Raw genomic sequence first — 288358 nt, forward strand, 5'->3', positions numbered from 1 at the left:
TACTGATTGGATGTCAGGGTCTGAAGCAGGTTGCACCAGCCCGCATCTGGACAGGCGACATAGGAAGACATTACACCATAGGTGCCTTGGCCTTGTTAAATAAAATTATGGGAGGGCATTGTTTTGGACTGAGCTCCTGCACTAGGCCCCAACAGACCAGACCAAACTAAAATGGAGTCACTCATGCTAAATGCCACGTAATCAAACTGAAACTTGTAGGAGGCAGACAGACCTCAAAACAGACCTGTTTCTTTTTTTCTCCTGAAAACAGGAGATTCCAGCATGATAAGGAAGTCCTCCTATGCTGTAACTCTTACAAAAAAGTAAACTGTTGTTACCCAATCAGGTTTCTTTCTATTGTTCTGTTTCTTTGTTCCTACCTTACAAAACCCACTGTTCTGCCTGGCACAGTGGCTCACGCCTGTAATCCCAACACTTTGGGAGGCTGAGGCAGGTGGATCACGAGGTCAGGAGATCGAGACTATCCTGGTTAACACGGTGAAACCCCGTCTCTACTAAAAATACAAAAAATTAGCCAGGCATGGTGGCGGGTGCCTGTAGTCCCAGCTACTCAGGAGGCTGAGGCAAGAGAATGGCGTGAACCCGGCAGGCGGAGCTTGCAGTGAGCTGAGATCTCGCTGCTGTACTCCATCCAGCCTGGGTGACAGAGCGAGACTCCATCTCAAAAAAACAAAACAAAACAAAACCCACTGTTCTACTATTTCTCAGTGAAATTTGAGACCAAATAACTCCATGTATGATGGTGACAGAATGATATCAATGCCTAAAGTTTTGGTTAATCTCTCAAATTGAGAGGTTGTTCAAAAGGGGGAAATTGTTATGTTTGGCCTAAAGCTGCCCCCTTGCATATTTTAAGTTAGGTTTCTCTAGACACAGTGAGCTGTAACCCAACTTGATTTGTTAACAGACTCTTCCAACAAGCAGTCTCAGCCAGTCACAGGAGCCAAACTTCAGCCCGCCACAGGCAGTCAAATATTCAAACCAGGTCAAATAAGGTAAATCCCCAGCTGCCACCAATTGAGCTGTTTCTGTACCTCACTTTTATTTTCTATAGATTACTTTCCGTTTTCTGTCCATAAATCTTATCTAATCATGTGACAGTCCTGGAGTCGCTCTGAATCTATTCTGGTTCTGGGGGCTGCCTGATTTGTGAATCATTCTTTGCTCAATTAAGCTCTGTTAAATTTAATTTGTCTAAAATTTTTCTATTAACAGCCTTCTGGGGCTGATTTGGTCGCAGGCAGCAGAGCAGTTGAAGAAGCAAATGAGTAAATGGTAGCAGAATAGAATCTGTTCCAAGCACACATGATCCCAGGAATGGATGGAGAGAGATGTCAGTCATGGGACTTTCCACAGAGAAGGTGGGAGCAGAGACACAGCCACATTGTACTGTGAGGTTGGTGAAGGTCTCAAAAAAGAATTAAGCAAATGCCAACAAAGATAATACCTTCCATTTATCACTGGAATTACATACAGCCCCTTCTGCATTGCCTTTGGTTTGTTGACTGAGAGGGGAAAATATCTTCTTTCTTAAATAATCCAGAATAAAACTTTTATTTATTTAAGACACAGTCTTGCTCTGTCTTCCAGGCTGGAGTGCAGTGATCATGGTATACTACAGCTTCAAACTCCTGGGCTCAAGTGATCCTTCTACCTCAGTCTCCTGAGTAGCTGGGACTAGAGGTACACACCACAGTGCTCGGTTTTTTTTTTTTTATCTTTATCTTTGTAGAGACGGGGGTCTCACTATGTTGTACAGGTGACTCTCGGAACTCCTCAAGTGATCTTCCTGCATCAGCCTCCCAAAGTGCTGGGATTACAGGCGTGAGCCACCACGCCTGGTGCTCTTCTACTATTTTTTACCTAATGATTACCCCCAAAACCAACAAAACCTTGATTTCCTTCATCAAACTGTACTTCTCCCCTTTTACCTCCAAAGCCAGGTGTTCTTAGATCTGAGATCTAAGAGAATACCTGGGAACACCTGGTCACTTGGGTTTGTAGCTATGTATATGTATATCTAGCTGGAGGGCTACTTCTTCTGGCTATGAAGGGTGTGCCCTGTTTAACTCTACAGGCCACAATAAAACAGGATGCAATGTGAATTGTTCCCTGGAGTTACCCAGCGTGGTAACAGGGTATGGAATGGGACTTTCCTGCTGTCTTGGAGTTTTGGCTTAAGCCTCCAAGTCAAGGACATTGGGTGATATCAAAGGCCTCTAACATTTTAAAGTGGTTAGGCTTCCTGAAAGATGTTTAAAAAAAAATGGTGACACCTCCACCCAACCTATCCAGGTTACGTAAGACAAGCCAACTGAGAATCATCCTTAAAGGCCCTAGGGTGCCTATGATTAGAGGAGTGTGAAGTCTCACTCCCTGACTGCGGGCTTCCTGACCTGCAGAAACTTTTGGGTCAGTCTCCCCAATTACTCGGGTAAAATATGGTAAGATGGTCCTTGGAGTATCCTCAGGAGTTTGGGGATGAATTCCAGAGATGAGAGGTGGGTCCAAGTAGCCCACAAGTGGCACAGCAAAGAGAGAAGGGACAGGAGACAGGCTTGCACCCTCATATTTGGTGGGACAAGGATGTCAAAACTTTCCATGGGCCAAGTGGGCACTGCAGAAGCAAGCCAGGGTGAGGCTTCCTGGAGGGATTCTGCTAATGAGGGGCACTAGCAGGGAAGGGGACCCCCAGCTTGCTGAGTAAAATGTAGTTATCAGGGGCAGGAGGTAAGAGGAGCAGGTTGTAAGAATTAGAGCGGGAATCAAACCAGCTTTCTGTAAAGGGCCATAGGGTCAACATTTTTGTCTTTGCGGACCACATGGTCTCTGTTGCAACTACTCCACCCTGTCCTTGGATAGCAAAAGCAGCCATAGGCAATACATAAATGAAAGAGTGTGGCTGTGTTTCAATACAGAAAGTCTTGAGTTCCACTTCCTGTGAGGAGGAATATAATCTAATAATAGATTAATTGAAATTCTGTGTGATTTGTTTTTTCTTCCCCATTTATCCTGTTTATTCATTTTTTATATCAGTATGGGCTCATGGATGTTTATCCTATGTGTTATAATCTAATAATATAGTGTTTATTTTATTGCTGTTTGTTCTAGCTTTGACCACGGGAGTTCTTTCAGGTTGGCTCTTGTGTTCCTGTGACTTTTTATTTTTTTCTTTTGGTAGAGATGGGGTCTCACTGTGTTGCCCAGGCTGGTCTCGAACGCCTAGCCTCAAATGATTCTCCTGTCTTGGCCTCCTCTATGCTGGGATTACGGAAGTGAGCCACCATGCCTGGCCAATATATATATTGGCTGGAATGCAGTGGCACGATCTTGGCTCACTGCAACCTTTGCCTCCTGGGTTCAAGCGATTCTCCTGCCTCAGCCTCCCGAGAAGCTGGAATCACAGGTGCACGCCACCACGCCTGGCTATTTTGTATTTTTAGTAGAGACAGGGTTTCACCATGTTGGCCAGGCTGGTCTCGAACTCCTGACCTCAAGAGATCCACCCACCTCAGCCTCCCAAAGTGCTGGGATTACAGGCATGAGCCACCACACCTGGCCCCCATTTTTTTTTTAAAGCCCTTTTTAACCTTCTGACACTACACTACAAGATGCTCCTGGTTCATCTTGTGTATTTCCTGCTCCAGCCCTAGAATCAGCCATTTTTCCATGGAGCCCTGGCTCTTTTTGTTAGAGAATGGTATTTAAAAACCACGCCTGAGTGCTAGGTGTGCTTGTGGTCCATTTACTTTTCACTCTCTTATTCCTTCATCTGTTCCTTCTCTACAGATAGTTTCTCCCTGCTGCTGAGCTTAGCTGCTTGAGCATTCAAATATGCCCAAGTGCTTCTCCCATTAATTCTTCATCCATGTCCACACCTGGGCTGCATTCTGAAGGGAATATGTCTCTTTTTGGGCCCCTAGGCTAAGCTCATATAACAGCAGGTTGAGGGACTACTTGGTCTCCTTCCATGTAAACTGACATGCTAAGCTAAGCCCTCTAGATCTTACTACTCGAATACAAGAAAAGAGGAACTCAAGGAAAAATACATAAGAGGGGAGGGGGAAAGAACTTTGACTTGAATCTAGAGAAGCAGATCTAAACCATCTGCTCATGGCTTTCCCCTGGGGTCTTACCCTGGTTCCTCTGACTTGGGTGTTAAGGGGTGATATAAGGGCACCTCCTTGGTCTATTGCCAACCAGCCTCAGGGGCAAAAGTGAGACACAAAGAAGTGAATGCAGAGTCCACCTGTAGGAGCTTGTGCTTGCAACTCCTGTGTTCCCTACATGGAAGGCAGGGCACACCTTAGCAGAAGGCTCAGGGACAGTCTGAAAAGGGCTTCCCCCAGAGCAACTGCGGAGGCACAGATAAAAAAGACTGTGCTTTTGCTTAATGTTAACTTGAAATAGGAAAAACATAAGAACTTCACATTGTAGAATTTGGTGGGGTGTATATTTAGGTCTTAAATTTTCAGAAGTAGGCAACTTTGGCTTCACTCGTGCATATAATGCCAGAACTCTGGATTCCTGGGTCTTCTTCAAACATCACCTCTGCAAACTCAGCAGAGGTGTAACCAGTTCTCCCTGAATCATAACAAAGTCAAGCTCATTAGAGTTCAGGCAAATAGCACTCTGTGTTATTTTCTGAAATTTGGAGAGGAAATAGGCAGGCAGATTCTCCTTCACAGTATGGATTTTAAAAATAATTCTTAGGTATATTTTTTCCTGAGACTTCTCTCTTTGTTAATGCTGGTCTCTCTTCAGGAATATAAAAGTATACTACTAGGCTTCACACTAAGTGAAAGATACCTATGGATCCCTTCAATCCTAGAGAGATCTGATTTAAGACATTGCACAAAGCATAAATCATTTAATTGGGTCCATTTTTAATAAAGGGTATGGGAGTTTACAACTCAAAACAATTCATAAAACCTATCAGATACATATGATAAATCACACCGAGAGTGCAATAACATAAATCCAATGGTCTGCAAATAAGAGGTATTGCAAAAATTGTTAAGATTGACTTTCATGTTTTCCCCCCTCCTTTCTCTTGTTCACAGCCCGAGATTATGTGTACATTGTTTTCTGAGGCCTGATGACCTCAATACTCCTTCTGGCTGGGGAGACCTCCTCATTCAGTCCATTCTGAATAGTCAGCAGAGGGAGTTCACCTCTTCTCCATGGAATGAGCGTGGTCCTTGTCCTTTATTATTTGGTTTCTATCTCCTAACAAATGACATTAAATGTTCCCTCATTCAAAACATCTTGTGGGCCTTGTAATGTTCTGGTCACTGCTACCCTCTCAATGCCACACATGAGCCCTCAGGGTGAGCCCTACAGAGTTTCATCCTTGTGGATAAGAAGATGTGTACTTGGGAACAAGGCTAAAGCCATGGCCGATTTCCCCAACCTTTTATCGAGAAGAACTCCAGTTGTAACTTTGAGAGTTTTTGGCAAAAGGAACCACATTTACTCATGCCAAATACCTATGGTCACTTCTCAGTACTCTTTGGATACCTTTATTAGGAGAGCTTGAATTAACACCATGGAAGAAAGCATGAAGATGAATGAGCACACACACACACAGACACACACACCCCATTCACACTCAAATAGGAATCTCTGGTAGACTCAAAGAATACAGCTGATTTGCCATTTCAGAGTGAAAAGGCTGCACTGTCTCACCCTGCCCCCAAAGTCTAACCTATCCTATTTTAACTGGTATTGGTAAAAACTATTTTTGCAATTCCTTGCCAAAAGGAATCAAACAGATCCCTTTAACATGTACATATAGTTCCATTATAATGCAATGCAGGTAACACTAACTTGATTTCAAGAACATTGTCAAAACTGGGGTATACATCCTTCTATTAGAAATGGCTGGGAGACAGCTGAGAATAAATTTATGGAATTACAAATTATGGGAATACTGGACTAAGTCAAGAATCGTTAACATGTAGCCATTTTTACCAGCTATTCTAGAGTCCCTTCACACATAAACTTGACCCTGCATTCCAGGAAAGGTACCTCTGGGTTGTCACTACAGAGTAAGGCTGGGATCCTGCCAACCTTCCTTCATCCTTTCTTCTAGTTCATAATAGGGAAGGTGAGCCATTTCATTCATTCATGTTTTGTTTGTTTTGTTTTTTTGAGACAGGGTCTGGCTCTATTGCCTGGGCTGGAGTGCAGTGACACGATCTTGGCTTAGTGCAACCTCTGCCTCCCGTGCTCAAGCCATCCTCCCACCTAAGCCTCCCAAGTAGCTGGGACTACAGGTGTGCACCACCATGCCTGGCTAATTTTTGTATTTTTTTGTAGAGACAAGGTTTTGCCATGTTGCCCAGGCTGGTCTTGAACTCATGAGCTCAAGCCATCTGCCCACCCCAGCCTCCCAGAGTGCTGGGATTACAAGTGTGAGCCACCACACTGTGCCCATTTCATTCTTATTTGGTGAGATTGTCACAGACTTGGCTGAAACTGTTTTTTTTTTTTTTTTTTTTTGAGACGGAGTCTCGCTCTGTTGCCCAGGCTGGAGTGCAGTGGCGCAATCTCGGCTCATTACAAGCTCCGCCTCCCGGGTTCACACCATTCTCCTGCCTCAGCCTCTCCGAGTAGCTGGGACTACAGGCGCCCGCCACCACGCCCGGCTAATTTTTTGTATTTTTAGTAGAGACGGGGTTTCACCGTGGTCTCGATCTCCTGACCTCATGATCCGCCCGCCTCGGCCTCCCAAAGTGCTGGGATTACAAGCGTGAGCCACCGCGCCCGGCCTTGGCTGAAACTTAACAAGAAACTGTTTACAGCAACAAAGGAAGCAATTAAAGTTAACATGATCATTCAACTGTGCCATTCATCATGCACTTATTGACATGCTCAAAATAGGGGAATGTTAAGTAAGGAAATGAAGTGGGAACAGGAACAAGGGAGCTAAGCCAGGAGGACTTCCATGGACTTGAACAAAAACAATTCCCAACCACATACTACTTTTTCTTTTCAAGCATTTTGAAACTCTTCTTTTCCTTTAGTGATGTTTTCAGTAACAAACTTGCAAGTGTTCTTGGTGGTTAAAAAACAAAACAAAACAAAACTACAAGTATCAGCTGAGAAAGACAAAGAAAAAACTAAGAATTTAAATTAGATAATTCCATTTAAAGTTTCCAATTCCTCCTTTAGGTGGAGTTGGAACATTAGAACTCAGGGGTGGTCTGGACATTAACAAGGTACTCCTGCCTCCTCAGAAGCTACAGTCTTTTCTGCAGCTCTCTTATGTACCTCTCATCAAAATAATTTCAGTCCCATATTTCTCGGATAAAACCACATCTGTGTTTTTATCCAGCAACCATTTCACAGTTAACTGGTACGTGTTCTCCAATTTCAGTTCCAAACATACAACACAGAATCACACTTTTCTTTCTTTAAGGGACCCAAGTGATTTTTAAGCTGTATTCTTCCTGCTAGAGAATGGAGTAGCATCCTTCTCTAATTTCCTATAATAAAATTTCCTATGTGATATACTGCATATATATTATATCTGATATATGTTTTGATTATTTTTCTTTATGGAAGCAAATACAGAATTTCCATTGTCAGATCACTCTGATGATTATAATCTGCTACTTTCATTATGCATCAGTGAAATGTCCACCAAGTAGTTGAAAACACTGATGTACATGTATTCTAAAACTTACTAAATAAATAATGGGCCAGTAAGATACCAGTATCTTTCTAGAACGTTTAGAAAGAGATCTTAGTTGCCAGAGAAAACTCGGATACAACATGGGCCTGTAAACACACACACTCTAGTCTACAAATATGAGACTTTTCAACTCAATAATAAGTGGGCCGAAAACAATATAGGGTGTATGACCTAGACTCCCTGGGTGCTGCTCAGCAGCTGCTTCAGCATCAAATTGTGTTCATCCCATTTTCTAATCTAACCAAGCACTTGGAACTAAAGGGCTGTATGTGAGCCCAAGAAACTGATATATTAAATATTTTTCACCACATATGACATCATTCACTCAATACTGCCTGTTAGTCAATTACTGTGGATTCTTTCAGGGTTCATCAATGCATGTGTGGCTCGATGGTTTATGAATAAATATATTCTGGCTCAATGCTTTCCACTGAAATGAAAGGTCACAAGTTCTATGTTCCCTATCAAATGTGTAAAGCAAAAACACAACAAATGAAAACAAGAAAGTAGAGTCGTTTGTTGATTATATACAGTCATGTGCTGCATAAAAACGATTCCATCAATGATGGACCACATATACCATGATGGTCCCATAAGATTATACTATATTTTTACTGTACCTTTTCTATGTCTAAAATGTTTGGATACAGAAATACTTACCATTGTGTTACAACTGCCTACAGTATTCAGTACAGTAACATGCTGTACAGGTTTGTAGCCCAGGAGCAACAGGCTGGACCATATAGCCTAGGTAGGTAGTAGGCCATGCCATCTAGGTTTGTGTTAAGTACACTCTGTGATGTTCACACAATGACAAAATCACCTAAGGATGCATTTCTCTGAATGTTCCCCTCATCATTAAATGGGGCATGACTATTTTTTTTCTCTTTAAGGAAATAAGACCCTACTGTAATACAAGTTGGCAGAATCTAACTGTTACTAATAATTAATGTAATCCACAAGTCAAAGCGACAGAGCAAGACGCCGTCTTGAAAAAAAAAAAAGAATTTCTGAGTTTGGGTGAGAAGTCCCCCTGAATATTTCTAGCCTCGTGGCTCATGTTTTTAAGGGCTTCACTTGATAATGACCATGGGAAGAATCTGGGGTGCAAAGTTCCACGTGCAGTAACCGAAATTATTCATTCAACTAGAAAGACAATTTTGCATCCACTAATACATAAAAATCAGAAATGAGAATTGGGAAAAAGCGTATTCTTAGAATAACATTTAGCATCCACCAAAGTGAAGGACATAGGTTTCTGGCACAGTTGAGACCTTAGTTGGAAAACCAAACCTTGGCACAGTGCCAATTATTTATCTTTTGATCAGGACATTTGAAATAGGCGGATACCAACCAAAAAAGGACAAAATGTTGAAAAGTAGCTGCTCATATTTTACTGCCAGTATTCCTGAACTTTAAAGGATATCACACCTAATCTACTACAATAGAATTGGGCATTCAGACTTGATTCTTAGACGAATTTCCAATAATTTTTAAATCATTGATCTGGCTTGGTAAATAGCTCTCCAAACTTCTACAGCTAATGGAAAAATCACTTAACCTTTACTAGAAGTGACAGAAAGCATTCAAGTTGAAACCTAATGCAGCAGTTCTTTCCATTGAGTTGAATTGCCTTAGCAGAAATCTTCCCATTGAGATACAGGCTTTATTTTTATTATTATATTTTTGGAGACAGGGTCTCACTCTTGTCACCCAGGCTGGACTCACAACTCACTGCAGCCTCAAACTCCTGGGGTCAAGTAATCTTTCCAGCTCAGCCTCCTGAGTAGCTACAGGCATATGTCACCATACCCATCTAATTTTTTTCATTATTTTATTTAATTTTATTTTTTAGACTCACTCTGTCACCCAGGCCAGAGTGCAGTGGCACAATCTCGGCTCACTGCAACCTCTGCCGCCCAGGTTCAAGTGATTCTCCTGCCTCGGCCTCCTGAGTAGCTGGGACTACAGGTGTGCACCACCACATCCAGCTAATTTTTTGTATTTTTAGTAGAGATGGGATTTCACCATGTTGGCCAGGCTGGTCTCAAACTCCTGACCTTGTGATCTGCCCACCTTGGCCTCCCAAAGTGCTGGGATTACAGGCATGAGCCACCATGCCCAGCCTGTTTGTTTTCTTTTTTTTAATTTTTTGAAGGGACAGGGTCTCGCTGTGTTGCCAGAGTTGGTCTTGAACTTCCTGGGCTCAACTGATCCTCCCGCCTCAGCCTTCCAAAATGCTGCTATTACAGGTGTGTGGCACTGCACCTGGCCAGCTTTATTTTAAGGCACTAATAATAAAGGGTATGAAAAAAGCTAGGAATAAGTCAGATCTTTCCAGAAATAAAAGACAATTTTAAAAAACATCAGTTAACCTGTCTGGCCTATTTCAACATCTAAAGAGGATAATGTAAAAGAGGGTAATGTAAAAGTTTTCATGCCTACCTGATTCAGCTCTTTTTCCATTCTCCCACTTATTTCCATGTCTCAGATTTACATTTCCTCAAAGGGCAGTAGAGATTTGGCAACAACAACAACAACAACAAAAACAAAACCCCAAAACAAGCAAGCCTAGTTTGTAGCCTAGTCTCATGATGAACGAATTCCCTGATGCTGGCATTTAGCCCACATACTCAGAGTCCGGAACTGTAACAAGGTGTTCTTTTCTAGTGTTGTTAAGGGGAAAATGTATAAGGAAAATTAATTTTTCATAATCAGGTAAATATAATTTGTTAATAGCAAAACAGGAAATTCTGGAGAGAAAAAAAATTTACTCTGAAACATCAGTTCCAGCAGGATTTCCCTACACCTTCCAATGTATTCTATTTTGCCATGAGAAAAAAACGAAATAAAAAAGATGGGGTTCAAGTCAGTTAGGTAAGCAAACACCAAAAAACGAGTGATTTGATTGTGGAGGTAGGCATGATGGGGCAGGATTTACCTCAAGTGGAAATGCTTCCTGTGCACACACACGTATACATGCACACACAAACCTGTATACTCACACTAATTTCAAAAGCATGGATGTGGGGAAAGCCCTGCCAGCAGACTAGACATGAGGAGTTAGCCCATCTGCCTGTATCTCTACATAGGCTCTGACGTACATTCCACACCCACAGAGAGTCATGCACGAGGGCCAGCCTGGCTTGCACACAGACTGAGAAACAGATCCGGAGACTCCTAGAGCTGCTGCTTCTACAGGAATGATTAGTAACTGCAGGATTACACTTCTTGTTGATGTATAATGATTTTTATCTTGCTCTTCTTTCCAGACATCTCCCCTTTTCAAGAGTACTAAATCTTGATTTACTGGAGGGACTAATCTTGATTCTTCGATGGGCATGACTTAGAAAAGGAGCTACAGGAATTAAAACTAGCAACAATAGGGCCCCTTTGGGATTGGGGTGAAGAAGTATTTCAGGATTTAAACAGTTTCTGTGGGGGAGGGGGGAGGAAGCAGAGTTCTTGCTGGAAGTGGATGACCTCTGTGAAGGAGATGAAAATGCCTCCAAGTCCAGAAATCAATATAAACAAACAAACAAAAAACGAACATAACTTAAAGGGGCTTCGACTAAGTATCACTGCAACTGAGTTTGTTGACTCAAGAAATTCTGCTCTGACGCAGGGAATTGAAAGATAAGAACTGATAATATTTCTTCTTCGGAAGGCTCAGCTGGGAATGCCGTGGCGGGTATTGAGGGTGGGATAGAGACAAGAGGCTTGAGGCTCAGGTTTTGCTCCTAGGGTTTCTTGCCTGATTTTGAAGGGAAGGGTGCTAAAGCAAATGGATCAGCAGCTGGCAGCTCCGTAGTCCTGGAGGAAAGGGATGTGATAGAAACAGACCCAGCTATCGACTGCTTGTTGGTTTGTGAAACAATTTTGTAGGCAGCAATGGGCTGGGCTTCTGTACTTGGCTCATCTTCTGGGCTATAGTGACGGGAATACTTGGATAAGGACTGGGGGCGGAATGGTTTGCCAGCCATGGGGCCTGAGATAGCTTCTTTCTGGAGCTGAGGTCCTTTATTTCTGTCATTAGAATGACCCCCAGATTCCAGGCAGGATCCCCTGGGAGAGATGCTGTCCAGATGGTCTGCTGCTTGCACAGAATGGGAGAGGAGGTTAGATTGTTGCACAAAACCAGCTGTGGAATACTGAGCTTGGACAGAGGTATACACAGCTCTCTCACGGCCCGCGGGCAGGGGGACGTCACCTGTCTGACTGAGGAGACCGGTCTGTGCAGGCAGCTCCTGGGAGGTGCTCTGGATAACTGTTAACTCCTCCACGCTTTTCTTCTTAGTGAAAGGAGCTCTCAAAAACACGTCTGACTCCTCTGGCTGGGAAGGAGCCATACTGCTCTTGGAGACAAATGGGGCTTTGGAGAAAATGTCCATGTCATCATTTGGAACCCTTGAGCTCCTGAAGGGAGCTATGGCAAAAACATCTGGCTCACTGAGCCCATCAGTGGCTGGCTGCGTGAGGGCTTGAAACTGGTTCTTTCTTCCACCTTGCACTGTCTTTGCTTGCTCAGGAGAGACTTCTGGTGGAGCGAATGGAACGGCTCCTCCCAGCTTCCCCTGGGGGGGTCTGCAGCTCTCATCTTCTTCTTCAGACTCCATAAGGAGAGGCCGAGACCCACTGCAGTCCAGCATGTCTCCTTCAAGGTCAGTCCCTTCCTCTTCACTGCTATGGAATGAGCTGTTGCTTGAAGGGCCATCTCTGGCCAAGTAGTCAGATTCTAAGTTGTTTTGAGTCTTTGTGCCAGGTACTCTGGAGGGGTCTGGATACAGAGGAAGGCCTTTAACGCCCAGTGATTCTTTAAAGTGCTCTACAGTTATTACAGGACAGGGATTGGACTCTCTCTGCAGACCTAGAAAAGCATAAAAGGCAGAATTAATGTGTAGGTCAATTCAACTCTATTTGGAACATTTAATGGTCAACCCGCGGCAAAAACATTGTGGGACCAAATAATAGATGTTGAAAATGCAAAAGGGAAAACATAAAAATAAAAATCAGGCAAGGAAACTGCACACAAACTGGAACACAACCAACCACTGTCTCACGTTTTGGAACATGACAGGCACGACGTACAGGAAAGGAGATGAAGATGTTAGGCACACAGACATTCAGCGTAACTATGCAACGCTCCTACACACAGGGCCAGGCACAGACACCTGCTCTACCTGGCACTGGCTCATTATGGAATGAAAACAAACCCAGTCATTCATCTCCACATATACCATGACAGTTTTGGATTATGTAGAAACACTGTCTGGGGATGACTCAATTCAGAATCTGGCATGTGGTCATCTGCGCCACATGCAAAGGGACAAACTCTCTGAAAAGAAGCAGAATGTGGCTGCTTGATAAATGCAAGTTTACTTGATGACTTACATCATAAGCACTACTCAAAGAGCACACGAGTGCCTAAAATATAAATACTGAAGGTACCTTCTGAGGGGAGCATACAGCATCAAAATCAGACCAAATAAATCACCTTCAGCTGGAGTTGCCCCAGAATTTTGTTTTCAGTCTTCTAAGTTCATAAAGATCTCCTCTGCTTAAATGAATCTGTCATAAAGTTCTTTAAGCAGAAGGAGTAAAATGCATGGGCCATTACAGAAGCATTAGCAAACTCCAATTTACTAGTCTATTTCTATCTAGGTAGAGGTGCCTCAGGGTGCTCTGGCTTTTAAAATCAAATAGACAATTATCAGAATGCAAGAGAGCTTACCTTCCAAGAAATATTAGCAGGTTAGAAGTATGTCATTGGGCACATGTTAGCAAGAGGGCAGGAAAAAGGCATATGTAACTAATCAAGAAGAATCCAGAGAAAGGGTGGCTGGGGGTAAAAGTATCATTTCACCATGGGCTCAGTCAAGAGATACTATGGAGTTTCCCAACCCACCAGGATAAGAATATTAGATACAATGATTTGGAGCCATAGATGACCCAGAACCTCTGTAGAGATGGAACTCAATGATCCCCTTCCCATACTGACCCTCTCCCCTCCTATGCAAACCATTAGCCAGCAGAAATTTCTGCCAAAAATTATCCCCTGCTAAAGTTTCTGCTTGAATTAAGCACACAGACCACAGCAGAAGAGGCATTAAAATCAGTTTATTGGGAAACCAGTCACTTAGAGACATTACATTGTAAAGAGAATGTAGAGAGAGGTCTGAACATTTTATAAGATACTGTACAAAAATACTATGTTTCTCTGAATCCTATAACTTTTTAGCAGTGCTTCTTTTTAAACAGTTCTGACCTTAAATATTGTTTTCAGAAACAAAACAAAAATGTGTTTATCCTCCATTTTTATTTTCCTTTCTAACAGTTTGAATGCATTCAGTGAATTCCAGATTGGGGCGTTAAGTTAAATTCTGTACTGGTGCCAAATGGCTTTCTGAATAGTATTTGAAGAATAAGATTTTGAAAAGAATAAATTTTTCCTTGTATTATAATTTTAATATGTGCAGCTACATGGTGATACGAAAGCATCAGTCAGCGGACAGGAAATAAACAGAATACCTTCTCTCTTGCAACTTATGTGGACAGACATAATCCTAATTTCTCAGGCAAGTAAATGGATATTAGATTTGTCTCAGTGATACTAAGATGATAATTTCTGGGAGAAAATTCAAATAAAAGGGAGAAAAATAAGTTTTCCAAAATAAGGTTTGCAGAGCCTTAAAGACGGACAAGAGGGCCCTAAAACTCCTTGAACCACCTTCCTCACATAGTATCAGTTGGACAAAGTTTTCAGTTGCCAAAACAAAAGCACAATTTCTCATCTTCCAAAACTACCTTGAAAGTTGATGTTATTAAGCTTGTTCTGCAGGAGAGCAAAATATCTCTTAGGGAAAAAAATGGAAAACTTAGTCAAGCCAATGACCAACTCTGGCATCATACAGGTCAATAATCCAATGAACACTAGTTTGAACAGACTCAGTGTTTTTTGGAAATTTAAGCTGAATTCAGTTAAAACAATTTGTGCACAGAGACTGGCAAAAAAGCAGCTATCTATTGAACCTGGGCACTTTGGATGCCTGAAGTGCTAGATTACATTTTGAGAACTAGGAAGTACCAAGGGGTGTGTGTATGTGCCCATATCCAGAGTTGGCGAGGATGGAAGAACATGTCTAACTCATCAAAATTATTTGTTAAAAAGTGGGTTTTTGGTCAAGAACCCATTTGGAAAACCTTCCAACTCAGAGCATATTCTATGACCTTCATGATGAGTAGTGGGAAAATCAGACTTAAAATTCCAACAACTTTGAATAATTTACAAAAAAAGTCACAGAAACACCAGAATATCAAGTTTGAAGGGAAAATTAGTCTCCTGTCCTTCAAAACAAGGACAAGAGCTATTTCCTATCTTTCTTTCAGCATCAACAGGCTTTGTAGGAATGGAAAAGTACATTTAAAAGGTTCTCCTGAGAAGGCCAAGTCCCTTAACCTTTCTATTCTTGTTAGAGGAGGTACAGTGTGGCTGAGGCGGAGAGCAACCACACTTTGCAACTCTCCGGGCCTGGCACTCTGAAGGGCAAAGAAATGCCAGAGAATATGGGGGAAGCCCAGACCTCCATATTCCCTTAAGGAATTCTGGTGGTGGTAGCACCAGAAACAAGGTAGTCAAGAGAAGGATAAATTCCAAATATACTGGAAACAGAAGGTAAATCAGAAATCCCATTAAATCTTGTTGGCAGATAAAAGTCTTTTCTTGAGTATGTGAATGTGTTCTTATAGAGAAAATGTGTTTTCAGGGTGAACAGTTCCTTTATATGAAGGTAGCATTGTGTCAACAAGAAAACGTGTTTGAAGCAGTCTCTCTACTAGCATTGAAGGATTTATACTAACCTAACCACATGCCTTGGCCCAGTTCCTTTGGTAACAAATGGCACAACATAGCAGATACCCTGTGGCCACAGAGCTCGGTAAACACTGCCTGTTGTATCTCAGGGGCTAAAGCCCAGGGCCTGGCTTCATAGTCTGCACAGGGTCTTACTTATCATGGAGCCTAAGGTAGGGTTTTGTTATAATTCCCTCAAACTGGGTCATACCTCTTTTTATTTTGGTTTCACACATAAAATTAAGCAAGAAGTCAAAACACACTTCTTTTTCTTGCTCTGATGTAGGACTGTGTGCCAGGTTAGGCACGTTGACACTTTCAATATGGGTAACTCCATATTAGTCTATTTTGAGGCTCCAAATTATGTAGATTTCAGCAAGAACTCACATGCTTCAGGGAAGAGGAGTTCCTAAAATACCTGATAACTTGGCAACTATCCTCACCAGCTCCCTATTCACTTCCAAAGCAACCCAAAGTGCTGAATCATTTAGGATGGGTTTCCCCTGGAAACTCCATCAGATTGACATAGTGAGGGTCATCAGAATGCTCCCTACAGAATCAAAATCTGAAGACTTAAATGTCAGGCTGGATATTCCTTAATGAAATACATCACACACAACCGGAAGTTTACTTTTCCTCATACCAAAAACTGAAATAACAGTTACAGGGAGTATCAAGGATATAATTCTTGCCAAAAACAGAAAATGAAGACTTGGAGTATTGAGAAGAAGCCTTCTCACATATAGTAAATAGAAAGCAAGATATCCCTTCACAAGAACTTGGAAATGCAGCAGCAATTGAAACGTAAAATCTTAGAACCAAACTAGGGAAATCAAGAGACATACATCAAACTAATAATTACCATGACCTTCTAGCTAATATAATAAAATTAAGCATTTGGCTCCACCATATATTGGGCAGCTTCCCTCCATGGGTAGCTTTCCACCATATATTGGATAGCTTCCCAGGTATATTCCCACCATGACTGGGAAATGAGGGATCTAATGGAAGCCAAAAATGGCCAGCTGTGCCTCTCAGGCCAATGAGGCAATTAAATCAGTGAGCTTTCTCACTGGGGATAAAATTATTCTTGCCAACACAAAATGGTTAATTAAGTTGGCCTGGGTATATTAGGGATTAAGTTAGAGGAGGGAAGCTGCAAACCTGCGCTCCATTTTACAGCCCTGTGTCTGGTCATATCCAGTGTAGGCTGGCAAGCGTCTTATTCTCCTTGAGACTAAAACAGGGGTTTTACTCTCTCAGGTAGCCATGATTCATTAATATGTCCTCAGTGTGTAGCTATACTTTTCTTGTGCCCAGGTACTTATTGTCACTCAATACTGTGTTAAATCCTTTCTGCAAAAAAGTGGGTTTTCAGCTCAGGAAAAGAGCAACTTATTTCAAGTTATTTACATCTCTAAACATCATGCTCCCATTTGAACAGATAGAAGTCTTTATTCCCCTGTATGTTTACATAAGAAAGTTCTTTACAGACTTTTTTTTATACAATACTTGTGCAGCAATGTTCAAATTTCACATTTTTACTGCATAAGATATCTTCATGTACAACTGTATGCTTTGTCTTCTTGGGAAGGACGGGTTAAAGACCTATGATAAATACACATCCACATGACAAAGGAGAGTGCAATAGGGTAGAGTAGAATACTCACAGGAAAAGAGTAAATTCAGGTCACTACATCCAAGTGTGAACCAAGTAAGTGTCTTTAATTCTAGCAACTACCACCATTTGGTAATTTCTTTGCATAGGTTAGCATTACCCAAGGAGCCTCCCTATCCCATATTAGTGAAAGGAAATCTGGGAGAAGCAAAAGAGTCTTCTTGTTATAGATTTTCTGGGACTCATTCTGATTTAAGAAATCTAAGCACATCCAACTTCAGAAACATTACTAATGTGGAAAAAGAAAAGGCTGGCTTTGTGTTGATAAAATTATAGCCTTCAGAGAGGAATAAAGATAGCTTTGCAGTATCTGGAGTGTTTCAGGAAAGATTCCATTCTAAATATTCATGTGATAGTTTTTCTGTTCTGCCAGGCAGCCTCTAATTTGCTTAACCCGGCACACTGGGCAATCCTGTCATTTTCATCCCAAAGCTCAAAGTTAGTGGCTATGGGAGCCTGATAATCTTATAGACTGAGAAGGTTAAGGACTCTGGGAAATCGCAGAAAAACCTTATCAAGAGAGACTTTATTTTGGCCCAAGGTATCTATACCATGTATTTATTTAGCTGAGTGCAGATCCCTCCACATCATAGGCTGTCAGCCCCAAAGATCCCTTCACTCCCATAGCACTGCTGAAGGCAGAACTGTTTCTAACCTGGGGAAGGTTATATTGGTTGATCAATTATCTGTCAGGAGAGTGGGAAATAAGTAATCAAAACAAACAAAAGTATTAATAACAAAACAAATATTACATCTTGAGAAAAGTAGGTTCGTTTCTTGGGTTTGTTTTTCCACAAGTATTAGCAATCCAAGTTCTGTAATTCTAATTCAGGAAGAGCGAAGTCCAATATCAAATAACACCGAACAAAGTGACAACTTCTTTCAGAGGCGTTTTAATACACATATCTTTCAATTTTTTAAACCATTCTAAAGACTAGGGAATCACAGAAGTTTCCTTATTCAGAAAATTAAGGAAATTAAGTCTTAATCATGTTCACTTTCTATTATAAGGTCCTCTCTGAGAATTTTTTGTGGATTATTCTTTTTACTGTCTTCAACAGTAACCACTCTTCATCTTACAGGGTTGAATTTGCTTTCTGGAAATGGCTAAATGTTACTCAGAACCAAGAGTAGTAGAAAAAGTAGATAAAGAAAGAATATACTTCCAGATGCTTTCTCAAAGTGATACTAATTAAATAATATAACTGATTTTCTTATACCTTATTACCTTCCTTGATATTATTTCTAAGGAGAGGAGTTTCAAAAATAACTTTAAGGATGGCAGCATCATTAGAATAAGCATTAACTTCTTAAGTAAAACTAGATGACATTGAAGGGAACAACACTTAATTAGATGTCAAAATTCTGATATGTCTGCTAAAGAAATCATTAATTATAATAATTATAATCACACTTAGAAGTGTCCACTTAAGCCTTATCTCCTCTGAGGTATGTATTTTTGAAAACATTGGGACTCATTTGAATGTTGTAAAGGGAAAAATCAATTTGTGACGTTTTCTGCTATAGTTACTCCTCTTACATAGCTGGAATAAAAGCAAATCAGAAACATATGCTTATAGTATTTGCCCATTTTAAACTGGTAGATCCCTGATTATACATTTAAAAAGAAATCTTCTGACACCATTTTATTAGAATAGGTAGGTGTGTGTCCATGCATGTGTTTCTGTAATGCTTAAAAAGGAAAATCTCTAAGATTATGATTTAGGCTTCTATTCAGATAATCAAGAAAGAGCAAGTTAGTAAAAGCCCATTATAATTCTTTAAAATGTAAACACTGCTACCATAATAGCAGGAATTACAGAAGATAACTGAAGAACATCAGGATTATATAAATCCTTCATAGCCCTTCTAAACATAATAATATATACTTAGGGCCCTATACTTCTATAATCTTAAAGACCATCTAGTCCAAACCCATTGTATAACTCTAAGGAACAGCAGCTCTGAGAGGTGAAGTGCCTGCTGAAGGTCACTCAGCCAGTGGCTGGCAAGGGCCAGGATGAGATCCCAGGTGGCCTGTCCTGCCCAGGCCTCTTCTCCCCCGACCCTGTTCAATCCAGCTCAGGTCCCACACCTGTAAAATGAAGAGGATGGTGGACTAGAGGATGGTCTCAAGGTCCCTTTGTAGCTCAGGCTATGATTCCACACGTACCAGGACACTATGCTCAACTCAAATACACTCTTTTAGCTCAGGGATGATGCCCTAAACCAAGGAAGGCTCTGTTTACCAAAGCACTCATATGTGCTCCTTAACAGAAAAATAGTTCTCCCCTTTGAGGAGGCCTTACTCTACATAAGCCCAAGACAATTTCTTGTCATTATCTCTCTCAGGCTTCTACTACCGTCTCTGGCTTCTAGTCTGCTCATTTTCATTAACTGCCTCCGTTAAGCTTTACTGAGCCAAATGACTAGATAATATATCTCAATGTAATTATGGGTAATGCATGAAAAGAACAATTTAGAGATACCTAATTTCTAAACTGTACTCTTCATAGTTTCAATTAAATTGAGAAACTAGATATTTCATTATATTTCTAACAGGTATATATGAAAAAAATCAAATATGAAAACATAGAACTCAAACATTATTCTTATTTAAAAATAAACATTTCCTTCATTAATTTATACATTCTTTCTATGTCCAGGAAAGAGAATACAATTCTGACCTGCAGCAATTTTCCTGTCCATAAAGGGGTAAACCAAGTCCTATTTTCACTGCCATCCAACCACAGAGAGCCCTTTGTGGATATCTTTTGCTTTTTAATCCTCGGCAGGAAGCTTGTGCCTCTCTCAGTTTTGGAAATGGTCTGTTATTCAACTAGAGGCCTTTACCTAGCTCATCTTGTTTCAGCCAGCACAGGAAGTATTTAAAGACAGAAGGAAGGCTGGAAGATTCAGACTTTTCCTCCAATGCCTTTCAAAGGCTGCTCGCACATTCCTAGGGTCAAACCTTACCCTCCAGAATGCAGTGTTTTATAGGCTGTTGTTGCTGTTAAACTTTTTTTCCCCCGTAAAGTGCAAATGTGAGGAAGAAGAAACAAAAGTACTAGATAGCAAAACAAGCAAATGGACTTGGAATTTTATTTATACAGATCTGATTAACTAAGAGTTTCCCTTTTGATGATGGACAATGGCACTAGAGGAAAAGAACAGGAGTGGGGTTCTCTGTGCCCACTTCTTTTCAAAAGGGTGGTTTTATAAAAGTGCTTTCCACATAAAGAAATAAAATACACTTTAATGAGTAAGTACATATACAGAGGGTGACCATGAGGCATGTTGTCATGTTAGTGCAGGGGCCTTTATTTATTTTATGAACAATATCCTAAAGTTAATAAAGAACTATGCTTTGTTTTATTATTCTTTTTTAATCTAGGAAGCCAAGGAAAACCAACTGAACATATTCCATTGGCTGCAGCCTTCAATTTAAACATCAGAAAGAAAGGTAAGCTGGGCACACCCAGATTGTGTCCAGCTTGTCAGCACACTTATTTCTGATTATCTGAAAATAAACGACATGCTTATTCTAGAGACAGAGGACCTGCTGAAAGCTTATAGCAACACACAAGTCTATTCAAAATGATTCCATATGTTACACTGTAGGATTGTTGTGTAGTTATACAAGGGAAAGAGATCAAAACCCTGTACAGACATCTGATATCAGACTTGAAATGCCAAGTGGAAACAGAACTATTCAGCATCTTCATTTATACACAATTTACAATATTTGATTCAAAATAAAAATCACAAGAAAAATACATCTGTTTCTGCTACAATTCCTTCCCCTCCCTATCCTCCCCCCACCCCCGCCCCAGTGAAAAGTCTTCTAATAAAAGGTATCATATTACCACCACTGTCTTGTTTTGGTCTAATTCTGAGATCCCACTTGGAACAGTTAACATGAAAAGGAATGGCAATACTTGGGATTTATATAACGTACACATTTTATCCAAGGATCTCAAATACTTGCAGTCACGTCTCCAGATCTGAGAAAGCACGGTTCAATGGAAGCCAGAAAGCTGGACGAATGCTGGGTAGGTTGCATGGGGTGTAAAATCCCTTGGCTAAGTCTATGATCAAACAAGGTCAAAGTTGGTTGGCTAGAGCTGGGCTCAATTTCTCTTCTCAAATATATACTACCAGTCAGTAAGTTTTACCCTTTCTTAAACCACACACCCATCTCCAGGCCACTGCCTAGAGTTAAGACCAACGGAAGTAGCCATGTCCTCATGAAAATGCATCAGGATAAAAAGCAAAAACAGGGAAATACATTCATCAGCATCTGGCGAAAGGAGACAGGGGTTGGGAGAATTGATCTGGGAGGCCATTCCTAGCAAGAACGAGACAAAAGTGTCAATTCACTAGTTTCAGTTACAGTTAAGCTTTTGGTGGAGTTGATTCCAGCAGAGGTGAAGCTCATGGCATCTAGCGCTTGATTTAAGATAATGCTATTGAAGAAGGGTAATGAGAACACACAGCAAACTAACAAGGAGGAACTGGCCAAGGAATATCTGGAGGGCCGAGTGATTTTCTTTCCTTATCATTTCTACAGGAGAAGGCAAGGGGTAGGAGAAAAGGGCTGGAGGGCCCCTTATTTGCAGATTTTTTTTTTAAAAATCATTTTTTTCATAACTCTGTAATGAAAACGTATTTTACGGTATGAAGGTTACAGAACTGCATCTGCTACTGGGTCACGGCTACAGGTCTATGAGCTGATCCACCAGCAGTAAAGACCTGGCTAGGTTGGGAAGACTGGACTCAGAGCTCCCACTGCTGTTTCTAGAGTGCCCACCTGGAAGTGGAGAGATAGGAATTCAGTACAAAACATAAAGGGTTAAGGTTTAGATGTGCAGAGCAAGCAAAGAAGAAAAACCAAACCAAAATCAAAACCAAAACAAAAAAAAACCAAAAAAACCAAACCCTAGAGAAGCAATATTTTACATTTGCAAACCCTTACATGTTAATTTTGAAACATATAAGTTAGCTGTCCACCACCTCCCACCAAAAGCTCAGGCATTCTGTGCGCACACCACAGTATAGGCAGGACATCTTGCAAAGAGGGCACTATTTTCAAATCAATAGTTTTTTTGGTTGAGAATTGCTGGCTATACACCAACTTCCTGATAATATCAAGCCATCTCCCTTTGATAAAGTAAAAATCAATAATTTTTGCTTTGGGGAGAAACTAGTTATTAAGACACTGCAATAAGAATATGCTTTAAAAAATAAATAGATGGTCCTATGGCAATTTAGTGTTTTATGGCATGTTCAAATGATTTTCATCCATCAAAGTTGAAAAAGGATGCTCCATTAATGTCAAAAAGATGTGAATGATACCAAAACACGGCTGTTAATCTCTTTGGAAAAAATATTTATTACGGATTATTCTAATCACGATAAAAAATGTGATGTGCTTTTGATATATACCTTCAGGTTTCCACTGACTGAAGATCATTTTGCTTTTGGCTTCATGGTAAAAACTAACTTTTGGCCAACTGTTAAATACTTCTCTCTAAATAAACACCATGGTCAAACTTTAAAGATACCTATCTCTATCTGTCTCTATTGGTCCAGCCTACAATGATTCTCATTACCCCCAATGTCCTTCATTAAATGTTGATGCTTTTCTTCCCCCTTGCAGATTAGGTGCATGACTATTTTGAAGAGAACTGAGGCCAAGCTCTTCTCTTTTCCCCATCCTTTTTCTTACCTTGTGGGTTTTTGGTTATCAATACAGGAATAGGGTCAAACTCATCTTCAGCCACCTTGTCCGAGCCCTCAGGGACATCAAAACCTGAGATGAGATTACTATCTTCTGCAGCTTAATACAGAACGCAAGTACACAAGCAGAAACAACAGAGGCAGAGATTAGCAAATGAGAGAATGTGAAAGAGGCACAAAGATCTCAACTGTACAGCCCTGTTATTTTCAAAGGTGAAAGGACTTATCTGAGTTGAAATAAAAATAGCAAAACTGGAAAATACAGAGATATAGAAAAAAATGCTTTAGAGTTGGGCATGTTAGGACTTTTATAAATGATTAGGGAAAAGGGTTCTTGGAAGAATTATATTATTTATAAGACATTAATTGTAATTATTGTGAGGTATCTCTTCAATGTCACTAATCCACAAAGGCATAGGAATAAGTCACTTGTCTTCACTGAGGGAACAGAGGCTGAACAATATTTGAAAAACTCAAAACCGAGGCGGGGGGCGGGGCAGGGGAGGAGGAAGAGAATTGGCGGCTCTTTAAGAAGTAACCACTGTATACAAGGCAAACAAAATACTGCTGGAAGGACTCACTGCACTGTGACTGGGAAAAAAAGACATTGAAACAACTCAGAAGCCTCAGGGAACGTTGAGGCACAAGATCACATGCACTGAGGCCTCAAGTGGAAGTTTGTTAGAATAGTCTTTTCCATTCTAATGAAAGATATCCTAACAGCAAGCAAGTGCTGGCTGAGCACTTATTTTGCAAATGATGCTTCTCTGTAATTCTACATTGTTGCTGACACACTCCTGCCAGACATCACTGTCTAAATAGGTAACTTCCCTCTACATAATCTGTAAAAACATAATCCTTTTAATGTCATCAGGGGTAAAAACAAAAACGCAGCTACTACCATTGCAAACCACAGGGGTGATTATTTTCAGTCATTCTGGGGAGTCTTCCTTCTTGAATTTTCTCCTGAAGGGACTTAAGCTCTTTCTTTTCTATGCATTTTCTCTTTCCAGAAGACTACTTTCACTACCCAATCACAGAAAGTTCAGTAACAAAGTAAGCCAGGCATTGAGCCTGACACTGTCACAAACTGCTCATTGAATAGAATCTGATTCAAGCTACCTCTGTCCAGCAGCATTTCAGACCACTATTAACCCAAGACTAAAAAATGAAAATAGTAGATTAGAAAGAGAAATCCAGTAGCCAATCATGACTTGAAGGTGAACTAAAATTCAAAACTTCTACAAGTTCAACCTTGCAGGACTGACTTTTGAGGAAAGATGCTTATTTCTTTACTGCAGTCATCACTATGCAATAACTTTGAATCAGATATGATAAAACCATTTTACATTCTAAGGCCAACAAGCATCATATGATCATTATAGGCAGACAGTAGATAGTCACTTCAACCATCTACTTGAATTAACTGCAAAGGTATCTAGCTGTTAAAGGTAACATGCAATATCTGCATTCTATGTTCTTGCCAGAAAGAAATACGTTCACCAATCTGTTGTCTAGGTCTTTTTTTAGATTTAATTTTATTTATTTTTAGTACCTGTCTGCTATTTTTTTTTTTAAGACAGAGTCTTGCTCTGCTGCCCAGGCTGGAGTGCAGTGGTGCGATCATGGCTCACTGCAGCTTTGCCCTCCGGGCCTGAAGCAATCATCCCGCCTCAGTCTCCTGAGAAGCTGGTACCACCAGTGCATGCTGCCATGGCTGGCTAATTAAAAAAATTTTTTGTAGAGACTGAGACTCCGTATGTTGTCCAGGCTGGTCTCAAATTCCTACGCTCAAGTGATCCTCCCGCCTCAGCCTCCCAAAGTACTGGGATTGCAGGCCTGAGCTACCACAACTGGCCTGTCGTCTAAGTCTTAGCAAGTATTCTCACTGAGAGGTATTACAACACAGTATCTAGGAGATACTCAAGTTTTCCATATAAGGAGGTAGTTTTAAAACTTCACTAGTAAAGACTTTTGATAAGAAAAACTTTCAAAAGTTGTTTAGTTCTTTCCCCTCTAGGGACACACGTGGGCCTGAGAAGAAGAAAGCATTTACCTTTATGGACTGGAGCAGAGATTGCTGTGGGGGCAAACTCTTCCAGAAGGTCAGTAGTAGGGTTAGAGAGCAGAGAGCAATCAAGCAGGGAATCTTCCCCGGTGAGAGAATCTGAGTCCAGATTAACAGCATCCCAGGTCAGTGATGGCATTAAGTGGCACACACAACAATATCATGAGATTAGATCTTAGCTTTTAAGTTACCGCATTTACGCGTTACACATACAAGCCAAAGTGGTAGAATGAAAAACAAAAGAAATGTGTGGAGCCTTCTGGATTTTCATCTATAGAAACATGTCTTTCTAGATTCCTCTTAACATTAATATAGAAATAGAGGATAATTTTTTGCTCAGAGGTTGCTGGTTAAACAGGTCTGTGATTTGGATGCTGAGCTAACTTTAGCACCTCAGTTCTTAGTGAATGCCATTTGGGAGAAAAAACTTTACAATTAGAGTTTCACTTAAACTTTCCCTAAACACTCATAGAATGAAGTTATTATAGGACAAAGTATCCAAACTGATTAGGAGAGGGTTGCCTCTGGCTTACTATTAGCAGAATGTGACAAGATTAAACAGTACCTTCTAGAACTCAACCAGGTTCCCACCCACAATGCCTCTAGCTAGGATTCTTTACATTGAAATTGGCCCTTTGAACATGATTTTGATTTCAGAAAACCAAGACAAAAACTCAGAGTTTAAGTTTCTTTTTGAGATGGAGTCTCGCTCCAGCTCCCAGGCTGGAGTGCAGTGGGGCGACCTTGGCTCACCACAACCTCTGCCTTCTGGGTTCAAGTGATTCTCCCGCCTCAGCCTCTCGAGTGGCTGGGATTACAGGCATGCGCCACCACACCCGGCTAATTTTGTATTTTTAGTGGAGACGGGGTTTCTCCATGTTGGTCAGGCTGGTCTCAAACTCCCGACCTCAGGTGATCCGCCCACTTCGGTCTCCCAAAGTGCTGGGATTACAGGTGTGAGCCATGGCGCCCGGCCTGAGTTTAAGCATTTTAACACAGGAATTGTTTTCTGAGAAAGTTTTCTAGGAGAAAACATTCAAATGAGGATAAGGAAAATAAATCATATTGTCTTTGGAGGTAATTTTTTTTTCCACCTGCATGAATTTATCCTCACATTTCCTAGGCTTCTAATTGTTTCTATCCAAGTTTGAAAACCAGATACTTTTATCAAGGGAATTATGGACAAAAAAAAAAAAGAAGGTTACCAAATCTGTACTTGTGGGCAGTTAAGAAATTCTATTAAGACTGAATTTTGAAATTAGGGTACAAGCAATACTAGATCTCGGGAAGACTTCAACTTTGCCTACAATTTTACAGCAAATTACCTATACAAGATTAAAGCACTGTGCTGGGAACAGAACATCAATATATAGAAGATGAGCTGCATGGACATCACTGGCATTGGTAAACTGGAAAGATGCACAGCAATCTGGAGGGTTAAGGGTATCCTTACAGCTCGGTGGAGTTCTTTAATTAAGGACATAGAGGGATCCCGCCACCAGTGAAAAGAATCTTGAATAAAGAAATACTGTAACCAGAGAAAGCCCAGAGATCACCCCACAGAGAACATGGCTCCAAAAAGTACTCAGTTCTTTAGCAAGGAAATATATCCCTCAACATCTAGAAGCTGGGGCTGTGACAATTCAGGGTGTCCATTTCAGGAGGAACTACCTGGGCTTCAAAATAAGCCCAGGATTGACTGAGCCAGGTGAAAAGACTGGCTCACAGGTTCACCACACCGACCAGTCCCTGCAGCTGCAGAGACACCTGACTGACCTGTGCGATTCGAGGTCACAGATTCCGTCTGAGATGGGAGGCGCTGGGGAACTGGGGGCTCCAGTCCTGGTATGAGACTCTCAACAGCAACATCAGCTTTTTCTTTCATAACAGAGCATTAAGAAGAGGAAAGGGTAAGGGAAAGGGAGTCAGAAGTTTCTTTAGGAAATTCTGTGAAGCTTTCTTCTTTTTTTTAATTCTCATTTTTTGAGATGGTGTCTCGCTCCTGAGCTCAAGCGATCTATTCCACCTTGGCCTCCCAAAGTCCTGTGGTTACATGCGTGAGCCACTGCACCCAGCCATGTGAAGACTTTCTTTTAACAGGTCTCTAAAATGCCAGTCTCAGGCAAGGTGGAAGGAACAATAAGTTACTTTATTTCTGCTGCTCTGAATGTCTAGGCTTCACTGAGCATGCGTGTGCAAGGTTAAACACTGTGGCCAGTCTCACTAATGATCAGTTCTCATAAACAAATTCGGAACATAAGCCGCTCAGCAAACCTCTTCCATGTCAGAAGAGATGGGCTGAAAGACACCTTAATTTTTTTCTGGTAATTTCGCTTTTATTAAGTGATAAACCTGGGGGCAAACATCCTCTGTCCCATGCAAAGGCCATTAATCCATCTCAAACCCCATCCCAGGATGTAGCTGGGAGGCCTTTTGCACCACGTGACACCCCTCAGCTGCAGGCCTACCCCTATGCAAGGTCATGGCACTTCTGAATTCTAGGACTTTCTGCCCAAAGGCATTATTAGGTGCCTCATGATTGGACCCTCCTGGAGTACAGGGGCCTTGGACATTCTGCAAATCTTGCCTGCCTTGCTGTTGGAACACAGGAAAATGTGAGACAGGAAGCAGACCAAGCCACTGCCCTGGATTCTATTTATGGGGCTTAACCAGTGGGCAAAATGTTTTCTCAGTTATTGATACTTGGTATATACATGGACCTTTTTAAATTTTTTAATTTTGTTTAAGATGGGTCTCTGTCACCTAAGCTGGAGGGCAGTGGCATGATCAGGGCTCACTGCAGCCTCAAACCCCCTGGCTCAAAGCGATCTTCCGTCTCAGCCTCCCAAAGAGCTGGTAGCACAGGTGTGCACCCCCACACCTGGCTAATTAACAACATTTTTTTTTGTAGAGATGGGGTCTTCCTGTGTTTCCCAGGCTCGTCCCACTGCAGCTGGATGTATACATGGGCCTTCTAAAGAAGAATCTGGGCTGGGCATGGTGGCTTACCCCTGTAATCCCAGCACTTTGGGAGGCCAAGGCAGGTGGATCACCTGAGGTCGGGAGTTCGAGACCAGCCTGACCAACATGGAGAAACCCTATCTCTACTAAAAATATAAAAATTAGCCAGGCATGGTGGTGCATGCCTGTAATCCCAGCTACTCGGGAGGCTGAGGCAGGAGAATTGCTTGAACCCGGGAGATGGAGGCTGCGGTGAGCCGAGATCTCGCCATTGCACTCCAGCCTGGGCAGCAAGAGCGAAACTCTGTCTCAAAAAAAAAGAAGAAGAAGAATCTGCTAAATTTCATTAAGTTCAGTAAAGGTAAAGTCTAGTTAGAAACCAACTTTTTAAAGTTTTTCTAACTAAATGCGAAACTTTCCACATTCCTCCTCATTCATAAGAGATCCACTCTAGAAATCTCAAGATATCAAGAAAGGCAAAAAATAGACGTTGTACCCCCAAAAAGCGAGGAAAACACATTTGGAGTGATACAAGTGAGATTAAACAGCCTTGGCTTCTGGGGTGGCAGGGCTATTCCCCAGGGATTGGTTAACGAGGTACTTGTCATTCTTGAAACAGGCACACATATCATGCATGACTGAAGAAACAAACAGAGATGATGACTTTACCAATTACAGCATCGGAAGTGCTACCAAAAGGATCTGTCATAGGCAAGAGGTCAGGGAGCAGAAGAGAAGTGTCAGGAGATTTGAGTCCCTCAATTAGTTTTTCTACGTTGGGCAGAGAGACAAAAAGAAAGCAAAAATGCAGTGAGATATTAAAGCCAGCGGATCATTCACTATTCTTTATGCAAACACATTTTAGGGGTCAATATTTGGTACAGATTCACCATAAAAATGAATGCTATTAATATCTTGTTAACAACAGGCTTTCAAAATTGGAAGTTTAAAAATGATTACTTCCTCAAGTGAAGTAGTCACTTTGTAAGGCATTCAAGATGCTGCCCTGGGTGTGTCTCCTTGTTTTTATGTGAGGTGTAATTTGCATATAATAAAAGTTGCCCATTTTCAGTGTACAATGTGGTTAGTTTGGACAAATGTATACTTTCATATCATTACCACTGAAATGATACAGAACATTTCCAAAACCTGAGAAAATTCCTTCATACACCTTTACAGTCAGTGCCTTCCTCTCACCACAGACCCTGGTAACAATAGATCTGCTTTCCGTCCCTACAGCTTTGCCTTCTCCAGAATTTCCTATAAGTGGAACCACAGAGTATATAGTCTTTTGTGTGTGGTTTCCTTCCTTTGGTGTAATCTCTTTGAGATGAAGTCATCTGTGGGGTCGCAAGTATCAATAGTTTGCTCTGTTTTTCTGCTGAGTCCTGTTCCATTGTATGGCTGTACCACACTTTGTTGATCCATTCACCAACTGAACATTTGGTTGTTTCCAGTTTTTAAGCTGGTAAAAATAAAGCTGCCATAAACATCTGCATATAAATCTTTGTATGTTCATTTTCCTTCCTGGGCTTAGTTTTGCATCTCTCTCTTTTTTCAGGGGTTGGGGGGACCTTTATTTAGAAACAGTTTATAACTCACCAAGATAATCAATTCAAACACACCTAAGTTGACTTCAACGACCATTTATTGTCTGCCAACTATGCACCTGTGACATGTTGGCAGTCATATTATTCTATGGTCAAATATCACAAAATTCACTTAAGCCTGAAAATGGATTACTCTTGAGTCTTCTGGCCAAGAAATAAAAGGACGCCAGAGCCACCAGACTTGTCACACCTGGTAACTTAATTTTTGACAACGTGTACGCATTAGGATTCCTTCCAAAACGATTCTTTTAGCCCGATCCATCAAGAACCCTCTATTTACCTTTAAGCTATTAAAGGTGAAGCATTAACTTGAAACAAAATAATGAATCATAGAATCTTATCGGAAGAAGGGAATTTAGAGCTTATATTTCCTGTTAAGAGGAGACTCAGATCACATAAATTCTGTAACTTGCCCAATTAAAGACACGTCAACAACGTTCTTTTAAACCATGGAAATGTCATTAAGATAACTAAAATTAAAATGTTTGCTTGAGAAAAAGAAGTGACTTAAAGTCCAAGAACGTGCATATAACGTTGTAATAAATCTGTATTCTTCTAGGCCATTTGGGAATTGAGATAAGCAAGAAATAAATTGATATTCATGGAAAAACAGGAACCAAATTTTAGGTGATCTTCAATTTAGGTGAACTGTAACTACACAGGTCAAACAAAAGAATGGATTTCAGAGTCTTGGCAAGACAATTTTCTTCAGTATAATTAACACATTGCAGAAAAAGACTTATATGTAAAGCCAATTCACCATCTCTGGAGTCCATGGAATGTAGATAACTTTGAATTAAATGACAATAAGCTACATATCTCATTTATACCTCATTTATATTAAAAAAAGGAAGGATAGCTGGGTGCAGTGGCTCACGCCTGTAATCCCAGCACTTTGGGAGGCTGAGGTGGGCGGATCACCTGAGGACAGGAGTTCAAGACCAGCCTGGCCAACACAGGGAAATCCACATCTCTACTTAAAACACAAAAATTAGCCAGGTGTGGTAGTGCATGCCTATAGTCCCAGCCTGACCAACATGGCGAAACCCCGCCTCTACTAAAAATACAAAAATTAGCCAGGCGTGGTGGCGCGTGCCTGAAGTCCCAGCTACTCAGGAGGCTGAGGCAAGATAATTGCTTGTACTTGGGAGGTGGAGGCTGCACTGAGCCAAGATCGTGCCATTGCACTCCAGCCTGGGTGACAGAGTGAGTCTCAAAAAAATAAAATAAAATAATAAATAAATAAAAACATTAAAAAAGGAAGGAAGAAAAAAGGAAGCTTTTCAGTTGCAGGAAAAAACCCTCACAGGGCAGTAACCAAGTATACAAGTGTAATTATATTAGCATTAACCTTACTTACACTGTATATGACATTATAAGATGTTAAAAATATCTCTAATAATTTTCAGCATACTGGTAAAAATAAGATGGTTTTCCTAAAAAGTCTAACTTTGCATTGTTCCAAACACTAGTTTTTGCTTCATTCCTCTCTCCTCAAAAAACTGTCACTTAAAAAAATGAAATTACTTGCTTCTTTTAAGTTAGCACTCATATATTTGCAATCTTGAAAAGCAATAGATAAAAAGTAAACACCCAAAATTACTTGCTTGTCTTTCATGCAGCAGTTTATCTTGGTGCAAAACCTCAGGCTAGCATTCTTTCAGATTCTGAATTCTAGCCTCTCTGGTGACATGTTGTGACTCTGGCACAGTTCCTTGACCTTCTGACATTATCTCCTCATCTGTAAAATGGAGATGCCTCCCCCTACTTTTTTGTACTTGTCACTCAATACCATCTCCTCTAAGCCTTTCCCCACCTTCCTGCCACATCAGGAATCTTCTGGAGCATCCTGCACTCAATTTTCTTGCAGCCCTTAAGCATGACTAAAGGTAGGGAAGGGTCTTATGAACCTTTGTATCCCAGTTCTTGGTTTCCCCTGAGATGCCCTGCCACATATATGCCTTTTGGCTTGACTGAGGAGGTGGAAAGAACAGGAATTGAAGAACAATCTTTTTTTTTTTTTTTTTTTTTCTAAGATGGAGTTTTGCTCTTGTCGCCCAGGCTAGAGTGCGATGGCACAATTTCGGCTCACTGCAACCTCCCTCTCCCATGTTCAAGCAATTCTCCTGCCTCAGTCTCTAGTAACCGGGATTATGAGTGTGCGCCACCACATTCGGCTAATTTTTGTATTTTTAGCAGAGATGGGGTTTCACTATGATGGCCAGGCTGGTCTCGAACTCCTGACCTCAGGTGATCCACCCACCTTGGCCTCCCAAAGTGCTGGGATTACAGGTGTGAGTCACTGAGCCTGGCCTTTTTTTTTTTTTTTTTTTTTTAAGAGACAGGATAGTGCTCTGCCACCTGGGCTGAAGTGCTGTGGAACGATCACGGCTCACTGCAGCCTCAAACTCCTGGGCTCAACAGATCCTCCAGCTGCAGCCTTCTGAGAAGCTAGGGCTACAGGCATGTACCACCATGCTCGGCTAATATTTTTTATTTTTCATTTTAGTAGAGATGGGGTCTCGCTATGCTGCCCAGAACAATCTTGAGCTCCTGGCCTCAAGTAATCCTCCTGCCTCAGCCTCCTGAGTTGCTGACATTATAGGTATGAGCCACTGAACCTGGCTCAAGAATCTAATATTTTTATAAGTCATTAGCAAAAAGCATGTGGGAAGGTAAAGAAGCACATGAGTGTACATGTACATGTGGTGAGACAGAATGGTGTAAACTGCCTGATTTAGGGGGGCTTACTTTCTGACCAAACCTCAAAGTAACAGGCTATTCACATAGATAACCTGTATGGTCACGGCTGCTTGGGAATACTTAAATACCAGAAATGTGGGAGGAAGGAGCTGCAGACAGAACAATACCAGGCACAAAGCTGGGAGTGAACGCACAGGCCATGTCTATGTAAGGTGGACAGCTGTGCGAAAAGCTGCTTGGACTCCAAGGACTCTCACAGGGAAGGAAGGCTCCCAGTGACTTAGTGGGCCTCCAGGTGCCATCACAATGATGGACATCACTTACATTTGTAGAGCATAATATAAAATATTTTCATTCATTGTTCAAAAACTCCTGGGTTTGGGAATACTAATACAGTTTAAAAGAATGAAGATCAGAGACTATGAGAATGTGCAACTTGCCCAAAGTCACAGATTAGACATGGTAGAGCCTGGACTTGTCTCTGAAGTTCTCTCTGTATCTGTCTAGGGGTCTGCCTATCTCCATCAATACAGGAATATGAGTCTTCACATAGACATGGTCCCAGGGAAAACGGTAATGTTATCAGATAGGTTAGCATTGGAAAGAACCTCATATCTTATCTAATTCAGCCTTCTCCTCTATGAATGAAGAAACCAGCTCCAGAAAGTTAAAGTAACTTGCCAAAGATCTCACAGCAAGTAAGCAAGAGAGCTAGCTGATACTAAGACTCAGATATTTAACCACACTGGAGTTACATTCTTCTGGTTTAACTAAAGTTTTGATTGCTTTAAAATGTAAGGACTCTTAGAAGAGGTCACATCTAAAGCTATTACTGGTCATTTTTGGTCGTTGAAAATGAAGAACTTGAGAAAAGGATGTAATGGGAGGCACAAGAAAGGCTATAGGATGCTGACAGTCTATAAATCATGAAGCCTGGAGGCCTCCCATCTGCATCAAGGGCTGGCCCTGATATCCTTTATTTTATAAATTCTGTCCTTTCCCTTACAGTTTAATTGAAACACACTGAAGCCAAGTATCATGATGGGGCATGGAGAACAGCACAGAAAAGAGAGTGGTGAATGTAGGAAACGGTAGAAGTGTTCCTTAAGATCCAAAAACATCAATCAAGCTTCACATCAGCATATTGTGACTTAGCGATGTCTAATGAACAAAGATCTTTTTTCCCCATGAGTTATGAGAAGTGGCTTCTTTGGATGGAAAGGCAAAAGCCATTCTTCTGGGACAGTTCATACCTGAAATGTAGAAAGACTGACACTGTTATTCTCAATTATTTAAGGAGATAGACCAATGAAACTCCCAAATTATTCATAAATTGTTAGTAATGATTTAATCTTCCTAAGAAATGTTTGTGAAAAGCAGTTGGACAATTCTGAAGAGAAGAAAACGGTCCAGTTTTGCATTAGTATTTTTTGTTTGTTTGCTTTTTTTTTTTTTTGAGACAGAGTTTCACTCTTGTTGCCCAGGCTGGAGTGCAATGGTGCGATCTCGGCTCACTGCAACGTCTGCCTCCTGGGTTCAAGCAATTCTCCCACCTCAGCCTCCAGAGTAGCTGGGATTACAGGCGCCTGCCACCACGTCCAGCTAATTTTTGTTATTTTTATTAAAGATGGGGTTTCGCCATGTTGGCCAGGCTGGTCTCAAACTCCTGACCTCAGGTGATCCAAAGTGCTGGAATTACAGGTGTGAGCCACCGCGCTCGGCCAAGTTTTGCATTAGTTTTTAGGCTTACTCTGATATTTTTAGAACTGACTCCAGACTCTAAATGTGTGTGTGTGTGTGTGTGTGTGTGTGTGTGTGTGTGTGTGTGTGTGTGTGTGTTTGAGGGAGGGGAACAAAAGTTGAATAACTATTGGGTACTATGTTCAGTACCTGAGTGATGGGATCAATTGTACCCCAAACCTCAGCATCATGCTATGTACCCAGGTAACAAACATGCACATGTATCCCCTAAATCTAGAATATAAGCTGAAGTTATTAAAAAAAATGATGGAGAGTATCATTTTATTGATTTATTTTTACCTTTTATTGTGATACCATACATTTTTGGAATTTTAGCTGGGGCCTGCAAAATTCCAAAAAATAAAGAGTAAAAGAGCCTGAATTTAAGTTGCCTGATTTTTCTAAGCAATTGTCTCACCTGTAAACAGATTAAGAACTACTTTAAAGTGTTGTTAAAAATATTTATCAGAATTAATGCGTGTGTACAAATAAAGTGTCTGGTACATAAAAGGGGATTAATGTCTCTTTTAAGTAAGAGGACTAAATGGGCTAGGGGGTCACCAAGCCACAGGTGCCTGTGATTACAGTAGTGAATATGGGTCAAGTTCCATATTTTACTCAAATGCCTTGGGTGAGAACAGAATAAGCAGAACTGTTAGAATAAAGTGAAAGGTAGGGAAGAGGCAGGATGGTCTAACAGAGAGGTAGACAAGGTACTAAGAAACTGGAGACCTGTTCTACACTAAGTTTGTGTAGTACTTTGGGCAAATCTCTTACTCTTTCTAGACTGAAGTTCTCTTATTGACAAAGTGAAGATAAACTGGCCAGGCACAGCAGCTCACGCTTGTAATCCCAGCAATCCTACCTCAGCCTCCAAGTAACTGGAACTACAGATGCATGCCAACATGCCTTGCTAACTTAAAACTTTTTTTTTTTTTTTAAATGGGTTCCCTGTATGTTACCCAGTCTCGTCTCAAACTCCTGGCATCAAGTGACCCACCCATCTCAGCCTCCCAAAGTGCTGGGATTACAGGAGTGAGCCATCATGTCCAGCCCCTCCCCTAAAATATCAAAAGAGAAGCCGGCTATGGGGCTCACCCCTGTAATCCCAGCACTTTGGGAAGCTGAGATGGGTGGATCACCTGAGGTCTGGAGTTCGAGACCAGCCTGGCCAGCATGGTGAAACACAATCTCTACAAAAAATACAAAAATTAGCCAGGCTTGGTGGCACATGCCTGTAATCCGAGCTACTCGGGGGGCTGAGACAGGAGAATCGCTTGAAGCCAGGAGGCAGAGGTTGCAGTGAGCTGAGATCGCGCCACTGCACTCTAGCCTGGGCGACAGAGCGAGACTCCGTCTCAAAAAAAAAAAAAAAAAAGAGGACAGGTATCTACTTACACAGGCTAATAAAACCAAGGGCTTGCTCAAGGCCCATTCTGATTCTGGTTAGGAATATGAACAGGAGGAGTAGAACAGGCTGAACTGACAGACATGGAAGGGCCGAATACGAGCCCCACCAAAAAAGAGGACACGGCTGCTCCATCCTTGTGGCTTTGGAAATCTATGTTCTGTCTGAGTTGGGGTGTAAGCCCTGAAGTCTCATGATGAGAGATGATGTTTTAAAACTCTAGTCACCCTAAAAAAGAAATAAAATAAAATGAAATCTAGTCACTCTAAAGAGTTCTTAGCATTGAGAAACCATTTGTGACATCTACAAGTTAGAAGCAAAAGTCAAACATCATGCCCCATTCCAAGTTCATTTTAGAGAATTAAATCTGCAGAAAGATAAGCTTTCCAGAGTAAAAACACATATTATGATCAACCTTGGACTTCTCAGTATCATGAGACGGCAGTTGGAAATGAGGAAGAGGCCAGGCCAAAAGTTATGAGAAGAATGCCCGTCTTGACTATAAACCTTTGAGAAAACACAGCTTCTCTTGCTTAACTTCTCAAGAGATGATGAAGTGCCACAAACCAAGAGGCACTTTTTAAAAAAAGTTTTTAATTCTAAGAAGCAGCACTGATGGGGCAACGAATGTCTTCTTGCTTACTCTGTGGAACACCGAGATCAGTACTGCAGAGTTGTTATAAAAATCGTTTCCTCAAATCCTTGTGAATTGTTGGTGGGAATGTAAAACGATGCAGCCTCTATGGAAAACAGTGGTCCTCAAAAAGTTAAAAATAGAATTAGCATATGATCCAGCAATTCCATTTCTGGGTATATACCCAAGAGAATTGAAAGCAGGATCTGGAAGAGGTATTTGTGCACTCAATGTTCACAGCAGCATCTCTCACAAAAGACAAAAGATGGAAGCAACCCAAGTGTCCACTAACAGATGAAAGGAGAAAGAAAATGTGGCATATACACACAATGGAATATTACTTAGCCTGAGAAAGGAAGAAAATTCTGACATATGCTACAACATGAATGAACCTTAAGGATATGATGCTAAATGAAATAAGCCAGTCACAAAAGGACAAATACTGTATGATTCCACTTATATTCGGTTCCTAGGGTAGTCAAATTCATAGAGACAGAAAATAGAGTGGTGGCTGCCAGGGGCTGGGGGAAGGGGAAATAGAGAGTTGTTGTTTAATGGGTACAGAGTTTCAGTTTTGCAAGATGAAAAAAGGTGGGTGGATGGATGGTAGTGACGGCTGCAAAACAATGAGATATACTTAATGCCACTGAACTGTACACTTAGAAATGGTTAAAATGGCAAATCTCATTATGTACATTTTACTACAATTTAAAAGAATGATTTAAAAATAGTCCCCAATTTTCAGAGAAAATTCCTCATTCTTTCTAATATATATCTATGTGTGTGTACCCACACACACACGTACACTTTTTTAAGAGACATGGTCTCACTCTGTCACACCCAGGCTGGAGTGCAGTGATCATAGCTCATTGTAGCCTCAAACTCCTGGGCTCAAGGGATCCTCCTGTCTCAGCCTCCCACGTAGCTAGGACTACAGGCATGCAGCACTATGCCTGGCTAATTAAAAAAAAAATTTTTTTTTTTAGATACAGGGTCTCACCACGTTGCCCAGGCTGGTCTCGAACTCCGGGGCTCAAGTGATCCTTTCGCCTTGGCCCCACAAAGTGCTGAGATTATAGGCATGAGGCTGGCCCAGCCTCTTTTCTACCATATTTTAAAACGCTGGTACTACTTATAGCTTATCTGTTTCCTAATGCATACAGAAGGCAAATAAATGGACAAGCAGCATTTGAGCATCAATGAAATACTCTGAGACTCACTAGCCATGCATCATTTGGCAGTTTTGTAAGCATACGAATGTTCATATTCCAGACCTTCTAAGAAAATTTGTTTTACAGTGCTTTGAAAAATAAAAATATTCCTTAAAACAAACCAACGGACCAACCTACAATTATCCAGTGCTCTTTACCCATAGTTTGACAATCACTGTATTCCAGGAAATCTATTTTAATGGTTCTCAGTTGTGCAAAAGTTAAAGGTCATAAGAGCAAGTTTAATTTCAACAAGAGAAAAATATCATTTTATGATAACTAGGACTGCCCCACTGGGAATAGGGATGTAGAACCAAAGTTGAAACAGCATTTCCCATCTTTATAGTAATTTAAGATTCACATAGAAATTTCAAATACATGATTTCATCTAACCTTGCAACCACCCCATAAGGTAGTTTTTAGTATTGCCAATTTTAAGGATAAGAACACACAATTTAAGTGATCTGACCACAATCACCTAGCCACTAATGGCTAGAACTCAGGTCTAGCAGTTTCAAATCTATTTTTATATTTCCCAAAGCCTTAAATTTAGCTCTCTGGTCAAAGGCTTTATTGATCTGAGAACTGTCCCAAAGATAAAAGAAACCTCCACTGTTTGGGGAGTGTGGGCAATGAGAAGAATGTGTGGCTGAGCACAGTCAGAACAACACTAAGGCCTCACTTCCTCACCCACACAATGAGGGCATCACTTGACATTATCTACCACCTACCACTCCCCAGTATCTATAAGATCAAAGGTACCTGTATGTGAAATCATTTTAAAAGTATAAAATAAAAATGTTAAAAGTCATTGAAATGCATGGTCTTCAGGAGACTGAGAGTCCATGAGTCTTTTTTTTTTTTTTTTGAGACGGAGTCTTGCTCTGTCACCCAGGCTGGAGTGCAGTGGCGTGATCTCGGCTCACTGCAATCTCTGCCTCCCGGGTTCAAGCAATTCTTCTGCCTCAGCCTCCTGAGTGGCTGGGAGTATAGGCGCCCACCACCATGCCCAGCTAATTTTTGTATTTTTAGTAGAGACAGGGTCCCACCATGTTGGCCAGGTTGGCCTCGAACTCCTGACCTCAGATGATCCACCTGCCTCGGCCTCCCAGAGTTCTGGGATTACAGGCGTGAGCCACCACGCCCAGCCAATTTTTTTTTTTTTTGAGACAGAGTCTTGCTCTGTCTCCCAGGCTAGAGTGGAGGAGTGTGATCTCAGCTCACTGGAAACTCCGCCTCCCAGGTTCAAGCAATTCTCCTGTCTCAGTCTCCCCAGTACCTGCAACTACAGGCGCATGCCACCACGCCTGGCTAATTTTTGTATTTTTAGTAGAGACGGGGGTTTCATCACATTGGTCAGGCTGGTTTCGAACTCCTGACCTCAGGTGATCCACCCACCTCGACCTCCTAAAGTGCTGGGATTACAGGTGTCAGCTACCACGCCCGGCCTTTCATGATTCTTATCAGTATGGCTGAGAGTAGAAGATGAGCATGTATGCAAAACAAAGAAAGAAAACCAGGCAAAAAAACTGACTGGTGTCCCTAGTGGGCTGGAGGTATGACAGACTGCTTGCTTTTTGTGGGGTAAAACCAAATTTGTAGTTTGCCCAGGTTCTAGAAACACTGAACCTTGAGCCCTTTCCTGACTCAACATTTAAAAATGTTAAAAAAGGATGCAGTGGCCTTGATATAGAAGCTGTGTAACTGAATGTGCTAGAGGCTGAATGTTAAAATAAGCAGAATAGTCAAAGCCACCGTGGTAATATAACATACTTAGCACAATTCTGCAGGATACCGTGAAAGGACGGGGCTAAACAACCTGCTGAGCCTGGCTACTATTCTCATCAGCCCAGGGGCTGGCAGCTGCCTGACATTGTGGGCTGTGCCTTCCTTTATTCACTCTCAAAGAGTGGGTGTGGGGGGACTGGCTGGGAGTTGGCAGAGGTGCAGATGGAAGGCTATGGAGCCAGTCGTCTGGTACCGGGGAGCTGGGACAGAAATGGAGGGTAATGGGGCCACCTAAAGGCTTCCAGCCTCTGGTTTCATTTCATTCATTTGTGGGATCTATAAATACTCACTGAGTGAATACAGGCAGTGTCATTGGCACAGCTGATACAGGTGGTGAATAAGACAGATTAGGCCCCTCCCTCAGAGAGTGATAGGATGAGGAAAGACAGACTATGTCCTGATAAGGGCTATGAAGAAAAAGTTCCAGGGGATGTGACTGGGAGTGCCCGTGGGACCACACTGGGCCTTTCTGAGCAGACAGCATTTAAGCTGAGACCCACAAGTTGAATGACACAAGGGAACAAAGCTGAAGGGAAGGCTTTCCAAGCTGAGCAGCAGCAAGTGCAAAGTCCCCGGGGTGGGAACAAGCTTAGCTTGTTGGAGGAAAGACAAGACGGAGGGGAAGAGCGCTATCAGTTGAGATTAGAGGGGTAGGCAAGGGCCACACCACTTAGGGCCTTGCAGGTCACAGTAAGCAGCCTGGATTTTACACCCCCTCAGTGATATGAGAATTCACCAAAGCACAGAAGAGTTAACTGTCTAACTTATGTTTTCAACAGATGGTCTGGTCTGACAGATCAGAAAGTAAATAACACACTCCTGAAGTTCTCTATTAAAATGTCTCATTTTAGTTGATCTTTCCACTGAAACCCAAGAGAGGTCTTGGCTTAATTGGTATTAAAGTGTATACCAGTAACATTTCAGCAGGAATCCACCGGGATGAAAGAAGCATGGAGGCCCAGGAGACAGGAAAGATGACAAGAAGGCAGGCAGGAAAGCAGCCAGCTGGCTCTGATGGCCCCAGACGCATTTCCACAAGCTGAAGCCGATTTCCTGAGCCACCTGGGGCATGTGCCTGGCTCTTCAACCCTGATCCAGAGGACTCCTGTGACAGCTGCACAGGACAGTTACTTGCCTGAGGGCCCTCATCCTCTGCCCTGTGCAAAGAGGCCTTCCTCCTGGCTTCTGCAGCCCATGGGCTACCTAAGCAACAGCAAAGCAAGAAACTGAAGGGGTGTCAAAAGGAGAATGCCTTCATCACCTCTTTCCCTTGTCTGATCCCATGATTACCAAAACAGGGAGGAAAAGACAGTGAGCCCCAGCTGGAGTTTACAGCCCACACTTTTCTAACGTATTTAAAATGAACTTGTCCAAGTACTGCCAGGCATACCTGAAGAGTGCAAAAGAAAAAAGCGCCTCTATTTCATTCCTTTCTTCCCTTTCAACTACCCTGTATTGGATCATTCCTTAGTGGTTTTCGATATTTTTAAGCTACATCCAGGTCCAGTAAGCTATAAAGTTATACAGCACTACTTGATCAAAGCAAGTGTTTGCTTCTCCTTAGAGGGGTAAACAAATTTGTCTAAAAATAAAAAATAAAAACTGCCTTGGTGCCCTAGCTGCAGTCTGTCTTAGTTAGTGATGGTGGGCAGACTTGGTAAAGGATATGAACATCGCAGTCACTTCCAATCTTGAAGCAAGCAATCAAATACCTTTAACATTTTGGGAGAGAAAAAAAACCAAGCCAGTCCTATCAGTTCAAGGTCAAGAGTTGGTAGGGGCAACAATGGGAAAAAAGGAAAAATGATCAGAAGCAAAACAACTGTGAACTGCTTCTAAGGAGCTGGAACAATTTGCTTTTGTGAAGAGACTGATAGATAAGAGAAAGGGCGGCTTCTCTTCCCCACACCACTCCTCCCGCCAAAAAGAATAGGGAAGGAAGGTCAGAAGGAAAAGCCTAGGTAACTTGAACTCCAAATGGGAAGCATCCAATCACTGTTCCAAAAGCTCTTTCAGAACACACCAACCACTTTCTACTTTTTAGACTGCTACTTAAAATTGAGATATGGTGGACTACAAGAGATATTCAAACTCCTGCAGTCCAACGCACTTCACTGATGAAGAACCAAGCCCAGAAGGTTTTCAGGTAGCGGCAGAGCCTGGAAGGGAACCCAGGTCTCCTGACTCACATTCCCTATTAATTATTATCCCATTCCCTAATTATTATTATGTGTTTTTATATTATAAAATAAAAAGACATTATAGAAAAGTAAGAACTCAACAGAAGTCACCCACAATCCCATTATCACACTATCACCACTATTCATGTTTTGTTCACTTTATCATGTGCTTACAGGCTCCCCACCATTGTTATAATAATATTGGACTAATGTTCTTTCCAATACAGAGGTCGCTCATGTCACCATTAACACAATCAAGGATGAAAAACTGAACACTGATATAATATGGAAATCAATTTGGTATAACCTGAACTGATTTTATCTTTGCTAAGGGCTGGTACCCTCCAAGACAAGTTTACTCCTCTTATTGAGACACAGTAAAAATATACAATAGCAGCCTATTACTAGGGCTTAGAATTCAGATCCTTTTCACGGCGTGTTTAAGGCAGAACTTTCTACAAGGCCTGGGACATGCAAATTAAGCTGCTTAACCTCAGAACAGTTCTATTCACCTACCTGGTGCATCAGGTACTTGTAGAGGAATGAAAGGATCAGACACGCTTAGAAGCGGGAGGCCAGAGTCCACAGTCTGCCCACCCTTCCTTTTTTCAGCTGGAGTTAGGTTGGAGGGGAAGGAGGAGTCAGGAGAGAAAAAAAGAGAAAAGCAATAACACCAAGTAAATCTAGGTAAGTTTACCCTCTATTAATGCAACAGTTCAAACTACAGAGTAAGTCTAAGCCTAGAATAAAAGTGGCTGTAGCTCAGTGAACAGCAAAGTATCTATGAGATATTCAATCTGGCCTTTTATTTTGAGACAAAGTCTCACTCTTGTCCACCAGGCTAGAGTGCAATGGCACAATCTCGGCTCACTGCAACCTCCGCCTCCCTGGTTCAAGCGATTCTCCTGCCTCAGCCTCCTGAGTCACCAGGCGCCTGCCACCACCACGCATGGCTAATTTTTGTATTTTTAGTAGAGACAGGGTTTCACCACGTTGGCCAGGCTGGTCTTGAACTCCTGATCTCAGGTGATCCACCCGCCTCAGCCTCTCAAAGTGCTGGGATTACAGGTGTGAGCCACCACGCCTGGCTCAACCTGGTCCTTGAAACATATTATGAGATGCAATTAACAATAAAACCAGGGTATTCACATGTCTGAAATTCTACTTCTTTCTTGGATATACTGCAGTCTACAGTACCTCTTTCAGAATGTCTAGAGGAGGTATTGTCCATACCACACATATTAGCACATAAACAAACATAACACTATCTGTTTTGTAATCTAACATGTGTATAGGTACTTCCTATGTATCTATCACCCTCTTGAGGTCCTTTAAGGACTAAGTCCTACTGTATCACCATGATGTCTAATATAGTGATAGGTAGACACACAGAAAGAGGCAGAAATAGACTTCTTGCCTATTGCAAGGTTAGACAAGCCCTAATCTCTGTACTATACTTAACATACTATTAGCATTCATTCTATATTTGGCAAAATATAGATTTACAGAACTCTATACACCCTATGGAATAACAGAGCTTGACGTGGTCTCAGAATTTTTTGGCACAATTTTCTTATTTCCCCATACAAGAAAATGAAGCCTAAACATTAAACACTAGCCAGAGGTAGGATCAGAAGCCAGGTTTCTTGGTTTCCACTTTATCATTCTTTTTTATTTTTTTTCTCTAAGAGACTGAGGTCTTGCTATGTTAACGAGGCTGGACTTAAACTCCTGGGCTCAAGTGATCCTCCCACCTCAGCCTCCCTAGTAGCTGGGATTACAGGCATGCACCACCACATGCAGCTTTACATTATCATTCTTTTTTTTTTTTTTTGAGACGGAGTCTTGCTCTGTCGCCCAGGCTGGAGTGCAGTGGTGCAATTTCGGCTCACTGCAAGCTCCGCCTCCCGGGTTCAAGCAATTCTCTGCCTCAGCCTCCCGAATACCTGGGATTACAGGCGCCTGCCACCACACCTGGCTAATTTTTGTATTTTCAGTAGAGACGGGGCTTTACCATGTTGGTCAGGCTGGTCTTGAACTCCTGACCTTGTGATCCACCTGCCTCGGCCTCCCAAAGTGCTGGGATTACAGGCGTGAGCCACCGTGCCCGGCCATACATAATCATTCTTTACTTTGCATTTTAGTATTCGGTTTGTTCGTTAATTAAAATCTCATTTTGTTTGTCAGCTGTCTTTCTAGGAAAAAAAAGCCTCATTTTCTTTCTATAAAGTGGGTTTTTAAAAAATGTTTTATTTTGAAGTAATACAGAATCACAAGAAGTTCCTGCACTTAGAGTCCTGTGAACCCTTCAACCAGCTTCCCCCAGTGGTGATGTCTTATATAAACTGTAGCCTGAGATCACCGACTCCGGCACAGTACTGCGGCCTTAGGCTCCTCGGTGCTCACCAGTTGTTACGTGGCCCTATTTGTGCATGTGTGTACTGTTCTTTTCTTCTCCCCTCAGTGCCGATGTCGCCCATACCTCTGGCTCTGGGACCCCACCCGCACCCTCTGCTCTGTTCTCCCTCCACCCCACCCCACCCCACCCCACCCCACCCCACCCCACTCATGTCTCTCTGCCTCTTTTCATTTCGCTCCCTGGACATCCCTGTCTTTCTCAATGACCCCTGAATCCCTCCTTCTCAGCCTGAGTGGTGCTGGGTTGAATTTGGAAATCGTGGGACTCAGCATCCCCTCTACTAATCCCCTTGGCCTGGGCTATCAAATGTGGGACATTTCTTTTCACCTCTCTTGGCCTCAGTGTTCTGTCTGTAAAACAGGCTTGTGGAGGAGTCAAAGTACTGGGCATGAGTGGGCATCACTTGGCAGCATCTCTGTGGGCATCTGGCTCTGATTTCCTTCTTTCCCTGTCTTGGACTTTACCTGTCTCTGAATCTTGGTCTCTCTCCAGTTCCGCCTCTGGCATGAGGAGGATGCTCTGGGGTCTACCGGGAAGCTGTGATGAGATGGGAGAGTTTCCACCCCACCCACCTCTATTCCACATTTCTCGTAGTCAGTGGCTGACTGGGCCTCTTTCTCCCCACCTCCCCTGCCCCCGAGAGCCCAGTGCCCCAGTCCCTTGCCCTCGCCTACTCAGTACCCAGCATCTCTTGAATAGACTCTGCCACTGTCACAGCAGCCACCTCTGCCACCCTTAATGCTACCTCCTCAGGGCCAGCAAGATGTAGTCTGAGACGCATGATAAAGTGGAAGGCAAAGGTGGGATTGCTGGATGGACCGGCGACCTTTCCAGTCCCTGGAATCTGGCCGCCTCCTTTGCATCCTGGCTTCAAAGACATACGGCGCCTGCTTTCACTCCAGAGGCCCTTGAAATGTGGGAACCCAGTGCCCCAGGCCCAGATATGGAGGAGGCGGCATGTGTGATGCCTACCATTCCTCAGGTGTGCAGGAACTTCCCAGCCCCAGCTCAACTAGATGGGTAACAGGCAAGGGCAACAGGGACAGACTGGGGTGTTAATGCCCAGATGTGGCAGAAGGGAACGGGGAGGTGCAGTGGCATCCCCTTAGTAGGTAGCCTCCTCCATCACCTCCACAGCCATGTCCTACCCAGTGGCTGGTCAGCCCCAGTGTGCCAGCAGCTGCTATCAGACCCAGCTCAGTGACTGGCACACTGAACTCTCAGGACGGTGAGTATCTGCCCTCTTCATCTCCAGGCCTGCCCTGGGAAATGGGGATGGGAGGGAAGGTCACCTCCAACCCCCACTGACACACTACTAACCCCATTTTTCTTCTTTGGACTCTGAATTCCCACTCTCTAACCCTCAGCCCTTCCTTGGACTTCCAATGCTCCTTGGGATCCTAATCTCACACCTTCCAACACTCAACTTCTTGGACCTTCAACCTTCTTCTAGGACCCCCAACTCCTCATTCAAACCGTATCTCTCAACCTTTAAAGCACTCCCTCCTGGGGCCCCTAGTTCCCTCTGGGACCTTCACTTCCTCCAACCTGTGTGTATAGTTCTTTGCAACTTGATTCTCCGTATAGATTAGAATGAGCACCACTGCAATCATGATACAGAACTGTTCCATGAAACCAAAGACCTCCTCATTCTACTCCTTTGTAGTCACACCCACCACTTCTTCCTGTTACTATCCTTTGGAAACCACTATTCTGTTCTCAGTCTCTATAATTTTGTTATTAAAGTGGGTTTTAAACTAAGTTTCTTTAAAGGTAGAACGACGAAAGGAAGGATAAAATAACTGCTTTTAAGTCCCTGAAGTATTTTAAAATGACATAATGAAACATATTTAAAAGAAAAAAAGCAAACTGCAAAACTGAATACACGGTGTAAGTCATATTTGAAAAAAATTTATATGCAGAAATAAAATTCTAGATACAAATACTGTAAAATGTCAGCAAATGCTCTTCTCTCAAGGCGGGGTTATAAGATTTTATTTTCTTTACTTTGGGCCTTATTCATTTCTCCACATTTTTATAAATGAACATGTGTAACTTATACACAGGAAAACATATGAAAATAGAGGCACCATGTGAAGTTTTAAATGTTTGCCTGTTTTTCCTCCAATGTATAGACACAGTCTGTCATTTTTGCAGCTTTTACCATACAAATGTTTAATATAGTCCCGTGCCATCCTCCCAAACCCATTATGACATTTCCTGCTTAGTTTCTCCTTTGATCAGTCAGAAGGTTTAAAATCTGTAAACAGTCTCAGTTCAGTTGGAAAATTTATAGAAAATGATGTCATCCTGCCCTTTGTACAAACGAGAGCAAATGAGTTCCTGGGATCTAGACATAATTTTCTTTCATTTGTAAAGAATGAAGGTGTCACAGAAAAGAAACATTTACACTGCGAACAAGAGAGAGGGGAAAATATCAAATGTTGATAGAAGAAGACCGAATAAACTGAGGAAACTATGAAGACACTTTTTAATGTTTATAAAAGCTTAGTGTTGCTGGTTTATGAGATTCCTGAGATGTGGTCATAACTACAGTTTTTGAGCTGGGCTACAGGTACAAATCTCTATTCTGTCATTCTCCAGCTGTGCCCCTGGGCAGGTGGTCTTTGTGAGGATCACCTGAGATAATGAGCAAGAAAAGCACTTACCCAGTGGGTTTAACATGCCTCATGTGCTTGATACATGTTCAATGTTATTACTGTCATAACTTTACTCAAATATGTGTTTGTGGCTGTGCCTTTAAGTCCCTTAAAAAAAAAATATATATATATATATATATACACACACATACACACAACCATTTGCAGCCTTCAGAGTAAATATAAAGTAGTGGAAAGGCAGAAACAAAAACAAAATAAACCTCATTAAAAAACAGCTCACACAAACAATGAAACATAACCATGTGTAATAGATGAGAACTAGGCATTAAAACTGGGGTTGGTAGGGTGAGTAGATGGAAAATGATCAGGGACCTCGATTGTTAATGCTGGTGAATCCAAGGTCCTAAGCTTTGGCACAAAGCAACCCTTCTTATTCATTCAACACATCTGTATGGAGCCAAACATTGTGCCAAATTCTGGGATTCGGCAGCAAAGAAGACTCTCAGGGCTTATTCTGTGACCCTCTTTCCAGACAAACTATATCCTACCCAGGTCCATGGCTAATCATCATTTTGATGTTCTATTTCAAGGACAACAGTCAATGCTTTACACATTTGATATGTTTGGTCAACTATGTGGCACATCAAACTTCAAGCAGCATGACCTGGTTTTGGAACATTTTCAAATTTCACCAAAATATCAATATACTTACAAAATTTACACAAACAAAGCTAAAAGTGAAACAAAAATTTTTAACTACTTAATAATGAAAAGCATAACTACAAAATAATAATGAGAATATCATACAAAGATTTATGAGCTATGGTTAAGCTCCACACAACTCCATTTTTTTTTTTTTTACTAGGGGAATACACACTCATTAGAAAGCATTCTCAATAAACAGTGTAATCTTCAAAGGTTGAAGCGAGGCAACTGGAGAAAGAAAAAAGAGGACATTGGAATATTTTCACATGACAAAGCCTCCCTGAAGATTATAATTAGCCTCCCTCCCCACTTTTGTGCTGGGTGAAAATGACTGTCAAATTGTGAAGAAAAACTTACAGCCCAAGTACTTTATTTTTTAAAAAAGAATTTTAAAATATATTACTATGTGTTCCTCTTAATATCACCAAATATAAGAAAAACAAGAAAATGGCCAGGCGAGGTGGCTCACGCCTGTAATCCCAGCATTTGGGAGGCCAAGGTGGGTGGATCACCTGAGGTCAGGAGTTTGAGACCAGGCTGGCCAATATGGTGAAACCCCATCTCTACTAAAAATACAAAAAATTAGCTGCGCATGGTGGCGTGCACCTGTTGTCCCAGCTGCTTGGAAGGCTGAGATAGGAGAATTCCTTGAACCCAGGAGGCAGAGGTTGCAGTGAACAGAGATCCCACCACTGCACTCCAGCCTGGGCAACAGAGCGAGACACCATCTCAAACAAACAAACAAACAAGAAAATGTGATAAAGATAAAAGCAAAAGTTAAAGAATAAAAAAGAGAACAGAAGATTTTATAAATCTAAGTGTTGTCTCTGAAAATATAATAAAACATCCAACCTCTAGCTAGAGTTACCAAGAAAAAGAGGAACACAAATACATACAATTAAAATTAATGTGCACAGATATTAAAAGATATATACATATTGTTGTACTTTAATGAAAAATTTTAAAACTGCAGATGATTTTCTAGGAAAAGATAATATGTGACATATGAAGAATGCTTACAAAATGAATCTAAAAGGCAAAGGACACAAACAATACAAATCTCAAAGAAATAAAAATGGGTCAGTAAATAAGGATCTCTGGCCAGGCGCGTTGGCTCATGTCTGTAATCCCAGCACTTTGGGAGGCTGAGGCGGGCGGATCACCTGAGGTCGGGAGTTCGAGACCAGCCTGACCAACATGGAGAAACCCTGTCTCTACTAAAAGTACAAAATTAGCCTGGTGTGGTGGCGCATGCCTATAATCCCAGCTATTTGGGAGGCTGAGGCAGGAGAATCACTTGAACCGGGAGGCAGAGGTTGCAGTGAGCCAAGATTGTGCCATTGCACTCCAGCCTGGGCAACAAGAGCAGAACTGTCTGAAAAAATAAATAAATAAATAAATAAATAAAATAAAAATAAGGTTCTCTGTCTACAGTCTTTGGCCTGGGCTGTGCTGGCTGGGTGGAGAAATGGCAGGGAAAATGACTCTCATTCACTATTAATCGAAATAAAATTTATATAGCTTTCTTGGAGTACAACTTGAAAATATGTATAAAAAACCTTAAAATATACATACTTTTGATTTAGCACATAGTCTCTTAGAAGTTATCTTAGAGAAACTGTAAAGGATATAAACAAAAATTTAGCTTCAAGAATATTTATATGGTGAAAAATTGGTAACAATGTAAATATTCATAAAAGGGGATATTAAATAAATTTTACCATTCTTCCATGAACAATGATATTGTAGATTAATATTTATTGACATGGAAACTGCTAATTTCCAGTGGACATTTAAAAATGAATAACAAACTGGGCCACAGACAGCCCTTCAGTAGAGTTTACAGCAAAGACTGCACAGGCCATATTGGTCATAGCGCAATGGAAACATAACCTGAGTAACTTTTGGTTAAAGAAAAAATGGAAACTTCTATTTAAAAATATCCAGAAAATAAGAATAAGAGAGTATTACATATCAAATATTATGAAATGACAACGCTCTATTCAGAAATAAACTTATGAGGTTAGAAAAACTACTAACATTCCTAAAGAAAGCAGGCAGAAAGAATATACAATAAGGTTAAAAGTAGATACTAATCAGTATAATTAAAAAGATCACTTTTAGAAACATGCCAAATTCTATATCTTATAAAGAATACTTTCAAAAGCTCACATTCATTGCTGAAGTATTTATAATAGTAAATACTGAAATAAAGTTAATGTTAAAAAAGATGCAACTGGTTAAATACACTAGGATATATCATACATCTGGTGTGTATCCTAGAAGTTTTGTGTTTTTTGTGTTTTTTTTGAGACAGGATCTCACTCTGTTGCCCAGGCTAGAAAGCAGTGTTGTGATCTCAGCTCACTGCAACCTCTGCCTCCTGGGGTCAAGGGATCCTCCCACCTCAGCCACCTGAGTAACTGGGACTACAGGTGTGCGCCACCACACCTGGCTAATTTTTGTATTTTTTGGTAGAGACGAGGTTTCACCATGTTGGCCAGGCTGGTCTCAAACTCCTGACCTTAAGCGATCTGCCCACCTCGGCCTCTCAAAGTGCTGGGATTACAGGCATGAGCCACTGCACCTGGCCATATAATGGAAGTTAATGCAGGTACTTTTTAAAAATTATACTTTAACAAAATTAGCTGGGCATGGTGGCACACGCCTGTGATCCCAGCTATTCAGGAGGCTGAGGCAGGAGAATCGTTTGAACCTGGGAGGTGGAGGTTGCAGTGAGCCAAGATCTCACCATTGCACTCTAGTCCTGGCAACAAGAGTAAAACTCCGTCTAAAAAAAAAAAAATTATATTTTAGGAGCTTCTTTAATGATGTAGGAGAAATGTGCCAGGTTCATCAAGTGAAAAAAATCAGGCTTCAAAATTACAAACCTGCACATTGTGCACATGTACCCTAAAACCTAAAGTATAAAAAAAAAAAAAAAAGAAGTAAAAAGCTAAAAAAAAAAAATATGACTATAAAGATGCATATCAGGTTGGGCGTGGTAGCTCATGCCTGTAATCCCAGCACTTTGGGAGGCCGAAGCAGGCAGATCACTTGAAGTCAGGAGTTCGAGACTAGCATGGCCAACATGGTGAAACTCCATCTCTACTAAAAAGACAAAAATTAGCCAGCCATAGTGGCACACACCAGTAGTCCTAGCTACTTGGGAGGCTTGAGGCATAAGAATTGCTTGAACCTGGGAGGCAGAGTTTGCAGTGAGCTGAGGTTGTGCCATTGCACTACAGCCTGGGTGACAGAATGAGACTCCATCTCAAAAAAAAAAAAAAAAAAAAAAGAAGATGCATATCAGAGTCTCAGAGTCTTAATCAGGGGGCCAAAGAGTGTACAAAATTGTGGTCATATGGCCGGCCATGGTGGCTCAAACCTGTAATCCCAGCACTTTCGGAGGCCAAGGCAGGCAGATCACCTGAGATCAGGAGTTCAAGACCAGCCTGGCCAACATGGTGACATCCTGTCTCTACAAACATACAAAAATTAGCCGTGCATGACGGCAGGTGCCTGTAATCCCAGCTACTCTGGAGGCTGAGGCGGGAAATCACTTGAACCCAGGAGGCGGAGGTTGCAGTGAGCCAAGATTGAGCCATTGCACTCCAGCCTGGGCAACAGAGCGAGACTCCATCTCAAAAAAAAAAATTGTGATCATGTGTATTCTGGTCAGGGAGACCTATAACTTTCATTAGATTCACAAAGATATCTGTGACTCTCAAAAGGTTAAACGCCTCTAACAGACATCAAAATAGCATCCCTGGGCTATCTCTTGGTGGTGAGGTCATGGAGAATTTTAACTTTCTTCTCTATAAATTACTAACTTTTATATAATCAAAATGTATAATTTTTTATTAATAGAAGGGAAAGTTTGTCTCTTATGATTGCTTCTATACTTTTAACAAAGTCTCATTAAAAGAAACCTCCCTCCTTTTTTAGAAGTCTCATTAAAAAATACCTCCCCCCTTCTCCCCAACAGCACATGCACACACACACACACACACACACAAACAGTTTAGAGGACCGTTAGATGTAACAGAACATTTAATTTTTAAAATTCTTCAAGACATCTCAGAAACCTAAGAAATTACAAGCAATGAACACTGGGTGTTTCTTAAATCTAGAAATATTTGTTTAAGACGTGCCTGTGGACTAGAGAGAACAAGTCCTGCATATTACTGCCAGACTGTCCTGCCACTTTAATTCAAAGTGGTTCTAGATCTTTATCCCTTTTTGATCAGAAAGCTTTTGAATTAAAAAAAGTAAGTTTTAAATTAAATAGACCATGAAAAAATAGATATATATACATGTTACTGCCAGGATTTAGATTTCACTGGCATGCTAGAGTTATCTGTGGAGTGAAAAACAGTGTGAAGGTAACAACAGTGAACCTCACGTTCCAGGTATTTGCCATACTAACCAGTTCCAGCAGAAAATGAGGTCGTAGCAAAAGCATCACCTTGGGTTGATTGAAAGCCTGGGATCAAACTCTCAGCTGAGCCTCCAAGCTTCTCGGGATGTTTGCCTAGAGAGACAAGACACCACTCAGTTCATTCTAGCAGAATCTTGTGAGGCACACACACATGGCAGAAGTGAGGGGCATTCTCTCAACTGACTTCTGGACTTGACTACTTTTACTGCATTATGGCGACACATTCAAAGGTCCTTGTCTAGTCATTGCAGTAACTGAGAGAGCAGCTGAGAAAAAAAAGGAAATTGTTAAGAGTCAAAAGAGAGCATGTCATCAGTTTTACAAGATGAAAAGGGTTCTGGAGATTGGTTGGTTGCACAACAGTGTGAATGTACTTAACACTACGGAACTGCACATTGAATGCCTCCCACCCTCACTTGTAATCTATTCACTTTATACAGCTCTAATGAGTTTGATGATCTGCTTTCCATGGTGGAAGCAGTTTAGGAGAGCAAATGAGAAGAGGGAGTGGTGGAGATGGCAATAATGAGATGTTATGAGGGACAAGCATAATGACAGTAGCTTAATGTGAAAGCTGACAGCTGAACAGTAAGAAAAGGGAGAGGAAATTATTAAAACTCAGGGGCTGGTTATTTGGGTACAAAAATACTACAATTTTCAGTAGTCTATAGAGGTATTTCTATTTACAGTCCAGAATAACAACTGGTATACATAACACTGAAACAAAGTTGCCAAAAAAGTTAAGTACTATGCCCTATCTTCTGTTTAAAACAGCAAGAAAGTAATAGGAATTTTTTTCAACAGACAGGGTCTCACTCGGTCACCAAGGCTAGAGTGCAGTGGTAAATTCATAGCCCACTGCAGCCTCGACCTCTTGGGCTCAAGTGATCCTGCCACCTCAGCCTCCCAAGTAGCTGGGACTACAGATGTGTGCCAGGATGCCCAGCTAATTTTTTAAATTTTTTAGAGCTAGGATCTTGGCATGTTGCCCAGGCTGGTCTTGAACTCCTGGGCTCAAGCGATTCTCTTGCCTCAGCCTCCCAAAGTACTGGGTTACAGGCATGAGCCACCACACCTGGATTTGAGTTTTAAAAGATTTCTATAAAATGATAGTTAAAGCCAAAATGTTTGGCCAATAGTTCATACCACTCAATTGGTTCTCATCATTCCTTTATCCTGCGCCCTTATCTACATTGAGAGTACTCTTTTTATTAGAGTACTCTCTAACATTATTAGAATTATTAGAATTACGCATATTAGAATTTGTTCCAAAGTGTGTGCATGTGCCTCTGTGTGTGTGTGTGTGTGCGTGTGTGTGTCCTGCCTTCCAAAGTAGACTGTTCTTCAGGCAGAAGTATATCTTCTATTTAATCATCTTTCTGTGTAGTACAGTAATACAGAACTCTGATTATAGTGAAAGAAAGATTCAGTGTCCATGTGAAGGCACATTCACGGACAAGTAGTGGCAACTTTCTGGGACAATAAACCAACCTAGGATGAGGGAACCATCACACTCCTCCAAGGAGGGACCATGCCTGATGCTGTTATCCTGGACTAGGTCACAAACCTTTTCTACAAGTGTCTTCCCTAAGCATCGCATTCTCCTTGCTACCACCCACAATAGATCAGGATTTCCTGAAGATGAGGACTTCAGGGCCCATGGTAAAAATAAAAACCAATTTGTATGCATACTTTGAGATCAAGCCTTATGCAAAGGCCCAAGCCTACGTTTCCACATGCATATACCCTTCTAGAGTTACGATTCTTTCTCATTCCTGGTTATTTCCTAGCACAGAGAATCTATAATCAAGAAGCACAGAAAAAGACACAGCTTACTCACCTTCCCCCAGCTTGGCAAAGTCCTTGTTTAGCAGTTCTTCAGCTGTGAGTTTGGAGAAATTATCGTCATCGAAGGGATTCCACGTAGACCCTTCTGAAGGATTATAAACGTTTTGTTGAGAGGTCCGAGGAGAGCCTGATGGAGTGGTGGTTGCAGACCTAGGTAGGTTTCCACCCCCACAAAACAAAAAGATATAAAAGTTGAAGAAAACAAAAAGGGTCAACTTATTTTCTCTGTTTCAGGATCAAATTCTTTTCTGGGTCAAACCATCATTTTCCACCACAGTATTTTTTTTTTTCTGAGACAGAGTTTTGCTCTTTCACCCAGGTTGAAGCACAATGGCGTGATCTCGACTCACTGCAACCTCTGTCTCCTGGGTTCAAGCGATTCTCCTGCCTCAGCCTCCCGAGTAGCTGGGATTACAGGCGCATGCCACCATGCCTGGCTAATTTTTGTATTTTTAGTACAGACAAGGTTTCACCATATTGGCCAGGCTGGTCTTGAACTCCTGACCTCAGGTGATCCACCTGCCTGCCTCCCAAAGTGCTAGGATTACAGGCGTGAGCCACTGCGTCCGGCCCACAGTGTTTTCCTAAAAGGGCTTTCCACAGCACCTCAACAATTTCCACAGATACCCATTCCACTTTGTGAAATGAATGTCTCCTTTCCTTCATGACTCACTACCTCCCACTACTTTCTTAATCTCTTGCTTAGGTTTTTAGTCTTATCTACAAGTTGTTTCAGTTCAGGATCTAAAAGCAACCTGTTCTTAGACTTGTATATCTTGTGGTGACCACCATAACATCCACAATAACTGACCCCTGGAAGGGCAGGAAAGAGGTCTATTTAGGCTGCCTCTCATCTCTCAGGATCCAGCATGCATACAGTTAAGGGTCACCATCACAATTAAAAAGAAGTAAAGACAGTTACCACTACTTTGTGCATCTAAATATCATTATATAATTTTCTTATAAAGTCTCTCTTAACTTCATTGAAAGATTTTAACTTTAGAGTGCATGGTTCCAAGACAGTTAAGGGTCTGAAACTGCATTTACTCAACACTCATCAAAATCTGCTTCTCAGGCACAGAACCAGTCCCTGGATTTCCAAAGGTTGACTAAGACATGGTCGTTGTCTTGGAGAACTCACAAACCAGTTCGGTCAGACATACAAATAATTAACGACAATACAATGTCATACAAGCTCAAAAAAAAGTTCAGATAAAAATTATACATCACATCAGAGGAAGGGTCAAGGAAAAGTCAACCTCTGACATGGATCTTGATGAATAAATGAACATTCCCTAGGTGGGCAAGGAGGAGCGCAGCAGTCCCAGGAGAGGGTATAGGAGGAACAAAGGACTCGGGAAGGGGAAGAGTGGCAAGTCTGCCTGTGAAACACAATAGGCCCTGCTGTGTTAAGCAGTGTGCTCAGCTATCATCCGACAGGTCATGAGGAGCCAATGAAAGACTTTTCAGCATGGAGTGACTCGGTCAGATCGAGAGTTCAGAGAACACACTGTAGACCATGGAACAGGTGAGAGAATGAGAACAGTGGGCCAAGTAGGAAAAGATTTCTTAAGATTAGTATGGCCCATGCACTAAAGACAAATTCACAGCTGCTCATTAAACACAAGTACATGCAAGATGAAACGAGGCAGAAAAATAAACAAACCAGAAAAATAAACAAACACAAGTACACACCACTGTATTTGCATTACACACATCTACACAATTATGCAAAGAATCACACACTAACAGCCGCAGGCAAACCTTGCCCACAGGGGGAAGAACAACAAAGAGGAAGCACCACATACTTGGACTTATTGAGACTGGCCTCAGCTGCAGCTGCCTGGAGCAGCTGGGTTGATTTGCTGGCAGGGACCCCAAAGACTGCACTGTGGGTTACGTCACTGAGAATACGCCTGTGCCCAGCACGTTGGGTTTTGGGGGATGAGGGTGGAGTGAGAGATCCAACTTTCTGCCCCTGGACGGCAGGAGGTGGGGTTGTCTGAACCTTTGGCTGTTGTCTTACTGGGGCTTGAATCTGCTAGGAAGAGAGATGGAAAGTGTTTCATTAAATAAAAAAAAAAAAGTTAAAGGAAAAACAAACAGGTAAGCGTCACACACACACAAAAAATGCCACATAAGCACTAACATGAGACTGAAATGGCTACGTTTATCAATAACGCCCAGAAAGAAAAATCCAGGCTTTGACAATCTGTGCTGCAACTTTGAGACTGATAACAACATGGTATTTGCCTGATACACATAAATTTCCATCTACATCAGTGATAATATATAGGGTAACCATATGTTAACCATATTCAGCTCAAAGCATAAGAATGCAGAAGCTATTCCACCTGTAAAGATCTAGAATTTATCATAAAGGACCACTTTCTATTTCTGGAGTCACACACAAACTCATTCAGAATGCTTCCAAAGGGCAGGCAACAGATCCTATCACTACAGGTAGAGGCCAATGAAGACATATCTCCAGCGAAACACATTCAGGCTGAATGACTTCTGCTAAGAGATTCCCCACTCTCTGCCATAGTGAGACCACAGGTTGGGAGTGAGTCAGAGAGAATTCTACTGTGATTAATAAATGTTACTGCTTGTTTGTTTTAAACTTTTATTTTAGGTTCGGGCGTACACGTGAAGGTTTGTTATACAGGTAAACAGGTAAACTCCTGTCATGGGGGTTTGTTGTAAAGATTATTTTGTCACCAAGGTACTAAGCCTATTTTTTCTGATCCTCTCCCTCCTCCCACCCTCCACCTTCAAGGAGGCCCCAGCATCTGTTGTTTCCCTCTTTGTGTCCATGAGTTCTCATCATGTTGCTCCCATTTGTAAGTGAGTGCATGTGCTATTTGGTTTTCTATTCCTCCAATAGTTTGCTAAGGATAATGGCCTCCAGCTCCAACCACGTTCTTGCAAAGCCTCCATCCTCCTTCTTTTTAATGGCTGCATAGTGTTCCATGGTGTATATGTACCACATTTTCTTTATCCAATCTCCCATTGACAGGCATTTAGGTTGATCCCATGTCTTTGCTATTATGAATAGTGCTGCAATGAACATACACATGCATGTGTCTTTATGGCAGAACAATTTATATTCCTTTGAGTATACACGAGTAATGGGATTGCTGGGTTGAATAGTAGTTCTGTTTTTAGCTCTGTGAAGAATCACCACACTGCTTTCCACAATGGTTGAACTAACTTATACTCCCATCAAGAATGTATAAGCATTCCCCTTTTTGTTTTGTTGTTAAGTCTCTTTATTTCATTGATGGGATGGGTATATAAGATCCTATTTCTGTGGCAACTCCTAAGAAAATATATAGCATTAGTTTAGTGGGATTAACTTGTTTCAATCTTCAGTTTGCACATAATATTGAAGAACTGGCAGAGAATATAAGAAGAAGAAAGAAAAAAAGGTGTTGATGATGACTGAGTTAATAATACAAGGACTCTTGTGATGTGGGCCATTTTGAAAACAGGCCAAACTGCCACCACAGAACAACATACAGGTGAGAACATCCTTGTGACCACATGAGTGGTCCTTAAGCATAAGTCACCTATATCAAGGAAAATGAACAAAAAATGTTAAGAAAGCCACCCAACCCCTTTCCTTTACACTATCAGCCTAGAGATAAAATAACTTTGGATATAAAATGCCCCAGGGATTTCACCATCCCTTCCCTCCAGTCCCTCCTCTCAGATTAGAGTTGCTGCTCCACACTGCAACTCAGTTCAGCTGCAGTCTCAGTGTCCACAAAGGCAGGCCCTGAGAGAGTTTAAGGAAACTAGACTATCCAGCTACCTGGGTCAGATGCTTCTAGCTTGGGATATCGACTGCCCTCATCTTGTCCTCAGGACTTGGAAAATTTATTAAGGCAGACTATGTACACGTGTCAGTATTCCATCCACTTAACCGACAGGCTGAATGTTACAATATAAGGTTCTAACATCAATCAGAGGTTAGAAGGGTAACAAAGCTGCCCTGCTGAAGGAGAGGCAGAGTGCTCTGTGAAGACAACCACAGCTCCAGCTCCACAACTTCCTCTGGGGGTCCAGAGTTGTGCCTGTAACAGCTGGCTGAATACTACCACACATAGCGGTCAGAGGGCTTTGAGGACACACTGAATGGGCTTATTTCATGAGACATCCATTAATCTGAAAAGAATACTAAACTGTTGGGTCCCTTTATTCTGAAGAGTCCAGTGACAACTCTATTCTGAGATGAAGGACTGGAGGGAAGGGATGGTGAAATCCCCAGGGCATTTTACATCCGAAGTTGTTTTGTCTCGAGGTTGATGGCATAAAGGAAAGGGGTTGGGTGGTTTTCTTACCACTTGGAGAACATTTTTCTCTTCTGTTCTCCAAATGCAGCACACTGAAGATTAGATGCCTCCTTCAGGACACCTTGCCCTACAACAGCCATCTACAGACACTAAGTGGTTTGTACCTGTTCAGCTACGCCTCCTAGCAACCTGGCAGACAGTTCTACTTCCACTTAGAATCAAAGAATGTGATAGTTTAAAGGGACCTTAGAAAACGCAGATTTCAACTCCTGTACTGAGGCCAAGTGCTCATTCAAGGTCACAGGGTTAACTGGAAGCAGAGCCCATGTCTCCTGACTGTGGCTCAGGACTCTTTTCTGCCCCATGATGCCATCCCATCCAAACAGGATTGGAAAGTGGGAGGAGGGACAGAGAGACCACAGGAGAAGGAAAAAAAAGACTCGGATGTCTATTTTGCTGAAGATTTTAGAAAAAAATGTAATTATAAAAGGAGTATAATCACATCAAGAAATGTAAGAATACAGAAAATAGACTTCTATTCCATCGCTCTAATACAACTAGATACAATTCTTATCTTTTTGGTACCTTATACTTTAAGTCTCTTTTCAAGTATATAGTTTTTCCATAATTTCACAATTCCTTTAACATTACCTAATGAGCATTTCTTTTCATACTGTTGTACAGACTTCATAACTATGGTTTTTAATGGCTGCACAGTTGGGTTCCTCAGCAATTTAGGTTGCTTCTTTGGGCTATTATTAATAAGACTGCAATAAACATCTAGGGCATATGGCCATTTTCCCTTTGCTAATTATTGCTTTAAGATGGCTACAGGGTACACTTTACCTTCACTCACTTGCTTCTCTAGATTAGCCCTGCCAAGAGTCAGCGGAGACAGGGATGGGTCAAAGCTGAGAAGCTCTATGGCTCCCGGCCAAAGCATGGTCTACTTCTGTTTCCTCTCTGTTCCCAAAACCAACTATCCCAGAGCAAAGTGTTCAAAGTATTTTTTCATCCAGAGAACATGGAGAAAGTTCATAACTCATTCCCAAGGGAGTAGACACTTTTGTCTAGGAGAAGTATAGGGGAACCTCATAAGAAGTGTAGTCAGTAGTAGTTGATCATTTTATCACCCTGGATGAGCATTTGTTATAATTAAACTTAAACACAGATCAGGATTCTTTGATTCTTGCCCCAGCTCCACTACCATCAGTTTGTATGTCTTGGGCAACCACTTTCTAGTCTATGCCTCAGTTTCCAATTCCTCAAAATGAGGAGGCTGAACTGGATAATTAAGGTCCCTTCTAGCTATATCATGTACTAATTTTTTTAAAAACTCTTTTTCCATGAACAAGAGGAACTTTATCTCTTGTTAAAAATACAGAGACTCACTGTCTACTCCACACCTGCAGGAAGTCTGAGTTGTTTTAGAAACGAAGGTGTAAAGACACTAAACACACACTTAGCTAAGACTTAAAGAAGACAATCTATGGCACTGCTTCGTTTCGAAGGGATGTAGGTTTTCTGGTTTAAGATGGGAGACAAAACTCTATTAGAAATCAATCCTCAGAAAGATGGTTTCTTTTTCTTTTGAGATGGAGTCGTGCTCTGTGGCCCAGGCTGGAGTTCAGTGGCACGATCTCCGCTCACTGCAAGCTCCACCTCCTGGGCTCACACCATTCTCCTGCCTCAGCCTCCCAAGTAGCTGGGACTACAGGTGCCTGCTACCACGCCCGGCTAATTTTTTTATTTTTATTTTTAGTAGAGATGTGGTTTCACCATGTTAGCCAGGATGGTCTCGATCTCCTGACCTCGTGATCCGCCCGCCTCGGCCTCCCAAAGTGCTGGGATTACAGGTGTGAGGCCACTGCGCCCAGCAGAAAGATGGTTTCTTACTTTTCCTTTGTTCCTCTAGTAGTTAGACTTCCCTGGGAGTAACAGGGTAGCTGTGACACTCTATCAGCTGCGCATGCAAAATGTCTTTTTCTTCTTTTTTTTTTTTTTTTGAGACAGAGTCTCGCTCTGTCGCCCAGGCTGGAGTGCAGTGGTGCAATCTCGGCTCACTGCAAGCTCCGCCTCCCAGGTTCACGCCATTCTCCTGCCTCAGCCTCCTGAGTAGCTGGGACTACAGGTGCCCGCCACCACGCCCGGCTAATTTTTTTTTTTTTGTATTTTTAGTAGAGACGGGGTTTCACTGTGGTCTCGATCTCCTGACCTCGTGATCCGCCTGCCTCGGCCTCCCAAAGTGCTGGGATTACAAGCGTGAGCCACCGTGCCCGGCCCAAAATGTCTTTTTCTAACACCATAAAATTTTCTGTCACTGTCACTCAGAAAAATGTGAGTACAGAAAAAAATCCACTTATCAAAGGCCAAAGCATGATGTGCCTGTGTGTGTTGAAACTGTAGAGGACAATCAGAAGAGGGGTTCTGATGCCATACTCAACCAATATCTAAAAGTGGACATGCCCAATTCCTAAACTGACAAGATGGCTCAAATGACTGGATACTCAGATGCTCTGGTACCCAGGGGGATTACACCAGGGTGAATGGTCCCAGGTAAGCAGGCCCTTGATGGGAGCTGCATGGTAAACTTAAATAATGTGATTAGTAATGTCATCCAAGACAAAGAATAAACACAACATGGAGGACTCAGGGCCTGGAAAGGGCACAATGGATCAAACTGCCCCTTGAAGAAGAGAAAGGGATTAGCTTTAATCCTGCCTAGGTCCTTGACTGTTCAAAGTGACACTGATGGAGATGATGAACAGATCTTCCTGCTAGCCTAGTTTCAGAGTGATAAAAATTAAGAAGGCTCTTCATCAGTAGCCTAGAATTATTTTTTTTAAAAACCTCTATCTTCTACAGAACATCTCATACTATTCTTGGATATATCAAGGAAAGATCAAATATCTGAATCACCCAGGTGGGAAAGCAACCTGGCCCCTCATCAGCTGCTGCCATCTTTCCCACCCTTCCCCTAGCTCTCGCTGCACATTCCTCTGCTGCTTTTGTGCCCTGAGCTCTGGTTGATTCTTACCGCTGGCTCCTGGGCAGGGGCTGGCTGTGGGGCTGCAGCTGGCTGTGGCTGGGGCTGCTGTCCTCCTGCCACAGTGGGCTTTTGCTGCAAGGCAGCCTGCTGAGTCATCAGCTGTTGTTGATGCAGGGCTGTGGCCAGCTGTTGCTGTTGCTGTTGTTGTTGCTGCTGCTGCTGCTGGTAGAAATTCTGCATTAGCTGCTGTTGAGAGCCTCCTTGGGACACCACAGGGAACTGAGCAATTGCTGGTTGCTGGGTTGCTGGATGTACTGCCTGAAACTGAGCAAGAAATGAGGAGATGAATAAGGGCCTGTCCCAGAATAGTCACAAAAGACAAATGTCTCAATTACAATGAAGACCAGTGCTAAAGCCAAAGGCAAGGGCAAGTAGAAAAGTCTTGAGGCTAGGCCTAAAATCTCATGATAGAGACCTCACGGCATTAAAATACAACATAGCAGCAGTCCCTTACACTGCTAGGCTCCATCCATTGCACCAGGCTGCCTCCTGCACTACAGACTGGCCTTCCAAGTGGGTTTCTGGGCCTTGCCTAAGGGAAGCTATCTGACTAAACATCATGTGACTCCATAAGCTAGAGTACAGCAGGAGCTAATAAACGATCTCCTAATCATAGAGGTTATTCTTCTTATAAAGGGATTTGAAGTAGCCAGGATTAAAATGCTTCCCTACCTGAACAGGATGAAGCAATGATGACACTGAAAAGAATAACCTAAATGTTAACTCAACTATGAAGACTCATCTCAAGTCTTACTAAAAATTATTTCCCAAGAGCTCCATTTTTATTAAGCTTCCTTAAACATTCAAAATAGCCAGTATACTCTATGACGCTTCCTTTTGTTTGTTTGAGATAGTGTCTTGCTCTGTTGCCCAGGCTGGGATGTAGTGATGCAAGCAATCTCGGCTCACTGCACCCTTGACCCCCTGGGCTCAAGTGATCATCCCACCTCATCCTCCTAAGTAGCTGGTATCACAGGTGAACACCACCATGCCTGGCTAATTTTTTTTCTTATTTTTTGTAGAGACACAGTCTCACAATGTTGCCTAGGCTGTCTCGACCTCCTGGGCTCAAGCAATCCTCCCACTTCGGCCTCCTAAAGTGCTGAGATTACAAGCATGAGCCGCTGTACCTGGCCCACACTTCTTATATGTCTCTCTAATCCCCACTGTTAGGGGCTATGTGCTACATACACAAACAGAGATCAAAATAAGGGTCTGCTGATGAACTAAGGTCAAGACTGTATCTTTGAACATCCTGTATACTTCATGTAGTTATTAGAGTCAATTGGGAGGACACTGTTTGTCTACTGGAGCAAAGTTAAAGGGTTAACAAATTAGAAGATGTCAAAAAAAAAATAGCTGCCTACTTATAACAGCAAAATAGTGGAAACAACCCAAATGTCTATCAACAGGAGACTGGCTGATTAAATATACTATGATAGATATATCCTGAAGGAAATATCCAATAGAATACTCTCAAGTTGTAAATAAGAATGAGCAATACCACTATATATGGGTTGGTGGGGATGGACTTTTGCAGATTTAACTTTGAAACTATGTAAATGTTTCGCATATCCACAAAACAGAATTAAACTAAAATTTAAAAAGCAATAACTAAAAATCAAAAGCAAAACAATGCAAATAAACTGGTGTATCAAATTGGTAGCTGAACGCTCCAGAAAATAAGGTGCTAAACATTCTAAGGGTAAAATGGGCAAGGAAATCTTAGACTATTTTCAGTAATCATATGGTTATTGCTATCTTAAAACGATAGAGCAATTAATTATCTATGTTAATGCTGTTAAGAATCAAGATTTCCAGATAAAAATACAACAAAATCCAAGAAGTTAAACAGAAATCCAGTAATTACAAATCCAAATTAGGAATATAAATCTGAATTCATAATGCCTATTCTCTAACAAAACAAAACAAAACAAAACAAAACATATTTTCTAATTGTCCACTGAGAAGGCCTAGAAACAACAACCAATCCATTAGGCAAATGGTATCTCTAGCATCAAAACTGTGGTTTCTAAACATTATTTCCACTAAAAAGAAACAGAGCTCCTAAGAAAAATGGATGATTTCAAGTCAAGGGCAGCATGATCCTAGATAGCAAGGAAATCATTAAAGACCACTGGAGTTACATCCAAAGGATTTAGGAGCCAATTTGAAGAGACTTCCACTGGCCAAAGTTGGGGCAATCTGAGCTTTAAAATAAATAAATTTTTTAAACTGCAATATGCCAGGCGTGGTGGTGTGCACCTGTAATCCCAGCTACTCGGAAGGCTGAGGCGGGAGGATCACTTGAGCCCAGGAGTTCTGGGTTGTAATGTGCTACTCTAGTTGGGTGTCTGCACTAAGGTCAGCATCAGTATGGGGACCTCCCGGGAGCAGGGGACCACCAGGTTGCCTAAGGAGGGTTGAACCAGCCCAGATTGGAAATGGAGCAGGTCAAAACTCCAAGGCTGATTAGTAGTGGGATCCTGCCTGTGAACGGCTACTGCACTCCAGCCTGGGGAACACAACAAGGCCCCATCTCTAGTAAAAACAACAAAAAAAAGGAATGTATTCAAAGATATCAAATATGTTAAAATCTAAGAATTCCTAATGATACTAAACTAAACAAAACAAACACCTCACTGTTCACCTTTGGATGACAAGAGGGAACAAATTTATTACTCCAAAAACTAGTGAACAAAAGGAAAGAATTAAGCGTTTTTCCTGCCTTTTCTGTACAAACAGTACCTCAGGGTAGCTAAAGAACTGATGAAAAAATTTCTTCATGGAAAACATCCAGCCCTCAAATGAAGAGGGAATGTTAGAATATCATTGTGCCATCCCTGATGAATTAAGGAACTTGGGAAATGATCAGCAATGGCTGCTAAGCTAATGGGGAACATTAAACAAACAGATCAGACAGACAACACTTCAATACACTGATTGATCTTTTTCTTTTCCTTTTTAATATATTTTTGGGAAACGCAGTCTTCAGGAAAATCTGAAAGTACACGCTCCCTGATCTTAATATCAGTGAAATAGAGGCCAGCGAGACATTACAGACCTCCTGATATGACACAACAGGAAGAACAAAGAACTGTCAAACTGAATCAAATACTGAGTAAGCCTCAAGAAATTACCAGTGTACATGGAAGATAGTCAGACACATCAAATGACACCACAGCATGCAATTAGCTAAACCCAGAATGCCAAAAATTCCACGGGACAAATAATCCAGTTTCTCCGAAAAATTAAAAGACAAAAAGCAAAAAAAAAAAAAAAAAAAGAGGAGAGGGAACCTGTGGATAAAAGGGGACTTAAAAGATATATCAGCCAGCCGCATAGGCTAATGTGTGTAATTCCAATGCTTTGGGAGGCTGAGGTGGGAGGATGGCTTGAGGCCGGGAGTTTGAGACCAGCCTGGGCAAAATAATGAGACCCCCATCTCTACCAATAAAAATCAGCCAGGCATAATGGCACATCCTTATAGTCCTAGCTACTTGAGAGACTCAGCTGGGATGATCACTTGAGAAAAGGAACTGGAGGTTGCAGTGAGCTATAACTGCACCACTTCACTCCAGTCTGGGAAACAGAGCAAGACCATATCTCCAAAAAAACAGATACACTCATCATTATAAAATGAATACATTCATAGTAAAAAATGTGAAAAAATATATGAAAAGATAATGGAAAACAATATAGACCAACTAAATACAATCTGTTAGTATTGGATACTAATTCAAACAAGCCAACTTAATTATGAGATATCAGAAACAGTTAAACACAATGGATATTTGATAATAAGAAACTTGTTATTTTTCCTCTCTTATGATAATGGTGTTACAGTTATATTAGAAAAGAGAAGGAAAAAAAGCAATCCTTAAAAAAAATAGTTTTTTTTTTTTTTTTTGAGACAGAGTCTCGCTCTTGTTGCCCAGGCTGGAGTGCAATGGCGTGATCTCGGCTCACCGAACCTCTGCCTCCTTGGGAAGCTTCTGCCTCGGCTTCCCAAGTAGCTGGGACTACAGGCTTGCGCCACCATGCCCAGCTAATTTTTGTGTTTTTAGTAGAGACGGGGTTTCATCATGTTGGCCAGGATGGTCTCAATCTCTTGACCTCGTGATCCACCTGCCTCAGCCTCCCAAAGTGCTGGGATTACAGGCGCGAGCCACTGCACCCAGCCAAAAAATAGCTCTTGTACTGATGTTCCTCAATCAGATGACAGATTCCTCATGGCCTGAGTAAAAAGGTGAAAGGAGTGTGAGTGATGGATCTGCTTCTCAATGCTTTAGTATCTACATCTATGAGAAACAGTGATGTAATGTTTAATGGCTCTCTGGGAAGATACCTTTACCTAGTGGGCCTTTTCACAGTCATGACTCAGATATGCAAGCAAGGGCCACACTCTGACCACCTTACCTGCTGAGTCTGGGCCTGCTGCTGCTGCTGGTAAAACGTGCCTGCCGGCTGCTGCTGTGGTGGCGGTGGCTGTTGCTGCTGCTGTTGCTGCTTGAGGAAGAGTTGCTGCTGGTGCTGGGGTGTGGCCTGGGCCTGAGTGGAAGGCGTCTGCTGTGGAGTGGGAGGAGCCTGTGGCTGCTTGGCCTGAGTTTGTGGCAGAGGCTGGCTGGGTGGGGCTTGGGGTTTTGGTTGGGGAACACTGGCTAAAAGGCCAGGCTGATTGCTGGATCCTGCAATGAGAATAAAGTCCATGTAAGGGTTCCAAATGCTTCCACACAAAAATGGCTTTCTGTCTTGCCAAAACAATTAATAGGGGGTGACAAGTATGCAGAGTATCCCAAGATTCATGTGCTCCTCACTGTCTTTCCACATGCTCTGTCCCACCTGGAATGTCTTTCTATCTTCTTGCTAAATTATGTGCTTCAAATTTTTCAAAACAAGGTTCAATATTGCCTCCTTAAGAAAGTCTTCCCTTATTAATCATCCCATTTAGTCAATCACAACTTTAGTTGGCATCCCAAGTGTCTACATATTCAACTGGCCTTTGGTATGTATGCACAAGCTTTGCCCCTCTTGGCATGCAGCATGACAAAATCATTCCCTGGTGTTTTACATGTAGCTTATCCCAGTCTGTATAAGTAGATGGCCACCAAATTCACCAAAAGCAGCTTCCCGGTAGGGTTCAGTTACTCGATATTTTGGATCAATCCTTTCAAAGCTCATTTCATTAGAAACAGGATGCCAAAACATGAAGGGGCATTAGATACTTCAAGAGACAAAGCATTAAAGAAACAATATTCTTCTGTGAATGTCAAAAGAGAGGAGTCTTATTTCTTTTTTTTTTTTTTCAGGCACGTATGAAAATAATTCAGTTTCTTTGTATCTCAGCCCATCAGACCCCAAACTTCCTAAAATTGAAAGTAACTTGTCTGCTAGTCCAAGCTCTTCAGCCTCTTCAGTCCTGTCTCTTCCAGGCATCTTTAACTGTTGATGTATTAGACCCAAGCAGGCATTTTTGTAGGCTGGGAGGCAAATGAATAAAATAATGTTTTCTACCCAATCATCTCCCCTAGCCCATTTCAATGTCCCAAAGTTTAATTAACAGGACAGGGAAGCTGCCCTGGACTGAACTCAGCACTTTGGAAGGGTCTTATTTTTTTAAAGGCAAAGGGAAATATATGAAATAAAGGGGGAGGATAAGGTTTCAAACTGCAAAAATCAGGGACAAGTCTAGAAAAAGTGACAACAGGCTTTAGTGGTTTTGGAGATCCATCTCAGAATTCAAGGAGGCCTCTCCTTTTGCCAGCCATTTGCCATACAATTTTTTTTTTTTTTTTTTTTTTTTTTTTAAACAGCGTTTCACTCTTGTCACCCAGGCTGGAGTGCAATGGCCCGGTCTTGGCTCGCTGCAACCTCTGCCTCCCAGGTTCAAGCGATTCTCCTGCCTTAGCCTCCCCAGTAGCTGGGATTACAGGTGCACACCACAATGCCTGGCTAATTTTTTGTATTTTTTGTATTTTTTTTTTTTTTTTGAAAAATGGGGTTTCATCCTGTTGGCTAGGCTGTTCTTGAAATCGAATTCCTGACCTCAGATGATTCACCCGCCTTGGACTCCCAAAGTGTTGGGATTACAGGCGTGAGCCACCACGCCTGGCCACTGCCATACAATTTCAATGGCAGCTTCCTCCTGTTCCTCAAGGAACACTGTTATCTCTATGTGCCTCTGGATTCCAATCCTAAAGCAAACCAGGCTTTCCCTTTCCTGTTGTCCAGAATAACAAAAGAGGTATATTGAGTTTCAAACCAATCTAGATACAAACCTGCAGCCTGAGGTGGGGGCTGAACAGTGGCCCTCTTCCGGGGTGTCAGGGCTGGCTGGATGGGAAGGATTCCTGGGTTCGGCTGAGTCTGCCCAGCTTTAGGCCTCTGGCGGGGTGCAATTGAAGTCTCTGTGGTGGGAATGGGATCTGTCAGTCTAGAAAGGGAAAAGAGAAAGGTTCATATTAAAGTATGGGAAAAATGGAAGGGGGTGGGCAGAGGACACAATGCTTCTGCTTCCACACTGACCCAAATCTTCCAGGTCTGTTTAATCGACGCTTCCCAAAGGATCTCCCACAGGATGCCATTGTTACTAGACCTTCTGAAAACAGGCTTGGTGGGCAAATACATTTTTAACACACTGATCAAAATATACTGAGTGGCTCTCCTTCTAGCAGAACTTTTCATGTGTGAATATGCAAGGAGAATCTCAAAAAGAATGCTATATAGAATGCATTCTCTTTGCATTCTCAAGCTTATTTCCTCTTGTGGCCCTTTAACTAGTACCTCCTAGGATTTCCCAAGATAACCTTTGGGTAATAATGCAAAGAGGGGTTTGAGGCACATGGTTTTCAGATGCAAAGAGAATTCAAACTTGGCTGCAACTAGCTGTCAAAGTGGTCTCTCTAAAATGAAAAGCATGCAGATGAGTGAATCCAACATGGGAACTGGAAGGAAAAAGTAAATAATTCAAGTCAAAGGGTTTACAAATGGGAAGTGTCACAGAAACTCCGTTTCTTTCAATATACATACTATCTTTTTTCCACAGTAACAAAAGTTTTAGCTGGGCACAGGGTCACCCAGAGTAAAAATCACATTGTCCAGTCTCTTTTGAAAATAGGTGTGAACCTGTTTCTAAGTCCTAGCATTACATGAGATGTAAGAAGATTATCATGCGGCAGTTTCCAGAAACCATAAAAAATAACTGGTTCAAGTCCTCTGTCTTCTTCTTTGACTATTCCTTGATCCTGCTGCTAGGAGCAGAGATGTTGCCATATTGATCCATGCAGTCATAGCTACACTGTAGGAATGGTGACGTGGTTAGCTTGAAGAAGTCTAGATCCCTGAGGGCCTCATGGAGCAGAACTGCCATGCTGCCCTTGGACTACTTACCTCCAGACTTTGTTTACTTGAGAGAAAAAAAATAAACATCTATCTTCTATACACAGCTGTCATTTTGGACTTTCTGTAATTCACAGCCAGATCGACACTTTCAAACTAATATAGGGAAGACTGCTTGCTCCCTGTGAGGGGTGCAGAAGCCCAGGTGCTAACTTCCACTCATTTACAGCCGTCCAGGCAGCTAGCTACTACTTAACTCAGATCAGAGTTGGCCGTCCTTTGAAACTCCACTTTACAGGGTATAACTGAGGTTAGGCCAAAATTAATAAGTTTCAAGAATATTTCCAAAGCATGTTTTGTCAAAATATTTCCAAAACTGCCTCCATGAATGTAAAACAGGAAGCAAAGCAGCTGGCCTCATGTCCCTCCCATGACATACCTCCAAGGTCCATCTGGGCCCAGAAACTTTGCACTGGCAACCTGTTAGAGGGATGCTCTTGTGCTGATTGGGGAAGTGGTGAGATAAAGGCTATCATATCTGGGGGGCTATAATTCGGGCAAGGGATGTGGGAAGAAAAATGGGACACATGCTGGAGAAAAGAAGAAAGGTGTAAGAAAGAAAAAGCTGGCCGGGTGTGGTGGCTCACGCCTTTAATCCCAGCACTCTGGGAGGCTGAGGCGGGTGGATCACTTGAGGTCAGGAGTTTGAGACCAGCCTGGTCAACATGGCAAAATGCCGTCTCTACTAAAAATACAAAAATTAGCCAGGTGTGGTAGCACGTGCCTGTAGTCCCAGCTACTCGGGAGGCTGAGGCTGAAGAATCGCTTGAACCCGGGAGGCAGAGGTTGCAATGAGCCGAGATCACGCCACTGCACTCCATCCTGGGTGACAGAGCAAGACTCCATCTCAAAAAAAAAGAGGAAAAAAAGAAAAAGCCAAGGGTGAGGGAGGTGAGCAGGCTTCTGTAGAAACCCAAACAGCAGAACCTCCGTGTTGATCGCCTCTTGAGGGGAACATATTAGAGCAATGGGATCTGGAGCCGAAGAAAACTATATTAGAGTTCTAGCTCCTCACTAAGTAACTGTGTGATAATGGGTATGTCACTTACCCTCTTTCAGCGTTGGGTCCTTTATGTGTAAAAGGGAAAAACACATATACCTACATCATAAGGCAGATGTGAACATCAAATGTATCAATAACTGTGAATCTGTTTTATTAATTGTAGAATGTCCAAAATATTAGTTTGTATGGACTTCAATGAGTATGTTTTGTGGAGTGGAGTGGGGAAAGGGATCATTGCTTAGCCTCTGCACATATCATGTTTGAGCCTAGTACAAGACAGCCATGAGCACAAAAGACTAAGCTACTTAAATCAGCCCCAAAACAACTTCCAAAGAGATGCGCATGGCAGAATTAGTGAAAGAAATGGACAGACTACAAAGTAACAAGTGTTGTTTGTTAAGCAAGTTTGCTACGTTTATTAAAAATCAGTCTCACTACTTTAGAGGCACATCTAAAATAACTTCATGTACACAGCAGGCATTTAATAAATATTAAAGAACTTTTTAAGATACAGATGTTATTTGACTGTTCTATTAAAATTCACATATTCCCACCAAGGGTACTTTGTTGACGCAGTTTGCTGCTAGCACTTACTCGCGATGGTGGCAGAAAAATGAGGAGTATAAATATCTCCTGCGCTACCTCTAGAATCTGCCATTTGGAAAGTGTGGCAGCCATGTGAAAGTGCTTTGTAGACCTTCATCTACAGGGAGCATAAAACCCCAATGCTCAGCTGCTGCATTCCCAAAATGCAGCACTAAATGCAGCACTGCTGTGGTGTTTGCCCTGGTGCCATGCTTCCCATAGGTTGCTGCCAGCCCTAACCTCCAACCCACAGGAATTCCTAGGAGATGAGGGACTATCTGCTGGCTGACTGGCACAAGGACCCCAACACCTTTGGTGAGTCTTACTTAAGTTGTGTGACAGTCTAGGTCACTTCCACCCATGCTTCTTCTCCCTCTGTCTGGGTCAGACTTGCATTGCCTTCTGATGGCGCTCCCAGCCTTTCCTGGCTCCCTCCCTGTTTTCTCTCACATGGGCATTTCCCCAAATAACATCTTTGTTTAATCCTCTTTTGGCATCTGCTTTTTGGAAGAACCTAGGTTGAATAGACTGTGATTAGCTAAGACCCAGAGAGTCTTCTGCTGTTCACTGACCTGGTGCTTTGACCCGCATTTTCCTAATGTGGTTGGAGCCATAGAAAGTAAGAAGGAAAGGGAGGTTGAGTGTTAGGGTGGTGAATGCAGCTAACCAAAAGTCAGGACACATGTTTAGGATATTTTTCACATTTTTTTTAAAAGAGATAGGGTCTCGCTGTATTGACCAGGCTGATCCCAAACTCCTGACCTCAAGTACTTCTCCTGCCTCGGCCTCCAGAGCAGTTGGCACCACAGGCACGTGCTACCATGCCTGCCTAATGTTTAGGATACTCTTGTACTAGCAACATTCTTTTTTGTTTTGTTTTGAGATGGAGTCTTGCTCTGTCACCCAGGCTACAGTGCAGTGGCGTGATCTCAGCTCACTGCAACCTCCACCTTCCAGGTTCAAGTGATTCTCCTGCCTCAGCCTCCTAAGCAGCTGGGACTACAGGCATGTGCCACCATACCTAGGTAATTTTTGTATTTTTAGTAGAGATGGGATTTTGTCATGTTGGCCAGGCTGGTCTTGAACTTCTGACCTCACGTGATCCACCCTCCTTGGCCCCCAAAGTGCTGGGATTATAGACCTGAGCCACCACGCCTGGCCGTACTAGCAATATTTAAAGTCTGCTATTGCCTCATCTCTGAATGCCCCTGAGCCTATTCCCATGCAAAGAAAACAGCTTCAGAGTTCTTGATTCTCTTTCAAATGTAGATCACAATATTTCATGATATTCCTTTTTGCATTCCCAAAGAACAGTTGCCGCCTAGGCAAGACAGAGCTTGCTTTCCTGATCTGTGCAGCTCCTGGTCACGACAGCATACGTAAGAGTCAAGAAACACAGGCATCCTTCCCTGCTGCTGTGGCAATCCAAGAAGGACATGTGTTCATGAAGGCATTTCTTACCTGGCCTTTGGCTGGGTCTTTTTTGCAGCTGCCTCACTGGCTTTCACTGGTTCAGGAAGCTTTGCAGGAATGGGAGAGTTCTATAGAATTGCAAACAAAACAGAACAAAAGGACATCACAGATTTCTTTGTTAAAGAATAAGCAGCCTGACTGGGACTGAGAGCTGATGGAAACACATTTTGAGATCTTCTGGAGCAGCTTCCAGGCCCTGAGCTCTGTCTGGTAAAGGGAAGGAAAGTTAACCAAATGCATATCAGACTCAGCCACAGTCAGGGAAGCAACGTATCTGAGAAGAGGAGAGAGTAGCTTGTGTGCAGCACACATTCCCAGATTATTCTCTACCTTCTGTACCATGGTGAGTCACTGGGGCTTGATCTCAGTACCCTTCTCCTCCTATAGCACAGCTTAGAAGTGATGCTATGAAAGGAATGGGAAGGAAATGTCTGTAGCTGGTATTATTCTGGATCCCAGACAGATCTTCGTTCGAGCTTATCAATGTGTCAAACCAGGGTGCACTTGGGTCTGCTAGTTAGAATGCTCAGAGAAAACCACAGCCACCTCTGTGTATGGCTGCTGAGCCAGTACCCCTTCCCAACATGTGAGGCACTACTCAGTCCACAAGCCAAGGAGAGTTCCTCTGGCTTGAAATCTGCACTATCCATCTAATAATGCCTCATGAGGGAGCACCAGCTAGCTGTCCCTAACCCTAAAACAAGTGCTTACCACTACTGAGTACCAAATGACATGAGACCTGTGAGGTGTACTTTTAAAAAACTAGCTACTAATCTGAATGCTTCCACTTAGATTTCACATTATTTAACTTTATGAATGGTAAAGTGGGACTACAAAAGAAGACAGCCATGTTTGGTTACTGCACAGTATCCCTCGTTTTAATCTGGAAAACCAACACACAATACTAGTCATAAAACTGGCCTTTCGGGAGGGTCCTCTCGCTTTCTTCATGTTTCCAGGTCAGGGGAGATTTTCTGCTAGAAAACTTCTAGCACTTCCTCTTCTTCAAGCATTCCTCTCCCAAAAGAGAAGAGTTGACTTCTGTGACTGATAAGACTGTGGAAAAACTGAGCTGGTCCAGTTTGCTGTTGCCCTCCTTCTTTTATAGAAGAGCCGGTCCCCCCGGAATCAGGTGTTTACATCTCAGTCATGTGGTTCTAATGCTAGGGAGCCTGAATGGTCAAGCTGCATCTTCTGACTCAAGCTTATTAGTAATAAAGCCAATATTCTGAGCTCCACCTGGATGAACCCCACATCTGATTCCAAATGTGAGAGTGAAAGAGGAGCAGCACCCTTAAGCCCCAGCAGCGAAATCAAAAGTTCATTATTGGAGGAACTAGCAAGAAAATTTCAGTTCAGAATCTATTTATTATAGCATCCATTAATAAAATATTTAAGAAAAATAGATCACAATATGACATGAAAACTATGCAAGGATTTTTAGTAGAGATGGGGTTTTGCCATGCTGGCCAGGCTGGTCTTGAACTCCTGACCTCAGGTGATCCATCCTCCTGGGCCTCCCAAAGTGCTGGGATTACAGACATGAGCCACCACGCCCAGCCGTACTAGCAACATTTGAAATCTGTAAAAAGGACATTTGCAAGCATTTTGCTCTGAAAACTGTGAGTGCAGAGTTTAGGATTACTAAATGTAGAAAACATTCTTATGGCCTGATGTGCTGGAAGGACACAGAAAGAGGGGTGTGAGTTATAAATGGCCAACAGCAGAAACAAAATCAAGAAAGCTCTGCTGCAAGGAAGGAGAACAGGGACAAGGGGTGTAGGTTCTAACAGGCATGGGAGCATGTCCAAGGCATTGCCTCGGGAAAGTAGCCCGCCTAATCGCCTCCAGGTGACTACAACAGGCATGTGGCTCTCAGAGAACTAGAAGAGTTGACAGACATGAAGTTGGTCAATCTTCATCCAAAGCGTCCAACTCCACCCCAGGGCATTTTTTTTGTTCAGTACAATTGCTTCAGTTTTATAATTAAATTCCATGGGAAAATTGGATTCCCTTTATGGCAACTGCTTCACAGTTAGCTTTACTTGAATACCCCCTAGTAGATAAAGCAAGGGACATCTAAATTCATTTAAACAGCTGATTAACACCCCAGGAACTCAAAATGGCAATTTGATAATGTTTACTCCCTTTAAATAGCACCATTTACGTACCTGTACATTTGGAATTGGGCACTCTTTCTTGAATAGCTTAAATGAGAAGTAGGACACCTGGTAAATATCTGGCCTTTTGTCAGGGTCTGGTTCCAACATATACCCTAAGGCAAAGATACGTGAATTTATTTAATAATATTCCAACAGTTATTACACTAGCTAGGAAGCATCATTCCTCTCTCTACTCCCAATGTTTTGTTTTTAAACTTTTATTTTTCATAGAAGTCAGACAGTATAATTAGCCCATTTTCTCTCCCTTAGAAAGAGAAGCTCTAATGTTCCTTAAATATTTAATATCCATAAGAAAATAAAATATGTGGATTGTAACAAAGATACTTAAAGTTCATATTCTATGCTTTGCACCAAAGGGACTCAAGCTCTCAATATGAAAGTTACCACCTTCATACTTGGATACCTAGGAGGTTACACTGTCTTACCACGGGCTTCCTTGGTTCATCTTATCTTACTAAACGAATGATTATTCTTAATAATTATAACCAAAACCCAAACTTCATGAATTTACTTATTATTCTTTTGTTGGAAATATTAGCTGGTTTCCAGATTAAAAGAAATTACAAAGTAACATATGCATATCTACTTTTCCTGTGATCTATAGATCACTTGTCTATTTCCAGGTCCTTTAAGCTTCTGCCTCCCTGAGGCCGGAAAAATCCTCAGTGGGAAAAAAAAAATATTTGAGAAGACCACAAACATACACATATATATGCAAACAACAACGCAAGGCAGCTGACTGCTTAAATAATAAAGTGAATGCTCTGGACACTAAGTTCAAAAAAGATCAGTGAGGCTGCAGCCTCGTGACTACCTTCCAGAAGAGGCAGAGGTTGAGGTGAACCTTGAAGGCAGGACAGAATTTAGTCAGCGGGGAAGCAGAGAAAAAGACATTCTAGTTGAGAGAACAGTCTGAGCAAAGAAGGACTTGGAGAAAGACAAGAGAATGCCTTGCTGCAAGTAAACAGAGGAGCCAGAAGGACAGGGTAGAGAAAAGGCTGAGTGGGTGGAATACAACCAGAATCAGAATCTTAAATGCCATGCTAAGAAGCTGAGCCCTACTGTGAGACCACTGGCAAGCCGCTAGAATTTCATAATCAGGGACATGAGAGATGGTGTTTTACAAGAGGAATCTTTTGGTGAGGGTGTGCTGGATGGATTGAAAGAGAGGAGAAAATCTGGTGACCAGTCCAACAGTAGAGGCATGAGCTGACAAGAGTCTGTATATACTATGGTGACAGTGATGTACGTATAAAGAATGTAATGAAAACAGTAGAAACTCCAAAAAAGGAATATGGCCGAGTAAATGATTGAACCTTTCCTCTCTCTTGCTAGCTGGATCCAAAGAAATCTTAAATTTCATTTTTCTAGGCTTCAATGGTGATACCACTGAGAGAAACTGAAAAGAGGACAGGGGAACTGGGTATTGAGGGTAAAAAGAAGGAAGGAGGGCTAATGATGATAAACTTAATTTTAGATCTGTGCGTTTAGGGTGATAGTGGAGTTGCCAAATGGTTTGCAAGCAGTTTGGGAAAGATGTCCATGGTATAGACATTCATAAAGTTGTTTTTCCCAATATGAATTTACTGCATAAATGTTTTAAAAAGTATCAAAAAATAATACTAGTCTAATATCAAAGTTGGCCATTTTCCCATATTTCCTACCAATCTCACTTATATACCTGGAGTTCTAACATGGATATAATGCTTTATCTCTTAAAACAATCCAACAATTATTAAATGTCATAATCCAGTCCTTTAAATATTCCTCCTTTTTTTGTTAATACATGGAAGAGGCTGATTGACAAAACTGGCACAATGGAATGGGCAGCAACTTAAAAGCTGTATCTATGTTAAGAGGATGAGTTACCTACATTTTCTCAGTTTCAGTTTCCTCATTTGCGTAATGGGAATAATTACACTTAATATATAAAGGATTTTAAGAATTAAATGAGGTATAAGTAAGCCCTCAACAAATGTCAGATGCTCCACCCACATTTGCTGCTTCTATTTTTTCCAGTGTATCCCCATGCAGGACCCAAACTGGGTTACTCAGGATTTGTAATCAATCCACAACAGTTAAAACTTAGATGTTAAGAGTCTTGACCAATGTGGAAGGATGATAAAAAATCTCTGCTCCTTTAGCATTTTAGCATAGGGGCTTTGTGCAAAGATTCTTCTTCTTTTTTTTTTTTAAAGATTACTTATTCTACCATCTGGTTAATGAATGTTAGTACATATGCTTGCTATGATGATACCAAATAGTGGGGAATCTTAAGACTATTTTTAAGAAAGCATTGAGTTTAGATGCATGTTATCAAAATCCAGTGATTAACCTAAATGAGAGGAAAAACCTGGTTCCATGGAGTTATATAGTCTTAATTATGTATTCACTCCAGTGAATGCACTGCAATCATTTTCATTTGAGTTGCTTCCAGTTTTGCAAAGATGAATTTCTTATCACTTGATATGAGTCAGCTGGACTCCTTTGGTACCGGAGCTTTCATAGAGACTGCAACAGAATATAGAAGCACTATACCGTTCCAGGCAGTTAGGATTTCTGCTTGAGTAGCTGGGCTCAGGTGTGAAACAGAACTTCAGATTTCTAGCAAAAAGACCCACCACTCTAACTAGACACTGTTACATTGTCTTTGAGTTCCCAATCATTATCAACTAATTTCTTTACCTTTGCATCTAACTCATTACTCCTGGAATCTAATCCCTTTATCCCCCAATTCATTCTTTGTGATTAGAAATAAAAATATGAAACTAGAAACTTAAAATACTTACTAATTAGGCAGTGCATGTCTTGAGAATATCGAGAATTATCAGGAATTGTGAAGTTTCCATCACAAATTGCCACCTGACTCTCCCCAAATGGCAAAGTGAAGTAGCATAATTTATACAACAAACATCCAAGAGCCTAAAAAAATAAAGATAGCAGATTGCTACTAGTGGTTTATTTATCATGACTCTAAATGGATCTAATGAGAAACTGGCACCATCCACATTTACTAGCAGATACAAAAACTATAGACAATTAATGTATTAGAAACATGAGTTTTAGAACCCAACACCACTGTTAGCAGCTGAGTCACATTATTTCTACCATTATTACCAAATCGTGCTCCAGTAAAGAATAAGTTATTTACCTGTTTTGCTCTTAAGAACCAGTAACATATACATGAAAAAAAATCTAAATAATTTTCAAAGAGCTTGGAAGTAATTTCCTTAATCATGCTTCAAGAAGCAGTGGCTGGTATTCTCACATCAAGAACAACCTTGAGAGGTAAGTAGACAATGATATGGCACAGTAGCCACCATGCTATAGTGCTGTGTGCATTAACCTTAGGAATTTACAGTCAAGACTGCTGCTATCTGGGGTATGGATAGGTTACTTGACACCTACCCAAATGTCTGCCTTCGTAGTGATGATTTTGCCACTGTACAGGTTGACCATTTCTGGTGCTCGATAGGACAGCGTTGTGTATCTACAATCAAGAGATTCATTTTTTATCAAATATGTCAATACTATAATTAAAAACCAGGAGCAGCAGAAATACTTTTTTTTCCTTTTACATTAACAGAATCCCTGGGAGCAATCTGCAGAAGAGAGTATGAAATATTAGTACAGATAAAATGAAAAGCTGTCCTTGGTACAATCAAAGCATCACACCAAGGCCCTCTGGCAGCAGCCCTTCTAGTCTAAGAACATGTGGGGACTCAGACACTAATGCATTAAATAAATTCTAAAAGCAACTTTTCTTGGGTCCTCAAATGACAAAATCTTCTCTTATAAATTCTTATTCTGATACTATATTTTGTCAATTTGTTGCTTTAAAAACGGCCTTTATATGTGGCTCAGCACAGAGATGTAATACTGACTGTGGTACTCTGGAGAAGAGCAGAAAGTGGGCCCTGGCTGGGGTGAGGAGTGGGTGGAATCAAGAGCCCTTCATCTTTGCTCCTGGAATCAGGCTGAAATAATAGTTTTATCTCTTGCTCCAGTAAAAAGTAGTATAAGCACGTCCTCAAAGTGAGTGTCTTGGTGTTACCAAGCATGTGATTTATGCTGCTTTAGTCTCCAGATCCCAGATGGGACAGGTCTAGGCATCCCTCAGGGCCTTGGGTGGATCAGAGTCTTCTTGACCCAGACATGGTTGTCTGGGGTGATGCATGAAACGACAGAGAAGATCAGGATGTAGGTGTGCAGGCTAGATTGTTGACTTATTAGTAGTAATAGTGAGTGCTGTTGCCTGTAAAAAATCCAACATTGTGGACATGAGGAGAAAATGGGTCAGGCTCTTATTGGAGTCACAAATCTAAAGAAGCTTTTTCTCGTGAAAGTCTGTGATTCAGTATCTGCAGAGACTTTAATAACCTACTCACCATTATTTCCACTTAGATTGCCTTATGAGCAGGAAGGAAGGAGCAATTTAGGGTTCAGTAGAAAGCACATCTGTTTGACTGATAATGTCATGGTTGTTGTGATCATACTTAAAAACATCCTAGTACTTTTACGGTGTGTGCACCTCTCAGCTTTTTATAGACTCGGTGACATCATAAATCAAAACATCTATGTACAATGACCACAAGACCACTGATAAAGAGCTCTAAGAGTCCTTCCTTTTACTCTGATGTATGCTTGTAAACCCCTTTCTTATTCTTCACCAAGCCAACTGTGAACGTGATGTTCTGAGATGAAGGACAACTGACTATCACCATTCTCTCCCCACCCTGACCTTCTCATCCATAGGCTGAAAGTAAAGTTGCTCATCTGATTGTGGACAAAACTCCAAGAAAGGAGAAAAAGCTTACTTCTTAATCTCATCTTCTACTGCATTGACTCCCTCAGTTTGTGGATTCTGGAATTTGTTGGTGGCACTTCCAAAGTCACACAGGACATAGTGGCCTCGGTCATGCAAGAGGATGTTTTCAACCTGAAAAACATTCCCCAACCACCCATTCCAAGATATCATTTAGTAATGCACGTGAAAATTTGGTTTCACAGTCACATAAATAAACATTTTATTTCTGGCAGTCTCATTAATGTGCACAGGAAAGTTATTCCTCTCCAAGTATCTCAACAGGGGTCATCCCAAGTGGAACACAGGAGATGTAGTGTAACAGGGAAAAGTGGGTGGAGAGGGCAAAAAGAGGAAACTCCATGGTGGGGGATGCAAGAGTGCCATTTTTGTAAATTTCAGCCGCATTTCTCACCTCTGCAGAAACCGTCCTCATATTTTCAAGCCTCTGACCTGTGCCTTTGCTCTTGCTCTTCTTTTAGGCCAGGATGCCCTCCACAATCCCCACCTCCTTAGCCAACTATCAAAATCTCATTTCAAACCCCAGTTCAAATGCCATGTCCTTTTTGAAACTTTCAGGCTCCCAATCAGATAAAATGTCACTCTTTCCCTATTGTCCTTCAGTATTTCATTCTCTCATGATGTGAATTACTTCACTTGGACCTTGTAAGTACTTATATAAATGTCTTTACTACACTAGGTTAGGATATTCAGAATTAATATTGTTTATATTTCAGTTACTTCTCCATGTGATACAATGCCTGGGGATAAATGGGCACTTTTCCTGTTAATGTAGTGCCCTAATTTTTTAAATAAATGAATTCTTTGGGCAGTGAGTTAGGAGTTCTAGGCAGCAGGGAGCTTATAAAGCCCCAAATCTAGAGAAATCCCTGGTATCAAAGAACTCCACCAATGAAATGACAACTCCAAAACAGTGGGCACTATGTACTCAAGGTGTACTGATTTTGGGTCTAGGTGAACTGAGCTGACTAGTATGCTGGAGGACAGACCTGGCTATGTGTGGGCAGTAAAATGGCAGCCAAAAAATCTTGTTAGGCCATTAAGACTGTAGTCTCCATTGTCTTTTGTCTTCAGGCTTCCAAAGACTGACCGCCTTTGGAAAACAAAGGCAAGAGTAGACTATAAAATAGTCTACTCTTAAAGATAAGCATCTTCTTGTAATCATATTCTTGGTCTTCTCTACCTAGTGCCTAACACAATGCTTGGTATAAAAAATGTATGTTGAATGGAATAAACCAAAAAACACTGTGTATGTGTGTGCAAACCTGGTGTGTCAGGTACAAGACAGGAGCCACCAAATATCCAGGCCGTACTACTGTACTACTACTGATTCTTTTAAAAACAACTGGTCAATTATAATAGTCTCTAATTTCTATACTTGTTTCTATACTTTCTTTTAATTCTTCTAAGAATTACATTAAGTATATTTTATAGTCTGTATCTGTCAATTCCAATATTTGAAGTCTCTGATGCCAACTGATTCTGCAGTTTATTGTTTCTTACTCCTACTAAACCTTGCTTATGGTGGTGTTGTGAGGAGTTTTTTTGTTTTTGTTAACTTATGTTCCTTGGAATTTAATCTGTAAAAAGCTTGTAAGATCTGGGTTTAAAGTCTATTGTTCTTCCAGAGAGGATATACTGGTGTAGCTGGGGGCACTACTACCCTGGAATCACTTTAATCTATAATTTTGACCTTGGAATTTCCAGCCACATAGGTAGTTTGAACTACAGCTATCAACCTGCACAGGTATGTTCTATGATGAACAATTCTTAAGCATAGGGTTATGAAAGATTAGGAGAGATTCATTCCTTTGAGATAAGGCTGAGGCACGCAAATATTTCCATCATCTATGTCTTTTTTATAAAGCTCACCAGTTTAATTTATTTACACAAAGTGACACAGTCAAGCTTCCTGAGCATATACACACTTTAGGAATTTAACATAATTCCAACAAAACAACGCTAATGTTTTCAATCTAATTTAGAGGTTATAAAAATAACAGCCATCATTTTCTGAGCTTTATTACTGCCAGTACTACTGTACTCAGCATTTTACATGGATTATCCCACTACATCCTTATAATCCCAATATGATTATTATCCTTCTCTCACAGATGGAGAAAATGAGGCTCAGAGTGATTAAGTCACTTGATAAATGTCACACAGCTAATAGTTGGTACAGCTGGGAAGTGAACCTAAACAACCTCACTCTAGAAAGGATAGGCAATTATATTCCTGCTACAGGAAGCAGGTTAGAAGCAGAGCAATTACTCAAGGCCCCCATCCTTACTTCCAACTATAGTAGGGGAGACGATACTTCTCTAATGCATTGGGTGCAAGCTTAAGGACAGGACTTTCTTGGTGCTTTATGTTCAGAAATGCCCCTACAATAGAAATCTAGTTAATAAGGAACCAAGTGTCTAAACACTAGCCAGGCTGATTTGTTCCATGTCTCCTAGGCATTCCATACACAAACTAATTTGTCCTTTTATTCAATTGCTCCTTTTATTCAACTGTTCACTCCCCACTCCAGTTGTAACTCCTCAGAAAAACCTTTCACAACCAGTTCACAAAATCTACAGAATTTACTGTCAATAGGAGAGGCTGCCAAAGGCCTTCAGGCCAAATCAAACCATGCCCACTTTTTACTTACCCTAAAGTTTATGGCTGCTTTTGAGCTCTGACAGCAGAGTGAGCAGTTATGACAGACTTAAAATATTTATTATCTGGCCCTTTGTAAATAAATTTTGCCAATCTTTGGTAGGTAATAATCACTCACAATCATTTACAATTTGGCAGTGTTTCTTTCACTGTGAGTTGGTATTTAACTTCTTATGTATTTACGCTTGCCTTCCCAAGTAAGAATACAAAACTTTAGAGAAAAGGGCACTGTGTTATGCCTATGCATCTCCCATAACACCTTGTCCAGTGCTGTACACACGCCAGAGACCCTCAAATGTTGTCGATGAAATCACTTATTCAGCATCATTCAGCAACCATCTTCCTCCTCGGCCTCAGGCACCTGGCAGGGCTCATACAAAACCATGCTTCTCCTATTGTATGTGTGCACTCCCTTTCTGAATCAGTTTCTACACTTCTAATGCTGGAATGTACATCTAGAAAAGCTGTTATACCATACATTTATCAAAGAAACATGTTTCACACAAAGGATAAATGCTTGAGGTGGTAGATACCCTACTCATCCTGATGTGATTATTACACATTGCATGCCAGTATCAAAATGTCTCACATAACTCCTATATACACCCATTATGTACCCACAAAAATTAAAAACTAAAAAACAAAAGAAACATGTTTCAACTCCTACTATATGCCAAGAACTTTTCTAGGTTCTAAGGATAAGGCTGTGAACACAACAAAGTCTATCCTCTCACAGAGCTTACAGTTCAACTGGGGATAAGAAGAAAATAATTATACTTGCCTCGTAGTGATAAATATTATGACAAGAATGCAGCAGGTGAATGTATGTAAGGTGAAGAGGAATGCTATTTTAAATAGTATAGTCAGGGAAGGTCTCTCTGAGGGGAACAGAGACCTGGATGAAGAAAGAGCAGCCATGTGCCATCTGGGGGAAGAGCATTCCAAGCAGAAAACAGTAGCACAAAGGCCCTGAGATGGGAGTGTGCCTAAAGGGTCTGAGACACAGAGGCAGGCCACTGTGGCTGGAATAGTACTGTGCATGGCACCGGTACTGCAAAGAAAGCTGAAAACATGGGAAAGGACCTATTATGAACCAGTGCTGTCAGGAAAGGGGAGACAAGATAATGTGGAGCCATGGAGGAAGTGAAGGACTTACAAAAGTGAAACTAATAACAGGAAAAAAGCATAGAAACTGGAGTGATAATAACAGTAGCAACTAAACAGCACTTACTAAGTGCCAGACCCTGCTCCACGCACTTCTACCTAGAGTATTTCATATAATCCTTACAAAGCCTTATTGTCTCTCTTAATAGATTAGAAAAAAGAGGCCAGAGAAGTTACCTAACTTGTCTGAGGTCACAGGATATAGGGCAGGATTTAGGCTCAGGCCACCGGACTGCCAGGACCACACCCTCACCCACCGTGCTGATGTGCACTGTGCAATTAAGGGGGATGGACAGTTGAGATTGGCGAGGAGGGAGGAAGGAGAAAGGGAGAGGATGAGAGAAGCACACAGACAGCAGACTGAGGAAGGGCACTCGGGCACCATTCAGCATTTTTCTCAGGTCAGCAGCACATGAAGACAGCCATTTTATGAAAATTAGCTTGGCAAAATTGAGGGAGAAGAAAAGAAGGAAGGCAAAAGGGCAGGTACAACAGTCTGGGTATGAGATGACTAGGGCAGGGTATAGAGAAAAACCAACAGGGATGGAAAGGGGTAAGCAGGTGTGGACAGATTATGTGAGATTAAGAAGGTAGAAAACCAACTAGACAGTCATACACCACCTTCTGAAAGCTTCAGAGAATTTGCATAGGGACTTTGTTTTTGGCAAAGTCCCTTAGGGTGAAGCTCAAGATTGGTTACCACTGCTTACAATCCCAAACCTTTCCATTCTTTGAGAAACCATTCTCTGGAAACCATTCTTTGAGAGTGCGATGCTGCTGACCCCATTTCCCAGCCTCTCAGCTTAAGAGTGCAATTGAAGTTGTCACTGTCAAACTCTGCTTACAGCTTTAGCAAAAGGCTCTAAGAGGCTACTTCCTACTGACCTCTTCATCTCAATATTATTCCAAACAGGTACGGCATTAGGCATTTCAGTCAAAAAATGTATTGCCACTGCAAAATCTGAAGGATTAGATGAATGCAGGTTTTCAAACTTGTGTTTCTAAAAATGGGACAAGAATCTTCATCCTATTATACTTCATGAGATCAAAATCTCTATTCTAACAAAAGAGGAGACATCTATGACTCTTTCGACATGAATGTGCGTGTTAAGCCTTAACCCTTTCTTCTCCTTTCTTAAGTGCTTGGATAAATAGCATGGTATAATACAACAAAATAAAACGGGAGTGAAAAACCGTGGTCTCCATTCTGGTTTGATCACTCAACTACCTGTGCAGGTCACAGCCTTTCTGTGCGGAGGTTTCCTCACTGGTAAAGAAGAGGGCTGGCTTAGGTGACCTTCCCAGATCTACAACACCATGAACTGCAATACTGATCTTTATCTTTCTCAGAGAAATGAAAATTTAAAATGGGAAAAATGATTAAAGTGTTAAAATAATGTATTAGAGGAGAGATCTTCAATATAGAACAGCACTTCTGCTATGGTTATTTTTAGAACATAAGCTGCTTAAGGACAGGGACCACTTTCAGTTTATTTCCTCTGTCACTGGAAAGAAAGACTGCACAGACAGTAGGGAGGGCAAGGGGACTTTCCTCAGTTCTGCATGTGAACCAGCAGACCCATAGGCAGAGTGGCGCTGGCTCCACAAGGCCCGAGGTAGGCCTGGCCGGCGCTCTTTCCCTCATCCTAGTAACTTTTATTCACAGTGGCACCTTCTCACCAAATGGAAATCCTGCTCACAGAGAAGCAACTAGTATTTTCTCTGGAAAATAGGAAAATAGAGAACTCTTTGGCCCTGACTACTGCTAGGACTGTGGTGGCTGGTTCCCACAGTGACATGGAGCTCAGAGTGGCTGAGACTATGTGATGCAATGACAGAGCCAGGGTGAACAGGAGCACTTGGGGAAGCTGCAGGTGCAGCAGGCAACTGTAACTGCCCACCATGGACATAGTAGCAGACAGCAATAAAATCTAACGTGCTAATGAAAGCATCTAGATGGCATCGAGTGTAAGATCTGGGAAGTCAATGACTAAAAACAACAGCGACTAGGACTTCTCTGCAACAATCACAATCCAGGCCTCTTCCCATGGTCCCTGTATCCAAGGTAGAGAAGAAAGAGTCTCCTGAACCACACTGAACAAATTGGCAGCATGCCTGATGATCTTCAATATTGATGAAAACACAACCACAGAGTCCAATATAATCAGCTCTCCTTATCTGCAGGTTTCACATCTCCCTCCATGCAACCAACCATGCATCAAAACCCACAGATAAGGGGGACAACTGTGTGTATTCTTCATCCACAGATGGTTGAATCTGCAGATGTGGAACATCAGATACAGAAGGCCAACTACTGTGTGTCCAGCATTGAGCTGCCTCCCTCTTAGGAGCACTGAGGTGCAAGGGGTAAAGCACTAAGGGCTGGCTGGGGAACGGAGCCTGGTAACCTCACTCAGCCTTTCATTCCACTGTGCTCCGCATTCCCCTGCTGAAACATCTCGTGGGCTGTTCAGTGCAGTGAAGGAAGAGGCTGGGGCCTGCTGCCTTAGCCCTCCCACCCACCTACTCAGCATCCCAGGCAAGACACTGAGCTCTGTCTCCAGGGCCCCATCACTGGGTGATGCTGACCCAGCACCTCACTGTAGCACGAGTAATGTCACCAGGCAGTGCTATCCTGGTAACTACGTAAGCTGGACAGGTGTTATTTACTGGTAATGACATGACTATCATTCAGGCTTTATTTAATCCATTAAGTGTGGCCGGGCGCGGTGGCTCAAGCCTGTAATCCCAGCACTTTGGGAGGCCGAGGCGGGTGGATCACAAGGTCAGGAGATCGAGACCATCCTGGCTAACATGGTGAAACCCCGTCTCTACTAAAAATACTAAAAATTAGCTGGGTGTGGTGGCGGGTGCCTGTAGTCCCAGCTACGTGGGAGGCTGAGGCAGAAGAATGGCGTGAACCTGGGAGGCGGAGCTTGCAGTGAGCCGAGATTGTGCCACTGCACTCCAGCCTGGGCGACAGAGCCAGAATCCATCTCAAAAAAAAAAAAAAAAAAAATCCATTAAGTGTTTAAAAATTAATATAAAGAGGGCTGGGCATGGTGGCCCATGCTTGTAATCCCAGCACTTTGGGAGGCCAAGGCAGGCAGATCATTTGAGGTCAAGAGTTCAAGACCAGTCTTGCCAACATGGTGAAACCCCGTCTCTACTAAAAATACAAAAATTAGCCACACGTGGTGGCGGCCACCAGTAATCCCAGCTACTCAGGAGGCTGAGGCATGAGAATCGTTTGAACCTGGGAGGTGACAGGTGTAGTGAGCCGAGAGTGTGCCACTGCACTACAGCCTGGGCAAGAGAGCAAGACTTCATCACAAAAAGAACCAAAAAACAAAGTTAATATAAAGGAAGACTCTGAGAACATGGGAATATTACTTTCTAAAAGGATCCTCTGTGTCCCTCTGCCTCTTTCCCTTGTCCTCACCTCTGAGCCCTTTCAGGCATTTACCATGCCAGGGATGTACCTAGAGATTGACAAGCACTCCCTCATTCAACCTCACCACCACCCTAACAGGGCAGGCGTTGTTAGCTCCACTTTACAGATGACAAAACTCAGGCTCGGAGAGGCTAGTGATTTGAGAAGAAAGCCAAGGAGCCTGGGAAGGAGGAGCTGGGGAGAAGACACTGTCATAGAGGTCAAGGGAGAAACAGTCACAAAGGAGCCAGAAGCCACAGGGGGAATAAGACAGGGACTGGAAAATGCCCTCTGCATTTGGCAATACAGAAGAAGCTGCCTAGGCTCAACTCTCACAGCACTTGTAATTCCGTCAGTATCAGTCACACGGTGGTGCAGAGTCAGAGTTCACAGGATGAACTCTAACCCCATTTGACATGGAAGGGGTGCAGAACGGGGCTACAGAGAGGCACAAGGGCACATGGATCATAAGAGCAGTGCCTACCAGACACATTTCTCCCCTATTTCTATGCCTCTCACACTCTTCTCCAAGGCAGGTAGCAAGGCCAGGGGTCAGGTCCTTAAGTTTTGGTACCACTGCCTGTTCTGAAATACATGCTAACAGGATTTAAACAAAAATTTTACTCATTGTTAAAGGCAACTAGGAATAGTGTCAATACATATTCAGAGCAATGCCTGCGGTCACTCTAGCCTGGTCTGCAACTGGCCCAACACTGGAGCCCCGACCCACCTTCTCATCCCCACACACCTTGCTATTCCCTTCTGCAGGCAGCCCTCTGGCTCTGCTCTCTGCCCAGAATGTTCTTCATCCTCTCTGTGACCACTTATTTCCTGTCGGGCCTTCAAAATCCTGCTTTTCCAGAAAATTCCAATCACCAATGCCTGATCTCACTATCTGGCCATACATTAAGCCCCTTGATTATCTTCTATTCATCATTTTCTTCTACAGAGTTTTGTATTTCATCTATTTCTGTTTCAAGTCTAAATATTTCATTGACATCTTCTTACCAACAATACTTTGAATATCTTGAGGGTAGGAACAATGTTATATTTGTCCTATCCCCACAGAATTATGTACTTGTACTATGCTAAGGTTATAATAAATATTCAACAACATGCATTCCCCGCCCCCCTCGCCTTTTTTTTTTTGAGACAGTCTCGCTCTGTCACCCAGGCTGGAGTGTAGTGGCACAATCTCAGCTCACTGCAACCTCCGCCTCCTGGGTTCAAGCAATTCTCCTGCCTCAGCCTCCTAAGTAGCTGGGATTACAGGTGCCAGCCACCACACCCAGCTAATTTTTTGTATTTAGTAGAGATGGGGTTTCACCATGTTGACCAGGCTGGTCTCAAACTCCTGACCACAGGTGATCTACCTGCCTCAGCCTCCCAAAGTGCTGGGATTACAGGCATGAGCCACCACGCCTGGCCACATTCCTCTATTTCTACTCAGAAAAAAAGCACTGATTGTGGGCAGAGGTACACTAGAGAAAGCTATCTAAGCCTTTGGGAGGTATATACTCATTCTCCTGTAAGCTAACTGCCTTAATATAGAAATGCCAGGATGCACCACTTCATACCCACTAGGATGGCTAACACAAAAAAGGTCAATAACAAGTGTTGGTAAAGATGCGGAGAAACTGGAACCTTCACGTATTGCCACTGGATGTAAAATAGTGTAGCTACTTTGGAAAACAGTTTGAAGGATCCTCAAAAAGTTAAACACAGAGCTACTATATGACCCAGCAATCTACCCCTACGTATATACCTATAAGAATTCAAAACATATGTCCACACAAAAACTGGTACATGAATGTTCATAGCAGCGTTATTATTCATAATAGCCAAAAAGTGAAAACAACTCGAATGTTCATCAGTGAATGAATGGATAAACAAAATGTGGTACATCCATACAACAGAATATTATGAAACTATGAAAATGAAGTACTGATACATACTACAACATTGACGAACCTTGAAAACATTATGCTAAGTGAAAAAGTCAGACAGAAGGGGTCATATATTATGATCCCATTTATATGAAATGTTCAGAACATGAAAATACAGAGACAGAAAGTAGATTAGGGGTTGCCAGGGCAGAGGGAAAGGGGAGAGAGAATAGGGACTGCTAATGGATACATGGTTTCTTTTGGGGATGATGAAATGTTCTGGAATTAGATAGTAGTATACTAAAAACTGCTGAATTTTATACTTTTTTTTTTTTTTGAGGCAGAGTCTCGCTCTGTTGCCCAGGCTGGAGTGCAGTGGCGTGATCTCCACTCACCGCAACCCCTGCCTCCCAGATGCAAGTGATTCTCATGCCTCCGCCTCCTGAGTACCTGGGACTATAGGCATGCGCTACCATGCCCGGCAAAGTTTTGTATTTTTAGTAGAGACGGGGTTTCACCATGTTGGCCAGGCTGGTCTCGAACTCCTGATCTCAAGTGATCTGCCTGCCTTGGCCTCCCGAAGTGCTGGGATTATAGGCATGAGCCACCACGCCTGGCCTGAATTATATACTTAAAAGGAGTAAATTTTATAGTATGTGAACTATGTCTCAATTTTTTAAAAACAGTTAAGAAATAAAAGAAATGCAGGTATGCTGCTTTATCCCAAAACCTTTAGAGTATACAAAAACCACCCAGTGTTCTTATTAAGATATGGCTTCTTGGGCTTCCCTGATGTCATTACCAAAATTTTGGCCCAAGAGATTCAGTGTGGAACCTACCGGCCTGCATTTAACAAGCATGCTAGGGGATGCTGATTCAAGTTATTAGCTATGAAGCATGTTTCCTGAAACACAGGTAGAATGAAAAGAAACTGTAATTTAGAATCTGAAGGGCTGGATTCAAATTCTGGCACTGTCCTTCCTAGTTATATGACCTTAGGCAAGTCACATAACCTCTCTGCTCCTTAGTTTCCTCAACTATAAAATGTAACAAAGAATGTCTCCCCCTGAAGAGACACTGTACATAAAAGGTAGTAGAGTACATGGCACATAATTGGTGCCCGATACATGCTAAGTTGAACCCTAACAAGGTGACAATTCCATTCAACAAACACTGTCAAGTGACTACAAAATGAAAGGCACGGTGCCTGGTGATGGCAATTAGGACAATTAAAAAAATCAATTAGTTGATTTTGCAAAATATGAAATAAGACTTTAAAAACCAAGCAACATTGTTTACTAAGTATTTAAATTAAAAGTATTATTTTTCACAATCCTGAAAAAGTAGGGGGAGTATATCAGGAAAAACAAAAACAACACAGGCTCAGGCATTTGATAATTATAAAGAATTTCTGGAGGCTACTTAAGTAATGAAACTTATACCTGTACTGTATTTTTTCCTTTGTTATTTTCTCTCCTCAGGCAGAATATAAACATAAAAACAGGGACCATATCTTAAATTTCTCTCATATCCCCACAGTATCTACTCCATCCCTGGGGCAGACAGAAAATATTGAGTAAGAATGCCCGTAATGAAAGAGTGTGGTCTGTACCTTCAGGTCCCGGTGGATAATAGGAGTTTTGCACTGATGCAGGCGGGCAACAGCTTCACAGGTATCACAAAATATCTGGAGCACTTCATTCTCTGTAAAGCCTGTTTGCAGGCGCTGGTTCATCAGGTTTACCACCTGGCCACCTGAGGGGGTACGTACAGGGCAAAGGAGAGGTTATAAACGTTCAGACTTGTCATTTAGTCTAAGAGAATGAACGGCTGTCCAAAGAGAAGCAGTCTGGACTAAGGTAACAGAGCTGACCACTGACTGAGCCAGGATTAAAACCTAGTTGTCTTGACTCCCAGCTTAGGATTTGTTTTCTGATAATTCAGTGTCTCCTCTAATGCATCAAAAATAGTTTGTTTATTTTATAAAGCACCCCAGATGTGAGCTGCCCTCATTATGTCTTCGAGATTAGTAGAACTGACAATATGGTCCTGCTGTAGTTGCCTGGTTATATTGTGTCCGTTGTGTATGAGACATGGCCACAGCCTCAACTTGCCATATCTTTTAGTAAGAATCAGATGGCACAATAGGTCCAGGGAGCAGGAAGAAGATGGTTTTATAGTCTGAACTTCAAGAACAGCTTAGTCTCTCTGGCTTCACTGCTTACTGCTTGGCTTGCAGAAATGGTACCACCAACAATTAATCTCCAAGACCAAAAGACTGACGACCTCACTTACAACATTATCCAGATACCTGGATGCTCCTACTGTCTGATCTCTAAACATTTTAGTATCCAAAAAGGAATGAGCAGGAGGAAACAGTCAAGTTCAAATTTGGTAGTACTTTAGAAAATCAGGTAAATAATACAGTAAGGGCTGAAATTACTGGTTAACATCACATTTTTGGGATTAGCAACATATTTAATTTATGGATAGTATCTTCTTTTTTTTTGAGACAGAGTCTCACTCTGTTGCCAGGCTAGAGTATAGTGGCGTGATCTTGGCTCACTGCAACCTCCACCTCCGGGGTTCAAGTGATTCTCCTGCCTCAGCCTCCCAAGTAGCTGGGACTACAGGTGCGCACCACCATGCCCAGCTAATTTTTGTATTTTTAGTAGAAATAGGGTTTTACCATGTTAACCAGGATGGTCTCGATCTCTTGACCTCATGATCCACCCGCCTTGGCCTCCCAAAGTGCTGTGATTACAGGCGTGAGCCACGGCGCCTGGCCTATGGATAGTATCTTAAGCGTAAGGAAAATGTTAATGGAACTAAGGGTGATTACAAAACACAGCACCAAACAGTAAGGCACTGACCTAAGCCAAACCTCCAAATGGTTATATAAAATGCAATTAACTCTGAAAAAATTCATGCTACAGTCTGAATTTCCCAAGATAAATGTTTTTTTGAAACTTGAAGCTTTCAATGACTTTACTCCACTGTTAACAGCTGCATCATTTGAATATAGCCTCACCTTACTAGGAATTATAGCTTTAGCGCAGGGACAGGAGGGTCACTTCCATTAGACAAAAAGGATTCTTTTACCCCGTAACACATGAATGATGGCATGAGTGGGAAAGAGAACACACAAGTGAGGGAGTTGGGGAAGCTGCACTGTTTCTTTCGTCCTTCTGGAGTTGAGTCTTTATTATGTGCCTTCATCACTTGTTATAAAGCATCACAAAGAACATATTCATTCTCATTCCTTTACATCCTCATTTATATACAAACACCAAACCTTCCTAAACCTAACAAAAATGGAGTTTTATATTATCTACACTTTCAATTGTTTGTACCATTATAAGAATAACTAAGAGTTGACAGCAGATTGTATCTTTTAGTTTTCTCATCTGTCAAACCAGAACACACCATAGAGTGCAGTGCACATTAAGTGAAATGACCCCCCTAACCTTGACAATCAAAATGCTAGAGAAATGACAGCTTAAGGGAATGGTTCATATACATACCTCTACAAAAGTCCATCAGAATGAGCACTTCCCATACATCACCGCTACTCACGTTGTTGATACTAGAATCAATGTAACCCACAATATTCTTGTGCCCTGACAGGTCCCTCTGTGAACAAGAGATGAGAAATATATTGTTAGTTTCAGATGCCAATAGGACAGAATTAGCCAGTCAGTTCCATTAGCACAGATAATTTAAATACAGAGATGATACAGTGTTGACAGAGAAGACTAAGGAGCGGGGTCAAGAACAGGTTTCCAATGGTCCCTGAGATTCACAGCTAGATCTTCAACAGCAATTCCATAACCCTACTAAACCAGAGCACACTCCAGAACCTAAATTCTAGAGTCGAATGCACAGAGTGCTTACTTGCTTACTGCATCAATGCTCCACGTAAACTAGAAGTAAAGACTCCCCTCTCCAGAAACACTGCAGGGAGTAAAGAGTAGAGAGACCATATGAACTACTTAAATATGTGAACTTCTAATTAAGAAAAACAAAATTGATGTTTTTCCTGGTTGTAGGGGCAAAAATGAATTCAACTTGACTTTTAAATAGTTAGTACTGTTTTCTCCCTTTGGGAAATCTACCAAAAAAAAAAAAGCTATTTACAAAGTCTTGAAGACACTACAGTAGCATCCAGACCTAAGCATTTTGCTCATAATTAGGCCTTTCAAGCCAACCAACTGGGATATAAGATGGGCATGTTTCCAGCTCTTCAGTTGGAACTGCATGTGATCTCTTAGGGCTGCTTGGATGAATTCATTCATCCAACCAACATTTGTTGAGCACCTCCTATGTGTCAGGACCCATCTAGGAACTGGAAGTGGCCTCACATTTTGGTATAGTCCTTTCAACATCTCCAGAGAGGCAGCTCTTTGTAATGATGATATTCAAAACCAAGGTAATTAAGAAGTAAGTTGAGGAAATTAAAAGAAGGCAAGCTGGGTGACATGATTTTTGCACAAATGCAAGGTAAGGTTTTATTTTTTAAACTAGTTCTAATAAATTGTCCTACTTTTGTTTCAAAAAGGTCAGGGGGAAGGAAAACATGTGGTCCCCTGAGAATCACCATACAAACTTAGCAGTTTGGACCATGAGAACAGAAACTACCAACACTCTAATTAGATTCAGCTGTTTACAGTGAAAACCAAATTTCATAACAAAACAAGAGAAAACCCCATGGTATGAAGTGAACACACCTGAACCCTGGGCATCAAAGTTAAAACTCATTAGAGTCTTCCTCTGAGTGATGGATTGTGAATGACTATTGCCTCAGAAATGGTAGCTGCAACAAAAGTTCAGACAAAAGTAGAAAGGCTTTGGAATTGGCAGATGGAAGTCACTGGAGACTTACATGAGAGTAGTTTCAGAGAACGGATGGGATGGTGGTGAGAATGAAATTGGACTTGCAATGAATGGGAGTTGAGCAAATAGGGCCAGGGTCTACAGATTACTCTTGCAGAACATTTGTGCCTAAGGCAGCAGCATTGAGGGGAAAGGGTGTTTAGAATGGGAGAAACCTGAGCACCAGAAAGAGGAAGGAGCCAAGAGAAGAGAGCTTTAAGATACAGGACAGGATGATGATAATTGACAGAAAAAGTCCTATAAGTAGAAGGGTGGGATTAAGAGTACTGTTCAAGCCAGAGGCATCACACTACCTGACTTCAAACTATACTACAATGCTACAGTAACCAAAACAGCATGGTACTGGTACCAAAACAGAGATATAGATCAATGGAACAGAACAGAGCCCTCAGAAATAATGCCGCATATCTACAACCATCTGATCTTTGACAAACCTGACAAAAACAAGCAATGGGGAAAGGATTCCCTATTTAATAAATGGTGCTGGGAAAACTGGCTAGCCATATGTAGAAAGCTGAAACTGGATCCCTTCCTTACACCTTATACAAAAATTAATTCAAGATGGATTAAAGACTTACATGTTAGACCTAAAACCATAAAAACCCTAGAAGAAAACCTAGGCAATACCATTCAGGACATAGGCATGGGCAAGGACTTCATGTCTAAAACACCAAAAGCAATGGCAACAAAAGCCAAAATCGACAAATGGGATCTAATTAAACTAAAGAGCTTCTGCACAGCAAAAGCAACTACCATCAGAGTGAACAGGCAACCTACAGAATGGGAGAAAATTTTTGCAACCTATTCATCTGACAAAGGGCTAATATCCAGAATCTACAATGAACTCAAACAAATTTACAAGAAAAAAACAAACAACCCCATCGAAAAGTGGGTGAAGGATATGAACAGACACTTCTCAAAAGAAGACATTTATGCAGCCAAAAAACACATGAAAAAATGCTCATCATCACTGGCCATCAGAGAAATGCAAATCAAAATCACAATGAGATACCATCTCACACCAGTCAGAATGGCCATCATTAAAAAGTCAGGAAACAACAGGTGCTGGAGAAATAGGAACACTTTTACACTGTTGGTGGGACTATAAACTAGTTCAACCATTGTGGAAGTCAGTGTGGCGATTCCTCAGGGATCTAGAACCAGAAATACCATTTGACCCAGCCATCCCATTACTGGGTATAAACCCAAAGGATTATAAATCATGCTGCTATAAAGACACATGCACACGTATGTTTATTGCGGCACTATTCACAATAGCAAAGACTTGGAACCAACCCAAATGTCCAACAACGATAGACTGGATTAAGAAAATGTGGCACATATACACCATGGAATACTATGCAGCCATAAAAAATGATGAGTTCATGTCCTTTGTAGGGACATGGATGAAACTGGAAACCATCATTCTCAGCAAACTATCGCAAGGACAAAAAACTAAACACCGCATGTTCTCACTCATGGGTGGGAATTGAACAATGTGAACACATGGACACAGGAAGGGGAACATCACACTCCCGGGACTGTTGTGGGGTGGGGGGAGGGGGGAGGGATAGCATTAGGAGATATACCTAATGCTAAATGATGAGTTAATGGGTGAAGTACACCAACAGGGCACATGTATACATATGTAATAAACCTGCACATTGTGCACATGTACCCTAAAACTTAGAGTATAATAATAATAAAATAAAATAATTAAAAAAAAAAAGAGTACTGTTCAAGGGACTGGTCTTAGGGTAACTTTTTTTTTTTGTTTTTCCTGGCAAGCACAAAGGAGGCAAGGATGGCTGTGCATGCTGGTTTAAGGTGGAAGAAAAAGAGAACTCAAGTGAGTTCGGATCTATTGTTTTATTTTTGGTAGAGAATAAGGTCATTTCCTAAATGTATAGGAATGACAAAGAAGTTGGATGAGACAAAAGACTTACAGCATCTGCTTTGGATAATAGATAAGGGAGATGATGAAGCTGACACACAGTCTCTATAATTCAAGTTTTTCCCGAAGAGAAAATGATTTTGGGACTCAATTTTAGTGGCCTATCCTTCCCTCTGCTTTCCCATCTCATCATCAACCCATCTACAAAACTCATTTCCATTTACACATTCCTGAAAGTAGGAAGAACTGGAGAGAAGTTCTTTGAAACTAAAATAAGGATCATATCCTCCGAATATTCAAAGATGAATGAAAGACTCATGTCCCTACATTTAACTATTTGAAAAAGAATCAGCAATGTTGCCTCTGAGTTGGTCTCATCCTAAGAGGAATAATAAAACATCTGGAAAAAAGCAAAAAAATATTGTTAGAACCATGCTTTGGTTTGAAGGTTTGTGTCCCCTCCAAAATTCATGTTAAAACTTAAATCCCCAATGCAATAGTATTAAGAGGTGGGGCCTTTAGGAGGTGATTAAGTCATGAGGGCAGAGCCCTCATGAATGGGATAAGCAACTTTATAAAAGGGCTAGAGGGAACTAGCTAGGCTCATTTGTCCTTCTGCCTTCCACCATGTAAAAACAAAGCATCCCCTCCAGAGAAAGCAGCGCTCAAGGCGCCATCTTGAAAGCAGAGACCAGGCTCTTACCAGACACTGAACCTGTCAGCACCTTGATGATTTTGGACTTCTTACCCTCTAGTACAATAAGAAAATAAATTTCTCTTCTTTATAAACTGCCCAAGTCTCAGGTGCTTTGTTACAGTAATACAGATGGACTAACACAAGCCAATAGGAGGTAAAGAGGCATTAAAGGACCAAAACTGGATAATCAACATCTGCAGATGGCACCTTGCAGTTTGCCAAGATGTTTGCTAAACAGTTCAAGTCTGAATTGCTGTTCATTTTCTCTTCTGCAGAGATCCTGAGATATGTCCAAGCAGAAAAGACCCCCTCTTTGGAGAAAGACAATGGCATTTGGCTTTAATGACCTGATGATACAGCAACATCTCAGATTTTAGAGTAAAACCTCACTAGTTTATAACTCTGATGGAGAAGATCTGTTTGAATGGCTGTGAAACATAGAAAAGGTCAAGAGAAAATCTTAACACGAGTTGAGACTGACTCACATTTAAGGTACACTGACTGTAGCTCCTGCCCTGTTCTCAGCAGCAACAGGCCAGAGAGTGCCAAGCTTTCCTCTGATTTTGGTTAGAAGACCAGATCCAGGCTTACAGCACAGAAATGGATGTAGAGGTATAGAATGGAACCACATAGGGAATACCTCAGCTACAACCTGCTTACTCAGAAAAAGGCAGGATGAGGGAAAGATGCTTTGCTGCCCTTGCCTACAACTATTATTTGGAGTACCAGAATTATGATGAGTATTAGTCAAAATGTGATTTTCAGGGAAGTGGGGAATGTTTAGTTAAACCATAGATAAGATCACTACTACATGATTTAAGCAGTGATAAGTTTAAAGAGTTTATGTTATTTTAAGCTTTAATTTTAAACTATCATTAAACAACATTAATAAAGTATTGAAAAACTGTTAGAAGACCTGCTTTATTAAATAGATATTTTTAAATGGTTTGTAGTTACCTTATTCATTTTCATATTTAACTGCTTGAAGCAGTGAAAAACGTTTTTCATACATACATGCAAAAGCTACCAGTTTTGAAAACCAAGCCTTCAACCCAGGTCCTATAGATTATCACGAATCCCAAGTTTATCTGGCGCCTTAACTAATGGTGCTTGAAGCGCAGCATGGTATACTATCCCTAGCCTCAAAATTCCTGTGACAGAAGAATTCCTAGTAAAGAATCTTAATTAAGGCCTTATGAAAAAAAAGGAGGACTCAATTTCTAAGTATATCTAAGAAAACCTTTATATTTATGTTCAAGAAAACAAATACAGCATTCTAAACTGCGTATCAGTAACATGTTACTCACTTCAAAACAGTAAAAATGAACATTGTATATAACTGTATGTCATTAGCTCAGGCTACCCTTCCTTGGAACTTCAGTATGATATGTGCAAATCCATGATGATGGAAATTTGCTTACTGCTTGCATTTGTGGATAGTAAGTTTCCAAAGAAGCATCTTTACCTGCTTTGACCCTCCTTTCAAACATTCTACTTTTTCTGACTTTATGACTCAGCACTATTGCTGTCTACTTCTGGGATCACACTATGGTTCCACAGAACCTCTTAAGCAAATTTCAGCTTCTTCTTAAAGATGAAAGAAAGCAGTTCTAAGGTCTAGAATTAGTTTATTTCTCTCAAGATTGCTTTTTTTTTTTTTTTTTTTTTTTTTGAGACGGAGTCTTGCTCTGTCACCCAGGCTAGAGTGCAGTGGTACAATCTCAGCTCACTGCAACCTCCGCCTCCCAGGTTCAAGTGATTCTCCTGCCTCAGCACCCTGATTAGCTGGGATTACAGGCGCATGTCACCACTCCTGGCTAATTTTTGTATTTTTAGTAGACATATGGTTTTGCCATGTTGGCCAGGCTGGTCTCGAACTCTTGACCTCAGGTGATCCACTCACCTCAGCCTCCCAAAGTGCTGGGATTACAGATGTGAGCCATTGTGCCCAGCCACCAAGATTGCATTATAAATGTCTTCTGCTTTACTATTCCCTCTCCCCTTTTCTCTCTATAATCCTAAATTTCATTTATAATTCTTTCAAGAGGAGTTATTTACTGGCAAACAAAAACTATCAAGTCCAGTGCAATAGTAAAACAAAAAGCATTTTGAGATCTAGGCTGGCCTTGGAGTCTATTGGAGACCTTTTTGGACTTCTGCTATATAAGAAGTTCCAGTTATTTTTCTCTTCCCTATACCCATATTTATTCTACCTTTCCCAAGTCTTTTGTTGTTGTTGTTGTTGTTAAGACAAAGTCTCACTCTGTCACCCAGGCTGGAGTGCAGTGGCGTGATCTCAGCTCACAGCAACCTCCACCTCCTGGGTACAAGCAATTCTCATGCCTCAGACTCCCAAGTAGCTGGGATTACAGGTATGCATCACCACATTGGACTAATTTTTATATTTTTAGTAGAGACGGGGTTTTGCCATGTTAGCAAGGCTGGTCTCGAACTCCTGACCTCAAGTGATCTGCTCACCTCAGCCTCCCAAAGTGCTGGGATTACAGGTGTGAGCCACCATGCCTGGCCACCAAGACTGCATTATAAATGTCTTCTGCTTTACTATTCCTTGGTGCTGAGCTTATAGGCATGAGCCACTGTGCCTGGCCCCTTTCCTAAGTCTTATTAATTAATCTTGTACTTACTAAACAGACCCTTAAAGTCACCTAGAGTCTGATTCTAGAATAGTGCTGCTCAAACTTTAATATCTGTATGAATTATGTGGGGATCCCGTTAAAAAGCAGATTCTAATCCAGTAGCCCTAGAATAGGCCTAAGATTCTAAGTTTCTAATAGGTGTGTAACTATCTTTCTGGTCAATAACCCTTAAAGAAGCAAGGATATAGAGCAGTGCTATTCAAAATGTGGTCCACAAACATCTGCTGGTTAATAAACTATTACCAGAAGGTAAGGAAATGAGGAGCTTGCTCCATGACATAAATCAATCAAATCACTAAGCTCTTTTTTCTCCCCCCAGCAAGATCTTACCTGTGAGGGAAGCAGTTCATTGATTTATATTATGGCACAAGATCCTTTGAGTGGCATCGGTACATTTATACTCAACTGATTTTTGACAAGGGTGCCAAGACAATTCAATGGGTGAAGAATGGTCTTTTTTAAAAGTAGTGCTGGGACAAGTGGGAATTATTTGGATCCCTACCTCACACCATATACAAACATTAACTCGAAATGGATCAAAGAACTAAAAATTCCTCAAAGAAAACATATGTGCAAATCTTTGTGACTTTAGATGAGGCAATAGGTTCTTAGATATGACACTTAAAGCTCCAGCAATCAAGCAAAAAGCGATAAATTGCACTTTATTGAAATTAAAAATCTGTGTTTCAAATGGCACTATTAAGAAAGTCTAAAAACAACATATAGAATGGAAGAAAATATTTACAAATCATACATCTGATAAGGATTTAGTGTCCAGAATATGTGAAGAACGCTTACAACTCAACAACAACAAAAAAGACAACCCAATGTAAAAATTAGCAAAGGATCTGAATAGATATTTTTCCAAAGCGCATATACAAATGGCCGAAAGCATATGAAAAGATGATCAACATCATCAATCATTAGAGAAATGTAAATAAAAAATCACAGTGAAATACCATTTCACACCCACTAAGATGGCTATAATAAAAAACAAATAATAAAAAATATTGGCAAGGAGGTGAAAATTGGAATCCTTGTATATTACTAGTAGAAATATAAAATGATGCAGCTACCAAAACAGTCTGACAGTTCCTCAAAAAGTCAAGTTATCATATGACCTAGCAATTTCACCCAAGAGATGTGAAAATACTATATGCACACAAAAATTTCTACACAAATGTTCACAGCAACATTATTCACAATAGCCAAAATGTGAAAATAACCCAAATTCCATCAACTGATAAATGAATAAATAAAATGTGGTACATTCATACAACAGAATATCACAAGCCACAAAATGGAATGAAGTATTGATACATGCTATGACATGTATCAAGTACATGTTTTTAAGGATGAAACTTAAAAACAATATGCTAAGTGAAAACAGACACAAGAGGTCAAATATTGTATGAGTCAATTTATATGAAATATCTAGAATATGCAGTAAAAAGATGAGTGGTTATCAGGGGCTGTGGAGAGGGGGAATAAGGAAAGACTGCTAACAGGCCGGAAGTTTCCTTCAGGGGGTAAGAAAAAAGTGTTCTAAAATTAGATAGTGGTGATGGTTGCACAATCTTGTGAATATACTAAAAATCACTAACCATATGCTTTAAAAGGGTAAATTTTATCTCAATTTGTATACACACAAAAGTAACATGACAGACTGGGAGGAAAATACATTTTTTCTAAGTCAACACACAGGAGGAAAAAAGCATAAGGAAAAAAAGATCCTTTGAGTAACACTGATCTAGAGCAACCAGGCAGCCCATATCTGAATCCCCACTACAGCCTTTTGACAAGCTTTCTTTCTTTTTTCTTTCTTTCTTTCTCTTTCTTTCTTTCCTTTCTTTTTTCTTTCTTCCTTTCTTTTTTCTTTCTTTCCTTCTTTCTTTTCTTTCTTTCTTTCCTTTCTTTTTCTTTCTCTCTCCTTCCTTCCTTTCTCTTTCTCCTTCCTTCCTTCTTTCCCTCTCTCTCTCCTTCCTTCCTTCCTTTCTCTTTCTTTTTCTTTCTTTCTTTCCTTCCTTCCTTTCTTTCTTTGTCTCTCTCTCTCTCTCTTTTCCCCTTCCTTCCTTTCTTTTTTGCTTTTGAGACAGAGTCTTGCTCTGTCACCAGGCTGAAGTGCAGTGGTGCAATCTTGGCTCACTGCAACCTCCACCTCCTGGGTTCAAGTGATTCTCCTGCCTCAGCCTCCTGAGTAGCTGGGACTACAGGCATGCATCACCACACCCAGCTAATTTTTGTATTTTTAGTAGAAACGGGGTTTCACCATCTTGGCCAGGATGGTCTCAATCTCTTGACCTCGTGATCCACCTGCCTTGGCCTCCCAAAGTGCTGGTACTACAAGCGTGAGCCACCACGCCCGGCCGACAAGCTGTTTTCTTAGAATAATGCCACTTCCTTAGGCCCTCAGCCAATCTACAGACAGCCCTCACCCGTTAGACAGTTCTTCCTTACCTATCTGGAATCTTCCACCTCCTGATTTTCTAGATTGTCCTCTCCAGAGCAAAATTAGCAAGTCTAGTCTATTTTTCCATTTTCTAAACAGGTGAGGCTGGGCTCGGTGGCTCACACCTGTAATCCCAGCACTTTGGGAGGCCAAGGTGGGTGGATTACCTGAGGTCAGGAATTTGAGACCAGCCTGACCAACATGGTGAAACTGCGTCTCTACTAAAAACACAAAAATTAGCCAGGCGTGGTGGCATGCACCTGTAGTCCCAGCTACTCGGGAGGCCAAGACAGAAGAATTGCTTGAACCCAGGAGGCGGAGGTTGCAGTGAGCCGAGATTATGCCACTGAACTCCAGCCTGGGTGACAGAGTGAGACTCAGTCCCAAAAATAAATAAATAAATAAAAAGTAAAATATAATAAACAGGTGAAATAGCATTATTTAGACTGAGCGTTCTTTTCTCCATGTGAAACATCCCCTCTTTCTCTGACATGGTTTTTAAGACCATTTTGGCTGCTCCTACATTTATGTGCTTTGCTCTGCTACATTCTTTTTATAAGAATGGCCCCAGGAAATGAATGAAATACTCCAGGCTTGGTCTGACTCATGCAGAGTAGAACAGCACTATCACCTTCTATAATTCTATTAATGCAGCTAAAAATTACATTCTTTTTGTCTTTTGCCACCCACATCATACTATACATGCATTCTGAATTAATTGACCACTTAAATACCTAAGTCTTTTCCACTCGTGCTGCTTTTAATCTCTGCCTCCCAAGAACTATGCTTGTAAAGTTGATTAGAATAAAATTTCAAGTGTATGATCTTACCTTATTATTTCATTTCATTAGAATCAGTCCACTGCTCCAATTTGTAAGAACCATTTTGGAGCCTGATTCTATGACTCAATGCAGTTATTACATCTTCCGACTTTATAAAGGCACATAATTGATCAATGTATCTTCTATTTCTTTAAACAAGTTATTTGTTAAATGTAAAATAACATAAAATTAATGGTAAGCCACAATGCTTTCTTTTTAGAAAGTTTCCTCCAGATTAATATCAAACCACTTATCAGAAACCTTTATAACCAGTAGCAATCCAGCCTAGACTCTTCATTTTGCTGACAGATGTCTGGTGAGTGTCCTTATCAAAACACCTGGCCAAAGTCCACAGATACTGGATCTACCGCACCCCACTGAGCTCTCTATCCAGACATCTTCCCAAAGGAGAACAGGATGTTTTTATGACATGGTTTGTTCTTATTGAACCTGAAGGCTCTTTGGATCTCTGCTTACTCATCCAAGTAACTATAAAGCAGCTTAAAATGTCATTTTTTTTTTTTTGAGATGGCATTTTGCTCTGTCACCAGGTTGGAGTGCAGTGGCACAATCTCAGCTCACTGCACCCTCCACCTCCCAGGCTCAAGCGATTCTCCTGCCTCAGCCTCCCAAGTAGCTGGGATTACAGACGTGCACCACCACGCTCAGCTAATTTTTGTATTTTTAGTAGAGATGGGGTTTCACCATGTTGGCCAGGATGGTCTCATCTCTTGACCTCTTGATCCGACCGCCCAAAGTGCTGGGATTATAGACGTGAGCCACTGCGTGCCCGGCCTCATTTTTTTTTATTTTAAAATTTTTATTTATTTATTTAGACAGAATCTTGTTCTGTCGCCCAGTCTGGAATGCAGTGGCACAATCTTGGCTCACTGCAACCCCCACCTCCCCGGCTCAAGTGATTCTCTTGCCTCAGCCTCCTGAGTAGCTAGGATTACATGTGTACACAATCACACCCAGCTAATTTTTGTATTTTTAGTAGAGACAGGGTTTGGCCATGTTGGACAGGCTGGTCTCAAACTCCTGACCTCAAATGATCCACCCTCCTCGGCCTCCCAAAGTGCTGAGATTACAGGCGTGAGCCACCGTGCCCAGCCGTCATTCATTTTTAAAGTGTGTAATATATTAACATTCAAATAGTACATAATACTAGACAATTTTTTTCCTACTCCAATCTCCATCCCCTATAGTGAACCACATTTGTTTCTTTCTTTCATGCTTCCTGTGTTTCTTTTTTTCAAGCAAATTCAAACAATTAAGTATTATGTATACACACACACACACACACCCCAACTTTCTTACACAAAAGATATAAGCAAAGCATCTTTGAAAATAATCTGTGTTCTCACTTATAAGTGGGAGCTGAATGATGAGAACACATGGACACATAGTGGGGAACGACACACACTGGGGCCTGTGGGGGTGGTGGAGGGAGAGAGAGCATCAGGAAGAATAGCTAATGGATGCTGGGCTTAATACCTAGGTGATGGGTTGTTATGTGCAGCAAACCACCATGGCACACGTTTACCTATGTAACAAACCTGCACATCCTGTACATGTACCCTGGAACTTAAAAGTTGAAGAAAAAATAAAATAATCTGTTCCAGATGCTTGTCCCAGAACAATCCTGAGCTTCCTACTGTACAGGATGTATCTTCCACCCTTTGTAGAATAAGAAACCATTTGCCTGCTTTGAATCATCTGATCTCTTCTCTTCGAAGCAAATCCTCAAACGTCACTGGTGGCAGCTTAGTGTCCTCATTATCAAGCTCAATGAGGATGTAATCCATCTGGGCCAGGGGATGTGAACACAGAATAGCCTTGACACATCTGGAGCTTTAGCTATTTCCTATCCCTGTTCTTACCCCTTTAGGTCTGAAGATAATTAATCTTTTCCTGCTTTCAAGCAAAGGGATCAGAAGTCCAAAACCTACCCTCCAAATGTCCATCAGAAGTCAGATCCCTTCGACTCTACCAGAGCACACATCCCAGATGGATCAAAGAACTCAGACAAGACTCCAGTACATGGTGGACAGCATTTATCAAAATAAAACATGAAACCACTCAGTGAAACCGCTAACAGTTCTCTTTGCGTTTGGATGCAACATGCCCGTTGTTCCTCCACTGGAAGTACAGAGAGGAATCTGCTTCTTTGAGTATGAACACCCAAACCTCAGCATATTACACAGCATGTTACATCTTCTGATTCCCTCCACAATTCTTAAAGAGTCACTGAGAGAGGTAGGGCTGGGGTTATGGCTTCTATCTGACAGAAGTCTGAGACTTAGTGGGCTTAAAAATGTTACATAGGACTTCAGATTTAAAACAGTAAGAAATTTTTTAAAAAGTGGGAAAATTCAGTCCATTTTTAAACTTATTTAGCTGCAGTAATCAAGGCAGTGTGGCATCGGTAGAAGGATAGGTACATAGATTAATGGAAGGAAATAGAGAATAGAGAAAGGCCTGGAAATGGACCCTCACAATTAAGTTCAACTGATTTTTAACCAAGATATTAAATGACGGTCTTTTCAATAAATGGTACTAAGAGCAATTAGATATCCATAAGGAAAAAATGAACCACAACCTAAGACTCATTATGCAAAAATTAAGTCAAAATGGCTAGCTGCCGTGGCTCAAGCCTGTAATCCCAGCACTTTGGGAGGCCGAGGCAGGCAGATCACTTGGGTCAGGAGTTGAGGACCAGCCTGGCCAACATGGTGAAACCCCGTCTCTACTAAAAATACAAAAATAACTGGGCATGGTGGCGCGTACCTGTACTCCCAGCTACTCGGGAGGCTGAGGCAGGAGAATCACTTGAACCTGGGAGGCAGAGGTTGCAGTGAGCCGGGATTGCACCACTGCACTCCAGGCTAGGCAACAGAGCAAGGAGACTCTGTCTCAAAAAAAAAAACAAAAAACACTCAAAATGGCTCATAGGTTTAAATGTAAGACTATAAAACTTAAAAGAAAATCTTCAGAATTGAGAGCTAGGCAAAGATTTCTTAGGTTTGACATCAAAAGCACAATCCATAAAAAGAACAATTGATAAACTGGACTCATCGAAATTAAAAATAAAACAAAAACAAAAAAGATCTTAGAGATTTAAAAGTCTGGTAAATAAATTTCAACAGGATGGTTGGAATATAGAGCTGAGGAAATCTGGAATGTGGAGCCAAATGACAAAGAAATATAAAAAGAAGGGAGAAAACAAGAAAATTAGAAAATCAATTCAGGAGAACCAATATCTAAATTATAGAAATTTCAGGAAAAGGGGAAAAAATGAAACTAAAAAATCCCCCAGAATGCAAGGATATGAGTTTCTAGATTGAAAGGGACCACCAAACACCTAACATAATAAATAAATGCATACACAAAGGCGTATCAAGAAATTTCAGAACATTAGAAACAAACAGAAAATTTGTAAATTTCCTGGTAGAATATATGGGTCGCTCCCAACAGACTAGGCATTAGAATGACTTAGGATTTCCCAAGAGCAACACTGAAAGCTAAAATATAGTAGAACAGTGCTTTAAAAAAATCTAAATGAAATGATTTCCACCTTAGAATTTTGTACTCAAACTATGATGTGCAAACATAAAATAAAGATACTTCTAGACCTGAAAGGTTTTTTTGTTTGTTTGTTTGTTTTTTTGAGACGGAGTCTAGCTCTGTCACCAGGCTGGAGTGCAGTGGCGTGATGTTGGCTCACTGCAACCTCCGCCTTCTGGGTTCAAGCAATTCTCCTGCCTCAGCCCCCCGAGTAGCTGGGATTACAGGCACGCACTGCCATGCCCAGCTAATTTTTGTATTTTTAGTAAATAAGGGTTTCCACCACGTTGGCCAGGATGGTCTCCATCTCCTGACCTCGTGATCTGCCCACCTTGGCCTCCCAAAGTGCTGGGATTACAGGCGTGAGTCACTGCGCCTGGCCTAGACCTGAAAGTTCAAAAAAATTTATCTACCATGTATCAAAACGCTACTGAGGCTGGGCATAGTGGCTCATGCATGTAATCCCAGCACTTTGGGAGGCTGAGATGGGAGGATCACTTGAGCTCAAGAGTGTGAGACCAGCCTGGGCAACATAGCCAGACCTTGTCTCTAAGGAAAAAAAAAATAGCTGGGTCTGGTGGCATGTGCCTATAGTCCCAGCTAGTGGGGAAGCTGAGGCAGGAGAAATGCTTGAGACCAGGAGATGGCAGCTGCAGTGAGCTATGATCATGCCACTACGCTCCAGCTTGGGTAAGTGAGACCCCGTCTCAAAAGAGAAAAAAAAAAAAAAAAAAAAGATACTGGAGGATCGGCTCCAACAAAATGACAAAGTTAGCCAAAAAAGGAATTACGGGTTCTAACAAAAAAGAGACAAAGGAAATGTCCAGGAAATTCCAAGATTCGACTGTAAATTAGTCAGAGAACAACCAGCTCAGGTTCCTCATTCAGAAGACTGAGGGAGAAATATTTAAGATGATAAAACAGACACCACTAAATGTGTCTAAAAAATTCAAAAAATGGTTTACACAACTTAAGGAAAATTGGGAATTAAACTGTTAAAAAGTACAAAGAAAACTCAGACCAAGAGAGGAAAAACAAGACAATTACTAATTTTAGTGAAAGCAAAGTTACATAGGAAAGGCACAGGAATCACAGTCCACCAGGAATTCAGCTGAAATAGTTTTCTTACATAATAATGTAAAAACTAATATTCATATAAACAACATATTGCCTAAGTTTACTGGTGTTTTCGAAGAACAGAAGATGAGAATACTGCAAGTATTTGGGGAGAGAGGCAAGCAGCGAGTAAGTGACAGTTACGTCTTTACTTCCCATAGGAGATAATGCCTAAAATGGAAGAAAAATCAAGAACTAGCAATATTAGCATGTTATTTAGAAAAACATCAAAAGAATCACCTAAAGTGGTTGCCTCTGGGACCTTGTAATGGCATAGGAGTTCCCCTTGGGGAATTGCTTGACGTTTTTTGTAACAAGCTTAGTTTACCTATTTGAATATTAAAGCTTTGAAAGAATATAAACTAAAAACAAAACTCTCACAGCTAATATGCGTCTGGGCCAAAACTCGAACCTGTGTGATTTAACTCTTAATCAGGCCCATTAATTTGTGAGCTCCTCATGGGCCTGTGCTTCTTAATTCCTCCACTACAATGCCTGCCTGGCATAAGTAAGCTCTCAGTGTGTTTTTAAATAAGGAGGAGAAAGTGAAATCATGGGATTGCTTTTGTAACACAAGTAAATGAGCAGGAAGGGCATTCCAGATAGAGGAAACAGCAGAAGCAAAGACAGGAAACAAAGCGTGTGAGAGCTGAACAAGCATGGGCAAGGAGGGAGGAAGACAAATAATGAGAAGCAGCCAGAAAACCTACTGCGTGTGTGAAGGAAGATACAGCAAGAACAGGAATCTGGAGCTATGTGCAGGGGAGTGGAAGACATTGGTGCTTTACAGACAGGCCCACGTGGTCTTGACTGTACGTATATGGCCCTTGGGAGTTGGCTGGTTTGTTGTGCAGTGCTGACAGTTCCTTCCCAAATAGTTTTGGCTTTCTAAAATCTAGAGTAGTGCCAGGCTGTCTAACATTCTGAGTACTGCAGCCTAACTAGTTACTCTAAGCAGCCACTGAAAAGGCCACATAGGGTGAAGAGGGGCAAGCGGAGCCTGATGGGATACCTACAATGCCACCCTCTCCATTGTTGGATCCCTTCCTGCTCTTTAAAAAGCATTAAAATCCAGGACATAAAAGGAATCATCATCTCTAGGTGAACATATGTATCTGCTATTACCATTATTCAAATACTAATTTCTTCCAAAGTTTATTAAGCATTTACTTCATGTCAAGCAGTGTGTTGGAGCATACAATTTCTGATTTTAAATAACTTACTTCCTGATAGCAGAACTGCTTACAACATAACAGGTTAAGCAATATAATTGGTATAAAACAAAAGCACTGTGGAAGCACAAAGGAATAAAAGACTATATATTCAAAGTTTCTTATGTATAATTATGTATAATATTACATATTATTATTATATTACTTATTAGGTATAATATTATGTATAATGTCAAACAGAGGTAAAAGAAAGATGCTACTCTAACAAATTCCCATATACTCATAATTCTGCTTTGATCACCGTCAACTCTTGACCAATCTTATTTATCTTCTAAACCCACTCATTGTTCTAAGGACATTATATTATTTCCTCCATATATGTTTCAGCATGTATATCTAACACATAGGGACTCTTTCTTTAAACATATAAATCTGCATCTTGAAAAATGAGTAAGTTTTAAGAATTGAAGTCTAATTAGCATAATAAAATGTGCAGATTTTAAGGTGTTCAATTGAGTTTTGACACATATATACCCTGTGTAACCACTATCTAAAACAACACACAGAACATTTCCACGGCCTAGAAAGTCCCCGTATACCCCTTTCTAGTCAACTTCCCACCCCTGAATAAGCACGTTCTGATTTCTATCTCCATAGATAATGTTGCCTGTTCTTGGACTTCTATAAATAGATTCATAGAGTATATATGAGGTTTCTAGGTTTTGGTCTAGGCTTCCAGGCCAAAAAAGGGGGAAAGCATTCCAGGTCGAAAGAACTACATGTAAAAATATTAAATTGTATAAGGATATGTTCACAGGATTTTGAAGAGCTTAGGAGGGTTGAACTAAGACTGGGGATTGGTAACAGAGAGAGAGAGACAAGACCAGAAGAAGAGGCTCATTGGAAAGTTAGGCTTTCTGGATTAAATATCACAGTTAATTTCTGGGAACCATGTTGTTAAGTAAGCTTTTCCCAATGCCCAAAATGACTTTTCTGACCTAAAAACTGGTCAGTTCTCTCAATATGCTCCTTTCTCCTCTGCCCTCCAGCTGAGAGTGACCAAGGCAAGGGCAGTGTCCTATATCCCATGGCTGTTCAGTCCCATTTTGTCCAGAGGCCTCTGTACCATCTCAGGGAAGGGAACAAACCCCACTTGGCTTTCTTATGAGAAGGTACAATCTCTGCCTCCATTTTAAACAGTCCCAAGTCCAAGGGGCAGCCTTACCATTATCTGGATTTCTCTCTTGCACACCTGGAGATCATGCTCATTGTTGACAAACATGCGTTTCAAGGCACATTTCATCCCATTGCTTGTCCTCACCAGAAATACAATAGCAAATCCACCTGTGAGAGAAACACACACAAGCTCTTTTGAGTCAATGTTCAAAAAGTCAACCAGATGACTGTGGTGGCTGGAGGTTGCTGCTGTCACTGCTAATGGTACTGATGCCACTGCCAGCCAGCCTTTAGGACTAGCCTGTTGTAGAACACATTCTTAGATTCTCAGAACTCAGAGATATTACTTGTGGGAGTGGGTGGCAAGAGTCAGAGAAATTGTTCCCAAACACCTATCAGGATAACAAAAGAATAGTAATTATTTTCCAAATAACCTACAAAGAAACAGATAAATGGGCAAAAAAAACCCAACTACCCTACAACTACTATCCTATGTACATTTTTTTTTTTTTTTTGAGACAGGATTTCCCTCTGTGGCCCAGACTGGCATGAAGTGGTGCGATTACTGCTCACTGCAGCCTCGACCTCCTGGGTTCAATCAATCCTCCCACCTCAGCCTCCCGAGTAGCTGGGATTACAGGTGTACACCACCACTCCTGGCTAATTTTTGTGCTTTTTTGTAGAGAAGTGCTTTTGCTATGTTGCCCAGGCTGGTCTCAAACTCCTGGGCTCCCACCTTGGCCTCCCACAGTGCTGGGATTACAAGCATGAGCCACTGCACCAGCCTTATCTTAGATATTTTGATGTTCTTGTTTAATTCTTAACACAATTCTGTAAGATTGGGTGTTATTTTCCCCTTTAAACAATTACCAGCTGAAGAATACAGAGGCTCAAAGAGATTCAAACCAAAAACATTTTTAAAAACATAAGTGGAGCACACTTTCCCTCATACCAGAGAGGCTAGGAAATTATTTCAATAATTGCTATTATAAATAGTTGTCAATTAATTTCAAGAATCTCCTCTTCTTTTCTTCTCATCCTATCACTCAATTCAAATCTAAAAACAGACCTAAAGATTCCTCCGGCCCTCCCTACCTCCTGGGCTGTTAAGAAGATACATGATATGGGTAAGAAAGTGCTAGTCCACATAGCATACACAAGGCAAGCATGACACAATTATTGGGGAGACTTTTTAATGTCCACAATGACCTTTCTCTAAAAGACAGTTCACAATTCATTAATAGAAATATATAAGCCAGGTGTGGTGGCTCATGCCTGTAATCCCAGAACTTTGGGAGGCCGAAGCAGGCAGATCGCTTGAGCTCAGGAGTTCAAGACTACCCTTGGCAACATGGCAAAACCCCAACTCTACAAAAAATACAAAAATTAGCTAGGCATGGTGGGCGCGCACCTATGGTCCCAGCTACTTGGGAGGCTGAGGTGGGAAGGATGGCTTGAGCCTGGGAGGTGGAGGTTGCACTGAGCTTTGACTGTGCCACTTAACTCCAGCCTGGGTGAAAGAGACCCTGTCTCAAAAAAAAAAAAAAAAAAAAGAAAAAGTATATAACTCTACAGGAATTCTCAAGTGCTCTAAATTTGTTACACCACAGCATTCCCCAAATTCTTGGAACCCTAACCTCAACCTTACTCCTAAAGCACTGTATGAGGTGTTCAATGCCATTGGTTGATAGGAGTTAGATAAAGTGTCTAACTTTTTGACAGATAAAGCTGTCAAAGTTGAAGGCTTTGGAATAAGTAGCAGTTACACTGGACACAGTCAATCTGCCTGCCTTGTACATTGTCATCATTTAGCTTGAATATCCTGTCCATTGACCCTGTTCAGCAAAAAAATCAGTATGCTATTCTTGCACAGAGGTGGTCACTAATTGTATAGAGGTGAACACAGAGGTAAGTCTTCAGTATGGGAATTTGAGTTGGGGTTATGATGTAGTACTGGGTTAGGAGCCACATGCAAAATTGTTACAGATCAATAAACAACGATTACAGAGATCTTAGTCCTCTGAGAAATAAAGCCTCAGGTCCTGATTATGCCCTTCTAATTCCCCCAAGGCTCAGCAGCACTTTAGTACCTGTCTGTTGATGCCCATGGCATTTCCTGCTGTATCTTTACATAGTTATTCTTTTCGAGTTAGCTTGAGTAGGTTTTTGTTCCTTGCAACCACAAAGCCTTTATCATAAAGCACTGTTGCATGTTTTCATAAAATACACACCTAATTTTGTAAAAAGAAAATTTAATGGGCTTCAGTTCCAAATGTGGACTGTGATAATGATTTACCAGAGACTGCATGTTTGTATATTTCCTGTTACAATGTTCCTCAGTATTCGAATAAACACTAAAATTTACCGTACAATCTTTAATTTTAACTGTCATCTCTCTAATCTTTGTACCTCAATAACATTTTCCATTTTCAAAAGTAGCATTGACACTTAGAGGTCTTATCTCTCTCTCTCTCTCTCTCTCTCTCTCGCGCGCGCGCACACACACGCGCACACACACACACACACACACTCCTCAATTCTAAAATGCATGTTTTTTACATTTTGCTTTTTAGGGTATCAGAATGTCTTGTAATAAACATGTGCATTTAATGCAGTGGTATTTATCTTTTCTTCCCCCCACCCCTGCCAAAGTTATTAAATCCATGATGTTATCTTATAATCAATCACAATTGAAGAAAATAGTAGTGTAAATTACAAAATTTCTATGTATGTTCATAATTGTTTTGTAAATAGTATAAGTAGGATTCATTTCATTGATATTTCGAATTTTTTAAAAAATCACAGAACTACAGACTTCACAAGAGTGGCACTCCTAGAGAGCATTAAGTCCAAGTGTTTTGCTTTATGCATAGACAAACCAAGAGAGGCTTAGGAGTCCCATGGCTAGTTATGGGCAGAAGCTGGAGTGGTTCAGTCGCCTATAAAAACCATGTGATACCCTTTAGGTAATAAGGAAACAGCTGACAGTGTTGTGAAACAAAAGGTGGGAATAGGTATTTCCTACAGTTCAATGATGCCCGTCACTGCTGAAGGACAAGGCAATTCTTTCAGATGCTGCAATTTGAGATAACTACCACCAGATGGGAGCAGTGTAGTTTTCTTTGTAGGTAGCAAGATGACCTTTTCAGCCAGGACTGAAGAAATGGGTCAGTCGCCTACCACGCAATCCAGTAAGCACAATGGCTGACAAGAGCCAACCCAGATTCTCAAAGCCTATGACCATGATAAATCTAAAAGCAAATCAGTGAATCATTTTACTTAACACAGATGAAGCCACACTGTCAAGCATCTATGCCTATAAAAGGGCTTATCTGCAGATGAGAAGCATTTAAATCATGAGATCAAAATCCACGCCTAACAGGATTTGTCAGTCTAAAGATGTTGGTCACTATCACTGTGTAGTTGGCCAAATGGAGATGTAAACTACTAGGAGAGAAGAGGGGAGATAGTGCCATTCAAGATACTTCTCGTGCACAGCCCCGTCTGTCACACGGATCAGGGTGATGAGATTCTCAGCCAGAGCTTAAGAGGGTTCAGGCTATTACGGAAGGAGGCTGTCAACAGAGAAGACTGTCAATAGAGATGTTTATTTCAGCCTGAGTTGCATCCCAAGATCTTGATTAAAAGGAAAAACCTAATGGTTTGGACAGAGGTAAGAAAATCTTAACATTCAGTAGCTTGTGTCAGTCTCTCTGCCTACTGGCATTTTTTGAAACACTCAGATAATCTCATCCATGACTCTATTGAATCATAAAGATAAAAAGGATACGATCTATTATGTGAAGCAAGCAAGTGAATTAGGCAGGATAATTTTGACACAGACATGCTTTGCCTATTAAATATGTAGGATTTTTTTTATGTCCACAAGAAAACATGTTTTCTCCCATTTTCCCTAAAATATATAGCATTTTTGGTCTTTCTCCCCCTAATTGTTGATGGAGATGTGGATGGCTATTTATAGCTCACCATGAGTTTAGAGGTTTTGTCTGTTTGGTTTGCCTCTGGATTGTCATGCCACAAAATAGTGTTTAACACACAGTGAGCATTCAATAATGAACTAATTCGCCACTTAAGGTTTCTACAGAGGACAGAAAAGGCTACATACAGATAGTAGTAGAGAATATGGGAAACGAATGTGATGTAACGGGATGGCCACCATGCAACTCCAGATCATTGTTGCCATGTGGGAATATGGACCTGGTTTTGTCGGATCTGCTAATTTCTAAAGATGAGCTAGAAACCCAAAATTGTATGGGAAATCTCCATATTTAAACACTGGCAACAAGTCACCTTTTAAATTAATGCTGTTCAGGTCACCATAGCATAGAGGCTAAAGAAAACACATCTGAAAAGCTTTAGATAATCTCCGAGCCTCCAGTTTTCTATGTCTGATCTAGTCTAACACCTTCATTTTACTCAAGGCCAAGGAGGGGAAGTGACACAGCTCATGTTCCACAAAGTTAAAAGATGATTTCCAAATGAATTCCAACATATATATATATAAATACTAGCTCAGATATTCATTATCACAGTTCTTAGCTTTCTTCCCTCAAGATGAGTTTATGGAATACTCCTCCCACCCAGCATGTGTATACGACTTATTTTAAAGGCATTTCAAAATAAATTATTTCATTCGTATTCACACAATGACTGAATGAGGTAGGCGAGCAACCTATCATACTCATTTTCCCAACAGGAAAGACATGCAGAAAGATTAAGTTCTTTTCACAAGAATGCACAGAGCTAGTTGGTGGCAGAGTTCAGATAAGATTCCTCATCTTTAGAAATTTTTATTTTTATATCAACTTCACATATTATACAATCCACTCATTTTAAGTGTACAGTTTGATGAGTTTTCGCAACTGTATATACCCACACGAGTGGCTGTGGCGACAGCCAATCCATCACTGCAGATAGTTCTTCAGGTACCTTTGTAGACAATCTCCCCTCCCTTCCCTCACCACCTCATGTATTGAATAACTTTGGATCTGCTTTCCATCCCTATAGTTTTGCTTGCTCTAGAATAAATGGAATCCTACCGTATACACTGCTTTGGTCTGGCTTCTTTCATGCAACATAACACTTCTGAGATTCATCTTCATTGTTACATGTAGTTTTTGTTTTTTTGGTCAACTAGTATTCCATTGTATATATATTCCACAATTAGTTTATTCATTCACCTGTTGAAGGACATGTGAATTGTTTCTAGCTTTTGGGTATTATGAATTAAACATTCATACAGAAGTCTTTTTTATGGACATAGATAATTATTTCTCTTAGGTACGTACCCAGGAATGGAATTGTTGGGTCATATGGCAAGTGACTATTTCCCTTTGTGTATAAGAAACTGCCAAGCAGTACTCCACAGTGGTTGTGCTATTTTACACTCCCAACAGCCACATACGAGAGTTCTGGTTGTTCCACATCCTTACCAACACTTGGTGCTGTATTCTTCATTTTAGCTATTCTAGTGGGTGTGTAGTGACATCTTGTTGTGGTTTTAATTTGCACTTCCCTGTAGATCCTTCAACATTTAAACTCCTAGGATTAGCTGCTTCCCATCACTTTCCTGATAAAAGGTTTTAATAAGCATAGGATCATGGAGTCACCAATGAAATTACTGAGATAACTTGGACTTCTACCTGCTAAATAAGCAAAGATGACAGAAGTGCCTAGTTCTTTGCTGGGAGAAGACAGTGAGTGAGAATTTGCAATACACAGAGGAGGGTATTACATCAATTCTAAAATCTCTTTTAGTTCTGATATCAACATGAGATCATGGTCTTCAGACTTTTAAAAAACAAAGACAGGCCAGACACAGTGGCTCATGCCTGCAATCCCAGCATTTTGGGAGGTCGAGGTGGGCAGATCATGAGGTCAGGAGATCAAGACCATCCTGGCTAACATGATGAAACCCCGTCTCTACTAAAAATACAAAAATTAGCCAGGCGTGGTGGCATGCGCCTGTAGTCCCAGCTACTCAGAAGCCTGAGGCAGGAGAATTGTTTGAATTTGGGAGGCAGAGGTTGCAGTGAGCTGAGATCGCGCCACTGCACTCCAGCCTGGGCGACACAGCGAGACTCCATCTCAAAAACAAAACAAACAAACAGACAAATTAGCCAGGTGCACTGGTGCATGCCTGTAGTCCTAAGTACTGAAGTGGCTGAAGCAGGAGGATTGCTTGGGCCCAGGAGGTTGAGGCTGCAGTGAACTATGATGGCACCACTGCACTCCAGCCTGAGCAACAGAGCAAGACCCTCCCTGTCTGTAGAAAAATAAATAAAGAAAAAGATTTAGACACTCTCCTTGGGGGTGTCACCACGATATTCAATTCAGCAATGGGGCTTTGGAAGAAGAAGCAAGTAGTATATCTTCTGGCTCTATATTCAAATACTGAATCATGGTAGAGGGTGCCAAGTCCCAGGGGCTGTTCTGAATGAATCAGGACACCAGTGACTTCCACTTTGCAAGGAAAAGTGAGGGAGGGAAAGGTAAGGTGAGCAGGAAGAGGAGAAATACACCAAAATGATTATCTGAGAAGTGATGGGAAACAGCTGGGCAGACAATGAGAATGATTAGACTAGGAATATGAGACAAAGAAGCCCATCATGGTGCTGAGACAGGGTTTCTGGGTTTGCTGCCAAAGAGGTTTGCTGGATATTTTAAAATCAGGCCTAGATTCTAGGCACTGAAATCGCCACCAACTGTTTATTTCTTGCAGGTAAAAGGAAACTGCACTTCCTAAGTCCTATATACACTTTTGGGAATGGAGTCCACTTGTCTGAGATGGAAAGATGACACAAGCCAAAAGAGCTGGAGGATACCAAATGAAGAAAAACCGCATCCAGGCCCATTTTCTGCTCTTCGTTTTCCAATTTTCTGCCCTACAAACTCTTTGTTTCTCTTTTAAAGTAAGGTGAAATTCAACAGATGCTGCTTACTTAAAGCAGAAAACAAGCATAAAATAATAGTCTTCTGAAGCTTTTCTAAGGAATCAGACAGATAACTCAGTTAAAGTGGGTTTCATCCAGGAGACGTAAATGAACACTGAACAAGTTGCTGGATCTCTCTGGCTTTCATTTCCCCATGGGCAGAAATTAAGACTAAATTAGGCCAGGTGCGGTGGCTCACGCCTGTAATCCCAGCACTTTGGGAGGCTGAGGCGGGTGGATCACGAGGTCAGGAGATTGAGACCATCCTGGCCAACATGGTGAAACCCCGTCTCTACTAAAAATACAAAAAATAGCTGGGTGTCGTGGCACGTGCCTGTAATCCCAGCTACTCGGGAGGCTGAGGCAGGAGAATCGCTTGAACCAGGGGGTTGGAGGTTGCAGTGAGCTGAGATCGCGCCACTGCACTCCAGCCTGAGTGACAGAGCGAGACTCCGTCTCAAAAAAAAAAAAAAAAGAAATTAAGACTAAATTAGTGCTATTTAAACTGGGTTCCTCCAAGCCCTAGGATTACAGAAGGTACTTCGGTGGCTGCACGAGGAAAAACTGACCTCCCTCCCTTACAAGCGTAGGGCTCTGTACACCGCTTCCTCCTCACCTTCAAAGTAGCTCTACTTTTAGCTGTGTAATTTTGGAAAAAGGCTAGAAAAAGAAAAGGAGCAATTCTGCTACAAAGGAGAGAAAAATGTACACCCGAAGTATTCTACAGCTCTAGGTATAAGTATTTTATAAAGACGAAAAGACTACACTACTACAAGTCATGCAAATAGCCCTCACTTACACGCCTACCGAAGGTGTAGATGTGTACAGGCAGCTTCTGGGGAGGGCGCTATGCCCCGCTTTACCTTGAGACATGTAGTATTCCTTTAGAGCCCAACAGGTTAGGTTCAAATCCTGGCTCAGGCAAGCTACAATCTCCCTGAGGCTGTCCTCTCACCTGTCAAGGGCTTTCACTTCATGCTAAAGCCTTTCTTCTGACATGTAGGCTATTTGACCACGTGATTGTCATCAACCAGCCCCTAGGTCGTAGTCCTTCAATCAGGACTGTGCACCAACTCACGATATCCTTCCCACTCCAACTCCTACCTCAAAGCTTTGGGGACGATCAAATGATAAGCAAAGCACCTAGCACACAGAAGGTGTTCCTGCCTTTCCCTTCCACCCCCACCTCCCTGCAAAAACCACTTTGTATTTGTATGATACATTACTTATCATAAAATTCTAAATCTGGAATATCTTCTCGAGATCAAGAGCACAAACCCAAATGCCTGAAGAGTCAGGGAGATCACATAAAGGAGTGAAACAGTCCAGCTTTTACAAAACGTATGGAGGGTGTGTGATGACGCAGACTCACTGTCAGGAAGATCACAGGGAGGAGTGGGGCCAGTGGCCCTGAGAAAGTTCATGCCCCTGCTCATGGGGCAGCCACTCCTCAGTGCCAGCCAACTGCTGTCACGAAGGAGCGTGGGCTAAGAGTTGTCAAGTCTTTTGATTGCTAAAAACAGCTGGATCTTTAGGCAAGAGCTCCTGATTTAAAAATCAGGCAACAAACTTTTAAAAATCTCTTAAACCTTGTGCAGTTTAATGAAAACATATTTCTAAGCTAGGACTGAACCAGACAGCCCTGCTTCCATCTTTACAAGGGCCTGTGAAGTCAGCAGGTCATGTACTACAACATCCACTTGACCAACTGGGAAACGAAGACACAGAGAAAAGCCTAAGCATCCTCCTTAGTACTGTCATCTAGTGGCCGGAACAGGGCTAGACTGCAGGAGTGCCAACTCCTGGTGTCCCCTCTCAAGCTGCCGTCCCCTCCCTGCAGCAGCAGATCATGCAGGAACACCTCCACTCCCAGGGAAGGGAGAAGAGAAATGGCACAGTGAAAGGCAAGAGGGACTGCCTGCAGCTCTGCCTGTCTAGCTGATCAGGTGGAAGAGTGTCCTCCCCATGGTGAGAGCTTGGGTGTACTATTCAGGTGGCAGAATATCCTCTCCACAGTAAGAACCTGGGTGCACCATTCAGGTGGAAGAGTGTCTTCTCCACAGTAAGAACCTGAGTGCACTATTCAGGTGGGAGAGTGTCCTCTCCACAGTGAGAGCTTGGGTGGACTATTCAGGTGGCAGAGTGTCCTCTCCACAGTGACAGTTCAGGTACACTGTTCAGGTGGGGGAGTGTCCTCTCCACGGTGAGAGCTTGGGTGCACTATTCACGTGGCAGAGTGTCCTCTCCATGGTGAGAGCTTGGACGGACTATTCAGGTGGCAGAGTGTCCTCTCCACAGTGAGAACCTGGGTGCACTATTCAAGTAGGAGAGTGTCCTCTCCCTGGTGAGAACTTCGGTGCTCTGTCCACAGTATCTGTGAGCTCCCGTAAGGAATGACTCCCAAGAGGCTGATCAACACCCATCCACAACTTACATCGAAGACAACTTTGCCAAAAGCTTCAGAAGGAACAAAAGTTTGCAAAACTCTAGAACAGATGGCAAGGAGCAGAGCAAAGCTTTTTCCAGGAGAAAAGGTCAATGCAAAGCATGTGTCAACACTGATTTCAGTGGGGGCTTGGGGTTTGTTTTTTTAATGTCAATCTCTCTTCACTTGCCTCAAATTAAAAATTACCATGTGCCAGCTCCTTCTGGGGAACATGTCAAAGCAGTCCTTTCCCCAGGCAGACGGAACACCCAGATGGAGGATGACTTGAGGTTTTCAACTCCCTCTCTCCCCACTCAAGCTGTGGGCACAAAATCAGAGACTGGCACATGGTGGTGGTTGTGGAGGTGATACAGAAACATCAACAGAACCCAATCAAGGCCACAGCCCAGGCTGAACATGGCACACTGGCCTGGCTATTGGTTCTTCCTCTCCAGGACTGTAATGATTGATTGGGGAGGATCTCCAGCTCAGGAGGTTCTTTTTAGGGGTTTGGCAAGAGTCTCCCTCCTCCTCTCAAAAATTAATTTTCCAGGAAAAAGACTTGCCTGGAACAAAAGGGAAGAGTTTAAGAAATCAAGTTGGTTCACATATACCAGAGACTTGTTGATTACCGCACCTAGAACCACAGCACACTGGGCCTGGGCTATCAGCTAACGCTGACCAAGAAAGGGCCTTTGCACAAGCTACCCGCCCCCACCTTTGCCTTACTGCTGCCACAGGGTTAGCTATCTGGCAAATGTAGAGAGATATGCTGAAAGACATCAGAAACTGAATATCATTTGAAACTTCGCAATGGCTTCTCACTCCTCTTAGAATAAAACTCCAAATACTGACCAAGGCCTGCAAGGCCCAGAGTGATGTGGTCTCTCTCCAACCTAGCTCATACACCTCCACCTTCCAGTGCTCACTCTGTTCCAGCCACAAGAGCCTTCTTTCTTCTTCAGCATTGCTTATGCTCCAATCTGCCTAAGGATCTTTGCACATGCTTCTCCCTTTGGCCCTTTCACCCCATTCTTGGCCTGAGCCACTCCTAGTAATCATCCTTCAGATTTCAGGCTAAACGTTACTTCCTTGCTAAGCCTTTCCTGATGGTCCCTGGCCCTCACTCCCATATGATTAAGTTCTTTGGTATACACAGCACCCTCTACTTTCCCTCCAGGACATACCAAGAATATAATTAAATACTTATAGGGTAATTCCTGGTTGCATGCCTTCTTCCCCTGTACACTCTAAACTGCACAAAGGCAGGAACGATGACTGATTCACTGTGGCATCTCTGTCACCCAGCACAGTGGCTGCTCCATAGCAGGTTCTCAAGTGTTTGTTATACAATGTGTTTGCCGAGTACCATAAAGGATACCAATAAAAAATTTAATAAAAACAACAAAATTACAATGACAGCAACAACAAAAACCCTTCGCAGACCTTCAGAAGGTTAGAGTCTAGTATGGGCTAGAAGGGACATATATTAAGAGAACATCCTCTTGGTGAAAAGGTAGAAAAACCCTGCACTGCTCAGCCTGGCACAACTGAGCAGTGTGAGACAGGACCGACTGAACCCTTCGCCCCAGGGCAAGTGCTCAAGGTGGAACTTTAAGGGGAGCTTCACAGAAATCTCTGTGCTGTCACAACAATAAACACTTGTCCTATACACTATTGCTTCTTTCAAAAATAATAATTGTGCTGGAAATCAAAACGTTCTTCAGTTGAGAGGAAAAGAAATCAAACACCCCATGCTCGATGCTGAAGCATCCCTTGCCTAAAGGAGTGGAGAGCCTCTTGGGCATAAATTGTGCTCATCCCTCTAATCCACTGGGGCCACAATCTCCTAGTAAGTGATGAGCAAACAGAGCAGCAGAGGTCAGCCGGAGGGAGCAGCATCGGTGCTCAGATGTGTCAGTCCCCACCCATGCCACAGACCTTCAAGCTGTGGCTCTGATCATTTCAACCAGGACACCGTATGTTAGTGGACTACATTCTCCAAAAGAGAATGGGAGACTCAGCAAAGTTGAAGTTCCGGCCGACATTCTCTCAGCTCCCAAATGTTAATTTGAGAACATTCCAGTTCAACTTCATGCTTCAAAGTTTACATAGTTTTCCACACTTACTGCTTTTGTAGAAAGATCGGGTTAAGTAACTGTGAATCCTGAGCACTTTCTAGTGTAATGATGTGAGTTTAGTAGCCAGGTTACGGAATACGCACTGGCATCAAAGGTACATAAATGTTTTCAACTTTTTTTTTTTTTTCTTGAGACAGGGTCTCGCTCTGTTACCCAGACTGGAGTGCAGTGGTGCAATCATGGCTCACTGAAGCCTTGAACTCTCAAGCTCGAGTGATCCTCCCAGCTCAGCCTCCCAAGTGGCTAAGACTACAGGTGCATGCCACCACACCCAACTAATTTTTAAATTTTTTGTAGAGACAGGATCTTGCTATGTTGCCCAGGCTTGTTTTCAACTCTTTAGGTTTCATTAGAACTACTCTCCAGACACAACTACTTTTTCCAGGTCATCCTATTCTGCCCTGACCCTCCTATGTTCTGAAAGATGGGCTCTCATGCTGGAAAGCAGGCTGACATTTTTTTTAGCTCCCAACGATTAGTTACAGAGCATTCTGACTTAACTTCATGTTAAAGCCTTTCCTCTGACATTCAGGCTATCTGACCACACAACTGTAATCCATCAGCCCCTAGGTCGTGGTCCTTCAATCAGGACTGGGCACCAGCTCACAATATCCTCCCCACCCCAACTCCCACCATGACAAAGTTGATTTCACTGAGTCTTAAGAATTCTATCCCCAAACCCAGAATCCATCCCTTCTACTGCACCCCTGATGCCCCTTAGCTCAGGCCTTCCTCTTTTCTTACTGAAAAACTAAAATAGTCATAAGTTTCTGTGTCTCCAGTCTCTTTCTAAAACTTCTATAGAATAACTCCTCTTAAAAGCATTCATTAGTCCCTTCGAGCCAGAAGAAAGTCCAAATTCCTTAATGCAGCAGAATATAAGAGCCTTTATACGTTTCCCCATTTTATTATGAAAAATTTCAAACATACAGTAAAGTTGAAAAGATCAAACTGCAAACATCCATACACCCACCACTTGTAGAATCTACAAGTATTAACAATTTGCTGTACTTCTTTTGTCAGCTGTTTATCATCCATCTATCCAAACACCAACTCCTCTCATTTTTGATGCATTTCCAAGTCAGTTGCAAACCTCAGTGCACTTCACCCTAAATACTTCAGCATACATATCTTTAGTGTTCAGGGTTCATCGTTCTTTTTGGGGATGAGGGTAAATAAAATTTATTTACAGTGAAATGTACAAATCTTCAGTGTGCTATTGGATGAGTTTTGGTAAGTGAATACACTCATGTAACCCAAACCCCCATCAAAATATAAAATCTTTCTGTCTCACAGAAAATCCCTCAGGCCCCTTTCCAGACAATCCCACCCAAATCCTCCCACAGGCAACCGCTGTTCTGATTGTTTTCATGTATTATTAGTTTAGCCTACTTTAGAACTTCAGAAAAATAGACTCATATGGTATGTGCTTTTTTGTGTAAGGATATTTTACTCATCATAATTGTTTATGTTGTTGAATGTATTAGTAGTTTGTTAATTTTCATTGCTGACTAGTATTTCATTATTTGAATAAATCTGTCCTCTCCCTTACGGATGGACACGTGGGTTATTTCAGATTGGGGCTGTTATAAAGAAAGCTCTAAGAGCACTGTTGTACAAGTCCTTTTGTGCCATGTTTTTATTTCTCTGGGGTAAATACCTAAGAGTAGAAGTGCTGGGCCACTGGATAGGTATATATTTAATTTTATAAGAAAGCGACAGACCTTTTCCCAACGTGATTGTACCATTGTATACTCCTACCAAAAATGTATGACAGTTCCAGTCCCTTTATAATTTGAATACTGCCCTCTCCTCACTCAGCCTCATCTCTCAATAATCCCTCTTCCCCATCTCTGCTCCTCCCAACCTAACAAACTTTCAGAACTTTCACCTTTTTGCTGCTTTATTCTCAGGAGGTTCACACATGCTATTCCCTCTGCCTGGAATATCCTGTCTCAGTCTTCTGTTTGATAAAATGAGTTTACAATTGTTAAAATAATACCTCTTCTGCAAAGTCCTCCCTGTCCCTGCCAGTCACCCAAATTTTCAGATTACCATACATGTGGCCTGAAGCTCTATTTCGTTGCACTTATCATAACGTATTGTGATTATCTTGGATGTGTTCATCTCTCCACTAGACAGACAAGGCAAAGAGGGAACCACTCTTTTCTGCCTTAGAAACGATACTTGTTATTCCTACCAGTGTAAGGATTTTGAATACTGTGAACGCATAAAAACAACATTCTAGGCTGTTCTCTAGGTAGGACACCTGAAAAATGAGTCACCAAAGAAAATAAAACTGGCAAGGAGAGCTTCTTATTTATCTTGGAATCCTCAGGGCTAATACAGTGCTTAGCACGTGGTAGATGATTAATAGATGTTTGGCAAATTAATAGCACATCCAATCATGTTGCTTCCCTACTTATAATTCTCCTCTAGCTCTTGATCATCTACAAGATTAAATCTCTTAATATGATGTACAAGGCCCATCATAATCTGGAACCCACAGTGAACTCCTGAGAGTGCCTGGCCAGTGTTCTCTGATGCCTCTGTGCTTTTCTGTATGTACTCTGTATTGGAATGTCCATCCCCTCTTTAACTGGTAAACTCATAGCTCTAAGTCTAGGTGTAGATCAAACCAGGACTTCTCTGTGAACTTTCACCCAACAGAATGCCCACCCCCATGCCCACCCTGATTTTTTTACCCTGATTATATCCCACTTGTATGCATTCTAGTCTTTCTTGCTAGGACTATATTCTCTTACAGGGCAAGGATTTTATTTTTATTCATTGTAGGAAACACATTGGCCTAGTTTATCATACTCTTCACCCTATGCTAAAATAATGATTAAAGATGTATTATGTCAAGTGATCCCCTTTCCCTCCCACAGGTAACTGGACCAGGAGAGGACACCTGGAGTGTATTCTCCCTTGAGAATCCAAAGTGATGACCCAGGAACTGTAATCAAATGGTGCTACACAACCATGTAGACTAGGCTGATGGCTGCTACTGTCAGCCATGTGTGTTCCAGAGAGAGAGACAGAAAGGCAGACAGAAGAGCTACCTGGTAACTTCCAACACCCACAAAATGTAGCTTCACTTCCTGCTGTTGGGTTCTGGGAGGTTCCCTTGTACTTCTCCAATACATTCCTTTTTACTTAATCTAATTTGAATTAAATTTCTGTTCCTTGCACCCAATGACTCTAAGTCACCTTGCACCAATACGTCTGTAGAACATATGAGCTCAATAATATGAGTTTCAATAATTTTAACAATTACAGGTTTAACAGAAACTACCCAGAACAGAGTGTTAAAATATAATACTAAAAATTACACTTGATGAGTTAGAATTTTTAAGATAAGGACCAGATTTACATTAAAACAGTACTTGCATTAGTGTACAAAGACCAAGGAAGAAAAATGGTCAAATACCTATTTGGGAAAGGACAGACACAGAGAAGTGGACAGGGGTACATGGCTTGCACTGTTACCTTTCTTGAGCTGACGGATCAGTGTTAGGGAGGACAGGAGCCAAGATCTCCGCCACTCAGAGCACTCTTTACCTGGTAATGCTGTGAAGATGGTTTTCACCTGGGATTATCAGAAAGCAATCATAGAGAAGAGGATTAAGCCCTCAAACAGGAAGAAACACATAGGCTGGAGTTTTTCATATCAGATGAAATAAAAGCCCAGACACAGACAAACCAGGCAAGGCCTGTGAAGAAGGTAAGTTTCCAAGAAGGACCAAGGAGCATGCCAGCACCAACTGATGAACTGAATTACATCAGGGAAAACTTACTCCGCCTTCGGTGTGAAAGCAGGGTCAGGACTAGGGTGAGGGGAGTGAGGCACTTGCTCTGAGCACAAAAGGACAGACTCAGAATTACTGATTTTTTCTTGGTCTTCGGGTGCAGGGTGGCTGGGCACAGCACTGTTACTGATCCTGTCTTTATTTTAAATTCTAATATTTTGTTCACCATGGTTGTTTGCATTAATTTTTATTTTTAAAAAACTGAGGCCAGGCATGGTGGCTCACACCTGTAATCCCAGCCGAGGTGGGCAGATCACCTGAGGTCAGGAATTCGAGACCAGCCTGGCCAACATGGAGAAACCCCTGTCTCTACTAAAAATACAAAAATTAGCCAGATGTGGTGGCACACAATTGTAATCCCAGCTACTCAGGAGGCTGAGGCAGGAGAATCACTTGAACCCTGGAGGCAGAGGTTGCAGTGAGCCGAGATTGTACCACTGCACTCCAACCTGGGCAACAAGAATGAAACTCTGTCTTAAAAAAAAAAAAAAAAAAAAAAAGCATACAAATACTCTTTATCTTGATTACTGAGTTTTGAGTGCCCCCTTAAATTCTGCACTTGAGGCGAGTGGCTCACCCCAGTCCTGGCTGTGTGAAAATGCTGTCTGCACAGGAGAGAAGTCTGCCCAGGCACTGGTCTCTCTGTCATCCTCTCACTGTGCTTCCAAAAGACCTGAGAGGTCAAGATATTCCTCCGGGTAAACAGAAACCTAGTGACTCCAAGGAAGTGAGAGCTGGGTAACAGGAAGAGAAACAAAACTGAGGAGTCAATTTCTGGCTCTCAGTGGAAGCTCCAGCGATGCAGTAAGCTCCAGGGATGGCCGACTCAGCCCTCTTGGGCAAAGCTGAGATCAGACTTGACTCAGGCTCCAAATAAAACATAAAGAAATCCAGCTTCCCTGAAGCAAAGACCCAGCATTAATAACCTAAAAACCAAATGAGTATAAACTCATCAATTAGATTGATAATAAATGGGTACCAGGCAAAACAGAACAGAGACAGAATGTGGGCTGGGGAGGAAGGTGGGTCTTCCAATAACCAGAGTCTTGGGGGCCTCAACAAAGGGTTGAAGAGAGAGGCCACGAGGTCAGTGCAGAGCAGTCAGAAGCCTAAGGAAAAAATATCTGAAGCTTAATTAGGAAAGTGCTCATTCACTCAGAAGCCAGGACAGGGCACCAGGACAAACCAAGGTGTCACAGGGTTTAGACCAGATTTATGCCAAAACAAGGAGGAGAAGTAGCTCTGAAGAAGAACAGGGGATCCCACCTGACCTGGAAGGAAGACGAGGACCATTCCACCCAAGTATCTAATGCTACTGGTAAGGCTACATGTCAAAAAATATTGAGAAGAGGGAAAGGAATGGGAGCTGAGTAATCCATAAACTGCATTGGCAAGCAGTCTCAGTGAGGCAGAAAGACCTCTGGTAGAACGTTGGCTGGCATGTGTCTGGAAAGCAATGTGGCAATATGTATAAAAGCCCAAGAGATCTTTCAACCCCCAAATTCCACTTCTAGGAATCCATCTTAAGGAAATAACCTGAAATATCCACAAAGTATGTACAAAAATAGTTAAGACAGGCCAGGTGTAGTGTGGTGGCTCACACCTGTAATCCCAGCACTTTGGGAGGCCGAGGCAGGTGGATCACTTGAGGTCAGGAGTTCGAGACCAGCCTGGCCAACATAGTGAAACCCGTCTCTACTAAAAATACAAAAATTAGCTGGGCGTGGTTGCTGGTGCCTGTAATCTCAGCTGCTTGGGAGGCTGAGGCAGGAGAATCGCCTGAACTTGGAGGGTAGAGCAGTGAGCTGAGATCATGCCACTGCACTCCAGCCTGGGCGACAGAGCAAGACTCCATCTCAAAATAAAAATAAAAATAAAAAAAAAGTCAAGACAAAAAAACTATAAACATAAAAAATAGAAGTCACTTAAATGCCCAATGAAAAGAGATTAGAGCCAGGCATGGTAGCTCAGGCCTGTAATCCCAAGCACTTTGGGAGGCTGAGGTGGATCACTTGAGGTCAGGAGTAGGAGTTGGAGACAAGCCTGGCCAACAGTGAAACCCCATCTCTACTAAAAATACAAAAATTAGCTGGGTGTAGTGGTGCACACCTGTAATCCCAGCTACTCGGGAGGCTGGGGCAGGAGAATTGCTTGAATCTTGAATCCGGGAGGCAGAAGCCGCAGTGAGCTGAGATCACACCACTGCACTTCAGACTACATGACAGAGTAAGACTCCCTCTCAAAAAAAAAAAAAAAAAAAGAGAGAGAGAGAGAAAGAGAGAGAGACTGGGGCTGGGCATGGTGGTGTATGCCTGTAGTCCCAGCTACTTGGGAGGCTGAGGCAGGAGGATCGCTGGAGCCAGGGAGTTCAAGGCTGCAGTGCACAATGATCCTGCCTGTGAATAGCCACTGCACTCCAGCCTGGGCAACGTAGCAAGAGCCCATCACCTTAAAAAAAAAAAAAAAAAAAAAAAAGAGAGAGATATTTGGTTTTAAAAAAAAATAAAGTTTGTTTATACGAAAGAACATTCTATAGCTATAAAATATTGAACATTAAATGTACACAACGGGCATGGTGGCTCATGCCCATAATCCCAGTACTTCCAGAGGCTGAGGCGAGAGGATTTCCTGATGCCAGGAGTTAAAGACCAGCTGGGCAACATAGCAAGACCTTATCTCTACAAAAACAAACAAAATAGCTGGTGGTGCATACTTGTGGTCCTAGCTACTCGGGAGGCTGAAACAGGAGGATCACTTGAGCCCAGTGATCATACATTAAACTATGATACATACATAGTTCATACATTGAACTATCATTGTGTCACTGCACTCCAGCCTGGGTGACAGGGCGAAATTCTATCTTTACAAAAAAAATACGTATTATAGCAAAAAGACTAAAAAAAAAACCACACACAACAAAATGCTGTGACTAAAACAAAACAAACAACTTCTAAGACTGATTTACCTGTGGATGATGATCTATTTTCTAGAATGACCATATATTATCTTTTCTATAAAAATATTTTTGGTGGTTTGTTTTTAGAAAAACCTGTCCTCCAAACTTGAGGCTTGTTAAGAAGGCGACCCTCCAAGAAGGACCTGGAGCACACTAGCACCAATCAATGAATCGAATTATGTGAGGGGAAAACTTCCTTTGTCTCTGGTATAAAACCAGGGCCAGGACTAGGGTAAGGGGAATGAGGCACTTGCTAGGGGCACAAAATTTAGAAAGGTGCCAAAAAAACTCAGTAGTCCAGATAAATACTATTTTACTGCAATATTTTTTAAAAATTGAAATTAGGGCAAATAAAATCCAAGATAAACAAATTTCATTTTTTTTTTTTTTTTTTTTTTTTAGACAGAGTTTCACTCTTGTTGCCCAGGCTGGAGTGCAATGGCACAATCTTGGCTCACTGCAACCTCTGCCCATGGGTTCAGGTGATTCTCCTGCCTCAGCCTCCCGAGTAGCTGGGATTACAGGCACGCGCCAACACGTCAGCTAATTTTTGTAATTTTAGTAGAGACAGGGTTTGGCTACATTGGCCAGGCCGGTCTCGAACTCTTAACCTCAGGTGATCCACCCGCCTCGGCCTCCCAAAGTGCTAGGATTACAGGCGTGAGGCACCGTGCCCGGCCACAAATTTCAACTTTTTAAATAAAGACAGGATCAGTATTTCAGTATTGATTTTTCTTTTTGCCTCAGGCTCCAATATGGCTGGGCTCAGCACAGTTACTGATCCTGTCTTTATTTTAAATTCTGATACTTTGTTCATGGAAGACTTTTTGCATTAATTTGTTTCTTGCTTACTGTAATCCTGATGGGCTAATTTCCTAGAAAATGTTTTCACCCTTCCATCATGGTCAGGGCAGTGGGGGCACACCAATGCTGCTCTAATGCCAGCCCTAAACAGGAACAAAAGAAGAATGAAAGTACCCTGGAGCGGGGAATAGCCTGGTCTAGAGAAACCCACACACTCTCTCAGGCCCTGCCAGACCACAACTCCTACAAAACCCTCCTCACTCTCCACTAGCCCAAGCTCTCTCCCCAGTGACTTTCTGGGATTAAAACAGAAAAATCCATTAAGAAAATATACAACATACAATGATTGACAACCCCTCCCTAACCACAAGGGGAGTGTTAGTCTTTAACAGAATACTATTTTAAGATACATATATGTTAACAATTATGCTTGAGGTTTTTTTTTTCTAACTTTTATATTAGGTTTGGGGGTACATGTGAAGGTTTAATTATGTAGGTAAACTCGTGTCACGGGGGTTTGTTGTACAGATCATTTCATCACCCAGGTATTAAGCCCAGTACCCAATAGTTATTTTTCTGCTCCTCTCCGTCCTCCCACCCTCCACCCTCAAGTAGACCCCAGTGTCTGCTGTTTCCTTCTTTGTGTTCCTAAGTCCTCATCATTTAGCTCCCACTTATAAGTGAGAACATGCAGTATTTGATTTTCTGTTCCTGCATTAGTTTTATGCTTGAGTTTCAATGGAGGTATAAACATATAAGCATTCCAAAAACAAGTGAATCAGAGTGAATTAAAATGATTAGCTCAATTAACCATGCTTATGAGAAGTTTATCAAAGCCTAGGTCCACCTGGTGGCATTTTCGTATATGCCTAGAAAAAAATGGCCTCTAGAGCCTCGTTTCTACAAGATCAAATAAATGATCATGGAAGCGTCTCCACCTTAGACAGCGGTCTGAAAAACTGCTCTGGTAACAACACAAATATAATCCAAATATAAAGGGGAAGAAACATACATGCAATATAATTCTCCATGGCATTAAGACCACATGGCCTAGTCCCTACCAGACCTTCACATCTTCCAGCTACTTAACAGCACATCTGTTTAGGACACATCCAAAAATAGCACTATTGAGATTCAGCTCTGCGCCAAGCACTTTCACATGCAATACCTAATTGCGTCCTCCTGACAAGCCTGTGAGGCAAGTATTATTACACCAGTCTTGCCGACGGGGAACCAACTGCAGGTTCACTCTGAGCAGCAGAACCCCAGTCTTCTGCCCAAAATCTGGTTGTTTGCCCAGTGCTCTTGGCCTGTGCCTAGCAGGCTCATTTCTTAAACCCCACCTACAAAAGGATCCTCCAGCATGTTCTACTGTGCATTTATCACCAAGTTACCCATCACTCACCAGAGACTCAAGGCCCAGTTTATCAGTAAGGAAAATGAGACACCACAAGGCAAGAAATTCACCTGATTTTCCACTGTCTGATCTCTGACCCCACGTACTTAAGAGGGGGCATGGTGCCATCCTGAGGAACTAGCCTACTCTGTAGAATTTACTCCCCCGCTGTGAGGGAGAAATGGTGCCCTAACACTCATTCAGGTGAAACCTCCCCTCTACCCGCCATGACAGGCAGAGCTGAGTGGCAATATGGGAGAGCACCAAGAACTACTGGTACACAGTGGAGATCATTTCCCAGACCAGGCTGTGGTAGGGATTTCGGCTTCAAAGATTGAGTTACATTCTTTCCTTACTGGCCCTAACCTCTTGTCCTTTGTACTTGCCTCAACAGCTGGAAGCAGGGTGCAATCTACACTGTGCCAAAACAGGAGGCCAGGGCAAGACTCCTCTTAATCCCCACTCACCACAACTGTCTCCACGGGAGGCAGGAGGGACTCAGACCAAGAGCCAGCACATTCCCATGGGGGCTAGCGCTGTAGGTTGGGGAGGGAGCAGGGATGGTGGAGATGGTGGACTTATCCTTAAATTCTATTTATTTTCACCATTCCTGGGTATTCCTTTCACCTTCATCTTCACTAAGGCACCCTAAGAAATTCAGTCTCCCAAGACAATGTGATCTGAGGTGGAAGGAAGGGTCAGAGTTGGAGAAGAGGAAGAATTCATTGCATTCTCCACCCCCTTCCCTCCCTCGGGCTGTTAAAGGGAACACGGCCACCTCACCTCTCAGCTTTCAAGCAGTAATTAATTACTACAAGTCCAGGGCTTTAGATGAAGTGAAAAATGGTTAGCATTAGACAAAATCAGATCTTGCACACATCCCGATAGGGTTACATTAGTAAGAAGACGTGATGGGAGTGCGGAAAATGTTTTCAGTGAAATATAGAATAGAAAGATGCCTTTAGGCTTTTATCTGAATGCTGAATAGTAAGAGATGCTGACTGTGGTCAAAGCCTACTTCATGGCAATTAGTGATTCAATCCTAAGGAAACCTGAGAGTCCAATGCTGAGCACATCAACAACCTGGCTCAGACTAGAGTTCAAATGCAATGAGATCCTGCTTGCAGGTGCACCACCTCCTCCTCAACTCCCACTGATCTATACAGCACAGCTACCCACTTTTTTATCTGAAGCTATTTTCAGGGTCAAAAATGCCATTTAAAAATCTCTGAACACTGAGAGGAGCCACCATTCCTCCCTTTCCACCACCCCAATCTACCAACACTCTCAAGTCCTAAAACATCCCAAATCCCTCAACGTTTACATTCCCTGCTTCTAAGTCTCCTGTATCTGAAGCCCAGCCTGGCTTCTCCTACTGTCTCTAGAGCCCATCACTCCCCGTTTAGGGACTTCACTCCCTGAAGAAATTGTTCCCTCTCTACTGCCTTTCTCCCACCAGTGTTTAAACAAGCTCCAAGTCTCTCTGATCATAAAAAGAAACAAAAATCTCTTCATCTTTTTTTTTTTTTTTTTTTTTGACACGGAGTCTCACTCTGTCACCCAGGCTGGAGTGCAGTGGCATGGTCTCGGCTCACTGCAAGCTCCGCCTCCCGGGTTCACGCCATTCTCCTGCCTCAGCCTCTCGAGTAGCTGGGACTACAGGCGCCCGCCACCATGCCTGGCTAATTTTTTTGTGTTTTTAGTAGAGACGGGGCTTCACCGTGTTAGCCAGGATGGTCTCGATCTCCTGACCTCTTTACTTCTTTCTTGATCCAACTAGCTACCACCCCTTTCCTCTCTTTCACAACTAGACATTTCAACCTGTCTATTCCCTCACACTCTCCACATTCTACCTCCCAGTCATTCAGAAACCTCTTATGAAGTAGATTCTGCCCTGTCCAAGCCCAGGACCTCTCTGTGGCTCAATCAAGCGGATGGTTTCCAGATGGTACCTTGCGTGACAGCTACTGAGCACTTTTCACTGGTGACATTCTTGAATCACTCTTTCCAGCCAGGCCTGGTGGCTCACGGCTGTAATCCCAGTACTTTGGGAGGCCAAGGTGGGAGAATTGCTTGAGCCGAGGGGTTGAGACTAGCCTGGGCAACATGGAGAGACCCCATCTCTACAAAAAATACAAAAATTAGCTGGGTGTGGTGGTGCGTGCCTAGAGACCCAGCTACTCAGGAGACTGAGGTGGGAGGATTGCTTGAGCCCGGGAGGTGGAGGTTGAAGTGAGCTGAGAAGCTGAGACTGTGCCACTGCACTCCAGCCTGGATGACAGAGCCAGACCATGCCTAAAATAAAGAATTTTAAAAACCACTCTTTCCTTTGGGCTTCCAAAGAAAAGGATATGACATGCTCAGTATTTCCCCTACATCTCTGTCCACTTCTTGATCTTCTTTAGAGTTGTTCATCTTCTTCCTGTTCCTTAATTGCCAGTGTTTCCTCAGCATTCAGTCCTGAGTCATCTCTGTTCACCCTATAAATGTGCCCTGGCTGATTTCACCCATTAGGCATTTAAACATCCTTTAATTACATTCATAATATTGACAACTATCTCCAGAAGTCCAGACCCATATATTTGACTTTCTCAATTAAGCTGATAAACATTTCTACTTGTAATTTTCACAGGCACCCCAAAGTCAACATGTTTAAAACTGAAATCAAACCCCAGATGTCCCCTCCACACATACCTCCCAAGCCTCCCTTTCTGTGTTCCCCAGTGCTGTGATCACCGTCTACCCCATTTCCTGTCTTCAGAAACTCCCTCTCCCCAATATCCAGCTAACGACCAAATCTTGATGATTTGTCTCCATCTCTTTCAAGTCTGCTAACTTCTGCCCATACTCACAGCCACTGGCTTATTTCAGATCCTCCTCATTTTTCTCCTGGACTACTAGAATTTCTTAGTGTACTCTCAGAACAGAAACCTTTGGTGGGGGTCTGTGCAACTCAATGATCCACCTTTCTCTGGACATCCCCTCTCCTCCACCCATTATGTTTGTACTAAAGAATACCCTTGCCCCATCCTTGCCAGACTTCATGGGACCATCATGGACATCTGATCCACACCAGGCAACTCAGATTCTCTCCTGGAAAAGCGGAATTTGGTATAAGTATGTGCAGACAACTTAAACTACAGCAAGTGAAAAGTGGGAGCTGCACGGAAACCATACGGAGCCATAGGAATACTGAACAGAGAAAGTCTATCTGCAGAAAAAAAGCTGAGATGAGAGACAGAGAAACACTCCTGGTGGCCTTTTTCTTCCTAATTTCAGACCCTTGGCAAGGGTCGGTAGCACTTTTGCTCCAGGTTCCGTTAGAAACACCCACCAACTTATCTTTTTCACATATCCCTTTTTATTTCAGCTCATTTAAGTAGATAACTGTTATGTGCCCACAGAGCGTCTTGGTTAATACATTTGAATCCACTCACTTCTTCTCACTTGATCTCAGCTCTCCTATCTATAAAACCAGAAGACTGAATTACATGAACTCTATGAAGGCTTTAATGCATTACATTCTTTAAGCAGAGTATGTGTGCTTTTTCTATATTCAGTCTAATGTGCAAAATGATGGTCACCACCAGCCCAAGGACAGTCAAATGCATATTTAGGGTTGCATTTTGTTACAAGTTTTAAAACTATGCAAGTTTACAAGCAAATTAATAAAAATGATCTTTTTTTTTACATAAGTACATGTAAGTAACACATGCTTTATATATTAGATACTTAATAAGTAGCTTATGAATTTATCTAGAGCCTGTTGAGAGGACAAAAGGTTTTGTTTTTTAATTAATTAATTTATTTATTTATTTTTTAAGACGGAGTCTCACTCTGTCTCCCAGGCTGGAGTGCAGTGGCACGATCTCGGCTCACTGCAACCTCCACCTCCTGGGTTCAAGCAATTCTCCTGCCTCAGCCTCCTGAGTAGCTGGGATTACAGGCACATGCCACCACACCCAGCTAATTTTTGTATTTTTAGTAGAGACGGGGTTTCACCACGTTGGCTCCTGACCTCATGATCCACCCACCTCAGCCTCCCAAAGTGCTGGAATTACAGGAGTGAGCCACCGTGCCCAGCTGGTTTTGTTTTTTTAAAACAGTGCACTACAATCAGTGTGGCATTGTAAAGTGAATGTATTTTTTTCTGCAATAATATAAGGATGACTAGTGAAAAGTATTTTCTAAATATGTTTGAAAATGGCCCATTTGAAAATGGACTGGCCCACCTGCAGAGTGTCAAATGAGATTGCTAAATTGCAGAGCAATGTTTTAATTCAGGGCTTCAAAAAAGGGAGTAATTTAAAAATGTACATTTATGATAACAGGTTGAAAATTGACACAAAACACTTTCTTTAGGTTAAAAATAGATCTTTTTTGGGCTGGGCATGGTGGTTCATGCCTATAATCCCAGCACTTTGGGAGGCCGAAGTGGGAAGATCACTTGAGCCCAGGAATTTGAGACCAGCCTGGGCAACACAGTGAGACCCAGTCTCTACAAAACAATTTTTTAAAAACTTAGCCAGGCATGGTGGTGCGCATCTGTGGTCCTAGCTACTCAGGAGGCTGTGGTGGGAGAATTGCTTGAGCCCAGGTGGTTGAAGCTGCAGTGAGCCATGATTGCATCACTGCATTCCAGCCTGAGTGACAGAGTGCCCTGTCTTTAAAAAAAAAAAAAGTGCATTTTTGAAGATAAATCAGTGTCGTGTGAAAAATATTTTTTTAAAGATAAATTTTGGCTTTTGCATTTTGTAAAATTCACAAGCTACTTATTAAGTATCTAATTTACAAAGTATGTATTACATCACTGATAAAGTACCTAGTAAATAAATAGCTAAATGCTGATAGAGTCTGATTCAGCAAGCCTGAGTGGGGCCCTAGATCTATTTATTACAAAAGCCTCACAGACAACACAGATCATCTGCCAGTTTGGGGAACCACTGTCCCAGGATCAGGAAATATTTCAGATCTCTTTGAAATAAGAAGTAGAAACTGCAGTATACTGAGAACACTTAGAATAGAATCAGAGTATCTCTATACATGAAAAACCTCCGTGTGTGCATGTGTGTGCGTGTGTGTGCACATGTGTGTGTGCGTGCACACACGCACAAGACTAAATTAAATAAACCCTACCAGTGGTTTGGGGGTGAGAGAGGTGGTGAGGAAGTTCGCCCATGCTGGCTCTTTTGGTCTGGGGAAGGAAGCTAATGACTTTGCAAATTCCTGTCCCCTAAAAAGACCTGCTACTGGGGGGTGAGGGCGGAACATCATAACCCACATTCTAAATGGTTATTCAAGATTCTACAGAGAAACCTCTTGCCAGCTGTCTGCTCAAGCTAAAAGTTTGAACGTTAAAAAAATCAAGTGAAAGACACAAGGTTAGTCCACACTCCGCAAACGGTGTCCAACAAGAACTGGTGGTCAAAAGGAAGAGAAGAGACAGACTCAGATGTGGAAATAAAATTTTCTGTTCCAAAGTCATTGCAAACTTACAGAAAGAATGCTGATGTCTAGCATCTCAAAACTCTTCCCTGGAGCTCTGAGGACTCTGTTGCTGGAAGTGAAGACACCAGTGAGAGCCCCATATTACCCCTACAGGGTTATATCTGTTGACTGTGCAGTTACACCCACCGTGATCATGTGTAACTGCCACAGCCACAGAACTCCTGGCAGCAATTCAAACAAAACTCCACGTGAGAGATACCAAAAGGCAACAGAAAGAACCATCAGGAGTCAGGAGGCCTAGTTGTGGTCCAAGTTCCACAAATAACAAGCTATGACCTTGAGCAAGTCACTACATTTCACTGGCCCTCAGTTTCCTTATTTATAAAGTGAAAGTGAGGGACATAAACATCTCTCACCTTTGGAGCTGGTATTTGCCACATTTTGGTGATTCTTCAGGGATATGAAATACACCAAACAACCTCCGAAATTCTATACAGGGATTTGAATTACTAATTCTTTAAAAGACAACATTGCTTTCATACTGGAGGGTGGTGGTGAGCAGAGGACGGAAGTAAATTAAAAGACGCTCCCTGACAGGTGGGAAGTAGAGGCAGGAATTAGCGAAGCATTACTTCCTTGGGGATATTCACTCTTTATGCTCCAATCACTCTGATCTCCCTAATATAGGCACATTTTTGAAACCTGAAGGCAAAGAGATTTTCTGTTAAAGATTCTCTGAAAGAGTGTTCAGGAAGTTTAATAATTTCCTTGAAAGTCACTCCTTGTATGTCTACTGTACAAGCAGTACAAGCAGTGTGTCCACATCCTCCCGGGTCTCGGCTTCATGACTGACAGTCCAAAGAGCCCATTCAGCATTAGAGCTATACCCTTAGTGAGTCCAAAGACTCACTCTTTTCACCTGCCACTTTCTTGATACTTGTACAATTTTTTCATCTCATTCTTGGCCCTGAGTCCCTTTAGAGGCAACTCATTAGGTGCCGTGAGCATTGTGGTTTGTGTTTGTATTCTAAGTTGACTTCGTTCCACTTTTTCAAGTTTCTGGATATTTTTTCAAGCTACGGATCTTCATCCACAGCACAAAATGTCCACTTAAAAAAATAAAGCGGATTTCTCACTCTTTCTCCTGAATGGAAAAAAAATGTCTTAGTTGTCTCTTCAGGTAAACCTGGGGTCTCAGCCATGTTCTGACAGCCAGCTTCACCTGACCACCCTTCCCTAATAAGGAACCTCTTCTACAGAATAATTAACCTTCTACACTGCTCTCCAAGCTAATGGGGAACATCTGCTTAGGAGCCCTCCACGGCTGCTTCATCTGCCTCCCTGCAAAACCCACCCGCCTCCTTCAAGAAAGGCCCTAATGATTCTGGTATAGTTACCTTCTCTCCCTACCCCCTTTAACAATCTAGCCTCTTCCTTAAAAAACATAATCAGGGAATCCTAACCAGGCAGGCGTGACTCCTAAGCAGATGGCAGGCCTCATAATTAGGTCATTACATAATACCTCTTCTCTAACTAGCTTCTCTCCACCTCATTCCGAGACTCTGGGTTGATGAGCTTTACACTGTGGTTACTTTAATTATAATTCGCTCTTGGGAACTCGGTAATGCCATGTTTTGATAAAAGAAAAGAAATGGGGTAAGAGTATAGGAAAGTCAGAGTCAGAAGGTTGCTTTCAGCTTCAGTTTTGAATAGTCCAGACTTGTACGGGTAACTTTTTCTCTTGGTGCCTTGGTTTCCCAACTTGTTTCAAGTTGGGAACTTGACTCAAGCCAATCCCCAGTTGCACTGGTTCTAATACGGGACTCAAGCATAAATGTTACATCACATGACATGATTTCTAAGGGACACTACATCACATTTAGGTGTCAGGTCAGGCTCTTGGTGACTCACCATTGAACTAGATTGCACAAGGTGGTGTCCTCATGCACACAGGCAGCGGCTGGTCTCAGTAAGATCCCAGGTCAGCATCAAGTCTTTGAACTCCCTCAACCTTCAACCCCAGGCACTCAGAGACCTCGATTACTCACCAAGAAATCTAAAGCCTTCCACCTCACTTTCAATGCAGCGTCCCCACTCTAGTCTCCCTCCTTCTCCTGGAACTATCCACACTCTAAAAATCACTGTTCCCTTTGCCCAACAACTACACTGCCTTTCTTACCAATCTGTTTTTAGGGATCCTGGGTCTCATACCTGTCTCATATCTATACGAATAGTCTACAGTGAACAAAAGTCATCTATATACATGTTCCCATTTCCTCATCACAATAAACCCAAATTATCATTTTGTAGATTCAAAAACTGAGGTCCAGATAAGTGTTATCCAAAAAAACTACAAAAAATTCAAACTTTAATTGAAGATTATAAGAAGAGACTAGTCTATGAAAAGGAGAAATCTATAATCTCCAATTGGCATAACATATAATGAGAGATATTCTTTTTTAAATTATTTTTTGTAGAGATGGGGTCTCACTTTGTTGCCCAGGCTGGTTTCAAATCCCTGGCTTCAAGCAATCTTCCTGGCCCGGCCTCCCAAAGTATTGGGACTACAGGTGTGAGCCACTGTGCCCAGCCCGGAGATATTCTTAAGCTAGAGGTCCATGTCCCCACACCACTCCTGACTCCCCAAGGACCTCTGGTTAACATTTATGCTTGATCACTGAGTTTTCCAAGTTCTGACACTGGACTGGGACAGTAGTTATGTTGGCCCCTGGTTCCAATGGGCTGGCCTAGGAGCTTGGTGCCTGCCATCACTGCAATTCTCAGACTCCAATACCTAACGCTACCCTCCTCTCTAGAGTCCTGTCCAAAGTCCTGTATCTCTCCGGCATCATTAAAGGCAGCCTTGAGTTCTAAAACCTACTGAAAAATACCAGAAACCAAATTTAAGAATCACTTACCCAGAAAGTATGTTTGGACTAGATCAAAAGTTTTACATATGATGTGGCATATGGTACTAGGAAAAGAGGATGACCTTTCAGTCAGTAGGTTCCAGGGTTTGATTTCTAGCAATGAAACTTGTTTACATAAACTTGAGAAAGTTACTTAACTTCTCTAAGCCTCAGTTATTATCCATATTTTACAGATGTGGAAACTTTCTCCCCCAAAGCTATTGAAAAGCACCAAAGAAAAAAATATACAAAAATGGGCCTAGCACAGTGCTGGGCAAACAACTCTTCCCTCCACCTTCCCTCTGGCACCACGCTCTGCCTGATTGGTGGGGAGTGCTCCCTGCCCTCTGCACATCACTGCCCCAAGGGGTCTGGGAAAAACTCTGAAAAATATGCAGTCTACAAGAACACTGTGAGATGAACAGGAGGATTATGAACTCATTAAAAAAAATAGCAAAGAGATCAGGGTGACCACCAGTGGGGCAGGTTTTGTCCAAGCACTGCATTTCTAAAATAATCATTATGCAGCTTTTTCAGGCCTTTTCCAGGTGAGATGCTTAAAAATGAACTGAGAACAAAGTAGTCAACTGAAAAGCTGTGGGCCTATGAACCTAAGGCAAAGTGGGTGGTTGAATACCAGGCTGGTAATGAGGCAGAAAGGCAGGCAGGGGACTTTTGGCACAAGGGAACCATGGACTTTGGAGGCAACTTACCACAGTGTTAAGAGGAACCATTTACAGAGCTTCAGGATTTCAAAGAGGGCCTGGCAATGACAATATTCAAAAGGCTTAAAAACACAAAAGATGTCAGGAAACCTGGGTTCCAATTGTGGCTCTGCATTAACCAGCTATGTGATCTTAGGCTAAAAACTCTTCAAAGACAAGGAAAGTGTTTTTCTTTGCATTTTCTGAATCACCTAGAATAACAAAGTCAATGCTGGGTAACTACTGAATGAAGGAGTGTCTGGCTTCTGAGATCTCTGGGCCTTAGTTTTCTCTCCTATATCACAAAGAGTTGGAAAGATTATCTCTAGGGCCACTCCCGGGCTCGCATTCATTCCATTGTTCTCTAGGCACAGACAAGTTTCTCAATCCTAACAGCACATCAGAATCATCCTGGAAGTTTTTAAAAAGATAATTCTCCAGTTTCCCACCTGGAACCTACTGAGATTCAAAATCCTTAGGGTGGTGGGGTTGGTGGAGGGAGTTAAAATCTGCACAGGTGAGCCTAAGAGGCAGCTAGCTGTGAGAACCAATGCACCATGCTTTCATATGCAGTAATCTTCAAGGAACAAGGGACTTGAGGCTGGGTCCTTCTTCCGTATCTCCTGCCTTTCTGCCCAAATCAGCAGCCTTCATTTTCTAAAGCAAACCTGCCTCATTTCTTTTCTTTAAAAAAAGAAAATCTTTTTTTTTTTTTTTTAAAAGACAGGGTCTTGTTCTGTTGCCCAGGCTGGAGAACGGTGGCATGATGACAGCTCGCTGCAGCCTGGACCTCCTGGGCTCAAACAATCCTTCCATCTCAGCCTCTCGAATAGTTGGGACTACAGGGGCTTGCCACCATGCTCGGCTAATATATATATATATATATAATTTTTTTTTTTGAGATGTCGTTTTGCTCTTGTTGCCCAGGCTGGAGTGCAGTGGCAGGATCTCAGCTCACTGCAACCTCCGCCTCTTAGGTTCAAGAGATTCTCCTGTCTCAGCCTCCCAAGTAGCTGGGATTACAGGGGCACGCCACCATGCCCAGCTAACTTTTGTATTTTTAGTAGAGACTGGGTTTCGCCATGTTGGCCAGACTGGTCTTGAATTCCTGACCTCAGGTGATCCGCCTGCCTCGGCCTCCCAAAGTGCTGGGATTACAGGTGTGAGCCACTGCACCCAGTTGCCCACAGCTAATATTTTTAAAATTTTTTGTAGAGACAGAGTTTTACTATGTTGCTCAGGCTGGTCTTGAACTCCTGGGCTCAAGTGATCTTCCTGCCTTGGCCTCCCAAAATGTTGGAGTTACAAGCATGAGCCACCATGCCAGGCCTCATTTCTTTTTTCTTTTTTTTAAATTTTTTGTAGAGACAAGGTCTCACTATGTTGTCCAGGCTGGTCTTGAACCCCTGGCCTCAAGCGATCCTCCTACCTCAGCCTCCCCAAAGTGCTGGGATTACAGGCATGAGCTACCATGCCCAGCCAAACCTGCCTCATTTCTAAGGAGCAAGACTTTGGAGTTAGATAAGGGTTCAAATCCCACAGCCAACACTCCATAGTAATGTGACCTGAGCTACATATAAAATGAGCAACCATCCCCTGTTCCACAGAGGTTATTGTGAAGATTATGTGAGACAGCATCATAAAGCACCTGGCACACATCCAAACACAGAGGCTCTAACAAATGTTCATCCCTGTCTCCTCCACCCCCTTCTTTCCTAAGGCCCATCAGGTGGGTACCCGACATCACCTGCACCTTCAGAAAAACTCTAGTTATGGGAACTTTTGCTGATATAGGACATGCTCCACTTGCAATATTTGTCATGGACATCAGTTTCCCCATCCCTTATAGCAAGAAAGAAGAGTAAACCCATTCCCTTAACTAAGAACTCCCTCTCTGTTATAACGGTTTGTTTCAGCAATAGATGGCTGCAGGTGATGCAGGTATCCAGAAATCCTACCCTCCAAATGATCAAAGCAGGCCTAGTCCTGGATGCCTGTGACATGTGAGTGTATCTGAAACCATCTGTGGGTGCTGAGCTAATTGCATCATTTTGTTACTCCTCAGTTCTTACATTTGTTTTATACTTGCTACCACAGCTACATGATTTTTTTTGTTGTTGTTTTTTTTTAATGGAGATTTTCATGATGTCTCCTTTAAACAGGCTGGTCTTATTGAGTTCCTCTGCATTATTTATTTTTATCCAATGGCACATGTGATCTGTGGATCAAGGTTTACTATTGTTAGGACTATCCCAGTACATTATGTAGGAGAATATTTTATAAAGAGCTCAATCTGGATCCTCTACAGAATAAATGAAAGAACTGCTACCAAAAAGGCAGCCTCTGATTTTCAAAAGAACTTCCGTTGCTTTTTAGATGCCTTTTAGAAAAGAAGGAATCCATCTTGACAGATATATAAACAATATGCTCACATGGTTCACATGAAGTCAGTCTTCTTTCAGCGCCTGATCACAAGGCCATTACTAGTGTCAGCTGGGGTTAAAGATCAAAGTTCAGGTGAGATACCAGAGTTTTCACTGAATCCCTTGGTCAGAGATGTGGCCGACTGGAGAGGAGTTGCACAGTCCTTAGACCAGGAAACAAGGTGGCACTACGTGGAGATGGGTCAAAGTCAGGAAATAAACTGAACAGAGTTCCAGCCAAGCAGTGGAGCATATACAGGACAAAGTTGAAAATATAATTATTGGACTCTGAAGCCAGGTAGCAGACAAGCAACGAGGCAGAGAGTCAAGACCTAGAAAGATCAGCAGGAAAAGGAGTCCTAGGGGCTGTGAACAGAATAGATGCAACACTGCAACTCAAAGAAAGTAAAGGAGTATTGGGGCCAGGCGCAGTGGCTCATGCCTGTAATCCCAACACTTTGGGAGGCTGAGGCGGGCAGATCATCAGGGTCAGGAGTTCGAGACCAGCCTGACCAATATGATGAAACCCTGTCTCTATTAAAAATACAAAAATTAGCCGGGCGTGGTGGCGCATGCCTGTAATCCCAGCTACTTGGGAGGCTGAGACAGGAGAATCTCTTGAACCTGGGAGGTGGAGGTTGCAGTGAGCCGAGATCGCGCCATTGCACTCCAGCCTGGGCAACAAAGCGAAACTCCGTCTCAAAAAAAAAAAAAGAAAGTAAAGGAGTATTGGCTCCGAAAAGCTGATGGAAGTGTCCTGAAAGCAGAGAGCAATCCCCAGGAATGATCTGCCTTGAGCGTTCAGGTACAGATAACAAAGCACCTGGAGTAGGAGTCAGGCACAGGGAAGTGAGCAGCTCCTACTTTGTTTTAAGGTAGCTCCATTTTATCCCCACAGAAGAAAGCCAAGCATGATAATAAAAAGAGAACATGGTCCAACTCGTTCTGATTAAAAAAAATTCATAGAAGCTAGCTCTGCCAGGCCAGGGGATAAAAACCTCTGAATGGCTCTGCTCACTAGGGACAACCAGCAATGGAAGCTAGACAGGAAGATAAGCTGGGAGCTTCGCTGCCACTCCATGAGCTCAGTAAAAACAAGACTCCATCATCCTCTTCCTCCAGCAGAGCACATCATGTCATTCTCTACAGTCTCCACACACTACACAAGGCGCATTAATTTCCTAGTCACTTCAGTACATATCAGAAACGTGAAAAAGAGGCCGACTGGAGCCTGCCCCTAAACCACCCACTTTTCGTTGGTATTATCACAAAGCCCTCTCCGTAGCAGCAGAAATGCTAAGGATTAAAGCAGAGGACATTGGGGGCTTTGGTTAGCAAAGATGCCTGAGAACAGAGGAGAGTACACATTCCAAGAAAGCTATACAGAGAAACTGTTTTGATCAGTCGGTACACCCACCCCCAGACTGCCATTCCGCAGTGCCTGAACTTCCTGGAGGACAGAGCCAGGGCAGGAGTGATTCAGCATAAGTCATCCCCACTAACCTTGTACACAGCCTACTTAATATAGCAGGCTTAGATGTCTCAATACTTTAACTGGCAACACTAAGATTCTGCATATTGCAGATATAGGAGCAAATCAAAAACCATTTTTAGATTTGCACAATTTCTCTAGTTAGGAATCCCAATATCAATACATACTATCTTTGGCTTAACCATCTACTAACTGGAAAAGCCTCAACTTCTCTAAAGTTCCATTTTCACAGTTGTAAAATGGGAGTAAGTATATCCTAACAATCTTAAAATTAGTAGGAAAATCAAATGAAATAAATCACAAGAGATTTAATATGGCAACAAAATGTACTGTCTCTTCCAATCTCCATTCCCACCTCCCAAAAGCACAAATTTTATTGGAGCAATAAGACATGAGACATTGAGAAAAAATATAAGCCTACATTGAGCACCTACTATGGAAAGATGAATGTTAGCTGGATTGGTAGGGAAAGTTTTTGGGGAACAGATTTCAGATGAATTCTGAAAGACTGGTAAGATTGGAAAAGGCAAATCCATTTTCTATGTGCATATTGTACGGAGCATTTATTTAAACTGTAGTTAGAATATCTACAGTTAAGGAATTAACATTATAAATATCACCACAGTCGCTCTCTATGACTTTTAGAAATATGGAGATTTAGGCACAAAGTGGAGAAAGAACTCAACTCAAAAGGTCACAACAGCAAAGAAGAAAATGAAGCCCAGTTCAGCACCCAGGCTCAACAGGAGCATGAAATAACTGGTGATCAATCAAAACCAGTAAGGTCTACTGATCAACACCACTGTGCCCGTACCCAAGAGATTTACCATATGCCACCAAGGTATGGAAGTATCATTCCTACAAGCCATGGTAAACCAGGGAAAGAGAAATAAGACTACGTTGCAGGATGAAATCTTCATAAAAGACTCATAGATCACTTTATTCTGGAGCCAACGGGGTTAAAGTTGGTTCTGTATTTCTTTTTTCTTTTTTTTTTTTTTTTGTTTTGAGACGGTGTCTCGCTCTGTCTCCCAGGCTGGAGTGCAGTGGCACGATCTCGGCTCACTGCAACCTCTGCCTCCCAGGTTCAGGCGATTCTCCTGCCTCAGCCTCCTGAGTAGCTGGGATTACAGGCACCCGCCACCACGCCTGGCTAATTTTTGTATTTTTAGTAGAGATGGGGTTTCACCATTTTGGTCAGGCTGGTCTCAAACTCCTGACCTTGTGATCTGCCCGCCTTGGCCTCCCAAAGTGCTGGGATTACAGGCGTGAGCCACTGCGTCCGGCCTGTTCTATATTTCAAACCACAAAGACCACAGCCAGTTTAATGGAGCTTAAATTGGAAAGTTGGAACAAGATGTCACCAAGGCATCTGCTGACAATTTTCTTAACATTTTTATTAATAACTTCCAGTTACCCTCTCCTGGTTCTCCTAGTGCACAGAGAGGTCAATAAGAGCAAATAAGGAAGTGAAGCAGAAGAAACAAGATCTTTCGTTGCAGTTTGGAATCCGAAACTGCAACAAAAGGAAGACCGCTCCAAATTCCCAGTTTCTCCAATCTCTAGACTAGAATACAATTTTCAAGAAATAGTCTACCTGAGTATTCCACTCGGCCAATGACTGGTCTCTTGTCCTGCCAGTGTTTCTTATTGGGTATTGCCTCAACTCACTTTAAGGTTTATCATACCACTGCTTCTCAAGAGAGAGTAGTTTTGGCCCAAAGAGGGCAACTGGCAATATCTGGAGACATTTTTGGATGTCACAACTGGGGAGACAAGGAGTGTTGCTGGCATCAAGTGGGCAGAGGTCAAGGGATACCAACATCCTAATAATGCACAGGACAGCCCCCCACAACAGCGGCCTATTCAATAAAAATGTTTGCAACTTCTGATTTAAGTGCCAAAAATAAAACCGTAAAACTACTAAAAGAAAATTACAACTATACTATAACTTCGGAGGTGGAGATGGTTTTCTATAAACATAACATGAAAAGAGTAACCAAAAATTTGATTCATTTCTTCCTCATTAAAATGTGAAACTTCTCTGTGGCAAATAAAACAAAACGCACAAAGTTAGTGGCAGCTGAAAAAAAGTTTCAACGTCAAAAATGTTACACAAAATTCAGTGAAGTTCTACCCTGAGATTCACAGTTCTACCCTGAGATTTGGATTATGATAATTGGACTCATTTAACATCTCTTCTTCAAATCATGAGGCATTTCTTCACATTCATGAAGACATATGAATTTTGTACACTCCATGAATAAGTGAGCGTCTTAAGGCTCATCATGCCTGTGTACTGAACAATTACTGTGTTAAGTTCTTCTCTTATAGAACCAGTGGTTTGCTAGTGGTTTGCCTGAATAACTTTATGCATCATATTCCCTAAAATGCATTTTCTCATTGACTTTAGTTTCTACTGCTGTTTGCATTTTTAGTATTAAAGACTAAATTACATAAACATTAATTTAAAAGAATTATAACATCAAATATTGGCATGAATATAGTGAAACAGAAGTGTGCTTTGATAATACACATTGGAAGCATTCAGAAAGTAGACATCCATTGATCCAACAATTATTTTGGGACTCTGATGAAATGTAGAAGTATGTATATTTAAAGATGCTTTATGCAGTGTTAATAACCAAAGTTGGAAACCTAAATATTTAGCACTAGGAAATTGACTAACTAGATTATGGTATATCCATGCAGCCTTAAAATAAACATCTATACTCAGTGATATGGAAAAATGTTCACAACATATTATTGAGTTTAAAAAAAACAGGCTTTACAAAATGGTTAAGAGGGTATACTTTTTATTGTGTATTTTTACCACAAGTAAATTTTTTTAAATAAAAAAGCAGGCTTCATGTTCTCACACATAAATTTGGTATATATATATTATATAACATGTATTTTATATAATATGCAAATATATCTTATTATATACTATCTTTATACACAGAAAAGGGCTGAAGAGCTAAATACCATACTAATGTGCTACAAGTAATTAAATCTATGGGTGATATAAGTTGTTTTATATATTTTTTCTTTCATGTTTCTAAATATTTATAACTAATGTGAATTAGTTGCAGTAAAAGTTGTCAAGATAAGCTACTATTTACATCTCAATGCTCCAAACTGTATACTGGATAAAATTCCACCTTTTCTAGTTAACTGGAGAAATCATCACAAACATTTATTACCTGTTTCTCACTCAATGCTGGGATGCCTCAGAGGCTACTAGAGTGTACAATGCTACTTCCCTCACTCATTAGGTAGCTCCAGACTGTAAGCCTTTTAACTCCTCTGCCAGCTTTAACATTTCTGTCTTTGACCTTAGCAGCTCTTGCCATTGTTCACTACTGTCAGGTTGGTGTCCTTTTCCATTTTAATGTATTGCTTTTAATTCAACAGTAAATCAAAAGTATAAGAACTCATTAATAAAAATGAGAAAGAATAAAAAGACTGAGGGAGGGGACAGGGTCTCTCCTAAGGTACAAGTTGGAATCCGCTTTTGTGAGCAATTTCTACTGCCCCCAAATTTTTCTTTGGGAGGGGGAGGCGAGGTAGTGGTATACCTCTAAATTCAAAGCTAGGTTTTAGCACAATTGTTCAACTGTCTCCACCATAACACATACATCCAAAGACATTCAAAAATAAGACATATGCCCATGGACATCTGGCGCCCACATAAGGGCTCTAGTTCAAGTAGGAGGACCCTGTAGACTGTGTGTAGCCCCTTAGGGTAAGAGCTGTACCTCCACATCATTCTTTGCAACTCAAGAAAACTTATCGAAATTTGAAGGACAGTCATGTTATTGTGAGGATAACTTTGAACTTATTTATTCATATGAATGAATTTCAAACTAAATGATTTACAATTCAGTGCTTTATACTTAACCACATGACAGAGGTGTGTGGTAATACCATAGCAGAGAGCCATGTTTTCATGGTTACTACTGCCAGGAATGTGGCTACTGAAGAAATAGAACACTACTATGTCTAATTACCACAGGCCGAGAAAGTGAGGCCTCTTGTACCAAACAGTTAGCCAGGTTGTGAATGCAAAGAAAATGTTCTTGAAGGAATTTTTTTTAAGTGAATATAAACTCAAGATTTTATTGTCTTCATAATAAAAGAAAAGGTAACACTTAGAACTGGATCACTTAGTCCTTTCTCTTCTTGTCTCCTCCCAGTTCAGAATGCTTGCCTCTTTTAATAGCCAGCATTCTCTTAGACCTGCAGCTGGGCTCAACGCATTCAAGCCTTAGCACAATCTTCTTTGTAGTTTTAGCCTTTTTCCGGAAAATCGGCTTAGTTTGCCCACTACAGCCACTCTGCTTCCTGTCATAACGCCGCTTTCCCTGGGCATACAGAGAATCCTTGCCCTTCTTTACTGTGTCACTTTGTGGGGTTGGTGCTTGCCACACTTCTTACAAAAGTCCAGTGGGTTTTAGGAATGTTCACCATGTTTTCATGAGCACTATCAGCATGGAAAAAGCTAGGATTTTGTTTCTTTTTTGTTTTGTTTTGTTTGTTTTTGAGATGGAGTTTCACTCTGTTGCCCAGGCTGGAGTGCAATGGTGTGATCTTGGCTCACTGCAACCTCTGCTTCCCGGGTTCAAGCGATTCTCCTGCCTAAGCCTCCTGAGTAGCTGGGATTACAGGCACGCACCACCACACCTGGCTAGTTGTTTTTGTATTTTCAGTAGAGATGGGGTTTCACCAAGTTGGCTAAGCTGGTCTCGAACTCCTGACCTCAAGTGATCCGTCCACCTCGGCCCCCCAAAGTGTTGGGATTACAGGCGTGAGCCACCGCACCCAGCCTCTTGAAGGAAATTTGAAGTGCTACATGAATGATATGGATAAAGTTTTAGTGTGCTGGATATAAGAACAAACCAGCCAAAACATTCCCTTAAGCCAAAGTCTAATCTAGAGCTAGGCACTACTAACTCTCCTCAATTCTATGAAGGCTGGGAAGGTAAGAAAGCTCCAGAAGAAGTTTGAAGCCAGCAGAGGTTGGTTCATGAGGTTTAAGACAAGGCGTCATCTCTATTACATTAAAGTGCAAGGTGAGGCAGCAAATGCTGATGTAGTTGTAGCAAGTTATCCATAAGATCTAGATAAGACCATTGATGAAGGTGGCTTCACTAAACAACAGATTCTCAATGGAGATGAAAAGCCTTATATTAGAAGAAGATGCCATCTAAGACTTCCATAGCTAGAGAGGAGAAGTCAGTGCCTGGCTTCAAACCTGCGAAGGTCAGGCTGATGCTCTTGTTAGGAACTAATGCACCTGGCGACTTTAGGTTAAAGCCAATGCTCATTGGCCAGACTGAAAATCCTAGGGCACTTAAGAGTTATGCTAAATCTATTCTGCCTGTGCTCTACAAATGGAACAAGGCCTGGATGACAGCACATCTGTTTACAGAATGGTTAATTGAATAATTTAAGCCCACTGCAGACTTACTACTCAGGAAAAAAAAAATTCCTTGCAAAATATTACTGCTCCTTGACAATGCGCCTAGTCATACAAGAGCTCTGATGGAGATGCACAAGGAGATTAACGTTTTCATGCCTGCTAACACAACATACATTCTGTAGCTCATGGATCAAGGAGTAATTTTGACTTTTTTTTTTTTTTTTTTTTTTTTCGAGACAAAGTCTCACTCTGTTGCCCAGGCTGGAGTGCAGTGACACGATCTTGGCTCACTGAGACCTTGGCCTCCCGGGTTCAAGCAATTCTCCCCACCTCAGCCTCCCCAGTAGCTGGGATTACAGGCACCTGCCACCATGCCCAGCTAATTTTTGTATTTTTACTAGAGACAGCATTTCGCCATGTTGGCCAGGCTGGTCTCGAACTCCTGACCTTAGGTGATCCACCCACCTTCGCCTCCCAAAGTGCTGGAATTACAGGTGTGGGCTACCATGCCCAGAGAATTTTGACTTTCAAGTATTATTATTTAAGAAATACATTTCATAAGGCAACAGCTGCCACAGATAGAGATTCCTCTGATGGATCTGGGCAAAGTAAATTTAAAACCTTCTGGAAAGGACTCACCATCTTAGAGATCACTAAGACCATTCATGCTTTTCTGGAGCATGGCAGGAGCTGAGCCACCAAACCTCAGGCAGTGGGCCTCTGTGACTAGCAGTTCCCTGCTCAGGTGAGTGCTGGAGAAGGAGCCTGGTGGGGCTGTGGGCGATGCAGAAGAATGCTGGGGTATGTGGTGGTGAGCCCAGGCTGAAGCTGCATGTTGGCCACCTTGCCTTGTCCCAGGGTGCACTCTCTGCCTTCTATTGCCCCCAGGAGTGGCTGGGGGTTTTTGCCATGGTGGTGGGGGAATAGAAGGTGAGGGTGTTACCAGTGCCTGTGTTTAGGAGGTGGCTGTTTTGTTAGGAAAAGCTACTACGAAGGGAAGTATTACCAAATTGTGTCTTTTTTTTTTTTTCTGTTTTCACAGTGTTCACAGCAAACCTGAGTGTTTTACTTAAAGCATGGAACACAGAAAACAACAAAAAATTTTAGCTAGTGCTTTAATCTCATCTGAAATTCTACAGATGTGTGTTTTATATGGAGTTTATGGCAGAATTTTAAGCCAATCTGAGATTCTCTTCTTTTTGGTGGCATTATTTTTGAAAACTACATACTGCTAAATGTTCAACTGGTGAAACTGAAAGTATTTCATTGACAAGAAATTAATCAAGAGGAAGAACCTGCAGCTCGCATGCTTCTGAGCTGCTGTGGATGGCTCCGGCTCTCTGGACAGCCCCAGCTCCCTGGACAGCCCTTCCAAGTAGGATGTCACTAGGATCCCTCACATGGGGTCTCCTGTTGCTATTGCTCCTGAGTTTCCTTGTGATGTGTTACCTCAGCCTTCCCCACTACAATGTGACAGAACATGTAAACTGGATGTGCTTCTGGAGTATGAGACAATTTACAGACAATACCTTCACTTTGCATTTTGAGAGCATTCAAACTGCTCTCATCAAAACCCATTTCTGGACCCAGTGCAATGGCTCATGCCTGTAATCCCAACACTTTGGGAGGCTAAGGCAGGAGGATCACTTGAGCTCAGGAGTTCAAGACCAGTCTGGGCAACAGAGGGAGACTCCATCTCTACCAAAAAAAAAATGTTTTTTTAAACAGCCAGGCATGGTGGCATGCGCCACTAGTCCCAGCTACTCGCTGGAAGGATCGCTTGAGCCCAGAAGGTCAAGGCTGCAGTGAGCCATGATCATGCCACACTGTACTCCAGCCTGGGCGACAGAGTGAGATCTGGTCTCAAAATCAACCAACTAACCAACCATTTCTTGTCATCCCAGTAACCTCCCATCCTTCAAATATGAAAGCCAGACAGGCCATTGGAGTTACTTGAGATGAAAAAAAAAAAGTGTTGGTGGAGATAAGAGATTCTTACGTTATGTCTGAAAGGGAAGACAAAATGTTAGCACTGTGCTTAGAGGGTGAACACCTTCTTTATGGTGACATAATGCAACCAGATGTTTTGGATACATATAATAACATGACCTTGAGAACCATTATGGCATTCAGGTGGGTAACTGAGTTTTGCCCCAATGCCAAGTACATCATGAATACAGACACTGATGTTTCCATCGATACTTGAAATTTAGTAAAGTATCTTTTAAACTGAAACCAGAGAAGTTTTTCACAGGTTATCCTCTAAGTGACAATTATTCCTACAGAGGATTTCACCAAAAACCCCATATTTTATACCAGAAGTATCCTTTCATGGTGTTCCCTCCATACTGCAGTGTGTTGGGTTATAAAATGTCCAGAGGTTTGGTGCCAAGGATCTATAAATGATGAGTCATGTAAAACCCATTAAGTTTGAAGACGTTTATGTTGGGATCTGTTTGAATTTCTTAAAAGTAGATATTTATACTCCAGAAGACACAAACCTTTTCTTTTTTTTTCTTTTTTTTTTTCTCTTTTTTTTGAAGACAGGTTCTCATTCTAGTGCCCAGGCTGGAGTGCAGTGGTGTGATTTCAGCTCACTGCAACGTTTGCCTCCTGGGTTCAAGTGATCCTCCCACCTCAGCTGGGACTACAGGTGCACAACACCACACCCAGATAATTTTTGTATTTTTTGTAAAGACCGGGGGTCCTGCTATGTTGTCCAGGCTGGTCTCAAACTCCTGAGCTCAAGCGATCCACTTGCCTCAGCCTCCCAAAGTGCTGGGATTATAGGTGTGAGCCGCTAATGTCCCACCCCTTTTCTTTTTATGTAGAGTCGATGTGGATGTCTGTCAACTCAGATGTGTGATTGCAGCCCATGGCTTTTCTTTCAAGGAGATCATCACTTTTTGGTAGATTATGCTAAGGAACATCACATGCCATTATTAACTTCACATTCTACCAAAAGGCTAGAGAAGGACATGACATTTTGTGGAAAGTGTTAAAGTTGTGGAGAATTCATGGGGAGGTCCGTGTGCTAGCTTACACTGAACTGAAACTCATGAAGAACCCACAGACTAGAAACTGGAGGGTTAAGGTGTGATTTATTCTGACAAAATTCAAGTCAGGCTCTTTAAAGATGATATTCAAAAGAATTAAATACAAAAGAAGTGGTGGTTTTTGCTAATGAAACTAGTAAGACCAAACAATTTGAACATGTCTATAGACTAGAATTTCTTAAAAGTGACAGTGAATTATAAGCTCATTCGTTCATAATAAGAAAGCAATGTAGAGTTTTACTGAACAATCTAGTCACTTAATTTTGTGTATAACTTATGTGGATTACTAATTTAAAAATATATATAGTTCTGTGTAAAAAAAAAAAAAAAAACAACTTCACTGAAATTATACCAAACAAAATTTCATCTGTTTTTGGTCATTTAGAAGATCCTTCATGATGTTGCAGTATTTCAGAGTTATCAATTATTATTCAATATTACCTCAAACTTTCTGGGTCTGTAAATGTTATGACAGTTTCAATACTATATAAATAGAATAGCAAATCACTTTTTTTTTTTGTTATACTTTAGGTTTTAGGGTACATGTGCACAATGGAAGAAAGGGTATCGCTGATGGAAGATGAAATGAATGAAATGAAGAGAGAAGGGAAGTCTAGAGAAAAAAGAATAAAAAGAAATGAACAAACCCTCCAAGAAATTTGGGACTATGTGAAAAGACCAAACCTACATCTGATTGGTGTACCTGAAAATGACGGGGAGAATGGAACCAAGTTGGAAAACACTCTGCAAGATATTATCCAGGAGAACTTCCCCAATCTAGCAAGGCAGGCCAACATTCAGATTCAGGAAATACAGAGAACGCCACAAAGATACTCCTCGAGAAGAGCAACTCCAAGACACATAATTGTCAGATTCACCAAAGTTGAAATAAAGGAAAAAGTGTTAAGGGCAGCCAGAGAGAAAGGTCGGGTTACCCACAAAGGGAAGCCCATCAGACTAACAGCTGATCTCTCGGCAGAAACTCTACAAGCCAGAAGAGAGTGGGGGCCGATATTCAACATCTTAAAGAAAAGAATTTTCAACCCAGAATTTCATATCCAGCCAAACTAAGTTCATAAGTGAAGGAGAAATAAAATACTTTACAGACAAGCAAACGCTGAGTGATTTTGTCACCACCAGGCCTGCCCTAAAAGAGCTCCTGAAAAAGCACTAAACATGGAAAGGAACAACCGGTACCAGCCACTGCAAAAACATGCCAAATTGTAAAGACTATCGAGGCTAGGAAGAAACTGCATCAACTAACGAGCAAAATAACCAACTAACATCATAATGACAGGATCAGATTCACACATAACAATATTAACCTTAAATGTAAATGGGCTAAATGCTCCAATTAAAAGACACAGACTGGCAAACTGGATAAGGAGTCAGGACCCATCAGTGTGCTGTATTCAGGAAACCCATCTCAGTGCAGAGACACACATAGACTCAAAATAAAGGGATGGAGGAAGATCTATCAAGCAAATGGAAAACAAAAAAAGGCAGGGGTTGCAATCCTAGTCTCTATAAAATAGACTTTAAACCAACAAAGATCAAAAGAGACAAAGAAGGCCATTACATAATGGTAAAGGGATCAATTCAACAAGAAGAGCTAACTATCCTAAATATATATGCACCCAACACAGGAGCACCCAGATTCATAAAGCAAGTCCTGAGTGACCTACAAAGGGACTTAAACTCCCACACAATAATAATGGGAGATTTTAACACCCCACTGTCAACATTAGACAGATCAACGAGACAGAAAGTTAACAAGGATATCCAGGAATTGAACTCAGCTCTGCACAAAGTGGACCTAATAGACATCTACAGAACTCTCCACCCCAAATCAACAGAATATACATTTTTTTCAGCACCACACCACACCTATTCCAAAATTGACCACATAGTTGGAAGTAAAGCTCTCCTCAGCAAATGTAAAAGAACAGAAATTATAACAAACTGTCTCTCAGACCACAGTGCAATCAAACTAGAACTCAGGATTAAGAAACTCACTCAAAACCGCTCAACTACATGGAAACTGAATAACCTGCTCCTGAATGACTATTGGGTACATAATGAAATGAAGGCAGAAATAAAGATGTTCTTTGAAACCAACGAGAACAAGGACACAACATACCAGAATCTCTGGGACACGTTCAAAGCAGTGTGTAGAGGGAAATTTATAGCACTAAATGCCCACAAGAGAAAGCAGGAAAGATCCAAAATTGACACCCTAACAGCAAATCACTCTTTACATTTGATGCTTTTCTAGTTATTTCACTGATCAGGTTATTATTGATAGCTCCATTAATGTAAAGTCTTAGGTTGTTACTGTGTATCAGTAATCTCTTGGACTTTGTTAAACATTTTATTGTGGTAATATAGAGAGAATTAAAGCAAGAAAAGCCTGAATTATTGCCTTGTTTTTAAAAATACAGTCTGCAATGAGTGTTTGTGTGTTTGTTGTTGTTGTTGTTTTGAAACGGGGTCTCACTCTGTCACTGAGGCTGGAGTGCAGTGGTATGATCACGGCTCACTGCAGCCTTGACCTCCCAGGTGCAATTGGTCCTCTCACCTCAGCCTCCTGAATAGTTGGAACTACAAGTGTATGACACCATATCCAGCTAATTTTTTTTTAATTTTTTGTAGAGACAGAGTCTCACTATGTTGTCCAGGCTGGTCTTGAACAACTGGGCTCAAGGAATCCTCCTTCCTTGGCCTCCCAAAGTGCTAGAATTACAGGCATGAGCCACTGTGTCCAGACTCTCCAATGTTTTTAGATGTCACTGTCTCATTTTCCACCTGGAAATTAGGAATAATATAGAATGCCAGGCAGTATGTTTCCTTTTGGAAAGGACTTTGAAGACAAAAAAGAAAGGAGAGAACCTGATGGCTCGAATATTATGAATATTCCAGGACTGAGTTGGAAAGAGAAGACTGAAGATCCAAGTTGCATTCTTAATCTCTCTCAGTTTTTTTTTTTTTTGCATTAACAATCAGTTTGTGAATAAAGAGGAAAAAAGGAAAAAGGAGAAAAAATTCATGATTCATGAGAAGAAGTCAAAATACCAACATTAATAGGAGTTTGGAAGAAGCTGATTCCAACTCTCACGGATGACTCTGGGGGTTCAAGACTTCAGCAGAGGAAGTAACAACAACTACAGATGTGGTGAAAATAGCAAGAGAACTAGAATTAGAAGTGGAGCCTGAAGATGTGACTGAATTGTCACAATCTCATGATCAAACTTGAACGGACGGAAGTGGCTTCTTACGGATGGGTAAAAAAAGTGGTTTCTTGAGATGAATCCACTCCCGGTGAAGATGCTGTGAACATTGTTGAAATGACAACAAAGGATTTAGAATTACATCAACTTAGCTGATAAAGCAGCAGCAGAGTTTCGTAGGGATGACTCCAATTTTAAAGAAGCTACTGTGGGTAAAATGCTATCAAACAGCATCAAATACTCCAGACAACTCTTCCTCTTCTTCATGAAAGGAAGAGTTAATGGATGTGGAAAACTTCATTGTTGTCTTATTTTAAGAAACTGTCACAGTCACCCCAACGTTCAACAACCACCACCCTGGTCAGTCAGCAGTTATCAACATCAAGGCGAGACCCTCCACCGCAAAAAGATTATGACTCACCGAAGGCTCAGATGATTGTTGGCCTATTTAGCAATAAAATATGTTTAAATTCAGGTATGTACATTTTTTAGACTTAACACTTAGTAGTCTTAAAACACTTAGTAGACTATAGTATAATGTAAACATAAGTTTTATATGCACTGGGAAATCAAAAAATTTGTGTGACTCCTTTTACTGTGATATTTGCTTTATTGCAGTGGTCTGGAACAGAACCTGCAATAGCTAAAGTGTGCCCAAGTATACCACTGGGTGTTTTTAATATTTCTTCATATGACACACAGTTCTGGACTCTCTGACATACTAAAAACTACTTGTGTGACTCATACAACTGCAGCCTTAGCATAGATAGCATAGGCTGTGTAACTGGGCTCAGTAGAGAGTTGTCTGATAAGATGAGTCTGTAGCCAGAAGCAATGCTTGTTTATAGGTGATTCAGCACAGAGGCAGTTTATTGGGACTCCAACTGACAGCATCTTAGAGGCAAAGACAAAGGATCAAAGAGCCAAAGATAGAACAGAGCCATCGGCCAAAGCCTCAAGGGGCACTTATGACCAGAATAAACTGGGTGGACCCATCTTGAGCCCTAGGTGACCAAAATAGGAGCCCAAAGGTTACAAGCTACAGCCAATCACTATTCTCAAGAGTATGACTAGATTTCAATTAACCTTTGCAAAGACAAAACCCAAAGACCACAGGTAGTAAGTTAAAAAAAAAAAAAATATGGCTTATCTGCCTAAACGGACTGAATGGTTCACTTTCTCTTGGCGTCATTTTAGCTCCAAGGGGTAGAGTCTATTCACTTTGTACGTCTCAGTTTGTTGCTTCAAAAGGATGGACACTAGCATTAGTAAATGAAAGTTTGATAAGGAAGAGGATTTATATACAAAGTATCACCCTACAAAATACTTACTAATTACAAAGTGAAAAATAGTAACTTCACAGTGGAGAAGCCTGGCAGATACCAGTTAACTAGATGATTTAGGTTGGTTATCAGTGATGGGACAAGTAGGCATCAGGACCTCTTGTTATGATGCACCTAGAAAGACACATCATTGCAGTATCCCAGTCAAAAACACATACCCTAAATCTAAGCACAGGGAACATCAAAATCACTCAAATTAAGGAACATCCTATAAAGCAGAAATGGCCTGTACACTAAAAATGTCAAGGTCATGAAAGACAAGGTAAGATTAAGGAGCTGTTCCAGATTAAAAGAGATTAAAAGACATGACAACTAAATACAATGTTTGATCCCAGATTAAATCCTGAACTTAAGGAAAATGTTTTTCTTTTGCTACAACGGGCACGACTGGGACAATTAGTAAAATCTGAATAAACAGATTAGATAACAGTTTATATCAAAGTTAATATCCTGATTGTGACATCTATACTTTGTTTTTTATTTGTTTAGTTTGTTTTCTTAAGGAAATATACACTAAAATGTTTATATTATATACTGTATATAATTGTAAAGGGATATTATAATGTGGCTGACTTTCAAATAACTCAGAAAAATATGTGAATAAAGATGGAATGATAAAACGAATGTAGCAAGATATTAACCATTGGTGAATCTGGGTGAAGAGTATATGTGAATCTTTTGTATCATTTTTCTACTGTTTATGTAACTGAAATTATTTCAAAATGAAATTTTTAATTAAGAAAAGGACAAGATGAGTGAAAAGTCCAGCCCCCTGAGGCGCTCCTGACCACAGAGACACAGGGTTCCGAGGCTGGCCTTCCTCCTTTGATACTGCAGTGACAAACAGGATGAGCAAAGACTTCGGAGCTGTGCAGATCTGGGTTCCAATCATTGTGCCTCACACAAACTAAGCTCACTAAAAAAAGATGGTATTTATTATTTCAAATTTTTAAAAAGCAACAGAAAAATATGAAAGGCTTCCTCATTTATTTTATGGAGCAAGTTAAGTACAGCCCTAATACCAAAACTCTGGCATTCAGTACGGGTGAAAAGAAAACTATGTATTATCCCATTTGCAAATTACTAGTAAATTGAATCAGGCAGTACATTAAAAGAGTAAGATACCATGGCAAAATCAAGTTGGTTCAAAAAAGTAAGGATGAATGGATGGAGGGATGGACAAATATCAGGAAATTCATTAAAATAATTTATCAGTTATGGAAGTCAAAAAAGATAAAGACTTAGAAATTCAATAAAGAGGCATTTTCAACATCTGAACATCTTTTCCTGATTTTTAAATGTTTATTTTTCCAGTGGGACTGTTTGTAACTTTTCTGATTATAAAAGTAATCATGATTATTGTAAAAATTTCCAAGTAAGGCAAAAGTGGGTAGAATAGAGTTTCCTCACAGTCCATGACACTGTGGAGCCTTTCAAGCTTGTGAAAGTATCTTTACAAGTAGATAGATCATGAGCCAGCAAGCAAGAAACAGAGGAGAGGGAGAGAGAACCCTATTCTGACAACAAAAGGCAATTCCTCTGTTAGCTTGTGGGCTCTCACAAAGCACACCACTGATAAAATGGAGCCCACACTATCGCCTCCCTTTCCATGATCTTCCCCCTCCTGCCTAACCAGCCATTACTCCAGAAGGTCGCAAATCCACATGTGAGTCACTTCAGAGCAGCTCTCCTCACATGTAGGTTCTCACCACTCAGATACTATCCATCCTCAGCTATGAAGGGCTCTGTGTAGAAAGATAAGAGGGTAAAAAATATAAGATTTTAAGAGAGAACATTTAGGTATACAATTTAAAAGATGGGGAAATTAGAGAATTAAGGAGATACTGTGCAGAATTAAAATCATCATCATCATCATCATTTGCTTTGCAGACTACACAGCGTAAGAAGCATATTATTTAGAGAACATCTGCGTTTAAATTCTCTGGTGTTTCAGGAGTTGGCAGCAGGTTTTCAGAACTCAGACATCATTTGAGTCATGGACAGAATTGGAAACCTGATGCACTGATGCTGTTTTCTATCTGTGGCTGAAAAATGAGGCATTTTCCGATAATAAGAGATATAGAATCCAAGAGGAAGCATACCCACTTCCAGTTCCAAATAACTTTCCTTGCAAGAGGCAAAGATCCTACTGAAACTAGGTTAGTTAGTCTGATCTCATCCCTTCAGAACAACCAGAACTCAAGGTTGCAGTAACCTGACTCTCCAGTGTTATTTTGACCAACTTCATAGAAACAAAAGCTGCCTTTGATGCACCTCAATGCCTAGCCACCTCACCAGAGAATCAAATATTAAAAATTAATCAGGCTGGCCAGACACCATTCAATGTCAGGCAGCTTTACACAGGAGATGGAGCTCTGGGGTGACGTAGAGTGAATGCTTATCTTTCGTGTTGTCATGAACTTCTACGATTTAGCTCACTGCCTATTTCTTTTCCTGGTCATGTCTAATTCTGGGTGGGCAGCTCTGCAGAGGCTGAGCAGCCAAGCTTCCATGTGGCCTCATTGCTTTCATGCTTCTTCTCCTCTCCAACTGTTCCTCTCCTCTAGGGCACAACACCTCCAAATGCTCATTGCTAACTCATCCTCTTATCTTCTTGCCCCACCATAGTATCAGTGGACAAAATCCACAATCTTGCAAGGTTCAAAGCCATCACCTCTATTCTGAAGTAGACACTGAAGGAACATGCGAGCTGACACAGGGGTGGGATTTCACAGGATGGAGAAGGAAGAGAGGGACACTCCAGGCTGAGGCAGAGACTTTAAAAACATGCTGAGGATGACTGCGGAAGTGGCAAGCGGTCCAGTGGGGCTGCACCTTAGGGTCCAATACATCTCTAGCTCTGGCACTGCTTCTCCCGGGTGCCACACCCCAACTGCACCCCAGCCTCTCTGCATGGAGTCCTTCAGATACCTCACACTAAACATACCCTAGCCAAAACCTTTCTCCTTCTAGACTCTAAATTTTGGCTAATGGAGCCACCATGCTTTCAGTCAGTCAAGCTGAAAACTTAAGTCACCTCAGACTCTTCCCTCTCTGTCTCAACACACAGTACTTCAACAATTTGCATCAATGCTTCTCCAAAATGCTCTTAAATCCATTCCCTACTCTCAATTCCTCCTAGCACTAATTTCAGCCTTATGTCTTACCTGGGCTTTTACAGAGCCCCAGCATGTGCCACACAAACTCCCACTTTTCCCTGGAGTCAGCCCAGTCCTTGTGTCACTATGAAGCCCTCCCTACCCCAGCAGTTTGTCCCCTTTTTCCTTGCTCTCACATTGCTGTGTACCTACCTTTACTACTAAAAGCCAGCACACAGAATGATCACTACTTAAAACATGTCTGTTTCCTCCATTCAACAACAAATTTCTCAAGGGTAGACACTGTGTTTTGTAACTTCTGAAAAAGATGCATCCCAAGCATCTTACGTGGTATCTGAACAGAGCATTTCACAATGAAATCATGGTAAACTAGTGGAAACCCTAACCATTCTCCTTGCTCTGCCTTTTCCTTCTTATGCATTTTTTCTAACTTTTTATTTTGAATTAAGTATAGATTCACAGGAAGTTGCAAAAATAGTGCAGAGGAGACCCATGTACCCTTCATCCAGTTTCCCCCAATGGTGACATCTGACAGAATTATGGTACAACGTCAAAACCAGGAAACTGACATTGGCACAGTCCACAGACCTTATTCACTCCAGGCTGAGGCAGAGACTTAAAAAACATGCTGAAGATGTTTTACACCAGTTTTACATGCACTCATATGTATGTGTAGTTGTATGTAAATTTATAACATGTAGATTTCTGTAACCACAACCACAGTCAGGATACAGAACTGTTCCATCACCAAAAAGATCCCTTATGCTGCCTCTTTATAGTCATCCTCCTCCCCTACCTTCCCCCTGCCCCCACACTACCCCTAATTCCTGGTAACCACTAATGTGTTTTCCATCTCTTCTACAGACACTTTTAACAGTGTCCCACTGCCTACAGAAGAAGGTTCACAGACCTCACCTGTGGCATTCAAGGCCTTCAGGATGTGATCTAGAGCCACTGTTCAGCCCAATCCTCCCCTCCACCCCCATGAACTCAGTATTCCAGCTACACAGGACAATTCACTGTCCTAGGAACATGCTTTGCACTTTCCTGCCTTTGTATCTTTGCTCATGTTGTTCCTATGTCTAACCTTCTCTCACTGCTTGTTCACTCAGAAGAACCATCTTTAAGGTTCAGCATAAATATCATATTTATAAAAAGCTGCTTTCTGATTTCTACCATCCCCAAGCAACTGTTTTTTCTCATCTCTGTAATTCCTCTCTTATAGCACTCAAGTCACAAGATTATTGTGTGTCCATGTCTTCCCCACTTGACCACGATCCAATTGAACACAGGGATGTGTATTATTCACTTTTGTCTTCACAAGACCTCACAGCAGTTTGATTCCACGGACTTTCAAAAATCCTTCTCTTGTACTACCTGGCACTTGCTACACTTAGTGCTGGAGATACAAAGATAAATATCCCCTGATGAGACTTCCAGGCTAGTACCTCAATGTCTGATTCACTGAGGATACACACAGCAACTTCTTGAATGAATGAATAATAAAAATCTGTAGGTCACTTGAAAACATTTTAAGACTCAGTGATCTAGAACAGACATACATCGTCCTGCTGCTGCTGAATGACACTAGAAGCCACCAATCATTGATCACTCAATAAATGCTTACAAAGTGACTACTGCATGACAAGCACCTCTCTAGGTATTGGAGATACAGCAGTAAACAAAACTGACACAAATCTCTGCCCTCATGGAGCTTGCACTCAAGCAGGGAGACAGGCCATAAAATAAATACATACATTAAAAAGTAGGTTAGAGGCTAGGTGTGGTAGCCCACACCTATAATCCCAACACTTTGGGAGACCTAAATGGGAGGATTGCTTGAGCTCACAAGTTCAAGACCAGCCTGGGCAACCAGGTAAAACCCCATCTCTACAAAAAATACAGAATTAGCCGGGCGTGGTGGTGCATGCCTGTAGTCCCAGCTACTTGGGAGGCTGAGGAGGGAGGATGGCTTAAGCCCAAGAGGCAGAGGTCGCAGTGAGCCGAGATCGCACAATTGCACTCCAGTCTTGTCTCAAAAAAAAAAAAAAAAGTGGGTTAGATTGTGATAAATGCTGTGGAGAAAAATAAAGCAAGAAGGTTTGACAGGGAGTGTTATGTGGGGGAAGAGGGTGAAGAATTTCAAATTAAGGGTCACAGAAGGATTCCCCAAGAAGGTGACATATGAACAAAACTGTGAAGGAGGTGAGTGGGCATAGCATGGGGCTATTTGGAGGAAGAGAACCCCAGGGAGCGGGAAGGACAGGCAGGAGCACACCTGGCATACTCAAGGACTAAAAAGAAGGGTGGAGCAGGTGTATCAGAAAATGTGCTCAGTAAGGCAGAGGTAAGAGGAGGGGTCATCATATGGCCTTGTAAGAAACAGGAAAGACTTTGCCTTGATTTCTGATGATGCTTTAACACTTTATCTCTTCTACTTTTCTTTTCCATGAGTATTTGGTTACTCTCTCTGACTCCCACGAGCCCCCAAAATGGTACTCAGGAATAAAATAATTTATCAAACACAGATAATGACTACTGCTAGCTATCAGGATACAAAATCTATTAAACATGGCCATCGAGAAGTGGGACAGTATCATCAAAGCCTTCTAGATTACACTTATAATAAGCCAACCTATTTCTAACTCAGTAAATTTTTAAATTGATTTTTCCTTGAATCATAAGAGTAATGATACAAGAGAAACTCTCTCTTCTCCAACCCAATCAATCGGGCCAGTGGTTGGATCATCCAGGGTGTGGGCAGACTAGAGATTAGCCATGACCACTCAGCTTGCTGTGAGCAGACATATGTGCTACAGCAGGGAAGGGGAAGAGCCTGATAATCTCATCAGGTGGAGTTGGTCAAAGGAATTGTCTTACAGGACATCTGAGTACAATGGCAACAGGGGAACACATGTCTCCTGCCCCCAGGTCCTTTTAAAATAAACTAAAGGCACACAAAAATAGAGAAAAACATGCATTTGAGTTGGAAACCAGGAAGGATGCCATCCAACCTGCCTAGAACTTTGAGGAATATCTGCTAGATTTAGTGAAGATGGAGCGGGACCAAAGAAGGCCCAGCTAGCTTTCTAAGAAGCAATGTGTCCTGGCAATAAATGCGAGCAGCAATAAATGCAGGCAGCACCTGCAGGACACAAAAGAAGGCTAGGGCAGCAAGCACAACTCCTACAACACAAGCCAAGGCCCACACCAACAGCTTTCCTCAGAGCCTTGAGCAGACATTCACCCACCCAGCTCCTTGCCCAGGCCAACAGCTTGGCAGAGGAAGTGGCACTGAAGGGCTGGGTCTGGCACGGGTAGCCAGTGTAAATTCAGTCAACCTAAAATTTCCCCTTGCTCCTTCATTTGAATATGAAGAAGACAGAGACTCACAATTATCTCTCTAAGAATTCATCTCCCATGAGATTATGGTGATGGCTGTAAAACTATGTTCAGAATAAGATTTAAGGAGTCAGTGTAACTATGATACTTAAGTAAGTGGTTTTTAAAAAGAGATTTCTGAAATAGGAAGGACTGAATGGAAATTAAAACTTTGAATACTGGTTTAAATAGTAATGGAGGAAAGGACCAGCAAATTGAAGACTATACAATCAAATTGGAAAAGCAAAACAAATTCCCCAAGAACTCAGAGAAATGTCAGAAGACAAAAATGAGGTAGAGATTAATGTTAACACAGGACAGAGAAAGAACATGGCAAATTAAAAGCTTAAGCTTAACAAAAAAACTTCTTAGAAATAATAAATTCAGCAAAGTTGATACAAAATCAGTTACATTTCTATATACTAACAATGAATAATATGAAAGGGAAATAAATCCATTTCATTTACAATAGCATCAAAAACAATAAAATAATCAAGAATAAACTTAACTAAGCAGATGAAAGACTTGTACACTGAAAATGACAAAACAATGCTGAAAGAAATTAGAGAAGACACACATAAAAGGAGACATCTTCTGTGTATGTGGATTGGAAGACTTGTTAGGATATCAATACTATCCAAAGCAATCTACAGGTTCAATGCCATCCCAATAAAATAGGCTGGGCACAGTGGCTCATACCTGTACTCCCAGCACTTTGGGAGGCCAAGGCAGGCAGATCATTTGAGGTCAGGAGTTCAAGACCAGCCTGGCCAACATAGTGAAACCTCACCTCTACCAAAAAACACAAAAATTAGCTGGGCATGGTGGCGGATGCCTGTAGTCCCAGCTATTCGGGAGGCTGAGGTGGGAGAATCACCTAAACCCAGGAGAGGGAGGTTGCAGTGAGCCAAGATTGTGCCATTACACTCCATCCTGGATGACAGAGTGAGACCCTATCTCAAAACAAAAAGAAAATACCAATAAAATTAAAAATCCAGGCCGGGCACGGTGGCTCAGGCCTGTAATCCCAGCATTTTGGGAGGCCAAGGCAGGCGGATCACCTGAGGTCAGGAGTTTGAGACCAGCCTGGCCAACATGGCAAAACTCCGTCTCTACTAAAAATACAAAAACTAGCCAGGCACGGTGACAGGTGCCTGAGGCTGAGGCAGGAGAATCATTTGAACCCGGAAGGCAGAGGTTGCAGTGAGCCGAGATCGTGCCACTGCACCCCATCCTGGGTGACAGAGTGAGACTCCATCTAAAAAATAATAATAAAAATAAAAAATAAAAAAATCCAACCTAAAACCCACATGAAATCTCAAGGGACTCTGAATAACCAAAACAAATTAGAAAAATAACAAAATTGGGACAGATGCGGTGGCTCACGCCTGTAATCCCAGCACTTCGGGAGGTTGAGGCGGGTGGATCATGAGGTCAGGAGATCGAGACCATCCTGGCTAACATGGTGAAACCCTATCTCTACCAAAAAATACAAAAAGTTAGCCAGGCGTGGTGGGGGGCACCTGTAGTCCCAGCTACTCGGGAGGCTGAGGCAGGAGAACGGCGTGAACCCAGGAGGCGGAGCTTGCAGTGAGCTGAGATCACACCACTGCACTCCAGCCTGGGCAACAGAGCGAGACTCCGTCTCAAAAAAAAAAAAAAAAAAAAAAAGAAAAATAACAAAATTGGAGGTCACATACCTTCTGATTTAAAAACTTACTACAAAACTACAGTCATCAAAACAGTGTGGTACTGGCATAAAGACAGATATAGAGACTAACAGAATAAAATAGAGATCCCAGAAATAAACCCTCACATATATGGTCAAATGATTTTTCAGCAAGCATGCCAAGACCATTCAAGGGGGAAAGGATAACCTCTTCAACAAATGGAACTGGGAAAACTGGACACCCACATGCAAAAAAAGGAGGAGGACCCCTTCTTACCTTATGACTACACAAAAATTAACTCAAATTGGATCAAATATCTAAAAAGCTAAAACTACAAATCCCTCAGAAGAAAACATGGGAAAATCTTCATGACACTGAATTTAGCAATGACTTCTTGGATTTGATACCAAAGGCACAGGCAACAAATGCAAAAATATGCAAATGGAACTATAGCAAAAATCAAACACTTTTGAGTATCAAAGGACAACTAGCAAAAGAGTAGAAAGGCAATTGATGGAATGGAAGAAAATACTGTATTTATAAATCATACATCTGATAAGGAGTTAACATCCAGAAAATATTAAAAATTCCTAAAATTCAATAACAGCCCTATTAGAAAAATGAACAATGGACTGTTAATAGACATTTCCCCAAAGAAGATATACAAATAAGATATACAAACAGCTAATAATAAGCACAGGAGAAGATGCTCAACATTATTAGTCATTAGGGAAATGTAAATCAAACAACAATGCGATTATCATTTCACACCCACTAGGATAGCTATTAAGAAAAAACAGCAGAAAATAACAAGTTTTGGTGAGGATGTGGAATAATTGGAACCCTTATGGATTGCTGATGGGAATGTAATATGGTGCAGCTGCTGTGGAAAATGGTATGCCAATTCCTAAAAAAACTGAGCACTGAATTATCTTATGATCCAGCAATTCCATTTCTGGGTATATACCTGTTATGGCTAATATTAGGTGTCAATTTGACTGGATTGAGGGATGCCTAGATGGCTGGTAAGGCAGTTTCTGGGTGTGTCTATGAGGGTGTTGCCAGAGGAGATTGACATTTGAGTTGGTGGACTACGAGGGGAAGACCCATCCTCAACGTGGGTGGGCACCATCCAATTGGCTGCCAACGTGGCTAGAATAAAGTAGGCAGAAGGCGGATAAATAGCCTGCAGAGTCTTCTCACTCGCTCTGTCTTCCCATGCAGGACTCTTTGCTTCCTCTCCTCCTGCCCTTGGGCATCAGACTTCCAGATTCTTCTGCTTTTGGACTTTGGGACTCGTACCAGTGGCTTCCTGGGGACTTTTGGGCCTTCGGCCTCAGACTGGGGGTTGTACTGTCAGACAACATTGAGACTTCCTTGGTAAAACTTATACAGCACATGGTTTACAGTTGGTTTTGAGGCTTTCGGGCTTGGACTGAGGCGCTATTGGCTTCTCTCTCCCTTAGCTTGCAGATGGCCGCCTATCATGGGACTTTGCCTTGTAATTTTATGAGCCAATTCTCCCTAATAAACTCCCTTTATATATACATATACCTTATTGGTTCTGTCCCTCTGGAGAACTCAAATACAATACCCAAAAGAACAGAATGCAGGGTCTTGAAGAGAGATACGTATACCCATGTTCACAGCAACATTTCTCACAACAGCCAGAAGGTAGAAGCAATCCAGCCATCCATCAACAGATGAATGGATAAGGAAACTGTGGTATAGACACGCAATGGAATATTATTCAGCCTTAAAAGGGAAGAACATTTTGACATATACTATAACATGGATGAACTCTGAAGACATTATACTAAGTGAAATAAGCCACTCACAAAAGGCAAAACACTCTACAATTCCATTTTAGATGAGGTATCTAGAGTAGGCAAATTCATAGGGACAGAAAGTAGAATGGTGGCTGCCAGGGGCTGGGGGGAGAAGGGGAATAGGGAGTTAGTGTTTAATGGGCATAGACTTTCAGTTGGGACGATGAAAAAGTTCTGGAGATGAATGGTGGTCATCAGTACACAATAATGTGAACACGTTGTGCACATGTACCCTAGAACTTAAAGTATAATAAAAAAATGTTATTCAACTGGGGATTTATTAATATATGGATTAAAGTATTTCATCTGTTAGAAAGGAAAAAAATAATGTGAATGTACTTAATGCCATAGAACTGTACACTAAAAAAGGATTAAAATGGTAAATGTTATATTATGTATGTAACCACAACTTTTAAAAAAGGGCTTGGGTTTAGAGTCAGCAGTCCTTCTACCTATTAGTAGACAACTTTGTGGCAAGTTGCTTAAACTTTCTCAGAACTAAAAAGAGGTAACAATAGGGCTGTGGAGATAAATGAGATAATTCCAATAGGCACTTGCTACATATGCACTAAAAGTCAGCTCTTATTATTATGAAGATGACTATGAGAATGGCACAGCTGGCTCTAGACGTTTCACCAGAAAACGACAACAGTTGTATTTCTGAGTCATTATCTAGGGAAGAATGTTTTCACGTTGCTTGATATTTTATGACAAAGGTTCTTTCTAGTATCTTCTCTATGGCCCTTGCCTCCTTCACCATTCAACTCTAAACCATGTGCTGTGTAAGTTTTACCAAGGAAGTCTCAATGTTGTCTAAGGAGGCAGGCCAATCCTTGGACAATGAAAAACTAGTACATTCATACCAAGATGGAAAACATGAGACAGTTTATAGAAAGCAAGTCAATGACAATCTCCCAGTTAGTCAAAGCCTTCAAAGGTTCTGTGTCCTCTACTCTACTATGACGTCAACTTAATGTTTTGGTCAAAGTTAAAGTATTATCTGGAGAAGTGCTGATTAGGCTTCTGGACCTTTAGAAGTATCAGTGTCCTTAGGGGAAAGCAGCATTTTAACAAAGCAGTTTAGCCATGTGAAATGGCCTGAGCTCTAGATCTGGAGACCAGGAAAATTTGGTATAAGTGGGTAATTCGAGGCCTCATGAGGCCCATCACCTCCCTCAGTCCAATGGCCCACTTTAAGACAGGCATCTTGTCGAGGAAGATGAGATGCAAGCATCTGAAGGCACAGACTTCATGCAATCCCAACAGCTCCTAGAATCACACCCCAAATCATGGGGCCAATGATCAAGACCCCAGGAAGAGGGGAAATCACTTCCAAGCTACAGCACCATGACGCAATAAGAAATATATATTTGGTCTCTGCCCCTGATTCCTGACACAGAGCACCTAAAACCCTTGTAGTAATTTCCTGAGTGGTAGGGGTGATAGGAGCATCTTTTGTTAATATTTGGTCTTAGTCCCTGTTTCCTAACACAAAAGTTTCCAAAACCCTTGAAATCTCCAGAATGCGAAGAGTGTCTTTTTGTAAGTGAATGAAATGGCTAGTGGCCGGGCTTTCTAGGTAGCTTCTGGATGGGGGCTGGTTGGCAGGGAACTCAACCATGTGATTAGAAGGTTAGAACCTTAAGTCTTACCCCTAGCCTCTGAGGAGGGGCAAGAGCTAGAGATGGAGCTAATCAACAAGGGCCAATGATTTAATCAATCATATCTATGTAATAAAGCCTCCATAAAAACCCTAAACAAAGGAGTTTAAAGAGCTTCTAGATAGGTCTGTATGTGGAGGCACCTGGAGAGTGGCATGCCCAGGGAGGGCATGCAAGCTCCACACCCTTTCCCCTATCCCTTCTCCTATGTAGCTCTTACCTGGTTGTTCATTTGTATCCTTTACAATAAACTGATAAACATAAAGTATTTCCCTGAGTGGTGTGAGCCACTGTTGCAAATGATCAAACAGGAGGAAGGGGTAACGAGAACCCCTAATTTGTAGCTAACCTGGTACCAGAGGCTTGCAACTGGCATCTGAAATGGGGGCAGTCTTGAGCCCTTAATCTGTAAAATCTGAAGCTAACTCCAAATTGATAGTGTCAGAATTAATTTGAATAGTAGGACACCCAGACGGTGTCTAGGAAGTCAAACAACTGATTGTTAGTGTGGGAAAAACTTAGATTTGGTGTCAGAAATGTGAGTAGAGGAAATGGTTTTCCTTTTGAGCACCATTATCAGGTGAGTCAGCTCAGAAGACAGGCAATAAAGAATTGGTTAATAAAGGTTAAAATTACTAAAATGCCTACTTCTGTTTCATTTACTGTCCATGATGAGGAGAGAGAAATACCAAAGAAACACAAAATACTGGTGAGAAAACAGGCTGAAAACAAAGGCAAGGAAGGAGAAAGGGAAGAGGAAGGTCTCACTGAAGGAAGGCAGACATGGAGTCACACAGGGACAGGTGTAACAGCTGGAAGGAGGAGTCTAGTAAATTATCTCTCATGAAGCCAAACCTGGTCAGGCCATTCCAGTCCCGCCCCATGGAGCTGGCATTTCAAGCTGAGAGCTTCTCAAGGGTGGCAGCAACAGTGTAGGGGCCCAGGTGAGGGATTTAGTCATGCCACTCTCCATGGCATTTTGTTTCCTTCTCTCCCAACCAGAAAAACAAAAACAAAAACCTTTGCTCCCAACACCCTGTCTCCTTCACCACTCTGGTAGGTTGAATAATGGTTCCCCAAAAGAAAGGTCCATGTCCTAAGCCCAGAAATTGTAAATGTGACCTTATATAGAAAAAGAGTCTTTGTAGGTGTAATTAATTGAAAGATCGCAAGATGGGGGTCATTCTGGATTATCCCGGCAGGCCCTAAATCTAATGATAAGTGTCCTTAGAAGAGACACTCAGAGGAGAGACACACAGAAGAGGAGAAGGTCATGCAAAAACTGAGACAGGGACTGGAGTGATGGAGCCACAAACCAAGGAAAGCCTGGAGCCACGAGAAGCCAGAAGAGGCAAGAAATGATTCTCCTCTGGAGCTTTTGAGGGAGCACAGCCCTGTCAACACTTTGATTTCCCACTTCTGGCCTACAGAACTGTGAGAAGGTTAATTATTTCTACTGTTGTAAGCCACCCAGTTTGTGATCATTTGTTACTGTGGCCCTAAGAAATTAATATGACCCCAACCACGAGGAAAAAAACAAAACATGTTGCTGTCCTCTTTCCTCATGGGCACCATCAAAAAACTTCTTCCTTCTAGGATTTTCACTTACACAGTCTACCAAGGAAACTGCATGCTCATTGGTGCTGTCCTTTCCGTGTGTCCTCTACTCTACTATTTCCTGGGAGGACCTCTCCAATCCTCCCTCCTCCTCGCTCCTGGGTCTTGCTTTCTCTCATTTATTTTCTTCATTTCTTTCTTCCCTGTTTCTTTTTGGCTATGAATTTGCTCTTATATGAAAGAAACTATACTCACACACAAAGAAAGTGGAAACCAAGAAATTGTGACAGTCAACCCTACTGCACTGGCTTCGACTCCTATACTTTTATAGCTAAATTCACTTCTGGGACTTGAAAACTTACCGGTGGGAGCTCAACATCTGCCTTCCCTACTAGACTGTAAGCTCTAGGAGAAAAAGGCCTATACCTGTTTTGTTCATCATAATTTATGCAGTGCTTTCAACAGTGCCCTCATGACCAGGGGCTTAAAATGTGTTTGTGGAATGACCAGTCTATATCAAAGGTTAAATACTAAAATGGTAAATTTTATGTTAAAGCTAAACATAGTGACTGGGCATGGTGGCTCATGCCTGTAATCCCAGCACTTTGGGAGGTCAAGGCAGGTAAACCACCTGAGCTCAGGAGTTCGAGACCAGCCTGGGCAACATGGCAAAACCCTGTCTGTACTAAAAACTGATTAGTGATTACCACTTTCCTTTTCGGGTGATGGAAATGTTTTGGAACTAGATAGAGGTAGTGGCTGCACAACATTATGTTTGGTTTTGGTTTCTGGTTTTGTTTTAGAGATGAAGTTTGCTGTTGTCCAGGCTGGTCTCGAACTTCTGAGCTCAAGTGATCCTTCCGCCTCAGTCACTTGAGTAGCAGGGATCACAGCCACCAGCCACCATGCCCAGCTGCACAACATTGTTAATGTATTAAATGCCACTGAACTGTTCACTTTAAAATGGTTAATTATGTTATATGAATTTTGCCTCCATTTTTTAAAAAAGAACGAAAAGAAAAAGGTGAAATAAACCTGATTTTGCCATTTAACAATAGAGTTCAAAGTAAAGTATATATAAAAAACTATTTTTTATGACTTAAGTAATCACCAGAGTACTGCTGGTGGGGCCCAGGATGTAAATCAGGGATTCTCAACCTGGACACTCATGACTTTGGACTATATAATTCCCTGTTGTGGGGGCCATCCCTGTCCCACACACTACAGGATATTCAGCAGCATCCCTGACCTCCACTCATTTGATGCCTGTAATAGCCCTTTCCTAGGTGTGACAATCGAAAATGTCTCTAGATATTGCCAAGTGTCTCCTGGGGGGCAAAACAGCCACAATTGAGACCTACTGGTCTAAATGGAAAAAGGGCTCTCTAGAAATTACCAAGAATTTCTTCTTTTTCTATCCCTTGTATACCTACCAGTGTGACTCACTGTTTCCTGCCAGTCCTACCAGCCACAAATGACCTATCTGTGAACTTCTGGCACCTGGTTATAATGCCCTTTTTCTAACCCCAAGTTCCCTCAAGCCACCCACAAGGGACCTGGACATGCTGCTTTCTGCCTGTGCCACTTGCTAGGCCACAGATTATCCAGGGGCCCTCATCCTATCCCCAGTGCATGGTAACAGCTCCACTAGCACTCACAAGACAGAAGGATGTCCTTAAGGTATAAGTCAAAGAAAAAGCAAACCTACTGGTTTGACAAGCAGAACAGAGCCTCCCTGTGTCTAGGCTCTCATTCTCCAATCTCAATCAAGAACAACAAAATTCCAAACCATCATACCACCCCCAAACAGGGTAACAGGTGAAATGAAAGGTTGAAAGCCCCTATCCCTAGAAGATATAAGTGAATTTTCAAGGAATTCAATTGTCTCTAACTTTAAGGAACACAATGAATTCACATCGAGTTGCTTTGACATTAATCTTTCAGAAGACCCCACGAGCTTGAGAGGAGAAACGGATTCTAATCCCAATTGAACCTAGCTGTGTAGCTTTGGACTGGCCATTTAATCCTCTGGGCATAGTTTTCTCCTTTGCAAGACCTGTGAGTTAGGCTGTTTGAATTCTAAGCTTAATGCATTAATTTAATACCTACTTCCTAAATACCTACTTATTAAAAGCATATAAAAAGATGAGTGAGAACCTAACCGTACCCTCAAGGAGTCCAAGTTGAGTCAGGGATGAAGGGAGAACAGCCTAGAAGACAGATAAATAAATCATTATTGTAAGATGCAACAAATCCTAAAGAGGTATGTGCCACATGCTCGAGTGTATGAGAGTGCAAACATCAGGAACAACTAATCACATGTAAAAGAAGTGAACAGACATTCCCAGCAGCATGCTGTGCCTGCACCTGTGAAGGGATAAAGTGAAGAGCTGGAAGCATTAGGGGTATAGAGGAGGCAACATTTAATGGAGATGCCTCTGTTATTTTGGTTTGTGAACACCTAGAAAGAATATACAAGGAATAAACCATTTCCAACTAAAAGATTAGGCTTTTTGGCTGACAGAGTCATACCTCCTCCTTTATCTCAAGGCTGCAGAGCAAAGATTCAGGGAAGTGGTCCTTCATCATTCAGCAACCTCTGAGGTGAAGGGCTTCACTAGGAATTAATCATTAGTCTAGTGACAAAAAAGAACCATGAGGCAACCAACCTGACCAGGAGGGCATAAAAGTGAAAGGTGAGCAGGAGCTCCCAGCAATAAAATACAAAAAGCAAATTCAAAACCAGGTCCTGAAGATGCCTCTACAGTGACCATGCAAGGTCTTTTTTGTCACAAAACCAAGACCCAAAGGAGAAAAAAGAATTCATGTACACATAAAATTAAATATAAGTAGATATATAAATAAATATATAATATTCAATATATTAATATGTAAGTAAAATACATGCAAAATAAAAATGGGTTCCTTTTAATAAGAGGAAGTTAAGCTGCCAAATAAATGCCGTAAATTATAAATACCTAACAATAAAAACAACTTAGCTCCACAATCAAGCCAAAGGATAAATCATCCAACTTGCTCGGTCCTGCTCCTGCACCAGCCAATATCACTTGCATCACTAGCCCTCTGATGCCATATTTTCCTACGCCTCAGTAGCTCAGGGCAGGAGGTCAGAACTTTCCTTGCTCTCCTGAGTTGACTCCAAACTATCACTCCTCCACCCTCATGTAAAAATTCCTGCTCCTTTGAGCTCATGCCACGTGGCTACACTGGCTTCCACCCTGCCTTGCCTTTGTACTTCCCCCTCTGGCTCAGTCTCTAACATTCACTGACGCCTGTAGCATCTTGGCTTCCCTCCACTGCAACTCCTACCATCTTTCTGGGTGGTCTCAAAATCCACTTACTCCTAAACTGCAGCCTCCAGATTTCCACGACACTGACCTTTGGTCCTCTCAATGACCTACCTACACATCCATGGCCACCCCCTAGACCTTGTCAACACAAATCTTAAACATCAATCTCCCCCATTCTGACACACCCTCCAAGCCTTCCATTCCCTTAGGCTTTCATTCTGGCCTGACCATCCAGTCCTTCATGCTCTGACTCTTCCATTTTCTTTCAATCAACCAATCAACCCCCTGCTTAGACAGGCTTGTCTCCCCATTCTGGCCCCATGGTTGACCATCTACACCGCTCCTTTGATTTCTGTGCACCCCTAGCCTCCCCTCACACCTCCCCAACCTTGAATCAATGCTAAATCCACCTGCTCTGTTCCTAACCTCAAATCACACAGCCTTGCAAGACTGCCTCATGATGTCCATCCTGGCTTGGGTCCTTTCCTTGTCCTTGGTTAGCTCCCTCTCTCATTCCCCTCGATGACTAACCCAACTCTCAGGAGTATCCTCAGCCCCATACTTACCAATATCCTCGGCAGACAACCTTGCCTCCTTACTCCAGAAAATTGAGGGTATCTGTTATGATTGCCTTCAATTCCCACCCCACCCCCAAGGCTTCCCACTATCAACTTATCTATATCCATACAGATTCACTCATCTCCTCCTGTCTCAGAGTGTGAAATTTCCTTCTTCTTTTCCAAGTTTCAGCCTTGATCTTATTCATCCATCCACCCATTTAATCAACAAATATTTACTGTGTCCCTACTCTATGACAGCCATGGTTCTAGGCCTGTGAATAAAACAGACAAGCTCATAAAGCTTAAGTTCCAAAGAGGAGAGACAATACACAAACAAGCACGTTATATAGCAGAGCCAAAGCAGGGAAGAGGGAGGGAGCGCTGCCAGGAGGGAGGGGTTGCAAATTTTAATAGAATGGTCAGGGAAGGACTCTCTCAGAAGGTGACATTTAAGCAAAATAGGTGAGGGAGAGCAAGCTTTGGGGCTACCTAGAGGACACATTCCACAGGCAAGGGGAACAGCAAGTACAAGAGGCCTGAGCAGGGAGGTGCAAATCTGCCCTGCTTTAAGAAACCACAGGAAGGAAGCCAATATGGATAAAGAGCAATAACCAGAGGAGAAGAGTAAAATAACACAGAGAGGAAACGGTGGGGCAGAGCATAGCACTTTCTAGGCCACATCAGCATTTACAGTTTTGCTCTAAGTGAGATGGGGAATCACTGGATGGTTCTGAGCAAAGGAGTAACTAACATGAAATTATTTGCACTTTAAAGGCTCACTCTGGCTACTGTGCTGAGTAGACTGAGGAGGCTCAGGCAGCAGTGGAGAGACCAGTGAAGAAATAGCTGCCATCATCCAGGCCAATGACAGGCTGGCCCAGAGAGACAGCAGCGAAGGCTAAGAAGTGGTTGGACCTTGGCTGTATTGTGAATATAGAGCAAACAGGATTTTCTGATAAACTGAATGACAAGAGGTTTTTGGCCTGAGTATCTAAAAGAATGGAATTGCAATTTTTAAAAATGAAGACTACTCCATTTCCTCCTGTCTCCTCTGAGACCTTGCTCCATAAGGAACTGCCCTCGCTTCTGTTTTAACCTCAATCTCTCCCCTGACCTCCCTCTCTATCCTGGTGCCTTCCCATCAGCCTACTGATATGCTCAAGTATCTCCCAAGCTATGAGCTCTCCCTTTCTTTTCTTATGAAAATTTCTCAAAGAAATAGTCCAGACTTGGTGCTCCCACTCACCAACTCACTGTAATCTATAATTCCGTTTCCATCACTCTTCTGAATGCTCTTGCAGAGGTCAATGCCACTCCACTGGCCAATCCAGAGGACACTTTCCAGTCTTTATCCTACTTGACCTCTCTGGGATATTTGATCCTCTTTACTTCCAACTTTTTAACTTTGTTGGATCCCATGTCTGCGAGACACTGTAGTCTACTGATTCTCCTCCCACCTCGCTGAGCATTCCTTCTCTGTCACCTTTAAGGGCTCTCCTTACTAAGCTACCCCTTAAATGTTACTAAGCCTAAATTCCATCCTCAGCCCACTACTCTTCTGACTCTTGACTAGTGATTTTCAAACTTGGATACAAGTATCCCTGCATGGACAGCTTCAAACAAACCAATGTCATGATACTTAACTTCCCTAGGTATCTTTCCTTAAAATGATTTGCCCAAGTTTCTCAAAGCCCTTAGCCAATTTTAATGAAATAAAATTTTTAAAAAGCATACCCTTTGCCCAACTCTCACTGTGGTGCATCCACCAGGGTGTAAAAAACACCAGAGCCTTGTATATACACTCATAGTACTTCCTGTCTTTCACTGACATGTGTATGTCTTTCAAGGAGGAAGCACGGTGTTAGGTGATATACTGGTCCATGCTGGGATGTTCTGAATTCAAGTATGTAGTAGAGTCGAGTGGTAGGAGAAAGGCAATTTTGGTTGGGCATGGTGGCTTGTGCCCATAATCCCAGCACTTTGGGAAACTAAGGCATCACCTGAGGTAGGGAGTTCGAGACCAGCCTGGCCAACATGGTGAAACTCTGTCTCTACCAAAAATGCAAAAAAATTAGCCGGGCACGGTGGCGCACACCTGTAGTCCCAGCTACTTGGGAGGCTGAGGCAGAAGAATTGCTTGAAAAAAGCGATGGAGGTTGCAGTGAGCTGAGATTGTGCCACTGCACCACTCCAGCCTGGGCGACAGAGCAAAACACCAAAAAAAAAAAAAAAAAAAAAGGAGTAAAGGCAATTTTGACAGACCTCAAATGAGATGAACAGAAGCCCTAGTAGAAGTCCAGCTGAGCCCTCAGTCAACCCACAGAATCATGAGCAATTATAAGCTGTTGTTGGTTTAGGCCACAAGGTTTGGGGTGGTTTGTTACACAGCAATAGATGACTAAAACACAACCCAAGCACACTGCAAACTGATCATGGCCAACTATGAACACATTGCCTCCCCTCATTAAACCTGTATCTTCCCTCTTTCAACCTTCCCTCTCTGCTGTGTAACACAGCTCCGTGGGTGCCACTTCCATCTCACCCTTAAGTTAGGCACTCAAACCGAAAGCCTGGAATCACTCTTGATTCCACACCTCCCCTCCACTCTGAATCCAACCAGGCACCAACGCCTGATGTTACGACCGCCACAATATTCCTAGTCTGCACTTCTCTCTGTTCCTATCACCACTCTGCCACTCAGACCTGGCAGTCTTGAATCTGGATCATGTCAACAGCCTCATAAACGCACTGCCTCCAGACTCAGCTCCCTCTGGTCGCCCTCCAGAAATCTAACTCAACTGCTTTTCTAATCATGCCAGCCCCTCTGAAAAACTCTGAATGGAGGGCTGGGTGCTGTGGCTCATGACTGTAAGCACTTTGGGAAGCCCAGGTGGGAGGACTGCTTGAGGTCAGGAGTTTGAGACCAGCATGGGCAACATAGCAAAACCCTGTCTCTATAAGAAAAAAATGTATTTTTTAAACCCCACAACTCTGAATGGCTCCGATACTACTCAAAAATAAACTTCAGACTCAGGCTACCTGCCTTTCTTCTCAGGCCTTTCCAAGGATGGCTGCCAACAAAAATCATAAACGAAAAGACTAACATACTTGATAGCACAAAAATTTAAAATATCTACAAAAAGCCCACCATTAACAAGGTAAATGACAAAATAGAAAAAAAAAAACCCGCAATGTATATAACAAAAGATTAATGTCTTAAATATGTAAAGAACTCCTATTAAATCATTAAGAAACAAGTGCCCTAACAGGAATATAAGTAAAGGAACATAAATAAAAATTCACCATAAAATAAATATAAAAAAGAGAGAGGGAGGGAAGGAAGAAGGCAGGGAGAAAAAGAAAGAAAAGAGAAGGAAGGCAGGGAGGGAGCTAGAGGAGAAAGGGAGACAGGGAGGGAACACGTCCAACCACATACACAAGATGGAAGTATATACAGGTTTAATTTTTCTGGAGGCCAGCTTGTAATTTGCATCAAAAGGTAAAATAAGCATATATTTTGATCCAGCCATTTTGCATCCAGAAATTAATTCTAAAGAAGTAATAGAATGAGTACTCAAAGGCTTAAAAAAATATTTGCTGCAGCTGTTTTGTAATATCTATAAAATAACATAAATGTCTAAAAATAGGAAATTGGTTAAGTAAATTGCAACACCTCCAAACAATGGGCTAAAATTGATGATGCAGACCTTTAACACAGAAAAAGGGCTGCAATCTATTGCTAAGTGAGAAAGCAGATTATAGGGGATGATGTGGAATATATTCTTATTTTTGTAAAGTCTTGAAGAATATAATATCAAAATATTAACAATGACAATCCATGGGACTATGGGTAACACTTTCTATTTTTGTCTGGCTTTATCTTCTAATCATTCCACTATCATAATAGATTAATTTGCATGTCCAAAATAATTTTAAGACTTCTTGATTGCTTTCTTCCATATCAACCAAAGATTATACAGCATATGGAACCAGTATTCATTTCATTGCTTCACGTTTTCTAGTCCCCAACACTAAACCTCATCTGAGAGTCTCCAGCAGGGCCCTATTGAGATATAAGCACATCCAGCACTGAACAGTGAATTACAATCCTGGAACCCTCTCTGTGGCTTCCATAAATAGAAATAAAATAACCGAAACAATATTATAACAGTGCCTAGAACAATGCCTTACATTGAATGTGTGGGGCAGAGACTGAGGAGGGAGGGTTGGAAGAGTAAGGGAAGGGATTGCAAGCAAAAAAGAAAACAAATAAATTAAGTCTCTGAGCATTGCTACTCAACTCTTCAGAAAAATGGTTATAAACACATTTCATTAACAGTAGGTGTCAAATGGTAAGCCGCTATCTCTTCCAAACTCAACCTTTCTAGAATGTGAGACATAAAAAAATGGTTTCTGTGCCAACAAGAAATACAAAACCCATGTATCTTGATCGCAGACAAGACCCTCGAACTCTCACTAAGAGCCTCTTTATTGTCACACACACAGTTCTAACAAGCTTAGTCATCCGGTGTCCAGTCCACAGCAGATTAAAAGCAGCAAATTAGAGGAGTAGTGTTAATTCAGGAAGGCACATGGATAGCAGCAAGAAGGACAGCTAACAGTCTCATAAGGAAGCGGAAACCACCATAAAGCACAAACATGAAATTCAAAAAAGACAGCAATCCAGGGCCATTTCATTGAAGAGCAAGCTGTCTGTCTCATCCATATCAAGCAAACACCCTAACAGATCTATAACAAAACAGTAACACTCTAATAAAATGCATTCATAAAAATTAAAGAACCATAAGATGTTAGAGTTGGAAAGTAACTTCACCATCTAGTCCTCATTTTACATATAGGGAGCCTGGTGGACGGAACTGGGAAGCAATGCGTCAGAGTATAGTATGTGGTGAGGTCACTAAACAGGTTCAGTTCAGGAGTACTTTCCACTTACGTCATGCCGCCTCTGTGGTATACACTCCAGAAGACAGGAAATATACGTATAACATATTTCAAAATAGTAAAACTTTAAAAATTGATACACCTTCGTGGGCCAGGAAAATCTCTTTTCCAACAATGAGCTGTCTCAAATGGGCTCTTCATAAGACCAGGCCATACTTCTACCTATCCTTTGTCATTTCTTCTCTCCACGAATCTAAGGAACTCCTCCATATCCTTTCCCTACTCTTCTTAAATCCGATTCAACTCCATTCATGCATTCAATAGAAAACAGAAGCAAGAACTCCCTCAACTTACCAAACCTCACCAATTTCTCTTCCTCTGTATCTATTGCTTCTCTCCTTCCTTCCAGGTCAGTGAATGAAGTACCCTTTCTCCTGTCCAAGGTCATCTCTGTTACTTGAGTTCATGACCTCACCCATGACCTCCCATCCCTCTTTGGGTTACTCCACCAATGATCCCCCAGTACTGTATTTTCAACCTCTTCCTCTCTTTGATTGCTTCTTCTCTGCCTAATATACTCAAGACTTGTCCATCATTACAAAAATTATATTATTATTAAAAATAATACAATTATTGTTAACAAATAATAAATTCTGCCCTGATTCAGCATCCACCTCCCTTCCCAGTCAGTCATCATTTCACTGCTACCTGGACTTCAGTCACTGCTCCACAGAAACTGCTAACGAAGCTCACAAATTACCTCCATATTTCCAAATCCAATGAACACTTATCTTGACGTCTGTAATGAGTTAACACTCCGAAGTATCCATTCCTTCCATTTTAAAATGAACTTAATTAATATATATATATATTTTTTTTGGAGACAGGATCTCACTCTGTGCCTGGAGTGAAGTGGCGCGATCACGGCTCACTGTAGCTTCGACCTCCCAGGCTCAAGCGATCTTCCCACCTCAGCCTCCTAAGTAAGTGGGACTATAGGTGCATTCCACTATGCCTGGCTACTTTTTCTTTTCTTTCTTTTTTTTTTTTTTTTTTTGTACAGACAGGATTTTGCCATGTTGCCCAGACTGGTCTTGAACTTCTGGGCTCAAGCAATCCCCCTGCCTTGGCCTCTCAAAGTGCTGGGATTATAGGCATGGGCCACCAGGGCACTTGGCCCCTTCTTCTTTTAATTTTACTTAGGATTTACTGTCTTCACATCCTCCTGATTCCACCGTCAATCATTCTTTCTGCCTCCTTCAGGTGCCTACTCTTTCATTCAACTGGTTTCCACTGAGCTCTGCAGATGTGCCAGGCACTATTTTAGACACTGGGGATCCAGCCATGAACAAGTCAGACAAGATTCTCATGGAGGCCAGGCACGGTGGCTCACAACTGTAATCCCAGCACTTTGGGAGGCTGAGGCGGGTGGATCACCTGAGGTCAGGAGTTCGAGACCAGCCTGGCCAACATGGTGAAACCCCCGTCTCTACTAAAAATACAAAAATTAGCGGGGCATGGTGGCGGGCGCCTGTAGTCCCAGCTACTAGGAAGGCTGAGGCAGGAGAATCGCTTGAACCCAGGAGACGGAGGTTGTAGGGAGCCGAGACTGCACCATTGCACTCCAGCCTGGGTGACAGAGTGAGACTCTGTCTCAAAAAGAGAAAAAAAAAAAAAAAAAAAAAAAGATTCTCATGGAGCTGAAATTCTAGTGGGGGGAGTGGGAGTGATAAATAAATAATAAGCAAGACAATCTGCTGATACATGCTACACGGTGAAATAAAACAGGATTGGTTCCTTACGCTGGGTGGTAAAGGACAGCCTCTATGAAGTGGGATTTAAGTGAGCTCTGAATGACAAGAAGCCAACCAAGGTAAGATAAGAAGGATGAACATTCCAGGAAAAGGCACCAGCCAAGCCTTAGACACTAAAGAAGAAACTATGTTCTATGCTCAAAAAAGATGAAGAATCACTGTGACTAAAAAGCAAGTGGTTGAGGGGAAGAGAGACACAAGCTGTTGCAGGGGTTTGCGGGTCAGTGTGAGAAGTTTGGATTTTATTCCAGGTGGACTCCTCTTCCTCCACACAGTCTCATGAGATCTCACTCCATTTCAGTTTTCATTCCTATCTTGTGATTTTATGACAACTCCCACTCAAACTTTTCTCTACAATGCAGGCCAGTCCTATGCAACAGCAACCTGAACTACATCCATACTTGGATTTCCACTGGTGCATCATTAAAAAGTCCCTAACTGAAGCTCGTCTCTTTTCCTCAAATACTATTCTTTCTTCTTTCTATTGATACCATTATCTACCCAGTCACTTAAGCCAGTAGCCCAAGATCCAATCTAGCTTTCTGTCATCTGCAACATCTAATTATTAACACTGATTTTTCTAAGTTTAAGAGAAAGATATAGAAAGAAGGAAAGCAGAAAGAAAGGAATGGAATCTTTCACCTCCAGTAAGAATGATACCTCCCTGTGAGGACCATATATAGGCCAAGGTTAACAATCCACCTCAAAACTATTGTCTTGGCTGGGCGTGGTGGCTCACGCCTGTAATCTTGGCACTTTGGGAGGCCGAGGTGGGAGGACTGCTTAAACCCAGAAGTTTGAGACCAGCCTGGGCAACATAGCAAGACCCTGTTTCTTTTTTTTTTTAATGTTTTCTTATCCCAGCTACATAGGTCTAACACTTCAGTCTCATCAACCCAATCTCATTCTCCCTCCCAAATAGTGTCAACAAAAACCACAGAACTTAAAAACCACGTTTGCACTAGAAGAGACCTTCAAGATCACCCAGTGATCTCCTTATTCATATAAGACAAGCTCAGAGAGGGGAAGTGATATATCCAAGATCACTGAGAAGGAGACCAGATAACCTACTTCCCTTACCTCATACAGTTGTCCGTTTGTGTTCTGTGAGCTAACCCTAGAAGCAGGATTTGATGGTAGACTTGAACAACACTCTGTCATACCACCTTAAAAATCACCCCATAATTGCTGGGTGAGGAGACAGCCACTTAAGTAACCCATTTGATGTTATACTGATTCTAACACTATGATTTGAAAAGAGAAAGAAATACTTCACCTTCTGAGGAAGTCTCTATTATCTAAAATTAACTTTTTTCAAGGAAATTCCCATCACTGGTGAGCAAGCCACCTAGAGCTGAGCTTTCAAAAATGCTGTGGAGCTCACAGCAAACCACCAGGCAGAATTTGCTGTTGATCCTTCTTTTCACTCCTCCCCTCTGAAACTAGCAAGAACAGGAAGAAATATGTTTGTTCCCAGAGGTACATACAGTACTCAACTACAGGCACCCTCTCTAGACTCATTTTATAATTCAGCTGCTTAGTGCCATATTTATCAGTCTTTTAAAAACCATATCCTCTTTGATAAATATGAAAATCTCATGTCTTCTCCACACTCTAACCTCTTAAGTCTACAATGTGCCTCTTTAGAAGGTATGCAGTCAATCCCCATCCTCTTTCAGGTTCTCTCCTTTTCTGGCTGGACCTGGAGCCAATCTATGCGTTTTCAAATTATACATTCCCTTCCTATTTGTGACTTGTCCCCATGCTCACTACCCCAAATACAAGTTAAAAATCACTGTTCTAATTTACTGCAGGCCAATGCCAATCATAAACTAGAAAATGAATGTATGCTTTGCTTAAAGATGAATTTCAGTAATATCTGAGTTTTTGACACATGATCTAATCTTCTCTATCTTTACAGTATAGCATTTAAATGGTTTAGAGTTCCTTTACATAGCTAAGATACACCTTATATCTCTACTTTTGAGATCAATGGTACCAGATGCCAATAATTTAATCCAATCAATAGAGATTCACATGGCTTTCTGAAAGATGTTCTACTTTGCTTTGGATTTTGTTATTTCTCAACTTTACTGAAACTCTGTAAGATTCAGTAGTTCTTATTGTAATAAGCTAGGTGAAGTCCTCAAACATAGATCTATTATACTATTGGAATAGGGATAAATAAGGGAGGTTTGTATATCTCAAACCTGTCTAGTCTCTCCTGCCTGCCCAGCGAGTTTTAATTAGTACTGATTTACTGTAATATTCATCCAGTTAATTTATTCTCCAGTACCCACTGTTGCCATGTTCAAATTTAAGAGTACTCAATTGGATACAAAATAAGCCTAAGGCAATAACTAATTATCTAACACTAGAAAGTAGATACAAACAAAATACATAGTAAAATAAAACTTTGAGGTTATGGGCCCAAAAAAGTTAATATAGCCAGCAAAAAAAAGATAGGCATCCAGAGGCAGCTGTGGTGAATACCTAGGCTAGGTAAAATAAATCTTAGGTAGGACTAAGGTAGGCAGGTGGGGAAGGAGGAAATATCCCAGCTGTGGGGAACATCATGAGTAAAGAACTGGAAAGAACTAAATTCATGGTACAAGGATGATGAGGAGGGTGCAGGCCAGGCAGAAGCAGCAGACCTGTGGCATTAGCACACAAGCATTTAAATTGGATAGGCAGCGGGCACCAGGCATTCCTGGCAGGTAGAGAGGCCCATCATACTTATAACAACTTGATAGGTTAAGAAAAACTCCCTGACACACAGGTAGCTTTCAAGAGGTGAGAGTTTAAAAAAGAAAAATCAAACTACAATATTTCTCTTTCTCTTCTCCCTATTCCTCATCTAGGGGTTTGTGAATACTCTGAGTGGGTGGGGGGTGGGGGGGAGGGGGAGAGAGAGAGAGAGAGGGAGGGAGAGAGAGACCTCCTGTGTGTATTTCCAAAACTCTAACTTCACCAGGTTATATACATAGCGATACAAATATGGCCTGACAAAAACAAAATTCATGCACCTCAATACTAAGAGTTACCATTTACAGACTGCTAACTAACATACACCAGGCACTGTGTGAAGTGCTTTGCATACATCATTTAATTCTTACAACAACCCATGCTTTTGCATTTTACAAATCTACATTTTATAGATGAGAAGACTAGATCTTAGTTAACTTTTCCTAACACCACAGGGACATGTCCAGGATTCCAGCCAAGGGCTATTTACCTTCAATCCTCATGTTTTTAAACCATCACACACAGTACTAACCCTGAAAGTCTTCTCCTAAGGAGAACATCATAGCACTCCCTTTATTCCGGGGGGAAGGGGAGGAAAGACAGTATTGCATATCAGGTTTTCCATAATCATTACTGAGTTACACGTGGTCAAGCCAAGATTTTTCTCTACAGCCAAAAACCCCAACGAAATTATTTCTTCCAGTGCTGCCCCCTTCCCCTCCAACACCAAGATTCCAAGGCTTCTAAAAACAGCAGAGGACAAAGGCCTGTGGAACAGGGTTGGGCTATCCCAGGGGAGATTAAACAAGTCTAACAAACCTGTAAAATAACCAGCACTTCCTGAATCAATCAGATTCACTGACCAGAGAAAATGAACCAAGGTACTAGCAGGAGACCTGCCATCTCAGTAAATGCTGCTCAGGCCCCAGTCCTCCAGGAAGGACCCAACCAACGATGCCTTAGTTCCATGCCTTCTTCCTGTCCCCATAGGTAATAAAGTCATCACTTTGTTCTCAAATTCATGCTGAGTACCAAAGGACAATAATCTTTCTCTTACCCTAAAGGTCCCAGTACAATAGCTGTAAGTGTCTTTGAAAACATGCAGCAAACAAATTATGTGGCATTATGTTGCTTTCTACAGGATTCAAGTCCTAGATGATAGGCATCATTATTTAAGATCATTATAATGACAAATGATAATCTAGCATAAATGCTATGCTTAGCCTTCTATAATAATAATAGAGAGATGCCATGAGCTCTTTGGTCCAATAATCTCTCAGTTTTTCAGACAAAAATAACAAAGCTTCAACTGGCACTGCCATTCCTTGTCTGCCAAGGTTAACACAGAGCCCAAGAAGAAAACTGACCAGCTCAAACTGATTCACCCACAGCAGACCTCAAACAAAACTTCACATTTCAGGAACTTGTCCTCTGCCAAGGTGGGAGTCTCCTCCAAAAGGAATCCTCTTTCCTAACAACTACGTGTGACTCAACTGAAGTGGGATTGTTGTAAGGGTGCAGTGGCTCACACCTATAATTCCAGCACTTTGGGACGCTGAGGCAGGTGGATTGCTTGGGCCCAGGGGTTCAAGACCAGCCTGGGCAACATGGCAAAACTCCGCCGCTACAAAAAATACAAAGATTAGCTAGGTGTGGTGGTGTGCACCTGTGGTCCCAGCTATTCAGGAAGCTGAGGTGGGAGGATCGCTTGAGCCCGGGAGGCGGAGGTTGCAGGGAGCTGAGATTACCCCACTGGGTGACAAAGTGAGACCCTGTCTCAAAAATAAATAAAGTATACATAATAGGCTAAATAATAAAGATAATAGATCAATAATAATAAAAACAATAAAGGAAGGAGAAAGGAGGTATAAAATGCTACAGCCAGTATCACCTTACAAGCTAATAGTTCATCATTCCTGAGTGATTAAATTTATAGCAAATGAAAAGGCTTTTTTGCTTTGGGTATAAACACAGAACATCTGAATTATTTATGTAGGCCATTTTCTTCCTCAAAAAAGACCAAAAATATTGCAATACTTGCTTCAACTTTACCAACAGAAGACCAAAACATATACAAACATGCTGAACTAGACATGTTCTCTAAAACAGGCAATTTTGCCCCCCAGGTGACATTTAGCAATGTCGAGACATTTTTCATTGCCACAGTAGGCTGTGTATGTATTATATAATTCTGGCATCTAGTGGGTAGAGGCCAAGGATACTGCTAAAGATCCCACAGTGCACAAGACAGCCCTCCACAACAAACAGTTACCCAGACCAAAATATTAGTAGTGCCAAGGTAGCACAAATGACTATTGACCAATGTGGGAAGAGACAGGAATTGGGAGTTGCTCAGAAGGGTCTAATTGGTGGTGTGACTTTAGGCAAATCACCTAATTTTTAAATTTGTTTTCTTAGAATCGATGAACTAGTGCCGGGCACGATGGCTGGCACCTGTAATCCCAACACTTTGGGAGACTGAGGCAGGCGGATCACAAGGTCAGGAGATCGAGACCATCCTGGCTAACACAGTGAAAGCCCGTCTCTACTAAAAATACGAAAAAAAAAAAAAAATTAGCCAGGCATGGTGGCAGGCGCCTGTAGTCCCAGGTACTCAGCCAACAGGCAGGAGAATGGCATGAACCCGGGAGGTGGAGCTTGCAGTGAGCCGAGATCGCGCCACTGCACTCCAGCCTGGGCAACAGAGCGAGACTCTGTTTCTAAAAAAAAAAAAAAAAAAAAAAAAGAGGCCCCAAGAAAAAAGAGAAAGAAAAAAGGCAAAAAGAGGTCCCAGAAAGCAGAAAGCAGCAGTCCCTTCCACTGCTGACATCAAGAAGTCAGCAGTGCTGGGCATGGTGGCTCACGCCTGTAATCCTAGCACTTTGGGAGGCCAAGGCGGGTGGATCATGAGGTCAGGAGATCGAGACCATCCTGGTCAACATGGTGAAACCTCATCTCTACTAAAAACACGAAAATTAGCTGGGCATGGTGGCACGTGCCTATAGTACCAGCTACTCGGGAGACTGAGGCAGGAGAATCTCTTGAACCCGGGAGGCAGAGGTTGCAGTGAGCCAAGATCGCACCACTGCACTCCAGCCTGGTGACAGAACAAGACGCTGTCCCAAAAAAAAAAAGATATCAGTAGTCTGCAGCCCAGAAGAGGGCCCTGACTAGAACCTGACCATCCTGGTACTCTTATCTTGGACTTCATAGCCTCCAGAACTGTGGGAAATAAATTTCTATTGTTTATAGGTTACCTAGTTTCTGATATTTTGTTACAGCAGCCCAGAGAAACTAAGCCAGTGAGCAACCCTCAAATGCTACGGAAGCATTATCTAACTTGAAAAGCTCATAGGGAGATTCAGCAGGGAAGGGTTGGTTATTAAAGGTCAACAATGTTATGAGAGGGCCGGGCACAGTGGCTCACACCTGTAATCCCACCACTTTGGGGGGCTGAGGCAGGCGGATCACTTGAGGTCAGGAGTTCAAGACCAGCCTGGCTAACATGGTGAAACCCCGTCTCTACTAAAAATACAAAAATTAGCTGGGTGTGGTGGCACATGCCTGTAGTTCCAGCTACTCAAGAGGCTGAGGCAGGAGAATTGCTTAAACCTGAGAGGCAGAGGTTGCAGTGAGCCAAGATTGCGCCACTGCACTCTAGCCTGGGCGACAGCAAGACTCTGTCTGAAAAATATATATATAAAAAGAATGTTATGAGAAAAGATACTGATGATCCTTTGTACAAGGAAGAATTTTAAGGAAGAATCCTATACTTGTAGCTAGGAGCCTTGGATTCAAGTTCATTCACTGCTACTTCTTGCCAATATGACTTTGAAGAAGTCATTCAACCAATGTCAGCCACTGCTTCCTCGTCTGTACAGCTGGAGTAATAACCATGCTTTCTACCTCTGCAGGGATGACACAATCACGAAATGAGAGGATGTAGATATAAGGCTATTTCGCATAAGAGCAGCTTGTCCTGCCAGTGAAGGAGGCAGCAAGGTTTTACTAAGCATCTCATATGTTCTCTGTCTGAGATGCTATGGCAAGCAGAGAAGTAATGGAAGACTTGGCTCCTGCCCTGCTAGTTGGCATAATATGACCAACACACAAGAAACAAGTGAACCCCACAAGGCAATTACATATCCCTTGCAGTGATGGGGTCTGTGGTGTAGTCTCTAAGCTCTGGGTTTGAGGGAAGGAGATCAGAGAGGACTGCAATGGTTATGAAAGATTTCGTGAAGACAGACTATTCTTAACTGAGTCTTTTCTCCGTAACCTCACCTTCATGGAACCTTGTTGCATCTAGTTCACCATCTTTACCTATGTTCTAGTCTTCTCTTAGTAAAGTTAAAGTAAGTATTGCAATATTTTTGGTTTTTGAGGAACAAAAAATGGTACAGAACCACTGCTCTAGACCACAATGGTCTCAAAACATAGTGTTCGAGATGATAATGCACTGGGGTAGACAAAGAAAATAAAAGATCCTCTATTTTTATTTATTTTCATTTTAAAAAGTAAGATTTTCCAAGTAAAAAGGCAACCCACAGAATGTGAGAAAATATCTGCAAATCATATATCTGATAAGGAATTGATGCCCAGAATATACAGAGAACTCCTAAAATAACAACCCAATTCAAAAATGGGCAAAGGACTTAAATAGACATTTTCCAAAGAAGATATACAAATGGCTAATAAACACATAACAAGATGCTTGACATCACAAATTACTAGGGAAATACAAATCAAAAGTATAAGAAGATACCACCTCACATCCATTAGGATAGCTACTGTCACAAAACAGAAAACAAGTGTCAGTAAGAATGAGGAATAACTGGAACCCTTGTGCACCGTAGATGGGAATGAAAAATGGGTACAGCCGCTGTGGAAAACAATACGGCAATTCCTTAAAAAATTAAAAATAGGATTACCATATGATCTAGCGATTGCATTTCTGAGTATATACCCTAAAGAATTGAATGCAGGGTCTTGAAGAGATATTTGTACACCCATGTTCATAACTGTAGCAACATTATTCACAATAGCTAATAGGTGGAAGCAACCCAGTGTCCACTGATGGATGATACATGTGGCATATATATACAATGGCATATTCCTGAACCTTAAACAGGAAGGAAATTCTGACACATGGTACAAAACAAATGAACCCTGAGGACATTATGCTAAGTGAAATAAGCCAGTGACAAAAGGCCGAATACAGTAATATTCCACTTAGATGAGGAACTGGACGTAGTAAAAATCATAGAGACAGTAAGTGGAGTGCTGGTTGCCAGAGGCTAGAGAGAGATGCGAATGAGAGTTGTCGTTTAATAGGTACAACTGCAGTTTTACAAGATGAAAAGACTTATGGGAATGGATGGTGGTGATGGTTGCACATTATGAATATATTTAACACCTAGACATACATTTAAAAATGATTAAGATAGTAAATTTTAGGTTATGTGTATTTTACATTTAAACATTTAGAAAAAATAAGATTTTGTCCTTGTTAATATATAACATATGGCCCAACACTAGCACTCCCATTCAGTCCATGTTCAGTCACATGTCTACTATTGAGGGCTGATGGGGTGACATCTTTATAGCACACTGAGATATACTATAGTTCATGTGTGCTTGGTTAAATGGACTGACTGATTACATTGTTTTAAATTAATTAATCCTCACAAAACAAACTAGAGGCTTAAAAAGATTTCTACTAAAAAAAAAACTCTTGGATTAAAGATAATGCAATCAAAAATGAACAAGAGAATGGCAGAGCTGTCATATCTACTCCTGGCATACGCTTCATGCATAGTCACACTGCAATGTAGACACAATCACAATTGAATAAGTTAACCAAAATCTTGTTGAGATTATTTAAAATATAGATTTGCATCCACTATCATTTATGATGAACTTCATCCTAAGTATATAATGTGACTACAGATACTAGCTAATGATAGCAGGACATGAATATAACTTACAAATAAACACGCACACATACATGAAGATATGGCATGTTTTTTAACTAGAGCATTATTCTATCCAAAAAGTTTAGAGACTACTGCTCTAGACCAAACTGCCAGAACTTGTGATGATGAAATATATCTCACCTGTGCTGTTTAAAACTGTAAGCACTAGCCACATGTGACTATTAAGCAATTGAAATGTGGCTAGTGCATCTGATGAACTGCTATTTTAGATAATTTATTTTTTTCTTCTTTCTTTTTTTTTTTTTTTTGAGATGGAGACTCAGTCTGTCACCCAGGCTGGAGTACAGTGGCAGGATCAGGATCTCGGCTCGCTGCAACCTCTGCCTCCCGGATTCAAGCAATTCTCCTGCCTTAGCCTCCCTAGTAGCTGGAATTACAGGCGCCCACCACCACGCCCGGCTGATTTTTGTGTGTTTAGTAGAGACAAGGTTTCTACTAAAAACCTAGTCTAGTTGGCCAGGCTAGTCTCGAACTCCTGACCTCAGGTGATCCACCTGCCTGGTTCCTCCCAAAGTGTTGGGATTACAGGCATGAGCCACTGCACCCGGCCTATTTTAGATAATTTAAATAGCCATATGTGGTTCGTGGGCTACTTTATTGAACAGCACAGCCCTGGGCCACTAGTAGCTTATCGCTATCTCAAAACATACAGCTCCCCAGTAAGCAGTTATTTTTCTGCTTTTGTGTCTTTAGCCATGTTATTCTCTCTGCCTAGAATGTTCTTCTACCTTGTCCATCTAGCAATAAGTTCTCATTTTTGAAGACACACCTCAAATGTCACCTTTCTTTAGCTTTCCCTGACTACTCCCCAACCCACAAAATTGTTGCCTTAGGTCTGTTCTTCAGCCCTTTTACATGACTCCAGCGCAGCACCTGCAGCTATTTGCTCACATATCTGAAATCCTATGACTGTGAAGTCCTCAAGGCACAGCCATGTCTCATTTATCTCTGCATGATGCCTGGCACATAGTGAATGCTCAGTAACATTTACTGAATAAGGCAGTGAATGAACTGACAAACCTTGATCTCCCAATTCATAATGCAGTGTTCTTTCCATCACACCAAAATATGGCTCCATAAAATAGACCGGAGGCGAGTCTCTGCTAGCTCACAGTGCTAGATGCTACTTTAATAGACAATACGTTTCTATTATTATCATTTTTTTCTCTTTCAGATGTGGATGTCACAGTTACCTGGTAAGTAGGCTCAGAAGGCATGCATCCTTCAAAGGGTGCAAGATGAAGGTGGTACTAGTCCCCTTTCCAAAGCGTCAACATTCAAATATTGCAGGTTAAAATGACGGCTCTGATGCAGTAATATTTTTTGTGTGTTTCGTTAATATTTATCAAACTTTTCTTGTATACTCTACATGGCGTTTTAGCTATCAGGGTGCAAGTGTATGTCTCCCCTCATACCCTGCCACTCAAAAGTCACGTGAAACTGCTGCTCTCTCTTCATCATTATTTCTTATTAAATGAGCTTTACTTTGTTAGAAAGACTGAAAGAAAGAGTTTGACCATGGCAATTGCTTATTCTGGACTTCATTTCTGAATTCTAGATTTGGCTATATTTAGCAAAGCTACAACCGTCATCATGCCCAAAGCCAGGAAGAAGACACCATTCACAAACCACCCCCTGAAAATCTGCAGTTGTCTCTAAAAAACCAGACTTCCCAGCAGGCAAAGACATCTGAAGTGGGAGGGATCAAATTGGTGTTTGCGTCAAGAGAAGATCTCAGGTGCTTATAACTAAATCTCTCTGCCTGGCACTCAAGGTTCTCCATAAAATTAGTCCTTCCTTTTCTCTCCAATGTACCTTCTGCTCTGGTCAAACATCTTCAATATCTCCCCTGTTCATACCTTTCGGTAACACTGGTCATTTCCCTTCCCTGCCTGCTTCTGCTTAAGCTTCTAGCCTCTTATCAAACGTTCTGGGACCACTCTTTCCCCAGACACACGCTGCTCCCTTTCCCCACAATTGGCACGGGGCTGAGGCACAGGACGGGAGCCATGCATTCTTGGTACCTATTCATCAGTCATTCAAAAGGCCCAGGGCCACTGAAGAAAGTGAGCAGCAAGCACCTCCAGGGAGCAACTTAAAGAATTTCATTCTACCACTCCGTGTCCTCTGTCCTTCTTTCCTTGATTCTGGGGAGGGAATGTGTACTGACGAAAATGGTAACACTAAACTAGTCAGTATTCTCAAAATTTATCATGCTGTTTCACCACTTTGCCTATGCTATTCTCTCAGCCTGAGAAGCCCTGGGTAACCCCCATCTGGAACATCTGCTGGGCAATTTCTATTCCTGTTTAAACTTCATGTCACCTACGAACTCTCACCCCCAGGCTCTTTATCATACCATCTTTTACCATCTAAGGTATGTATGTCAAAGGCCACGCTTAAGTGCTGGACACTTATCTCAGGTGTTGAGCTCTGTTAAGAGTCAGGCCTGTGTCTCATCCATCTTAGGATCTCTGGAACCTAATACAGTGCCTGCCACAAAGAGGCATGTATGTGTATCATATTGATGCCACCAACACATTAGAATTATGTGCCTTTAATGGAGTTTTTGGTGATTTCACACACATTTTTAAGCCTTCCTAGTTTGCTCTGTAGGTAGGAGAAATTATCAAAGTTTACTGATGTGGACATTTGGTACTTCTCATCAGCCTTGGACCTGGATTCCTTGAATATAAATTAGAAAGCTGCTCTGAGGAGCCATCTAGTCCACCTTATAGTTCCGGAATGTTGTCTTCAACACAGTAATAAATAAATAAACATTTATTGCTTAAAGCTTAGATATAAGTCCTCGTATAGCTAAGGAAGTATGATAAAAGCACAGCTTCTCAATCCTTCTTTGAACATTGCTCCAATTTTCCCATTGAGCTCATTCTGGAAGCTTAAACCAAATCTTCCCTTGATATCATATGCCCATTAACTTAGACATGATTTAGCTTCTCATCATGGCATCTTTGCTGAGAAAGCTAGAAAGAAAATATTCTCCCTGGCACCCAGCCTAGAAATAGCCATATTCTTCTAAACCCATAATTTAAAGCCTTCACTTCCCCCAAACAGCCCCTGCTGGACTAGTTAGTGAAACCAGGCCAGGAAGGCTGATGCTACCAGGGGAGGTATGGCAGTGCGACATCTTTCTGTCTTACCCAGCACCTGCTCCTTGGGGTTCTTGCAATTCCTCACGAAAAAGCACAGACCAATACCCACGCTAGAGAAAAAAGAGATCATCAGTGGAATGTGGTGGTAATCTGGTCTATGTTTTGAAGCCTCTCACACCACTCCTCCCTAAACTGCCTGGCCACTGCTCTGGGCACACAGAGTACAACTCCCGTGGTCCTTAAACAACTCTGGCTGTAGGTCCTTAAACAACTCTAACTGTAGGTAAGTCAGCACTTGGGGACTCACAGAGAAGAGAGTCCAGGGAAGGAGCATGGCTACCCAAAACGTCTGTTAAGCCTTTAAGGAGCTGGTGAGGACTCTGCAAAGAACATCTGGCTCTGTCCCCTAACAATGGGGGAATGGAATTGCTTCAGATTGCTGCAGCTCAACTAGCTTTCACATTGCTCCCACTCCCCTTTAACACACACACACACACACACACACACACACACAACACACACACTCTCTCTCTCTCTCTCTCTCTCTCTCTCTCTCCCCCCACATATATACATATGATGTATAACGTTGCTGGTAAGTAATGGCTCCCATTTATTGAACACCTGAAAATGTTAATTATATATATTGCCTCATTTAATCTTCATGACCAGCCCATTAAGCAGTGGTTCTCAAACTTGACCTTGCATCAGAATCTCTCCAGGAACTTATTAAGCCCCACACCCACAGCCTACGTAGTGAGGCCTGAGAATCTCCATTTCCAACAAGCTTGCAGGTGGTAAGTATGCCCCACTTTGAGAACCACTGCCACAGGGAAACAGAGATTCAAGAGTGGTTTGGAATGTCTTGCCTACAGTTCCACAGCTAGTAAAGAACAGATCCAGAATTTGAACCTAGATCTGTCTGACTCTATAGACAGTGCTGGTAACCATGCTACTGTATGTGTGAATGTATGCCTCATCTTCCCAAATTCATTGGCAGATCCTTAAAGGCAGATGTCAATCACACTTAGACCTCCCTCATCCATCTCAGAACTTCATAGGGTCTTTGGACTTGGTAGGTGCTACATAAATACTTTGTATACTGGCTCCTACATATCTACATACTTCTAAGAGCCACAAATTCAAACTCAACTTAAGCCAAAGAACACAAAAAGGGCGCATAGCCAGACCCAGTTTTACGTGACATTCTCTCTTGCTACTCTGTCTTTGCCCATGGTGCCACCACACTAACTCCTACTCACTCTTCAGTCACTTCCTTCAGAAAATGATCTTGGGCTCCCTAAAATTGGGGGCCACTGCATCCTAAGTTTATCTCTATGATGGCATTTATCAATCCACTATAACTGGCTATTTTCCATCTCTTAAAGCAGTTGGTAAAGGCGAGCATCTAGTTTAACAGCATACCCCCAGAGCCTAGCACAGCACCTGGCACTTGACAGGCAACTCCATAAACTGTTGAATGAATAAATGCAGAGCTGCAAGTCCTAAATTCTGCGTAAAAATATCACAATACATGATGCGCAGTTCTCAAAGATGAATCCCAGAGAAGAGGAAGGCAGCCTAGGTAACAAAGACCAATTTTGCCTTTTCTCTTCCCTATCACTCTTCTCACACTTGGAGAACATGCACCGCTTAGGGCAGTATCATCCGTGATGAGACAACATCCTAGCTGAACAAAATGCTCGTGGGCTATAAGGTCAGCAGAGGCCATTCACAGGGGAAGAAAGTGTTCTGTGCCTCTTCGTTTCTCCTGATTTCTCTCTGACACACTCTCCTTTTCACCGTTTCTCCACCCCACTGCAGTTAAGGGCTTTGGCACAGGGATGAAAGAGACAGATCAGACTCAAGGGTGCGGATCTGGCAGCGGGCACAGAAGCATCTCTCAGCCTGCACCAAAGTCCACAGGAAAGATCCAAGGGGACAGTGACTCAGGCCCCGGATAAAGCGCAGCTAGAACAGTACTGAGACTGGAAGAGCAGTAATTTCACACGGACATTAACTGTCAGAGATCTTTTTTTAAAAATCGTGTTTTTAAAGTACAGGCTTCAACTCTATTCCCAGAAAACTGGGCCCTGCTGAATCCAGTGCTTACACAAGCTGAGAGCCAAACACAGCTTCTTCCTCTTCCAAACCCACCCACCAGCCCGCAACACCCACCATGGTAAGCATTTCCCAGGCCCAGGTCAGGACCCTTGCTTCAACTTTAGCTTGCAAAAGGCCCCTTTTTAAAGAGGCCTCTTAGCTTTCTCTCTTCCCTCACTAATAAAACTGTTCCTTACCACCACCATGTTGCAATAAGAGAGACCTCTCCCTTCTTCCAACCCCTCTCGGTCTATAACACAACCTACAGCAGGTCGGCCCCATCCAATTAGTCTGAATTGCTTCATGCCAAGGAAATTGCTGTTTTTATTAAAAATAAAAGCACACTAGGCAGGCGACGGGCTGTGAAAAGTATGAGTCTGGCATAATTATGAAGGTCGAGGTTAAGGTTACCAAAAGAGACATGCAAAGATTTCCCGAAAGCCTGGGGGAATAAAGATGTATATCTACGTGAGTATAGACACACGGATGAAACACAGAGGGAATTTACGCAGCAGGATCTAAATAACATCCTCTCTGATAGCGAAAAAACAAAATCAGAGCCACTCTCAAGTAATTTTTCTTTTGATTAAAAAAACAAAAAACAAAACCTAAAGCGAGAAGGAAGAGGGGCCTACTAGACTGAGTTCAAAATAACCACATTTGTTTTATGTAATTTCTGTTATCTTTGCTATATCCTGGGGACCTGATTACAGTTGGGTCAGGAAACAAACCTACTAGTGAAATCCACCAAGAGCCTTGGCCCTTGGAAAAACACGTTCACGTTCTCCGAAAATCCTCTCTTCCTTCCAATGCCTGTTCATGGAAGTGGGAAAGTTGGGTAGAAGAAGGAGAAACCCCTCTCTTCTTAAAAGTCCCCCCATCCCCACCCTTCAGCCTTCACATCAAGATTTTAAGTTTTAGGAGGATGACAAGCCCATCACCCTGCCTTTGGTAAAGCTTTACACTTTCACACCTACGTTTTCTTGTGTGATCCTCAAAATTTGGCTTCTCAATATTAAAAAAATAAAAATAAAAGGCCACTAACGTAAACAATTTTGGCAACCTCCCCACACCCCTGTAAGCCCAGTCACTTTCAAATCTCAATTTTAAATCTCTCAAGGACAATGACTCACAGGGCAAGTGAAGGGGGAAGGGAGGGTCAACTGGTCAAAGCCCATTCATACATGCAACAACTAGAAACCACAGTATTGCCGCATCAGCACAAGATTTTAATTTACGGCGCATTGAGCCCCACCGTACCTTCTGCCAACACCTCGTCCACTGTGACCTGCTGTCGCCCGATGCCAAAGACTCTTCCGATGTAGCCACTGCCCAGGCCCGAGGTGCTGCCCCCTCCTCCGCTGGAGCCGGAGCCCAGGCCAGAGCCGCCCTGCTCTCGCCGGGAGTCGAAAAACTTCTTCATCTTGCGAATAGGGAGCAGCAAAGCAAAATACCGATGGTTTCTAGATTTTTTTTTTTTTTTTTTAAGAAAAGAGATCCAAGGATTTCCTCTCGGATTTCACCTCGGAGAGGAGCCACCCGAATCCGGCCGTGGGGGTGGGGGCTGAGGGAGGATGCCTATAGGAATATGCGTGTCAATCGCGCGGCAGGTCCCCTCCTCCAGAAAGCGATTCGTGTAAGTTTAAACCTGTGATGACAGAGGAAGAAAGAGAGGATGAATCAGTAACACACTTAAAAATTCAACCGCTGAGTCCTAGGGGGAGCAAAAGCCATCATCCTGGGGAAACGCTTCATGTATTTTCCTGGAGAGAAAAACCCTGGGGCTGAAAACGCGACCCCGGCCCCAGAACCCGGGACCCCCGAGCCGGGAGCTCGGAGAAAGGAGGGATCCGAGCTGCTCGGGCAGCGCCGACCCTCCCGGGCACTGCCTCCCTCTCCTCCCTGGTCTCCCCGCCGCCCCTCGAGGCGGCATCCTGGCAGCACCCACTTGAGATGGCTCGGCAGCCGGCGCCCTGCTACCAGCCCCGCGACATTGTCACGGCCGCCGGGCCGGCCTGCGACGCAGAGAGGAGGCGGCGCTGCAGCGAGAGCCGGGGCCGCGCTCGGCTCCCGCCAGCTGATCCCGGGAGCGCCGGGCGGAGACTGACCCGCCGCCCCTCCCCCGCGCGCGCTCCCGCCCGGCTCCATCCACCCAACCAGGAAGTGAACCGCCGCCGGAAGTGCCCCAAGGGGCGGCGCGGCAAGGGACCGGGGCTTCTCCTGCAACCGCCGCTCTGTCGCCACGGATGGGAAGGAGTCGACCGCGAGAAAAGGACCGGGGGAAGAGGGTCTCAGTGCAGACAGAGTTCTGGAAAAGACTGTTGATATCACCCGAGCCGCAGGGCAAGCTGGGAAAGGTAGTGCGGCGCAGTCCGGCTGCTGGACTACAAATCCCAGCATGCTCCTGGAGGAGCGGGCGAGGCGGCAGCCGTGGCCTCCACGGCCTCGACGGAGATTTGTGGGGTGGCGCGTTTGTGGGGACTCGGCAATTTAAACACATCCCGTGAAGAAACTGCCAACGACTAAGTTCCCCCCTGCCGTATATTCCACCCTTCTGGAGCCATCTTATTTGCGGCCTGGCCTCCTGGCACAAGGGATTCTGGAGGTTGTGGTTTCCGAACGGATCGAGACTGACACCTGAAGGACGCGGCTTAACCGCTTAGCCCCTAGCGGGTCCTGTGGGTTTCCCGACGTTTCCTGGGCTGAAATGGAGGCGAGAAGTGATCGAGAACATTGTGCTGGCAGTTGGATCCGGCTGCACCGAGCTCCAGCCTTAAAATAAGTAAAACCAATGCCCTTCCGCCCCTAACCCCAAAAGCTGCTTTTGCATCTAGATGTTATTGAGAGCCGGCTCTGCGGTCAGCTCTGAGCTAGGCGCTGTGAGAACGCTCAGTAAGACAGTGTCTCGTCTGGAAATGTACAGGCGAGATTCAAACCGAGAAACTGCCAAAGGTTGTGTGCAGGGCAGATCCTAGGATACCAGAGACCCAGCCCGTTGGCTTGACCTCAAAACTCGGGGGCTTTTCAGCCCATGCTGTCCCTTAATTCTTCCTCCTTTGCTGACGCTGTGGGTGCGCATCAGAGCCTAAACTTCACTAGCTCCCTTGCACACAAGAACACTAACCCTAACCTGACCAGTTATTTATTTTTCACTTCAAGATCCTTCCATTGATACTTATGTTTCCCTGATACCGTCCAAGTGCTGAGGGCAGGGATGGACTGTGTCGTTTGCATCTGCCAAATGCAGAAAATTTGGAAGGCCAGTTGGTACACTTTTCCCACCCTAGATTTCATGATGGATGATGCTGAAGAGTGGCAAGTTCCTGCCAAAAACAAACAAACAAGAAAACCTACCATGATTTATTAATATTATTTTCCTAACCCCTGGATATGGGTTATTGTTCATCTCCGCCCGCTTTCCCCACTCCCTAGTGCTTGTCTCAGAATTTTTTTTCAGCGGGTATTTGAGTGGAGAAGGGTGTCCCAGGGAAAAAAATGGTTCTTGCTTTCTCTAATCTGAATATTGAGCTGAGCTGTGACTGGGCTAACAGTAGCGTTTGTTGTTGCTGCTGCTGCTGCTGCTGCTGCTGTTGCAGCTTGTTTCAAGTAGTGCCATTGTAATTAAACTCCGTGAAGAGATAGCATCTTTTCTTCCGGAGAGAGTCAGTGTTGTCACCTCAGTTCACAAATTCATGGTAGCCACCTCCAGGGTGAAATGCAGCCCCTATTCCCTCAAACTAAGCCCACGAAGGCATGTTCTCTGCACTTTCCTTAAAAGGCCAGATTTTTTTCTGAGAAAGTTTGAAACAGATCTTAAAATAAATGAGAAAGCTCATTTGGAATTAGACTCATTGGCCCCCATTTTTCTCAGCACTTATTTGTCTTGACTGACTTTTTTAAAGAAGCTGTGCTAGGTCCTAAAATCAATCTGATGCTATCTCAGTTTTTACCTTTCTAGACTTCCCTAGTACCAGACTAGTCCAAGCTTACACAAATCTTTTTTTTTTTTTTTTTTGAGACGGAGTCTCGCTCTGTCGCCCAGGCTGGAGTGCAGTGGCGCAATCTCGGCTCACTGCAAGCTCCGCCTCCCGGGTTCACGCCATTTTCCTGCCTCAGCTTCTCCGAGTAGCTGGGACTACAGGCGCTCACCACCACGCCCGGCTAATTTTTTTGTATTTTTAGTAGAGACGGGGTTTCACCGTAGTCTCGATCTCCCGACCTCGTGATCCACCCGCCTCGGCCTCCCAAAGTGTTGGGATTACAAGTGTGAGCCACCGTGCCCGGCCACAAATCTCAAGTCTTACTTCAGTGATACAAAACCTCCCAATATGCTTAAGGTAGCTGACGTGCATTTATTGAACACCCACGTGAATGCTCTGATCAGAAGCTAAGGGAAAAGGTTTAAAAAACAAAAAACATGACTAGATTCCTTGCCCTCCATTCCCTCACAGACTAATAGCAATTAGAATGACAAATCCACAGTTTGTCTTGCTTTACATATATTAAGTATATAATGCTCACAACCACCCTATGAAGTAAAGTACCATTATTATACTCATTTTATAGGTGGGTAAGTAAAGCAAAGAGATTAGTGACTTGCCCAAAGTCACACAGTAAATAGCAAAGCCAGGATTCAAATCCAAACATTTTAGCTTCAAAGCCCAGTTCTTACCTGGCTATACTAAACTGTCTACTTAGAGAGAGCAAACATTAACTGATTAAAAGACTTGTGAATAGTTAGAAACCTACGCACAGGCAGCATAGGACCAGGAGACAGGAAACCTCTGCCACTTCATAGTTGGGACCCTAGACCACTTGTGTCACTGGGCTTATTATCTCAGCTATAAAACCAGAGCTCTTACAACTCTTTGTAATTTTTTAGTTCCTGAGTACAAAACAATGAACAGATCAGCCACTATAATCTCAAAACTATCACACTTACTTTCTGTGTAATTTGTCCCACCCTGCTTTGCATTCCTGTTCAACTTTTAATGTACATTGCTGTCTCAACCAAACACCTCAAAGCCAGAGAACCATCTTCTACTTATCTCCTTGGGCATCCAGTATAATAGTTTACATAGAGTGTGTTCTTAGCAGTGCTTACATGAAGTAAATAATTTACTTTAAATGTGACACAAAACAGAGCTATCTGATTAAGGTGGAAAGATTGATTTGAAGTATCCTAGATGAGTTTTGAACTAGGTGTGGAAGATGCTATGGGTAAATATTCAAAGGGAGTGGGAAAAGAAAGTACCATTTATTATTGTTACAATAGTGATCATATGACTGATGGAACAGACTCTTTGAGGCAATAAGATACCAAATTATAAACAAGACCTAAGGCTATGTCAGGCGAGGGTTAAGTCACACATCCCTCCCTACACTTGAAGAGTAAAACATCTTCTAACTGCCACAAGGTTTTTCTTTTTCTCTGGTAGCTAAATAGACACTGGCCTGGAGATAAGCAATATTGAAACAATTGTAGCTCACTGACCACCAGATGCTGACTAACTGTATCCCCCCCAACCCCGTTCCACAAACCATAACTACTTCTTTGATTGAACAAGAGACTGATTTCAGTAACATCCTAGTAACAGACTACCAACCACAGACTGCTTCTGGCTGGTTTTCAGAGGCTGTGCACTCAGTGTCTTCATGTCCTCTGCTTCACCTAATTGTAATGCATTTAAATGTTAAATCTCCACCCCAAAGAGAACATAGGACATATGTAACATGCATGTTTACTCACTATGCATGTATGTGCTGCCCCCGGCTTTGTGAATAATCAAATCTCCTGTAACTTCTTAAGTGTGTATTCTTAGCCAACTCATTTGGCATAAATTTGTGTTCCACTCTTTCCTCCCTCTAAATACCTGCTTTCAGTCTCTGCCATAGTCTACACTTCCCAGCCTGTCAGGATCACCAGCCTGCAGGCTGCAACCCTTTATAAAAGGTAAAGCTCCCCTCTCCAAATTTATAAACCTTGGGATTCTTCAGTTAACGCTATGTATCTTCCATATGCCAGTTACGGAATTTAAAAAATATATATATTATCTTGTTTTATTGTTTTATTTTTATTTATTTATTTTTTATTTTTTTGAGACAGAGTCTCACTCTGTAGCTCAAGCTGTAGTGCAGTGGCGTGATCTCGGCTCACCACAACCTCTGCCTCCCAGGCTCAAGCAATTCTTGTGCCTCAGCCTCCCGAGTAGCTGGGACTACAGGTGTGTGCCACCATGCCTGGCTAATTTTTTGTATTTTAGTAGAGACAGGGTTTCACCATGTTGCCCAGGGTCGTCTCGAACTCCTGAGCTCAGGCGATCCACTCGCCTTGGCATCCCAAAATGCTGGGATTACAGGCATGAGCCACCACACCCAGCCTATTTTTTGTTTTAAATAATTATATAAAAAATAGGGATGGGGTCTTGCTTTGTTGCCCAGGCTGACCTCAAACTCCTGGACTCAGGTGATCCTCCCACCTCAGCCTCCCAAAGTGCTGAGATTACAGATGTGAGCCACCGTGTCTGACTGATATTATTTTATTTAATCTTCATGGTTGCCTACAAAGTAGACAGTATTATCTATTTTATCAAAGAAAATACTGTTACACTATTATTCCCAATTTTATAGATGAACAATGAAGATTTTGTTAGTAGCAGATGAACATGTATGGTTTGTTAGGTTTGAAGGAAATGATTTGACCTGTGGTACACCTAAATCATGTTACCATAAACCCAGTGTGCTGTATCTTTGAGGAAATCAAAGGAAAGGAGACCACCATTAATTAAAATCCTTAACTAAGTCAAGCACTATGTTGGGTATTTAATCATACCATTTAACCCTCACAATACATCTATGAGATGTTCATTACTTTTATTGGTGTGGAAACAGAGGCTGAGCAGGGTTAGAGTCTGTCAACTATTTCTACAAAACATCTTGAAAAGGGCAGAGCCAAGACTGACCTCAAAACCCACATCATTTTCATTACACCATATGGGCTTTCTATGTTGCTGTCTTTTAGCGAAGTGCAACTTGTTAGAAATGCAAATTTTGGGGGCCTATCCAGACCTACTGAATAAGAGGGAGGGGCAGAGGCAGCAGTTTCTGTTCACAAACCTTTCAGGTATTTCTAATACACATTCAAGTTTGAGAACCACTGTTTAGCAGAAGCGAACTTGTAAGAACCATGTCCTTTTTTAAAAAATGACAGTTCTTGCCCAGGCACGCTGGCTCATGCCTGTAATCCCAACACTTTGGGAGGCCGAGGCGGGTGGATCACTTGAGGTCAGGACTTCGAGACCAGCCTGGCCAACGTGGTGAAACCCCGTCTCTACTAAAAATACAAAAATTAGCCGGGCATGGTGGCATGCACCTGTAATACCAGCTCGGGAGGCTGAGGCATGAGAATCACTTTAACCCAGGAGGCAGAGCTTGCAGTGAGCTGAGATTGCACCACTGCACTCCAACTAGGGAGACAGAGTAAGACTCAGTCTCAAAAAAAAAAAAAAAAAAAAAGACATTCCTTGATTTTTTTTTTTAATTTTTAATTTTTTTTTTTTTTTGAGACGGAGTTTTGCTCTTGTTATCCAGGCTGGAGTGCAATGGCGTGATCTTGGCTCACCGCAACCTCCGCCTCCTGGGTTCAAGCGATTCTCCTGCCTCAGCCTTCCTGAGTAACTGGGATTACAGGCATGTGCCACCACGCCTGGCTGATTTTGTATTTTTAGTAGAGATGGGGTTTCTCCATGTTGGTCAGGCTGGTCTGGAGCTCTCAACCTCAGGTGATCTGCCCACCTTGGCCTCCCAAAGTGCTGGGATTACAGGTGTGAGCCACCGCGCCCAGCCTAATTTTCTCTTTTAAACCGAGCCTTGTCTTCTTATTTTCCACTTGATTTTGGTTTTGGATTTTGTTTAAGAAAGTAATATGTGCTCATTGAAGAAAGTAGATAGAAGAAAATAAAAATCAGCTATAATTCTACCACTCAGCGATAACTGCTATTGACATTTTGATCAACTTCCTTTTAGCATGTTTCCATATATAAGTACATTTTTTACTATATTAGATCACATTATATATTTATATTTTATTTTTTTCATTTCATAGTTTCCTATTTCATTGTATATTCTCTAAAAATATTCTTTTAGTGGCTGCTTAGTTATCAGTGCTTTACTGTCAAATGTTTTATTTTTAAATGTTACTTTTTATATATGATTAGAATGAATATTCTCTTGTGTGCTTCTTTGATTTTCTTTCTTCTTCTTTTTTTTTTTTTTTTTTTTTTCAAGACAGGGTCTTGCCCTACCGCCCAGGCTGGAGTGCAATGGCACAACCTCAGCTCACTGCAGCCTCGACCTCCTGGGCTCAAGCAATCCTCTCACCTTAGCCTTCTGAGTAGCTGGAACTACAGGCTCACACCACCATGTCTGGCTTTTTATTTTTTTATTTTTTTATTTTTGTAGAGACAGGATTTCACCATGTTGCTCAGGCTGGTCTTGAACTCCTGAACTCAAGCAATCCACCCGCATCAGCCTCCCAAACTGCTGGGATTAAAGGTGTGAGCCACTGCGCCCGGATTGATTTTTTTTTTTTTTTTTTTGAGACAGAGTCTCACTCTGTCTTCCATGCTGGAGTGTAATGGCGCAATCTCGGCTCACTGCAGACACCGCCTCCCGGGTTCAAGAGATTCTCCCACCTCAGCCTCTTGAATAGCTGGGATTACAGGCATCCACCATCATGCCTGGCTAATTTTTGTATTTATTGTAGACACAGGGTTTCACCATGTTGGCCAGGCTGGTCTTGAACTCCTGACCTCAGGTCATCCACCCACCTCAGCCTCCCAAAGTGCTGGGATTACAGGCATGAGCCACCGTGCCTGGCCCCCTGATTTTCTTTCTAAGGCTACATTGTTATAAATGGAATAACTGGGTCAAAAGGTATGAATGTTTTTACAGCTAGAGAGCCAAAGTACCCTCCAGGAGATTGATATTGATTTGTTCTCCACTCACTGATCCAGTAAACAAATATTTATTAAGCACCATGTGCTAGACTTTAGAAAGTTTATTACAATAAACAAAATAGTTACATTCCTTGCCTTCAAGGAGCTTTTGGTGGTTTTTGTATCCTTTTTTTTTTTCTTTGAGACAGGGTCTTGCTCTGTCACCCAGGCTGGAGTGCAGTGGCATGATCATAACCTGAGGCTTTCAAGGGATCCACCCACCTCAGCTTCCTGTATAACTGGTGCACAGCACCACGCCCAGCTAATTATTTCTTAATTTTTTGTAGAGACAGGGTGTTGCTATGTTGCCTAGTCTGATCTTGAACTCCTGGCCTCAAGCAATCCTCCTCCCTCGGCCTCCCAAAGTGTTGGGATTACAGGCATAGCCACTGTGCCCAGCTAGAGCTTTTGATCTTAAAAGAAGGCATTAAATCCTAAGTATTTCCATACCCTTGCCAGCACTGAGTTTGTGCAGTTTAAATGAAATCCATTTCATTTTGTTAGATAGGAATGGTGTTTATTGTTGTCATTGTTTAAATTAGTGAGGTTGAACAATTTTTCTTGTTCATTTATTTATTCATCAGTTATTTATTAAGAATCTATTATATACCAAAACAATGCTAGGCACTGAAAATATGATAAAGAAGATGGACATGTGTTTTCCTTCACAGAGTTTATAATGTAGTAATTATTGGATGTGTATATTTCTTCATTTCTAAATTGTATCCTTTTCCATTTTTCCATTGGAGCACTTATTTTTAAGCATTGATTTGAGAGTGCTCCTTTATTCAATCAGTATGTAATGAACTACCATGTACTAAACAATATGGTGCAAAACAAGATAAACAAGATTTTTCTTCCTAGAGAGCTTATGTTGGAGTCAGGGCAAAGAGAACACAATAAATAAGCCAACAAGTCAAGAAAAATGTCAGATAGTGATTAATGCTATGCAAATAATTATACTAGAGTGATGTGATAGTGTCTGAATGACAACTTGAGATTGGATGTTCAACTCTTTATTAATGACATTAATTAAAACCTATTATCACATAAATGGAAAATCCTTTTTCTCCAGTTTGATGTTAACTTTTTTTTCTTTTTTTTTTTTTGATGAGGGTTGTTTTTAAAACTTTTTTCCTTGTTATGATAATACATAATCATTTTACAACATTTGGAAACATATAAAAGCAGAAAAAAAATAAACCTCAGTTGCTTTCATTACTTATAAGTAAACCCTATCAACAGGTACTTGTATATCCTTTCTGCCTTTTTCAGTGTGTGTGTGTGTGTGTGTGTGTGTGTGTGTGTGTGTGGGTAATTTTAGTTGATACAGAATATAGTCTATTACAACTTGCTTTTTTCACTATGTGCAAAGAAGCTCTGTCAGTTGCTGGGAATAAAAAATGACAAAATTATAAACAAAAATAGGCATGAGACGTGCCTATTTTAAAAATCATAGATTTCTTTAACTGGCAAGGGGAAGGGTCATGGAGGCAGATGGGTGGTTAGGACATAAATATTAATCAAGTGATCACACAAATATATTTAAAATTAGAAGGTATAGATTTTATCTCATTAACCACTATAACCCCAACACATAAAACAGTGTTGGGAATCAGTGGTTTACTTTCATTTCATTCATATTTTGCATTCTCTCATAAGTGTAGAAATATTCTCTGTATTTGTTATTATGTCCATTTCTTGTTCCTAATTTTATATATTTATGTTCTCTCCCATTTTATTTTGATTAGACCAACTGTTTGTTGTCTATATTTTCTTTCTTTCTTTCTTTCTTTTTTTTTTTTGAGACAATCTTCCTCTGTCATCCAGGCTGGAGTGCAGTGGTGCAATCTCGGCTCACTGAAACCTCCAGCCACCTCCCAGGCTCAAGCGATTCTCCTGCCTCAAGCCTCCTGAGTATCTTGGATTACAGGCATGTGCCACCACACCTGGCCAATTTTTTGTATATTTAATAGAGACGCAGTTTTGCCACATTGGCCAGGCTGGTCTCGAACTTCTGACCTCAGGTGATCCGCCTGCCTCAGCCTCCCAAAGTGCTGGGATTACAGGCGTGAGCCAGTGTGCCTACCTATGTTTGCCTATATTTTCAACAAAAAAATACTATTAGATATTTAAAACTCAACTGTAGAGGTTTTTTTAAAATTTTCTTCTTTTGTTTGTGTGTCATTTTTCCTTCGGCTTTATTTTGGTTTATTTTGCTATGTCTCTAATTATTCAAATGAATGTTTTATTTGTTGTTTTCTTTCTTGTTTCAAAATAAAAGCTAAAGCTAAGAGTTTATGACTCTCAATAAATGTAGCTAAAGCTAAAGAGTTTGACCATCTAAAGCTAACAGTTTGACTCTCAATAAATACGGCTTTCACACGTCACAGAAGTTTTAATTTTTCTGTGCTCATATTTAAGTTCTAAATACTCTAATTACATGTTACATTTTTAGTTCCTCTTTGTCCCATGAGTTATATAAAGTCATGTTTACCTTTTTGCCTTAATTTTATATGTTTACTTTGTAAGAGCTGAGAATAATATGAATAGTGGTTAAGAGTATAGGCCCTCATGCCTGTAATCCCAGCACTTTGGGAGGCCGAGGCGGGTGGATCACGAGGTCAGGAGATCAAGACCATCCTGGCTAACATGGTGAAACCCCATCTCTAATAAAAATACAAAAAAATTACCCGGGCATGGTGGTGGGTACCTGTAGGCCCAGCTACTCGGGAGGCTGAGGCAGGAGAATGGCATGAACCCAGGAGGCAGAGCTTGCAGTAAGCCAAGATCGCACCACTGCACTCCAGCCTGGGTGACAGAGCGAGACTCCGTCTCAAAATAATAATAATAATAAAAAACAAAAAGGATAAAAATAAGTTAGCCAGGCGTGGTGGCCTGCCACCTGTAGTCTTAGCTACTTGGGAGGCTAAGCAGGATGATCACTTGAACCCAGGAGTTCAAGGCTGCAGTGAGAATGATAGCACCACTGCACTCCAGTCTAGGCAACAGAGCCAGACCCTGTCTCATAACAAAAATAATAATAAGTGAAAAGAGTTTCTGGGGAGCTGAAGACATTGAGGTTACTGGACAGTGGCGTGCCTGAGAGGGCATGGAAGCTCTGCACCCCTTCCCATGCCTTGCCCTATGCATGCTTTCATCTGTATCCTTTGCAATAACCTTTTTTAAAAGACTTGTAAATGCAAAAGTCAACAATGCTAGTTTAATTGGAATGGGCTACACTCAGACTCTGAGGCTTCCTGTGAAGCTTCCACTGTCTGCCTGGTAGATAGGTGGGAAGAGCATTACTGATGGACCACCACTAACTTGGGCTTGTCCTGGAGTTGGAAGCTTAAAGAAACCCTTGGGAATGGATATCATATTTGGCCTTAATATATTTCATTGTGACTAGCAGGCTTTTCCCCCCCAAGAAGGTGATCAAAACAGAAGATGATCTAAACAAGAACTGTATTTAAAATATTTAATACTCTGGTTTCTCTTCAGATCATATAAATCTTTCACTTTTTAAATATTTAGTTACGTGGCCGGGCGCGGTGGCTCACGCCTGTAATCCCAGCACTTTGGGAGGCCAAGGCAGACAGATCACGAGGTCAGGAGATCGAGACCATCCTGGCTAACACGGTGAAACCCCATCTCTACTAAAAATACAAAAAAAAAAATTAGCCGGTCGTAGTGGCAGGCGCCTGTCGTCCCAGCTACTCGAAGGTTGAGGCAGGAGAATGGTGTGAACCCGGGAGGCGGAGCTTGCAGTGAGCCGAGATTGCGCCACCGCACTCCAGGCTGGGCGAGAGAGCCAGACTCTGTCTCAAAAAAATAAAAAATAAATAAATAAATAAATATTTGGTCACACTTGTTAACTGTTTATAGTTGAGCTGGTTGTCGATCTAGTTACCAATGTTACAGTTGTGCAGTCACCTCTACATTATTTAAAGAATACATATATGCACTACCCACCAATAATGAAATAGTTTTCATAAGAAAACTACAATTGTGTGCATGTTTGTTTTTAATGTCCCTTTAAATTATCATTGAAAGACTATTACCATTGAATGAGATGGATCAATATGTGTTTTCAAATAAGGTTAAAATTTTTTTGTTAAATTCAGCCATCATTAGAATTACTTTTGCTATCCCAGAATATTACAAATTATGAACAAAACAAGTATACATAAAAGATAAGCAAATAAAAGAGAAGATACATTGGCTAGGTAGAGAATTCCTGGACACAATTTTTCCCTTCAAATTTTTATGTCTTCATTGTCCTCTAATGTTTATTGTTGACACAATTTTTCCCTTCAAATTTTTATGTCTTCATTGTCCCCTAATGTTTATTGTTGAGTCTAAAACCTTCCTTATCTTTGTTACTTTGTAGTAAATTTTATTGTAGGATTCTTTATTCTAAAAATTTAAAACTTTCACAAGAATAGGTCCAGGCAATAGATTCTTTTAATTCTGTCCACAAATTGAGATGTTTCTTCTCCTCAGGGAGAAGAAGCTGGGCATGGTGGTGTACTCCAGTAGTCCTAGCTAGTCAGGAGACTGAGGCAGAGAATTCAATTGCTTGAGCCCAGGAGTTTAAGGCTGCAGTGAGGATGATCGCACCAGTACAGTCCCGTCTGAGCAACAAAGCAAGACCCTGTCTCTAAAAAAACAAAACAAAAAAACCACCTATATCATAATTTTGGTTATATTTTTGTTAGGTTAGATTAATAATCAGTGCTTGCCTTACTGTTTTGGGTTTGTTTCTGTTTTTGTTTTTGTTTTTTTTTTTTGAGACGGTTTTTTGTGGGGTGTTTTTTTTTTTTTTTTTTTTTGGCCACTGGCTGTGTTGCCCAGGCTGGAGTGCAGTGGCCCGATCTTGGCTCACTACAGCCTCTGCCTCCCAGGCTCCAGCGTTTCTCCTGCCTCAGTCTCCTGAGTAGCTGAGGCTACAGGCGCACGCCACCAGGCCCAGCTAATTTTTGTGTTTTTAGTAGAGATGGGGTTTCACCATGTTGGCTGGGCTGATCTCGAATTCCTGATCTCAAGTGATTTCCCCCGCCTCAGCCTCCCAAAGCGCTGAGATGACACATGTGAGCCACTGTACCCAGCATGACATCACTGTTAATAAGTAAACACTATTCACAGCTGAGCTATGTAGTAAAGTCTATTTATTTCCTTTTCTCATATAACATTTTGGAGCTAATAACTGTCTTTTTCATTCCTTTAGTTTCCTATGCACTTTCACTATGTCAACTCCAAACTCTTCACCAGCTGTCAAGATGTTCATTCACATTAGATATTCTATCAATATCATCTTTCTATAAGAATCTAGGGGCCTTCTGACCTGCTTCAGTCTGATATGCCCTCTGGGCCTGATATGCAGTGACATCTTATGATTTCCCTTCACCATCATCTTGGGAATTCTCTTTGCTTTCTTCCTATGCTGGAGCCTCTGTTTTTGTGTCTTGTATCTTCTTGGTTTCTCTTCTTTTGATGAAGCACATCTTCAGTGCTGTCTTGAGAACAGTGTACAGAAGGTAAATGTTTTTAAATTACCATGTCTGACATGTTTTCCTACTACTCTGACACTTGATTATTTGTCTAGTTTGCAATTCTAGAGTGGAATTTTTTTTTAGAATTCTAAAGAAATTGCTCTGTCATCTTCTAGGTTTCAGTGCTGTTCTTCAGCAGTGTAAAGCCACTCTGACAACTGATCCTTTGTATGTGAATCAGTCTCTCTCTCTCTCTGTGATGCTCTGCTTGTAGGGTATTCTATTTGTCCCCACCATTCTTCTAGAAATGCATATCCTTCAGTTCTGGACATTTTCTTGAATTACTTCATTCATTGTTGATTTTTACCCTGTGTTTTCTTCCGTTTTCTCTTCCTGAATTTTCTATTGTCCATCTATTAAAAATATTTTTGTTTTGTTGTTCTTCCTGAAATATTTCCTTGCCTTTATCTTCCAACTCTTCCACTGAATAATTGATATATTTATTTATCATTTAAAAAATTTTAAGAGTGCTTTTTTGTCCCTTAAACATTTCTTTTTAACATTTTCTCCTTACATGGTTTCTGTTTCCTTCAGTGCTGCTTATTTGGTTGGTTTACTCTCTATATTTCATATTCAAGTATTTCCCTAACATTTGATTATCCTTGGTTGTCCATATTTAAAACTGGGGATTTGAGGCTGGGCATGGAATTACAGGCTGTGATCACACCTGTAACCCCAGCACTTTAGGAGGCTGACGTGGGCAGATTGCTTGAGCCCAGGAGTTCGAGACCAGCATGGACAACATGGGAAAACCCCATCTCTATGAAACACAAAAATTAGCCAGGTGTGGTGGTGCGTGCTTGTAGTCCCAGCTACTTGGGAGGCTAAGGTGGGAGGATTGCTTGAACCTGGGAGGTGGAGGTTGCAGTGAGGTGTGATCCTGCCACTGCACTCCAGCCTGGGTGCAGAGCAAGACCCTGTCTCAAAACAAAAACAAAACAAATACAAAATAAAACTGAGGATTTGAAAATCTGATTGGAAATAGTGTTTAGGTATAACTTATTGACCAGAAGGGACACTAGAGAGTGAACCTCAAAAGTTGATTTCCTTAGACCCGGACTTGTCAGAATTCTCCAGAGAAGATGTTTTCAATGTTCTGCATGGGAGGCCAAAAGTGATCACTTGTATTGGAGGACCCAGTTCAGGAGAGATTCAGGGGAGAAGCTAAATCATTTTTCACTCTTTTATTTGCTGTCCCTCTTCCAAAGGTTTGGTGCTATTGTCCCTTGTACTATTTTCTTGTCTTCATGGGTTTATGCCCTGAAGGTCTCATCCTCTGCATCAGTGCTGAACTCTGGCTCTCAGCCTTGCCCTGTGTTCCCCCAGAGGAGGAACCCTAAGTTACTTTTTGCAACCACTTCCTGAGCCTTTTGAAGACTTGGTGATATGGACCAGCTTTGTTCTCAACTCTGTTTGCTATTGGCTTTCGATGTTCCCTCCTCTGATCTGCTAAGTGATTTTTCACTCTTTTATTTGCTGTCCCTCTTCCAAAGGTTTAGTGCTGTTGTCCCCTGTAGTATTTTCTTGTTTTCATGGGTTTATGTCCTGAAGTTCTCATCTTTTTCTTTGGAACAACAACCATGTACATGTCAAGTCTCCATTCTCTACCCTTTGTGTCTATGATCTCATCTGTTATCATTTTCTTTCTTTTTTTTTTTTTTTTTTTTTTTTGAGACGGAGTCTCACTCTGTCGCCCAGGCTGGAGGCTAGATCTCGGCTCACTGCAACTTCTGCCCTCCCAGTTTCAAGCAATTCTCCTACCTCAACCTCCTGAGTAGCAGGGATTACAGGCGATCGCCACCGCACCTGGCTAATTTTTGTATTTTTAGTAGAGATGGGGTTTCACCATGTTGGCTAAGCTGGTCTTGAACTCCTGACCTTTCAGGTGATCCACCCACCTTGGCCTCCCAAAGTGCTGGGATTACAGGCATGAGCCACCGTGCCGGGTTTTTTGTTTGTTTGTTTTGTTTTGAGACGGAGTGTTGCTTTGTTGCTCAGGCTGGATTGCAGTGGCGCAATCTCAGCTCACTGCAGCCTCTGCCCGCCCCCGACCCCGCCCCCCACCGGGGTTCCAGCAATTCTCCTGCCTCAGCCTCCTGAGTAGCTGGAATTACAGGGGAGCGCCACCACGGCCGGCTGATTTTTTTTTTTTTTTTGAGACAGAGTCTCACTCTGTCGCCCAGGCTAGAGTGCAGTGGCAGGATCTCGGCTCACTGCAAGCTCCGCCTCCCGGGTTCACGCCATTCTCCTGCCTCAGCCTCCCGAATAGCGGGGACTACAGGCGCCGGCCACCAGGCCCAGTTAATTTTTTGTATTTTTTAATAGAGACGGGGTTTCACCGTGTTAGCCAGGATGGTCTCCATCTCCTAACCTCGTGATCCGCCCGCCTCGGCTTCCCAAAGTGCTGGGATTACAGGCATGAGCCACCACGCCCGGTCCAGAATTTAAAACTACATTAGAAGCAGTGAAAAGCTGAGTGACCTGCACCGCAAACTTGAGAAGCTCTTTCAGAAAGTAGAGGAAAAGAACAAAGAGATGATGATGTTAGCCAGGCATGGTTCCATGTGCCTAGAGTCCTACCCACTTGGGAGAATGAGGCGAGAGGATTGCTTCAGCCCAGGAACCAGGAACTTGAGGTTGCAGTAAACTATGATCACACCACTGCACTCCACCCTAGGGTACAGAGCAAGACGTATTTTTGTTTTCTCAGAGATGTTCATTACCTCGTCTAGTTTCTTTTGATTCTTACTTGCCTTACTGCCAGCTCTCCCTTTTTACCTCAATCTGTATATTTCATATGTTATCTCTTTTTTAGTATCCATTTGTCTTGTTGTTTTTGAGACGGAGTCTCGCTCTGTCGCCCAGGCTGGAGTGCAGTGGCGTAATCTCGGCTCACTGCAAGCTCCACCTCCCGGGTTCACGCCATTCTCCTGCCTCAGCCTCCGGAGTAGCTGGGCCTGCAGGCTCCCATCACCATGCCCAGCTAATTTTTTGTATTTTTAGTAGAGATAGCGTTTCACCATGTTAGCCAAGATGGTCTCAATCTCCTGACGTCGTGATCCACCCATCTCGGCCTCCCAAAGTGCTGGGATTACAGGCTTGAGCCACTGCGCCCGGCCTTTTTTTTTTTTTTTTTTTTTCTGGGAGACAGAGTCTCACTCTGTTGCCCAGGCTGGAGTGCAGTGGCTTGATCTCAGCTCGTTCTAGCCTCAACTTCCTGGATTCAAGCAATCCTGCCTCAGCCTCCAAAAGTGCTGGGATTACAGGCGTAAACCCCCATATTCTCGGCCTTTTTATTGAATTTTTATTGCAAACATAAAGTAGTTTTGTGTTTTTGTTTTTTGTTTTTTAGATGGCAGTGGTGCAATCTCAGCTCACTGCTACCTCTGCCTCCCAGGTTCAACAGATTCCCCTGCCTCAGCCTCCTAAGAAGCCGGGACTACAGGCCCATGCCCAGCTAATTTTCTGTATTTTTAGTAGAGACAGGGTTTTGCCGTGTTGGCAAGGCTGGCCTCGAACTCCTGACCTCAAGTGATCCACCTGCCTCAGACTCTCAAAGTGCTGGGATTACAGGCATGAGCTACCACGCCCAGCCTCTTCCTCATCTTGAGTGCTGTGTTTTCTTTTTATATGCTGTAGAATCTTCTCATAAACCTATGAGGTGGTTGTAACTTTTTTCTATTTACTCATCCTTAGATGAGCAGTGTTGCTATGAGTCAATCTTTTTCTTTTAAAGACTTTTAATAGGTTGTTGGGAGAAGCTTAAGGATCTCTAGTCAGAGGACTTCTTAAATTAGAACTTAGCCTTTCATTTTGAAAACCGGTTGTGCTGACTGGAATGGGCACATTAAAGAATTGAACTAAGGCTGGGCGCGGTGGCTCATACCTGTAATCCCAGCACTTTGGGAGGCTGAGGCAGGCAGATCACGTGAGGTCAGGCTTTCGAGACGAGCCTGGCCAACATAGCAAAAACCCGTCTCTACTAAAAATACAAAAATTAGTCAGGCATGGTGGCAGGTGCCTGTAATCCCAGCTACTCAGGAGGCTGAGGCAGGAGAATCAGTTGAACCCAGGATGTGGAGGTTGTAGTGAACCCAGACAGCGCCACTGCACCCCAGCCTGGGCGACAGAGCAAGATTTTGTCCGCTGCAAAAAAGAAAGAATTGAACTGAGATGTCCTTGTTATACTTGAGATAAAATATAGAGTGGGGTTCCTGAAATGGTCAGGGAGAGCGGTACGAATATTCTTGGCCTATCCTTAGTGAGACATGTATTCTTAAGAACTTTCTCCCTTAGTTCACAGCCTCTTAGTTGGATGTCCCTGTGTCACAGAACACATTTTGGCTATGGAGTGTGATCTGTGTCTGAGGAACAACAAGAAGCTACACATCATCCACACAGGAGCCAAATCTGGAACTCTGGTCTCAGTTCTTCAGGACTATTTGAGCGAACAATCACTAAACACTAGAGTAAAGGATGTCCTACTAGAAGTCTTATTGTGACTCCTAAAACCATGCTACTCAAAGTGTTGATCCACAAAAGAGTACCAGTCCTTGAACTTTGTTTGTTACTGGTCCACAGTTAGATAAGTACAGAAATGGAGAATAAACATGAAGTATGTTTAAATGATATCTGATTTACAGTCCAATTGAGATGCTTTGGGAGTGAAAGGCGGGGACAATGAAAATTATGCTAGGACAAAAATCCTTAACTGGACTGTCCAGGTAAACTGGAACATATAGTCACCTCATCCTTAGATTTCACTAGCAGTAGAGTCCTGGGGACACATGAACCAAATGCCCTCCTGCATTTCTCTGTTCCTGAATCCCAGCCTCCGCACACTTCTTAGGATAGCCTAGCAATTACCCCTGGGCCCCTTGTGACACCATTTCCTAAACCAGCCCTGGAGACTCACTTATGATTGGACACCATGTCTTGCCCTGGGCCCCTTGTGACACCATTTCCTAAACCAGCCCTGGAGACTCACTTATGATTGGACACTATGTCTTGCCCTCTTGCCTAAGCTGAGAACTCTAGCAATGATTGTCTTTCCCCCTAGAGGGTATTTTGGAGGGCCAGGCACCAGTCCTTAGCCATGCCTCCTTGTAAAGTCTTAAAATATGATGCTCGGTTCCATATGAAATTTAAAGTAGCTTTTTCTAATTCTGTGAAGAAAGTCAATGGAAGCTTGATGGGAATAACATTGAATCTATACATTACTTTGAGCAGTATGGCCATTTTCACAATATTGATTCTTTCTGTCTATGAGCATGGAATGTTTTTCCATTTGTTTAGTCATCTCTTACTTCCTTGAGCAATGGTTTGTAGTTCTCCTTGAAGAGGTCCTTCACATCCTTTGTAAGTTGTATTCCTAGGTATTTTATTCTCTTAGTAGCAATTGTGAATGGGAGTTCACCCATGATTTGGTTCTCTGTTTGTCTATTATTGGTGTATAGGAATGCTTGTGATTTTTGCACATTGATTTTGTATCCTGAGACTTTGCTGAAGTTGCTTATCAGCTTAAGGAGATTTTGGGCTGAGACGATGGGGTTTTCTAAATATACAATCATGTCATCTGCAAACAGACAATTTGACTTCCTCTCTTCCTATTTGAATACTCTTTATTTCTTTCTCTTGCCTGATTGCCCTGGCCAGAACTTCCAATACTATGTTGAATAGGAGCGGTGAGAGAGGGTTTCCTTGTCTTGTGCCGGTTTTCAAAGGGAATGCTTCCAGCTTTTGCCCATTCAATATGATATTGGGTGTGGGTTTGTCATAGATGGCTCTTACTATTTTGAGATATGTTCCATCAATACCTAGTTTATTGAGAGTTTTTAGCATGAAGGGGTGTTGAATTTTATTGAAGGCCCTTTCTGCTTGTATTGAGATAATCAGGTGGTTTTTGTCATTGGTTCTGTTTATGTGATGGATTATGTTTATTGATTTGCATATGTTGAACCAGCCTTGCATCCCAGGGATGAAGCTGACTCGATCGTGGCAGGTAAGCTTTTTGATATGCTGCTGGATTCGGTTTGCCAGTATTTTACTGAGGATTTTTGGATAGCCAAAACAATCCTAAACAAAAAGAACAAAGCTGGAGGCATCACGCTACCTGGCTTCAAACTATACTGCAAGGCTACAGTAACCAAAACAGCATAGTACTGGTACCAAAACAGATATATAGACCAATGGAACAGAACAGAGGCCTCAGAAATAACACCACACATCTACAACCACCTGATCTTTGACAAACCTGACAAAAACAAGCAATGGGGAAAGGATTTCCTATTTAATAAATGGTGATGGGAAAACTGGCTAGCCATATGCAGAAAACAGAAACTGGACCCCTTCCTTACACCTTATACAAAGATTAACTCAAGATGGATTAAAGACTTAAATGTAAGACCTAAAACCATAAAAACCCTAGAAGAAAACCTAGGCAATACGATTCAGGACAGAGGCCTGGGCAAAGACTTCATGACTATAACACCAAAAGCAATGGCAACAAAAGCCAAAATTGACAAATGGGATCTAATTAAACTAAAGAGTTTCTGCACAGCAAAAGAAACTGTCATCAGAGTGAACAGGCAACCTACAGAACGGGAGAAAATTTTTGCAATCTACCCATCCAACAAAGGGCTAATATCCAGAATCTACAATGAACTTAAACAAATTTACAAGAAGAAAACAGACAACCCCATCAAAAAGTGAGCAAAGGATATGAACAGATACTTCTCAAAAGAAGACATTTATGCAGCCAAAAAACATATGAAAAAAAGCTCATCATCACTGGTCATTAGAGAAATGCAAATCAAAACCACAATGAGATACCATCTCATGCCAGTTAGAATGGCAATCATTAAAAAGTCAGGAAACAACAGATGGAGGAGAGGATGTGTAGAAAGAGCAACGGTTTTTCACTGTTGGTGGGAGTGTTAATTAGTTCTACCATTGTGGAAGACAGTGTGGCGATTCCAGAAGGATCTAGAACCAGAAATACCATTTGACCCAGCAATCCCATTACTGAGTGTATACCCAAAAGATTATAAATCATACCACTATAAAGACACATGCAGATGTATGCTTATTGTGGCACTGTTCACAATAGCAAAGACTTGGAACCAACCCAAATGCCCATCAGTGATAGACTGGATAAAGAAAATGTGGCACATATGCACCATGGAATACTATGCAGTCATAAAAAAAGATGAGTTCATGTCCTTTGCAGGAACATGGATGAAGCTGGAAACCATCATTTTCAGCAAACTAACACAGGAACAGAAAACCAAACACCACATGTTCTCACTCGTAAGTGGGAGTTGAACAATGAGAACACATGGACACAGGGAGGGGAACATCACACACTGGGGCCTGTCTGGGGTAGGGAGCTAGGGGAGGGATAGCGTTAGGAGAAATACCTAATGTAGATGATGGGTTGATGGGTCCAGCAAACCACCATGGCACGTGTATACCTATGTAACAAACCTACACGTTCTGCACATGTATCCCAGCACCTAAAGTATAATTAAAAATATATATATATATGATGCTTGGTCATAACCACTGAACTACTGAATACAGTATTGACCCCAGTTCATCAGAAACTTCAGAGTTTAGTGCTTCTCTGCACATATTTTCCAAATACAGTAGTTCTTTTTTTTTTTTTTTTTTTTTGAGATGGAGTCTTGCTCTATCCCCCAGGATGGAGTTTAGTGGCCTGATTTCCGCTCACTGCAACCTCCGCCTCCTGGGTTCAAGCTGTTCTCCTCCCTAAGCCTCCCAAGTAGCTGGGACTACAGGCATGTGCCACCGCACCCAGCTAATTTTTGTATTTTTAGTAGAGATGGGGTTTCACCATGTTGGCCAGGCTAGTCTTATACTCCTGACCTCAGGTGATCTGCCTGCCTCAGCCTCCTAAAGTGCTGAGATTGCAGGTGTGAACCACTGCAGCTGGTCATCAGTTCTTGCTGGTGTAACAGGAGGGCAGAGATTAGGCCACAGTAGAAATCTACAGCCTTTCAGCTGAAAACAACTGTGAAATATCATACACTGTGAACTATTATAGTGGCTTTCCAATGTTTTTACTGATATAATCACTATATTAATTTTTTTTTTTTTTGAGATGGTGTCTCTCTGTCACCCAGGTTGGAGTGCAGTGGCACGATCTCAGCACACTGCAACCTCCACCTCCTGGGTTCAAGCGATTCTCCTGCCTCAGCCTCCCGAGTAGCTGGCATTACAGGCACCTGCCACCATGCCCAGCTAATTTTTGTATTTTTACTAGAAATGGGGTTTCACTGTTTTGGCCAGGCTGGTCTCAAACTCCTGACCTTGTGATCCACCCGCCTCAACTTCCCAAAATGCTGGGATTACAAGCATGAGCCACTGTGCCCGGCACACTACATTAATTTTTAACACCTTGTACTCTCTCGTATATTTTAAAGTTGACATATAGAAATTTTCATCACGACTCTAAATAATTACAAAGGATATAATTTCTGACATCTTATAAATACTGATATTATAAAATAAAACTTACATTACTATTTTTAATGTATGCAATGGAGACTAAATACCACATATTCGATGGACTATATTCACCATCATCCTACTTATTCTCCAACAGTTAGAAATTTCACATTATTGCTTTTTCTTCTAGAACATATATTTTTCCCTCCCCAAATATTTTATTCTAAAGTAATAATTTTATGCTGGGAATTCATTTATTGATTTTATATTACAGTTCTCTACAACCAAATATGGATATACATGTAAATTTAAGCTTTTAACTTCCTGTGAGTATAAGTCTCTAAGTGTTGAAATTTTTCTTCTGGATTGATTTATGCTACTTATTAACTTTATACAATTGATTAGAACAATATATGTATAATACCAATTTTGATAAACACAAAAAATAAAAATATATTGGAAATGCATTTATTCCCAAGATGAATGGGGATTTAAAAATTTTGGTTCACTAATTCTATCAATTCCATGCCTATTTAAAAATTTTTTATAGATATAAGCATTAGGGAAACGTGTTCAATATATAAGTGGATGAGGCTTGAAGAAGTTCCCTTTAATACTATTACTTATTACTTTGCACTCCTGAAATATAAGCAAAAATATTCAAAGGTTTTATTCTCAAAAAATATTCTTAATAATGTATCAACTTTAACTTGAGTGATCCTCTTTAAATTCTATCAAAAGCAAAAAAAAAAAAATAGGCGGGGCACAGTGGCACACACCTGTAATCCCAGCACTTTGAAAGGCCGAGGCAGGAGGATCACTTGAGCCCGGGAGTTGGAGACCAGCCTGGCCAACATGGCAAAACTCCGTCTCTACTAAAAATACAAAAAAATTAGCTTGGCGTGGTGGCACACTCCTGTAATCCCAGCTACTTGGGAGGCTGAGGCAGGAGAATTGCTTGAGCCTGGGAGGCAGAGGCTGCAGTGAGCTGAGATCACCCCACTGCATTCCAGCCTGGGTGACAGAGCAAGGCTCTGTCTCAAAAAAAAAAAAAAAAGCAAACAATAGAAACCGCTCCTTGCAGAAATTTATTCCCCAGCTATTGAGGCTGTTCATACCCTCACTTTCTAGGAAAGATATCAAAACAGTTTCACCAAGATTTAACAAATGACTGCTATTATTTCTCTTAGAGGTAACTTGTTTAACCCAGTATTCTCAGAGAGAGTTCAGAAAATAGAAATAACATTCATTTCAAAGCACCTTTTCAATACAATATTTCTTGGTAAAATGCTCTTCTTATGATGTTATTTAAATTTATTTTTATTTATTTATTTATTTGCTTACTTACTTTTTTTTGAGACGGAGTCTCGCTCTGTTGCCCAGGCTGGAGTGCAGTGGAGCCATCTCAGCTCACCGCAACCTCTGCCTCCCTGGTTCAAGCGATTCTCCTGCCTCAGCTTCCTGAGTAACTGGGATTACAGGTACACACCACCACGCCTGGCTAATTTTTTTTGTATTTTTAGTAGAAACAGGGTTTCACCATGTTGGTCAGGCTGGTCTCAAACTCCTGAACTCATGATCCACCCGCCTTAGACTCCCAAAGTGCTGGGATTACAGGTGTGAGCCACTGTGCCTGGCCAATTTAAATTTATTTTTGTCAAACCCCAGGAGATGCAGATTTTGCTCATTTAATTTATGAAAATGTATCTAGTTAGTAAAGTCAGTCCTATTTGTGAAACAAATGAGGTATATCAGAGTTACTTTGTGAAAAAAAGTCTAACTTCTTTTTTGTCTAAGTTCATTTTCAATACAAATATGTGTTCATATATGTTTCAAGAAAGATTATAAACCATTGGGAAATAAATTAGAGATAGCATCTAGAAACATTAGTAAAGACAAGACGAAAGTTAGACTGCTCTAGTGTAATTGGCTTCTCCACTTTATGTTATAAACCAAGATGAAAAGAATATGCTATTTATCACTTATTTTGAAACAATGCACTAAAATGTGTCACTAAAGTTACAAGCAAGTCATTAAGTGAGGAGTATGATAAAAGGCATTGTACGCTTTTCTTATTTATTTGTTTATTATCTCTTCTTTTAGAGAGAAGGTCTCATTCTGTTGCCTAGGCTGGAGTGCAGTGGTGTGATCAATAGCTCACTGCAACCTTGAACTCCTGGGCGCAAGTGATGCTTTTGTTACTATGTATGGCATGTGTCAAATACAAGTATTTGGCTTTCAGAATAGTTAAGTAAGAATCATGTATAAAAATCAGCAATAGAGCAGGGCATGGTGGTTCACACCTGTAATCCTAGCTCTTTGGGAGGCTGTGGCAGGAGGATTGCTTGAGGCCAGGAGTTCGAGACCAGTCTGGGCAACATGGCAAGAATTTAAATGTATAGCTTTCATGCTTACAAGAAAGAAATGTAAGTTTGCAGATGACAGAAAGGAAGCAGGTCTTGAAATCAGAGGGAAAAGATTCCAGCTACCATTGCAATTGCTGGGGGCAGTGGGGGCTGGGAGAAGATGTCATGTCAAGAACTGGGATTTTAAGGCATATCTAGGAATAAAGCACCTAGTCCTGGGCCTGGTACAGACAGATAATCCTGTGTGACGCTGGAACTCTCAAAGAGTGGCACCCTCAGTGAAAGGACACCTAGAAAAAAATCTACTCACCGGCCCAGAGAGGTGACAAGAAAATACACATTTTCTGTCTGTCTGTGTGTATGCATGTATGCACGTATGTATGTATGTATGTATGTATTTCTTGTCTGTCTTTATATATGCAGAAGAAACAGTAAGAAAAAAGAATTTCTGCAGAGTCATTAAAAACCCAGACTTGCTTTTCACATTGCTTTTGACTTTGCTTTATACTCTCCTTGTGGTCAAGAAACCCTTAAATTAAGAAGTTAGCAGAAAAATTGATTCTGGCCAATGGTAAACCCTAGAGGCACTTACAAGAGCAAACCTAATATCACTCTGGATACTCCTTTAGCCAAGGTCACATGAAGGTCTCATGCACTAAAACAAATCAATGTAAAAAAGAGTTCACAGAAAAACAGTGTAAAACACAAGAAAAAAATCACCCATGAGCTCAGTTAAGAGAACAAAACAAGAGCACTGGAGCCTTAAAATCCTGAAATATTAGACTAACATTCTAAAAGGTGATGTAAAATAAGTATTGTTTAAAATAATTACAAATGAAATCAGAAATCAAAACCCTATGATTAGGAAAAAGAGTGTATGAAGAAACAACAGGTAAATCTAGAGAACTACCAAAGGGAAATTTTAGAAATGAAAGACATAATCACCAAAATTTAAAGCAAACGGTTAAATAGCAGATAAGACACAAAGAGAAAGAACCAATTGACTAGAAGTTAAAGCTGAGGGTATCTGCTAGAAGGGAGAGAGAGAGAGAGAGAGAGAGAGAGAGAGAGAAATATGAGTGAAAAGTTGAGATATGGAAGATAGGAACATACTGAAAATAGAAGGGAGAGATAAGAGAGATAATAGAAGGGAGGGGGCAAATGACAATGGCTGAGAATGTCCAGAACTGAAAAAAGATGTAACTCTTCAGATTCCAGAAGCATAAGTCCTAAAAGCATAGAGAAAAGCAAATCCACATACAGATACATTTACTGACAAAGACATACAGATGGACTTAAGAACTCAAAGAGAGGAAATATAGATTACTCACAAGGAAACAGCAATTAGACAGAAGACTTCTCATGACAACAATACAGGCCAGAAACAAAGGATTAATGTCTTCAAAGTGGGTAGGAAAATATAAAAATAAATCTAGAATTCTGTACCCAGCTAAGCATACTTGAAGCATAAGATGAAATAAAGGAAGCTTCAGACAAAAAAAAAAAATGCTGAGAAAATTTAAACTCATAGACCTTTCCTAAAGGAGCCACTAAAATTTGTATTTCAGAAAGAAGAAAATCAAACTCAGGAAGAAATGCAATGCAAGAAACTATTATTAAATGAAAAAGAGTAACTACACACAGTGGCTCATTCCTATAATCCCAGCACTTTGGGAGGCTGAGGAAGGAGGATTGCTTGAGCCCAGGAGTTCAAGACCATCCTGTGCAGGATGATGAGACCCCAGCTCTACAAAAAAAAAAAAATGCAGTGAGCTATGATTACAGTGAGCTATGATCTTGTCACTGCACTCCAGCCTGGGTGACAGAGTAAGGCCCAATCTCAAAATTTTTTTAAATCTCACAAGGACAAGGAAAGAAGAGAGAAAAAATAATAAGAGTTTGGAACTTGGGAAGCACGTGGACAGGTGATAACTCACTTAGCAGACCTGAGAAAGCTGACTTCCAAACCAGGAGTAGGGAAAACCAAGAAGCAACATGACAGTAGGATTTCTCGGGATAGGAGAGTTTGCTGCACTGGATGCGTCTGAAAGTGGGTGTGTAGGTGAGACTAAACCCAGGACGATTTCTTGTAAGTCTGTACAAGAAGCAGTCAGCATCCCCAACACTGCACAGCGGCCACTGCTGCTCTGCCACGAGGGTGGATGATTGGAAGCATGTTCTCTGAAGAATCATGCAGTGGCTCTCTGGAATAGGGACACCAGATGTAGTTGAGGTGTTCTGGTTATCTAAGGCTGCCTAAAAAACCACCCCAACACTTGAAGGTGACATAAAACAATGACCATTATATCTCATGATTTTGTGGGTCTGAATTTGAACTGAGTGATTCTTCTGTTCCACCTGGCATCAAGAAAGTCACTTGGTGTTATCCAGCTGGCAGATGGGCCAGTCTGGAGAACTCACATATTGGGTACCATGATAAGAAGAGCTGGAAGATTGGTCTCAACTGGCACTGTCAACTAGAGCATCTACACATGCTGTCTTCCCATGGGAGACTCAGGGTCAGATTTCCTTCATGGAGGCTCAGGGTTTCCAGAAAGGTTACTCCAAGACATCCAGGCAGAAGTTACAAGCCTTCTTATTATGCAGGCTTGGAAGCTGTTGAACGTTATTTCTGTTGCATTCTGTTGGTCATGCCAGTCACAAAGCCAGCCTAGATTCAAGAGAAGGGTATTAGGCTCCATCCCTGAGTGGGGAGGGGTGGGAGGGTGCAAAGAATTTGCAGCCCTCTTTCACCAAGGCCATGAGATTAATACAAGACTAGGGCTACTGTACTGAAATTGAAGAACCATATGAAACTTAAGATGATGTCTACTGAGCTGCTTGGTATTCTTCCCACTTGGCTCCTAGAACTCTGGCAGCCAGGTTCAAACTCACCAGGATGGAGAGTTTGGAATACTTTTCTTTGGGGAATCTAAGAGGAAAGACCTGAAGAGATGTAATCATTTATGCAATGAAACTGGAGCAACCTGTTGGTAAACTCTCCTTGTCAAGCCCCACCCACTTACACACGCACTCAGGGCTTCCAGGCAGCTTTGTAGACCTCACTCTTAGGGTTGCGAGATAAAATACAGGACACTTAGTTAGATTTGATTTTCAGTTAAACAGTAAATAATTTTTTACTAAAATATAAAATACTCATGTACTATAAGTATGTCCTAAATACTGCATGAGACATACCTATACTAAAAATTGTTTGTTGTTTATCTAAAATTCAAATTTAACCAGATGTCCTGATTTTTCTTTCTTTTCTTTCATTCTTTCTTGTTTTTTCTTTTTTTTTTTTTTTTTTTTTTGCTAAATATGACACACTTAAATAAGAGCAGAGAGCCAAAGGTCATCACAATATAAGGGAAGGATCTGACAATAAAGATAGAATCCAAAACACGCTAACAGAGAAAATGAAATGAGGAAGAAAAAGACTATGGGGAGAAGAAAACTTTGAGAAATCTACTATTGAGCTTCTCTGAGAAAGATCAGAAATGCTGGGCATGGTGACACAAGACTGTATTCCCTGCTTCTCCACAGGCTGAGGTGGGAGGATTGCTTGAGCCCAGTTTGAGGTTGTAGTGTGCTATTATCATGCCTGTGAACAGTCACTGCACTCTAGCCTGGGTGACATAGACAGACCCTGTGTCAATAAAAAAAGAATAAGTACTCTAAAAAATGAACACTCAGAGAACAAAATGGAGTTCTTTTAAATTAAAAATCTGATAGCAAGAATGAAAAACTCAGTAGAATGTTAAGAAGATAAAGTTAGAAAATATCCTAGAATGCATAGGCAAAAGGCAAAGAGAAGGGAAATAAATAAGAAAGGGTAAGATTAGAAAGCCAGCCCTGGGCATCTGGGAAACAGGGGAAGAAATGAATTAAATAATTCAGTTATATATTTTGAGAACTAAAGAGCATGAATGTCTACACTGAAAGTGCTGAGTACAGTGCAATGGACAAAACCAGAACCACACCAAGGCACACTGTGATATAGAAGACTGAGGACATAGAGAAGATCTTACAAGTGCCCAGGAGGAAATGAAGTTTCACATAAAGAATCCAGAATGAGAATGGCATCTGATTTCTCAGTAGCAACACATGAAACTGAAAGACAGTGGAATAATGTCTTTAAAATCTGAGGGAAAATAACTTCCAACATAGATTCTCATACCCATCCAAATGTAGTAGTAAAGCATAGGGGTAAGTGTATTTCAGACATGTACAATTTCAAAATATTTATCTCCCATGTACCTTTTCTCAAGAAGCTTTCAGCTGGTGAAAGCTTTTCCACCAAACTAAGGACATAAACCAAGAAAGCTTTTGTGTGTGTGTTTTTTTAAATGAACAGCAAAATGAACAACTGAAAATTGAATGGTGGGGAAGGGTAATAAGCTAACACTATAGTTACAGCTTTCTAAAGTACCTTCTAGAGTACACCTAACATTTACTTACTATGTGCACTTACTATGTGCCAGTCACTATTCTAGCTGCTTCACATCAATGGTATCAATCAGTTAATCTTCACAACAGCTCTATCAGTTAGATTCTTGCATAGAGTAGGTGTCAATAAGTATTTTTTTTTTTTTTTGAGATGGAGTTTTGCTCTTGTTGCCCAGGCTGGAGTGGATGGCGCGATCTCGGCTCACCGCAACCTCCGCCTCCCGGGTTCAAGCAATTCTCCTGCCTCAGCCTCCCAAGTAGCCGGGATTACAGGCATGCACCACCATGCCCGGCTAATTTTGTATTTTTTTAGTAGAGACGGGGTTTCTCCATGTTGAGGCTGGTCTCAAACTCCTGACCTCAGGTGATCCGCCCACCTTGGCCTCCCAAAGTGCTAGGATTACAGGCGTGAGCCACCACGCCTGGCCAGTGTCAATAAGTATTACTATTGATGGTATACAATTGTTATTAATTCAACAAGTCACATTAAACTTCCTGTGGCAGACTGTATTTTCCAAAATTGGCTGCAACAATATGTTCAATCCCATGTGCTCTTCCAAAAACCCTACCCCCCACCTCAATCAAGAGATGGCATCTATGTCCTTTCCCCTTGAACCCAGGTAGGCTTCTTGGATGGGTTTCTGTGACTGCACCTCTAAAGTAATGCTATGTTGGCCAGGCACAGTGGCTCATGCCTGTAATCCCAGCACTTTGGGAGGCTGAGGCAGGCAGATCACTTGAGGTCAGGAGTTTGAGACCAGCCCGGCCAACATGGCAAATCCCCGTGTCTACTAAAAATACAAAAATTAGCTGAGTGTCGTGGTATGCACCTGTAATCCCAGCTACTCAGGAGGCTGAGGCAGGAGAATCACTTGACCCTGGGAGGCGGAGGTTGCAATGAGCTGAGATCGCACCACTGCATTCTAGCCTGGGTGACAGAGCAAAATTCTGTTTCAAAATAAACAAAAATAAATAAAGTAATGCTATGTGACTTTCAAAACCGCATCTTGAAAGGTAGTACAGCTTCCATCTAGCTCTCTCGCTCAGAATATGTGCCTTTGGAGCATGTAAGTACATGAAACCATCGTGCGGCAGAGATCCGTGAACAGACCACGTTAAAATAGAGCCAAGGAACCCTGGCTGTTGAAGCCCCCAGTGGTTTGAGTTTTCCCTGTCCCAGTGCCAGACATGTGAATGATTCTGAAGCCCTCAAGATGACTCCAGCAGCATCCCTGTCTCATGGCAGCCAGGCAGCACACTCTGAGTGGTACCACCTAGCTGAGCCCAGTCACTCACCAGAATCATGAGAGATAACAACACTAAATGATTGTTGTTTCAATCACCTGCCTGGGCGACAGAGTGAGACTCCACCCCAGAGTTGTGGGTGTTATTTTTTGGAGCGATAGACAAGCAGAACATTTCCAGATAAAAGTGGGTTTTAGCCTAGACTTCTGAATCTCCTATGCCTATACTCATTTAAATAGCCCAAAGCATGTAAAGAGGGGAATTTTTATCCTTAGTGGCAAGTCTCCTTTCTGATACTGTAGCTGAATCCAAAGCTTGTAGACACAAGTGATAAAAAAACAGATTAATTGGATTTCATCAAAATTAAGAACTATTCAAAAAACACTTAAGAGAACAAAAAGACAACCCACAGAATGGGGGAAAGTATGTGCAAGCCTATGTCTGATAAGGTACTTGTACTCAGAATAGGTAAAGAACTCTTACAACTCAGCAATCAAATGCAACAAATAACTTAAAACGCACAAGGGCCAGGCATGGTGGCTCACGCTTTTAATCCCAGCACTTTGGGAGCCCGAGGCAGGCGGATCACAATGTCAGGAGTTCAAGACCAGCCTGGGCAATATGGTGAAACCCTGTCTCTACGAAAAATACAAAAAGATAGTGGGGCGTGGTGGTGGGTGCCTGTGGTCCCAGCTACTTGGGAGGCTGAGGCAGGAGAATCGCTTGAACCTGGGAGGCGGAGGTTGCAGTGAGCCAAGATCACACCATTGCACTCCAATGTGGGCTGAATAGGTATTTCTGCAAAGAAGGTACACACATGGCCAATAAACACATGAAAAGGTGCTAAACGTCATTAATTATTAGGGAAATGCATACCAAAACCACAATGAGATACTACTTTACAGCCATTAGGGTAGCTGTAATTGAAAAAACAGACAATAACAAGTGTTGACAAAGATGTGGAGAAACTGGAACTTTCATACAATGCTGGTAGAAATGTAAAATGTGCAACTGGTGGAAAACAGTTTGCCAGTTTCTCAAAAGGTTAAATAGTATCACCATATGACACAGGAATTCCAGTCATAGTGATATACCCAAGAGGAATAAAAGCATATGTCTGCAAAAAAACTTATACACGAATGTTCATAGCAGTGTTATTCATAGCAGCCGAAAAGTGGAAACAACCAAAATGTCCAGTAACTGGTGAATGGATAAACAAAATATAGAATATTCATACAATGCAATATTATTCCACAATAAAAAAAGAATTGAGTACTGATACATGCTACAACATGGATGAATCTTTAAAGCATTATGGTAAGTGAAAGAAGCCAGTAACAAAGGACCACCTATAATATAAAATATCAGGCTGGGTGTGGTGGCTCATGCCTGTAATCCCAGCACTTTGGGAGGCCGAGGTGGGAGGATCACTTGAGGCCAGCAGTTTGAGACCAGCCTGGCCAACATGGCAAAATCCTGTCTCTACTAAAAATACAAAAATTAGCTAAGCGCAGTGGTGCACACCTGTAATTCCAGCTATTCAGGAGGCTGAGGCACGAGAATCACTTGAACCTGGGAGGTGGAGGTTGCAGTGAGCTGAGATCACATCACTGCACTTCAGCCTGGGTGATAGAGTGAGACTCCATCTCAAAATAAAATAAAATACAATAAAATACAATAAAGTAAAACAAGCAACTCTATAGAGACAGAAATTAGATTAGTGGTTTCCGCCGGGCGCGGTGGCTCACGCTTGTAATCCCAGCACTTTGGGAGGCCGAGGCGGGTGGATCACGAGGTCAGGAGATCGAGACCACAGTGAAACCCTGTCTCTACTAAAAAATACAAAAAATTAGCCGGGCGTGGTGGCGGGCGCCTGTAGTCCCAGCTACTCGGAGAGGCTGAGGCAGGAGAATGGCGTGAACCCGGGAGGCGGAGCTTGTAGTGAGCCGAGATTGCGCCACTGCACTCCAGCCTGGGCGACAGAGCGAGACTCCGTCTCAAAAAAAAAAAAAGAAAAAAAAAAAAGATTAGTGGTTTCCTAGAGCTGAGGAGGCAGAGAGGGTTGGAAGGAAATGAGAGAGACTGCTAATGGGTACAGGATTTCTTTTTGAGGTGATAAAAGTGTTCCAAAATTGATTGTGATGACGGTTGCACAGCTCTGTGAACATACAAAAAACTATTGAATTGTACACTTCACACAGATAAACTGGTATGTGAACACCTCAACAAAACTATTGAAAAAAAGAAAGAGATCCTTTTGTAGTTCATGGGCATAATGATTGGGTATTCACACACATGTGTGAGATGTGCCACACTCAAACCTTGTTATGACCTCGGCACATTACCCATTTGACCTGAAAAAAAAAAAAAGAAAGAAAAAAGTTCCATAAAAGTGTTATAGACTGATATAGTCCAATGTACAAAATACTCTGGCCTATCTGTAGAGAACTGGACAGGATATCCTGTGATGTGATGTATGGGGATGCTGTGGCAACATTTATGTCAGTTCTTCTCTCTCTTTTTTATCTCTTTTGTCCTTTTCTTCTCCTCTCCACATAGCATATGATCTATTCTTTATTATCAGTTATCTATTGACCCAACAATGTGGATAACAAAGCACCTGAAGACTCGTTTTTATTGCTCCCTAGGCCATGGCAGCTGAGCCATTCTTCCTACCTAGATGGGACTTGCTGCTGCACCCGGAATCAGCAGTTGATCTTGGCTGTGCTCTCTCGTGTATTGGGGGTTGACTGGAATTTGTGGGACTAGGATGGTCTCTGCTTTTCTCCACGTGTCTTTGCATTCCTCCAGTGGGCTAGCTGGGACAAGTTGTCATGCTGGGGCAGAGAGGCACTAGTGAGCATGCAGACATGCACAGGTGCTTTTCAAGTCCCTGCTTGTCTCGTGTCTGATAACATTCCATTGGCCTAAGTATGTTACCAGAGGAATGTTCAGTAACAGGAGGAAGGTACAACAAAATTACAAGGCAAGGAGTGTGGAGCCAGGTAGCCTTTAATTGGGGCCATTAATACAATGCATGGACCGGTTTATAAGTTCATGCTTATCTGTTTTATAAACTCTATGTTGTTTACTAAAGATTATGAATTCAGTCATTTCCCCTCCAAGTGAAATTTTTTTCTATTTTTATTTGTTATTACGGAAGTATAAGGAATGAGTCAGAGAACATAGACAAGCTAAATGAAGACAAAGAAGCATGACATACGGCATGGTGGCTCATGCCTGTAACCCCAGCACTTTAGGAGGCTGAGGTGGGAGGATTGCTTGAGCCCAGGAGTTAAGACCAGCCTGGGGCAACATAGTGAGACTCTGTCTCTACAAAAAAATTTAAAAAAGAAGTATGAATTGTCTCTTTCCTAGAGGCAATCACTCTTGAGATACAGTCTTCCAGATATTTCTCTCTGTATTTATAATAGGTACATATACACATATATATCTTTCGTATTATATATATGTATAGATACATACATATGTGTATAATGAGAAATATTAATTTAGAACCGTCATTTGATCTTGATGAAGTTAGGTTTCACTGAGTGATATGTAAAATTCACCTTCTGCATGTGGAAATTCATTGTCTCCAGGCACAGCCATCTTATGCTGTGTATAACTCCTGTCTGTGGAATGAGACACTTTGGCTTCTGCAGCAGGCTTGCCTTCTGGTACTCACGTGGTTGGTAATATTACCACATGTCCCACAAGATGGTAAACGCTGACACACAAATGTTATATAGTCATCATGTATTTTCTTGAGAAATTAAAATTATTTATTTAAACATATACTTTATGCTTTTTTTTTTTTCTTGAAGGCAGAGTCTCGCTCTATCACCCAGGCTGCAGTGCAGTGGCGCGATCTTGGCTCACTGCAACTTCCGCCTCTCGGGTTTAAGTGATTCTCCTGCCTCAGCCTCCTGAGTAGCTGGGATTACAGGTGTGTGCCACCACACCAGCTAATCCGGCTAATTTTTGTATTTTCAGTAGAGATGGGGTTTCACCATGTTGGCCAGGCTTGTCTCAAACTCCTGACCTCAGGTGATCCACTCGCCTCAGCCCCCCAAAGTGCTGGGATTACAGGCGTGAGCCACCGCTCCTGGTCTTCTTTGAGCCCATTTTTGTCAAACAATTTATTACCAGTATAAGGGTGTGACCAAACAAATTTTTGTTTATAAAGAATCATAGGGCCGGGCGCAGTGGGTCATGCCTGTAATCCCAACACTTTGGTAGGCAGAGGTGGGCAGATCACTGGAGGTCAGGAGTTTGAGACCAGCCTGGCCAACATGATGAATCCTCATCTCTACCAAAAATACAAAAAATTAGCCAGGCATGATGGTACACACCTGTAATCCCAGCTACTTGGGAGGCTGAGGCAGGAGAATTGCTTGAACCTAGGAGGCGGAGGTTGCAATAAGCTGAGATCGCGCCACTGCACTCTAGCCTGGGTGACAGAGTGAGACTCCATCTCAAAAAAAAGAATCGTAGATTTTTACCATACAATAAATACCAAAACCACTGTAACAAGAGTGTCCATGTACTTTCTATATTCTTTATTGCAGGACTGTTCAGCCTTTATTTCCTGCACATAGTTTATATAATCTAATCTAAAATTTCTCATGTTTCCCACTGACTCTGTTGCCTGGCTGGCCTGGTCCTACTGTCTCGTATACCAAATAGTCATCGGGGCAGCCACATCTAATACTTCTCCCACCACTACTCAAGATTGTAAAGAGTTCACCTTCCTTGCCTTATTTTACTGATAAGTGCCCAGCAGACTGCCCTTGAAAGAGACTTGATAGTTATCTTGCCTCTGGGAAGAGTTGGGGGGAAAAGTACTGATCATTACCAGTGATATTCCACTTTTAACCTTGTGTCACAATGAGAACTGTGTTTGCTGCACACGTGTCTTATACACTAGAGGCAGGGTAGGAACTGAAGCACAAAGTGAAGGTTTACCAAACTCATTCCAGCATATTATAATGCAACTATGAATATGTGGCTAAAAAATGACAACTGGCCAGGCGCGGTGGCTCATGCCTGTAATCCCAGCATTTTGGGAAGTCAAAGCAGGTGGATCACTAGAGGTCAAGAGATCGAGACCATCCTGGCCAACATGGTGAAACCCCATCTCTACTGAAAACACAAAAATTAGCTGGGTGTAGTGGCGCACACCTCTAGTCCCAGCTACTCGGGAGACTGAGGCAGGAGAATTGCTTGAACCTGGGAGGTGGAGGTTGCAGTGAACCGAGATCTCACCACTGCACTCCAGCCTGGTGACAGAGCGAGACTCAATCTCAAAAAAAAAAAAAAAAAAAAGACAAATGAGACAAATGCTAAAATAGAGATGGTGACTGGCCCACAGTAAACTTGAAGCAAGGTCACCCTAATTATAAAGCTATAGTAACTAAGACAATGTGGCATGGGCACAGGGATAGACAATTGGCAGAATAGAGAGACCAGAAATTGACCTATGGATAGATAGATGACATATACATGGGGAAAAGAGTAAATAGTACTGGAAAATTTGGTTATCTATGGAAAAAATGAAAGAGGACCCTTACCTTACATCAATCATAAAAATCAATTCAGGGTCAGACGTGGTGGCTCACACCTATAATCCCAGCACTCTAGGAGGTTGAAACAGGGCAGACTGCTTGAGCTCAGGAGTTTGAGACCAGCCTAGGCAACATAGTGAGACCCCTGTCTCTGCCAAAAACACAAAATTTAGCCAGCCATGATGGTGCACACCAGTAGGCTCAGCTACTCAGGAAGCTGAGGTGGGAGGATCACTTGAGCCCAGGAGGTCAAGGCTGCAGTGAGCCAAGATCACACCACTGCACTCCAGCATGGGTGACAGAGTCAGACTCCGTCTCAAAAAAAAAAAAAAAAAAAAAGAGAATACAATCAATAATCAATTCAGAATGGACCTAAATGTGAAGGGCAAATGTTTTAAATATTTAGATAATAGAATGAGTAGAATAGCTTTATGACTTTGGGGTGGAGAAGGATTCCTTATATAAAACACAAAAAGCACAAACCTTTAAAAAATGATAAATTTTAGACTACATTAAAATCAATAACTTTTGTTTATAAAAATACCATAAAATGTATAAAATGACAGGCCAAAACTCAATCAAAATATCTGCAACTCAAGTAACAGAAAAGTTTAGCATCCTGAATATGTAAAGAACTCCTATGAATCAGTAAGAAACAATACAAGAGAAAAAGCAATGCAAAAAACACCAGTCAAGACATTTTACAGAATAAAAACTATGAATTGGGCATGGTGGCTCATGCCCATAATCCCAGCACTTTGGGAGGCCAAGGTCGGTGGATCATCTGAGATCAGGAGTTCTAGATTACCCTGGCAAACATGGTGAAGCCCTGTCTCTACTAAAAATACAAAAATTAACCAGGCGTAGTGGCGCATGCCTGTAATTCCAGCTACTCGGGAGGCTGAAACTGGAGAATTGCTTGAACTTGGGAGGCAAAGGTTGCAGTGAGCTGAGATTGCACCACTGCACTCCAGCCTGGGTGATATAGTGAGACTCCATCTCAAAAAAATATATATATACACATATGAATTGTCAATAAGTACACAAAAAAGATGCTTGACCTCATTCGTAGTCAGGGAAATGCAACACCAATCCTTGGTAAGGCATAGTATCACTGCTAAACAGTCAGAAACCAACAAGTGTTGATGAGATGTGGAGCAACTAGAACTCTCATTTACTGCAACTGAGAGTATAAACTGTACAACTAATTTGCAAAACAGTTTGATATTTTATTAAAAGTGCATAAACCTTATGACTCAGTGATTCAATTCTCACATGTTTACATCCTAGAAAAACTCTTGAGGATGGGTACCAGGAGACATGTGGGAAATGATCTTAAAACATTGTTTTTATAGCAAACAAATAAGCAAATATAATTGGAAGCAACCCATTATTTATAGATTGGAGATAAATTATGGGATATTCATGAACTACAGTTACATGGATCAACATGGTTGAATATAAAACACTACTGAGTGAAAAAAAGATTATTATGTACTTTATTATTTATTTTATTTTATTTATTTATTTATTTTTGAGACAGAATCTTGCTCTGTCACCCAGGCTGGAGTACAGTGGTGTGATCTCGGCTCAGTGCAACCTCTGCCTCTTGGGTTCAAAGTGATTCTCCTGCCTCAGCCTCCTGAGTAGCTGGATTTACAGTTGTGTGCCACCACACCCAACTAATATTTGTATTTTTAGTAGAGACGGGGTTTTGCCATGTTGGCCAGGCTGGTCTTGAACTCCTGACCTCAAGTGATCTGCCTGCCCTGGCCCCCCAAAGTGCTGAGATTACAGGCGTGAGCCACCACAGCCAGCCTATTATGTATTTTAAACAATATTATGTATCTAATAAATACGTGATAGTATAATTTTGTTTATATAAATTATACCTTTTAAAAACAGCAAAACCAAACACTATTTTTGTAGATACCTACATGTGTAGAAATAGCATAAAAACATGCTAGTAAATGCCAAAGAAGATATTCAGAATGATGACTATGCGTGGGGAGAGAGGGAAGGAAATGGGTTTGGGGAGAGGTTCACAAACGGTTTCAACAGTGTTAATCACTTTGTTTCTTTTTTTAAAGACCTGAAACAATTAAAGGAACACACTAATATTTTATGACACTGGTGGTGGCTTTATGGAAGTCGATATATATTTTTTCTCTATATAGTCAATTAGTATATGTAACATATGAAAAAAGCTCATCATCACTGGTCATTAGAGAAATGCAGATCAAAACCACAATGAGATACCATCTCATGCCAGTTAGAATGGCGATCATTAAAAAGTCAGGGAACAACAGATGCTAGAGAGGATGTGGAGAAATAGGAATGCTTTTACACTGTTGGTGGGAGTATAAATTAGTTCAACCATTGTGGAAGACAGTGTGGCAATTCCTCAAGGATCTAGAACAAAAAATACCATTTGACCCAGCAATCCCATTACTGGGCATATACCCAAAGGATTATAAATCATTCTACTATAAAGACACATGCACAGGTATATTTAGTGTGGCACTATTCACAATAGCAAAGACTTGGAACCAACCCAAATGCCCATTAATGATAGACTGGATAAACAAAATATGGTACATATACACCATGGAATACTATGCAGCCATAAAAAAGGATGAGTTCATGTCCTTTACAGAGACATGGATGAAGCTGGACCATCATTCTCAGCAAACTAACACAAGAACAGAAAACCAAACACTACATGTTCTCACTTATAAGTGGGAGTTGAACAATGAGAACACATGGACACAAAGAGGGGAACATCACACACTGGGGTTGGGGGTTGGGGGGCTAGGGGATGGATAGCATTAGGAGAAATACCCAATGTAGATGACGGGTTGATGGGCACAGCAAACCACCATGGCACGTGTATACCTATGTAACAAACCACACATTCTGCACATGTACCCCAGAACTTAAAGTATATTTTTTAAAAAAAGAAAAGAAATATTTTTTTCAAAGACACACACACACACACACACACACACACACACACACAAAGTGAAGGAGAAAAATGCTGACCTGCAGCCATCCTCAGTGGGAGCTGACTTCTGCACCAACTCCCTCTCTCGCTCAGTGGCCCTAGCCCGGTGCCAAACAGGACTGTGGGCTGGGAGGATCCCCCTGGGATTCTGCCCGCCTGCAGACTAAGGCACTTGGGGAGATATGAGGCTGGACTGAATCTGTCCCATTTTGATGTTCCTTACCCTGCATGAGGCTTTGGGGTGAAGGGGCTAGGGAGAGTGGATCCCATCACACATTCCCCCAGCTGGCTGCCCACTGTGCTTCTTACCTGCAGCCACCCTGTGTGCCTTGGTAAACACTGTGTCTGGTGCAAAGGAGGTATCCAAAATGTGTTTGTTGAATTGATCCAAGCCATTATCAGCACTTCAGTAGGCTTGAAGGACATGAAAACAGCTGCATGGTGAAGTGGTGTTTGCTGGTGCCTGTCCTGTCCCCGGCCTCTGCCAGCTCTCTCGTGACATTCCTTAGGCAACCTGGCCCGTTTGCAGGAGGCTGACAGCAGGTATTCAGAAATTTTAGGATTTGGGCTTAATTTCAGATAAGCAGGACAACCTGGGCTCTCCCACAATGAAAAATAGATTCTGCTGTTTTTCTCCTGCCTTTTTAACATTTCAAGCCAGGTTCCTATGCCCATTCACCCATATAAAACTTCCTTGTTCAGAAAGTCATCTGCGCAACTGGCAAAGGCACCAGCTCAGAGTTTTCTATTTTTATTCTTGTGTGTAATCAATGGGAACACACTGTGACGGAAATAAAGAATTATGAATTGATAAGAGCAAACCATTGATATTTGCTTTTGTTCCTGGGCAAGCTAGTGAAGGAACATGTGCCTAATGTGTAGAAATACCATGGTCATTTTATGCTTCTGTCTTTTTACAGAAGCACTCAACGATTTCTGTGTTTATTTTCAGGGAGGAAAAAGAAACACTTTCAAGATTCAAATTGGGGAAGCTTGGGAAAAGTTTCCACACAGGCTGATTTTCTAGAAACAATGAAATATAAGACATCATTAGCCCTTTCTCCTCTAAATTATTAACCTGTGACTTCAATAGCTATTCTCTGTTATCCTCTTACAATAAAAAATAATTGTTTCTCCAACTCAGTAACACTATTGATAATTTTTTTTAAATCTCATTTCAAAAATTGTACTCCAACATAAACTGTTTTTTTGTTTTTTTGAGATGGAGTCTTGCTCTGTCACCCAGGCTGGAGTGCAGTGGCACCTTCTCAGCTCACTGCAACCTCCACCTCCTGGGTTCAAGCAGTTCTCCTGCCCCAGCCTCCTGAGTAGCTGGGACTACAGGCGCGTGTCACCACACCCAGCTAATTTTCTGTATTTTTAATAGAGACGGGGTTTCACCGTGTTAGCCAGGATGGTCTCGATCTCCTGTCCTCGTGATCCACCTGCCTTGACCTCCCAAAGTGCTGGGATTACAGGCGTGAGCCACCGCACCCGGCCCAAACTGTTTTTATTTTCCTCAGTCATCCTGCCCCATACAAAGATACTCTTTTTACATAGTAGAATCGCAGCATATAGTTTTATATTATTTCACTTACATATATGATATGACTTCAAAATAAAATGGCATGTGAGTCTCATGACCTTATAGTCATGTTGATAATACTCTATCACATATGTATTTATAGAAATATAGATTAAAATTTTATTTTAAAAGTATCTGTGTGCATTTTTATTGTATGTAAATGTCATCTCAATGTTAAAACCATTCAGACTTTTAAAAGTTATCTCTTTCTCACTGGCAGGCTTCTCAACTAAGATAGAGAAAAGACTTGTTTAGAGCCTTAAAGCTGAGCAAAAGTGAGATACCTGGAAGAGCCAGTCATAGGGGCAGAAAGCAGAATGACAGTTTCCAGGGGCTGCAGGGAGGGAGGAATGCAGAGTTGTTGTTTAACAGGAAAGTTGTGGGATAGATGATGATTCACAGCAACGTGAACGTATCTAATGCCACTGATCTGTATGCTTAAAAATGGTTAAAATGAATCCCAGCACTTTGGGAGGCTGAGGCAGGCGGATCACGAGGTCAGGATATCGAGACCATCCTGGCTAACACGGTGAAACCCTGTCTCTACTAAAAACACAAAAAATTAGCCAAGCACGATGGCGGGCGCCTGTAGGCCCAGCTACTCGGGAGGTTGAGGCAGGAGAATGGTGTGAACCTGGGAGGCAGAGCTTGCAGAGAGCCGAGATCACGCCACTGCACTCCAGCCTGGGCGACAGAGCAAGACTCTGTCTGAAAATAAATAAATAAATAAATAAATAAATAAATAAATAATAATAGTTAAAATGGTAAACTTTACGTTATCTACAATAAAAAGAAGTTTTAAAAAACTAAACCAAGTTCATTAGAAAATAATGTTTGCTTCTTCAAAGTCATTTTGAAATGTGAAAAAATGTGAATAAGAAATATATTAATGTTAAAAACTTCTTGAGTTTCAGAATAGTAGGTTCAGAAATAAGCGAATAAAGGAGTTTCACCTTAAAAGTAAATAAAAATTAAACTAAACAGATGTGGTTTGTAGATCTACGGGAAATGAAGGCCCAGAATTGGTAATTAGTTAACTAGTTCAAAGTCTCATGCATAGTGAATGACAGAGACTTGTGAGAACCTAGGCAATGTCTACTAGACAGTATAAAATGATTTAGGTTTTCAACCTCTTGAGAATTTGAATTTTTAAATGTTATATTGTATTTGAATTTGTTTTTAAATTCATTAAATATGTATTGTCTTCAATTTTTTAAAAATAGTTTTTCTGGTTATAAAAGTACATATGTCCTTTGTAGACAATTTTAAAACAAAGTGTAAATTAAAAATCATCTCTGGCTGGGCACAGTGGCGCACACCTATAATCTCAGCACTTTGGGAGGCCAAGGCTGGCAGATCATGAGGTCAAGAGATTGAGACCATCCTGGCCAACATGGTGAAACCCCGTCTCTACTAAAAATACAAAAATTAGCTGGGAGTGGTGGCACATGCCTGTAGTCCCAGCTACTAGAGAGGCTGAGGCAGGAGAATTGCTTGAACCCGGGAGGCGGAGGTTGCAGTGAGCCAAGATGGCATCACTGTACTCCAGTCTGGGCGACAGAGCAAGACTCAGTCTCAAAAAAAAAAAAAAAATCACCCCTATTCCCATTCCTAATAGATAAAATTTGTTAATATTTTGGTGTATCTCCTTCTAAGGCTATTTCTTTTTTTATTTTCGTTTGTATTTATTGTAGAGATAGGTTCTCACTATATCGCCCAGGCTGGTCTCAGACTCCTTGGCCTCAAGCAATCCTTCTACCTCGGCTTCCCAAAGACTTGGGATTATAGATGTGAGCCACCACACCCTGCCAAGCCTATTTCTTATGCACATAATTAAAATTATTATGCATAAAATTTTGTGACTTCTTTTCTTCACTTAATATTATATTGTATCATATCTCTTTATTAAAGGTTCTTCATAAGTATATAATTTTTTCTGAGACAGAGTCTCACTCTGTTGCCCAGGCTGGAGTGCAATGGCAACATCTTGGCTCACTGCAACCTCTGCCTTCTGGGTTCAAGTGATTCTCCTACCTCAGCCTCCCAAGTAGCTGAGATAACAGGTGTGTGCCACCACACCTGGCTAATTTTTGTATTTTTAGTAGAGACGGGGTTTCACCAGGTTGGCCAGGCTAGTCTTGAACTCCTGCCCTCAGGTGATCCACCAGCCTCGTGCTCCCAGAGTGCTGGGATTACAGGCATGAGCCACCGTGCCTGGCCTCATAAATATAATTTTAAATGCCTTCAGAGTATTCTCTCTTATAGCTACATCATAATTTGCTTAATATCCATCTCTTTATTATTGGATATTGTAGGGGCTCAGAACACGATACCCTAATGGATGGCACTTTGGCATGCTGAGTGTTTCGAGCTGAGGGAGACTGGAAGAGCCTCAGAAACAGCAAGCTCCCTCTGACCTTCTCCCTCCCTCCTTTCTCTTTCTCCCATTTCTCCACAGAAGCAGGTGATAGAAAATGGAATTATTCTTCCTTAAGGAAGGTCATAGAAACTAGAACTTCTCACCCCTAAAGCAAGACATAAAACCTAGAAATTAACTCTCTGAGCGTCTCCCTTCTCCCCTGAAGACCCTCATGTGACAGGCATCTTGCCCTATACCTGGAGAAAAGAGTATTACTTTTGTATTTTTAGACATAATGCTATTGCATCCTTGATAGACTACAGTATGGTGCAAACACAACTTTTCCCCCTCCTCTACCGTGAAGGGAACATAACTTTTATATGCACTGAGAAACCAAAAAAATTTGTGTGACTCGCCTTATCGTGATATTTGCTTTATTTCAGTGGTCTGGAACTGAACCTGCAATATCTGCAAGGTTTGTCTGTACATGTTTTGCCCCTATGACATTTAGGCCATTTACAATTTTTGTTATAAATAATGTGGTGATCTGCTTCTTTGTGTATAAAGGCTTTGTCTACCTTTCAAATTATTATTTAATGAGAGTTCTAGAAGTAGAATTACCACGTAAAGATTACAAATATTTTTACAACTTTTGGTTTACGTTGCTTAATTGCTTTTTTTTTTTCAGAAGGGCATTACAAATCTACACTTTCTTTTCTTTCTTTCTTTCTTTTTTTTTTTTTTTTTTTTTGAGACATGGTCTTACTCTGTCACCCAGGCTGGAGTGCAGTGGTGCCATCATGACTCACTGCAACCTCAACCTCCTGGGCTCAGGAGATTCCCCCACCTCAGCCTCCCGAGTGGCTGGAACCACAGGTACACGGCACCACGCTGGGCTAATTTTGTATTTTTTTGTATTTTTTGTAGAGACTGGGTTTTGCCACGTTGCCCAGGCTGGTCTCCAACTCCTGGGCCCAAGCAGTTCTCCTGCCTAGGCCTCCCAAAGTGCTGGGACTACAGGCATGAGCCACCATGCCCAGCCCACAAATTTATATTTCTACTTTCAACAGAAATATATTACGCCACTGAGTAAGAATAATAAGACCTAATATTCATGAGGCATTCATTTGTTAACTAAATACTAGTTACTACATACGTAACAGCTCATCTTTAAAATCTTGTATACTGTTGGTGAAAAAGTTGTCTGTTGTTTTAATTTTATTGATTAATAGTGATATTTAGCTATATTTAAATTTTGAGTTATTTGTAAGTATTTGTAAGTTGTAAGCTATTTTTCTATTATGAATTACCATCCTTATTCATTTACATGAGCTGTTATATATTGCTATATTAACCCTCTGTCAGGTCTGGTTTGGCTATTTTTTGAGTTGTTTTTAGTGTTTTGGTTTTTTATTGATACACATTACATATTTATTAAGTATATGTAATATTTTGTGGTTTTTAAAATTTTATTTTATTAAAAAGTTTTTTGTTTTGAGACAAGGTCTCATTCTGTTGCCCAGACTGTGGTACAGTGGCATGATCACCACTCACTGCAGCCTCAACCTCCTGGGCTCAAGTGATCCTCCCACCTCAGCCTCCCAAGTAGCTGGGACCACAGGCATGTGCCACCATGCCTGGTTAATTTGTTTTTATTTTTTGTAGAAATGTCTATTCATCTCCTTTGCCCACTTTTCAATGGGATTACTTGAGTTGTTTGAGTTCCTTGTATATTCTGGATATAATTCCCTTATGGGATGAATAGTTTGCAAACCTTTTCTCCTATTAAACAGGTTGTCTCTTTACTCCGTTGATTGTTTCCTTTGCTGTGCAGAAGTTTTTTAGTTTAATATAGTCCTATTTGCTTATTTTTGTGGGGATTTTTTTCTGTGCTTTTGAGGTCTTAGCCATAAACTCTTGCCCTACACCTGTGTCCTAAAGTGTTTTCCCTATGTTTTCTTCCAGTAGCTTTTAGTTGTAGGTCTTATATTTATGTCTTTACTCCATCTTGAGTTTATTTTTGCATATGGTGATGGCTAGGGTTCCAATTTCATTTTTCTGTAGAAGCATATCCAATTTTCTAAGCACCAATTATTGAAGAGGGTGTCCTTTTCTCAATGTCTGTTATTGGCACCTTTGTAGACAATCAGTTGGCTGGAAATAAATGGATTTACTTCTGGATTCTGTGTTCTGTGGTCTATGTGTCTGTTTTATACCAATACCATGCTACTTTGCTATGCTATGACCTTGTAATATATTTTGAAGTCAGGTAGTGTGATGCCTCTTGCTTTGTTCTTTTTGCTCAGGATTGCTTTGACTCTTCAAGCTCTTTTTTGATTCTACATGAATTTTAGGATTTTTTCCCCCATTTCTGTAAAAAATGACATTGGTCTTTTGATAAGAGTTGCATTGAATCTGATTATTGCTTTGGGTAGTTTGGTCATTTTAAGATCGTTAATTCTTCTGATCTATGAACAAAATATGTCTTTTCATTTGTTTGTGTCCTCTTCAATTTCTTTCATCAGCATTTTGTAGTTTTCCTTATAGAAGTCTTTCACTTCCTTGGTTAAATTTATTCTTAGGCATTTCTCTTTTGTAGCTACTGTAAATGGGATTACCTTCTTGATTTCCTTCTCAGCTAGTTCATTATTGGTGTATAGCAATGCTACTGATTTTTGTACATTGATTTTGTATCCTGCAAATTTAGTGAATTCATTTATCAGTTCTAAAAGTTTTTGGGTGCACCCTTTAGGTTTTTCTAGATATAAGATCATGTCATCTGCAAAGGGGAACAATTTGACTTCCTCTTTTCCAATCTGGATGCCTTTTATTTCTTCCTCTTGCCTGATTGCTCTGGCTAGGACTTTCAATCCTATGTTGAATAGGAGTGGTGCAAGTGGGCATCCTTGTCTTGTTCCAGTTCTTCGGGGAAAGGCTTTCATCTTTTCCCTATTCAGTATGATGTTAGCTGTGGGTTTGTCCTATATGGCCTTTATTGTGTTGAGGTATGTTCCTTCTATGCCTAGTTTGTTGGGAATTCTTACCATGAAGGTATATTGAATTTTATCAAATGCTTTTTCTGTGTCAATTGAGATGGTCATATAGTTTTTGTCCTTCATTCTGTTGATGTAATGTATCACATTTATTGATTTGCATATGTTGAACCATCCTTACATCCCTGAGATAAATCTCTCTTAATAATGGTGTATTATCTTTTTGATGTGCTGTTGGATTCAGTTTGCTAGTATTTCATTGAGGATTTTTGCATCTGTGTTCACCGGGGGTAATGACCTTGGTTTTCTTTTTTTGTTGTTTGGTCCTTGTCTTAGTTTGGTATAAGGATAATGCTGGCCTCATAGAATGAGTTAGGAAGAATTCTCTCCTCTTCGCTTTTTTGGAATAGTTTGAGAAGAATTGGTGTTAGTTCTTTGTAAGTTTGGTAGAATTCAGCAGTGAAGCCATCTGGTCCTGGACTTTGTTGAGAGACTTTTTATTACTGATTTAATCTCATTACTCATTATTGGTCTGTTCAGGTTTTTGACATTTTTCTTATTCAATCTTGGTAGGCTGTGTGTGTCCAATAATTTGTCCATTTCCTCTAGGTTTTCCAGTTTGTTAGTGTATAGTTGTTCATAACAGTCTCTGATGATCTTTGTATTTCTGGGGTATCAGTTATAATGTCTCCTTTTCCATTTCTGATTGTTTTTTTTTTTTGAAACACAGTCTCGCTCTGTCGCCCAGGCTGGAGTGCCATGGCGCAATCTCAGCTCACTGCAACCTCCACCTCCTGGATTCAAGCAATTCTCCTGCCTCAGCCTCCCGAGTAGCTGGGATTACAGGCGTGCGCCACCATGCCCAGCTAATTTTGGTATTTTTAGTAGAGATGGGGTTTCACCATGTTGGTCAGGCTGGTCTCAAACTCCTGACCTCGTGATCCACCTGCCTGGGCCTTCCAAAGTGCTGGGATTACAGGCGTGAGCCTCTGCACCCGGCCCATTTCTGATTTTATTTATCTGTGTCTTCTCTCCTTTTTCTTGGTTAGTCTAGCTAACGATTTATCAATTTTGCTTACTTTTTCAAAAAGACAACTTTTCATTTCATTGATCTTTTGTATTGTTTTTTAAGTCTGTATTTCATTTAATTCTGCTCTGATCTTTATTATTAATTTTATTCTACTAATTTGGGGTTTGGATTGTTCTTGGTTTTTTTTTTCCTTTGAGTCAGGGTCTTGCTCTGTTGCCCAGGCTGGAGTACAATGGCTCTATGATGGCTTATTGCAGCCTTGACCTTCTGGGCTCAAGTGATCCTCCCACTTCAGCCTCCTAAGTAGCTGGGACCACAGTTGTGCACCACTGTTTCTGGCTAAATTTTTTTAATGTTTTGTGGAGATAGGGTCTCCCTATGTTGCCTAAGTGTGTTGCCTAAGCTGGTCTCAAACTCCTGGGCTCAAGCCATCCTCCTGATTCAGCCTCCCAAAGTGCTGGGATTACAGGAGTGAGCCACCATGCCTGGCCCATTCTTGCTTTTCTAGTTCCTTGAGGACATCTTTAGATCATTTATTTGAAATCTTCCTGCTTTTTTGATGTAGGTGTTTATTAATATAAACTCCCCTCTTAGCACTGCTTTTGCTGTATCCCATAGGTTTTCGTATGTTGTACATCAACTTCCATTTGTTTCAATAAATTTTTTTTTTCTTTAAGATATTTTACGTTTCTTCTACGTTGTGGAATCTATTGAGTTTTACTTTATGATCCATCCTTTCTTTTTAAAATATTTAATTTTATTTTATGGTTCAGTAATAATAAAGATACCCTTTTACATGTTTACAGTACCTCACTGTTTACATACACTATTTCAAGCTTTTGGAGTAGGGACAACTAAACCAGATTCTTGTGTAAATGAGTTTCTTTATATAACTTCACATTCTTTATGTAATGGTTATTTTGAAGCTTAACAAGTTCTTTCTCAACAACTGTATTTTTTTCATATGGAATCGACTAAGTATATGAAAATATGAAATAAACAAAATAAAATGGAAAACTATGAGGTTCTTAAAAGTCACATTACATACCCATATTTGGTGACATTTAAAGAGATGAATGACATTATTGAGAAGTAAGGAGAAATACAGTGCAGCAAATCAAGAACATGCCACTCATGTAAGAGTGAACATCTGTCTCCAGGCATGAGAAAGGTCTGGAGAGTTCTTCCCAAAATTCTGTCAGTGTTTATTTCTCAGTCTTGAGACGTCAGATGATTTTTATGATCTTCTTTGTGCTTTTCTAATTTGTTTAATATTTTACAATAAGCATGTATCATTTTTACTGAAACAACCGCGTTATTGTTTAAAACAGGAACAAAATTTTTCTACATACAGAAGGATAATAGTATTTGTCTATATTTTTTTCTGGTCTTTTAATTAAGTGTTTATACACACAGAGAGACAGGAATAAAGTTTTCTTTAGCATTTAAATAATTTCCAAGAGGTATATACATTTCTACATATGGGTTAAATAAACGCACATATATCAATAAACATATATTCTAACAAACTTAGGCCTGCTAAATGCTGGCTAAAAGTTCCTAGTGAAAAGAACTCTTAGGTGAGCTATATTTTTCTAATCTGCAGACCCTCCTACTGCATAACTCTGGATGATGTCATACAAACCTCTTCCTGCATCTGGGACTCTTTCCAGCCGCTACATGTGGGAGCTTCCCGTTTTTGTTCTAATTGAGTGATGTTTACTGGAAATGGAGTCTGCTAATAAGATCTCAGTTCAGATAGCTTTGTGGGGACAGGAAGAATGATTGTGAGATGAATTTGGCCAAAAACCTTTACTTTCTCCCTTGTCATTATCTTGTTTTGATAGGTTGGCTTAGTTTTGTTTTGAAATTACCTCTTCTGAGAAACCAAAGAGGAATGATATGCGCTGTCTTCTTCTTCCTCCTCCTCCTCTTTTTCCTCTCCCTACCAAGACTCCCAACTCAGACTGTTTTTCAGTCTGTCCCTCTATTCATACCTGCACACTCACACATCTACTAGAGAGTATGTGGAGACAGCCAAGAGCCCTTAGAAAGATAGCTGGGTAATGTACTACTCTGTTCTCTTAGATTTGGATGGAACTTACGACAACACTTAGATATGAACAAAAAAGACAAGAGGATTTGTCCCCGATTGCACAGCTGGTGAAGGCAGAACAAAGTGGTGGTGAACCTAGACGTCATATCTCTTAGCTTAGGGCCTCTGGATTAAAACCCATAAACATTGTTCACATTTTTTTGGAACTATGCATAAGGGCAACTTAGAGAGTTCCAGGTAAGAGAATGCAGCAAAACAAGAGTTGATTGTTTTAAGAAGTTGTTTTATGTTAAAGATCAGCTAAGTAAAATTAAAGAGAAAAGCTCCTAAATATACTGAATTCTTTTATTTTTGTGGATCTCCTTGATTGTGATTTGCGAGCTCAGTATTTACAGTTTTTCTCAAAAATTTTAAGATGAAAAACTCTCAAGTCCAATTAATTGAAAAGCTTAAGACTACTCTATACCACGCTTCACTTTAGAAAGTAGGGAGCTTGTTGCAAATTCAAACAAGGATGTGGTGTCACAACTCATGAAAGGAATCTCTTATCAAATATCTATCCTACCATCAAATTGCCATTACATCTGCCCGAATGCACAGGGGACACATTTGCGTCAGAAAGGCTAAAGCTCCAAGTAAGTTCACATCATTCTGAAACTATCAGATTACATGATGGATATAATTTGGGTGTTACAGTCTTTGTAGTAAAGTTTGAGGAATAACGTCAGGTATGGCCGAGTGCAGTGGCTCATGCCTATAAGACGAGCCTGGGCAACATGGTGAGATCCCATCTCTGCAAAAAATACAAAAATTAGCCAGGCATGGTGGGGTGTTGTGCACCTGTAGTCCCAGCTACTCAGGAGGCTCCAGCGGGAGGATTACTTGAAACCAGGAGGTTGAGACTGTAGTGAGCCATGTTTGTGCCACTGTACTCCAGCCTGGGCAACAGAGCAAGACTGTCTCAAAAAAGAAAAAAAAAAAAAGAAAAAGAAAAGAAAGAAAGAAAAAAGAAAAAAAAAACCCATCAAGTAAAATGTAGGGCCACTGTCAATGCGGGACATAGAGAAAACAGAGATCTTCAATTCTCTTCTGCTTCTAACTTTCGGGACAAGGACATTTTTTCTCCACACGGAATGAGTAAGGTGAGGAGAAATAGAGAAAGAGCATAAACTTTGGTAAGTGAAGATAGAAGCCCAAGATGGAATAATAGAGTGAGAAAGAGCCCAAAGCTGCTCCAAGTGATTTCAAGTCCCCAGTTTTGAAGAATGATGTCTTTGGGTCTTGAGAAAACATTGTTGTGGGATCACCAATTGTCAGGGATATTTGGGGCATCATAGAGAATAGGAGAGATTCCAGAAGACTGGTAACAGTGGAGTATTCTGATTTTCAGAAAAAGAAAGCAGAGCCAGAAAAAAATGTAGATAATGGTCTGTAGCCTCAATCTCAGGCCAGAGTCTAGAAGAGGGGGGGCGGTTATTAGAGGAACAGTTTCAGGCACTAGATAAAAAAGGAATGATTAAGATCCAGATGAGTTCACTAAGAACAAGTCAGGGCTAATTTATCTCTTTGCTTTGACAGAGTTACCAGCCCAGGACCTCACGGAATGCCCATATATATAGAATATTTTGTTATCAGTTAGACATTTAATAAAGTTTTTTCCGTGATATTCTTTTGGATAAGACAGAGAGATATAAACTGAATTGTGGCATGCTGAATGAATTAGAAACCAGTCAATTGTACGCACAGGTGCTGGCTAACAAACTGTAAAGAAGCATGCAGTGGTGAGTCCCAGGCTGTGTCCTTCACTGTCTCTTCATAAATGCTTTCAGAATAAATATACAGAAGGTGTGCTCATCAGATTTATAGGCAACCTGAAGTTAGAGGGTATGATGAATACTTGAATGGCGGAATGAAAATCCCTAGATTGAATCTAAAAGGATGAAATTTAAGAGTGATTAAATGAGGTCTAAGGAATTAAATCTATCAGTGAGAATAAGCAATACTTGCTTTAGCGGTAACTAAGAGCCTTAACTCAATATGAATCAGAAGTGTAACGTGGTTGCCAAAAAAACTAAGATTTTAGGCTGTATCCAGTAGTGTGGTAAATATTTAACAACTGGCCCTGGGTTGGGGGTGGAGAGAGGGAGGAACCTTGAGTTATAGCTCTAACCAACCTCTGTAGTGTAAATACTCTCACCTTGGCCAATTTCAGGGTACTAACTTTGTGGCACTGAACTCACAGGTTGGAAGAGACGTGTGATAGCACGCCATTATGTGGTATTTCCACCACACAGACGCAGTAGATGTGATTAACCTCAAGAGAAGAGATAATAATTAAACACAGTAGAATTATTAGGAAGTAATATTTTAATTACTTATTACCTTTGTTTCTAATATATCTAATTGTAGGCTTATGTAATTTAACTTTAATTTTTAAAATTATTATTATTATTTTCGAGGCAGGTTCTTGTTTTGTTTTGTTTTGTTTTGTTTTTGAGATGGAGTCTGGCTCTCTCGCCCAGGCTGGAGTGCAATGGCGTGATCTCTTCTCACTGCAACCACTGCCTCCCAGGTTCAAGCAATTCTTCTACCTCAGCCTCCCAAGTAGCTGGGACTATAGGCACGTGCCACCACACCCAGCTAATTTTTGTATTTTTAGTAGAGATGGGGTTTCACCATTTTGGCCAGGATGGTTTCGAACTCTTGACCTCGTGATCTGCCCGCCTTGGCCTCCCAAAGTGCTGGAATTACAGGTGTGAGCCACTGCACCTGGCCTGAGACAGGGTCTTGCTCTGTTACCCAGGCTGGAGTACAGTGGCGTGATCTCAGCTCACTGCAGCCTCAATCTCCCACGTTCAAGCACTCCTCCCTCCTCAGCCTCTTGGATAGCTGAGACCACAGACGTGCCCCACCATGCTTGGCTAATACTTTTTTTTTTTTTTTTGAGACGGAGTCTCGCGACCTCGTGATCCGCCCACCTCGTCCTCCCAAAGTGCTGGGATTACAAGCGTGAGCCACCGTGCCCGGCCGCTTGGCTAATACTTTTTAAAATTTTTTGTAGAGATGGGGTCTCACTATATTGCCCAGACTGGTTTGAACTCCTGGGCTCAAACAATCCTCTGGACTTGGCCTCCCAGAGGGCTGGGATTACAGACGTTAGCCACCTTGCCCAGCATAATTTAACTTTTAATTAGAACTGCATTTGACAACTAGCTCAGAAAATTCTTGAACATTTAACTATCAGCTCTTGCAAGTTTGTGCACATGGGCTCTGGACCATGGTAACCGGAAATGTGGTCACTGGTAGAAGGGAGGTGATAACCCTGCTGTTCTCTGCATTTGTCAGGACACACCCAGATCCCTTTATTCCAGAACACATAACTTAAAGTCACACTTTCCTGAGATCAGAGCAGAGGATGGCAGAGAATCAAAGTCATGAGTGTGTGAAACAACGAAGAGGAGCAGGGCTGTGCAGGCGCGAGCTCAAGACACCTGCAAGAGCGGTGAGGGTGAGAGGGACAAATATTTTCAAATATTTGAGAGGCTGTTGTGTAAGGAAGGATTAGGGCTCTAATTGGTGGGTAGAAAAGGATACAAGGAGACAAATTTCTGTTCAGTATAAGAAAGACATTTCTGGCTAGGCGTGGTGGCTCATGCCTGTAATCCCAGCACTTTGGGAGGCCGAGGTGGGCAGATCACTTGAGCTCAGGAGTTCGAGACCAGCCTGGGCAACATGGTGAGACCCGTCTCTACTAAAAAAAAAATAAAAATAATTAGCTGGGAATAGTGGCACACACCTGTGGTCCCAGCTAGTCGGGAGGCTGAGACAAGAGAATCACTTGAACCCGGGAGGCAGAGGTTGAGGGGAACTGAGATCGATCCACTGCACTCCAGCCCACGCAACAGAGCAAGACCCTGTCTCAAAAAAAAAAAAAAAAAAAAAATATTTGTGGGGAGAGGAGAAAAAAGAAAGAAATTTCTTACAGGCAAAGTTTTCAAAAGAGGAATGGACTGAAGGCCATCCTGCAGAATATGGGCAATGACCTTTAGGGATGGTGTAGAGATGGTTCATGCATCAAAAGAGGGGATGGGGCTGAATAATCTTGAAGATGTCCCCCAAGTCTCTGACTGCCTGATTTTTTATTCATTGTGCTTTCCAGTTGCCTTAGCCTCCCAAAGTGCTGAGATTACAGGCATGGGCCGCCGCGCCCAGCCTACAACTATCAATTTTATTTTTTTATTTTTATTTTTTATTTTTTTTTGAGACGAGACAGAGTCTTGCTCTGTCACCCAGGCTGGAGTGCAGTGGCGCAATCTCGGCTCACTGCAATCTCCACCTCCCGGGTTCACACCATTCTCCTGCCTCAGCCTCTCCCAGTATCTGGGACTACAGGCGCCTGCCACCACGCAAGGCTAATTTTTTGTATTTTTAGTAGGGACGGGGTTTCACCGTGGTCTCGATGTCCTGACCTCGTGATCCACCCGCCTCGGCCTCCCAAAGTGCTGGGATTACAAGCGTGAGCCACCGCGCCCGGCCACAACTATCAATTTTATATCTAATCTTATATCATCTATCCTCCCATCTACCTACCTCCCATTCCTCCAGATTCTTGTGGAACAAATGCCTGATGTCATATCATTGAGTCCATAAACACGTCAGTATGCATCTCTAAAACATAAGAGCATTTTGAAAATATACCCACAATACTTTTATCACACTTAAGAAATTAATATTGATTCTCTAATATCATCTAATATCCAGTCATTATTTAAATTTTCCCATTTGTGTCATAAATTTTTTATTTGAGCTTGCTCAAGTCAGGATGTAAGGTCCACACATCGCCACGGTTAGATGGGTTTCTTAAACCTCTTTTAGGCTGTAAGTTCCCTTTTCATTATTTATTTGTTGAAGGTGCTGTGTTATTTGTCGTATAGAATTTCCCAGTCTGAGTTTTTAAAAATTGCATTATGGTATATTTAACAAGTTCCTCTTTCCCCTATATTTTCTGTGATAACGTTTATGTTTGATTATTTGGGAAGGAATGCTTTGTGGGTGGTGTTCTGTATTTCTCACTAGGAGAATAGTGGGATTTTGATTTTGTTTTATAGGGATTGCTTTTCAGTTTAACTAGGAGAATAGTGAGAAATACAAACAGTGAGAAATTGTGACGTCAGCAGCCACTGATGATAAGCGTCTAGATCTGTTAATTCATTTGCAATTCTAAATGGTGATCTTCTAATTCTCTCGTTGCTCCTTTAATTATTAGCTGGAATACTTTTATAAAGAGAAATATCCCCTTATCAATGATATGGTTACGCTGAAGTACAGAAAATGTAAGATAAATGCTTCATTACCTGTAAAATTCAAAACAATGAGTTGGTTCCCAAGCATTTGCCTAGGAAGACCAATGAGCTGTTTTGTTTCTTTTTAAGCATTATGATGAACTAATGGACTTAAAAATATTTGATGTGTTTCAATCAATTGCTATTGTTATTTTCATTAATATTCAACTTGGCTTCCAAGTCTTTTTGACCTGATCCAACTTATTTCCTTGATTTCTAATATGACATGATCTCTTACATTCCACATTCAACTCATGTATTTTCTGCCCCAGATCAGGAATTGGCCATTTCTCCAAAGAGTCCTGGTTCCTTTCAAGGGGAAATGAAATTTAGAGACCAAACTCTGGGCTTCAGTGTTGTCAGCCTACTATGTTGATCATAGTTTCTAGGGCTTTTTAGTAGAAAGAATTAGGAAGTTCTCCTTCTCCCTTTCTTCTTCCCTCTTCTTTCTCTTCTTCTTCTTTGAAAATATACTGTGAGTTCATATGACATTTTCTTTTTTTTTTTCTTTTTCTTTTTTTTTGGAGACAGAGTTTCACTTTGTCACTCAGGCTGGAGTGCAGTGGCATGATCATAGTCCACTGCAGCCTTGAACTCCTGGGTTCAAGTGATCCTCCTCCCTCAGCCTCCTGAGTAGCTGGGATTATAGGCTCACACCACCATATCTTACTAATTTTTTTATTTTTGTAGAGACAGGGTCTTACTATGTTGCCCAGGCTGGTCTCAAATTTCTGGCCTCAAGTGATCCTCCTGCCTTGACCTCCCAAAGTGCTGGGATTACAGACATGAGCCACCATGCCCAGACCATATGACATTTCAAACAAGATTATGAGATGTTTTTTCAACCTCATCAATCTCACATTTATATTTTTTTCCCTTATTGAAAATCCCAATTCTCAAAGACATCAATAAAATTACTTATTTGCTTTATTTCACAAAAAAAATGCAACTGTCTTACAATAACTGTTCTAAGACCCACCACCAACAATATGACTATTGAAATACATTTAAGGTTGTTAGTAGTTCTTTTTGGTTTTAGGGCGTATCATAATAATGAAAATCAAATTAAAGTCACTTGAAGTAGTTCCTTCCTGTGTGGTTATCCCGCCAATTCAGAGTGTACATTTCATTCCATTTGTTTCATTTTGATTTTGTTTTATAGGGATTGCTTTTCAATTAAAAATATTTTATAATTATGTAAAATGATTACAAGTTTCCAAAGTCAAATCTACAACATCAGGCATATTCAGAGGAGTGTGACTTCTATCCCAGTCCCTCTACCCCATCTATTTCCCAACAAAATCTTTTTTAAGAAGTAAAGTTTTATGGCATATTCTTTCATTAAAAAAATAGGCAAACATTTTCATATATCGAATTCTCTCTTTTTAGACAAACAGTAGCATACTATAGACAATTTTTTCTACCTTGTTTTGTTTTCACTAGCCATAAAGTCTAAGGATCACTCCATATATTCCTCATTTTTTTTTACAGCTGTGTAGTACTCTGCCATGTGAACTGTACATAGTATTATTTGGATGTTAAACACATTTAATCAAAATTAAAATTTAAGGAACTTTTAGCATGGTCAGCTGAAATAGAATTCAGGTGTCTCTCAAAATTTGTCCTCCCACCTATTTACTTGTTTTATTTTTATTTATTTATTTATTTATTTGAGACAGAGTCTCACTCTGCTGCCCAGGCTGGAGTGCAGTTGCGCTATCTTGGCTCACTGCAGCCTCCACCTCCTGGGATCAAGCGATTCTCCTGCCTCAGCCTCCCAAGTAGCTGGGATTACAGGCACGCACCACCATGCCTGGCTAATTTTTGTATTTTTAGTAGAGACGGGGTTTCACCATGTTGACCAGACTGGTCTCAAACTCCTGACCTCAAGTGATCCACTGCCTCAGCCTCCCAAAGTGCTGGGATTGCAGGCATGAGCCACTGCGCCCGGCCCAGTCTTTTCATCTATTTAGTGGCTCCACCCTGTTTGTGCATTTCCTACACACTTACCTCTGGGATACCCTCTCCAGCCTAAGCAAATGTTCTACATTTTTCAAATGATTTTCAGATATCTAAGATTAGCCCTTTATTGGTCCATCCCCTTAAAACCTTATTCTTTTTTAGGTGACTATGCATGCTGAGGAGTTCATTTAAAGGTAATTTCTGCAAAACCTTTACCCATCGCATGTCACCTCTCCTGAATAACAAGAGGCCTTGATCTCAAACTCCACATATGCCAGGGCATCACCAGTTGCTTTATTAAGCACAATGTTTTAGTGCTTTAGTACTGTTTGTAAAACAAAGCAACTAATAATCAGAATTTATCCTGGGATCTTATTGGGAAGAAGCATCCCGAACTAACCAAGAAATAACAATAATGGTAAATCGTATGTATAAGTGAATTCTAGAGATGAAGGCTGTGGCAACAGTCTTTCTTCCCTTTTAATATTCCTTATGTGGGTAGCAGAAATATCAAGTTTACAAATACTCTGCCCAGGAGAACCACCACGTGTACCTTTCTCTTCCTGGTACAGTCCTTTTTTTTTTTTTTTTAAACGGAGCCTCTCTTTGTCATCCAGGCTGGAGTGTAGTGGTGCTATCTCGGCTCACTGCAACCTCTGCCTCCCAGGTTCAGGTGATTCTCCTGCCTCAGCCTCTCAAGTAGCTGAGATTACAGGCGCCCACCTCCATGCCCAGCTAATTTTTGTATTTTTAGTAGAGACAGGGTTTCACCATGTTGGCCAGGTTGGTCTCGAACTCCTGACCTCAAGTAATCCACCCACCTCGGCCTCCCAAAGTGCTGGGATTACAGGGATGAGCCACTGCGCCTAGCCCCTGGTACAGTCTTTACACTGAAAAACAGATGCACCTACCACAGTATAAAGATGGGAGTTTACTTTGGAGACAGAAGACAGGAATGAACTGCATCAGAATGATAGCCTCCAGTTTAAAAATATGAGAACCCTCAGTGATTTCACACACACACACACACACACACACACACACACACACACAGGCGCATGCACATATGCACGCCTATAGGTTATTTCTTTAGAACTAGCCACAGAACCCATTGAAACCCAGAGAGCTGTGGAACACAATTAGAAAAGGCCTGGGACAGGAGGGCTGGAGTGAGCCTTCTGAGCAGCCCAGACCTGACACTAGCAGGACAGAAGTTAGCAGCGTAGGAGCAGCTGGCAGGATTAGAGCTGCCTGGCCATTGTGGCTGGGCTTCCTGGCATCTGTCTTAAAGGGAAGGGGGATTGGTTACTATTCAGTAACTTCAGGTTTTTTGTTTTTGTTTGTTTGTTTGTTTTGAGACTGAGTCTCGCTCTGTCACCCAGGCTGGAGTGCAGTGGCATGATCTTGGCCCACTACAACCTCTGCCTCCCGGGTTCAAGTGATTCTCCCGCCTCAGCCTCCCAAGTAGCTGGGATTTCAGGCACTTGCCATCATGCCCGGCTAATTTTTGTATTTTTGTAGAGACAGGGTTTCACCATGTTGGCCGGGCTGGTCTTGAACTCCTGACCTCAGGTGATCCGCCCACCTCGGCCTCCCAAAGTGCTGGGATTACAGGCATGAGCCACCACGCCCAGACAACTCTTCATTTTTTTAAAGAACATTTCAGAAGATTGCCTCAGGTGAAACCACAGTAAAGAGATCTAACATATAGCATTATAAAATATGAATTTGGGCATGATGATTTGCATTATGCAATTTACCATGACATTTATAAAGTCAAGGGATTTAGGCCTAGAAGTGTCCATGAAAGATTCAATGCTTTAGGTCTTCATTTATTTATTTGTGCTGTGCACTTGGCTTGGAATTCCCTTTCCATTTCATTTCATCCTAATGAATGCCTACTTATTTTTTAAGACTCAATGCTATTACCTCCTCTACAGTTCCATAACAGTATATATATTTCTGTAACAATATTATGTTGTATTATAATTGTTTGTGTATTGCCTGTTTTCTACTAGGCTGTCAGTTCTTTTGGGAGAGGAACCTAGTCTTCATACCTTAGTGACTAACTTAAAAGACGTTGATGTTTATTGAGTGATGTCAGAGACCAACTAATCCAGTTCCTCTAAGCAGATGAAACTGAGGCCCAAAGGATTTCCATAAATTCAGTAATTTCACAAGTATATACTGATTATTTACAATGTGCCTAGCTCTAGGTAAGGCTAAATGTCTTTAGTGTATTTTAGATATCATTTGGAGTATGCTTAATTTCCATTTGTCCAGAGATCAAAAGATAAATGCCAGCATCTCATGAATCCTCAAAGCAATATTGAATTATGTTCAGAATTGGTTTATATCAATTTATTTTATTGTACTCTAAGTGTGTATCACCCAAGAATACAATCTGCATACTGCTAATGTGTGTGTGTGAGGCGGGGGGAGGGATGGTCAGAGTGTTCAATGCCCAATTTAATGCCCAATTTAGGAAACACTGGGTTATATTAGGTTAAATAGATTCTTCCCTGAACTTTCAACGTACTTGATAGTGACTAGTTAAATCTCCAAGAAGAGCATCTAATATGCACTGTTTCCCAAATTTATTTGCCTAGTGAACCTCCCCTTTTTTGTTGCTCCTATTAATAGATGCCTGAAATGTAGTTCGGAAGAACACAGAGTTGGTCGGTGCGGTTCTTTGAAGAGTCCTCATCTGTGTTTAGTGAGGACTTCAAAGGGAAACTGTAAGCTCCCTAGGGAGGAAAGTGACTGGAAGGGGAGAAGGGAAGGCCAGAGAAGGAGCAGCTGGCCAGGAAGACAGGGGAGGTAGCAGGTCACTGTCTAGTGTCTGAGAGAGGGACAGGGGCCATAAGCAGACAATTGAGGAGCGTGTTTCCATGCTAAGCTCAGTGAGACATTTGGGGCTCAAGCAGACGGGCTTTGGGGTCAAGAGATAAGGTGTTTCACAAGGAGGGCCAGGAGCACTTCTGCAGGAACATGCAGCATGTCTTTAGGCCTCTGGGGATTCCAGAGGACATGGCACCCTGCCTGCAGGTCCCCAAGGACTGCCACATGTGAGGGCCACAGTGCCTGTGGGGGCAGGAGAGGAAGGAAATGAAGCAGGCACAAAGTAGGTTACTGAGTGGTTTCATCAACATCTGTGACATCCACTCCCAGGAGGTTCCTGGACATATTTGGGGTTAGGTTTAACAAGGGGCAGTAACTATGGGGAACAATATTTGCAGGGCCCAATGCAAAATGACAACACAGGCCCCTTGTTTTAGTTAAGAATTTCATGATTGTGACAGCTGAGCATTAAACCAACCACCAGGCCCTTCTGAATGCAGACCTCTGGACAACTGTACAGGTCACACACCCATGAAGCTGCCAGAGAGTTCTCAGTGGTCCTAAACCCCACTTGAATCTCCTGGCTACTGTGGCCTGGAGAAACCAGGTTACACATGGTTTATATAAAAAGTTGGTCTCCCTATTCCAATGTATCTGATTATCATGGAAACACTGTTTACCAGTTGCTATGGTCTGAATGTTTGTGTCTCCCCTCAACCCCTGCAACATTCATATTTAATCCCCAATGCAATAGTATTAAGTGAGGCCTTAGGAGGTGATGACGTCCTAAAGTGAATGGGGTGAATGGGATTACTACCCTGTGAGAGAGAACCAAGGGCGCTTGTTTGCCCCTTCCACAATGTGAGAACGCAGCAGGAAGATATCCTGTGAAACAGAAAGTGAGCCCTCACCAGACACCACATCTGTTGGTGCCTTAACTTTGATCCAGAACTGTAAACAATACATTTCTATCGTTTATAAAATACCCAGTCTATGGCAGCCCAGATGGACTAAGACACCAGTCATTCCGGGTAAACTTGACTTTGTTATAAGATAAATTTATTTATTTATTGTTAAATTTTAAATATTTTCAGAGATGGGGTCTTGCTATATTGCCCAGGCTGGTCTCAAACTCCTGGGTTCAAGTGATCCACCTGCCTCGGCCTCCCAAAGTGCTGGGATTACAGGCACCATGCCCAGGCTGTTATAAGATAAACTTAACCAGCCTAGGCAACATGGCGAAACCTCGTCTCTACAAAAAGTACAAAAATTAGCTGGCATGGTGGTGCACGCCTGCAGCCCCAGCTACTCAGGAGGCTGAGAGGTGGGAGTATCACTTGAGCCCAGGAGGTCGAGGTTGCAGAAAGCCCCGATTGGGTCACTGCACTCCAGCTTGGGTGACAGAGCAAGACTCTGTCTCAAAAAAGAAAAAAAAAAGTACACATTAAATTCCAGGAACATATTTAATGCAGAAATCCAGGCACATTCAAGTGATTTCCATATATAGTACTCACACCATAAACAGCATCCATTCTTCTCACGCTGGGAATCAAGGCAGATTTGCAGCTGCATTGCAGACGAGTATAACCTTTGACTTTGTCCTGGGGTTCATAACAGTATTTATTTGGTGCTGAGGCAGCACTCGGCACCCGTGCTGATTTCCCTCAAAAATGAAAAACAAACTCAGGTGGAAAATCTGGGCATGCAATGTCATTTGCTATTTTTGGAGATGAGGGAGAAAAAAGAAGTTGTGGAAAGTGTTGTAATAAGCAGCATAGAACAGCAGCCCATGAGTGTGAAATAAAACAACACCCGCATGCTTTTCTTGACAGTGATTGAATGGAAGCAACGAAGTGGAGGAGAAACCAGGCTGGGGAGAGCTGGCATCCCCTTGGGAGAGGCCTTTCCAACAATGGACTGAAAGCATGAGTTACCTTAACCTGTAAGATTAATCTCCAACCAAACAGCAATCTTACCTCTGAGATACAGGCATACCTCAGAGGTTATGTGGGTTTCGATCCCGACCACTGAAATAAAGCAAATATTTGGAATAAGCAAGTCACACAGATTTTTTGGTTCCCAGTGCATAGAAAGGTTTTTACACTATACTGCAGTCTATGAAGTGTGCAATAGCATTATGTCTAAAAAAAAGTACATACCTTAATTTAAAAATACTTTACTGCTAAAAAAAAGTTAACAGTCATCTGAGCCTTTAGTGAGTTGAAATCTTTTTGCTAGTGGAGGATCTCATCTCAACACTGGTGACTGCTGACTGATCAGGGTGGTGGCTGCTGAAGGTTGGGTGGCTGTGGCAATTTCTTAAAATAATACAATGAAGTTTGCCGCATTTATTGACTCTTCCTCTCACAAAAGATTTCTCTGTATTGTGAGATGCTGTTTGATAGCATTTTGCCCACAGTAGAATTCCTTTCAAAATTGGATTCAATCCTCTCAAACCCTTAGCTGATGCTTTATCAACTAAGTTTATGGAACATTCTCAATCGTTTCTTGTCATTTCAATACTGCTCACAGCACCTTCACCAGAAGCAGCTTCCATCTCAAGAAATCACTTTCTTTGCTCATCCATAGAAAGCAATTCCTCATCTGTTCAAGTTTAATCATGAGATTGCAGCAATTCAGTCACATCTCCAGGTAGCACTTCTAATTCCAGTTCTCTGGCTCTTTTCACCACATCTGCAGTGACTTCCTCCACTGAAGTCTCAAACCCTGCAGTCATCCATGAGAGTTAAAATCAGCTTCCTCCAAACTCTGTTAATGTTGATAGTTTGCCCTTCTCCCATGAATCGTGTTTATAATAACATCTAAAATGGTGAATCCTTTCCAGAAGGTTTTCAATTTACTTCGCCCAGATCTATCAGAGGAATCACTATCTATGGCAGCTATAGCCTTACAAATGTATTTCTTAAATAATAAGACTTGAAAATCAAAAATCACTCCTTGATCCATGGGCTACAGAATGGATGTTGTGTTAGCAGGCATGAAAAGAACATTCAGCTCCTTGTACATCTTCATCAGAGTTCTTGAGTGACTAGCTGCATTGTCAAGGGGCAGTAATATTTTAAAAAGGAATCTTTTTTATTTTGAGCAGTAAGTCTCAACAGTGGGCTGAAATTATTCAGTAAACTATACTATAAACAGATGTGCTGTCATCCAGGCTTTGTTGCTCCATTTATACAGCACAGGCAGAGTAGATTTAGCATAATTCTTAAGCACCCTAGGATTTCCAGAATGGTAAATAAGCACCATGTTCAACTTAAAGTCACCAGCTGCATTAGTCCCTAACAAGAGAGTTGCCTGTCCTTTGAAGCTTTGAAGCTAGGCATTGACTTCTCTCTCCTACGGAAGTCCTAGATGGCATCTTCTTCCAGTAGAAGGCTGTTTCATCTCCATCGAAAATCTATTGCTCAGTGTAGCCACCTTCATCTACGATCTTAGCTAGATCTTCTGGATAACTTGCTGCAGCTTCTCCATCAGCACTTGTTGCTTCACCTTGCACTTTTATGTTATAGAGATGACTTCTTGCCTTAAATCTCATGAAGCAACCTCTGCTAGCCTCAGACTTTTGTTCTGCAGCTTCCTTACGTCTCCCAGCCTTCACAGGATTGAAAAGAGTTAGTGCCTTGTTCTAGGCTAGGCTTTGGATGAAGGGAATGTTGTTGCTGGTTTGATCTTCTATCCAGCCCACTGAAACTGTCTCCGTATCAAGGCTGTTTCGCTTTCTTATCATACTTGTGTTCACCAGAGTAGCACTTTTAATTTCCTTCAAGAATTTTTCCTTTGCTTTCACAACTTGGCTATCTGTTTGGCACAAGAAGCCTAGCTTTTGGCCTGTCTCAGCTTTTGACACACCTTCCTAAGCTTAATCATTTCTAGCTTCGGATTCAAAAATGAAAGATGCACATGATTCTTCCTTTCACTTGAAAACTGAGAGGCTGTCGTAGGGTTATTAATTGGCCTAATGTCAATATTGTTGTGCCTGAGCAGTGGAGCAGTCAGTATATAACATTTATTAATTAAGCTTGCTATTCTATATGGGCACAGTTTATGGTGCCCTAAACATTAACAATGGTAACATCAAAGATGCCTGGGGCCAGGTGTGGTGGCTCAGGGGCTGGGCAAATGGTTCATTCCTATAACCCGAGCACTTTGAAAGGCTGAGATGGGAGGATCTCTTAAGCCCAGGAGTTTGAGGCTAGCCTGGGTAACACAGTGAGACCCCATCTCAAAAAAAAAGAAAAAAAGAATACTCTAGATTGGGTGGTTTAAAAACAACAGAAATTTATTTCTCACAGATCTGGAGGTCCAGGATCAAGGCACGGGCAGATTCAGAGTCTGATGTGGCCTGCTTTCTGGTTCATAGATGTTATCACCTTGCTCTGTCCTCACATGACTGAAGGAGCAAGGAAGCTCTTCTGAATCTCTCTTATATGAGCACTAATCTCATTCATGAGGGCTCTGCTCATTCATGAATTCCCTCCCAAAGGTTCCACCTCCTAATACCACCACCTTGAGGATTGGGATTTTAATCTATGAATTTTGCAGGGCACATTCAGTCTAAGCAGATGGAAGATGAAGACCAGCTTTCTAGGAAGCCTCCACACGCAGAAATTTATGGAGCTAAAAAACTGCCCTTCAACTGCCTCTCTTTCCTTGGCTGGCCTCTTCCTGGGACGTCTCCCTGCTGTTTCTCCACAGGGAGCTTTGATTCATTGAGAAGGCCGGAACAGAGTTGGGAGAGCCATGAGATGCAGATAGTGGGAGCCTAGGGCAGCAGAGAAGGATGACCAGAGGGCCTGGGGGCAGGAGTGTCACCTATGGAAGGAATGGATCCTGGGGACAAGCTGCATTGTTGTCCGCTCTGACTAGGTGGGGCGGGGCGGGACTGTGCGATGGGCAAGTGTGAACTGTTACTGTCTCCATTATGCAGATGAAGGAAATGAGACTCAATCATGAGGGGGATTCAATTCTGGTCCTTGTCACTCTGAGGCTCGTGTCCTTTCTGCGCTACCAAGCTTTGTCTCCGCTTCTCAAGATGGTGATACAACTACTCATTCATAAAGCCCTGCAAGAGGGTGGTGGTTTTGAGTTGTAATTTCAATGAAGAGGGGGAAGAAGAAGTAGAAAGAAAGTAGGTTTATCTTTATGCTTTGGAATATTGATTGAAAGAATCAAAAGGAAACAAGAGGATAAGGCAGGAAAGGTGGAACAAGAGCTAAACAACAAAGCCTGGAAAATAGACTATACTAATATCTTAAAAGGCTGATGGATTGTAGGAAAGATTTGGGTGAGGGGGACAACTGAAGGTATGAATAATGGGTAAAGAGGAGCGTGTGATGGTCTTTGCCAAGCGCCAGCACTGGCAGTGGGAGTGTGTGGGGCGGGAGTCTAGTGCTCATGTTCACGACATAGAGGAGGACCTGGCCTAGAGCCATTCAGTAAACAGGTGGCAGAGCCAGGTTAAACTTTGGTCTCCTGGCCCCACCTTCCAGGGCTCTTTTCTCTATTTTGTGCACTCAGAGAAGGGAGTTAAAAGATTAAAGATGTGGAAAGCACATGTGAAAAGTTAGAGGACACCCACATAGTAAGAAACTTAGGGCCAGGTGTGGTGGCTCATGCCTGTAATCCCAGCACTTCGGAGACCAAGGTGGGAGGATCACTTGAGCCCAGGAGTTCAAGACCAGCCCTGGCAACATAGTGAGACCTCATTCTACAGAAAATGAAAAATAAATAAGCCAGTCATGGTGGTGTGAACCTGTAGTCTCAGCTACTCAGGAGACTGAAGAGGGAGGATTGCTTGAGCCCAGGCTGCAGTGAGCTATGATCATGCCACTGTGTTCCAGCCTGGATGACAGTGAGACCCTGTCCCAAAAAACAAAGCAAAACAAAACAAAAAACAAAACAAAAATTATTTAGGCTTACCACTTGAGGTGGACTTGATACTCCTAAAAACTGAGGGGTAATAAAGAGATGCAGGTTGAGGTGCCAGGAACAAAGAATCCAAGACTGCAGCTTTGAGGCTTTCAAGGGAAGAGGGTCCATCATAACCAAAAAAAAAATTTTCAACACATGCTGTGCAGGTACCAGATGTAAGGAGTACTATAAAAAGTCTGAAGATGGCGACCTCCAGGGAATTTAGTCACCCCAGCAGGAAGGCAGCCATTCCAAAGACGTCCCAATGCAGTGTATAACAGCCACAGGCAGTTAAGTTAGTCAGGAAAGTGAGCACCCAGAGAGAATGGAAGGAGAGAGGGAAAAACTGAAGAAATGTGCAGAAAGACAGAAATAAGGTTTAACATTATGATTTTAGACAAAGCAGCATGAGGAAATGTAAATTTTTTTAAAGAAAGTGGTTAGATAAAACATCCAAATGGAAATACATCTTGTAAACTGACAAAGCTCACAGCCTCTGAATAAAAAATGTCACATTTTTATTTTAAACTTAAAAAATTTAAAAAGCCAGAAGTGGTGACACATGCTTATAGTCCCAGCTGCCCAGGAGGCTGAGGCGGGAGGATCTCTTGAGCCCAGGAGTTGGAGGCTACAGTGAGCTATGGAGCCACTGCACTCCAGCTTGGGTGACACAGCAAGGCTGTCTCTAAATAAATAAATACAAATAATTACATTCAAATAAAGTAAAAAGTCCAAGCACTACAAAAAGGTTTAAAAAGTCTTACTATCACTGCCACCATCCGTACTCTTCCCACTATTAACAATGTATTTGTGACTGCAGAAAAGTATGTTACAATTATATAGAATTACTCATAATTTATCACATACATACACAACACACACACTTTTAGAAATGCGTATGCATGGGTCGTACAGTACACATTCTGTGGCATGCTATTGCCTTGATTACATAGTCATATATCTCAAAGCTCAAACCACCTTTTCAAAAGCTCTATGGAGTAGCGTGCTATATGGTATTACATAATTATTTAGTGAATTCACCATTGTTGGGTATTTAAGTTGTTTGAAGATTTTGCTGTTACAGCTACAGAAATGAACATACTTGGCATATTTTTTTGTGTGTAACCTAAGGTAAATGTTTGGCAGTGGAATCACTTGGTCAAGGGGTATGTATTTCTTTCTTTCTTTTCTGTTTTTGAGCTGTCACCCAGGCTGGAGTGCAGTGGTGTGATCTTGGCTCACTACAACCTCCGCCTCCCAGGTTCAAGCAATTCTCCTGCCTCAGCCTCCCAAGTAGCTGGGATTACAAGCACCCGCCACCACATCTGGCTAATTTTTTTGTATTTTTAGTAGAGATGGGGTTTCACCATGTTGGTCAGGCTGGTCTCAAACTCCTTACCTCCAGTGATCTGCCCGCCTCAGCCGCCCAAAGTGCTGGGACTACAGGAGTGAGCCACTGTGCCTGGCTTAATTTTTTTTTAATTGTGGCAAAACACACCTAAAAATTACTATCTTAATCATTTTTTCAGTGTACAGGTGAGTGGTTTTAAGTACATTCATATTGTTGTGCAACCCTCACCACCAACCATCTCCAAAACTCTTTTCCTCATCTCGGACTGAAACTCTATACCCATTCAACATGAACTCATTCTCCCCACTGCCCTCCGTGTGCCTCCTGCTAGCAAACACCATTCTATTTTCTATCTGTATGATTTTGACTACTCTGGCTACCTTGTAAAAGTGGAATCATTTGTCATTTTGTGACTGGCTTATTTCACTTAGCGTAATGTCCTCAAGGTTCATTCACGTTACAGCATGTATCAGAAATTCCTTCCTTTTAAGGCTGAATAATATTATATTCACTGTATGGAGGTGTGTATTTTGAATTTGCAGACAGATATTCTGAAATTGTCCTTCTAAAAGGTGATACCTTCACTCCCACCACAGCAAGTAGGTCCAGCCGCACTTCCCCCACCCTCACCAATCCTGCTTACTATCCAGCCTCTTCATGTTGCCAGTTTACTCAATGGAAGAGGAATCTGGTTATTGTTTTCCTTTGCATGTATGAGTAAGGCTGGTCACCGTTTCACAGATTTATTGGTGACTTTTTTTTTTATTGTTCCACCTGTTGATATCTTTACCCACTGTTTTCTCTTGGGCTGTCTTTCTCTTAGTAATTTGTATGCGTTCTTAATAAATTAAGAAATTAGCCCTTTTAATATCTTATGTTGCAAATACCTGTTCCCAGTTTATTTATCTTTTTACTTTGTACATAGATCTTCTTGCTGTTTACTTTTTATTTTATTTATGTATTTTTTTGAGACAGGGTCTCTCTCTGTCACCCAGGCTGGAGTGCAGTGGCGAGATCTCAGCTCACTACAGCCTCCACCTCCTGGGTTCAAGCAATTATCCTGCCTCAGCCTCCTGAGTAGCTGGGATTACAGGTGTGCACCACCGCCCGCAGCTCATTTTTTTGTGTTTTTAGTAGAGACAGGGTTTTGCCATGTTGGCCAGGCTGGTATTGAACTCCTGACCTCAAATCATCTGCCTGCCTCGGCCTCCCAAACTGCTGGAATTACAGGTGTGAGCCACCACACCTGGCCTATTTTTTACTTTTTATTATGAAAAAATCCAAAATATAAAAATATGTAAATCAAATATATTTAAAAAGTAGAGAAAAGAGTACTCTATGTACCCATTACCAAGGTTAATCTCCACCATACCTCGAATTATTTTGAGGGCCAGTCATGGTGGCTCACACTTGTAATCCCAGCACTTGGGAGGCAGAGATGGGTGGGTCACTTGAAGCCAGGAATTGGAGACCAGTCTGGGCATTATAGTGAGACCCCATCTCTAAAAAAAGTTAGCTGAGTGTGATGGTGTGCACCTGCAGTCTCAGCTACTCGGGAGGCTGAGGAGGGAGAATCACTTGAGCCCAAGAGTTGGAGATTAAGTGAGCTATGATTGTACCACTGTACTCCAGCCTGGGTGACAGAGTGAGAACCTGTCTCTTAATAAAAAATTATTTTGAAGCAGATCCCAGACATCATCATTTCATCCACAGGTATTTTCAGTGCGTATCTCTAAAGACAAAATTTTTTTAAAACATAACTATAAAACTATAATCATATGTATGTGGTTTTTAAATATAAAACTGTTCATTTCTAAGCAAACTTATCAATCATTTTCTATACGGTTTCTGGGTTTTGTGCCATGTTTACAAAGTCTTCATAACAATATTTTAAATAAATTCACCCATGTTTTCTTCTAGCATTTATTTTACTCAAAAACCATTCATTAAATTCAAAATTGTCCAGTGCATGCAAAGTTCTTAAGTCCTGGAAAGAGACAGAGTCACAGGTTAATCAGAGCCAAGAGAGTTAATTTCCCTGCCCTCTTTCTCACCTGTAAAACATCTATTGCCATGAAACACCTTTTCAGACCCTGTCCTCCTGTTCCCTCTGTAGACAACCTTCCCGACCTCACTATGTGGGTCAGAGCCTCCCGTGGACTCCTTCGCCTCTGGCTTCCTTTCTTTTTTTTTTTCTTTAATAAGAGTGTTATTGAAATATAATTCACATATAAAATGTACCCTTTTAAAGTATGCAATTCAGTGATTTCAGTATATTCACAGTTGTGCAATCTTTGCCATTATCTAATTTTACATTTTTTTCATCACCCCCAAAAGAAATCTTCCACCCATTAAGTGATCACTTCCCATTTTCATGTCCCCCCCAGTCCCCGGCAACCACTAATCTACTTTGTCTCTATGGATTCCCAAGACATTTCATAGACATAGAATCACAATATGTGGCCTTTTATGTCTGACTTCTTTATTGCTAGTACTTTTAGAGTCTCATTTTAACATTTTACATCATACTGTTTCTGGAATTTACTTTGATGAAAGAAGAGGAGTTATACAACTTGACTCTTTTTTTCTCCCAGATAGTCCTGCCATAGTCTCAACACTGTTTTCTGAATAATTCGTCTTTCCTCTCATGGATTAGAAATGTCACCACTATCATCTACTAAGTTCTCATTTTAGTTCATTTCTGGATTTCCTATTTTATTCCATTATCTATCTAAATCTTTGCTAGAATCAAACTAAGTTTTTTTTTTTCACTTATTTACTTATTTTAGTGATGGAGTCTTACTATGTTGCTCAGGCTGGATTCAAGCCATCCTCCTACCTCAGCCTCCCAAGTAGCTGGGACTACAGGTGCGTGCCACCCCACCCAGCTTCAATGTTTTAATTCTAGTAACTTCAAAATGTATTTAAATATGTAATCTAACTGCCTCCCCTCCCCTAATATCTTTCTGTTGAGATTTTCTTCTTGGCTATTCTTTCTTGTTTATTTCTACAGATGAACCCAATATTATCTTGTAAAATGGTGAAAAGAAATTTTTAAATATTTTTATTGGGATCACATTGAATTGATAGATTAAATATAACAAGAATTAATACCCCTTAATAGAGATTTTATATTTTCTTTATATGATCCCGCCTATTTCTAGTTAAGTTTATTTTCAGATAAATTGATGATAGTATTCCTATTTAAATGGGATCTTTCCTTTCATTATATTTTCTAACTAGCCATTTTGTACAATAATTATACAAAAAGTAACTAGCTACTTTACTAAAATTCTCTTATAATTTCTGTTAGCTTTTCTGGCAAAACAAACCACCCAATACTTAGTGTCTTAAAATAAGAAACGTTATTTCTCAACTCTGTGGGTCAACTGGCAGTTCTTTTGGTCTGGGCCAACTTGGTTTATTTCTGCAGAAAACTGGCACTTTAATCGGCCTTGATAGATGAGAGTGGCTTCACTCAGATGTCTGGTAGTTGGTTCTGTGTCAGCTGAAGCAACAGGGATGAAGAGGCTATGTGTTTCTCATCATGCCGCGGGCTAACCTAGGCTCATTCACAGAGCAGTGGTCTCAGTCTCTTAAAATGGTAAAAGAGGGCAAGTCCTAACACACAAACACTTTTCAAGTTTCTGCTTGCATCATGTTTGCTAATGTTCCATTGTTCTAAAGAAAGTCACATGGTTGAGCTCATAGTGTGAAGAAATATACTTCATTTCTGAGAAGAGCTGCAAAAGATTGTAGCTGTTTTTGCAATCTCCTCCAGATTCCTAACATTTCTTTTTGGCCTATTTTCGTCAAGTTTCTAGTTATTATTTGATACCATTTAAATTAATAAATCCTCCTTACCTTAAGAGGTAATTTTAACTCTTAAATTATTTTCTTACTTAATCATACTGGTTAGGATTTCCAAAACATTATTAAAGTATAATATCTTACTTTAAAAGGTTACTGATGGGCCTGTAATTCCAGGACTTTTGGAGGCTGAGGGAGGAGGATCACTGGAGGCCAGGAATTTGAGACCAGCCTGGGCGACATAGAGAGACTGCCCTCTACTTCTACAAAAATAAAAAGTAAAAAATTAGCCAAGCGTGGTGGTGTGCAACTGTGGTCCCAGCTACTTGAGAGGCTGAGGTGGGAGGATCACTTGAGCCTGAGAGGTCGGGGCTTCAGTGAGCCAAGATCGTGCCTCTGCGCTCCAGCCTAGGTGACAGAGTGAGACGCTGTCTCAAAAAAAGAAAGAAAAAAAAAGTTATGAATGGTTATCTAATGGGTCGTGGGATTATAGGGCTCCCTTTTTATTATTTTGCTTCTTGTTAGTCTCTACTTTTTCTACAATGAATATGTGTTGCTTATATAATCAAATCGTTCGTTTGTTGGCACACCATCACTTTGGGATGGCTCAGAGCGTCCCAGTTCACCCTAAAGTGTAAGCTACAGTAACCATCCTGGTTGTAACCAGAATCTTTGTTCTATAATTTGGAATTGGAGTCTCCTTATAATCTAAAGATTTTGTAGTTGTTAGCATATTAACACTTTCGATTTTATAATATATTCTTACATGTCTTTTAAGCACATACTTCTGGCTGGGAGTGGTGGCTCACGCCTGTAATCCCAGCACTATGGGATGCCAAGGCGGGTGGATCACTTGAGGTCAGGAGTTCGAGACCAGCCTGGCCAACATGGTGAGACCCTGTCTCTATTAAAAATACAAAAATTAGCCAGGCCTGGTGCCGGACACCTGCAGTCCCAGCTACTTGGGAGGCTGAGTCGGGACAATCGCTTGAATCCAGGAGGTGGAGGTTGCAGTGAGCCGAGATCATGCCAGTGGACTCCAGCCTAGGTAACAGAGCAAGATTTTGTCTCAGAAAACAAGACAAAACAAAGCACATACTTCCTCAAAGTGCTATATGGTACATGTTAATTTTTTTAATTAAAAATTTTTATTTAAAAAATATATACATCTGTGTAGTGTGAGAACAAAAAAAGAAAAAGCATAATATCTTTTTTCTTACTTTCATGGAGATTAAAGTATGATGCTGAATTTTTATAATGGCAAAAATAATCTAGCTATTTCTAAGATACTAAGACTGGTTTTTGTTTTGATTTTGGTTTGTTTGTTAAATTAGGAATGAATGTTCAATTTTGCTAAATGGCATTTCAGTATCTAGTGTGATGATTATACTTTTTCCTTTGATCTGTTAATATAGTAGCACATTGGTACAATTCCATTTTTTTTTTTTTTTTTTTTTTTTTGAGGAGTCTCACTCTGTCACCCAGGCTGGGGTGCAGTGGTTCAATCTCGGCTCACTGCAACCTCTGCCTCCCAGGTCAAGCAATTCTCCTGCTTCAGCCTCCTGAGTAGCTGGCATCACAAGTGCCCACCACCATGCCTGGCTAATTTTTGTATTTTTAGTAGAGACGGGGTTTCACCAGTTTGGCCAGGCTGGTCTCGAACTCCTGACCTCAGGTGATCCACCCGCCTCAGCCTCCCAAAGTGCTGGGATTACAGGCATGAGCCACCGCGCCCAGTCGGTACAATTCCTAATAATGGACCATGCCTGCATTTCTGGAACCTCACTGGGTTGAGGAGTTTTTTTGTTATTGCTGGTATAGAACAATTATGTCTCCATACATCTGCCTATTCTGGACATTTCATAGAAATGGAATCATACTATACGTGACCTTTTGTGTCTAGCTTCTTTCACTTAGTGTGTTTGCAAGGTTCCTCTATGCTATATCATGTATCAGTACATCATTCCTTGTTATGGCCGAATAATTTCTCATTGTATGGATAGACTACATAGAAATGCTTTTATGTCATCTACCAAGTTAACGTTCATATCATCTTCCTCCTTTATTTCATGTCTCTAGTGGATTACATTGTAGATATTCTGGTGTTAGAAAACCCTTTCATTCCTGAAATACACTTGACTTGGTTGTGATTATTATTCATTTGATAAATCGCTAGATTCGATTTGCTAGTATTGTATGTAGAATACTGGTATCTTTCTATAAGTGAGCTTAGCCTATATTTTATATTTCTTTTGCTCTCCTCATTTAGCTCTGGTATAGGATTATGCTAGCACAGTGACATTTGTATAAGATAGGAAATATTTCTTCTTTAAATGTCTGGTGGACCCTAGCCATAGAGTCATAGGATCTGTTCCCTTTTGCAAAGTAGGTCTCGGCTAGCATTTCAGTTTCTTCTATAGTTATTGGTTTATCTAATCTTTCCACTTCTTCCTGGGCCAGTTTAACGTGCAAGCAATAATGTGTACAAAACAGCTTGATGAGATATCACAAAACAACACCCAGGTCAAGAAATACAAAATTGCCAATATTCCAGGAATCCCACTGGTGATTCCTCCCAATTACTGCTAGTTTTCTTTCCAAAGTAATTATTACCTTAATTTCAATGATAATTATTTCCTTGCTTTTCTTTATAGTTTTATCTCATAACCATGGAACCCCAAACACGATAGTTGTTCTTTGCATGTATTTAAATTTTAAAAAATTTAATTTTAGTTTTTGTAGGTACATAGTAGGTGTATTTATTTATGGGGTACAGGAGATGTTTTGATACAGGCATGCTACACATAACAATCGCATCTTATAAAATGGGGTATCCATCCCCTCAAACATTTATCCTTTGTGTTACAAACAACCCAATTACACTCTTTTAGTTATTTTTAAATGTACAATTAAATTATTATTGACTATAATCACTCTGTCATGCTATCAAATACTAGGTCTTATTCATTCTATTTTTTTGTACCCATTAACCATCGCCACCACCCACAACCACCTCCACTACCCTTCCCAGCCTCTGGTAACTATCCTTCTACTCTCTATCGCTGTATTTAAATTTTATATAAATGAAGTTACACAATATTTATTCTTATGGACTGGCTTGTTCCACTCAGCAACATGGTTTTCTCCCCCCATGTCCTGTTTTCAGTATTTTGCAGCAGAGTGCCCAACATAGAACACAGTCCCAAATATTCCACTGTGGAAAAGAGGTGCTAGCGCTTAAGCACAAACGGGAGACATGATTCTTTTGCTTTAAATAAATACTTAAACACAACTCAGGTCCTACAAGTGTCTGGACTCTAGGTCTGAGTAGCGGAGCTGACTCCCACTTGGGCCCACAATGATGTCATGATTCCCCCCATCCTCTCAGTGATCAGTACGTGGCATCGAGTGCCAATGGTCAAACGTGATCACAATAAGCTCCTTTTCTAGAGCCTTCTGCAACTCTCTACAGATACGAACTGGCCAGGATAAAGACCATTAGAATTTGTTGGTCAGTGGTCTGTAACAGTTAAGTATTTTAAGCCTGTCCATGGTGAAACCCTGTCTCTACAAAAAATACAAAAATTAGCCAGGCTGGTGGCACCCGCCTGTAATCCCGGCTACTCGGGAGGCTGAGGTGGGAGGATCACTTGAGCTTGGGAGAAAAAAGAGAGAAAGAGAGAGAGAGAGAGAGAAGTATTCTTCATGGGTCTCTTGGTTTTTTTATCGGGGAGACAGATGCATTTAGGTGATTTTCTTCAGCTCATCCTGCAGGACCAGCAGGTCCCTGTTTCTGAGGACCACATGCCCTTGAAGAAAGCTTTGCCCCTTTCCTCTCTGAAGATGGTCCTCCAACAATCGAGGGTGCCTGTGTACTGGAGGTCAGCTTCTTTGTGCCTGGACTGCATCTGCATCCCATCCACCTAGGCAGGCAGATCATTTGAGTCCAGGAGTTCGAAACCAGCCTGGTCAACATGGTGAAACCCTGTCTCTACTAAAAATACAAAAATCAGCCAGGAATGGTCACACGTGTCTATAGTCCCAGCTACTCAGGAGGTTGAGGCAGGAGAATTGCCTGAACCCCGGATGGAGGTTGCAGTGAGCCAAGATAGCACCACTGCATTCCAGCCTGGGTGATAAAGCAAGACTCTATCTCAAAAGAAAAAAAAAAAGAAAGAAAAAAGAAAAAAGGAGTGTTATGTGTTGCTGTTATTACTCTTTGCTCGATATATATTTTTTTTATTTTTTGATCACACCACTCTTTGTTTATTCATTCTTAAATTGACAGACTTTAAGCCATTTTCTAGTTTGAGATAATTAAAAATACAGCTGCTATGAACATTCATGTATATGTCTCTTAGAGAACATGTGTACCTATTTCTGTTGGGTATATTCCTATGAATGGGGTTGTTGAATTTTAAGTTATATGTAACTTCAACTTTGGTAAATACAACAAAAATTTTTTCCGAAATGTTGTACCACTGGTATAAAAATAGGCAGATAGACCAATGGAACAGAATAAGAAGCCCAGAAATAAAGCCAAATACTACAGCCGACAGATTGTTGACAAAGCAAACAAAACTTAAAGTGAGAAAAGAACACCCTATTCAACGAATGGATAATTGGCTAGCCACATGTAGAAGAATGAAACTGGATCCTCATCTGTCACCTTATACAAAAATCAACTCAAGATGGATCAGAGACTTAAATCTAAGACCTGAAAGCATAAAAATTCTAGAAGATAACATCGGAGAAACCCTTCTAGACTTTGGCCTAGGCAAAGACTTCATGACCAAGAACTCAAAAGCAAATGCAACAAAAACAAAGATAAATAGATGTGAGTTAATTAAACTAAAAAGTTTCTGCACAGCAAAGAAATAATCAGCAAACAGACAACCCACAGAGTGGGAGAAAAATCTTCACAATCTATACATCCAACAAAGGACTAATATCCAGAATCTACAAAGAACTCAAACAAATTAGCAAGAACAAAACAAGCAATTCCATCAAAAAGTGGGCTAAGGACATGAATAGACAATTCTCAAAAGAAGATATACAAATGGCCAACAAGCATATGGAAAAACGCTCAACATCACTAATCATCAGGGAAATGCAAATCAAAACAACAATGCCATACCACCTTACTACTGCAAGAATGGCCGTAATTAGAAATAAAAAAATAATAGATGTTGGTGTGGATGTGGTGAAAAGGGAACACTTTCACACTGTTGGTGGGAATGTAAACTAGTACAACCACTGTGGAAAACGGTGTGTAGATTCCTTAAAGAACTAAAAATAGATCTACTGTTTGATCCAGCAATCCCACTATTAGGTATCTAACCAGAGGAAAAGAAGTCATTATACAAAAAAGATACTTGCACATGCATGTTTATAGCAGCACAATGCGCAATTGCAAAAATATGGAACCAGCCTAAATGCCCATCGATCAACAAGTGGATAAAGAAAATGTGGCATATATATATATAATGGAATACTACTCAGACACAGAAAGGAACAAAATAATAGCATTTGCAGCAACCTGGACAGAATTGGAAACTATCATTCTAAGTGAAGTAACTCAGGAATGGAAAACCAATTCTCACTCATAAGTGAGAGCTAAGCTATGAGGATACAAAGACGTAAGAATGATACAATGGACTTTGGGGACTTGGGGGAAAGGGTGGGAGGAGGGTGAGGGAATAAAAGGCTACACATTGGGTACCAATTGCACTGCTCAGGCAGCACCAAAATCTCAGAAATCATCACTAAAGAACTTATGTATGTAACCAAACACCACCTGTTCCCTAAAAACCTATTGAAATAAAACAATAAATTTAAAAAAATTGTAAAACAAAGTGTTGTACCAATCCACACTCCTCTAGCAGCATGTAAGAGTATCTGTTGTGCATTTCCTCACCAGCACGTGGTAGTATTGGTCTTTTTAATTTCAGTCACTATGTTGGGTATGTAATGCTGTCTGGGGTTATGGTTTTATTTTCAATTTCTTGATTATTAGTAACCTGACATTAAGAATTTTTTCATATGTCTATTGTCTATTATATATCCTTTTCCCCCCATTTTTCCTTTGGTTGACTGTCTTTTCTTACTGGTTTGTAGAATTTCTTTATGTATTCCATATGTGAGCTCTTTGTAGGCTGCAGACATTGCAAATATCTTTTCTGTTTTCTGTTTCTTTTAATGAATAGAAGTTCTTAATATTAGTGTTAAATTTAAATGTCAAATTAATTTCAGATTTATCAATCTTTTTATGATTAGTTTTTTTGTACCCTATTTAAGAAGTCTCTCCTTACCTTTAATGACATTTTAATTTTAATATATTTAAACGTATTGATCTTTTATGATTAGTGTTTATTAATTAGTCTTTCCCTACCTTGAAGTCCTGAAGCTCTTCTCCTATATTGTCTTCTAGAAGCTTGACTGTGTTGCCTTTCACATTTAAGTCTATGATACATCTACAGTGAATATTCATGCATGATATGAGGTAGGGGTGAGGTTTTCTCTTCCTCATAATTATCCAGTTGTTCCAGAACCATCTATTGAAAAGATCATCTTTACCACTTCACAGTGCCTCCTTTGTCATAAACAAAATATCCATATAAGCATATATCTCTTCCTGAACTTTCTGTTCTATTTCGTTAGTCAATTCATCTATCCTCATGTCAAAATTATTTACAATACATCCAAATATATAGTAAAGAAATTCTCCCATCTTGTTCTTCAAGATTGTGTTGATTATTCTTGGCCCTTATCCATCTTACCAAGTTTCAAAGAAAAAATTTGGTTAGATTTTAATTGGCTACCAAACTTAAAAAAAAAAAAAACCTCTACCATATCTTCTGAATAATAATTTGAATATTATTTCTTTGTCTCTTAGGTCACTCAACAGCAAACATATATAGTGTGTCCGCCTTAGGTAAAGTAACTGACCAGGTTCAAAGATGCCTCTATGATATGATATGACCCTTAGGTAAAGTAACTGACCAGGTTCAAAGATGCCTCAAAGATATGGACCAAATCACTGACCCTCGCAAAACATGTTGCTTTAAGAAATTGCCTTCGTATGAGAGTAATCCCTATAGGAGCATCTTAAGTTCCTTAAAGTTTTACCTCTGAATAAACCCAATAGTAATTGTACCCTCCTGACAGTCTTCAGAGGGCAACAGAAATTACTTTAGAGTTAGAGTTAGAAATTAAACTAAGTAAAGGATACAAATTATTTACAGGATAAGACTTTATGTGCAAAATGCATCTATAAAGTTTACTTCGTCAAAGTCTGACCTGTTTGCTTAGCCTCTCTATTCTTCCCTCCATTTCCTCTTTCCATTCCCACCTTTCTTCTTAGTGCCAATATTTTCCTCAAAGGCTTTTCTCATTAACTGCCTGCATTGCTTTGCCTCCAGCCCTTTGAGTCTGTGTTCTCTTTGGTCATTGTTTTCTATCAGCGAAGCACAGACACTCTCTCTTCTAAGTATTCAAGGCATGCCTGACTTCTCAAGATGATCTTCCTAAGTCACTGAACGTAACATCAAGAACTTTTGCACATTTTAGCGTACATACACGGGAAGCCGCATCCCAGAAATCTACATGGCAACCTTGCTAGGTAACTCTTAGCTCTGAAACCCATTTCAGAAACACTGCCTGGAGTTCAAAGGCAGAGCTGGAATTATAGTTCAAAGCTTCGGGGTGGTCTGTTATGCAATTAACCAACTCACTTTGTTATTAATAGCATCACAAATCATGCTGCAAGCCAGGTGTGCTTGTAAAGGAAGCACCAAGCGCTGCTTCAACCATTTAATTATTTATGACACTTTCCCCCTTTTTAACTAAAGCATGCTTGCTGTATAAATTTTGACAAACAATAGATAATTTAAACACCAGCCATAAACTTACCACATAGATGGTATCACTTATTATGGTGGCATGCACTTCCAGGCTTTTTTTTTTTTTTTTTTTTGAGACAGAGTTTTGCTCTTGTTGCCCAGGCTGGAGTGCAATGGCATGAACTCAGCTCACTGCAACCTCTGCCTTCCAGGTTCAAGCGATTCTCCTGCCTCAGCCTCCCGAGTAGCTGAGATTACAGGCATGTGCCACCACGCCCGGCTAATTTTGTATTTTTAGTAGAGACAGGGTTTCACCATATTGGCCAGGCTGGTCTCGAACTCCTGACCTTGTAATCTGCCCACTTTGGCCTCCCAAAGTATTGGGATTACAGGCATGAGCCACCACGCCCGGCCCACTTCCAGGCTTTTTAAATGCATTGCTGATTTTATATGTAATTTTACTTTCTGCTTAAAATTATATTAAAAGTAGATTTCCATGTCTGTAAAGTTTTTATATCATTAAATGGCTGTAAAATATCCCTTTGCATCATAAAGAAATGAAGTTTTCCTTTTATTAGATTGTAACTTGTTTCTAATTTCATCACACTTGTAAGTAACATTCATATGGAAATCCTTATGCATGACTCTTTGTCTGTATTTCAGATTATTTCCATAGGCAAAATATATATCAGATAAAGGTCTCGCATCCAGAATATATAAATAACTCTTACAAATCAATTATAAGAAGACAAATGGGTCAATTTTTCAATGGGTAAAAAAAATAATTTACCAAAGAAGATCTACTTAAGGCAAATAACCCCATGAAAATATACTCCACATTAGTCACCTGAGAAATACAAAGTAAAAGGACAATGAGATAATACTACAAATACTACAGGCTAACATTTTTTAACTGACAATACAAAGTGTTGACAATGATATGGAGCAATTGGAATTCTCATACATTGCTGGTGGAAATGAAAATGATACAGCCCCTTTGGAAAACAGTTTATCCAGTGTTTTATAAAGTTAAACTACACTTACTATACAACCTGGCAACTCTCCTCCTAGAAATAAAAATTTTACTCCCCAGAGAAGTGAAAATACATCCATACAAAAACCCGTTATGTGAATATTCAGAGCACTTAATTAATAATCGCCCAAACTGGCCAGGCACAGTTGCTCACACCTATAATCCCAGCACTTTGGGTGGATCACTTGAGATTGGGAGTTTGAGACCAGCCTGGTCAACATGGTGAAACTCTGTCTCTATTAAAAATACAAAAATTAGCCAGGCATAGTGACGCACGCCTGTAATCCCAGCTACTTGGGAGGCTGAGGCGGGAGAACCACTTGAACCCAGGAGGCAGAGGTTGCAGTGAGCCGAGAAACAACCCAAATGTCCATCTACTGGTGAATGGATAAACAAACAATTGTGATGTGTCTATTTAATGCAATATTTCTCAGCAGTAAAAATGAATAAGCTACCGATACATGTAACAGCATAGATAAATCTCAAAAGCAGTGTGCTAAGGAAAGAAACCAGGCATCAAAGACTACCTACTGTATAAATCCATTTATATGACATTTTAGAAAAGGCAAAACTATAGTGATATTTGTAGTTTCCTGGGCTTGAGTGTGGAGGTGAGAACTTTTTGGAATGAAGGAAATGTTCTACACCTTGACCGTGGTGGTGGTTATATGACTATATACATTTGTCAAGACGAATTAAACTGAACACTTAAAATGAGTGAGTTTGTAGTATGTACATTGTACCTCAATAAAGCCAATTAAGAAAATAAGAAATGGTTCTGATATATAGTTTTTTGGGTTTTGTTTGTTTGTTTGGGCAGCTGACCTAAAACAGAACCTGAAAACAGATTGGAGAATTCAGAAAGAGAAATAGGACTCGAAGGGTGTGAGGGACGGTGTCAGGACAATGATTTCTGGTTTTGGAAGTGTTAAGGAGGTTGAGTTAATGAGGGCACAGAGAGAGAAAAGAGACATAGAGAAATGTAGGGCATGGGGAGGGTCTCTACTGCAGCAAAAAGGAAAAAGGAGAACAAGAAATTGAGAAAACAACTTAGTTTTTATACATAGGATTTTTATATGTGTTGCCTATTTTGTCTCAATTTATTTTTATTTTTTTCTCTTCATTCTCTTGGTCTCTCCTTTTCCTGGGGGGGAGGTCTTAGACACTATGTGTAACTATTGTGTGCTTCCAAAGTTTTCCACTAAACAGACCACACACATACATACAGCCACACCACACACAACCCAATCTTCCCCAACACCGCCCCCCGCCACACACACACACAAACACACACCCCTCACACTAAAATAAAACAACCAAAGGAGAAAAATGGGGGACGGAAGCAAACCAAGAGACAAGAAGGTAAAATCTGGCCCCTGCCCTAAAGTGTATTCGTTGGGAGAGTTCACTCTCGGTCCTTTACATTCCGTGGGGAGAAGCAGTAGAAAATTACTGGGTTATTCACTCCGAGTCTAAGCAGCTGAATAGGAAAATAGCTTTAATAGCCCTATTAGGACCTGGGCCAAGGACTTTTCCTTTGGGTTTGTTGTGAATGATTAAAGGTTAACGGTGGCATTTTTCTTTCAGCCTAGGGGAGGCAACCATCTCAGTAATGATCCTAATTGGATCCAACTGGGGAACTCCAGAAAGTTTCAGTAACAAATTTGCAATGGTTCTGGGCCTTTTAATATAGATTCACAAAAGATAATGAGGCTATTCTGTCATTTCTACCCTATGGATGAGGAAAGTGACATTCAGACAGGCCATGGGATCTACCCACTTCCTCATAAAGAACCGGAGGACCAACATTAGCGACAGGACCTCCTGTTTGGCATTTCATTTTCAGATGTGCCTAGAAGAAGGGGAGACAACAGCTTCTCGGACTGTTGAAGCCTGGGTTCTGCTTGAGTTGTCAAGATATCACCTAAATCCTATCCACATTTTGTGCACCAGGTTTGTGGACGCCTACCACCATTCATTCATGGCAGTGGCTCAGAGAAGATGAAAAGAGGACTCTTTGGGGCCAATGAAGATCCCCAACAGAGCTCAGATGACCAGAGTGGACTGGCTTCTACCCTAAATACATATCACGATACTTCCCACTCTGACCTTGCTCCACTTTATACAACACCACACAGCTAGAGAGTGGCAGAGCTGCCCTGGGAACCCAAATGCCATCTGACTCCAAAGCCTTACTCTCAACCACCACTCTGCTGCCTCCTATTCTTTCCTGAAATCTTCAGTATAGTCATTATTATGAAGTAAAAAAAGAAAACAAAAGGAAGGAAGGTAGAGGGAGCCCCTCGATCTCCATTCTTTGTTTCCATGAAGAACCTCCACTCCATTTTCAGGGGAGTGCTATTGGTGTTACACACTTTCTGGCCCTCTCTCTCCCATTCCTGTCACTCATTGTCCCCAAAGAAGAAGCAATATGTGGATGATAAGATTGGAAGAAGCCACTCTTATGTTCGGTGGTGTGCTGGTAAATGTTTAGCAGCTGGCTTTGGGGCAGCAAGAAAGCCCTGAATTGTAGCATGTGCCAATCTCCATGGTGTAAAAACACTTCTACCATAGCTGCTTCTAAGTATGTAAATTGTGCACCTCAATAAAGCCAATTTAAAAAGTAAAGTCAACCAGTTTGTAAAACTCTTAAGACTTTAACATTCAGTCCAGCAAGCTGTTTACCTGCTGGATCCAGCAACACACAACCCGTAACATAGCGAGCTGGGTCTCAGCTCCCCGCTCTTCACAGACTCCAGAGTTCTCTCCCCTTTGCCGGGTTCCTCATCCATCCTTCCATTGCTTCTGCTGCTGCCCTGAAGGCATCACGGCTCTCTCCTCCTGGGGCATCTAACTCTCTTAACAGTTTAGGACTTTGAGGAGTTTTGCCTTTCACAAAAAGAAAGAAAGAAAGGGGGAAAAAAGGTTGTGTCTCAGCAGCTTTCGCTGTCTACCCTGCAGCACAAATTCCACTTGATGGAGGAACACAAAGGTCGGACTCCCTGCCGTGAAGAGGGGAAAGGGAAATTTGATTATGGAAGGAGCTCTACTCTCCCTTGCTCTGTCCTCCACAAGAGAATGGGGCAGAGCATTCTTTAGTCTATACCTCTGTCCCACATGAGTTGCCAAAGACCGCAGTGCCTGGTGGGTGACATCTCTCCAGGCTTTTGAAGACATCTGAGCCTGGATTTTGAGCACATTCCTCATCTCCCTACTGGGAGGCACTTCTCCTTCAAGGTCTGCCTTCTGACAAGCCCTAGCTCTTTCCCATCTCCAGTGGCTGGGTGGGCCGGGGGGTGGGGTCAGGGTGGCGATGTGAGCGCATTGTGGTTGGCAGCCCCACCAGAACCCCATAGAGTGGAGAAGTGACCTTCTCCAAAGGAGGGGAGCGTACAGTTTCCGGAAGGGAGGAAGGATGCGGTGAGAACCAAACGCATCCATGCAGGATTTCAAATATAAACGACTCTATAGAATACAAGCACCTACTCCTGGCAACCAAAGCCAGAGGAAGCATAAGAATATAAGAGACGGGGCTTCGGCGAGGGCACGTGACTGAAACCTCACATAACTCCACCTGCCCCAGTCCAGCCAGCCTGCTGTCCACAGTGTGCCCATCAATGTATCACACCTCAGTGCTTTATTTCCTGGGATCCTGGCCGGGCTCCCATTAACCTCCTGTGTTGGGCCCACAGCTCCTATACATGGGAGAGGACCTGTGTTGGGCCAGATCCCAGAGCTGGGGCCTAATTTGTGATGGGATGCCCTGGGAGGCAAGCGTGCTTCAGCATGTACCCAATCAATAGCCAGACACCCAGGTCCAGAGGTGCTTGAGTCGGTCAGCAGGACGTTGGGCGGGTCTAGGTTCAGAACCTCCGCAGTTTTTCCCTTGGCTTCCCCGGGGCTTGTCCACAACGCCCCCTGCTGCCCATTCTTGGTTAACCTTGTGTCTTGTGGATCCCTCATCAGATCTGTTCGTGAAGCCTAACGCAAGGTCCTCCCTCCAGGGTGACACAGTGAAGTCAAGTAACAGATGTGGAGATGCTTTGGAGAGCTTGAAACATAAGACTACATAATGGCAATAGGCCAGTATCATAAAGCCAAGATTGAAGAAGACTGAACTGAATACCTTCCCTCATCTGCAAAACTTGCCTTATCTTTCAGTATCATCCTGTTTCAGTGGACAGAAATCAAACCATCATATATTTGAGCACTGCTCTTATAACCAAGTTAAATTTTGCCTAAAATAAGGCCCTGCCTCAAGCAGATCATGGTTTGTTTTTTATTTTATTTTATTTTACTTTATTTTATTTTGAAATGGAGTCTCGCTCTGTCACCCAGGCTGGAGTGGAGTGGCACAATCTCCTCTCACCACAACCTCTCCTTCCTGGGTTCAAGCAATTCTCACCTCAGCCTCCCATGTAGCTGGGATTACAGGTACGCACCACCATGCCTGGCTAATTTTTGTAATTTTAGTAGAGACGGGGTTTCACCATGCTGGCCAGGCTAGTCTTGAACTCCTGGCCTCAAGTGATCCTCCCATCTCAGCCTCCCAAAGTGCTGGCATTACAGGCATGAGCCATCACGCCTGGCCAAATCATGGTTTAGAAAGGGGAGATGGTCAAATATAACTGTTAGGACTCCCATAGTACCTACTATGTGCCAGATACTTTGCCTAGGTTTTTAACCCTCACAACACATCCCTAAAACATTGTACAGATGCAAACGCAGGGCACGAAGAGGCTTAAAACATCCCCAAAGTCACATAGTTACTATAAAGCCAGTAACTGGCTCTATGTCTATCTGACTCCAAAATCTGTTTTGTCTCCTTCTGTGCCTACGCACAGAGGGCAGTGGGAACATAAATGGAGGTGGAGAGAGGAGTAAGAAGGAGACATCAATGGACTACCCTCTTTATGTGATAACAGAGTCCGTCTTTTATCTGACAGCTGCTCCCTGACAAGAGGAATACCCATTCTTTCTTCCTAGGTCAAGAAAGAGAGTCCAAGGCATGGTCAATCACGACGCTGTCCCTCGAGTCATGGGCCAAGTGCCAGGCACATGTCACCAGCCAGGCTACTCTTAGCCTTTCCCATAATTTTAATAACCTGAGACTGGGAAAAAGAAGCCTCACTCTTTCCTGGGGTGATCAAACCATATGCAGGTCTAGAGTTCTCTGTGAGTGCAGTCTCTCCTAGCAAGAAATGATGACACCAACTCATAATAAGAAGCAAAAATACGTGTACATATGAGTGAGAGAGAGAGAGAGGGCTGACAGCATTGTTTGAGTGTCTGGATCTAGCCATTCCTGTGGTGGCTCCGTCTAGTCCTTACTTATATGAGTTAATACATCCTCTTTTAACTGAAGCTAGTTTGTGTTGGGTTTCTGTCCATTAAAGTCTGTTGTCCTGAGAAATACAATATTGGTCAAAAAAAGTCTTCATAGAACAGGTGAACCAGGAAAAAAGGGATTCACCAGAAAGATAAGAAGAGAGGCAGAGGGTGAACGTAACAGCAGCTACACTCGAGGAACTGCGAGCAGCTCAGGATGACTTGAGCCGAGATGTGCAGAGGGGGCTGGAGAGACGGGCGAGAGCCACGTCAGGGAAGGCCTTATTTGTCAGGTTAAAATGTTTGGTCTTTATGTGAGGGCAACAGGGAGCCCCCAAAGGGTTTCAAGCAGTGGTGTGACATGCTCAAGCTCGTTTTGAGAAGGTCACTTGGGGGAACGGGTCTGAGAGACAGCACAACAGGAGGGCAGCGGATTAGTTACGAGGCTGCTCCAGGAATCCAGGTGAAGAGCTCAGGGCAGAAAATGACTCGATGTTTTTGACTTGGTCATTGGCCAGAGGGGAGGGCAAGAACCAAAAGAGCTGTGTTTTGTTCACATGCAGTTTGAAGTAAGTATCATACATTTAAATGGAATTGTCCAGTAGGTTTACTAAAAGAGATGACAGAGTTGGAGATGTTTAAGTTTTTCTGAGTCATCAATTCAGCTGTTTGCTGTCTGCCTACTACTGGCCAAGCACTGTGTGGAGGAGACCACCATCCAACCTCTGATCCCCGGCATCACACTGTGGCGAGACAAAACAGACGATAATCAGAGAAACCAATCAAGAAACAAAGGAAGTGCAGAGGAGACAGTAAAGCAGTATCATGTGGCAGAGGGGCTGGGGTGGGGGCTCCATCCCTTCAGTGGTCCTGGAAGGAGGAGCTGACACCCTGAGGGTGCAGGAGGTGGCTAAAGATGAATATTCTCCAATTTATGCCCACTGAATAGGAACACGCCCATTTAAAAGCATCCATATGCATTTTGTTTGGCTTGTTGGTTTTCTTTGCCTGCCTATGCCTTCAAAGGGCATTGAGGTGACAGGAGGCTTCTGTGCAGAAAACTGAGGCTGGTGCTGGAAAACTCCCACCACGGCCCCTTTGTTCTCATCCAGTGCCTTTCATCCCACACTCCCAAAGCCCATCCTGGCGCCCACGCTTTAATTGTCAGGCCTGGCTCATCGACACAAGCAGGTGGTATTTGATCATTACTCCTGCATCATAAATGAGGATAACAAAGGCCTCCCTCTCCAGGGTATAAGCCAATATTATTTTGTGAATTCAAGGGATCTGACTTTGAGTTGAAGCAGAAAGGCCTGATGCCCCATCCTCTTCATTTTTGAACTTACCTGTCACTGCATCTTTCTGTTACCGCTATTTCCTCCTTAACTCCACGTATCTAACTGGACACTTCGTTTTTCTTCGTTTCATCTGCTTTGGAATATGTTGTTCCCTGTGACCCCTGCCCACAAAGCCTTGCCTCTGCAGCAGATGCCCTGAGCCTTCCTGATGCCTGGGACTAGTACCTCATCCAGTTTGCTTGTCTCAGGCACTGACTAAACTAGAATGTGCCTGGATCCCTATGGGCCTTGACTTTCTATCAGATGACAGGCAAACTAAGAGACATACACAACCTATGCACTCCCTACCCTCTAGAATGTTTCAGCAGGGGTCCTCTAAGTAAGAAAGCTGGAATTAAAAGGAATAGTTTTAATGGGGAAACCCTGACTAGGGAGACGCTTGATACCCTAAGGCTGTGTGTCTGGCTAGGTCAGGCATAGCTCAGTGCTTTCTGCATTTCACAGCAGATGTTTAGTTTGGAAAGTCCCTTGGCTACTTGGCTTCTAGAGCCCTCTCTCACCATGGGACTTCTCTGTGGGAGGACAGAACTCATCAATCACATTCTCCAAATGTCAAGTTCCTGCTGTGTAACCCCAGGAGAACCTTGCTTCCCATCTACATAACAGAAGTGAGGACCCCAGATTTGCTAGACAAAAGCTTGAACCTGTGGGGAAAGGTCCCCTCAGCTGGTCAGAGTTCCCAAAGAAGGCTACCACTGGGAGATGGATTGCAATATAAATGGCACCCCCACCCTCTGGATGTTTGTCATTTCACCCTTCCTTCTTTACCCGACAATTCTTGGGGGGATGTAATACACCAGCAAAGAACTAAATTATATTCAACTTTCTCAAGTAGATACTATTTCAGCTACGTTTGGGAAATGCTTAGCCAGAATTTGAGGTCACTGGAAGAGGTCATAGAATCACTCAGGTTCAGACTTGTGGAATTACTTACACTTTCCAGAACCTGTTGAGAGGTGACAGCATGCTGGCAGTCCTCACGGCCTTCGCTTGCTCTCGGGGCCTCCTCTGCCTGGGCTCCCACTTTGGCGGTACTTGAGGAGCCCTTCAGCCCACCGCTGCACTGTGGGATCCCCTTTCTGGGCTGGCCAAGGCGGGAGCCAGCTCCCTCAGCTTGCAGGGAGGTGTGGAGAGAGAGGCGCGAGCGGGAACCAGGGCTGCGCGCGGCGCTTGCCGGCCAGCTGGAGTTCTGGATGGGCGTGGGCTTGGCGGGCCCTGCACTCGGAGCAGCCGGCCGGCCCAGGGCAATGAGGGGCTTAGCACCCGGGCCAGCAGCTGCGGAGGGTGTACTGGGTCCCCCAGCAGTGCCAGCCCACCGGCGCTGCGCTCTATTTCTCGCCAGGCCTTAGCTGCCTTCCCGCGGGGCAGGCCTCGGGACTGCAGCCCGCCATGCCTGAGCCTTCCCCTGCCTCCATGGGCTCCTGTGCGGCCTGAGCCTCCCCGACGAGCGGCACCCCCTGCTCCACGGCGCCCAGTCCCATCGACCACCCAAGAGCTGAGGAGTGCGAGCGCCCAGCGTGGGACTGGCAGGCAGCTCCACCTGCAGCCCCCGGTGCAGGATACACTGAGTGAAGCCAGCTGGGCTCCTGAGTCTGGTGGAGATGTGGAGAACCTTTATGTCTAGCTCAGGGGTTGTAAATACACCAATCAGCACCCTGTGTCTAGTTCAGGGTCTGTGAATGCACCAATCGACACTCTATATCTAGCTGCTCTGGTGGGGCCTTGGAGAACCTTTATGTCTAGCTCAAGGATTGTAAATGCACCAATCGGCACTCTGTATCTAGCTCAAGGTTTGCAAACACACCAATCAGCACCCTGTGTCTAGCTCAGGGTTTGTGAGTGCACCAGTTGACACTCTGTATCTAGCTGCTCTGGTGGGGCCTTGGAGAACCTTTGTGTCCATACTCTGTATCTAACTGATCTGATGGGGACGTGGAGAACCTTTATGTCTAGCTCAGGGATTGTAAACGCACCAATCAGTACCCTGTCAAAACAGACCACTCGGCTCTACCAATTAGCAGGACATGGGTGGGGCCAGATAAGAATAAAAGCAGGCTGCCCGAGCCAGCAGTGGCAACCCGCTCGGGTCCCCTTCCACACTGTGGAAGCTTTGTTCTTTCGCTCTTTGCAATAAATCTTGCTACTGCTCACTCTTTGGGTCCACACCGCTTTTATGAGCCGTAAGACTCGCCGCAAAGGTCTGCAGCTTCACTCCTGAAGCCAGTGAGACCGCGAGCCCACCGGGAGGAACAAACAACTCCAGACGCACCGCCTTAAGAGCTGTAACACTCACCGTGAAGGTCTGCAGCTTCACTCCTGAGCCAGCGAGACCAGGAACCCACCAGAAGGAAGAAACTCCGAACACATCCGAACATCAGAAGGAACAAACTCCAGACGCGCCACCTTAAGAGCTGTAACACTCACCACGAAGGTCTGCAGCTTCACTCCTGAAGCCAGCGAGACCATGAGCCCACTGGGAGGAACAAACAACTCCAGATGTGCCGCCAATAAGAACTGTAACACTCACCGCGAGGGTCCTCGGCGTCATTGTTGAAGTCAGTGAGACCAAGAACCCACCAATTCCAGACACACTGTCATGCCTTCTTTGGCTCCAGGGCTTTATACCTGCTGCTTCTTGTGTCTTGGGGTTTCCTTCTCTCCCTCCAGCCCTATCCACAGCACACACATGCATACACAAACATGCACACACGCATATACACATGCACACACACATATGCACACATACATGCATACACACATGCATGCACACACATTCACACACATGCATATACATGCACACACATGCATACATACACGCACACACGCACATACACATATACATGCACACACATACATGCATACACATACGTGCATACACACACGTGCATACACAGCACGGCTTCAGCTTGTCCTTCCAGAGTCTCTTGTAAAGCTTTTCCTGATATTCCAAGTCTCGAGCTAGCTAGCTACCCTCCATTTTTTTTTTTTTTTTTTTGAGACCGAGTCTCACACTGTCACCCAGGCTGGAGTGCAGTGGCACAATCTTGGCTCTCTGCAACCTCCGCCTCCTAGGTTCAAGCGATTCTCCTGCCTCATTCTCCCAAGTAGCTCGGATTACAGGCACCTGCCACCACGCCCAGCTAATTTTTTTGTATTTTTAGTAGAGAAGGGGTTTCACTACGTTGGCCAGGCTGGTCTTGAACTCCTGACCTTGCCACACCCCTATTTTTACAGTTTTCTAACCATTGACTATTTTCCAGTCTTTTTTTTTTTTTTTTTTTTTTTGAGTCAGGGTCTCGCTCTGCACCCAGGCTGGAGTATGATAGTGCAACCATAGCACATTGCAGCCTCCTGGGCTCAAGAGAGCCTCCTGCTTTCAGCCTTCTGAGTAGCTGGGACTACAGGTATGTGCCACAACATCCGAGTAATTTTTAAAAATTATTTTATTTTATTTTTTAGATGGAGTCTTGCTCTGTTGCCCAGGCTAGAGTGCAGTGGTGCAATCTCGGCTCATTGCAACCTCTGCCTCCTGGGTTCAAGTGATTCTTGTGCCTCAGCCTCCTGAGTAGCTGGGATTACAGGTGCCAACCACCACACCTGGCTAATTTTTGTATTTTTAGTAGAGACAGCTTTCACCATGTTGGCCAGGCTGGTCTCGAACTCCTGACCTCAAGTGATCCACCCGCCTCAGCCTCCCAAAGTGCTGGGATTACAGGCATGAGCAACCATGCCCTGCCTAAAATTATTTTTTGTATTATTAATTATATGAAAATTATTAGTTAAAAGTCATTAAATTTTGTATTTTTAGTAGAGATGGGGTCTCACTATGTTGCCCAGGCTGGTCTCAAACTCCTACTTAAGTGATCGTCCCACCTTGGCCTCCCAAAGTGCTAGGATTACAGACATCAGTCACTATGCCTGGCCAAGTCTTTACCAATTGGCAGTAAGCTCTCTGGTTGTCATTACAGTTCCAATGTGCCAGGCAACCAGTAAATGATCAATAAATATTGGCATTTTGGGTGAATACATAGGTCATTAGTGCTACTGTTCTGCTTTGACTCTCATTCAGATTAGGAATGAGCTCCCCCTCCAAATAAGCAAGCAGACTAGAGACTATTTCCTGAGAATGTAATTCCGATTCAATTCAGAATTTGTTTCATATGCTCAGGACTTGGCCCTTGGAGGGCTGGGGAGAAGGAAACAAGCAATACTAATTGTAATCTCTGCGTTCAATTTTTCTCTTTTTGAACATAGTACTAGTGTTGGCCACCTCTCTGCACCGCTTCGAATCCCCCCGGTCCCTCCTCTCGCTCCATCAGTGCCTTGGTGACCACTTTCACGCAGGCTTTGCCAACTGCACATGTTCAAAGGTTCATGGGTGAAACAGCACAGTGCATCCATGGAACTTCAAGAAATTCAGGGGAGCTGAAGCAAAGTTCATTCACGGTGGGGAGCAGCAGAGGCAGTGAGGGGAAGAGGTGAGGATGGAGGGCTCTGCAGGGGATGCAGCACGAAGGACCTTCCAAGAGTGCAAAGTTATGTATCCTGATGGCAAGGAGCAGCCATGGAAGATTTTGAGTAGGGGAGTGACTTGATCAGATTTATATAAAAGATTCCTCTTGCTGCAGTATGGGAAATTGACCAGAGGGGGGCACAGCTGGACGCAGAAGTCCAGTTGGTAATTAGACATTCTCAATCTGCCTACATGTGAACATCATTAAAGAAATACCCAGAGGAGGGGTCCAAATATCACTTTTCGTTTTCTTCCAGGTCCCCAGTGATTCCTGCGTGCACCCATGGTTGAGAACTACTGCATAAGAGGTCCTAGAAGATATCTGGTATGGCCAGAGTACAGAGAGACCGGGGGTAAGCCAGGAGAGACATGCAGAGGAAGGAGTTGAGGTCTCCGTCTTCTGTGGGCAGCATCCAGCCTGTTCTGTTTCCTCTGATTCTCACCAAAGTATTGGCCCAACTGATTTTTAAATTTGAATTCATTGCCATTATTAAAAATATATAGATGTCACACAAAATGTCCAGATTTCTGCTCCTCTAAGAAAGTTGGGAGGTCTGGCCACCCTGGACCTGCGTGCCCCCATGGCAATAAATCAAGCCCTGGCTGCTGCTTCAGATGTGGCATGGACTCTCTGAGCCGCCACAGCCTGGCCACTCTTTGTCAGTTCCCGCCACTGCAGCCAAGAGCCAGCTGCTGTTTTACATCTCTTACCCAGCCTGTTTGCTCATTTAAGCTAATTGTCTAGTCCCTGTTGGGATTGGAGTTTAGATCTCAAAAGCTAGACTCTACAGGGTGGGTAGGCCTGTTAATGATTTTGTTATTTACCCTGGAAGCACTGCAAAGGCATTGGAAGTTTTCACGTAGAGCAGCAATAACACGAGCAAATCTGTGATGTTGAAAGATCACTCTGGCTGGCCTTGGTGGCTCATGCCTGTGATCCCAGCACTTTGGGAGGCTGAGGCAGGAGGATTGCTTGAGCCCAGGAGTTGGAGACAAGGCTGGCAAGACCCTGTCTCTACAAAAAATTTGAAAAGTTAACCAGGCACGGTGGAACACGCCTGTAGTCCCATATACTCGGGAGGCTGAGGTGAGGATTGCTTGAGCCTGGGAGGTTGCTTGAGCCTGGCAGCAAGCTGTGATCATGCCACTGCATTCCAGCCTGGGCAACAGAGTGAGACCCTGTCTCAAAAAAAAAAAAAATTACTCTGGATTGTTTAAACTCCAGGTACAGCAGCTATTTGACTAGACAATAAGGACAAATCAAGACCTCCCCCAGTCTCCCCTGGCTCTTTTGTAGTAAAACCTTTATTATATTCCTGTAGTTAATTTTCAGTAACAATGGATATTTTAACCAATATTTTTTGTCAGAAATAACAGGAGAAACAGCAAGTTAGGATGAAAATGGAATTGAACTAGAAGGTGAAAGATTTGGATTTGAATCCTAAGTGACTTTGACACTGATTCTTTTACCTTGGCTATCCTCTTCTATAAAATGGAAATAATAATATCAGACTCTCCTAAGTACCTCACAGGGTCATTGGGAAGATCAAATAAAAAAAATATGATCAGTGTTTTATAAACTTCAAAGTGATTCATGGATGTAAAATATTGTTAGCATTATTCATTTATTTACCAAACTCACACCCATTCCTTCTGTGTATTTGGCCTGTGCTAAGCCTGGGGATGTAAAAATGAATGAGACCAACCTTAAAGGTCTATGGTCTATTGGAAGTAGCAGTGATGTAAAGACATAATTATAGGTATATACTCAAAAGAATTTAAAACAGAGACTCGAACTCATGCTTGCATGCCAGTGTTCATGGCAGCGTTATTCACCATAGCCAAAAAGTGGAAACAGTCCAAGAGTCCGTCAACAGATGAATGGATCAGAATATAGTATGTATATTCAATGGAATATTATTCAGCCATATAAAGCAGTGAAGTTCTGACACATGCTGCAACATGGATGAGCCTTAAAAATATTACATTAGGTGAAATAAGGCAGACACAAAAGGACAAATATTATATGATTCTACTTGTATAAAATATCGGGAACAGGCAGAGACAGAAAGGAGATTAGAGGTTACTAGGGTCTCAGGGGAGGTAGGAATGGGGATTTACTGCTTAATGGATACAGACTTTCTGTTGGGGGTGATGAAAAATTTTAGAAATAGTGATGATAGTTGCACAACATTGTGAATTTAATTAACGCCACTGAATTTATGCACATCAAAATGTTTAAAACGGCAAATTTTATGTTATATGTATTTAACTACAATAAAAAATAGCAAAAACAAATAAATGGGTCAGAGTTCAACTAAAGACACTAGAAAAAGAGTGCAGAGTAAACCTAAAGAAAGTATAATGAAGGAAATAGGCCAGGCATGGTGGCTTACGCCTATAATCCCAGCACTTTGGGAGGCCGAGGTGGGCGGATCACGAGGTCAGGAGATCAAGACCATCCTGGCTAACATGATGAAACTCCATCTCTACTAAAAATACCAAAAAAAAAAAAAAAAAAATTAGCTGGGCATGGTGGCACGCTCCTGTAGTCCCAACTACTAGAGAGGCTGAGGCAGGAGAATTGCTTGAACCCGGGAGGCAGAGGTTGCAGTGAGCCGAGATCGCGCCACTGCACTCCAGCCTCAGCGACAGAGCAAGACTCTGTCTCAAAAAAAAAAAAAAATATATATATATATATATATATATATAATGAAGGAAATAATAAAGATAAAAGCAAATACCAATGAAATAGAAAACAAAGAAACAATAGAGAAATTCAACAAACCAAAAGCTGATTCAGGGGAAGGTAAAAGCTACTAAATAAATATGTAGTAATTATAATAAGATGTGCTAAAAGATGCCCTCCAAAGTGATATGAAGAAACTCTCGAACTCCAGAAGGCTTCAAAAAAAAGACAAGCTTTTTGAACTGTGGACTGGGGGAGGAGAGCAGGCATTTTCTAGGGCAAGGATGTGGTGACGACCATGGAGTCTGCCAAGCAGAGAGATTCTTGTTCTAGTCACCATTGTTCCCTCTTCCTAGTCCAGTGTCTCCAACCAGGGTACTTAGGAAATGTTTGCTAAGTGAACAAACATTTTCCTTTAGTTCTACAATGTGTCTTTTGTCTATCCATAAATTTTATGATATAAAATTTCTTATGCCCTTTATCTATAACTTTGGATGTCCAATCCCACACTACAGTCTTTTATGACATAGCTGTGTGATGCTATCTTATTTTGTTTTCTTTCTTCTAATAGAGACAGGGTCTTGCTATATTCCCCAGGCTGATCTCAAACTCCTGGGCTCAAGTCATCCTCCCACCTTGGTCTCCTAAAGTGCTGGGATTACAGGCACGCACCAACCACTGCACCCAGCCTGTGATGCTATTTTCCTAAAGACACTGCATGAGAAGCTCCTACCCTTTCTCCATTTCAGCTGCAAGAGGCTTTCAAAACCTAGGCCCGAAAGCTAAAAACTTCTGAACTGTTGAAATGGTGCCTGGCGCAGTGGCGCATGCCTGTAATCCCAGCTCCTTGGTGGGCTGAGGCAGGAGAATCACTTGAACCCTGGAGGCGGAGGTTGTGGTGAACCAAGTTCGCGCCAATGCACTCCAGCCCTGGCAACAAGAGTGAAACTCTATCTCAAAAAAAGAAAAAAAGAAAAAGAAATCCATGTGCAACAATGGCTATCCAAATACCTTAAGGATACATTTGAGGGTGGGTGTACCCATCTTGTGCCCCATCTCCTAGAAATTGGTGTTTGCTGTGGGCAAATGAGGTGCCAGGAGAAGGTACTATTGCTGCCTAAGGGCTGCAGCACATGGTCGTGCAGGTTGTCCGCTGTGCAAGAGCTCCTGGCAGAAGCAGGGAGGGCCGCTGAAAAACAGCCGGTATTCCATTTACCAAGTCGTGCACCCTGGGGCTTCATCCACCCATATAAAAGAAGACTTTTTCTAATTAGTACAAATACGTCAGGCAGGCATGGGCTAATTGCAGCCTTGTGTCCCCAGCTGTCACCATTACTGTCCTGGCTAGGGGAGAGTTAGTGTCTGACTCTGTCCCTTCAAAAGAGCCCCCTCAATTCTCTTCAGTGTCAAAGCATCTTTTCAGAAGATCCTTTCAAGCCCTTTGGTGAGTGACTAACCCACCACCGGCAGTCCACTAGTGGAGAATTACCTTCTGCCAAGAGACCTTAGTTCTGTAAAAAGGCAAAGAAAGAAAGATAAGCTGGAGCAAGAAAGAAAGATAAGCTCATTCGGCCACGCTGCTCTCGCCCTGTGGTTGCTTCTTCTGCCACTAGATGGCGACCTCGCCTAGGTACTGGAAACGCTTTCCTGAGAATGGAATTTGAGAGAGGAAGCTGGGCTGCAGGGGCTGTCCGTGTGGAACGTTTAGCTGATCCCAGCTTCATTATCATGCGATTTGAAAATACCTGCTCATCCTGTCAAGAAATTTTATTGAGTGGAATAATTTTCATGGTACTCGTCAAGTTCATGCACAGTCTGTCTCCTTTTCTTCCCCCTCTGACTCCTGCAGTCAGCCGATGTTTAAACCCGGGAGACGCAGGTCAAGCCACAGGGAGCTCAGCTTCCTGACATCCACCTGCGAAATGCCAGGAGGTCTTACTGATAACATAATGGATGTCAGTTTAATAAATTCTGACTCAAGGTGACATATAGCTATTTACAAAGATATAACATATTAACATATATATTAACGTCTATCATTTTAGCGTTAATCATTTCAGCATCTTTTTATTTGAGGCATTATTTATATATTTAAATATATATAAATGATGCCCCAAATAAATATACCATATGTTAAATCTATAAATATATAAATTTGTTATTTATATATAAATATATGATATATTTATTTATATATTTATTTGTTGTATATTTATTTAAATATATGAATGATGCCCCAAATAAATACACCATACACTTCAAATGTGTGCCTTTAGATGTATTTAAACGTGTGCCTTAAGTGTACGATTCAGTGAGTTTAATAAATGTATACACCAGTGTAGCCACCGCCCCAGTTAGGACACAGAACACTTCCATCACGCTGGTACATGGTCTTGTCCGCCTTCAAAGTCAATTCCCATGAGCTGAAGAGGCTCAAGGCTCAGAGAAGAGCAAACAGTGGGTGAAGGGAGTGTGTGGCCTTCAGGCTAATTTGCACTGTAAGAGGCTAAATGCGACTCTTGATCAGTCACAGCCTCTGTTTTGTGTTTTCCTAGAAAAATCAAGTAATCATTTATTTTTAAGGAAAACAATGGCATTTTAAGAACCACCTCGTTTTACCTGGCATTTTATTAATTTTTCTTTCACATATGTAAATGCACAAAATTCTGTAAAATATGTTTAGTCGTCGC

General features: G+C 41.8%; 2 protein-coding genes, 2 non-coding genes and 2 pseudogenes across 5 annotated transcripts; 2 read left to right on the plus strand and 4 right to left on the minus strand.

Annotated features, from left to right (window-relative positions):
• Nucleotides 1-9868: 9868 nt before the first annotated feature.
• LOC105738570 (uncharacterized protein FLJ45252) lies at nucleotides 9869-13280 on the minus strand. Its single transcript, XM_012501142.2, has one exon. The coding sequence runs from the start codon at nucleotides 12367-12369 to the stop codon at nucleotides 11461-11463; it is 909 nt and encodes a 302-aa protein (XP_012356596.2). The 5' UTR covers nucleotides 12370-13280; the 3' UTR covers nucleotides 9869-11460.
• Nucleotides 13281-13822: 542 nt separating this feature from the next.
• AAK1 (AP2 associated kinase 1) lies at nucleotides 13823-194232 on the minus strand. Of its 2 annotated transcripts, none has more exons than XM_030826869.1 (22): nucleotides 193944-194232; nucleotides 193256-193643; nucleotides 107773-107891; nucleotides 90806-90914; nucleotides 88894-89036; nucleotides 78130-78251; nucleotides 76721-76802; nucleotides 76102-76234; nucleotides 73301-73404; nucleotides 71118-71197; nucleotides 66949-67103; nucleotides 65090-65358; nucleotides 60659-60934; nucleotides 55132-55361; nucleotides 53316-53473; nucleotides 51464-51568; nucleotides 41806-41901; nucleotides 28685-28786; nucleotides 26831-26932; nucleotides 25043-25153; nucleotides 22976-23086; nucleotides 13823-22057 (listed from the first exon to the last, which is right to left on the minus strand). In XM_030826869.1, exons 2-22 carry the CDS (start codon nucleotides 193416-193418, stop codon nucleotides 21963-21965), a joined length of 2865 nt encoding a protein of 954 aa, XP_030682729.1. In that variant the 5' UTR covers nucleotides 193419-193643; nucleotides 193944-194232; the 3' UTR covers nucleotides 13823-21962. The 2 variants fall into 2 exon arrangements, with proteins under 2 accessions (XP_030682729.1, XP_030682728.1); XM_030826868.1 differs by having other exon boundaries at nucleotides 55132-55364.
• On the minus strand, nucleotides 66142-66273 carry LOC115838458. The gene has a single exon (XR_004033484.1). It is a non-coding gene; the product is annotated as a small nucleolar RNA SNORA36 family (small nucleolar RNA).
• LOC105738596 lies at nucleotides 145341-145659 on the minus strand (annotated as a pseudogene).
• On the plus strand, nucleotides 147923-149557 carry LOC100601590 (annotated as a pseudogene).
• Nucleotides 194233-225326: 31094 nt separating the features above from the next.
• On the plus strand, nucleotides 225327-225430 carry LOC115838473. Its single transcript, XR_004033498.1, has one exon. It is a non-coding gene; the product is annotated as a small nucleolar RNA U13 (small nucleolar RNA).
• Nucleotides 225431-288358: the final 62928 nt, after the last annotated feature.

Source organism: Nomascus leucogenys, chromosome 14 (genome assembly GCF_006542625.1).
Source record: "Nomascus leucogenys isolate Asia chromosome 14, Asia_NLE_v1, whole genome shotgun sequence".
Taxonomy (NCBI): Eukaryota; Metazoa; Chordata; class Mammalia; order Primates; family Hylobatidae; genus Nomascus; species Nomascus leucogenys.

What these genes read in the sequence shown, in the direction of transcription:
- LOC105738570 (XM_012501142.2), bottom strand. Translation starts at nt 12,369, where the DNA reads ATGCTGGACTGCAGTGGGTCTCGGCCTCTCCTTATGGAGTCTGAAGAA.
- AAK1 (XM_030826868.1), bottom strand. Translation starts at nt 193,418, where the DNA reads ATGAAGAAGTTTTTCGACTCCCGGCGAGAGCAGGGCGGCTCTGGCCTG. An exon ending in GCCCCCACCTCAGGCTGCAG is followed by an intron (nt 65,359 to 66,948) that starts GTTTGTATCTAG and finishes TTCTCATTGCAG; the next exon opens with GATCCAGCAATCAGCCTGGC. An exon ending in CTCATTTTCTGCTGGAACTG is followed by an intron (nt 41,902 to 51,463) that starts GTTAGTATGGCA and finishes ACCTAACTCCAG; the next exon opens with CTGAAAAAAGGAAGGGTGGG.